The 288,358-nt window shown below is 38.4% G+C and overlaps 2 protein-coding genes and 1 pseudogene across 4 annotated transcripts; 2 read left to right on the top strand and 1 right to left on the bottom strand.

The window, feature by feature from the left end:
* The first annotated feature begins 52,997 nt into the window (after positions 1–52,997).
* MSH6 (mutS homolog 6) lies at positions 52,998–71,791 on the top strand. 3 transcript variants are annotated; one of them, XM_036925867.2, is made up of 10 exons: positions 53,007–53,372; positions 61,085–61,290; positions 63,597–63,763; positions 64,904–67,448; positions 68,799–69,064; positions 70,135–70,252; positions 70,539–70,628; positions 71,085–71,239; positions 71,329–71,528; positions 71,621–71,791. In XM_036925867.2, the coding sequence occupies exons 1-10, from the start codon at positions 53,125–53,127 to the stop codon at positions 71,694–71,696; spliced, it is 4,071 nt and encodes a 1,356-aa protein (XP_036781762.2). In that variant the 5' UTR covers positions 53,007–53,124; the 3' UTR covers positions 71,697–71,791. The 3 variants fall into 3 exon arrangements, 2 of the variants coding, with proteins under 2 accessions (XP_036781762.2, XP_057353216.1); XM_057497233.1 differs by having other exon boundaries at positions 53,180–53,346; XR_008995851.1 differs by lacking the exons at positions 70,135–70,252; positions 71,329–71,528; positions 71,621–71,791 and having other exon boundaries at positions 52,998–53,372; positions 71,085–71,240.
* On the bottom strand, positions 71,758–188,544 carry FBXO11 (F-box protein 11). The gene is made up of 23 exons (XM_036925870.2): positions 187,577–188,544; positions 109,239–109,366; positions 109,017–109,098; positions 108,449–108,593; positions 101,163–101,292; positions 100,368–100,451; positions 100,155–100,287; positions 98,923–99,029; positions 98,725–98,836; positions 98,533–98,639; positions 98,319–98,456; positions 84,374–84,591; positions 83,347–83,432; positions 82,348–82,442; positions 81,235–81,357; positions 81,063–81,148; positions 80,260–80,336; positions 80,027–80,170; positions 77,586–77,696; positions 76,724–76,831; positions 73,860–73,968; positions 73,168–73,266; positions 71,758–73,083 (listed from the first exon to the last, which is right to left on the bottom strand). Exons 1-23 carry the CDS (start codon positions 187,791–187,793, stop codon positions 72,954–72,956), a joined length of 2,769 nt encoding a protein of 922 aa, XP_036781765.1. The 5' UTR covers positions 187,794–188,544; the 3' UTR covers positions 71,758–72,953.
* A 72,784-nt stretch (positions 188,545–261,328) lies between these two features.
* Positions 261,329–261,716, top strand: LOC118932481 (transcription initiation factor IIA subunit 2-like; annotated as a pseudogene).
* The last annotated feature ends 26,642 nt before the right edge of the window (positions 261,717–288,358 follow it).

Here is a 288,358-nt window from a genome sequence, read left to right as displayed (position 1 = left end):
AAATAGTATTCAACCAGTAATTCCACTTATAGGAATTTACCTGAAGAAAACAAAACCACAGATTCGAAAAGATATATGCCCCCCTGATATGAAAGCAACCTAGAGCTCATCAATGGATGAATGGATAAAGAAGATGTGGTACATACTTACAATGGAATATCATTCAGCCATAAAAATGAAATCCTGCCATTTGCAACAACATGAATGGATCTAGAGGGTATTATGCTAAGTGAAATAAGCCAGGTGGAGAAAGACATATACTATATGATTTCACTTATTTGTGGAATATACAAAGCAAAACAGAATGAACAAAACAGCAGTAGACTCAGACACTGAGAAGTGACTGGTGGTTACCATGGAGGAGGGGTTGGAGTGGGTGGGTAGTAGGGGCAAGGGGGATAAAGGGGCACAAAAGTGCTCAATAATAATTTAAGTTGATCACAGGGATGGTAGTACAGCATGGAGAATATAGTCAATAATTCTGTAACACCTTTCTGTGTTGACAGATAGTAATTGCTCTAGAGGGGGTGAGAATTTAATAACATGGGGAGTTGTTGAACTGCTGTGTTGTATATTTGAAACCAATGTAAGTTTTATGTGACATGGGAGCCTTCATAAGGAAATGAAGACCCAAAAAAGGGACTTTTATGATAGGTTTGCTAAAGAGTGGAAAGACATGAGAGGACAAAGGGGATATGAGCTAAGGTTAGTAACTGCGGGCATTTAGCAGGGCCTGCTTGTTAGTATTCTCTCGAGTGTCCCTCTGGCCAGGAGATGAGGATGCTCCTTCCCTCCAGGTGCAGGGAGGCCCCCCTCCTGTGCGGGTCTTATGACCTGCTTTAGGGGAGAAGGGCAGGAGAAGGTCAGAGGGACTGTCACGTAGCTTCTGTTTTCTCAAGTTCCCTCAGCTTAAAACATTCAATATGCCAAGATGCCATATTTTGGGGCTGCATGTTCTGAACCCTGTCAGTACTTACAAGAAGTTTGAGCAGAGAGATAACTTAATCTAACTTACGTGTATAACCTCTTAAAATTTTTGAGATTTCACACTCCTCAAAAGTAGAGAAAATAGTAAAATGAACACCCAAACACTATTACACAGATTCAACAATTAACAAGATTTTGTCCATTTGTTTATCAATCTCTTTGTTTGCTGACGTATTTTAAAGGCAATTTCAGGTATCATGTTATTTTGCTCCTACATACTTCAATGTGCATCTCCAAAATATGGCTGTTTTCTTACTTAACCACAGTGCCATTATTTCACTTGTATCAAAGGTAACAGTGATTCCTTGCTGTATCACATAATAGCCAGTCTATAATTAAATTTCTCAGATTATCTTAAACACTTTTGTTTGTTTAACATCTGCTGTGTTTAAATCAGGATCCAAACAAGATTCACCCAATAGATTTGAACTTAAGTTTAAAGGAGTTTAAGCACCACATTGAGAGTAGTTTTAGCGACAAGGCAGCTCCTGAAAACCAGCTCAGAGGCCGTTGCTCAGAACCAGTGGAGAGGTGGTAGGACCTGGACCAGGAGAGCAGAGGAGGTGGAGAAAGTGGAGGATCTTGTGCATATTTTGAAGGGAATGTCCACATTATTTGTTCAAGAACTGGATATGGGATATGAGCATAAGAGATCACAGTTTTAGCATAAAGATTATTTTCAGTTGAAAGCATGTAGTCTTACCTGAATTTCCTTATTGGACTAAAGCAGAATCTTTTGAAAGTACCACCGCTGTCATTAACCCCACTCCCAGGGATTTCCTATGAATCCCACGAAGGAGACAATCTGCCCATTTGCATTAGCATCAACGAACAACCAACCAAAAGCCAACAGAACTTTCCACAGTTCCCCACTGAAGCCCTAAGCCCCTTCCCGTTAGGCTGATATGTAAGCCTTCACCTCGGGGTATTTATTACTAAGTGACCCCTACATGCACATGTGAATAAACCTTGTCTTTTCTCCTGTTATATGTCTATTACCAGTTAATTCACAGGCCTCCAACCATTCGGAACCTAACTAGATAGAGAAAAAGTTTTTCCTCCCAAAAGAGAGAAAAATTCCAAGACTTCTGATATGACTAACTTGGAGAATGGAGTTGCCATTTCCAACACAGGCAAACATGTGGAAGAAGTGGTATTTTTCTGACTGGGCAGTGGGGGTGGGTATCAGGACTTTGGTTATGGACATTGTTAAACTTGAGATGCTTATTAGACATTGACGTGGAGCCGAGTATATGCTCAGTAGGTAGTCTGGAAGTCAGAGTTGGGATCTGCCCTGGGGACAAGAATGTGGGAGCCTCCAGCTTCTGGGACGGGGGCCCTTGGAAGGTATATGTGTCTTTAAAAGTCTCTTGGATTCTTGGGGCTTCCTGGAGGAAGCTGGGGTGTGGCTCCTCAGCCTCAGGCCTGGTACTCCCCAGGCAGTGGTTGTGGAGGTTAACTGTGGGCCCAGAGGCCTCCACCTGGATGTGGAGAGAAGCTGTGCTCTGGGGCCTCAGACTTGGGTGTTCAGTTGTTAACTTGAACTCACCGGGACTCCAAGGTTCCTGAGTAAACAACTGAGCTCCCATTTCAGAGCTTATGGTGGGAATGTGCCTGCCTTTCACGTGCTGGACTGCTCAAGTGTTAGCTTATGCAAGTTGCCGGGCCCTCAGCATCATCTGTGAACTGTACTGTGCATTTCTCGGGGTCGGTGTTAGTTCTGTATCCTCCAGTCACCCCATTGCTGCTCCTGCAACTACTTGCTACCTTATATCCACCCTAATCTGGACCAGTAGCTCGGAAATGTATTTCCTCCCATGAGAGACGGCAGGGCTGCTAGGTTCTTAGCGGTCCCCTAGGCCTCATTTTCTCCATCTGTAAGACAGGAACGACAATACCTTCCTCATAGGAGGCAGTGTAGTGACTTCTCAACTGGAGTCCATGTCCCTGTGGGGGACTTGGCGCCCCAGGATGAGCAGGATGTCGTTTCTTGATGGAAAAGGCCAGACAAATCAGGATGAGTTGGTCATGCTTGAGAGAGGGGACAACAGATAAATTTCTTCTGAGGACAAATAGAAGAAAGTAACTCTGGCTGGCTAAAGGGGAAAAAAGAGGAAGTATACTGGTATATCTCACAGAATCCAAGCAAAAGTGGTGCAGGTGAACCTCAGGTGGGAACAGGCCCAAGCCAGCTGTGGAGAGCTTAGCTCAAGCAGTTTTACTGGCCTTGTCTCTGGGCATCCGTGTGAGCAATCACAGGCAACAGGTAACCCAGTAGATAAGTGACAGCCACACCTGGTGCCCCTAAAATAACCTTCCAATGATAAAAACATCAGGACTATTGAATTATTTTTGCCCTCCACATCTCAGACAAAATGTCTCTAGCACCCACCCTAGCCAGAAACATACAGGGAAGAGAGAATCCTGGGGAAGAGTTCCACCTGGCCGTGTTGACACATTAAAAAGACACCACACTCCCCTTCCTTCCTGCTGTCACAGGGGCCAGACCTGTTTCATCATATGAAGCCTCTCCCTGCCTCCCCCTTAGGACCTCAGTAACCCTGGCTGAAAAACAACAAGAAATATTGAACAACATGTGTCAAGGACAGACTAACCACTAACATACTTTAGGCCCACATATCCATCAATTTTCAAGTATAGTTAGAAATTTAATTATGAATTGTCCAAATGGATCGTAATCCAAAATGTTCCCCATCTTGACATCTTGAATCAGGGGTTTGTTAAATGTCTTGCTAACAAATACATGTATTATAGTTTTAACATTCTCTTTACTGAGCATTCTAATAATGAAGTAAGAGTAGAAATTAAAAAGAAACTAAGAATAGTATAGCAAGCACCCATATGCCCTGCAGGAGAACTTGTCTTATTTATAGATTCCCAGCACTTAGAACACTGCTTGGCACAAAGTACACCATATATATATACACATACATATATATATATACATACATATACTTAGACACACATATTTTCATATATATGTATATATGTGTGTGTATATATGCACACACACATACTATATGTATATATGAAGTATAAGTCAACTTTATGTTTTTCAGCTTTATTGAGATTTAATTGACATATAACATTGTATAGGTTTGAGCTGTACAATATAATTTGATGTATATTGTGAAATTATTACCTCAATAGAGTTAGTTAACACCACCACATAAATATATTCTGAATGAATGAATCACATTTATATTTGTAGAATTGCCTTCCTTGCAAGGATTGTGTGTTCCATTTTATGGCATTGTTAAGTACATAAAGTTTACTTTTAAAGAAAACCTGTATTCAAGTGAAAAAAGCAGAATTGATGAAATTAGTGTACTTAATTAATAGTAATAAGTATGGAAGATGGAAACATGGTGAAAATAATGAAGTATGAAAGTGAAGTTTGGGACCCCTGGGACGGATGGAAGTGGGTACTGCAAGGGTGGGTATCGGCATGTCTACCTCCAGGGAAGGATTCCCAGCCCTCCTGTCCCAGCACCACCCTTGCACACAGGAGATCGTGGACATGGTGCTGGCCAGGTCAGCTGACAGCCTGAGTCCTGTATGCAGGCCGCTCTGACAGCCATGCCCTAAGCAGGCTGACTTGTGCAGAGAGCTGGTCGGGCACAGGCTTTTACATCCATATTGCTACCAACAGACTCTTCAAGACAATCTAGGCCTTTTCTAGCATGCACCTCAAAACTTCCAACCTCTACCCATTACCCAGTTCCCAAGCTGCTTTGTAACTCCATGGGGGAAAGTCCTGGGGCAAAATACCTATGAAACCAAAAGCAGTCAAAGGGAGAAAGAAAGTGGGAGAAACCTGTTTATTTCTTACAAGGAGTTCACTTCTGCTCTCCTGTGTCTCTTGCTACCCAGCTGCAGAAGAAGAGACACCCCCCCTATTCCACCCATTCCTCCGCCCCACAAACTCTCTGGTCCAGATAAGCCCTTGCTCCCCTTGTAATTACCCATCGATATGGAGATGGACTATTTCTCTCCACCCTTGGGAACACCTATTGTGTGGAGATGCACTAAGGCCAGGAGAGAGATTCTGGAAATATTGCAATTTTACCCACATGCCTCCACAGTTTGGTATTTGTTACTGCAGCACTCCACTCTTGGTACCAAAATCTGTTATCGGTTCCCTAGGGCTGCCGTAACAAAGTACGCACACTGGGTGACTTAAGCAATAGAAAGTTATTTTCTCCTAGTTCTGGAGACTGGAGGCCCTATATCAAGGTGTGAACCAATTCTGTTCCTGGTTGTAAATACAATCACAGTGGGGTTAAGGCTTCAGCATATGAATTTTGGGGAAGACGTAATTCAGTCCAAAGCATAGGGAATCCAGAATAAAATCTGCAGGTATCATTGCTGGTGATCTGGGTGCCTGAAATCCAGAAAGTCCCCTTCTTGGTTCTCCTCTCCCTCCCTGTTGCCCTCATTCATTAGTTTAGAACTATTTGTGGAGTATATCCCAGGCACTTTCCCTGTTTACATTGCTCCCCTTGACTCAGGAAACTGCCCGGAAACATGTACCAAAGGGGCCTGGAAGGAGTAACTTGAGGAACAAGGTGGCCTTACCCTGTGACACTAAATTATGGGAGGCTGGCCTCTGGAAGCCCCATTCACCAGCCCCAAGCCTCTAAAGGCAGGTTCTGCCCCCAGCCCCTGCAGCATTCCCTGCCTCCTCTATCATGCATTTGTGCATTCACTACATTCCTAGGTCAGCTGGGTACTGGCCAATCCAAAAGCACTAGAAGGCTCAGCCTTAGGAGCTCACAGCCAAGCCATTTGCCACCAGCACTGCTGCCTGATATGGAGGAAGAGAGCCAGGGCTGAGGTAGCAGGGCTCTTATTTCCAGGACAAAGAATTAGGTCTCAGAGCCCGGGACTGGAGGGATGTCCAGCTTAACAGTGTAAGGCCAGCACTGGGGAGACAGGTTTTTAATTCAGAATGGGTCATGGACTTCAACGTAAGGAGTAACACTATAAAACTTGGCTCAAGGGCCAGGCACAGAGTTCTTAGACTTGACACTGAAAGCATGATCCAAAAAGGAAAAATTGGTCAGTTAAATCTCTTTAAAATTCAAGTTTTTCTCTGTGAAAGATCTTGTTAAGAGGATGAAAAGACAAGTCACAAACAGAAAATATTTGTAAACCACATGTTTCCAGTATAGGGTTACTATTTGGACTATATAAAGAACTCTGAAAACTCAGTTAAAAAAATACACAATCCTATTGAGAAATGAGCAAGAAAACCATGAAGAGACATGTCATCAAAGAAAGCAGATGGCAAAAAAGCACATGAAAAGAAGCTCGCCATTATTAGTCATCAGGGAAGTGCAAAGTAAGACCGGGAGGAAATAGCACTGCTCCCCTGTCAGAGTGGCTGATAGAAGACTGATGATAACACCAAGTGCTGGAGAGAATGAGGAGAAACCAAGCACTGATACATTGCTAGTGGGAGTGTAAAGGGTACGGCTACTCAGGGAAAACAGTTTGGCCGTTTCTTGTAAAATTAAATATGCAACAACCACACAACCCAGCATTTGTATTCTTGGGCGTTTATTTCAGAGAAATGAAAACTTACGTTCACACAAACACCTGTATAAATTTTCATAGCAGATTTATTTGTAATAGCCCAAACCTAAAGAACTCAGATGACATTTAGCAACTTTAAATATAAAATAGCCAGTTATTTCACTAGCAAAATATATTTATTAAGGAATAGCAGAGGAACTGCAATCCAGGACAGGCAGACTAAGAGGAGTCCAAAGAGACAAGCGGAAGGTCAGCTTTTATTAAGTCTTAACAGGAAATTGAGGAGGGTCGTTTCAAACAAAAGTTCATTGGCAAAGAACAAGAGTTGAAGGTGTGGATGTTTCTCCTTGGCTGTAAGCGGCAGTGTGCTGTTGCTGAGGCAGGGAGAGATCTTCCTTCTTTCTCCTACAGGCTGGAGATAAAATTTCTGCAGGAAAACTGTCCCCTCCTTTTCAAGATATGAATTGTCTTCCTTCTTCCTGCGGTTACACAGGCAGCAATGCGTGGAGTGTGAGAGAGCGCACCCCTGCAGGGCTTCCTATCGGTCAAATTGCAGTATTTCCAGAGTCTCTCACCTGGCTTTCGTGCACCTCCATGCAATGGGTGTTTCCAGGGAGTGGAGAGGAGTAGTCCGTCTGTCTCCATATCAATAGGTAATTACAGGTGAGCGAGGGCTTATCTGGACCTGAGAGGTTGGGTGGGGGCTCTTCTTCTGCAGCCTGTTCGCGAGAGACGTAGGGGAGCAGAAGTGGACAAGTGCTTGTAAGAAATAAACTTTATTTCTCCCTTGGACTAATTTCAGTTTCAAAGGTATTTGCTCAGGATTTTCCCCACAGAGTTACACTTCCTGACTCCATATTAAATGAGGTTTCCTTTACTCATTTTCACAGTTAGGAATGTTAGGTAGAAAGATAGACATGAGCAGCTGGAAAAGGGGGAGGTAAGGCTCAAAGAAGAAGCCGTCCAGATGAGGTTCAAAGAAAAAGCCGCCCAAACTCTGCCCAGGTAGAGGGTCCCAAAGTGAAGACAACACAGGCCCTACGTGGAGATAACTTCCTACCCAACCAGATTGTTAGGCTGGAGAAAGGAAAAACAAGGACATGCAAACGGAACAGAGAGATGCCATAGGGGGAGAACAGACCAGACCCCAAAGTCCGTGCCGTATATGGAAAGGGGACAGCTCTCCCTGAATTCCATCCTGATGCGCCAACTAAGACCCGGATGTCAGCCTCCTCCCTCTTGGAAGGAAAAAAGTTTCTAGTTGACTATTATGTCACCTTCAGCCAATCGTACCTCTCCACACCCCCCTAAAATAGTTCGCCCACTCCTCCCCCTCCTAATCCCTTATAAGCGCCCCACCTCCCTAACCGGGTGTGACTTCTCTGGCCACCGGCAAGAAGGCCACAGAACCTCACCCAGGGGTATTTAAATAAATTACCTGGCCCTTTGTTGCCTCTCTTTGCCTGCTTTTTTCGGCTAGAATTTATCTTACACAGATCACGATCCAACGGAACTAAGAACTGTCCAAATCACACCTCAGCGTGGGACAGGACACGTTCACTGGGAGGGATTACTATTTAGAAAGACCTGTAAATCAAATAACCCCACCTTGTCTAAGAGGCTCCTAACCAGAATGCAAGATATAAAAGCCTCCTGCCTAACAGACCGAGGTCTTTGTCTACCTTGACTCTGGCCCGCTCCTCCTTTGGAGTGTATCCGAACAAAACTTTCCCTCGGCTTCGCTATGTGTCTCTGCCTTTCAATTCTTTGTTGTGGCTGGGGACAAGGAGCAAGGAGAATGAACTCAACCGTAATAACACCTTTAAGACGTGACTTATAAAAAAAAATTTTTTTTTAAACTAGGATGAATCTGCAGAATAATCGGAATTATGCTGATTTAAAAATGTCAACCCAAGGTTACATACTATTATCATTTATGTAACATTCTCGAAACAGGAAATGATAGACAAAGAAGCGATTAGTGGTTGCCAGGAGACAAGGTGTGGGTGGAGCCATGAAAAGGTAACAAGCAGATTCTTGTGATGATGGCACTATTCTGCATCCTGACTCAGTGTCAGTATCCTGGTTGTGATACCTTACTCTAGTTTTGCAAGATGTTACTATTGGGGGAAACCGGGTAACGGGCACATGTCATCTCTCCTGGAATCTCTCCATATTTTTTTCTTACAGCTATATGTGAAAGTATCTCAAGATCTAAAATTCAATTAAAAAATTATTCCAATCTCTTCTCTGTAGGGGCAACAGAATTACCTGGGAACTGATCGTTTTTGTTTGTGCAGCCCCTTGAGGGAATCCCTTTGTTATGTACATGTATAGGCCCCTCCTGTGCTCTTGGTCCACTCTCACCTTTGAGAAGCAAAACCTGGAGAGGCAGGAGATAGATAATCTGTGTGAGGAGCCCTAGGACATTTCCTGAACAGAAGGTAGTGGTACTCCAAATCCCACAGTCTGATGTTGGTTCTCACGTGGCTACCAGACCAAGATCTCCTGGCAGCAAAGGACACCAAGGCCTCGGTGAAGGTCAGCAGAGGCCACAGAGACTAAGGCTGCAAGGCCCTCTGGCCCCAGGCTTGCTGGTGTTGCGATGCACTTTCAGAACAAAGGAGAGATTCCTTCAGAGATGGTGTAGTGGAGAGAGTTCATCCTGGAGGCAAGGTGCGGGCCTACAGCTGTGCACAAGCTCTGTTCGTCTGGGCAGGCCTGCGTTCAACAGCAACACCAAGTAGCAGTTTAATAATTTAAAACAGAGAAGCCTCCAGAGGAAGATAAACTTTTGAGTCTACAGAAGAAATGGACTTTCTTCAAATAAAGGCAAGTGAGAGCTGGGAAGATTGATTTTAAAATCAGAGATCAAAGAGATAATTGTATTTGCACCTCCCACTCAGAAAAGATCATATTGATTTCAAAAGAGTCTGAAATTGGACATATGAGGGACAATTTCTCTTCACTACAGCCCTGACATAAGCAATTCTTGAAACTTGCAATTAATTTTAAATAATCTCAAAGTAGAAGACCCTCTTTTCTCACCCTGAGCATCCTCTAGGTTTTGCTTCTGTCCATTATTTTTCTCTCTCCATCATGTTCAGAATTCCAGGTGGAGTCTATTCAGGAACAGCCAGTGTTACAAACAGGAATGAAATGGTCTGCTTGGGTCAGAATCTGCCATGCCTGCAACCCTAAACAGTCTAGTCTCCTTAGGTCTGTGAATTGGGAACAGTTAGGGAAACTCTCATGGACACCAGATAGCTGCATCTGGATGACCCCACAGATGTTTAACACCCAGCTTCAAGTCTTCCCAGTGTCAAAGCAACTCCCAAAACAAAATTTAAAGGTTTAAAAACATGATGCATTCAAATATACAATGGACATGTGCTAAAGACTTTATTCAACATTTTAATTCATGAGGGAGGAAGTGAGATAGTAAGGCTGATTAAAAGAACATTCTAGGAGTCAGGGCAGGCTAGGCAGAGAGCAAGAGGGAGGTGGGCATGGCTATGAAAAGGCAAGAAGAGGGATTTTTGTGGTGATAGATTTGTTGTGCGTCTTGACTGTATCAGTGTCAATATCCTGGTTGTGACAGTTCACTATAGTTTTATAAGATGTTAACATTGGGGGGACTGAGTAAAAAGCATATTATTTTTATAATTGCATGTGAATCTACAATTATCTCAAAATATAAAGTTGGATATTTATAGGTAATTTAATAAAGACATGTTAGAATAAAATTGCTGTATTAAATATAAAAATTACTTAATGTCCCTATGGGGCAATACATGATAATCTTTGGGATGATCTTTTCTCCTATATGTAAATTATAGGCATCTCTACTGGACACCAATCTTTAGGTTAATATGCAGTTTCAGAGCATAGAGCTCTTAATTAATAGTAAATATAGTAAATAGCAAAGCCAAACAGTGGTACATTTTCTTTAAAAATTAATCCTTAAAAGAACATGCAATTGTCAGGGAGGAAAAACTATTCCTCTGCCCTCTTACTTTCATCACTGGAGCCTGTGAATTAAACTGGCAACTGATAGGAAGAAAAAAAAGATATTTTTACTGATGTATGTAGGTGGGAGTTCATAGAAAAATGTGACTCAAAAACGTGGTTAGAATTTGGGGCTTATATAGCATCTTATTAGAGGAAGGGATGAGGAGAAAGAACCCTTATGGGGAACCAAGTAACTTTTAGGAACCATTAGTGAGCTCTCGAGAGAAAACAGGACATATGCTAGCTTTGTGCCAATGTCTGTTTAGGTGATTTCTTAGCCCTCATTGCCGAACTCCTGAAAGGGGATTTGTGACAGTTGGATTCTTTTTGTTGGCTCTACTTTTGGGCAGGTAAGGGAAGCTCAGATTTAAAAAAATAATAATAATAACTACATAGTGATATATTCTAGATCCCTTCACAGTCATTATCCTGGCCTCACACAGGTTCATGTATATATATCAAGTGCCCTAGAATTCCCTGAAATCGCAGCCTTCCAAGACTGCCCACTTGCCTTCACATTTCCAGTCATTCTAGCCTACCCCTGGCCCCCAAGATGTCCAGCGCTGCCCTCCCACCTCCATGCACCATAGCCCCCAGACTCCCACCCTGTTATCCTCACCCACAGGTCACCCTTCTCAGTGGAAGTCTATCCCGTGGGGGTCTGGGTGGCTGTAATCTTTCTCTGAACACACTGTGTGTGCTCAGGAAAGAGAAACTGAAACCCTTTTCACTTAGTCTCTCAAAAGGAAGATAATACCAACCCAACAGGATGTCATGGGAGGCTCAACTTCCAGTGGGAAGATTACTACACAGGAATCCTTCCTGTATTTCCCTCTGCCCTCCCCCACGGGTTCAGGAAAGCCCACTGGGCTCTCTGTCCTGCCCTCCATGATCTTGGGTGGCATCCCCACGTCTTCCCAGGCTTGCCTGCACACAGGCGGCTCTCCCGGGCATTCAGGCCAGCACCAGTGTGCTGGCATCTGGGGCAGAGCCGCAAAAGCACAGCCTTGAAATCAAAGAGAACCTGTTAGGGAAATTGATGTGTCCGGTAACTGCTGTCTCTATTTTTATTAGAGCAAACTTGCTCAGGAGTGGAGAAGCCACCCCTCTGGACAACTTTTCCAGACAAACATGCTGTCTCCATCATATTTCTGAGACTAAAGTGGCCTCTTTATTAGAAAAAGGGTAATTCCAGCAGAGGTTTCCTTCCTCCAGCGCCACTAACATCCAAAGGGTCCCAGTTACCCCACATCTGATCCTCTCATACTTTGGAAGGAGGAGAGGACATGGCTGGCGGTGCTCAAGGGCTGGCCTCCTGCTGGGGGAGTCCTGAGCCACTGGCCTGGGTTCTGTGCACTTGGCACCCTCCCTAGATTTTGCTCAGGCCCCGATAAACAATAGGCACTCACTGAAGAATGAATATTCAGATTTATTTGTCTGTGGTACCCAAGCCACTCCTGGATTCTCTTCCCCACTTAGGTCTTTCAGCAGCTTTCTTCTGTGTGATCCCCCCCAAAGAAACGACGGTTCTATTTGGAAGTTGTATTGCTGGTACATGACATCCATGGGGTGATAGATATGTTCATTATCTTGGTTATGAAGATGGTGTACAGGAGGAAAAAAATTCCCCTCAGCTTTCTTAGAGTCCCTGGCTGGGTCTGAAAATTGAACTGAAACAAAGATTAATAGGAGAAAAGCATGCAAGTTTATTTGATGCAAGTTTTATGTGACATCCTGGGAGCCTTCATAAAGAAAGGAAGGCCTAAAGAAACAGCCCTGAGTGGTGTTGTGCTGGTCTGATGAAGAGTGGTTGGTTGTAGGGGAGTACGACACGTCAGAGGGTGTGAGGGAAGCGTAGTTCATGGGGAAACAGCATGGCCTGTGTGTTAGGATTCTTCTGGGGGTCCTTTTGCCTTCACAGATAAGAATGCCTCTTTCCTCCAGTATGGGGAGGGCACCCCTTACATGAGGGTTTTATGACTGACTTCAGGGAAGAAGTGTGCTTCCCTGTCTCAGACTCCTTTGGCTTCAATATGCCAAGGTGCTGTATTTTAGGATAGCATGTCCTGGTTTGATTTTGTTTTCTCATTAAGCTCTGTTTTAATGGGTCTCCACATTCTGTGACAGATTTTTGGTCAAGTTGTTTCCATTAAAAAATATTGCTTTTAAAAACAAGCAACTTAAAACTGTCACACACACACACACACACACACACACACACACACACACACAAAACAAATGGTCCACAAAACATTCTTCTTTCCATCTGAGGGTTTTACAATGCATTATTATCATTAACCATTTACCATTAAACTTAAAGGGCCAGACACGTAGTTCCCATTTTTGAATGACAGACAGTGGTGACCTGCTTCACGACACACCTGAGAAGCGGCAGCTCCCGGGGTGTCATCCCTTCAGTCCCTTAACAGAAGTTTGCTTTTGAACTGCAGCTCCTCTCCTCCGGTGCCCATTCAAGGGCTGGGTGCCTCTTGTCCCCAGGTAGTAGTAACTCCATTCGTGCTCTCTGAAATCACAATACAGGCCATGGTGTAAGACTGAGGAATCAGGGGTTTTGCATTATAGTGCCAGCATGGCTCCTGAAAGATAGCAGTATGCCACCCCAAAACATACCACTGTGGTATAGGGATAATTTTGAGCTGAAGGAAACTGAGAGGCAGACACAAGAGAAACTCTCTGCCCTCCCACTATTTGCCTAAAAGCAGGATATAAATTTGTAAAGGTGCCTTGCCCCACCTTCTCTGTAGAAAGAACAGAAGTCAGCGGCCAAGAAGACTCTACACTCTTATCAGCCTGGAGATGGCACAGAGGAATTGACCTGATATATTTTACTAACTAGCCCTTATCTTCCATTACCTCCCTCCATGTATTTACCTTCCTAAAATGTGCCACCCCGAGAAACTCAAAGCCCTTTGTCCTATCACTTCTCTGCAAGTGTAATGTTCTTCTGTTAAGACACTGTATAAGCCCAAGTTCCAACCACTCTTTCGAGTTACTTATCACTGAGCTTTTTCCTACTCAGTGGGCACTACATTTGTTAATAAACTGCTTGTTTTTCTCTTGCTAATCTAAGTTTAGTCAGTTTCATTGCAAGGACACAGCCGGTGAACTTAGGATGGGTAGAGGAAAACGGAATTTTTCCTCCTTGACATCACTGACTTCCTGTGGGACCAAGGCAAGTCCCTCAAGCTCCCTGGGCCCCACCTTCCCCACTTCCTGAGTGACTCAGCCTCAATCCAAGTGAAGGTCCCTTCCAGCTCTAGGAGCTCTATTTGCTTGAGGATATAAGGAGGGAAAGGGGCTTTCATTATATTATTTGGTGACCAAGTCTCCTTTATTTAGAAGAGCAACGGCAGCAGGTGCACCAGGCCTGACCCTCTAACCCTGGGCCAGACTGGCGGCTTTTAGACTGGTTGTATTTCATCCAGGAAAAGTTGGTCTTGCTGCCTTGTTTTTGTCCACATAGTTCCTTCCCTCTCTATTCACATTAATTCAACCAACTTATATCAAGTGCCTACTATGTGCCAGCACTGGGATACAAAGATGAGGACACTAGTCTGCATGAACCCTCATCCGTCCCTGGGGCATGAGCCAGCCACACAGACAGCTATAATGCAAGGTGGACAATTTGGTGAGAGATCGGTGCTTGGGTAATGGGGCAGCAGAAACAAAGCATGGGCTGGGGGTCAAGGAAGGTTTCTGGAGGAGGACCACCTGTGCTGTCTTACGGAGTAGGTGGGTGTCAGCCAGCTGAAGAGAAGTGGGAAGGGGAAGGCATTCCAGGAGGTGGGAACAGCTTGAACAAACACACAGAAGCCAGGCACAGCTTGATACGCGATGCAATTACAAGTCATTAGTCACTGGAGTTTAAAAATCAGTGGTGGGAGAGGAAGCTAGAGAGGTGAGCCAAGGCCCCACCCCAAAGCAGCACTAAGAATTCTTACAGTTTCCAGTTCCGATCCCCGGTTCATTTTCCCGGCTTCTTTCATTCCTTCTGCCCAGTTTAGTGAAGGTGCTAAATGCCTGTTTGCTGTCTCGTTTAGACTGTTCTCCAGGTGAATCCCATCCCACCCCATCAAGTCACTAACTATGATTCACCTGTGGGTTCCTGCGTGCTGGAAGCTTCCACAGTGAGCCCAGAACTGAGTTCTGAGTGACTGGGAATAGTCGCCTGCTCTGGGATTTAAGGTGGGGAGCATCCATTCTGTTCTGGTGGTTCTATCCGTTGTTTCCTCTGGACCTGTAAGTTATTCCAGCAAACCCCAGCTGCTCTGCAGTGGCATGCTCTGAAAAATTAGTATTTCTGTAGGACTCACCTTTTTAAAAATGTATGTGCCTTTAAACGATTGGGTTATTGTGTAAATGTTTTTGACTATCTTTTGTAGCCAATTTTCTTCCCCAGCAGGACCCATGTATAATTTTAGATAAAAATAGAGAGGAAATTATGATTCCATAGTCATAAGTCTAGTTTTAGCCATACACCAACTTCAGAGTATCTCAACCTCCCTGTCGCATGCCCTGAGTCAAAAAGCAAAGATACTGAATTTGGGCCGGATTTGCACAGGATACTCAGAACTCTGGCAGGGGAGCATCTCAGGCCTGAGGTGTGTTCCGCTGCTTGGAAAAGTAGAGCCATGGACAGATCTATTGGTGCTGACAGTGTACGGGCAGATGGGACACAGCTAGCACAATCACTGAGGCATTATTAGTCCTGATTGTTCCGTCCTCTGTGGTAGCTCACCTCCCTTCCGGGTTTCTCTCACCTGAGGGCCTGTTGTGGCCTCTGCCAAGGCCTCACTCTGTCCAGAAACCACACCGTCAACACTCACAGGAGCAGGCTGGTGGTTTTCTCTCCTCCGGTGGTTTTCCCGCAACCAGCCGAGGCAAGCATCTAGCAACTATTCTCAGTGCTGTAAACTGACCTTCAGTGTTCTGGTTATATTGTTATTATTACTACTTTGCCCATGAGGATAGGAAAAGGGCCTGCTGTTCACTGAACTGCATCCTCCCCTCAAATTCATGTGGAAGTCCTAACCCCTAATGTGACTGTATTTGGAGATAGAGCCTTTACAAGGTACTTAAGGTTCAATGAGGTCAAAAGGGTGGACCCTAAGCCAGGATGGCTCTTTTTAAGAAGAATGAGCTTCCTCCATTTGAGGACACAGCAAGAAGGAGGCCACCTGTAGGCCAAGAAGAGAGTTCTCACCAGGAACTGAATCAGCCAGCACCTTGATCTTGGGCTTCCCAGCCTCTAGTAAACTAATTTATGTTGTTTAAACTGCTCAGTCTGAGATATTTTATTATGGCAACCTGCCTAGGCAAATACAGGAAATCATTAATTTATTCTGCATTTATTGAGTATCTTTGATGAGGCAGCCTGAAGTCTAACTTTGCAGTGAACAAATACGGGTTTACTCCTGTGGGAGGGGAAAATTTTTTTCCTCTACCCTCCTGGATTCTGTGGCTGGAGCCTTTGAAATCTAACCAACAAAAGGCAGTTTAACAGGAGAAAAACAGCTGATGAACGTATGCAGCATGCATATTCTTGGGAGAAATTCAATGGTGAGTACCTCAAAGAGATGCTTAGGATTTGGGGCTTATATATCATCTTAGCAAAGAGCAATATATTTATAGAGAAGTTACAAGACAAAAGCGAAAGAGTTTAAGCATTTAGGGGTGGCAAACTGTGGGAAGGGAAATCTATGAGGGGAAACAATGAGAAGCGTTATTTTAGTAAGGTTTGTTATGTAGATTTCTGTCTATGCTTTCTCGGGGCTGCTAAGAGTCTAGAGTTGTCTCTGGTGCTTGTAAAGTCTCTAAGTTGTCCTCTTTCTGGTATGGATGAGGGAGATACTTTTACAAATGGAAATTAATATCCTGCTCTTAACCAGATTGGGGGGGACAGATAGGTTTTTTCCCCCTGCACCTGCTGTTCCTTAATTGCCTTTGTGATAATATTTATACCAAGTGGCATATTTTGGGGTGGCATATTCTGGTCTCCTTCATTTGTGACTCCACCAGCTAAGTGACCTTTACCAATGCTACTGGCCTCTCCAAGCCCTAGAGAGGCTTATTAAATGGGTTCAATAAGAGTATTTTCTTCTTCTTAGAACTGTGATGAGGATTAAATGAAATGTTACCATGAAACCCTTACAACAGAACCTAACACAGTTTGTTACTTTGAGAGAAAGAATGGTGCAGAATTTAAGAATATGGACTTTGGGCCACATTTTGAGGGCTTGAATCTCAGCTCTGTTGCTGTGTGATCTTGGGTAGATTAGTTAACCTCTCTGGGCCTCAGTGTCTTCATGTGTATAATAGGAAATATAATTCACAGGGTGTTGAGTTATAAAATAAAAGAATACATGAACGCACTTTAAACAGGACCTGCCATACAGGAAGTTTTATTTAAGTTTTAGCTGTTTCAATCATCCTGGGCTCAGGGAAGGGGGAGTAAACCAGCAGTAGCAGGTTGAGGTCAGTGGAGTGGATAACTCCCCCTGCTGTGAGTTGGGGGGTCTCTAAGTGAGGGTTCCCACCTGCTGTCCAGGGTATGACCTTGAGCAGTCCCTTCATCTGCCTCAGTCTCATTTCTCTTTCTGTAAAATGTAGCTACTGGGTGAGAGGATCTCAGACGTGGGGCCCTTGTATTCATGACTGAGGCAGAAGCAGAGGCAGGGACTAAAATGACAAAGCAGAAATCCAAGATGACCTTCTGGAACACCCAAAAGGTGGGTGAGTGAGCAGGAATGCTCCTGGCCTGGTGACAGCCACCCACTCAAACGGCCGGGGAAGCTCCGGTGCTCTGGCGAGGGACACAGTTTCTGCACTGGATTGGAAGAGATGAGAAGCCCCGCCCTCTCCTGCCTCCACATCCCAAACTCCTTGCCAGCATGTAGCAGCACAGCACAGATGACTCCCGGTGTTTACTGCCGAAGTGTAAAATATTCATGCTGAGAAAGCTTCAGTGAAGGCTTCCCAGGGGGGTTATCTGTGCCAGGGGCTTGAATTCAGGGGCAACATGAACTGCCTCCTCCTTCTGGGAAGTAATGCTGGATGAAGCAGGACATGACTCTCAGGAGGACACGGTGAATCCCGAGAGTTCTCCAAGCAGCGGTCTGAGGAAAAAGCTGACTGACGGCCACAGGGAGTGGCTGTGGCCCTAGTAGAAGAGTCTTCAGAGACCATATTTCCATGGTAACCTGGAGGAACCTGGATGTAAGTGGGAGGTGGCTGCCTCTGAAAGGGTTAACCTGCCAGCTGACCCAGAAGGAGTCAAGGATTAAATAATAAATTAAATTTGGGATGACCCTTTGCCGGTGGCCCCCCTGGGGAAGGACTTGAGGCAGGCCTTTGTAGGAGCAACCCTGTAGAATAGAACCCAGTTCATTACTTTTATACCATGCCATTGACAGAGTCAGTTGCTGGATATAGAACTAAAAATAAAATGCAGCCCCTTCCTCCCCAGTTAGGTTGAAAAAACAGCCCTGGACAGAGAATTAAAATACAGTTTAACCCAGTGGTAAAAGACAATACAGCATATCAAACTAAATGTCCAACAAGTGAGGATTGGAGTAATTACCCTTGGTGCATCCACACAGGGGAATACCAAGAGAATGTTGAAAAGAATGAAGCATTGTTTCATGTACTGATCTGCAAAGATGTACAAGACACATGAAGTAGAAAAAGCATTGGATGCAACAGTTTGTAGAGCAAGGTCCCACTACGTAAAAAAAAGAATGTGTGTGTGTGTGTGTGTATATAACTTGTCTATGCATATAATAATTTTTGGAAGAAAATTAAATGGTTATCTCTCAGATAGTACTAGACTGGGAATTGTAACTTCTCACCTGTACCCTTTTTCATTGTTTGGATGTTTTAGTCATAAACATATTGTCTTCATCCATTCAGGCTGCTGTAATAGAATATCATAGACAGGGAGGTTTATAAACAATTGAAATGTATTTCTCACTGTTCTGGAGGCTGGGAATTCCAAGATCAAGGTGCTGGAAGATTTGCTGTCTGGTGAGAACCTGCGTATTGGTTCAAAGATGACTCTCTTCTTCTGCATCTTCATATGGTAGAAAGGACAAGAGAGCTATCTGGGGTCTCTTTTATAAAGGCACTAATGCCACTCATGAGGGCTCCCCCGTCATGGCCCAATCATCCCCCAAAGGCCCCACCACGTAATACCATCCCCTGGGGGGTCAGGATTTTAACATATGAATTTGGGGAGGATACAAACATCCAGTCTATAACAGGTATATTACTTCAATAATTTAAAAATAGTTTAAAAGATTTAAATGTGACAAATATAATCACATAAATATACACAGAGCACATTTTGGGGTAAGAAGGGGGAAGTAGGGAAATTGGAAAATTGTAGAAGAATTTTTCTGTGGAATTGAAGAAGGTGAGTAAGAGCTCAAGTTGAGATTTTGCCTTTTTTTTTTCCTGTGATATGGAAGAGGTTGGGCAGGTAATGACACTTGGGAGAAGTCAGGGGAGAGGTGATAGAGTAGGTAAAGCAACCCCATTAGGTAGAAGAGTTATTGAAGACCACAAAGGCACAACTGAGCCAGAGTAGCAGATATTTGTAGGAACATCAGGATGTTGAGTTACAGTTAGAACCAGGAGTGCTGGGGCTTTCTATTTTAATCCTTATAATAACCCTTAGAGATGGGTAGTATCGTCTTTGTTTACAGATGAGGAAACTGAGGCACAGAGAAGTCAAGTAACTTGCTGGTGGGTAGTCAAGTAACTAGCTGATAACTCAACTCAAGCCTAACTGACTTCAAAGCCTGTGCTTTTCCTACAAAGCGCCACAGAGATGCACTGGAACCCCTCCTCTGGCCATGTGGATGCACAAATCCCAATAAACAGTGACCCAGCCTCTGCTTCCCCACCAGCATATCTTCAGGCAAAAGTCCTGATGCACAGAGAAGTCTTCCTAATATCACCCTGGCACCTGTGCTGCTATCCTTTCTTTTCACTGGCCTTCATTCTGCCCCCTGCAGTAGCCGCCCTCGAGTATGGTAAGATGCCATTGTAACCCACCTGCATCTTCTCCAGAGCAAACATCTTTACTTCCTTCAACTTTTTGATATAATTTCCGAATGCTTCATCATCCTGGTCTTTCATACACAATGTTCACCGTACAACAAAAAGTAACTAGACGTTCAAAGAAGAAAAATGTGAATAGTAATTCAGAGAAAATTCACTCAACAGAAACAGACCTCAAAATGACAAAGATGAGGGAATTAGCAAATGTATCGGTCAAGGGTCCAGTCAGGAGGTAGAAACCATAGAGTAATTTGAACAGAGACTGTTTAATGTAAAGAATTATTAACTATAATGGGAGAGTAACTATGAAGGTAAACAAGAGTGGGGGAGGAGGAGATACTATAAAGAAAAACAATGCTGAGGGAGAAGGACCAGAGAAGAAACAGCTTGAGAGGACGGTCCTTCCAAAGACTGAGATTCAGATCTAATTTCAATCCACTCAAGGGTAGAAAAGTTCTCTGGGTTGCTTAGGTCAGAGCTGGTCTACAGAGAATGGAACTTTAGGAAATACTTGCCTCCGGTGTGCAGGTGGGCCAAAGCTGGTGGGTGGCAGTGCAGAGGGAGTCCAGGCATTGGGAGTCAGCTTAGCAGCAGGGCAGAATGAGGTCTGGGTTGTCTGGTGTCTATGTCAGAAGGGCTCTGGGAAGCAGCCATCTGGTATGCAGGTGGGCTTCAGCTAGTAATAGGTGCACAGAGGGAGTCAGGGTGTGGGGAGTCCACTTGTTAGGAGGGCAACTTGAGGCCTGGGGTTTGTGTTGTTCACGTCAGGAGGACTATAGTGAGGTAGTTATTGGGTTGGAGCAAGGCCTGCAAGTTTGCCAAGCAACTATGTGCTTTGGACATGAAGCTGGAAGCTGTACAACAAGAGCAAACAAGCCAAACCAGAAGTAGTGGAGCCAGGAGAAAGCTCCTACCTCCTGTAAAGTTCCTCCAACTTCCTTTACTGACAAATATTAACATTGTAGTTGCTGCAAAAGAGAACTGCTTAAAGGGTCTGGCTCATTATCACATAGAAGATTGTGAAAGATTCATTGAGCACAATGAGGTAACAAATTGATAACTATCATAGCAGCCACTGACTTCAAAACAACTATTATGAATATGTTCAAGGATGTAAAGGAGAAGACCAACAAATGAATGAATAAATGGGGGATCTTAGGATAGAAATGGAAACTACAAAAAAGAACCAATAAGAATTACATTTAAAGATGGGGAATAGTCAAGTGATTTTTGACAAAGGAGCCAAAGCAATTCAAAAGGAAATTTTTCAACAAATTGCACCAAAAACAACTGGATAAACATAGAGGAAAAAAATGAGTTTACCACACATAAAAATTAATTTGGGATAGTTTATGGATCTATGACAAAAAACTTAAGATATAAAGCTTCTAGAAGAGAACATAGAAAATCTTTATGATCTTGGGCTGGCTAAGATTTAGACAGGACTAAGAAGCAGCCATAAAGATTAATAAATTGGATTTCATCAAAATTAAAAACTGTTCATGAAAAGAAAGTTAAGAAAATGAAAAAAAACCCATGGACTAGGATATGTCTATATTGTACTGTGTATTTCTAACTCATCTTCTAGCAAAGGACTTGTATTCAGATTATATAAAGAATTTATATGTCAGCTTTTTATAAACACAAAAAAAAATGAAAAGACCTGAACAGACACTTCACAAAAAAGATATACAAATAGCTAATGAGCACACAAAAGGATATATAGCACCAATAGTCATCAGAGAAAGTCAAAACCTCAGTGATATATACCATTTCACACCCAATGTAATGACTGAAACTTAAAAGACTGACATAACAAATATTAGCAAAAATGTAGAGCCAACTGGAATTCTCATAATCCTCATGGGAATATAAAATTATTTAATCACTTTGGAAAGCATTTTGGCATTTTCACATAAAGTTAAACATACCTACTCTTTGATCCAGCAATTCCCCTCCCAGGCATTTACCCAAAAAAATGAAATAATTCATCCAAAAAAAGGTTTGTGGCCAAATGTTCACAGCTACTGTATTCCTACTAGCAAATACCTGGAAACATCCTACATGACCTTCAAAAAGTAAATGCATAAACAGATTTGGTATATCCATACAATGGAATACTACTCAATATTAAAAAGGAACAAAATGTTGATATGTGCAACAACATGGATACCTCTCAGAAGCATTATGTCAAGTGAAAGAAGATAGAGACAAAGGAGTGTAGTGTATGATCCCATTTCTATGAAATTCTAGAAGAGACAAAACTAAGCCAGATGACTGAAATCAGATCACCAGCTGCCTGGAGTTGAGGGTGTGGGGGGCAGGTAGATTGACCACAATGGGGCAGGAGTCACTTTTTAGAGTGATGGGGTAGTTTTATATCTTGATTAGGGTGGTGATGCCATGGGAGTCTGCATTTGTCAAAACTCAATGAGCTATTTGGTATAAGTGTGTGTGTTCTTGTTCATAAACCTTCATTATGATTTATACCTGAATAAATTTGATTTTATGAAAAGATTTATTGAGTACCTACTAGATGCCAGACTTGTAAACTGTGAAGAAAGAATGAACCAAGAGGAAGCAGTTGTAGATAATCAAGGAAATGAGAAGGAGGGAGACCCAGAGTCCAGATGGAGGGGTTTGGCATGGCGCATACAGTGAGGACTGCGATGGAGGAGAGAGCTGGTGAGAAACAGGCAGAAGGATTGTCAGCTTTGCCATGGGCCCAGCTGAGCCTAGCCTGGCAACCTCAAATCTGTGATCTCCCCAGGGATGGGATTTCTCCAGCATTGCTCTATAACCTGGAGGAAGGGACAGGAAGATGGTACAAATTTGGGGGTGTTTAGAGCAGGTAGCATGGAAGGAAAAAGTGGTCAGAGTTGAAGGTATTGGCCAGTAGTGTAAGTGATACCCAGGGACTTGGCTGGGAGGGAAGGAGGTGAAACCTGAAGGGGAACAATAACAAAGAATAGAAGGCCAGAGGGGCAGATGGAACAAGTGAGAGCTCCAGAGGGCAGGAGGCTGTTGTCAGGCTAGATTCAGAGCTGAAGATTTCTGATAGACTCCTCTTTTCCCTTACAGACACAGCATATAAGATTTCTTTGGCACTCTTCATTTCAATGCATTCCACACACCTACTGAAAGCCTATTATGAAGAAAGCCAAACTGTCTTGTAAAGGGAAGTTTGTGTAGGTTGTCACCACCTAGTAGAAGATAAATTCTCAGGAGGCTGTATTCATACAGCACTTTCTGCCCACTTCGGCAGCAAACTTCCCACTGCATTTTAAAATGGAAAATGTAAATATCTATCCAACATTAGAGTTCTTATACCCTTTAGCCAGCAACTTTTAAGACTCTATTCTTACTGGTGTGAAGCACATGTACAACAGCTTCATACAGGCTGTTCATTTTAATGCCATTTGCAATGCCATGTATAGCCATAGGGGGACTGACATTCCCAAGAGGCTGGTTAGATAAATAATGGCACCTCCATACAATGAATACCATTGCATCCATAACAAGAACAAGAACATTCTTTAGGTGATATGAATGGGTATCAAATATCTATTTTAAAGTGAAAATAAAAATATTACAGACAGTGTATATGGTGTTTTATCATTTGTGTAAAAGTAAAAACATATATATGTCAAAACTATAAACTAGCCACTCCTCAGGCAGGTCTGCACCATAGGGATGGAAGGAAGGTTAATTTTTTCTGGTATACCTTGTACACCCTTCTCACCTTTATGACTTTGTGCCATTTTGCCCTTAGAATTTTGAGCGAATGAGAGAGAGAGAGATCACTTGTTGGTGTCTGGAAGACAGGGGAACCTTAGCCTAAAGAATAAAGCTGTAATGGTGGAATTTCAAGACTTGGCTCTCCCAGATCCCTCAGTAGTCCCCACGCTGCTGGCCTTTCATGCACCTCATAGAACTGATGGAAAACATGCCCCCAGCTCTAAAGGACTGGGCTTCAGAGGGCTGGCCTCTGGAAATGGGATCCACAATCTATCTCTGTACAGACACCACACCTATCCATTCTTCAGCTACCTGGCAACCTCACCAGCCCAGAATAAAGCCAAGAATCAGAATTAAATGACTCTGAAGTGTCACCATAGATGTCACTAAAGCCCGTGCATTTCTTTGATCCTCACTCAGAGCCCATTTTCCCTTGGTGGGATGATCTCGGCCCCCAGAGTTGGTATGACGATTATTTTAAACAGAAGACATTTGATATATAGCACATGCAGAAAGAAGCCTTTTTGGAGCCACCCTTATCTGACTCAAAGGCAAAACCTTTGGAGAGTGAAGCTGCCATAAACTCCCTTTCTTTGTGAGCTTCACTCCAGGAAGAATATCAGTCAATCTCAGGAGACAGGAAACTTGCATAAATGAGCTTTATCACAAACTGTTGTGGATCCCACTTGTTTCCCTAAAAGTCTATTTGTCTTCCCTAAAAAAAGGCCAATTTTTTCTTCCCATAGAAGCCTTTTCTCCCCCTTTCTTGGTATATAAACCCCTATTTCTCGATGTTCAGTGGGCTTCTGCATCTGAATGCTCCCACATGCATATGAAATTTGTTTTCTTTACTCCTGTTAATCTGTCTAATGTCAGTTAATTTGCAGGCTCCTAGTTATTGGACCTAAGTGAGCAGAGGAAAAGATTTTTCTCCCCAAACCTGCCTTGCCAGGTTTTAACCAAACTTCGTTAACAGGCTTTCAAGCCCATAGGAGAAAAGATAAGGCAAATTACAGGGGGAAAGGATGTTATTTCAGGCAGAAGCCTTCCTTCAGCTTCACGAAGTGACAGATGACAGCCTAACTGTTAAGAAGGAGACAGAAACATCTATTAAAAAAAAACAATAATAACCTCAAAGAAGTCCAGGTCTTTTGCCTCTCTACACATCTTCTTGGATGTCGTGAGGGCCTCTGGAGAGACCCCACGGCCCAGCCAATGGTATCTGTAACCAAGGCTCTTGTTTTAGCACAAAGGTTTAAATTCTCCTTGGGGTTCTCTGATGGAGAAGACAGAGAAAAGAGCAGTGCACTTTAGGAAGATTTCTGTATAAACCTTTTAAACTGTCTGAGGCTTAAAGGGATAAGCTCCATTGCCTAGAAATCTTGGCTTTTACAGAATGACTCATTCCCCAAAGGTTTCATGTCATGTAAATGGAAGGGGGTGGAGAGAAGTTATATTCAGTGTTTAGAAGATTGTAAGATCACAGAATTCAACCAAACAGACAAAGGAAGATTAGCAGCAGTTTGCCCATGTGTGCAAGCAAGGAGAGGGGCTCAAAGACAGAGCCCAAATTCTTGCTCTGCAAAAATCTCTAAATAAACAGTCACTTAACTGTTTTATCTTCTGTACAATGGGAATGACTACCTTTAAGCTCCCAGTGTTACCAAATCATTGTGATGGTGAAATTCATTAAATTCAACTCAACTCATTTCAACAAACATCTAGTGGGAATCTGCCTTTTGCCCTGCATGGTGCTAATATTGGGAGGAAAATTCTTCTCTACTATTTAAGGTTCTCCTAGCTGGCCTAAGAATCAAATTGGCATGAGACAGATTAACAGGAGAAAATAAAACTTAATTGCTTACTTACAGGAAATTCACACAGAACAAGATTCCAAAGACAGGGAAAATGAGGCATATATGTTCATTTGAACTTAAGGAAAAGGGGATAGGGCTCGGAGGCTTCAAAGGGAAGGGAAGAAATTCACAGGAAGATGATATGGAGTAAATGTTTGGTAACAAATGTTTGGTGGGCTACAGAGAAACAAGGAATTTTAACAAAGACTGCTAAATTCTTCCTTGTGTGCCACCCCTAGTTCATTGTGCAATGTAATTATCTATGGTGATCACTCTTCCTGGAGCTTGTCTCCCATTTAAATTATTTTAGGCAGTTTGGGGGAAGGTTGAAATTTCTTACTGAGTCTTTTCTACCTTGATTGTTTACAGGCGGACATAATCTGCATGCCAAAGTGACACATCTTGGCAGCAGTCTGCCCTTGGCTTCTACACTAGGGAGGGAACAGAAAAGTGACTAAAACACTGTCTTCAAAGAGCTCATAGTCTGGCAGGACCAAATTAACTAACAGATGGTGTGAGATAACAGAGAATATACACTGGTCTCCACCACGCTGCCCTGCTGTTCTGCAGCCCTGCACCCCAGGTGAAACCTCAACCTGACAGGGGCAGGTATCTTGATTCTTGAGCAGGTTGGCGGAGTGTAGGTAAGGAAGGAATTTATTAAAGTGAGAGTAGCCAGGAATGGCAGCTGCCCTGCAGGCAGCAGAGAGCAAGGAAGAGCAGAGGGAGGAAAGGGAAGCTCATTGGACTCCTGTCTGGCACAGGGCAGTTCCCTTGTCAACTCCTGAAGCCAGGATCACCTGGCGTCCAGTGTCTGCTTGAATCTGCACAACGTGGAAACTAAGCCTTTATCACCCCAGGATTTGGGGGAGCCTCGGAGCAATGGATGGAGTGAGATTATGTTCTGAGAACTTCCCAAAGGCAAAGAAAGAAGATTTTCAGGCAGGCTCCTAAGGAGCATGATCATATAGCTGTGGTCTTGTTCAGATCACCCAGGTGATGGGAACTTGCAAGCCTAAATCAGAGATCTAGTAGCTCTTCCCTAGTTGCTTGAAGTAGGACAGAGAGAATGAAGACAGAGGGGGAAGGTGTGTGCCCTTTCCCCCTGTCTGGAAAATTGAATGAAATAGCAAAGTAACAAAGAGGCTTACCACTGGAAGAGTGAGAGAATAAAAGCAGTAAGTTGAGCAGAGAGAAGTCTTTATTTAAGGCAAAAAGTACACACTCGAAGGGGAGTGTGGGAAACCTCAGAGAGGAGGCACACTGAAGAGCTTAGGGTTCTGTCTTTTAAGGCTTCCAAGAAGGGGGCAAAGGGTGGGGGTTGTTGGGCGTAGGCTTGACATGTGGTCTCATGACATCTCTCTCCAGTGAGACACAGTATGTTACTATCCACAGTCAGTCCTCTAGATACTCTGTCAGATAAACTTAACACAAGGAATTTCTTGATCCTGTTCTTTTCCAAGATAGTGGTTACCCTCAAGCAGTGGGAACATATCATTTAGGACTATTTGCCCTGCCTTAAGATAGGTTTTTGGCTGATGACCAAAGTATGTTAGGAATTTTATGTCCCAACTCCCTGGTTTTTTTAAAATGGCATCTTAGGCTTAAGATGGGGTCCCTCCTGTTCTTACTATACTGTTTATGTCTCAACATTTTTCATCATAGGCAGGAAAAATTAACCATGATGCTTGTCCTATGTCCCTGACCTACCTCACCTCCAGCGTCCCACTACCCACTCCCTGTTCCTGACATAGAGTTCCTGAAATTTGTGATTTCCTGGGTTATAGGAGAGAATTTTTTCCTAATGGGGTGACTCTGGGTGGTCTCTTTGGATAGCTTTTGGGTGGGAGCTGGTCACCGGAAAGCCATGATTAGAAGCTAGTTTTTCAGAATGTCCTCCATTCCCTTGAGAAAGAAGGGCTGAAAATGGAGTTACTGATGGATCATACCTATGTGATGAGGCCTCCATAAAAATCATAATAGTATGAGGCTTGGAGAGCTTACAGGTCAGTGAACATGTGGAAATTCGGGGAGAATGGTGTGCTTGGAGAGCACATGGAAGGTGTGTGCCCTTTCCCCCTCTCTTGCCCCATACATCTCTTCATCTAACTGTCCCTGAGTTATACCTTTCCATGATAACCGGTGATCTAGTAGGTAAAGTTTCTCTGAGTTTCTGTGAGCCACTCTAGCAACTTAGTGGAAGCTGGGGAGGAGGTCGTGGAGCCTCTGATTTACAGCCTGGTGGTCCCAAGTACAAGTAGCAACCTGGACTTGCAACTGGAGTCTGAAGGCCGATGAGGGGGTTAATTTCCAATCAATAGCCAGTGGGTCAGAAACATGAGTGATAACCTGGGCTTGTGACTAGTATCTAAAGCAAGTATGTGGTAGGGGACAGTCTTGTGGGACTGATCTCTCAGCTTGTGGAATCTGATGCTTTCTGGGTAGATAGCATCAGAACTTAGTTGAATTGTAGGCCACCCAGTGGTGTCCCAAGAATAGCTTGTTTGTGTGGAGGACCCCCACAACCCCACACATTGAAAACTGGGTCCCAGAACATACTTCAGATAGGAAATTACTTTGCAAAGGAAACCTTTCTCCACAAAAGAAAAGTATATCGGTATTTTTTCTGGAAGCTTGGAGTTTGTAGGGACATTCTTATCAAGGGAATAGCAGCTTAACACCATGTTCAGCAAACTAAGGCCTATGGACTGACTCAGACTCACAAGTTGTTCTTTAAATAAAGTTTTAGTGGAACACAACCACACCACTCACACTGTCTGTGGCTGCTTTCACGTTCTACCAGGAGAACTGAGTAGTTGATTCAGAGACTCTATAGCCCCAAAAGCCAAAAATACTTTCTGTCTGGCCCTTTACAGTATAGAAATAAACAAAAGAGTCAGCTGCCATCACTTGGGATTGGCAGAGACACAAAGGCAAGCAGAGTGGGATGGGTTTGTGATGGAAAAGGGGAAGGCTTCAGTGTGCTCAGATCTGAGACCATTGGCTTGGGGAGTGGGGCGGGGAGGGGGAAGATGGGCCTCCAGAAGCAAGGCAAGCTATTAGAGGCCCATATCTGTCTGCCTCTGTTGGTCCTAAATTGAAAGCAGGGACAAAAATTAGGGAAGCTGTCAGTTATTAATCAAATCCTGGCTGCTTGGGGCCAGTTGTTACAGGGTTCTTGTTTGGTTCCTGAGCCGGTTGCCAGGGATGGTGGTCTGACTCACTGCAAGCCTGACTGCTAGATAACACGCTGGCTTCCTGAGCTGATTACTTTACATAACATATTGGCTTTCTGGGCTGGATGCTACAGGTAATGGATCAGAATCCTATCTTTACATATGATCTGGCCATTGTCTGTTTGTATATTCAGTCTCTCAATAGAAGTCTGCCTATTTCAGGATTTAAGGTTAGATGTTTAAGTCAGTAGGTTCTGGATATTTAGGTAAATTATTTAAGGTCTCTGTGCCTTAGTTTCCTCATCTTCAAATGAGGGATCATGATAGTTCCTACCTCATAGGGTTTTAGAAAGATTAAGTCCATATAAAATGCACCCAGCATGGTGCCTGATACAAAGTGGGTCTCTATTCACTGTATTATAATATCCCACAAAACTCAGAGCTCTTTCAAGGCAAGGTCTGTGGCTTTTATCCCAGTAGTCCCAGCTTCTATTGGAGGTTTTGGTACATAGTCGTTGTTCAATAAATATTTGGTGAGTGAATAAATGAATCACAGGAAAACAGAGATGGAGGGAATCTTGGCAGCCCATCTCAGAGGATAATCTCTTTGGTAACTTAAAAAAAAACATGGAAATACCTAGGCCTGGAGCTTCCATTCCCACCCTGAAATCCAGGCCACAGCCCTGTGTTAACCTAAAGGAAACCTCCCCACTCATTCTCCCCCAAAGGAGGCCAAATGCGGGTGCCTTCTCTGACTCTCAATGATACTTTGACTTTACTGAATTATTCAGATGTTATTTTCATTATCGAAGGCTTTCAACTGCCTCTCTGTCTTTTGGGAGCCTTCCTGCTCCTGCAATTGGTACCGTGGAAATTGGTGTCAATATTTACAATCTGACTCAGTAGTTTTCAAAGCTGCTGTGATCTTCTGAGTTAATAAGAAACAACTGCTAGGCAAGATGTCTCTCCGACCTGCATCTTTGACCTTGATGGGACCTGTCTTGCAGGGAAGCAGGGCCTTGGAATCTGGCAGCTGCTGCAGGATCCTCTCCCAAAGTCCAGTTCCTCTGCCAGGAACCAGCACTCACCGAAGCCCCACCACTGAGAATCCGGCGTTCTTAGATGCAACTCAATCCTCCCAAACCAAGGAATCACTGGTCCTGCTGATTTTATCCTCTTAAAGCCTCAGGAATCACTCTCCTCCCACCAGCCCTTCTGCATCTGCCCTATTTCAGACCCTCATAACTTCTCAAAGCAATGCCCTTCTGACTCCATTCTCCCTCTGCTCCTTCTCAGTCCCAGACCAGTGATATGACCCAAGTCACCTTTCATTTGCAACCCTCCAAAGACCTCCCATCACCTACAGGTTAAAGCCCAACACCCTTAAAATGACATCCCACCCTTCACTGAGCTTTTCCTGGTGTGCTCTGACTCTTACTACTCCTGCCATGCCCTTCATGGCCTTGAGCCTCTGTGCTGTCCAATGTGGTAGGCACTAGCTGCATGCACTCTTTTAATTTTAATTAAAATGAAATAGAAAAAAAAAATTTAGCTTCTCAGTTGCACTACCTATATTTCAAGTGCTTAGTAGCTAGAGGCTACGTAATGGATGGCATAGAGATAGAACATTTCTATCAACACAGAGAGTTTTACTGGATGGCACTCCTCCAAGAAAATCCAAATGTTTGTGTTTCTTTGCACACATTGTGCCATTTCACCCTGACAGATCTTTGCTCATGCCTCTGTCGGAAAGACCTTCATCCTCACTTTGCATCTGGGTGATGCTGAAATACTCAGCTCAGCAGTCATCCCCAGGAAGGCTGTTTGAAGCCCCAGGCTGGGGTTGGTGTTGGGCTTCTATATACTAATAGCTCTTCGTGTTAGCTAACCTTCATCTGACTGCTTACCATTGGCTGACATGGCTGTTTCCTCCATGAAACTGCATTCTTTCAGGGCAGAGACTGTGTCTTCATGCATCCCCAGGGTCTGCAACAGGGCAGGTGTCTGTTACTGTTGGCTGAAGTCATCTGAACGGAACTCTTAGCAGTGCATGACCACAGGGCAGTATTTATGTGTGTGTCAGTAAGGACTCTCAGGTAGAGGGAACTAGCCAAGAGGAAAGGGGGCTTGATGGTTCAGTGATTGGGAGGTTCAGGGGTGGCTCTTGCTTCCTGCAGGACTGGATCCAGGGGCTCAGAGCATGTTATCAGGGTCTTTGCCCTCTCCCCATCTCTCAGCTCTGTGATTATCCTTTCTAGGCAAGATGACCACCCATAGCCTTGGTTCTAAATATCCCCTCTATGAAGAGAGAAATTCTCTCTCCCAGCCTCAGTCTAATGGTCTCTAGGAAGGTGCTTTTGGCCCTCTCTGAGCTGTGTGACCTCCCTGAATAAATCATGGCGGCCTGCAAAAAGGAGTTGCTTGGCTCTGTCACCCTGGCTCATGGGTCTGTTCCCGGGGTGGTTAGGATGGTGTACGGAGTCATCATGACTGAGCGCTCTCCAGGCCATGTGGAAAAGGAAGGAGCCAGAAGAATGGGTTGGAGAGATTCTGGGAGGCAGGAGGGTCAGCTGGCCTGGCTGTGGACTCTGTGCAGGACTCCTGCTTGCTGTCTGCTGCCCTTAGCACTTTCCCCACATAGACGAGAGCCTCTGGGGGGTCCAGCCTCCCTCAGGTTTCATGCTACCAATCCAAAGGCAGCAGAAGGTCTTGAGTTTAGTTTCCTCTGGCCTGGAAACACATAGTTGATGGACTTCTAAGGACACTGGCCATATTCTGGAAAGATCTCTTGTAAAAGTCACCAATTCTGGTCAGTGACCCACAAGCTGCTATGACCTCCTTTTTTTTTTTCTTCCATTTAAAAAATTAACGATAATTTTACATGCAGCAAAATTCACCCTTTTTAATACATCATATTGTGATTTTTGACTATGGTCATCTGCTACAGTCAAGGTATAAAATAGTTCCATCAGCCACAAAGAATTCCCAGTGTCCTTTTGTAGTCATACTTTCCCCCAACCTGGTCCCTGCCAACCAGTGATCTGTTTTCTGTTCCCTATAGCTTTGCCTTTTCCCAAATGCCATATAAATGGAAACATACAGTGTGTAACCTTGAGTCTGGTTTCTTTCACTTAGCATAAGACAACTGAGATTTATCCATGCCATCCCATACCCTGACAGTTCACTCCTTCTTATTGTTGAATAACATTTCATAATTGGGATGCACCACAATTTATTTATCTATGCTCCTCTTGAGGGGTATTCATGTCATTTCCAGTTTGGTGTAATTGTGAGTGAAGTTGCTATGCATAGACTTTCATTTCTTGTTGGTAAATTCCTAGGAGTGGGGTTTCTGGGTTATATGATAAACATTTAACTTCAAATAAAACTGCCAAACTCTTTTCCCATGTGGCTGCAGCATTTTTTATTCCTACTAACAAGGTATGAACATTTCAGTTGCTTTGCATCCCCACTGAAACTGGGGTTTGTTGGGTTTTTAATTTTAGCTGTTCTAGCAGGCTCCCATTGTGGTTTGAATTTCCCTAATGACTAACGTGGTTGACCATTTTTGCATGAGCTTTTTTGCCCACCATAAATTGTCTCGGGGGAAGGATCTGTTCAAATATTTTAATTATTTTTAAAAATCAGGTTGACTGCTTTTTTTTTATTACTGTGTATTGTGAGTTCTTTATATACTCTAGATTCAAGTTTTTTATCAGATAATATGTTTTGCAGTTATCCTCTACCAGTTTGTGGCTTGTCTTTTAATTCCCTTAACATTGTCTTTTGAATAGCAGATGTCCTTAATGTTGAAGTCCAAGCTATTAATTTTTTCTTTTCGAAGTTATGCCTTTAGTGTCATACTAGGAAATCTCAACCTAACCCAAAGCCATTATGTTTTCTCCTGGAAGTTTTACAGTTTAGACATTTATGTCTGTGAACCATTTGGAGTTCACTTCTTATAGCATATGAAGTGTGGATTGAGGTTCATTTTTTGTATGTTGATATCTAAGTATTCCAGCACCATTCCTTGAAAAGCCTATACTTTCTCCTTTGAATTATTGTTGCATCTTTATCAAAAATCAATTGACCATATACATGTGGATCGACTCCTAGACACTCCGTAGTGTTTCACTGACCTAGACACCACTCCTCTCTCTAGCGCCACACTGCCTTGACTATGGTAGCTTATGGCACATCTGGAAATAGGTGGTGTGAGCTCTCCAACACTGTTCTTTTTCAAAACTGTTTTCACTCTTCCATACAAATTTTAGAATCAGCTTGCAGACTCGAGTTTTCTCTGAGGAACCCACAGGCCTGCAGAGGAGCAGGGGATCCTGCCTGATCAGGATTGAGACCACTGTTCATAATTTGTCAGAAGGTAGTCTCGCATAGGGCGATAGTGCAGGACTCTGGAACGAGACTGCTCGGACTCAAATCCCAGCCCCAATTCTTACTAGAACTCGGGAAAGTTACTTGAAATCCCTGTGCCTCAATTTGCTCTCCTGTAAAATAAGGCAAATGTCATAGGATTTTTGTGAGGACTAAAACAGTACATGGAAAACAGAGTGGGCCCTGGCATATAGTAAGCACTCAGTGAGTGTTAACTACTATTTGTGTCATCTTTTCTTTCAGTCTTTCCCCTTCTCTTCACACTCTCACTAACTTTCTCCAACTGCTGAACTAGTGACTTTTCTTTCAAGGCCACTTCTCAGGTTTTTGAGCTGTGTAACAGTCAGCTCACCATGCTGCCTTGGCCCTCCTGGAAGTTCAATATGCAAAAGTAGCCTTTGCTGTTTCACCTTAGCTATTCCCTCTTATTATGACATTTTATTAAAAATCTGCCTTGTGAGCCATATGATCCAGCTGGTAGTGAGAGGCCAGGCTGGGCTCTGCCTGCTGTGTGCCACACCACTGAGGCTGAGGGCCACCATTATGACCCCCACAACCACCGGCAATAAGGCCCGTGCCTCTCCTACTAGACTGGCAGCTTTCTTCCTCCATCAGCCTGGCATATCCCCAGGGGCAGATACAATCTGTCCGATTCCATCAGGGGCTCCTCAACAGTGGGAACTGCTTCTACCATAGGGCCAGTAGTTATGCGAGAGGAAAGTGCACGGGTGCCTGATCCCCAGGGATCCCCCAGAGGGGTAGTGATACCTTTCCTGCTGGAATGGGTTTGCTGAAGGCTGGGATGTTACATCTACTCCAGTGCTGAGTACGTTTTTCTAAATATTTTGATGACCTTTACAATCACAGTTCTAAAGTGAACTGCTTTTACACTGCCTTCTTTAAAAGAACTCATTGGGTACCACTGAACCTTTATCTGGATAATTCAAAGCCCTACCCCTGGGCACCAGTGGCTGTGCAGTGATGTCATGACTGGGTCCATTTAAGGCACACAGGCTGTGCACACCCTGCCCTCAGGTCTCACCTACCTTCCCACAGATGCAGCACATGGGCTTCCTCCTCAGACATGTGTACGTGGGTCAGGGCCCATCCCTCTGGTTCTCAAAGTTAAGAAATGAATGTGGACACTAGCAATGTTCCCTCACTAATGGCAATAACAAAGCAGCCTGGAGAGCAGGGAGCTGGCCTGGCAGCGAGAGCTAGGCTGCGGCGTTCTGCTGGTGGACATCAGCACTCTCAGAGTGTCGGCGTCACACAAGACCGTTCTGTGAGCCCCGTCAGAGCACAAGACCACTTGCTTTGTGATCATGTCTGAACACAGGCCTAATAAGAGCACTATCCAAACCACAGAAATGACCAAACGTCCCTACTGTTTGTCTGACGTGAGTGCCAGCTGCTTCTTTACCAACCACAGCTGTAGCCTCCACCTCATTCCTCCTGTCTTCTAGATAAGAAATATTAAGATTCCCAATGATTGAATTACTTCCACTTGCTGACACTAATTCAGAGCAAAGCCCTGCTTCTGTGAACACTCCTCCAAATCACCAAACACAAGCCCAAATCCTTAATAAGTCCTGAGGACCCAGTTCTGCCAAGGGGTGCGATCCAATGCCTTAATTCAAGCAGGAGGATCCCAGAGGAATGACAGCAGGGCCTTTGGAAGCTTTCTGGTCCCTCAGATCCCAGACATTTGTAGAAACCTCGTTATGCTTAAAATGTGGATGAGGAGTATCCATGAATGTGTCATGCATTTTTATGTTTTGGATCAACACAAAATCCAGTTAGGAACATGGTATCTCCCTCTCGCTTGCCCACCACCACCCAGGCTCCAGATTATCCTGAGAGAGAGGGACACACTCAGTTCCTACTGCATTAAAGAGAAGAAAAAAATCTAACTGCCCAAAGTATTATTGGTAGAACAATGTCTGCCAACAGAGATTGGTTCAATAGTGGAGCCCAAAATAGAGTGAAAAATAAAGCTGTTAGACGTGTATGGGCTTAGTTTCAGCAAGTGTTCCCTGCTATTTAGAAGACATAAAAATGATCTTTGCAATGAGCAAGTAGCGTTTTATTTCTGTAGAGGAGTATTTCTTATTTAACCCATTTCATTTCCTCTATGAAACAGGAAGCGAACGTCTGGCTCTTCTGGAAGGTGGTAGAAGATAAATATACATCTGAGTGTAAATGTGAGGCTATGCAGTCCATTATAGTTAAAATATTGAAATCTGGGCAAGAGTTTTAAATGTAAAAAAAGAGAATTCATAGTCCAGACATTTCAGTCTTCTGTCACCAGGGTCGTTTCAGAAAAACTTTAGGGCCCTTTCAGCAGAAAGAAAGTTTGCATTCTGTTCTGAGTTGGGGAGGGAACAGGTCAGGACCCCTGCTGGAGTCCTGTGCCTTCTTTCTGTTGGGAAGGAATTTGGGTGGGAGACGCAGGGAAGTCAGAGGAAAAACAAAGTCAAGACGGCAAAGTAAGTTTATTGCCCTCCTAAGGGGAGTAACAGTGCGGGCCTGCCTGAGGTTAGACAGGCCCCGACAGCTCCCTGTGAGGCTTCTTGGGGTTTTTTGGCAGGACAGAGAAGCCCTTGATTGACAATCTTTGGCCTTGGAGGCTGGATCTGATTGGTACAAGGAAGATGTGGGCTGTGCTCTGGTGTTTTTCTTTACCTGGGAGTTTTTGTGCTCTGATACTTTTCTTTATCTGGGAATTGTTTTTCATCTGGGGAATATCTGGACATTCCAAGTCACTCCTTTGAAACTTCAACTAATTAACTAATTAACTCTGTGAGTCATTTCTGGCTCTCTGGTTTCATCTGGTTAACTCTGAGTCCCTCTTCATGGGTTTTAGTGGCTTTATTCTCTCTCTATCCTGCTCATGTCACTTTTTCTGCCTAACATTTCTTCTCTTACTTTCTCAGGAGCTCTGGATCAGGCAGAAGGCCCAGACTGGAAGCCCAGGGTAGTTTTCCATTCTCCTGCAGACTGTATTGCTAGCTGCTGTGCCCTATATCTGCCTTTGAGCAGGAAAATCAGTATTTTCTCCTCTGTGGCAGTGTTTTTTTTTTTCATTCCTTATTGAGCTATCATTAAGTCCTGGGATTCTCTGGGGAAGTCTCTTTAATCTCTTCGGGGGTGTCTTACAAGCCCCTGAAGGTGATTGAAGTACATCTAGGCAGTATTTCACCCCTGAATCAGGGAATGAGCTGTTAAAAAAACCTCATTTGCTGCTTCCCGGCAATGTCTCTCTCTCCAGAGGTGGCCCTCAGCTGACGGGTTGGCTGTCAGCAGGCCTCCTCCCACCTGCTGCTCTCCTGCTGCCTTCTAGACAGCTCCACCCTCTTCTCTGCTTCCACTGGCTGACTCCTAGTTCCTGCTTCTGTCTTAACTGCTAACTGCCTAAGGCTCTGTAAGATCACAGTGGGAGAGTGAGAAGCCCCTCTTAGGGGTTTCTGCAAGTAAAGACACAAGAAAAACCTTCAAGAATCAAAGTTATTGTGGTGGAATTGTAGGGGAAGAAAGCTATCTTACTTTTTGCCCTTCTAGGTTCTCTGCTGTGTCTCTATAACAAAAGAGATGGATAAGAGAAAAGCACACAAGTTTAGTTAATGCAAGTTTTACACGATGAAGGGGCCCTCACAAGGAAATGAAGACTTGAATAAGCAATCGAACCGGAGCAGTTTTATGCTAAGTTTGATGAAGAGAGAAGAGTTGTAGGAAAATGTGACAGGACAAAGGTTTTGAATTAAGCATAGTAAACTGGGGGAAACAAGGCCTGCTAGTTCGGATTCCTCCCTGTGTTCCTCCGTCTGCAGAGATAAGGAGTCTCCTTTCCTTCCAGTACAGGGAGGGCCCCTCTCACAGGAGGGTTTTATGACCTGCTTTAGGGGAAGGTCAGAGAGTCCCTCTTGCAAATGCCATTTCTCAAATTCATTCAGCTAAAATATTCAACGTGCCAAGGTGCCTGGCCAGAACTGTGAAGAGCACAGGGCTCCATACTATAGGTTCTGCTGGCAGCTGGACTCTTGATTGTCTTCAGAACATTTCTTATTCTCAGTTTCTCCATCTGTGAAATAATCACAAGGGAGGCTAGCCTGCAGGCCTTAAAGGGCCATTAAATGGAATAGGTGATAGGGAGCCAGGATATTTCCAGAAGATGGAGAAAAGTCTTGGAATTTTTTTTTTCTTGAGATCCCAGGACTCCTAGAAACAATTATTAATATACTCTATTTTCCTAGAGCAATATGATAGAGTCTCTGCTTCATCAATCTGACCCAAAGTTCATAGATCGTGAGAGTTGGAAGGGGCCTTAGGGACCATTTAATTCGGGGGTTCTCAACTGTGACTGCTCTTATAATCACTTACTAAGCTTTTATAGAAGGACCATGACTGGACTTCACTCCCAGACCAATTATATCAGACTTTCTGAAGGCAGGACCAGAACCTTTTTTCCTGAAAACTCTCCAGGTGACTTCAGTGTCCATCCAGAATCGAGTACCAATGCTCTGGTCCAGCACTCTCTAAACAAGGGTAAGACAACCTGGGGAGGTGATGTGAGTCAAACCAAGCCTCACAGAAATGGGATTATATGGCTTTGTGGCAGTCAAATGGAGGCAAAGGCCACACAAGGACTAGGAGGAGTGAGACCTGCAGGACAGCCTTGTCACCAGCATCGTCAGTCAACCAATTTTGAATACCTCCTGTGTGCCAAGCAATCAACTAAGTACTATGGTAAAAAGGATACAAAAATGAATTACTCATGGCACTTAAGGGGGACTGCACTTTGCTGATGGACTTGATTGTACACCAACAAGTAGAAAAAGAGGAAAGTGGGCCTTATGTTCAAAGATGTTTATTGCAGTATTATTTACAATAGTGAAAAACTGGAAGCAGTTGTCCAGTCATATGAGAATTCTTAGGCAAACATAAGTTATATCTATTTGGTGCAATATATTGAAGCCACTGTGCTTGTTGTTAAATAACAGATTGAGGTTTATTAAAGAATTTAAAGAGTTTATTTGTGCAAAAATAGGTTGGAATCAGGAAGCACCAAACTGGAAGTGGTTAGGAGGCTCTTCTGACAGGATCTCAGGGAGAGACTTTTATGGAGAAAAGGCAGAAGCAAAGTAAGGAAATTATTGATTGGCTATAGTTTAAAGCCTCTATGGCTGTTTGTGATTGGTTGGGCTTATGTTTTGTTAGGCTGGAGGAAGGAAAAACAAGGACATGCAAACAGAACAGAAAGATACCATAAGAGGAGAACAGACTAGACCCCAAGGTCCGTGCCTTATATGGAAAGGGGACAGCTCTTCCTGAATTCCATCCTTCTGATGTGCCAACTAAGACCCAGATGTCAGCCTCCTCCCTCTTGGAAGGAAAAAAAGTTTCTAGTTGTCTATTATGTCACCTTTAGCCAATCATACCTCTCCACGCCCCCTAGGATAGCTTGCCCACTCCTCCCCCTCCTGATCCCTTATAAGCCCCCACCTCCCTGACCGGGTGTGACTTCCCCAGCCTGTAGTACCCAGACCAGAGAACATCACCCGGGAATTGTGCTCAAATAAACTGCCTGGCCCTTTGTTGCCTCTCATCGCCTGCTTATTTTGGCTAGAATTTATCTTACACGTTTCAATCCCGTAGCCTTGGGCATTTATACAGACTTAGATTTTGGTTTCCTAATGTGGGCTTTAAATGGAACAAATAAGATGACACTGCACATAGGCTGCAGTCATAGGTTATATGTGTAAGTGAAAAGCTCGAAGGAAACACATCAAATGTTAACAGATGCTGGGAACAGGGTGCTTCCTCTTTTTTACTTCTTCCTTCTTTTTCACCACCTTCAGTTATTTGTACATGAACTGGACCAGGAAGTTGGAACTCAGTGGGTGAATGATGGAGGCCATCCTTTGCCTCTGTAATCTTCAGAGGCTCTTTCAGTTTGTACTACATCAGTGCAGGAATTCTCGTTGGAAGGCAGTGGCCCAGAAACCTGTCAGAGATCTCCCAGTGGGTTAAGAGGAAAGTCAGAGATAGAGCCCAAGTCTACTGGTTTTTAGTCTGGATATTAGTGGGTCTGCACAGTCTGATCATGTGGGCAGGCCTGAGGAGTAGAGGAAGGCCATGGTGATGGGGTGATGGGGTGTGCCCATTGGTGAGGAGGAGGGAGGCTCAACCCCCATCCTCCTCACCCTCCCATGCAGAAATGGACACCCACGAGCACTAGGCCCTACAACCAGGTGATGCAGGGAAGGCACTGAAGGGACACTGGCGCCCTGAAATGATCACCAAAATGGTCAAGATACAGGTAAGTTTGTTCTCACCAGGACAATACAGAGTACTACCTTCTCAGAGTCTTAGGAGCATCTTGTTGGAGGAAGGGCAAAGGCTGGTTGAGGTGGGTATTTCAACTCAGGGACTTGATTAGAATTGGGTGAAGGTCATATTATAATAGTTAAGGATTGTAGGGCATAGCAAGGCAAGGGTTTGGAAACAAAGATTTTGAAGAGTCTTAGGCAGTAAACTGTTTTTTGATGATTCCTATCAAAGGGTTGAACAGCTTGATGTTCATGTAAATCAGTTTCTCCAATCTTGGCCCTTTGACAATTTGTACTGAATAACTGGAATTCCTGGCATATACCCACTAGATGCCAGTAGCCCTCCCCCTACAAAAATGTCTCCATGTGTTGCCAAATGTCTCCTGGGGGTTAAGTTTAAGTGAGTCTTTGAAGAAGTTCCTGGAATGAAGAATAAAGTTATTTGCAACTTGTATCATCCTTTGGCAAGTTTCCTATAATAGTAAAGTCACACTAATAATAGCTCATTGAAGAGTAAAGTCATGTTAATGGAGACTATAAGCCTACGGTAAGTATAGACCGCTTCTCACTCCAGGTGGGACCAGTTTGGCCTCCTGCCTCCCTCTCCTGCTGTCTTCAGTTTCTCCCAGTTTATGGTCCTGTTTATGGTCAGTTTTTAGCTAGAAGAGATTGTATCTCTGAAGTCAAGAACCGGTAGCTTCTGAGGAATGAAAAAGAAAACATACTAAGGTTTACTGAGCCCTTATCTTAACATTACACCATGAAGTTTCATTACCCATCTTATAGATAAGGAAACGCAGGCTGGGAAAAGTGAGGTTGGAGTCTCAATGCAATGTTCTGACTCCAAACCAGGTCACCAGATTTAGCAAAACTGTGAGACATATTTACACTAAAAAAGTATTCGTTGTTTCTCTGCAATTCAAATAGAATTACGCGTCCTGTATTTTATCTGGTAACCCTGCTTCAATGATCCCCGGAGCATTGGTGAGGGAGGAGGTGAGCTGGAAAGCCGTGCAGGCGTCTCTGGTTTGAGCGCCTGGCGAGGAGTGACCCCTGGTGGCCGCTCTGCGCCCTGCAGCCATAGTCCGCCCAGCCCCGGCGGTGGAGACCCGGCTTCAGGGGCGGACATCGGTCCTGGTTTCTGACCTCTACCGAGAGCAGAGGTCAGTCCAGGAAGGCGGGCCAGACTCAGAGCCACCATGAAAGTTTGCAATCCATGTGGCTGGTCTAGATGGAAGCCCGCTCCCGCGATGGGTCGGCCACCCTATCGCCCTCAGGCGGCTGATCTGCAAAGGGCCGATCCTCAAGCTCTTAAATCTTCTAGGACCCGAGGAGGGCCACTGAAATCCTTACCCCGCTGCGCTCTGCCACCCACTGGGCCCCACTGCCTGTTGTAGTGCTAGAGGAGTCAACTCCAAACGGAGGGCAGTACCCGAGGGGCGCTCAGTAAGAAACCTGGCATCCGGGAGTCCGCTTCTAGGGGGCAGCCCTCTGAGTTACCTTTGTGTGAACCTGCTTCCTGGTAGATCCAGTTGGTGCCAAAACAGGGTCCGTATGTGCCCCCTTGGGGACTCATACCTTCTCCAGACTTCGTTGTGTCGTCCTCTGTGCCCGGATATGTCAAGTGCTGAAGGATCCAAACATGATCACCATGCCATCCTGTCTTCTTGGCTTCGAGAAACGGTCACACAGCACAGAGGGTGCTTCCCACCCCAGGCCCTGAGCAAACCCATCTGCTGACCCTTTCTTCTGAGAACTGCAGAAGCAGAATCTCATGGGGGAGTCAGTAGGGGTGTCTCCCAGGAGCCCCTCCTTGTCGGGACCCAGCTGACCTTTTGCATTCTGGGTATTTGGCCCTGAAGGCCTCCCTGGAGGTGCTGTGTGGCCAAGGCTTATCCTGTTCTCTTCATTCAGCCTAAGGCCCTACAGAACCTCAGAGGTCCAGGCTGGGCACCTGTGCTGGCATTCTGCTTGTGCTTCAGTATCTGCTCTCCCCCCCCTCCACCCTACTCTGTGCCAGCAGGCTAATGCTTTACCACAGGTCCCTGTGTCCTCCAGCCTCGGACTGGTTTCAGCCAAAGGGTGGGGCATCCCTAGCGAGAGAGAGAGAGAGAGAGAGAGAGAGAGAGAGAGAGAGAGAGAGAGAGAGAGAGAGAGAGAGAGAGAAGTAAGAGGGTTGCCCCCAGCCTTCCCAGCCTTCCCACCACCGACCTGAGGTTGGCAGGGCTTGTATTCCTCTGAGGCCACAGCTCTGAGGGAGACCCTTTCCTATTGCAGCAGGGAATCCCAGCCCTGGGAAGGACTCTTTCCTTGCCCTTTTAGGTCTACAGGGTACTGGTTTAAAAAAAAACCTTTTTCTCTACTCTCTTAAGTAGCTGGGACCAGCAAATTAAACTAACAAAAGACAGATTAACAAGAGAAAAAGCACACAATTTTTATTAATATATTCATGAACGAGAATTCACAGAAAAGAAATGAAACTAGCCTTGGGCTTATATACCAGCTTTACAAAGGAAAAAGGTTTGGACTTGAAGGGAAGATAGATTGTGGGAGGTGACTAAAAAAACATATGGAGCAAACTAATGGAAGATAACAGTTATTTTAGTAAGTTTTGTTTATGCACATTCATCTTGGTGCTGATTCTCTGTCTTTGCTGGTAAGAGTTACCCTCCTCTTCTTGATAGGGGAGAGGAAACTTCTTCACTAGGGTAATTTATGCCCTGCTTTCAGGGAGATAAGGAGAAGGCAGAGAACTCCTCTTGAATCTGTTGATTCTCAGTTGCTTTCAGCTCAAAACAATCCTTATGCCAAAGTGGTGCATTTTGAGGTGATATGTCTTGACCCCCTTCACTCTCTGTTGCTTGGCCTGGTGTGCCCCATCACCCTCCACTGACTATTTCTCTTAGCCCTTCCCAGATCATTGTATACATAGGCCCTTATTAGACAGTTTGTCTTGCTAGACTAGTAGAATGCCAAGGCCAGCCTCTAATTTCTATCACTGTCTCCTCTCTGTTCAAACACCTACGTAGTCCTTGGGATGTCGCAGGCATACAGTTGGAAACATGGAGATGGTAAGACCCTCCAGGCCCTCCCAGCCCACTGGGAAAGAGAGCATGATGGGCCAGTAGGCTATGGTGCAAGCTTGGAGAGGCCCCGAGCCCTGCCTAGAGTAACAGGGGGCCTTGCTGAAGAACAAGGCAGGCTGAGGCAAGTGGAGAAAAGCAGACAGCACGAGCAGCAGCATGCACGAAGGGCAGAAGGCAGAGGTGTCATGCATCTGGCACCAAAATGGCCACAGAGGCCTGGAATGAGGTTGGTCACTTTGCACATCCTGAATGCATAGCATGCCCTTCCTGTGCCCTGCTTTCTGGCACCTCCAGTTTAATTGGGGACCATCACCATCTGTGACATAGAGGCCATCTTGAAAAGGCCCAAGTGAGAACCAGGCAATAGTACTAAGGATGTTCAGGGTGTGTGTGTGCGTGTTTTGGGTGAGGGGTCCAGCCATACCCATCCTTCAACCCTCCAGTGCTGTACAGGGAGTTTCTTCTACCATCTTTGTTCTCTGAGGACCAGCAGAAAGTTGTTCTTTCTGTCTTAGGATCAGAGCAGACTTAAGGGGCTGCCCTCATAAGACTGAGGCCCATTTTGGATTGGGCCCACCTAGCAGCCTCCAGGAAAGGAAGGCTTCCTGGATACTGGCTGAGAAGGGGGAAGGCCGGGGTACTGCCCAGGCCAACTGAACCCCTCACATACCTCCACCGTCAGCTTCTCACCTGCCTCTCCAATGGGATTTGGTGAGGCTCTTCCATGGGCCCGCATGCTGCAGGCCCTGGACAGGCACACGTCACTGACACTGCTGCCCTCTTCCTAACCTGATGAAATCCTTTCAGAGCCTCACAGAGAGCAGCTTTGAAAGGGAAAGGGAGCCAGGAGGAGAGTGGGGAGAGGGAAGGGAGAGATCATCTGCCACCCCCTTACCCTCTTGCTGGTGGTGAGACCCCACACTTCCTCAGGAAGTGTGGTAGGTTAAATGTTCCCACACCCTGTGTTATCTCTTTCCCAAGTGTGGCCAGAACCTATGAATGTGATAGAATATCACTTCTGTGATTAGGCTGAAAATCAGCAGAGTTTGAATTCATGAAAAGGGAGATCATTGATGACAGGCATGACCTAGTCAGGTGGGCCTTCTAAAGAAGACAAATGTCAAAGAGACACTCCTGCTGGCCTCAAGAAGGAAGCAAGCTGCCACACTGTGAGAGGGCCTGAGGAGGGGGCCACACGGCAAGGACCTGGGGCAGCCTCGAGGAGCTGAGAGTGACCCCTGGTCAACAGCCAGTGAGAAAGCCAGGACTTCAGCCCTACAACAGCTGGAAACTGAATTATGCCAATAATCTGAGCTTGGAAGAGGACCACAACTCACAGGTGAGATCACAGCCCTGGCTGACACCTTGATTTCAGCCTGGTGAGTTCCTTCTCAGAGGACATGGCTCACCTGTGCCCAGACCCCTCACAGAAATTGGGATGTGCTGAAAAGGAGATTCCTGAAGCTCAAAGAATCTCCCATATTTCTGCCCTGCACTAGAGTCTAAAATTCACCAATACCCATCTAGTCAACAAATACTCATTGAGTGCTGTATCAGTTATCTGTGGGCACAGTAATGCTGCATAACAAATTACACAAAACATAATGAGCTAAAATAATAACTATGTATTGTTGCTCATGAGTCTAATAGTTGGTTTTTGTTTTTTCTGGTGTTGGATGGCTTACTTATGTGTCTACAGTCAGCTGTGGGTCAGGTAGGTTGTTCTGATCTTGGCTGGCTGCCTGAGTCTAAGCTAAGGGTCAGCTGGCTATGGATGGCCTCGACTCAGGTCTTCTTCACATTCCCTCTCACATCCCTTCGGTGGACAAGTGGCATATATTCTCATGGCAATGGCAGGACCCAAGAAAGAACCAGCCCAGTTGTACAGGAGGGCAAGTGGACATGCATGTGTGCTTTTCAAGCCTCTGCTTTCAGTCACGTTTACTAACAGTGCATTTGTGAGTGAATGCTGAAGCAAGTCACACTGGTGAGTGCAGAGACAAAGTGAGAGGGGCCTACACAGTGCAAGGAAGAAAGGAGCTGTTAATGCAGAGTCACCTTGCCACAGGGGCCAACTATACACAGGCATTGGTCTGGGTGCCCACTGTAGGTGGTGAACAAGCTTTTAGAGCTTGAATTACAGTGGAGAAGGCAAGCAATAAATAAACAAATAAATATAATTAGAAAGTGTGATTGGTGCTTCAGACGAGAACAGTAAGTGGGACCTACTTTAGATTGCTGAAGACCTGAAGGCTGCGGAGCCAGCACAGCAGTGCAGAGATAGATAGAGGGCACAGTCGATGGGCTCTGAGCATGGCGGAAATATAGTGAACAAGGAAAGCAATGGCCTAAAATACAATTGGAGAAGCAGCTGGTACATGGGTATGGAGTCTGGACTGTGTTCCAAGTGTGATGGGACTTCACTGGAAGTTCTAATGGAGGGTGGGGGTGATGACATGATTCGATTTCTGCTTTTAAATGGTTGCTCTGGCTGTTGCATGGAGAATGGGTGACTGTTAGGGAAATAAAAGCAAAAGCAAGGAGACATGTTGGAAGGCAGATACAAAGAGTAGTGGAGAGAAGCAATGGGCAGGTTTTGCACAGTGTTTGGAGGGAGAGGTGGCAGAGGTTGCTGAGCTGCGGATGTAAGGGAGGAGGTATCAAGGTTTCTGGCAACCGGGTGAACAGGAGGTGCTACTTACTGAGATGGAGAAGAGGCAGAGGACAGGTTGCGAGGAGGGATTGGGAGTTCAGCTTTGAATAAATTTTGTGTGAGATGCCTGTGAAACAACCAGGCAGTTAGATAATGGGTCTAGAACTCCAGAGAGAAGTCCTCAGAGGTTGGGTCTTATAAGGGAGGAAACTGGTTGAATAGGGCAGAATTTATGACTTCGTCAGTTGGTGGATGCTGGAGGGGAGGATCTTGAAAGAGTCGTGATGAGCTAGATATTAGTTTTGATAAGTCAGCTGCTGTAGTTTACAATCTTATTTTTCAGGAGCAGCTATTTCCTGGAGCAAGCAGCTAAATTGTTTTTGCTTGATCCCACTATTGTTTAACATGGGGGCAGGAAAGTATATTCACTTAAGTTCTCATCATTAACTAATTCAATGTCCTAAGGCCAGCACCTTAAAAGGAAATGGAAGATCTATTATATAGTCCTTACTCTGCTATATGGGTATTAACTCATTTAATTCTCACAACAACCCAATGAGATGGGTACTGTTATTTGCCCCGTGTTACAGATGTGCCTCTTTCAAGCACTGACAGGTTAAGTAATCTGAGGTAAGTGATAAATCTGGGCCACAGACTCCAAACTCTTAATCCCTCCCTTGTTTAGGTCCTTAACTTCTCAGTTTCTCCTTATATACAGTGAGGGGTTGGCCCAGATGATAGAGGCTGGGGGTCCCAGGCATATTAAAAAAGGGTCATTTGTGACACTTGTTAAGGATGGTAAGGCAGACTTTATTTAAGAGGGGCTATTACAATGGGGGCTGGTATTAGGAAAGAGAGATCACACTAGGCTCCTCGTACAATAAGGAAAAGTGGGGATTTATAGCCAAGGAGCGGGTTTGGGGGCCAGACTGGGGGAGGGGCATACAGAAAATTTAAGAAGTAGGATGATTCTTTGCTAACCTGACCTGCTAGCCTTTTTGCTGAAGGAGGGCCAGACGGACGATATCAAGGGCCCGGCAGGACCAGCGGTGGGGGATTCTGACTAAAGTGATGCAGCAGCATTCTTGTTGAAACTGGACAATGCAGAGATGAACAGGAAGCCCAAGAGTCAGGACATCCTTGAGAGGAGAGTTCAGAGGAGCCTGTCTAGACTTTGTCAGGAGGAAAAACTTTTCTTTTATCATTTTATGTTAAATGACTGGGTCCTGCAAATTGAAGTGAGGAAAGACAGATCAGCAAGAGAAAAGACCTTTTTTTTTACACCTGCATCAGTTTAGCGAGTAACTTAAAAGGGTGGTTAGAATTTGGAGTTTATCTAACTTAGTAGGAAAAAGGGAGGGGGAGAAAAGCCTCCTATAGAGACTTTTTTAGGAAACACAAATGGGTTTTTAGGAGAAAAAATGGGAGATAAGAAAGTTTGTGATGAGGTTTGTTTATGAGGGGTGAGCAGGCCTTCTGTCCTCAGAGCCATGTGACTTCCCTGCGGCGGGGACTCACAGCACATGTGCTCTCGGTCTTTCTCCTGGGAGCAAACCCAAAGAGGGAATACGGCAGTCCTCATTTCTCGGAAGTTTCTGCTTTTAGTCAGATAAGAGAAGCTCTAGAAAGGTTTCTGTCTGCATCTCTTGAATCTCAAGTGATGCAGCTTAAAATAATCTTTCTACAAACTCTGGGGTTCCGAGTGGGTCCCCACAGGGCTTACCCAGGTCCATCGTTCTTTGGCTTACTTTGAGATAGCAAAAGCCAGCCTGAGATAGGTCACAAGGACCAGAGGCAGGCCCCTGCCATTCAGGCCCCAGTTCTCCAGCCACAGCTCTGGGTCTGCAGCCTGAAGAGGCCACTCTTTGAAACTGAAAGTCTCCTGATCAGGGCACAGTGTGTTCAGAGAAGGGGTTGGGTTGGGCAGGGACTTGAGCTGGGCTGGCAAAGGCCTTTTGCGTGGGGACTGTGGGCCAGAGCATTCACTGCAGGGGGCAGAAACAGCAGGAAGGGAGGGAAGGGGTTTTTATTTACAGGGCACAGGTGAGATGCTTGGTCTTCATCTCATTTCATCCTCCCTGTGAGGTAGATATTAGTCAGTCTCCGTTTACCAGATTGGGAGACTGTGGGTAAAATTGTAATATTTTCAGAATATCCACTGGCTTAAGTACATCTGCATATCAATAGGCGTTCAGAGGTGGTAAGAAATCTGGCTTTAGTGCATTTGCATCATTCCTCAGGGGTGGAGAGAAGTTCATCTCCATATCAGTGGGTAATTGGAGGGCTTATCTGTACCTGAGAGGTGAGGGGGGAGGGCCAGTTTGGGGCTTCCGCTGGTACAGGAAGGAGAGAAATGGCCCCGGACTGCAGTTTGTGAGCAATAAACGGATTTTGAACTTTATCTCTCCCTTTGACTGATTTCGGTCATTAGAGGTGTTTTGCCCCGGGATTTCCTCTCCCTGGACTTAGAGAGACCAAGGCTCACGTGAAGGTAGTTTACTCAGGCTGCCATGACTAATGTGAGGTTGCCAGGATTGAAACCAGGTCTGTGCGACTTCAGGGTGGGGATGATCCCAGAACAGGAATGTGGACAGGAATGCCGTCAGCTGAGAAGGGAGACTGTTGCCAGACTTTGGGGATCAGAGGCTGAGGCCATAGTCAGTGTGAAAGGGCCTCTCCAGTGATTAGAAATAGTATCTGGCAATTCCACCAAGATGCCTCCAGGAGCCAGAGAAACACCTGCACTTGCCCTCTCCATCTCTTTGTGGTCTGAGATGATATGGAGGTTTCCAGGAAAGCTAGTCACAGGTCTGAGAAGAGCACTGGGGTGAGGGAGGGGAGTGCCCCCAAGCTGTGGACTCTCTCTGGCAAGTCTTTCCTCTCTCCAGGTGGTCCAGGCTTTATCACCCCTCCCAGCCTGCCTGTCCCTGAGAGCCTCTACAACACCTTGAACACTTTGAAAGTATAGGGGAACCTTTGAATTCTATCCCCTTGCTGTGTAGAAAGCTGGATCCAGCTGTTGTCTCCTTCTACCTGCCTGCCACAAAGTTCCTCCCCTCCTTATTGTTGGGGGTTCAGAAAGTAAAATTTAGCAAGGAATGAGAAGTTAAAAATGTGTCCTCCCATTCACTGGGCTGGGATAAGCAAGGTAAAGCCAGCTACAGAGTTAAATAGGAAACACACTTCTGCCAAGGACTAGCCAAGGCTGCAGACTGGCATAAGACGGCTGCCTTCCTCATCACTGAGAGATCTTGTTGCCTGAAACCTCAGACCATCAGACACTTTGCTGTTTGAAATTGTATCAGCAATCAGAATGAAACACCCCACTCTTGGCTGGCGCATCTAACTCATTTTGACAGAGAAGCAGCTTGTATTTACAACCCACATGGACAGCATTAGCCAAGGGACCTTTGGGCACACCATTCCACATTTGTCTTAACGTAGCTTCCAAGGAAATGGGACCTAAGATCCACTTTGTAGTCTAGATTCAATTTTACACAGAGCTTTGCTTTGAGTCTAAACAAACACCACTTCAGGTAAATTTCTCCTAAACTCCCCTGCCAAAGCACCTGACCACCACAGGTTTCCCTGTTTGGTAAGATGCCCTGTGGTGTTCTATGGAGTCTACTCCTGTGCAGTGGCCAAAAAAACAGTCTTTGTCAGACTAGAGGCATGTCCCTGGGGTTCACAGACTGATGGGGACCCTCACAAAATCCTGCCCTCCTTTTTTCAGACTTGTCTTTATCTCCCCAAGGCCCCAGACAAAGGCAGGACTTGTGGGTCAGCCTGTTCCTTGGATGGGTGGCACCGCATTCCTCAGGAAAACCCTCAGAGCTTTCATCTGACTCTGTCCCACTTTCCTGTTCACGGCTCAGGGCTTCCCAGTCTCATTTCACTCAGTCCTCCCCACAGTCTCATGAAGTAGGTCCTATTATCAGCATTCCCATTTTATAGCTGAAGAAACTGAGGCACCAAGAGAGGTAAATAACCTGCTGGTCATGCAGTTGGTAAGCAGCTCAGCTGGGATTTGAACACATGAAGTTTGAGTACAAAGCTTGAGTATAGAGCCCTTAAACACTGGGCTGGGAAGTTCCTAAACTTCTGGTGCTCTTAATATCCAGGTACTTTCTTCACCACACCCCATAGGCCAAAATGAACATTTAATATTTATTAAGTCTATTTATTCCATTTATTAAGTTTTAATACCATACAACTTAATAAGCATTTATGTCACAACAATAGCTGTTTGGAAAAAAAATGCATGTAAATTAAAACAAAAATTATGATTGTATTTCATTCTTAAATGATCCATACATCGTAATGAGATGTGTGTGCTGGTTGGGTACTGTATAACTCTGCAAACTTTGGAATCAGATTTGGACACCACCATTCTCATTCCATGTTAATTTTTCTCATGGTACTTGCCCTTTACCACAGAAAACACCAAAAACTCAGCTTCACAAAGGTAAGATGTGGGGATCTGCTCATAACTGCTGAGTTAGTATAAAGATTATTTAAAACTGAAAACATTTGAGATTCAATAGCTGTAGAAAAAAGCCTCCTCTGAGCTTTCTGACTAAAAGCAGCAACTTCTAAGAAATGAGGCTGCCACAAATTCCTTCTCCAGGGGAGTTGCATGGCCATGAAGACAGAAAGACCACTTGTACCTGCATAGATAATTATCACAAATTTTCTTGTCTCTGTTTGTTCTCCTAAAACCCATTTGGCTTTCCTAAAGAAACCTGTCTTTTGTATAGAAGTGCCCACCAAATTAGATATATAAGTCCCAAGTTCTAACTACCGCTTTGAGTTACTCATCACAGGGCACTCTGGCATGTATTTACATGGCATGCAAAAATAAACTTTCTTTTGTCTTGCTAATCTGACTTTTGTCAGTTTAATTCACACATTCTCTAGAACTGAACCTAAGAGGGTACAGCAAATGCTTTTCCTTCCCAGTAATTATGTCAAAAGTGATGTAACATGTTTTAATGTTGAAATTTTGAACTACTGAAGCTAGTAGTTTTGTGTAGTAGCAGACAGATGTCTCTGAGTTTCCCTTGAAATTTAAAATACCTCTTGGTACCCCTGTGAATTTGCTCATTCTCTGGATGGCTTGGTGCCCAGTTTGAGAGCAGAGGGACTGGTCAAAATCTCTTAAAGTGATTTAACATCATCTATGAGCCTGCTGGGACTGAGCTTATTTTCTCAGCAGTGTCCATTGCCTCTGGATGTGCCTGTCTCGTTCAGGGCTGCATCCTTTGTGCCAACATCGGTGTCTGGCACAAAGTAAGAACTCGGAAGAGGTGTCCCTTGAGCTTGGGAGCATAGGCTCAGAGCACACGTGGTTAACCCTTGAGGGATATTTCACCCTCCTCCACTCTTGAGCTATCCAAGAGTAAATGTGTCCAGATTTTTGGATATAAATGCTACTCATTTCTGCTTTTCTGACTCTTTTCCCCTAGAGTTTATGTAGACTATACTCTCCTGATTTCCACACTTTCTTTTGTAGAGGACATTACAGCTGAATTAGGTTTTTATTTATTATACTAAAGTCTATGCTCAACACAGCAGTCTGTCTCAGATCAGATTACTAGTCTGCCTGAAATCTGCAGTGGTTCCCCAGCTCACCTCGTCAAAGTCCAAGTCCCCTAAGGGTACAATGATCTGCCCTGGCCTTTCTTCCCTGACTCAAGTCTTCCAAGCTCATTCTTCAGTCAGTAGGCCCCCTTGCTGTTCCCAAAACCAGGATGTTTGCTCTTCGTTTAGCTGTTCCCTCAGCCTGGAATGCTCTTCTGTGAGACATGTGGAAATAGTTAAGCTCACCCAAATTAGAAAAAGCAAAGGATATTTATTCAGAACCTGCTGCAGCAAGGGAGTCAGCCTTCATCATGTACGTTTGGCAGAGACTCAAAAGCATTCCTCCAGGGGTTGTTACTTGACTCCGTGGTCTGGTTGCTGCAGAAAGGTTAACTCCAGAGCTGGTTACAGCCGACTGAAACCCAGTCACCACCTCTACAGCAACCAGTCCGGGAACCAAAGACCTCTGCAGCAGTTGGTCCCAAACCATCAGGATGTGGTCAATAATGGCTGATTTCTTCATTTTTTTTGTCCCTACTTCCAATTCAGGACTAATCAAAGAAAGCTAAACATGCTTCCCAAGTCAGAGGATGCTCCACTTCTAGTTAGCCCAGCTCCAGCTTACCCATGGTAAAAGCCTCCAATAAGAGCATATGGGAAGCCTTCCCTTTGTTCACTATGAAGCTTTCCTAGTCCTCTGTCTGCATTTGAGTCTCTGCTAAAATGCAAGTGATGGTAGCTGATTTTTGCTCTGGCAAGCTCTGAAACAGTAGCTTATTCTGTTTGCTCTCATTTGGGTGTTCTTTGTTTATATCCACACACGAATGCACCTTCTGGAGATGGGCTGGGTGATCTCACTACCAAGGGATTTTATGTTTCATAATTTGAAGATATGTGACTTACTTGGTAACTCTTAATGACTGTGATAGGCATCACACTGTAGCTTCCAAAATTTGGCCCAAAGTTAATATTGTTCTCATTAACGATGAGGAAACACCTTCAGAGAAGTAAAATTGCTCAGTTACCTGGCTGGTGGGCTAGAATCAGAGCCTGTGTGGGTCTACCCAGACTTTTGTAAAGCAAGAATAATATTATCTAGTTGGATTACATGAAATAGGATTTTTATACTTCAAAAAAGGCTGAATATTGGCAAGTGCATAGAGTTCAACCTAATTCAAGATTGTTGTGAGGATTAAATGAATAAAATGTTAAGTTGAAGCAGTGTAACATTCCTGTTAACAACACAGGACTCCAGAACCAGCTTCCCAGAATTTAAATCCGTACTCCATCACCTTTTTTTCCTGCTTTATCTTTGGTGAATTTCTTGACTCCACTGTGTCTCAGTTTTTGCAGCCATACAATGGGGATAAATACAGGTCAACAATCTTTTACTTGCAATTCTGAAATTTAGAAAGCTCTGAAAACTGAAAGTTTGTAGAAAACTCATTTGGTAGCAAATTTTGACCTAGTTTACCTGAGGCTATTTATAGTCTGTATTTATCCCACTTAGAATGAATAAGCATATGTTTTGCTGCAGAAATATGGATTTCAGGGTGTTGCCCCAGACTTTCTGGAGAGAAGAGGTAGCATCTCTCAAATTTATCTAAAACAACGCTGATTTTATTACTTTTAACAAAGAAGAACGCTGTGGCAGAACAGTCTTCCCAAAGTAAAGAGCTGATCTTACATGTTTTTACCAAAGCACAGCTGTTGCTGATTGGGGCTGTTTTCTGGGATTCTGGATTCCATAGGTACTTATTCACAAACTTGGGGTTAGGGCCAAAGAATTGACAGTCTTCCAATTTCTTGTATTTAAAGAATAGGAACTGTTTATTCACACCCTGTAATGTTCTTAAAATCTGAAAAATCCTGCATTGACACACCTTGCCCAAAAAGTTCAGCTAAGGGACTGTGGACTTTCAGTACTTACCTCATGGTTGAGAAGATTTAATTAATCTACGTAAAATGACTGGACTGTTGCCTGGCATAAAAGCTCTGTGTAGCTGGCAGGTTTTTAGTTTAGACATGCAAAGGGCCTGCCACTTCGAATTCATTTAGCATGTATTTATCAAGTGCCTGAACATGAGATTTGATTACTGCAAACTAAAGCCTGAACCCTCTTTGGGATTCCTTGGCGGAAGCGCTCTAAAGGCAGGTTTTTTCATTCAGGTGCCGGAAGGCATTTCTTTGTAAGGGCCTTTTTCCGCGGCCCTTCGGTTAGCCGCATGCACCGTGGCCACTCACGCCCACGCGGTGCGTGCACTTGGCACACAAGGGTCCCCCAATATTCGTAGCTCCGCAGTCGCGTCCGGCTTCCGTCCGAGGTGTTCCAGTCCTGACCAGCCCCCAATCGCGAGCGCGCCAGACCCACAGTCGTTCCGGCCGCCAGGGCCGGAAGGCAGGGGGCCACAGGCAGTTCGGGTAGCTGCCCGGCGCAGAGCGCCGACCCCTCCCCTCTCCACGTCGCGTGGCGCTCCGAGGGGGCGGGGCCGGATGCGCACCGACCTGGTCGCCTCCCGCGCACGCCCGGGCGCCTGCCCATTGGCCGTTGGGGACAGGGTTCCTCCCGCGGAGCGCACCTCCCCCTAGATTTCCCGCCAGCAGGCTCCGCGCGGTGGGTACAGCGGCCGTGGTTGCTGAGACCCGCAGAGCGTTTGGGCCTAGTCGGCCGTCGCCATGTCGCGACAGAGCACTCTGTACAGCTTCTTTCCCAAGTCTCCAGCTCTGAATAATGCTAACAAGGCGCCAGGCAGGGCCTCAGACGAAGGCGGTGGCGCCGCCACCCGAGCCTCCCCTTCCCGCGGCGGGGATGCGGCCTGGAGCGAGGCCGGGCCTGGGCCCTTGGCGGGTTCCGCGCCGTCGCCTGAGGCGAGGAACCTCAACGGAGGGCTCCGGAGGGCGGCAGCGCGGGCAGTCCCCGCCAGGTATGGGGAGTGGGCGGAAGGTGGGAGTGCGGCGGCGGGGCGCATGGAGCCTGGCGAAGGGAGGCTCGCCGCGGAGTCCTGGGGGTGCGTGGCCAGGCCCTGGTCCCGGAGGTGAAACTGTACATTTGGCTTGAAAGAGTGCAGGAGCCATATGTGCTGTTGGCATTGAGTGTAGACTGTAAACAGGGTAGTAGGAAATAGGCTGCGGAAAGAAGGGCTGGAGGGGAGGGGAGCTGCGCACTCAGGAGGAAGAGAGGCGCTGGGTTCCGCCAGGTGGGGTGCGGGGTGGGGCGCGGGTGGAGAGGGAGTGCCAGCTGCTCGAGTGCGGAGGAGAAAGGGAGCTGGGAGCATTGGGGGTGGGGCGGAAGAGAAAGGAGCTTTGCTTAGTGTGGGTTGTGCCCCCAGGGCGGGGGAGGGGTGGTGCCTACCCGGGCGTGGAGGGGGTGGAAGGAGGGATGCTTGCCGGGGAGGTTGAGCGCCTGCAACCGGGAGTATGGCTTGCAGAGAGTGGGATGCAAGGAGGAGCTTGCTCCTTCCTAGCTGGGATAGCGAATCGAGGGGCCGGAGACGTTCGGACGCCAAGACGCGATAGGGGCGGCGAGCCTTCGGCCTGGGTGTGTGGGATGAGCGAGACGTGGGAGGGGGCTGAACCCCGAACTGAGAGCGCCGGGGGTGTGTCACGCAGCAGACCAAGGGGCCTGATTGGCCCGAGTGAGCAGGGGCGGGGCGAGGCGGGGTGGGAGCAGAGAATGTTTGGGTCCGACGGGGTCATTTTGTAGGTAGACAGCGGATGAACCAAAACAGGCGAGAAGTTCAGAAGCTGTATTAATTTCGACCCACGTAGAACTGTAGTGTCAAGTTGAAAAATGTTATAAGATGAAATAGCGCATCTTTTGTTGACGGTTCCATGAGAGGCTGGGGCATCGTAGTTTTTCCTAGGCGTTGATCTGGCACTTGGGCAGCGATGTTTAATGGCGATCGTGGGGAAGCCTGTCTGGAGGTGTTTTCCTAGCTCTTTGGGTAGTTCGGTGCTGTTCCAGGGCGCGGCTGGTCGTTCGTCGGCGCAGGCGGCGGCGAGATTCTGAAAAACTCGCATTTACTGAATCCCAGGTATTAGGCATAAATTATAATGGTCGCCGTTTGGAAGGATGAAGAAATACAAGTTCAGGAAAAAAAAACTTGAATTCAAGATCAGGGGCTTCGTTATTGATTTTGAACAGTGGATTTCAAAAGCCTGAGTTTGGGATGTCCTACAGATTTATCAAAGTCTAAATGCAATTATAGTGTTGCCTCGTTTAAGCGATCTTTTCAGGCAGTTTATAAGTGTGCAAGGAGTAACAGGAGACGCTTCCCTAGAAACTTGGCATTGTTTATTTCCAGTTGGTTATTTTTGAGAAACTGGAAAAAAAAGACACAGGAGAAGCTCTGAAAACAAATTACTCTTCTATAAGGGAAATTTACATTTATAAAGGAAATCTCCATTTGGTAAACGCGTCTGCCACTCTGTACCAAGAAGAGGATGACTAAAGCACGCATACACACAAAAAAGTGGTTAGTGGAGAAGCCACTGACTTAAATCTGCATGACAACTGTACCTTTGTTTACTGCTCTTTCCTAGTAACCTCCCATAACTTCACCCAGTCCGTCTTTTGTCTTCAGTTGCAGACGGTATTTAAAGTGGTGACTTGGGCTGGGCTGTTTCCTGGAGTTACTCAGTTCTCCTTAGTATCTCAGGAATACCAGAGGTATATATGTTAATAAACTTTTGTTTTTCTCCATCTTTTATTACAGGGGGTCTCAATCAACTCAGAAGGGTAGAGGGAAAAATATTTTTCCTCTCCTACTTGTGCATTCTCTGTAACATTATGTTTGATGGTGAGAGATGTACGATGTGTTACAGCGTTTACTTGAACATGAATTGATTCTTCCTGCATCCATGCTAATGGGCACATTTATTTTATGGTTGTGCTTTATGTATTTACTAGCATATACTGTTTATTTTTTGAGGTCAATTCAGAAGACCTGGTGTAAGCACAGCATTGTTTACACCGGATCTCCTACTGTGGGGACTGTTTAAGGAGTAGTCAAGAAAGAGGGACATTTGATACTAGGCTTGATATTTGGGCTTCATTAAACAAATGTTCATGTACCTACTATGCTAGGCATAGTATTAGGCATTATGGGTCCTGGATACAACAGTGAACAGGATAAGAAAAAAAAGATTTCTAGAACAGGAGCTCAGAGTGTATGAGCTCGAGCTCTGTGTGCTTTGCTAGAAGGGGTATGTGTATGGTGCAGGGTAGGGTTTAAGCTCTCTAAGCTGAGACCCAGAGAACAGGAGTTGGCTGGGCTACTGTGGGAGTTAGTGAAGGGGATGTTAGGAAGCTTGTTCAGGAAGAAGATGGTCCTGCAAACTGTGGTAGACAGAAGATAGGAGGCAGGGACCTTGGAGAAGGTATGCAGGGATCTAGTCACAAACTGGCTGATGAGCCACAAAGCCTTTAATTTTTTTCATCGGGTAAGTTGAAAGCTTTAATAGAAGTTGAGCATCTTTAAAAAACAGTCTTATATTTCCTCTTGTGCTCATGTTCAATTTTTTTTTTCTTTTTCTCCCCTTAGTTCTTTCCCCTAGTCAGTAATGTGTGGTGCAAAAATCTTTTCCCACTGTGGATTGTTCTTTTTGCTCAGTTTAGGACATATTTTGAACAGAAGTTAATGACTGTAGAGTTTTGTCAATCTTTTTCTCTATGGTTAATGCTTTTGTAGATTTTATTTAGGAAAGCCAGAGGGGAGATAGGTGCTTTAGAAATCTCCTGAAGTGTGGTGTTTGGGGGAGACCAGTTAGGAGGCTGCTTTGGTAAAGGAGAGGGGATGGGGGTAGTGCCAGTGGGGATGGAGAGGAGTTAGAAGAGGAGTGGAGAGAGCTGGAAGTGGTAGAGTAGGCAGGTGTGGGTGATGATGTGATTATAGATTTCGGGAGATGAGAGGAAGAGTTGAGGTGACATCAGTTTGAAGTGAATGGCAGTGAGAAAAGTCAGGATGTGCACACTTCCGGGGCCTTTTTCTCAATAAACACTTTTTGTATAGTAAGATCATAATTTAGAGCTGTGAACAAGTTTCTGACCACTTAAATCTGGTTTAAGAAAAAACACATTTTAATTGTCTTGGCTAGTTTATTTTTCACAATCTCATTTCAATGGTAATCATCTCAGCTGATTTTGGGTAGTGCAAGAACAGTAAAAGTCTTATAAGTCTTTCTACTTGCTGTCCTCATTCAGATAAGAAGTGTTGTGTCAGGCCTGACAAATCTTTTTTTTTAAAGAGCCTTTAGTTAAAGGTGTTAAAGGGAACTGTCTGCCTACTTTTCGGTGCCTTAATTTTCATATAGTTAAACATTTATAGTAATATTTTCCAAATATTAGTATACCTAATAGTATTGTAAGGATTAAAGCATTTTAGAAAGTATCCTGTGAACTCATGGTTTCACAGACCTAACTTGTTTTCACTGATAAAAGTATTAAAAAGGTGCTCTTTATCTTTTAATTTGGTCAGTGGGAACCATAAACTGACTTTCAACTTTTTAACATGACCTCAGAACTTTTGAAAATACTCTGATTCTGATGACAAGTTGTCAGTTTTCCTTGCTCCAAAGCATGGAATTAACTCAGGTTTCTTTTAGTTTCTTTCTTAGTACTATTTCGGAAATCATATTAGATTGCCATTTTGGATGATAATTTATTAGTCACCAGTACATAAGTGGTGGGCCATAGGTCATTCCCAAGCTGAGGGAAAGCAACAAGGGCATATGGGCAGAGCACAGGTTAGGAGCTCGGTGTGACGGGAGGCCGTGGAATCGATTGCTGATGACTTCTCTTTTCTGAGTACTGCATTTAGTTACTTGAGGTTAGGGAAAGTCTACTTGAGTGGTACACCTTCAGGGGTAGGTGCAAGCACTAATAGTTGGATTTCTAAAGTTGGTTTGAGTGTTTTCACATCTTTTAAGACTCAGTGTTTGCATGCACAAGTTTCTGTTAGACAAACTCAGTTTATGTTTTGTTTATAGAAGAAAATTCTAGCAGTGCTTTGGTATTTGATTTTTTTTTTTTAAGTATATAGCCAAAAATGTTGATTATGAATTTGGGGCACAATCAGTAATCAACAACAAGGTTGTGGACTAAAGAGCAAACAAAAATAATGGGGTTTTTAAGCAGAATATTTAAAATCCGTACAATGTATATTTACCTCTACTAAGCAATTATTTTTATTTATGTGAAGGCTTTACATTTGTTTTCCTGAGCAGTCAGCTTTTTCTCTTATATTTTTTCACTGTCCTTAAAATCCCAAGAATATCAAACATTTTGAGATATATTCAAGTTTTAAGAAAACTTACAAAATCATAATTAAATCTTATTTATGTAAGTATATTGTTAAATAATTCCAGTACTTTGAATTTCAGCTTGGGCTTGAGGAAGAGCCAATGTATTTTACATCATAATTAATACAGTATTTAGTTGTGAGGTGACTTTTTGCCCAAGTATTTTCAGGTTGGATTTGTATTGCATAGGGCTAGATGACCATCATTAATACTACTAACACAGTTCTAGTTATATGAAAAGAGAAAAATGTTAAAGATTGTTGGAAAATATAGCCAAATATTAAAATTGATATTAATTTATGACCTTTCACATTTTTTAAGTAGAGCCAGTTGTATATGTCTGTGATATTTTGAGATTGGCTCTTGTAAGCACCAATGTATGAAAAACAGCAGGTATTCAAATAGCACATTCCAACTGTGATTTCATGCTTACAGTAAGTTTATGTATTTTAAAATACAGTCTTAAGTATTGATAGAAAAATCTGAATATTTGAATGGATTAGAGTATATGTTCCTTATATTTTGGCATTCTTTGGAAAATGCACAACTACTAAAGGTAAGAGCTTAAATGACCTTTGAAGAATTAAAGTTTGCACCCAAAAAACAGATTTAAAGAATTTCTTTGTTAGCATTAAGTAAAGTTTTGAGAAATGTTTAAAATATTTAGTTTTAATACACTATATATTTTATTACCTGCCTAATTTCTCTTTTTGGCTTGAAGCCACTGTTTACTGGGCCAGAATTTTAAAGTTAGCATTAGAGGAAACTTGCATATTACTGATCTTTTTAATTTTAGTATTTTATAGTGTAACATACTTAACAGTGGAGAAGTTAGGTTGTGTGTAAGATTCTATAAGTGTACGGTTATATTGAGGATAATGAGAAGCTGAAAAACAAGTTTTTGTTTAAACAGTCCAGGTTAACTTGAACAGTTCATTTTAGCTTTTCTGATAATGGGTTTATTTAAAAACTAACAATTGCAATTAGCTTTTTACACATTTTTTTCTCTAGTGAGGATGCACACTGCCTTTCAAAGAAATTTAAAGACGTTATAACTTATTCATGTTCAAACTTTTATTATGTAGTAGCTATAGGTATAAAACTAAAAATTTTCCCACTTGTCTTGGGTCTCAGTCAGAAACTTGAGGATAGAAAGGAATTTCACAAGACAGGTATGGCCATCTCATATTTTTTGCCCAAGAATTGTGATCAAGTCATTTTCTCTGGGAGTCCCTCAGATGGCTGAGATACCTGCAAGTGCTGTGTTGCCCTGAACCAGGCAAAGTAGAATTCCACTGGGTTTGGGGCATCCTGCTCCCTTGAACTTAAAATGTACCACCAAGATGTGCATTCTCCTGATGCACTACTGTTGTTCTTGAGATTTGTGACTGACATATGTAATGAAATAGCTGGTGTCCAGTTGAGCTCTTCTTTAGTTCTTACCCTCCATATAGCACAGTCCACACAGGTTAAAAAAAAAAAAAACTTACTTTCAGCTTTACAAACCACGAACGTTAGTAAACCTCAAGCCATACTGGTCAGCCTCAGGGCTCACCTAGAGATTATTAAATAATTTCAGTACACAAGGGAGGAACTGCCTCAAACTAGCCAGCAATGGGATTAAGGTTTGCTATGTACACACCATATTCTTACCACAACTCCATCTCCAAGGGGATTTAGTTGCCCTTAAGAAGGGCAGCCAAGTCTAACATATGGTGTATCCCTTTCCGTAACCTTCCCACCCCCGTCAGAGAAATCTGCCTTGGGCAACACAAAGATTGAACCTTGATGTTTCAGGACTGTATAGCCAGAAATATGCTTTCTCTGGGAAGACATACTCATTGACAAAAGTATTTGCTCTGGTTGGCCAGTCTTCTAAAAGTTACCCTCTGAGGTCAGACTCAGAACTAATAGTGTCTTTATACAGTTGAGCCCTGAACCACAGAGGTTTGAACTGCTTGTGTCTACTTACATGCAGATTTTTTTTCCAATAAGTGTATTGGAAAAAATGATGGAGATTAGAGACGACTTCTTTTTTAGCTTACTTTATTATAATACAGTATATGATATGACACAGAATACATATTAACTGTTTTATGTTATCGGTAGGGCTTCTGGTCAACAGTAGGCTATTTAAGTTTTTGGGACGGAAAAGTTAAACTCTGATTTTTGACTGTGAGGGGTCGGTGCACCTAACTAAACCTCCACCCTAACCTCCCCCTGCCCCTACATTATTCAAAGGTTGGCTGTATAATCAAAGGTTGCTGTAGATTACTTTGAGTTGAGAAGAATGAATGTACCATAAAGGCCCTTGAGCCAAGCTCTAGCCCCTGTCATGTCTCCTTTCTTCTCCTCTAATTAATTGTCTAGCATAGGGGTTTCTGTAAGTCATATTTTTTGAAGGAATAGTTTAATTTCATGGTAGGGTCTGAATAAAGGTGGCTTTAATTGACTAGTGATTACCACTCTTAAAATATTCTGGTTTGTAATGTACTTGTTTTACTTTTGTAGTTAAGCGGAAACCTTTAAGCAGGTTTAGAATCTTGGTATATAGTACTTGAGCAGAATTTATCAGCCGTTGTGGCCTATCACCAGGGACTCTAGTTGTAGTCTGTTAGCTAGATTCTTCATTCCCTCCTCTCCCTGTCTCAGGAAACTTTCAGGCCTAAATTAGTTTTTGTGAAGGTTGAATATCTGTTTTTGAAACTGTAGGCATACGTACTCATTTATTTTGGGCATATTACACACTTACCTGTTGAGTTTTTCCATGACACTAGATTTTTAGGGACAGGTGGGTAGATAGCTTTTGGAGTGTTTAAAATACATAGGAGATTAACTGGAAATAGATTCCAAGGCAAAGCCTAAAGATGTAATATTTAATATAATTAGCAAATTACAGAGTTGATATGTGTGGTGGTTTGTTAATGCTGTGGGTCAGATCCTGTTCTTGGTATATACCATATTGCAGTATAGGTTTGATTTGTTACATTTTGCAAAGCATGTACAATGAGTCTCTGCCTTTTTTTTTGCCATCAGTATTCTCCCCAAATTACATTTTAAACTTTGAATGATTGAGTAATATATCACCTTAATACCAGAATTGATTATATTTGCCTTTGCTTTAATAAATAAGCATTCTGATATTTGATTATATTTTTTAAAAGATTTAAACATCTGATTTTCAAAAAATAATTCTAGAATTTCTAGTTTGAATTTTAATGCCAGAAGACATCAAAGGAGTCTTATGCCTTCCTTGTAATTGTATACTTGTAGGTAATTGCCTGTAATGCAACTTAACCAAATTATTAACCAGGTTTGTATTTCCTTTTGGCAACAGTTCTTGTGACTTCTCACCAGGCGATTTGGTTTGGGCCAAGATGGAGGGTTACCCTTGGTGGCCTTGTCTGGTTTACAACCACCCTTTTGATGGAACATTCATCCGTGAGAAGGGCAAGTCTAAGTCTGTTCGAGTTCATGTACAGTTTTTTGATGACAGCCCAACAAGGGGCTGGGTTAGCAAAAGGCTATTAAAGCCGTATACAGGTAAGGAGTCCCTCTGCAGTGTGTTAGAGTGTATGGGAGAGAGTGCGTGCACAGGAGCGCAAGAGTCAGTGTCTCCCATAAAGTGAAATTAAGTGTATTTTACTCCAATAAATTGCAGGAGTGGTGTGGGGGAAAGCTCTAGCATGCGAAAAGGCTAAGATGCAGCTGGTTGTCAGCCAGTTTGTTGTGTGGAGTGGAATTTCTATTTCTGTCCTTTGGGTGTGACACAACAATATCATACCTTTGAAGAAAAAATTGGATCTCATGATTTGGACCAAAACACAAATTCAGACAGGAAAAGGGTAAATTAATTAGTGTCCCCATCTTAAAGGATCCAAAAGAAAGGCAGTGTGGTGAGGATACACAGCTTATAGATAGTGACATTTGCTAAGATAGATGGAGACCACATGCTACTGGGCCTTCAAAATCTTTTATCTACAAGCACATCTGAGTTGAGTTTCACATTAGACTTCTGGAACCTTAACTTCTCTTCCCAGGTCCAGTGTTACTTGTCACTGACATCAGTCCTGCATGTGTGGCTTCACTTGGGCTTGGTGCCCCCTTATCAGTCTCGTGAATTGCATAGTGCATGCAGTGTGACTGCAGGATACAGTGCTTTTACACTTGAGCACGGACAAGTCCTTGCCCATTATCCTCAGACTTTCAAGGCTAGGATGTTACTTGGGAATCAAAACAGAGGTCATCAGTCAGTTTGCCAGATATCTCTGAGAATCATGGCTGTTGGCCTATCTTGTGGGGTGGGCACACTGAAGAAAGTTAAGTCTACATAGAAATCTGACATGCCAGTATAGGAAGAGAATCAGGAAATTTGGTTCCATCTTCTCCACTAATTGGCTGTGTAATCTTGGCCACCCAGAGTAACTTGCTTTCTGATACTGTTTATTCATAAGAGAGTTGTGCAGATAAGAGGTCTTTTTCCAGGACTAATTTTGAGATTCTAAGCAAAGCTTTGGCAAAATCACTTTAAAAAGATAAAAAAAGTTTACATTTATTTTGTCATTATTTTATAACGTCACCCCTGTATGTACTGCTCTTTGCCCTTTAAATTGCCAGATTGTTGCAATACCTGTATATGAATAAATCAGAATCTCCCCCCACCCCCCTGCCCCCAATTTTTCTAGTCTGTCTGAGAATTGTAGTTTGCATCAGGGTTCCTTTTGGGAATGAAGATAATCACTAGATAAGTGGGGGATGAGTGGAGCTTTAACAGACATTTCAGAAAAAGTTCAGGAGCCACCCTGCAAGCATTTTGTTGAAATTTATAGCTTCTCAGTTTTTTAGAAATGGGAAATAGCACCTTTATTTTAGGCAGTCCATAAAAGTTGCTAATTTCATGGGAATTTAGGATGTCCTATTTTAGGATACAGAAAGAAAGAAATGTAATGTTTGGATCTTAAAATTAGACAAATTCATGCTTATTATAATTATATTTGGGCAGAAGGAGAGAGCAGACACTCGTAGTTAACCTCTGGAAAAGAACAATTTTGTATCATCAGACTTGTGATATGCATCTAATCTTTTGTCAGTGGATGGAAATGTCATTTAGTATTACAGCTTTTTATTTTATTTTTCTATTTTTTATTATTTTATTTTTGCCATCATTAATCTACAATTACATGAAGAACACTATGTTTATTTACCAGGCTCCCCTCCTCACCAAGTCCCCCCTCCACACCCCACTACAGTCACTGTCCATCAGCGTATTACAGCTTTTTAAAATGAAATGAATAAAGGAAGAGTTTCACTTTAAAGCAGAGTAAGACATTTTGATGCAACTATTTTGGGAAAAAAAATTTAACCTTCAAAGTTTGACATGAGTTACTTAACTCACAGAGTTTTTGTTTTTTCTATTATATCCTGTCTGCCTGCCTTGGGGAGAAAACTTATTTTAATATCATGGCTTCATTTAACTTTGCCCTTCTGAAGTAATTTTTTTTTTAAAAGGGTCTCTAAACAAACTCTTTTTACATCTCATGCCTCACATAAAAAGGTGTGCTTTAACCTGTCTAGGGCCATAGTGCCAGGTCATTAGAAGACAGACTTAAGTGATCCTGGGTGACCCAACAGTTAAGGCAGTTTCAAGGAGGTGAAATAGGTAATGTCAATTTCACTGGTAGTTTTTCCCTAAAAACTCCTTTCTTGTGAGCTTTATTGATCTGTGTCAATCAGAAATAGAGAGGCATTAAAAATTATACTTCATGTCATTCTTGTTCATTATGACAAGTGTCGGTTGAGACAACTACCCTGCCATCAGCTCTTTATAAATACCATACATATTCTTTTAGGTTCAAAATCGAAGGAGGCCCAGAAAGGAGGTCATTTTTATAGTGAAAAGCCTGAAATACTCAGAGCAATGCAACGTGCAGATGAAGCCTTGAATAAAGACAAGATTAAGAGGCTCGAGTTGGCAGTGTGTGATGAGCCCTCAGAACCAGAGGAGGAAGAGACGGAGGTGGGACACTAGAAACAGTTCTGTTAGGGGAGTAATGAAAGGGGGGTGCATATTAAAGTGAAACAGTCTTATTTATGTACACTTGCATTTTATATTCACTTTAGTACTTAAACACTCATACTTTTGTACTTCCCTGGACTAAATGAAGTTAGATCACTTAGACTCTCAGCAGCTGTTTTCGTCCAGCCTGCTGGAGGACACATGCTGTAAGATAATAAGCAGTGACCTAGGGATAGGAAGGACATGTTGGTAAAATTGGTCATGGTGTCTGGTAGTAAGCTATGTGAGGGTGTGGTCAGGCCCTGGAAATTAATTACCCAGTTTTATTCTCTTAATACCTCTGGTATTTGGATTGATAAGAATAGAGGTTGAAGAACTTTGAAATAAAACCTTGGTTTCAAATGTTGATGGTCATATATAAGTGAATTAAATCCTGTTAAGGAAATGAACAAATAATTGGTTCACTTAAACCAAACATGGTCATTATTCTCTAATTTAGTAAATTAATGAGCTGTGTGCTTAAGAGAGATTCATCTATGTAAGTAACCAAGTTTGATTTTATGTTTTATTCTCGCCTTATAGATGAGATAGGGAATAAGCAAGTTATGGTATTTTAATAGAAATGAATGTTTTGAATCTTATTTTTGACCAGGAATCATAACATTAGCCAGAGGTTTAGAATTGGATGGTAACTACAAAGATCATTTAGTTTCATCCTATACATGTGAGGGAGATCTATATGGGACTGTGTTTTGTCCAAGAAGATAGAACTGGTTTATAGAAGTGCAAGAACTAGAACCAATATTACAGTAAAGAAAGAGTAAACTTCATAATATGACCATCTGTAGGAGGAGAGATAGAAGAAAGATAAGAGCAATTTAAAGTTATTTCCATAGCTGACTGAATGAAGAATCACCTGTAGTCATGCTAATGACTTTATCACTATTGTGTAGGACAGAATCACTTAATCTTGTAGTGATACTTGCTTCAATGTTAGCTGAAACTGAAATTGATATTTCTTAAGAAAGAAAATATGTTATCTTTGTGGAGGTGGGTTTTTCTCTTGATATATGAAGTTCCAGCATGCTGACATTTTCCAAATTCTGCTTTGTTTTTAAATAAATTTTCCTTGCCTTCTAGGTAGGTGCAACTGATGCATCAGATAAGAGTGAAGAAGATAATGAAACTGAGAGTGAAGAGGAAGTGCCACCTAAGGTGCAAGGATCTAGGCGTAGTAGCCGTCAAACAAAAAAACGAAGGGTCATATCAGACTCTGAGAGTGACATTGGTGGCTCAGATGTGGAATTCAAGCCAGATGCAAAGGAGGAAGGAAGTAGTGATGAAATAAGCAGTGGAGTAGGGGACAGTGACAGTGAAGGCCTAGACAGAGCTGTCAAAGTTGCTCCAAAGCGGAAGAGAATGGTGACTGGAAATGGCTCCCTGAAAAAGAAAAGTTCAAAGAAGGAAATGTCCTTAGCCACCAAACGAGCAACTGGCATTTCATCAGAAACCAAGAGTACTTTGAGTGCTTTTTCTGCCTCTCAAAATTCTGACTCCCAAGCCCTCATTAGTGGAGGATGTGATGATAGTAGTCGCCCCAGTATCTGGTATCACGAAACTTTAGAATGGCTTAAAGAGGAAAAGAGAAGAGATGTGCACAGGAGGCGTCCTGATCACCCTGATTTTGATGCATCTACACTCCACGTGCCTGAGGATTTCCTTAATTCCTGTACTCCTGGCATGAGGAAGTGGTGGCAAATTAAATCTCAAAACTTTGATCTTGTTATATTTTATAAGGTGGGGAAATTTTATGAGCTGTATCACATGGATGCTCTTGTTGGAGTCAGTGAATTAGGGCTGGTATTCATGAAAGGCAACTGGGCTCATTCTGGTTTCCCTGAAATTGGATTTGGCCGATACTCAGATTCCCTGGTCCAGAAGGGCTATAAAGTAGCACGAGTGGAACAGACTGAGACCCCGGAAATGATGGAGGCACGATGCCGAAAGATGGCACACATATCTAAGTATGATAGAGTAGTGAGGAGGGAAATCTGTAGGGTCATAACGAAGGGCACACAGACCTACAGTGTGCTGGAAGGTGACCCCTCTGAGAACTACAGCAAGTATCTTCTTAGCCTCAAGGAAAAGGAAGAAGATTGTTCTGGCCACACTCGAGTGTATGGTGTGTGCTTTGTTGATACTTCACTGGGGAAATTTTTCGTAGGTCAGTTTTCAGATGACCGCCATTGTTCCAGGTTTAGGACTCTAGTGGCACATTATCCTCCAGTGCAAGTCTTGTTTGAGAAAGGCAATCTCTCAGCAGAAACGAAGATGGTTCTGAAGGGGTCATTGTCCTCTTCTCTTCAGGAAGGCCTGATACCAGGCTCCCAGTTTTGGGATGCAGTCAAAACCTTGAGAACTCTCCTTGAAGAAGGGTATTTTACAGAAAAGTTAAATGAGAAAAATGGGGTGATGTTGCCCCAGGTGCTTAGAGGCATGACATCAGAGTCTGATTCTCTTGGGTTGACACCAGGAGAGAAAAGTGAATTGGCCCTCTCTGCTCTAGGTGGTTGTGTCTTCTACCTCAAAAAATGCCTTATTGATCAAGAGCTTTTATCAATGGCTAATTTTGAAGAATATAGTCCCTTGGATTCTGGCATCGTCAGTGGTACAAGACCTGGTGCTATTTTTGCTAAAGCCAATCAACGAATGGTGCTAGATGCTGTAACACTGAACAACTTGGAGATTTTTCTGAATGGCACAAATGGTTCTACCGAAGGAACTCTGCTAGAGAAGATTGATACTTGCCATACTCCTTTTGGTAAGCGGCTCCTAAAGCAATGGCTTTGTGCCCCACTCTGTAACCCTTATGCTATCACTGATCGTCTGGATGCCATAGAAGACCTCATGCTTGTGCCTGACAAAATCTCTGAGGTTGTAGACCTTCTAAAAAAGCTTCCAGACCTTGAGAGGCTACTAAGTAAAATTCATAATGTTGGGTCTCCCCTCAAGAGCCAGAACCACCCAGATAGCAGGGCTATAATGTATGAAGAAACTACATACAGCAAAAAAAAGATTATTGATTTTCTTTCTGCTCTGGAAGGATTCAAAGCAGTATGTACAATTATAGAGATTATGGAAGAAGTTGTTGATGACTTTAAGTCTAAAATCCTTAAGCAGGTTATTACTCTGAAGACAAAAAATCCTGAAGGCCGGTTCCCTGATTTGACTGTAGAATTGAACCGATGGGATACAGCCTTTGATCATGAAAAGGCTCGAAAGACTGGACTCATTACTCCCAAAGCAGGATTTGATGTGGATTATGACCAGGCTCTTGCTGACATAAGAGAAAATGAACAGAGCCTCCTGGAATACTTGGAGAAACAGCGCAGTCGAATTGGCTGTAGGACCATAGTCTATTGGGGGATCGGTAGGAACCGTTATCAGTTGGAAATTCCAGAGAATTTCATCACCCGTAATTTGCCAGAAGAATATGAGTTGAAATCCACCAAGAAGGGCTGTAAACGATACTGGACCAAAACTATTGAGAAGAAGTTGGCAAATCTGATAAATGCTGAAGAACGGAGAGATGTGTCATTGAAGGACTGTATGCGGCGACTATTCTATAACTTTGATAAAAATTACAAGGACTGGCAGTCTGCTGTAGAGTGCATTGCAGTGTTAGGTAAGGCTTTCAATAAGCTTATTTCTAAGGCTTTGGTTAGCGATGCCCTGAGTCTCAGCTGTGCATTGAGATGTTAAGTCCACTGGAGAGTCCCCATTGAGGCATATACCTAAACACAACAAAGTATATATTTGGAAAAGTATGTAACTTGCAGCCTCAGTAGGCAAAATGACTGGGTCACTCATAGCAATTTAAGTTCTTTACTGGAAACTTGGCCTTTCGACTTTAGTCTTGAATAACTGAGCAAAGGGTCGATAAAAGACTTTTAGTGCATTTAATGAAGCAACCTCTATTCTAGAGCAAATTTCCTTTTCAGTTGAATTTTTAGTATTCGATAAATACTGTTTTTAAGCTACTATTTTTTGTACACTGATTTTAAAACTATCCCTTGACTGGTCACTTCTTTAGTTTTATTGTAACATTCAGGCATTTTTTTTTTTTGTATTCCAGTGGGTTTCTATGTGCATATTTTCCAAGATTTTAATCTCCCATTTTCTCTCTTTGCTCACTGTCAAACTTCCTTTCCTACAGTTGATTTCTAAGAGCTCCAGTACTTGTCTTTGTAATTTGGTAGCCTTTTCAGCTTCATAAGTTAATTTTTTCTTTAAATTTTTGAGCCTTTGCCATTTTACTTATTAGGCTTTTAAAAAAAATATTAGCAACCATAGTTTATCCCAATTTGTAACACTATTTTGATCTGAACACAGTTGTACAGACAACTCTACAGAATAGAACAGCATCTTCTGTTTGAGTGTGCCCCATGTATTCTTTAAACCAACATAGCTTCAAACAATTTGGTGGGTAATTTATAAAGTCTTCCCTCAGCAGAGATGTTGAAATAGGTGAATTCAGTTTCCTCTTAAGATTGTTTTATAGATCAGTGTCCCTATTGTTGGATTCTCTTCTACAAAGTGTTAACTCCAGGATTATGTCACATACAAGATCATTATAGCATCACACTCCTGTATCTCTTAGCTTCCCCTTGGCATTCCTCTGGTTCAGATGTTAGTAGACTAAGTCTTACTTGAAGGAGAGAGATTCTTGAGCTGAAATTGAAAGTTATTTCTCATTTCACTACAAGTGCTATAATGAACACAGGCACATTAGAACAGTTAGGGTAATGACTCACTGTCAGTTAATGAGTACATTAACAAAGCATTTTATGTATTACAGTTAATGATAATGATGTCACTAACTAGAGTACCTGTTTGAGAAAAACTGCTGTGTCTTAAAAGCAAGTAGTAGAAATACCACCTCCCTTGAAAAAGCATTATTGGTAGAAGCTGGGTCTTTGGGCTTATAAAGAGATCTTATAATGACAATACTTCAGTTTTACCTTCTCTTCAACAGATGTCTTATTGTGCCTGGCTGACTACAGTCGAGGGGGTGATGGCCCTATGTGTCGCCCAGTAATTCTCTTTCCAGAAGACACTCCCCCCTTCTTAGACCTTAAAGGATCACGCCATCCCTGCATTACAAAGACTTTTTTTGGAGATGACTTTATTCCTAATGACATTTTAATAGGCTGTGAGGAAGAGGAGGAGGAAAACGGCAAAGCTTATTGTGTGCTTGTTACTGGACCAAACATGGGTGGCAAATCTACACTCATGAGACAGGTAAACTGACTCTTAAGGCTTTCTTACAATAAGAAAGAATAATTACATATTAAGCTATTCTTTTTCCAATACCACATGAATTGCATAGAATTCAGTCACTGAGGAAGCAAAGGGAAACCCCTTGTGTTACAAAATTGAGAAACGAATTTACCTCATTGTTCAAATGTCTGCCTGTTAGGGGAAGTAGGTATGAAAAAGGTTGGGGGGGAGCGTATTTCAGGAAATGATTTCTGTACAAACTCTTTGACTTGATTGAATTCCTCAGAAGGTAGATATATTCATAATGAATGAAAAGTATGCTGCTATTGCAGGTTTGCCTTTAGATTTCCATTGAACCCTTTTTAGCTGAACCATGGTAGACTTACTGATAGGAAAGCAAGTAAAATTCATGACTTCTAGTAACTATTGAGAGCTGCTTTCAGGGAAGATAATTAAAAGATTAGTCTTTCTTTTACACAAGTGGTTGGCCAGCCAATTGAACTGAACATGGTTTTTACATTTTTAAAGGGTTGTAAAAAAGTGCAATGGACATTGGGCCCTTATCAGAAAGTGTTTGATGACCCCCCTGCTCTCCTGTGCGTTAACTTCTCTTCACCAATTTTGTTAACTAGACAGTGGCAGTGTAATGTAGTTAACCCTTTTTTCATTTTTCATTAAAAATTACCTGGAGAGCTTGACAAAGAAGTACGGGGAGGTGGTGGTGGCTTTCCATCCTCTGAAATTGGTCCATTTGGTGTGGAAATAGTTCTGGATGTCAGTTTTAAAGAGCTCCCAAGTGATTTACTGTGTAGGTAGGGTTGAGACTCACTAGTATAGTGGTTCCATATACAGGCTCTGAAGTTTTAAGGCCGTTTAAGCCCTGTTAAGGCTCTTGGCCTTTCTAAGCCTTACTTTTCCTACTTAAGATTGTATGTAAAGGTTTTTTAGAGTGCCTGACTCCTACGTAATGGTTCTTAAGAAAGATGAGTGTTTATTAGATTAGCTTATTGTCTCTTGGATCTCTGTGTCTACATGTATACCTGTGTTCTTTAATACCAGTCATAAAAGACTTTTTCCTCCCTCATTCACAGGCTGGCCTATTAGCTGTAATGGCCCAGATGGGTTGTTATGTACCTGCTGAAGTATGTAGGCTCACACCAATTGATAGAGTGTTTACTAGACTTGGTGCTTCAGACAGAATAATGTCAGGTGAGGGTTTTTCTTTCCACCCAAGGCTTTATTATTTGATAGTTATTTCTCTATTTTAAGCAATTAAAAAAATCTGCCTGTAAATCTATATGAGCCCTTTTTTTTCTGGTATAGACATTCTGGTATTTTAAGAATTGTATAATCTCTTAATGAGATTTAACCTTTAGTGTTACTGGGTAGCTCATAGTAGATCCAAATGATATGAACATAAAAGGATGTTATGAGTCTTAAAATGTTATACTCTTACAGGATTCTTAAAGTGAACACCTATTCATCATTTTTTCAGGTGAAAGCACATTTTTTGTTGAATTGAGTGAAACTGCCAGTATACTCAGACATGCAACAGTACATTCCCTGGTGCTTGTGGATGAATTAGGTAAGACGTTACTATTTCCATTTGAAGGCTGTATTTTAAAACATTTGTACACTTTTTCTGGAAGAACTTCTGAAAGACATCTCTTAAAAAAAAAAAAAAAGAATACTATAAGTATACTTAACTTACCTTTGTGCCATAGACCCATAGTTGGAGATAAGAGATAATGTGAAAGGTCTTGCTTTAAATTTCTTAATCTTACTAAAATTTAGTTGTCTTAATAAGGGGATAATGAGAATATTCAAGGAGAACGAATTGAAGACCAGGTTACTAGAGCAGCACTGTACCACCACCGAAGGGCCTTAAGCAGACCTATTTATAGAATACTGTTGGATTTAGTGACTGATGCTGTTCATTCTGTTTTCTCCCCCCCATTCCAGTGTACGTTGTGAGGTACATTTTGGGGTATATAATAAGGCAGAGTATGTAATGTAATTTGTGCATATTTTACTTTGACAGGAAGAGGTACTGCAACATTTGATGGGACAGCAATAGCAAATGCAGTTGTTAAAGAACTTGCTGAGAATATAAAGTGTCGTACACTGTTTTCTACCCACTACCATTCATTAGTTGAAGATTATTCTCAAAATGTTGCAGTGCGCCTAGGACACATGGTAGGTGCAAAATATTAAAAAATTGTTGAGGTTTTTGAATCGGGTACTTCCATTGTTAGCACCTAACTAAACGAAATATTTTTTTTAAGGCATGCATGGTAGAAAACGAATGTGAAGATCCCAGCCAGGAGATGATTACCTTTCTCTATAAATTCATTAAGGGAGCTTGTCCTAAAAGCTATGGCTTTAACGCAGCAAGGCTTGCTAATCTTCCAGAGGAGGTTATTCAGAAGGGGCATAGAAAAGCAAGAGAATTCGAGATGATGACTCAGTCACTGCGATTGTTTAGGTAATTACATACAATTTTGCTGTGCAGAATTTATTAAAATAAGAGGCCCTCTTAAGAAATGTGAACTAAAACTTTTTCTTTTCTATTTTAAGGGAAGTTTGCCTGGCTAGTGAAAAGTTGACTGTAGATGCTGAAGCTGTCCATAAGTTGCTGACTTTGATTAAGTAATTATAGACTACATTGGAAGCTTTGGGTTGACTTTTGACAAAGGTGGTAAATTCAGACAACATTATGCTCTAATAAACTTTATTTTTTAAAAATGACCATTTTTCCATTTTCTTTCTAGGAAATTAAACCCTTTTAATTCTTAACTACCTTCTACATAATGGTTATTGAATACTCCACAATATATTAAGTCTAGATGTTATGGTACATGCATACACTTTCAGGCTGTTTATACCCACTGTCACCAATACACATAAATGGGGGTAGGGGAAAGCTATGAAACTGTATAGGGCTGTATATATACTTGTCTCAGCTTAATGCAGGAAATTGTTTTAATTTCCAGCAGTTTGTCTAACTGTTCAAAAAAAAACTATGAACAGAGTTCAAATACAGGACTGTTTTTAAGAGACTTTCTAAAGTGTACTTTAAAACATAGTAGTTTTTACCTTTCACAAAACTGAGTTACAAGAATACTTTTTGTTTTACAGTGCATCCCTTCCTAGGAAGTCTCATTAAAACACTCTTTTTCTAGGGGTGATTTTTTTGAATGCTGCACAGGGAAGGGAAGGAAATATAGTCTTAACTTTTCTTAAAGGATACCAGAAACATTGCTGGATATAATTTAAGATTAGTGTTTTCTCTTTCATAGAAAGAACGTACATACTGGGACATGAGTACAGTTACAGCAAGTCTAGGTGTGCTAACAAAACAGGGCACATTCAAGTACAATAAGATTTTGCTTGAAATTAAAAACAAAACTACATGAGATTAAAGCATTAAAATCATATTTCTCAATCTGAATACATGTTAAAAAAAATCGAAAGAAATGCAGAAGTGCTAGCTCACATTTTTACCATATTACAAAAGCAATTGGTACCCATGTCCATAAAGGCAGCAACAAAGCTGCTTGTCTATTGAAGAGTACTACTGCAAAGTGGACTGCATTCAATGCTAGTTGTAAAAACACCAGCTTTTTTCAGAAGTTGGTATCTGTACAAAATTGCAGCTTATTTTCTTCACTTCTGTCCCTTCAAAAGTCTTTACACAGTAATGCTAAAACACCCAGCTTTGAGATCCTGAGTCAATATATTGCCACTTTCTTTTTGGTAGCTTGAGCTTCATAGTGTCAACTGACCTCGTGTATCCATTTTTAATACAGTCTCTTCCTGTAGCATGGGCAAAAATTTTAAATCTTCTTCCAAAAAAAATGTTCTAAGTTATGATGTTAGAATGGCAGGACTTTTTCTTTAGGGAAGGAATTCAGTTGTGCTGCAATGTATTAGATTCTATAGGTGGAGCAGAGTCATATAGTGTATCTGTATCATGTGTAGGCTCACCAGCTAATGTACAGGGATTAGACAGTGTTCCAGCACCACAGTCACAGAAAAACCTAAAGCAAAATGAAAACCCAAAAATTAGGAAAGTGAGGGGGGAGGAATAATTGGGTGATACAGCAAGCAAGCGTGCTACATACCTATCGTGTCTAATAAACTCTACATCATGTCCCTGATGGCACTTCTTAATGCAGTTCACACATATGGCATTTCGATCTGTGGTGTTACAAGTGTGACATCTAAAAAGCAAAAGCTTGACATTATTTTTCTTGAACATGTTTACTAAAATACTGCATTTTGGTTACCCTATGACCTTTGGCTTACAAAAAAAGGACCAAAATCAAAATTTTGTGCTTCCACCCATGATTGATTCTGTACTGGAACCTCCATGAAATAAGTGAGTCTATCTCCTGTTCTGTGTCTTCTGAAGAAAACGATTTATTATATACAAAGGCCACTGAAATTTTCCTTGGGAAAAAAAAAAAACTAACAAGGCCTTAACTGAAAATCAGTTTTGGGGGTGGGGAATCAAAACCCACTCAAAGTGACTGGGATATATAGAACACTTAAGGACAGCTTTACTTTTAAATTCCTAGAAAAATACATTGTTTCATATTTCCAGTGGTATCAAGTCACTGCAATATTATATTTCTCCATATTGGGTGGTCCCAAACACAGGATCCTCAAGTAGACTGATCACAGAACTCAATGTAGACAATCAAAATTTTTGGTTCTCTTTCCATTGGCAAATACCCAATGCTGTCTTGCCAGTTTAGGAAAGAAGATCACTATCACCCCCTTTTTAAGGCTCACAAATGATTTATAAATATACCTGTAGAAATCATGCATGGGATAGCTGGTATAACTTGATATTTTATATAAACACTGGCCTCTACTAACAGCCTTTTCTATGGCGTCTTGATTGTTCATTATTTTGTTATCTGTAATAAAAGAAGAAATAAGTAAAATTCTAGAGGACAAAGACTTAATGGAAATATGGAATCACTTTTTAAAAGCTTTAAGAAACAAGAGGATCATACACCATGATCAAGTGGGATTCATCTCGGATGAAAGGATTGGTACAACATTCGAAAATCCATCACCCACCACATCAACAAAAAGAAGGGCAGAAACCACATGATCATTTCCATAGATACTGAAAAAGCATTTGACAAAATTCAACATCCATTCATGATAACTCAACAAAATGGGTATACAGGGCAACTACCTCAACATAATATTAAGGCCATATTTGATAAACCCAGAGCCAACATCATACAAGCTGAAAGCTTTTCCTCTTAAGATCAGGACCAAGACAGGGATGCCCACTCTCCCCACTGTTATTCAATATAGTACTGGAGGTCCTAGCCATGGCAATTAGACAAAAGAAAGAAATAGAAGGAATAATATAAAGAAGAAGTCAAACTGTCACTATTTGCAGATGATATGATATTGTACATAAAAAACCCTAAAGACTCCATTCCAAAACTACTAGAACTAATACCTGAATTCAGCAAAGTTGCAGGATACAAAATTAATACACAGAAATCTGTGGCTTTCCTATACACTAACGATGAACTAGCAGAAAGAGAAATCAGGAAAACAATTCCATAAACAATTGCATCAAAAAGAATAAAATACCTAGGAATAAACCTAACCAAGGAAGTGAAAGACCTATACCCTGAAAACTACAAGACACTTAAGAGAAATTAAAGAGGACACTAACAAATGGAAACTCAACCCATGCTCTTGGCTAGGAAGGATTAATATTGTCAAAATGGCCATCCTGCCTAAAGCAATCTACAGATGCAATGCAAACCCTATCAAAATACCAACAACATTCTTCAATGAACTGGAACAAATAATTTAAAAATTCATATGGAACCACAAAAGGCCCTGAAGAGCCAAAGCAATCCTGAGAAGGAAGAATAAAGCAGGAGGCATATCGCTTCCCAACTTCAAGCTGTACCACAAAGCCACAGTATTGAAGACAATTTGGTACCAGCACAAGAACAGAGCCACAAACCAGTGGAACACAATAGAGAGTCCAGATATTAACCCAAACATATACGGTCAATTAATATATGATAAAGGAGCCATGGACATACAATGGGGAAATGACAGCCTCTTCAACAGCTGGTGTTGGTAAAACTGGACAGCTACATGTAAGAGAATGAAGCTGGATCATTGTCTAACCCCATATACAAAAATAAATTTAAAATGGATCAAAGACCTGAATGTAAGTCATGAAACCAAAGAACTCTTAGAAAAAAACATAGGCAAAAATCTCTTGGACATAAATATGAGTGACTTCTTTATGAACATATCTCCTCAGGCAAGGGAAAAAAAGCAAAAATGAACAAGTGGGACTATATCAAGCGGACAAGCTTCTGTACAGCAAAGGACACCACCAAGAGAACAAAAAGGTACCCTACAGTATGGGATAATATAGTCATAAATGACAGATCCGATAAAGGGTTGACATCCAAAATAAATAAAGAGCTCATGCACCTCAACAAACAAAAAGCAAATAATCCAATTAAAAAATGGGTAGAGGAACTGAACAGACAGTTCTACAAAGAAGAAATTCAGATGGCCAACAGACACATGAAAAGATGCTCCACATCGCTAGTCATCAGAAAAATGCAAATTAAAACCACAATGAGATATCACCTCACACCAGTAAGGATCGCCACCATCCAAAAGACAAACAACAACACATGTTGGCGAGGTTGTGGAGAAAGGGGAACCCTCCTACACTGCTGGTGGGAATGTAAACTAGTTCAACCATTGTGGAAAGCAGTATGGAGGTTCCTCAAAAAGCTCAATAGAAATACCATTTGACCCAGGAATTCCACTTCTAGGAATTTACCCTAAGAATACAGCAGCGCAGTTTGAAAAAGACATATGCACCCCTGTGTTTATCGCAGCACTATTTACAATAGGCAAAAATGGAAGCAACCAAAGTGTACATCAGTAGATGAATGGATAAAGAAGATGTGGTACATACACACAATGGAATATTATTCAGCCATAAGAAGAAAACAAATCCTACCATTTGCAACAACATGGATGGAGCTAGAGGGTATTAAGCTCAGTGAAATAAGCCAGGCGGAGAAAGACAAATACCAAATGATTTCACTTGTATGTGGAGTATAAGAACAAAGAAAAAACTGAAGGAACAAAACAACAGCAGAAACACAGAACCCAAGAATGGACTAACAGTTACCAGAGGGAAAGGGACTGGGGAGGATGGGTGGGAAGGGAGGGATAAGGGGACGGGGGGAAGAAAGGGGGCATTACAATTAGCATGTATAATGTCGGGGGGGAGCACGGGGAGGGCTGTGCAACACAGAGAAGACAAGTAGTGATTCTACAGCATCTTACTATGCTGATGGACAGTGACTGTAATGGGGTTTGTGGGGGTGACTTGGTGATGGGGGGAGTCTAGAAAACATAATGTTCCTCATGTAATTGTAGATTAATTATACCAAAAAAAAAAAAGGGCTTTAAAAAGGCTAACCAAAGAAGTAAAACATTAGAATAGAAATGTGTTTTCCTTTTACAAGAACAAGTCAAAACTTAAAAATAGTTATGGTGTAGAGAGAGGAATCAAGGTATTGAACAATGGCTTCTGGTTATTATCTCCATGACATACTTAGTGGATTTAAGGGCAGAACACAGACTCTAACATACCTTTCATTGTCACATTAACACCAGACGCTAAAAATAAGCCTCCAAACCGGTTGTTAAAAATCTGATTGCCTTCTAGTGTTGCAGTTGCATGGTTTGTAATTTCAATACCTGAAGTAAAATTTACAAACAGTAGATGCATCACTTTATACAGTTTGTTAAAAGACCTGAAATACAGCAAATGTAGTAAACTAGTTTTTACATAAAAAGTACATTATCATATAAGCAATACAATGCAAATACTTAGTTGAATGACTGACAGTAACATTCACTTTCCAACTTTAATACTCCACTATCCTTGCTTAAGGAAATTAAAGATGACTCAGCTTACTACTTTTACTAATGATATTTTAAAATTTCTCTGCAAACGAAGAAGAGGATAGTGCTCACCACTATGTTTAGATAGCAGTTAGTTTGCATATGTTGAGAAAAGGGAGCTTGATGGTTATTTGAAATTAAAAGTGATTGTCTTCACTGGCAAAAAGTTGAAATATATATATACTATACTTAAATTTCACACTTACCCCTGCACCCCACCCAAAAAAACCTGTTTTTATGCATGTTTGTGAGGCCAAAGGGCTTGAATTTATATTTTAATGGTAATACAAATCTGCATTTATTTTAATTATATTAATGTTTCATAATTACTACTTAACACCAAGAGCAATTATTTCTTATAAGTATCGCTTAGAGTGGAAGAATCCAAACTTGGATTAGATGCTCTAAGTGATTGTTAGTAGATAGGCATTCAGACATTTTTACAGCATACTCAGTATACCTTAAGCTAATATAAAAGAATTAGTATACTAAGTGAACACTTTAACGTACAGAAAACAAACTACAGGTAGCAAAAGAAAGTACAAACCTGCAGCAAATCCATCAAATATTCTGTTTTTCCTTAAGACTGGATGACTGTTAGTGCTGATGAGAACACCTGCTTGAGCATTCCTGAAAATATCATTTTCTTCAAGGAGACCTATAATAAAATAATTCCTAGATTAAGGCTAATGCAGATTAACAAATTTTACTAGACTTTTTTTGGTGGTCTTTAAGTTTTTAAGTTTCTTACTGAAATTTAAAAATTAACAGGATTAATTTTCAGCCAGAAAGAAAGCTTACTAGTAATTCAGTTATTTAAGGTAGGAGTTAACCAAAATTTGCTTAAAATGGCAAGCAGCCATTCTAGCCAATAAACTGGAATTTCCATAATAGCAAGGGACCATGACTAGTTTACTCACCACTGCGTCCCTGGTGCTTAAACCAGCTGATTTTTATTGACTACTGAATTAAAATTACTTCCTTTTAAATATTAAAATTTTTTCAACCCCAATGTTGCAGTTCAAGCCTTGATTATTTCTGGCCATTATTACTATAACCATTCCTTGATCAATTTCCTTTACTTTCCATTCTCTCTTCTGCAGCTGTTATTTTTCCCAGTTTTCTACAAGTCATGTCCCTTCTTTGCTTAAAAAAAAGCTTTCAGAATAAAGTTTAAAATTAACTTGCCATTTAAAGCCTTTCGTAATATTCCCCCAACGTCCTTCATTGTCTCACTACATTACCTATGCTGTGAATATGCTATACATTTTTATCCGTGATGCATTTGGTTTATATTTCTTCCTGGAATGTCCTGTACTCTTTCTTCCTAATGTGAATCTCTCAGAGGTTTTCAGTTTTCCTCCATTAAATTTATTATTAATTCTCTCTGGCAGTAAACAATGATTGAGAGTGGGCTGAGGAATCAAGACTTCAAGCCTCCAAAAACGGACTACTGCTTACTAGCTCTGAGTGAACAAATTACTGTTTTCTTACCTGTAAAATGGGCACAATAGCATCTACCATATAAGGTTATATGGATTAGATGAGCTAATACATGTAAAAGTTCATAGCACTAAGTATTAGCTAGTATTACTCCCTATGAAGTCTTACATACAGTAAATTATGATTAGTTGTGTATTTGTGTGTGTCTGCTCCCTGAAGAGAAACATGTTTTTATTTCTGTTGACATACGACCCATCTGGTATTTCACAGTGCTGACCTCTAAATTCCTTTTCCCTTGGAAAAGACGCCAAGTCTGTGCCTAATAATTTTGCTTATGTTCACTATAACCTCTTCAAGTATTATTCTGAGATCTAGTCCAAGTTTTGTACTACATATAAAAAGCCTCATGATTTGGGCCCTGCCTCTCAACTTTCAGTAACTTCTTGCCTTAGTAAATCATTTTTTTGAGTTTCCTTTACATTTTTGTTTACAGTGTGGCACTTCATTAAGCTATCAGCATTTTGGATGTAGTACTGTTGTTTTAAATTCACCATTATATCCTTATCATCTGTATCATACTTGTTGGTACAGAGATCAATTAGTAAGTATATACAAATGAAAGAGTGAAATAATTATGCTTTCTATACTGGTATGGTCTGCTCACCCTCAACCCCCTGCCACTATTACCAATGAATACTCATTTTTCAAGACAGCTCAAGAGTGACTTTACTCCATAACCTTTTCTTAACACCTTACAAATAAGAGACCATTCTGTATTGTGTTTTTTCCTCCTATCAGAGATATGTCACTTTATTGAATTACTATAGATTATAAACTCCTTGAGATTCTATGCCATTAATAGAATCATCGCTGCTTGGCTGTAGTAAACTTTGTTGATTAAATCCTGGTGTGTTAAAGTAATAACCAGCTATCCTTCCATATAAGCTACGTACAATGTTGGGTTACTGACATTTCAGGAATGGTGACAGATTTGCATTTGATGTTCTCCCCATTCTCTCTTTATGAACAACATGCACCTGGAAGGGGCAGGGACTGTGGAACTTCTGCCTCAATGCAAAATGAGTTGACCTTTATGGGTATCAAACTGGCATGCATGCCTTTCATTAATTCCAATCTCCAGCAAACAGTTTTAAACAGGTACAAGGCAATACTTATTTACTGCAGACATTTTCATATGTTTACAGACCAATTAATTTCTCACATCTAGTTCTGTAACTTGAATTCTATATTTAAGCTTATTATATCGATACTGTGAATAATAGAAGGTCCAGAGAGGATATAAACAAATCCTGCTGCCTTAACCAGGCACACTTAAGGTGGCTACAAAAGAAAAATTCTGTAAACATTTGTTTCCTTTACCTCTAGGTACTAATCTCCTAAAAAATCATCTTAAGAGCTGATAAGGAAAAAGACTGGAATTCACTCATTTATAACATTAATTGGCAATGTCCTTGATCATTAAAGATATGGAATAAGAATAATGGAAAACTGATTTTTTTACTAATGCAAAATTAACAACAATACCTCGACCCCCATTAAATATACAGATGCCACCATCTCTTCCATCATGGATTTTATTTCTTCTTAGTGTAGGATTACTATCTGTCTTAATCCAGACTCCAGCCATTGCATTGTCAAATATTTCATTGTCTTCTATACAGCCTAGGCCTGTAAATGCAAACATTCAAGTTACTTATTTAGAAAGTGTATTTCTAAAGACAATTAATGTTGAACAAAAGATGAAAGAGTAAACATACCAGAATTATAAACTAGAATTCCACCATTCTGTCCTCCCCAGATTTTGTTGCGTCTAATTTTGGGGTTGCTTCCAGTCCTATGGATAGAGTGGAAAATAGTGCCATTTCAATTGCTTCTACTCTCATATCCCATGTTAGATGAGGTAACAGTGGAAAAATAAATATTAATTATAGTAGAATTAACAATGTGTCCTTAACAATGCTCTGAGAAGTCTTTCAGTGAGGAAACTAATTTTGCTTAATTCAATTTCCCACAGTACCCACTTAGCTATAGATTATATTATTACTATAGAGTCTCCTAATATGTAAACTGAGAGGGTTAAAGTAACTATTATCATATTCTCCCCTCACACATAAAAGAGCTGAATTATATGATCAGGACAATTGCTGTTCCAAAAACTGTTCAAATACAGGAAAGAGATGTGTAAAAAACTATTAATTTTAAAGAAACAGCATAAACAGAAGCTCCCATTTACTGATTGCCTACTACATGCCAGATATAGCTCACAAGTATTTCTATACAGCCTCCCATTCTCCAAGTATGATAGAGTACATTGGCAGCTGACAGGACTGTCACAGTAGATGACAGTGAAAATGAGCTCCTATGGCATTATGTACCATTGGCTGCTGTTCTCAGCTAGTCCAAGAAAGGTTAAATTCTGACCATTAAGCCAAGAGTGCAATAGGAGTGTGAAAATACACACACACACACACGAGGAATCATGATTGAGCATTAAAAAACAATTTCTACATAGCCCACATATTCTCCCTCCCAAGAGAAAGCCCAGTGAGGAAACATTTACCTTATCTGAACTCCTGAATACATATGATTATAGATATCATTGTCTTCTAGCACTCCATGTCCATTGTCATAAAAATAAACACCAACCTAAAAGAAAAAAAAATTTTTTTTAATGACAAAACTGTATTTACAAAAAAATGTATTTCCCATACAAGAGTCAAAGATAATCTTACCTGCTTACCACTGTGTATCCTGTTTCTTCTCAGTACAGGAGTGCTGCCAGTTGTCACCCAGACCCCAGCCAGGGTATTACTATAAACTTCATTCTCTTCTATTACGCCTTGTCCTTTCTCATGCTGAATAAAAGTTACATTGGTTACAATATAGATCTTGTATAAGTAAGTAATTTATAGTGTGTTCCCCTCTTTAAAGACAGTTATGACAAAAAAAAATCTCATTTTTGTTTTTGTTTATCTGGATAAGAAGATAACATTCTTTTTATGTAGCCTCTAAGTTAAAGCTTTCAAAGCTTTTACACTGATCTTTGTGCTTTTTCTACTTTTAAATCTATTACAGTAAGAGTAGTATCATTCAATTTTCTTTAGCAAAGAACCTCTTTCACTGTTAGATATATAGCAAACTAAAAGTTACAAAATTTTTATTTTTAGCAAAAAATTTAAGACATGGACATTTCTGGAACTGTAAAATAAATATTAGAGTCACACCTGGCATTACACAAGGACCTTTCTGAAATTTCTTATGTTTTCTTATCTCCAGCAGTTTTAAGAGTTTCAGGTATTTTGGTGAGAGGAGATAGGGCTAATACACAGGTTTTAAAATTCTGTAAAATGCTCAATTATATATCAACATAAATTCAAATGAAAAATTGGCTTTTTTGGAAGAAAAACATTCAAGACAGATATCATTAGTATTTTCAGTGATATTGTGATCTTAATATTTTTGGACAATTTCAGCAATTCATATAGTGGCAAAATTCCAGTTTAACAAATGTAACTCAGATTGCCAATCACTTGTTATATATGTTCAGTCCATATTGCTAACTATAATTAAGGACTTTAATAAAAAGGTGTACTTTTTCTATGCCTAAATTCAGTTAGTTGACTAAATTTTATAGAACACTATGCACACTATAAAATTAAAACTCATTCATATACTAAAAGGGAGAACAAGAAGCTTATTTACTGTCTAAATTAAAGACAGTCACAAATTCATACTTTAGAAGTTGAAATATTGCCTACCTAAAGCTAGACATAATTCTGCCCTCCTACTTTTTTTCTCCTGTGATTTTGATGCATGAGATTCTAGCACAGTATTAATTAACTTACCACATAAATCCCACCATGCTGGCCATCATGAATTTTATTATGTCGAACAATTGGACAACTGTTTGTCCTTATCTGAATTCCTGCTAATGCATTGCCTATTTAAAAATAAAAGTTACAGCGTCAACATATGGAGTCTACTGGAAAACAGTATGAGTTTTACATTATGTAGTAGTTAAAATTCTCTTCAGAATTTTAGTAAATGCATGATTCTGTGAAATATGTCATATTCAGAAAGATATTCATGGCCCATAAGCACTACAAGACAAAACTAAGAAAAACAGGAGTATAAAAAAGATTGTAGGCAGTATAAGTAAAGCAGTTAAGAGTAGACTCGAGCTAGGCTGCTAAGTTTTGAATCCCAGGAATTCTACCTACTTCCTATGTGACACTGAATAAGTAAGTTATTTAATCTATTTGTATCTTTGTTTTCTAATCAATAAGTGGGGATATTTTAATAGTGTCTACTTTAGAATGAATGTGAATATTATATGCCTTAATTCAGGTAAGGAGATTTGAACAGTTTCTGGCACTGAATAAGCTCTCTGTATTACCCAGGTAAGTGTTGGCAAAAGAGAAAGTCTAGAAATATATCAATATCTAATACATGGATATCTAATAACTGTTTGCTTAATACCTCAAAAGTTATAATCAGGAATAAGTATTTTCACTTTCTAGTTAGTACCAAAGTATATTAAACTACCAGAGAAATAATAAATTGTTAAGTAATGGAGTAAATCTAAGGAAACTATAGATACTCCTAGAGACTAGGGTTTTATATTTATATTTTTACCCTTGGTACCTGGCATAGTGCCTGGTACATAGTAGGTAGTCAGTAAATGTTTGTTAAGTGAATATATATGACAGAAAAATCTTTACTGAGAACTTAAAGAAACTGGATCAAGTTCTCCTACTTGAATGATTTCAAAGTGGTTCAATTTGCTGATGTCAGGGAGACAGTCCAAGCTCTAAAATACTGTAGAAAAAAACCCACATACTTACCATAAATGTCATTTCCTTCAATAAGGCCTCGTCCATCACCAAAGATGTACACTCCCCCTTGATTTCCATTAAATATAGAATTCCCCCTATAATTATGTGAAATAATATCAAATAAGCATCTACTCAGCAAAAACTTACTTATTTTATAAAAAAGGCTACTCATGGTCATATGACTTTGGAAAATTATTTAACCTCTATAGATCTCCATTTCCTAATTCATAAAATGAGGGACTCAGACCAGAGGACTTCTAAATTTGCTTCTAGTTCTAAGACCTAAAGCTTTCGAAAAGTCACCTAATATTTGAGACAAAATAGCATTCTTAAAAATCACCTTCAAAACAGCTAATATATTCAAAAGAACTTTTTAGCTGGTCTAGAAACATTTGATAAATATTAACAAGATGGAAATCTCATTATATACTTTCATAAAGTCAGTGAAAAATAAAATTTGACAATTAAAAATCATCCATGGTCTTTGATTAAGTATTATAATAGCTCTGTTCTACAGTCTTTAGATAATGTCTTCAAGACCGAATCTGTTTCCTTACTGTGGTCAGAGGGAGTGGTAGGAACTATTAAAGAAAAGTGACAGCTTGAGGTTTTGTCTTTTTATTCTTGGTCTCTCTGTCCAAGAATCTTTGAGATAATTAGTTTCCTGAGCTAGTCTATCTATTGACTCTCAGGTAAAAGGAAGAGAAGTCAAGAAGGTCATTCAGGTTGCAAGGGAAGGTCATAGCCCTATTTACTCATCTGTAATAGAGTCTGATAAATTTAAAAGAAAAATCACAGCATTTGCAATTGTTTATAAAATAATACTGTGCATGGCTTAAATTATTAATAAAGAACAGAACACCCAAAAACATGCAATTGTTATGTTCGTTCAGATGCAGTGACATTTTTACTAGGAATATCTATTTTACAGTAGGCAGGTGTCTACAAAAACACTGAGTAGGGCTAAGTATCTTGACTTCTCTTTTAACACAAAACAGTGAAAAAGTAGTTTACATTCATAATTATGTATAAATACCTTATTGTTGGGTCACTATTTGAGGTAATCCATACACCTGCAAAGTTGTTTGCATATATTTTATTCTCTATGAATTGTCCCCTTCCTTTTTCATGGACATATATCCCCCCAGTCTGCCCATGATGAATTTCACATCGAACCACTGTGGGGTTAGCATAGGCTTTTACTTCAAAGCCTGCTATCCTGTTTCTGTGTATGTTGCAACTTTCAAAGTAACCCTGAAAAATACAGAAATTAAACCTGTAAGTAGGGCTACTTTCCAAAAAGAAATGACATTAAAGAAACTTTTTACTATATATCTCAAAATTAAGTATAAGAAATATTCAAGAGTAAGAATGAAACAGGTAAATGCTAAATTTCATATGTAAACATGGATAGAATAGATATACCTGTTTCAGTAAAAAGAGAACTACAAATCCTGTAATTAGTCTGGGCCTACTGAAAGCCGGGAAAGAAAAACAGGGAAAGATTCATTGAATATATGCAAATATATGCCATTACCCCAAAAGTTGATAGACTTCAATGAAAAAAACTGTAACTACTAAAGAAAATAAACCCTTATAACCTTATAAACATCGCAAGAAATCAAATTCTGAATAGCTGACCTAAGGACATAATGAGAGACTACAGAAAAAGACATACAAAATAATGTATATCTTAGCCCAATAACAGAGAACCAGCTACATGATATGTTTTTGAAGACTATGTTCGTGCTATACATGCTATCATTAAATGAACAGTATATATATATATATATATATATATATATATACTTCACATTAGTATACATTAAGTATGATCTCAACTTTATTTAAAGAAAAACAACTTGAAGGCTGAAACAAAAAATGAGGGTATGATTATCTGAGGTTATTAGGGATGACTTTTGTATCCTTTATACTTCTCTAAATTTCTTAAATTTTCTATAGTGGACATGTTTTACTTATTTTATAAATGAGATAAAAGTTACTATAACATTGATATCCTAAGTTCTAAGACTCAAGAAAGACTGAATATTAAGAGAAAAAAGGAAGACATTTATAAGATGGCACTTCTAAAAGCTATTTCATCCCCCTTGTCTAGCTCCCTTGCAGCTAGACAATGTGCTTCTCCTAATGTGTTCCCCTCTCTTTAAATTCCCTTTAGCACTATTTTCTTGTGCTTCTTCCATGTACTGGCTTGTACTATGTCTTTGTCATATCTACTTGTACCTGATTATTAGCATCTAGAGAGAAAGGACTATACTAACTTCTGGAATATCTAGACAAGACTTTACACATAACAAGCACTCAAGTAGGATTTGTTCAACTTTTTGCCAAATCTAGGAGAGGTTAATAGATGCATTTCTTAACACTTTAATACACTATATATACACTACATATTTAACTCTTTAAGAAAGAGAACTTCTTGAGAAGAACATTCAGAAGTAGTTTCATTTTCCACAAACTGAAAATTACCTGTAATTTACATTTTGATAAATATCTTACGCTTTAAAAAATAAATCACAGATTACATTAAAATAAAAACTTCTTTAAGTATAAAGTTTTTACTTCTTTGATTTTATAACAAATACTAAGGAATGTATCCTGGCTGTATATACAGACTAGTGGCAAAAATGATCATCATAGAAACAAAAACAAATTTAAGAAGTGGGTAGATTAAAAGAGCTTACATGTCAAACTGAAATGATTCAACATTTCTGATGTTTTCATCATAGAGAAGGAGCTCAATTAGTTTCTTAGTCTCTCTGCCGGAAGTTCAAGGACATATCTGATTGACAAACTTGGGAAAGAAAAAACTGGGCTGCTGAATTCAGCTTTTCTCTCTACTCATGCAAGTGAGCTGCCCTTACGAAGCGCCTTCGGCTACTACTCTAAGGACACACTGCCTGTTACCAAGTGGGTAAGCCTATTTAATTTTGGGGTTCAGTTAACCAGACCCATTTGGTTCTCATTCTAAGCTGTATCCTCCAACTTAAACTTTAAGAGTAATAAAGATGATTATTTCAGCCTCCTCCTGCTACTTCATGGCTTTACATCTTAATTTGTTCAGAATGTGGCAGGGGAAGGTGTGCTTTTATTGGGCTTCCACAGAGATTCCAGTAATAAGTCTCTGTTATGTCCCGGCTACACGAGTTAAGCATATCATACTCAAGTGTACTTTGCTATGCATGGACTAAACATTATTCAAACGCAGAGATGCTCTGTTTTCTTTAGGTTTTGATGTTGTACAGTTAAGTGAGTTAATCAGATCCACAAGTTTATTAAGGCAAACAGCAGCCCCCTCTCCTCATTTTCCCTTATCCAGAGGTCCTCACCTTCAATTCTTTTAGCTGATTATTTCAATCTTTAAGTTTTAAGTCTTTACTTAATAGTATGGAGGTAGATCAAAATACTTATATTGATCTATCTTGAATTTTCAGTTTAAGGTCTTATCTACTGCTCACTTACCTTTCTATCCCCCTTCACACATACTCATACACTGTAACTTTAGAATGTAGTTTTCTCAGTATTTTCGTTAAATCAGTGTGCTATTCAGAGCTAAGCCATAAAGTATAACTACATATTCTTTGTTGTACAACTTTCGTTTTTTCCTGATGTTAATAATTATCTTGTTGTTGTTCTTTGCTTAGATCTCTAATGATAATTCTACATAAACTTGTTGCCAGTTGTTTAAATTACATTTTAATTCACCAACTTACATCACTGAATATAAGGTTTTATAACTTGCTCTACCCTGATCATTAACTGGTTACCCTGGTCATAGACATATGGTCATTTACCACACTGTAATTTAGATTAAGGGTGAAAAAAAGTTCCCTTGTTCCATCAAAATGGAATTCATTATCTGTATCTTTTGTTTTAGGATAACTTTCAAGAAAAGACAGCATTAAAAAAAAAATTTCTTTATGCTCTTAAAACCAGAAGCCTCTACCATTGATACAACTGTGATTTTAGATGCAGACAATGAAAGTTTTAACATATATACAACAAAACTTCAAAGGCAGGGACATTTTACTAGACAACTCCATATAATGCAATGATATATTTCCCTACCAGATTGCTAAGAGCATCTTCTATATTTAAAATAAATGCTTGCTCATTTCTCAGCACAAGCACTTCTAAATCTCTGCTAAACACATTACTGAAAGTCCATTAGAATTATCATCTATCAAGTTAAAATTTTAATGCTGATATAAAAACAAAGGTGAGACTGAGCACTTTTTCATTAAAAATTTTTTGAAAGTCTTTATTAAATATGACAGAGTAGAAGGCATTTAAGAATTTCTCTTAAAACTCTCCAAAAAAAAGAAGCACTCTCCAAATAAAAATTCAAGAGAGAAAAAAATATGCTATCTTCATTGAAACAGACTTGCATAACCCCAATCTACAATATATGTATATAAAACATTTGCTAAATACTCTGGAAATGTTGGGTAAGGAAGAGTAGGGTACTGAAAGCTAAGAAATGTTACCTTAGACCTTCAGCAAGGTGGGTTTCCCCAAGTAACTGAAAGTTCTAGTAAGCCTAGACAATGATCTACTAAAATGTTAAGATACAGTGGCATGAATAAGACATAGGAGAGGAAGGAATACTCCCAAAGCACTATTTTCATAGAATAACTCAGGCACATGAAGTAAATGAAGAGGAAAACATACTAATGTACAACTTCTGTCAACTAAGACTTATGTTTCCTATCTAATGGAGACTAGCCAAAGAAAAGTGAAATGGAAGAACAGAGAGGAATGCCAGATTTCAACATGGAGAATCTGTCACCTGTCAATCTGTCCTAAGTTAAATTCATAAATTAGGAATGTCTCAAAAAGCTTATACAAATTTGGCATTGCTATGACATTTTAATTTTATTTTACAAAAATAACACTCTAGAGATGAGCCAAGATGGTGGTGTTGAGTAGGGCAGCGGAAATCTCCTCCCAAAACCATATATATTTCTGAAAATACAGCAAGTACAACCATTTCTAAAAGACAGACCAGAAGATTCAGCATAACAGCCAGGCTACATCTACACCTGTGAGAACCCAGCACCTCAAGAAGAGGGTAAGATACAAGCCTCGGCCTGGTGGGACCCAGGCGTGCCCCCGATCCCAGCTCTGCGGTGGGAGGAGAGGAGTCGGAGCGGGGAGGGAGAGGGAGCCTAGGACTGCTAAATACCCAGCCCTAGTCATCTGCACTGGGAGCACAGACACACAGTGCATGGTGTGCTGGATACTAGGGAAAGGAACAGTAAAACCTGCGAGCAGTTCCCCGCAGCCGGTGCCCCAGGGACAAAAGAAAAGCGAGTGCTTTTTGAAAGTCTTAAAGGGACAGGAGCCTCATAGCTGGACGGAAGCGTCCTGGCACACTCAGCCCAGCAGCTGGGAATCCTGGGGGACTCCGGGTGCCCCAGCCCCCTGGGCGGCAGCGCAGCTCTGAGGCCCTTCATGGTGATAAACAGCCTCCCACCTGTTACCACTCCTATGTGGCCCCACCATAGTGGAGTAGCAGCCTGAGACCGGTCATGCCCACAGCGGCCAAGCAGAGCCACCTCCGCAGCCGCCCGGGTCAGACTAAGAGGCCTCGTCGGCACGCAGATGCCCAGCACAACCCACTGGGGGTTGCCGTTCTCAAGGAAGGGAAGGCAACAGGCAAGCAAGAAGGGACTTTGTTCTCCCAGCTGATACACGCGCCAACTGCCTACGACTACCTCTATCGCCATGAAAAAACAGAAGAATCTGATACAGACAAGAATATACCAGACATTCCCTGAGAGGAAAACAGGGGAGACAGATATAACCAATCATCCTGAAAAAGAATTCAAACTAAAGGTCATAACCATGTTGATGGAGTTGCAGAGAAAAATGCAAGAGCTAATGGATAAAGTTGGGAGGGAGAATACAGAAATAAAAGAAACTCTGGAAGGACTTAAAAGCAGAATGGACTAGATGCAAGAGGCTGTTAATGGAACAGAAATCAGAGAACAGGAATGCAGAGAAGCCGACCCAGAGAGAGAGAAAAGGATCTCCAGGAATGAAAGAATATTAAGAGAGCAGTGCGACCAATCCAAACGGAACAATATCCGCATTATAGGGGTACCAGAAGAAGAAGAGAGAGAAAAAGGGATAGAAAGTATATTTGAAGAAAAAATTGCTGAAAACTCCCCCAAACTGGGGGAGGAAACAGTCGCTCAGACCATGGAAGCACACAGAACTCCCAATAGAAGGGACACAAGGAGGACAAAACCAAGACACATAATAATTAAAATGGCAAAGATCAAGGACAAGAACAGAATATTAAAGGCAGCCAGAGAGAGAAAAAAGGTCACCTACAAAGGAAAACCCATCAGGCTATCATCAGACTTCTCAACAGAAACCTTACAGGCCAGAAGAGAATGGCATGATATATTTAAAGCAATGAAACAGAAGGGCCTTGAACCAAGGATACTGTATCCAGCACGACTATCATTTAAATATGAAGGAGGGATTAAACAATTCCCAGAAAAGCAAAAGTTGAGGGAATTTGCCTCCCACAAACCACCCCCACAGGGTATTCTAGAGGGACTGCTCTAGATGGAAGCACCCCTAAGGCTAAATAGATGTCACCAGAGAAAATGTAATCACAGCAAACAAAGCAGACCAACTAAATACTAACTAAAGATAAAAAATAAAATCAATTACTCACAAAAGCAGTCAAAGGGAATACAAAAGAGCACAAAATAAAACACCTAACATATAGAGAAAGGAGGAGGAGGAATAAGAAGGGAGAGAAAGGAACAGGGAGAGAAGAGAAATAAAGAACCATCAGACTGTGTTTATAATAGCTCAATAAGTGAGTTAAGTTAGACAGTAAGATAGTAAAGAAGCTAACCCTGAACCTTTGGTAACCACGAATCTAAAGCCTGCAATGGCAGTAAGTACTTATCTTTCAATAATCACCCTAAATGCAAATGGACCAAATGCACCAATCAAAAGACACAGAGTAATAGAATGGACAAAAAAGCAAGACCTGTCAATATGCTGTTTACAAGAGACTCACCTCAAACTCAAGACATGCACAGACTAAATAGGGATGGAAAAAGATAATTTCATGCAAACAACAGGGAGAAAAAAGCAGGTGTTGCAGTACTAGTATCAGACAAAATAGCTTCAAAACAAAGAAAGTAACAAGAGATAAAGAAGGACATTACATAATGATAAAGGGGCCAGTCCAACAAGAGGATATAACCATTATAAACATATATGCACCCAACACAGGAGCACCAATATATGTGAAACAAATACTAACAGAATTAAAGGAGGAAACAGAATGCAATGCATTCATTTTAGGAGACTTCAACACACCACTCTCTCCAAAGGACAGATACACCACAAAGAAAATAAGTAAGGACACAGAGGCACTGAACAACACTAGAACACATGGACCTAATAGATATGTATAGAACACTACACCCAAAAGCAACAGGATACACATTCTTCTCAAGTGCACATGGAACATTCTCCAGAATAGATGACATATTAGGCCACAAAAAGAGCCTCAGTAAATTAAAACACATTAAAATTCTACCAACCAACTTCTCAGACCACAAAGGTATAAAACTAGAAATAAATTGTACAAAGAAAGCAAAAAGGCTCACAAACACATGGAGGCTTAACAACACGCTCCTAAATAATAAATGGACCAATGATAAAATTAAAATAGATATCAAGCAATATATGGAAACAAATGACAAAAACAACACAAAGCCCCAACTTCTGTGGGATGCAGCAAAAGCCGTTCTAACAGGAAAGTATATAGCAATTCAAGCATATTTAAAGAAGGAAGAACAATCCCAAATGAATAATCTAAAGTCACAATTATCGAAATTGGAAAAAGAAGAACAAATGAGACCTAAAGGCAGCAGGAGGGACATAATAAAGATCAGAGAAAAAATAAATAAAATTGAGAAGAATAAAACAATAGAAAAAATCAATGAAATCAAGAGCTGGTTCTTCGAGAGAATAAACAAAATAGATAAGCCTCTAGCCAGACTTATTAAGAGAAAAAGAGAATCAACACACATCAACAGAATTAGAAACGAGAAAGGAAAAATCACGATGGACCCCACAGAAATACAAAGAATTATTAGCGAATACTATGAAAACCTATATGCTAACAAGCTGGAAAACCTAGAAGGAATGGACAACTTCCTGGAAAAATACAACCTTCCAAGACTGACCAAGGAAGAAACAGAAAATCTAAACAGACCAATTACCAGCAACGAAATTGAAGCGGTAATCAAAAAACTACCCAAGAGCGAAACCTGTGGGCCAGATGGATTTATCATGGAATTTTATCAGACACACAGATAAGACATAATACCCATTCTCCTTAAAGTTTTCCAAAAAATAGAAGAGGAGGGAATACTCCCAAACTCATTCTATGAAGCTAACATCACCCTAATACCAAAACCAGGCAAAGACCCCACCAAAAAAGAAAATTACAGACCAATATCCCTGATGAACGTAGATGTAAAAGTACTCAACAAAATATTAGCAAACCGAATTCAAAATTACATCAAAAGGATCATACACCATGACCAAGAGGGATTCATCCCAGGGATGCAAGGATGGCACAACATTAAAAAATCCATCAACATCATCCACCACATCAACAAAAAGAAGGACAAAAACCACATGATCATCTCCATAGATGCTGAAAAAGCATTCAACAAAATTCAACATCCATTCATGATAAAAACTCTCAACAAAATGGTTATAGAGGGCAAGTACCTCAACATAATAAAGGCCTTATTTGATAAACCCACAGCCAACATCATACTGAACAGCGAGAAGCTGAAGCTTTTCCTTTAAGATCGGGAACAAGACAGGGATGCCCACTCTCCCCACTGTTATTCAACATAGTACTGGAGGTCCTAGCCACGGTAATCAGACAAAACAAAGAAATACAAGGAATCCAGATTGGTAAAGAAGAAGTCAAACTGTCATTATATGCAGATGACATGATATTGTACATAAAAAACCCTAAAGACTCCACTCCAAAACTACTAGAACTATTATCTGTATTCAGCAAAGTTGCAGGATACAAAATTTTTACACAGAAATCTGTGCCTTTCCTATACATTAACAATGAACTAATAGAAAGAGCAATCAGGAAAACAATTCCATTCACAATTGCATCAAAAAGAATAAAATGCCAAGGAAAAAACCTAACCAAGGAAGTGAAAGACCTATACCCTGAAAACTATAAGACACTCTTAAGAGAAATTAAAGAGGACTCTAACAAATGGAAATTTATTCCATGCTCTTGGCTAGGAAGAATTAATATCGTCAAAATGGCCATCCTGCCCAAAGCAATCTACAGATTTGATGCCATCTCTATGAAATTACCAACAGCATTCTTCAAAGAACTGTAACAAATAGTTCTAAAATTCATATGGAACCAACAAAGAACCCGAATAGCCAAAGCAACTCTGAGAAGGAAGAATAAAGTAGGGGGGATCTCACTCCCTAACTTCAAGCTCTACTACAAAGCCACAGTAATCAAGACAATTTGGTACTGGCAAAAGAACAGAGCCATCGACCAGTGGAACACAATAGAGAGTCTAGATATTAACCCAAACATATATGGTCAATTAATATATGATAAAGGAGCCATGGACATACAATGGGGAAATGACAGCCTCTTCAACAGGTGGTGCTGGCAAAACTGGACAGCTAGATGTAAGAGAATGAAACTGGATCACTGTCTAACCCCATACACAAAAGTAAATTTGAAATGGATCAAAGACCTGAATGTAAGTCATGAAACGATAAAACTCTTAGAAAAAAACATGGGCAAAAATCTCTTGGACATAAACATAAGCGACTTCTTCATGAACATATCTCCCTGGGGAAGGGAAACAAAAAGCAAAAATGAACAAGTGGGATTATATTAAGCTGAAAAGCTTCTGTACAGCAAAAGACACCATCAATAGAACAAAAAGGTATCCTACAGTATGGGAGAATATATTCATAAATGACAGATCCAATAAAGGGTTGTCATCCAAAATATATAAAGGGTTGTCATCCAAAATATATAAAGAGCTCACACACCTCAACAAAGAAAAAGCAAATAATCCAATTAAAAAGGGGGCAGAGGAGCTGAACAGACAGTTCTCCTAAGAAATTCAGATGGCCAACAGACACATGAAAAGATGCTCCACATCGCTAGTCATCAGAGAAATGCAAATTAAAACCACAATGAGATATCACCTCACACCAGTAAGGATCGCCACCATTCAGAAGACAAACAACAAATGTTGGTGAGGTTGTGGAGAAAGGGAAACCCTCCTACAGTGCTGGTGGGAATGTAAATTAGGTCAACCATTATGAAAAGCAATATGGAGGTTCCTCAAAAAGCTCAAAATAGAAATACCATTTGACCTAGGAATTCCACTCCTAGGAATTTACCCTAAGAATGCAGCAGCCCAGTTTGAAAAAGACAGATGCACCCCTATGTTTATTGCAGCACTATTTACAATAGCCCAGAAATGGAAGCAACCTAAGTGTCCATCAGTAGATGAATGGATAAAGAAGATGTTGTACATATACACAATGGAATATTATTCAGCCATAAGAAGAAAACAAATCCTACCATTTGCAACAACATGGATGGAGCTAGAGGGTATTATGCTCAGTGAAATAAGCCAGGCAGAGAAAGACAAGTACCAATTGATTTCACTCATATGTGGAGTATAAGAACAAAGAAAAACTGAAGGAACAAAGCAGCAGCAGAATCACAGAACCCAAGAAAGGACTAACAGTTACCAAAGGGAAAGGGACTGGGGATGATGGGTGGGAAGGGAGGGATAAGGGGAGGGAAAAAGAAAGGGAGCATTATGATTAGTATGTATAATGGGGGGGAGCCACGGGGAGGGCTGTGCAACACAGAGAAGTAGTGACTCTACAGTATCCTACTACGCTGATGGACAGTGACTGTAATGGGGTTTGTGGGGGCAACTTGGTGAAAGGAGGAGCTTAGTAAACATAATGTTCCTCATGTAATTGTAGATTAATGATACCAAAAAAAAAATAAGACTCTACAATGGATTGAGTATTAAGCAAACAAAGATAATTAGTGAACTTGGAATAATGGTAGAAAAATTATTATTAGGAGTGAGATTGGCATGGTGGTTATATGAAAAAGAAAAAACAAAGAATCCCCACTTTTAAAGATACACACTGAAATATTTACAGATGAGATGATGGTGGCCAGCATTTGCTTCAAAATAATCCAGAGATTAAGGAAGAGAGTAAGGAGCGAGTGAGACATACATGAAACGAAACTGGCCATGAATTGATAGCTGCTGAAGATGGAGGATGGGGAGATGGGGATTCATTGTTCTCTTTATTTTTATGTATGTTAGAAAGATCTCATGACCCAAATATGTTAAAAAATTGGAGATAAAAACCACACTGGAAACAAAACAGTAAGGACAAGACATTCAGTAAGGGAAAGAGACTTAAGGAAATTACACAAAACTTAAAGGAAAAGAACACAGCAATACACAATCAATTCTACAGAAAGGAACATATGGACAGAAGAACAGAAGAGTAAAGCAACGCAACAGTAACAGCCACAAAAACCCTCATGTGGATAGATACTTAAGTAGAAAAGCAAATCATCACAAGGAAAAAAACACAGAGTAAGCTCAGACTTCTTAGCCACATTCAATGCTAGAAATATAAAAATGACTTCAGAATGCTGATGGAAATAAAGTATAATAAAAACTGTATATTCTGCCAGGCCAACAGGTAATGGGGTAGGCATTCTGAAACGGCAAAAATTCAAGCTACAGTACCTATAAGCCCGTCTTTTAAAAATAAACAAAAAATGGCTAGATGAAAAAAACTGAGCCATACCAAGAATGAATAAAAAAAAATTCAGGAATGGAAACACTGTTATAAAAGGACTAAAGGCAAATAGATAGAGTGAATATAGATGAGCAACTGTAGGAATTTAATGCTATAAACCTTTATAAATGAAAAATAAGAACATAAAAGATGGGGCAGAGAGAAGTTGAAATATAAAGTATGTTTATTTCTTCATTTTTCATAGGGGAAGCTCACACTTTAAACACAGTTAGCAATGTCAAACTCGAGAGTCACATGCCCTTTGAAATCCTACTGTCTTGAGTCACATACCCTTTGAAATCCTACTGTCTTTTATAGTGGGCATGTAGTATTTTTACAAAAACATTAATTTCTTTAAAGTAAAAAGAGTAGAAAATCTTTTAATGTGCATTCTTAAGAATACAGGAATTTTAATTTTAAGTACGTCATAGGGAAAAAGACAATTTCAGAGAACAAACAAGAAATAAATACATTTAAAGATAGAGGACATGACAGAAAACACGTGTTTTTGAAGTTCTACAGAGAACAAAGTCAAATTTAAAAGAGCTCATCCCACCAATCAGTCTGCTAACATAAAGAAGACAAGCCAAAAGAATACTTGGAATGGAAGAACGTTTATTCTATCAAAGGATTTTAAAGCATTGTGTCACAACACCAAAACCAGATGACAGGCCCAAGATATGCTTTAGTTCCATCCTTCCCTCACAAATCTCTTCATTGATCTTAAAAAGAATATCCAGCTATAGCACTGCCTACAGTTTTTTTAAAAAGTTAATAAAACTTAGGAATCCAAATCTCTAAAATATAAATGTTGTCCGGGGTGTGTGATGAGTAGTAAATTACTATGATGAACTTTAGTAAGTGACCATCATCAAAGGTCTTTTCAATATGAAATTTACTTAAGATGATCTTGATGCCTCAGATCTCTTTGTTAATGAGATTAGAGGCATAAATAGACATGATACTTGAACCGTATGTGTACGGTTTTTTGCTCAGGAGCAAAGTGTAAAGGCAACACAGGCTAAGAAATACTAGCTTAATCTAATTCCATTACAAAATATGAGTTCCATTTAGGAACTATAGCCATTAGAGGCCTCAAAGGGAGGGCAAATTCTCAATACTCTGTTTTAACATGTTCCATACATTTGCCCAGACTCCTCAGTTCCTAAGGTTGCACCACCTTCCCACTCCTTAGAAAAAAGAGCCACAATTTGCAAATAAATGTTAGTTTCTTAATTTCAGATGGATAAAGGCAAGTGGGTCATCTCCATTCTGTTTTCTCATCTACAGACCCAAACTGTAACCTAAGTTTTAGTTGAATTATTTCTCTCAGGTTACCATTACTCCAGAAATATGATGAACTGGATGGTCCTATTTAGGTCTAATCGGAACTTGATAATATTCCTCATGGCCAGTTCACTTTTTTTTTTTATTAAGGTATCATTGATATACACTTTTATAAAGGTTTCAGAAGAAAAACAATGTGGTTATTACATTCACCCTTATTATCAAGTTCCCCCATATACCCCATTGTAGTCACTGTTCATCAGTGTAATAAGATGCCGAAGTCCCTATTTGCCTTCTCTGAACTACACTGTCTTCCCCATGACCCCCCTCCCACCATGTGCACCCATCATGATACTCCACAATCCCCTTCTCCCCTCGCCCTCCCCCACCCCTCCCCTTTGGTAACTGCTAGTCCCTTCTTGGAGTCTGTGAGTCTGCTGCTATTCTGTTCCTTCAGTTTTGCTTCATTGTTATGCTCCACAAATGAGGGAAATCATTTGGTATTTGTCTTTCTCTGCCTGACTTATTTCACTGAGCATAATACCCTCTAGCTCCATCCATGTTGTTGCAAATGGTAGGATTTGCTTCTTTCTTATGGCTGAATAGTATTCCATTGTGTATATGTACCACATCTTCTTTATCCATTCATCTACTGATGGACACTTAGGTTGCTTCCATATCTTGGCTATTGTAAATAGTGCTGCAATAAACATAGGGGTGCATATGTCTTTTTGAACCTGAGAAGTCGTTTTCTTTGGGTAAATTCCTAGGAGTGGAATTCCTGGGTCAAATAGTATTTCTATTTTTAGTTTTTTGAGGAACCTTCATATTGCTTTCTATAATGGGGCCAGTTCACTTTTAAAAAAGAGTTCTGCAATAGGGTTTTAGGTACAAACAAAACAAGAACATTCCCTTCACTAATGGAGAGTTTGTATATGTGAATCCAACATTCCTAAGTTGCTTAAATAATACCATATAATGGTGGTAAAACTTCAGCATAACCCTGTGTGCCACTGTGTCACTATCTCCTCTCCCATCTCTGACCACTTAACAAGAAAAGTTGCCAAATGCTGTATTAGGACTTGAAAATTACCTCAATAAAAATTAGACAGTAAATGAAAAGAATACCTGAATAGAGACACCCAAGAACATTACTTTGAAATAGTGACTTAAGAGATTACAAAAAATCACGTTTCTGTAAAACTCTGTAAAACTGACATAATATTTAAAACACAGTATCATCCATTAAGATATACCTAATTAACTGCTGGCACAACAGTTTTAGAACTGATACTTTATTATTACTGTCTCTCTCATTATAAAAGTTCTACTAAAAATTTTAAGAGGAATAAAACAGAAGTCAAACTAGTGATGAAACCATTATTTCCCAAGTGTAGTCTACAAACCACCTGCATTAAACTCAGTTGTGGTGCTTATTAAAAATGTAAGCCCAGGCCCCATCCTTGAAAATTCTGAGTCATCATATCTGGGTGATTTTTTTACACACACTTGTATTTGAGAACTACTGTATTAGAACTTACTCCCCTCAAAAAGATCACATCAATTCCCTAAGAGCTCCGTCTTCTCTACATGTAACATTAGATCCGTTAATGTACAGAATGAACAATGAAGATTTATTTTGAAATATAATGCTGAAATCTCTTTTAAAGCTATGTTCTTCAATTCAGATAGTCTGGTGATGAGAAAGGCTGAAACATTTGAAATTTAACTGACATGATGTCAATTTTTCCATTAAGAATAAATGTTCTTACCATGCCATGATCAAATGTGAACACACCAACATCACGTCCATGATGAATATGATTCCGTCTGATAATTGGGTTCCCATGATTTTTAACCCAAATCCCAGCTAAAGCATTATTGGAAATTTCATTATCCTCATATATTCCCTAAAACAGTCAGAAATAAACATTAGAAGAGCTTTAAATAAATTAAAAAAAAAAAAAAGAAAAGATTTAAAAATACCTGTGCATGATCTGTTATATAAAGTCCAACATTTTCACAGTCGCTGATGTTACAATGCTTGATAGTGGGACATGCTCCTTGACCACTAACACATACTGCAGAGCCAACTATAAGAGAAATAATTTATTTAAGAACCTACTGGGCAATAACCCAGTGACTCATTTGATAATAAAACATAAAGGAAGCACTAACCTGTACATGTACTTCGAATGATACAATGATCAATAATGGGGCTACAATTTACTGTTATCTCTAAGCAGTGGTGTGCATTGTGGTGTTGAGCAGATTTGTCATCAGGGTTAAACTGAAAAGTAGAAATTTTGTTTAGATAAACAACCACAACCTTAAATGAGTTCAACATAGGTTATTTTAAATCTTGAAATTTCTTACCCTTATTGTCATATATCCAACATAAGCATCCTCGGAACCTTCCATAAAGACAAAGGTTGAATCTCTAGTGTTTTCAATTATAACTTTGTCTGCTACTTTTCCAGGTGCTGTGGAAAAGGTATTTTAAAGCATGTTACCTTTATCAGACAGATGAAATAGAAATAAAAAATTACTTTTTAGCCAGTAAAAATACTCCACCATAAAACTAGTAAATGGTAGAACCCTTTTTATTATTTTTAAGTTGGGTGCTTTTTGGGAGGGGAAACTTAAAAAAAAAATATTACTGAGTACATAGGACTAATATTCATTTTATCAGATAACTATGTTTCACTGGGTTTTATTACAGGCAGTCATAGTTAAGGTAGCTATTACTTAACTACCATTATACTCAAATCCATGTATAATAATATTTCTAGTAAGATTTAACTACAAATAGTATTTAATATCAAATGCAACGGCTTATTAAAACATGGGTTTTTTGTGGAAACAAAATCACCACCAGCAGCAACAGTAAAAGCAGCTCAGGGAGAGGAAATAGGGGAATGACGAATAGGGGAGAGGAAAGAAAGAAAACCCTTTCTTTAAACTTATTTCCAATACTGGCCTTGATTTGGAAAACAATCAAAAATCATTAGGCAAGAATTTTCTATGCCCTTCCCTCCTCTTTGTGGTAGAAATGGCAAAAGGAAGCAAAAGAGGCAGTAAATGCAAATTTCACTAACTAGTATTAATTACTAGCTATCTTAAAATGGTCTATCTATCATATCCATAAAACCTAAGAGATAGCATAAATCTTCAAATGACTTCACTGTTCAACAAATACTTCATTACATTTATTCTTAGAAACTTGACTATAAAAAGAGCTTTGAAATAGTACCAAGAAATTTAAAAAAATTTTTAATTAATTAAAAACACAATAAAAAATTAGCATCTTTATTTTCAAATAAAAGATAAAACAAGTATTTTTCTTTCCTTAATGAATACCTAAGGTGGTTGGAAAAAGTACTGATGTCAAGAAATATAACATCGAAAAAAATGGAAAGAAACAGACCTATAACTTCTGAACTCTTATGTTTTCATGTCTGTCATAAAATACACACAATGTCTAATTCCTATTCTTTCCTTCTATTGTTACTATAGAAATTCACCTGGATTTTAAGTCCCTAGCATTTTAAAAAACCCATCATGCAAAGAAAAGGTTAAAATTTTAATGACAATGCATTTCAAAATACCTGCACCAATCATGGTGATTGGAGATTCAATATATATCCATTCATCAGTATATATTCCAGAATGAACAAAGATAAGTCCATCAAAATGAGCTTCTTGTACCCCACCGAGGGCATCTTCAATTGTATCATAATACTAGAGAAAAAATAAACGTGTTAAGTACAGAACTGAAAGATTACCATTTTAAATATTATAAAAATACAAATCAAACATACCAACATATTTTCTCTTCCTTTATATCTTGCAGGATTACTGTAGAAATGTTCAGCAAATCCTGGCTTTACATGTGCACCTTTATACTAAAATGTCAAAAACAAAGAAACAAACAAAATAACCCCAGAAATAAATAATGACTACTGATGTAAACATTCTATTGTACATTAATTTAAAAATGTATGAATATTTTCCATTAAATTATCAAAAAACAATGATCAGTTATGCCAACTTATTTCATAGTGCAGTATAATATCTGAAACACTTACAACTCGGTCATATTGAGCAAGAGTTTCCCAATTCTAGCACTACTGACATTCTGAGACATAAGCCTGTGTTGTGTTGGTGGCATCCTGTGCACTGCAGCATGTTTAGCAGCATCCCTGGCCTCTATCCACTAGATGCAAGTAGCATTCTCTTCTCCAGTTGTGACTACCAAAAATGTGTCAAGACATTGCCAAATGTCCCTGAAGAGCAAAATCACCCCCCTCAAGATGAGTACCATTTGTAAAGGACTATATGAAAATCAAGCTAAATGTGAAACTTAAAAGGAACTACTGAACACCAATAATTTAAAGTACAAACAGACCCACAGAAAGTCTAACTGCTCTTAAACTACTGAAGCTTATATCAAATGTTTAAATTATTAAAAAGTGGGCCAGTTGTGAAAAAAACTGTTAGATATTTTGTTGGTTGATTATTCAATGGCTTGAAACCTATTCTTGAATCTAATTTTTTAAAAATGGAATTTCTATTTATAGCTATTTAAATCAATATTTTCTATTTATACTTCCTACCAACTGCTGGAAACTCTCTTTCCAAGGATTTGGATGTTCATATTCTTCTGGATTAATCTGGTAGAATTTGCCAGGTTCAGGATGCATCATGGGGCGGGTATATTCAAATACTTCCATGTATAATCGTTTCCTGAAGGAGCAAGGGAATTAAAGATTTCTTTATAAAATGTCCTTAAACAGCTATAAAAATTATCTAAGACATCAAAAACTTCTAAGGATATAAAGAAATACAATTTTAAATGTAAAAATATAGGTTTTAGCAAAAACAATGTAACTGCATATGAAAAATACTCCACCCAAAAGAAAGTGTCAATTCTTCAAAATTTGAATAAGCCAGAGAAAAAAAGGTCAACTTTACTATAAAAACCAGTTATTATTTAAAAGGATGATTTTCAATAAAATACTCTGAATCACTCTAGTATTTTCAGTTCATTTACATCCTCTTAAGAACCATTAAGTCTTAGAAATGGACTGATAATAACTATTATCACTTTCTATACAAAGCAGAATGATTATTTTCTATTCTTCATTTTTTCCCTTCCAAAACAAGTACAATCTTCTTTGTTAAATTTAAAGTGTACCTATTTTTAGCATCATAAAAGTAACACATATAGCCATTGTAAAATACAGAGAAGTATAAGGAGATAATCTTAACTTTTAATGTATTCATTACTAATAGTTTACTATGTTTCCTTTCAGGCTTTTCATCTACAGACGATTTCATTTTTTGTGTGTGCGTGTTTATTTTTTTATTTTGGTATCATTAATCTATAATTACATGAGGAACATTATGTTTACTAGACTCCCCCCATCACCAAATACCCCCCACAAACTCCATTACAGTCACTGTCCATCAGCATAGTAAGATGCTGTAGAATCACTACTTGTCATCTCTGTGTTGCACAGCCCTCCCTGTGCCCCACCCCCACATTATACATGCTAATTGTAATGCCCCCTTTCTTCCCCCCCTCCCCTTATCCCTCCCTTCCCACCCATCCTCCCCAGTCCCTTTCCCTTTGGTAACTGTTAGTCCATTCTTGGGTTCCGTGTTTCTGCTGTTGTTTTGTTCCTTCAGTTTTTTCTTTGTTCTTATACTCCACATATGAGTGAAATCATTTGGTATTTGTCTTCCTCCGCCTGGCTTATTTCACTGAGCATAATACCCTCTAGCTCCATCCATGTTGTTGCAAATGGTAGGATTTATTTTCTTCTTATGGCTGAATAATATTCCATTGTGTATATGTACCACCTCTTCTTTATCCATTCATCTACTGATGGACACTTAGGTTGCTTCCATTTTTGGCTATTGTAAATAGTGCTGCGATAAACACAGGGGTGCATGTCTTTTTCAAACTGGGCTGCTGCATTCTTAGAGTAAATTCCTAGGAGTGGAATTCCTGGGTCAAATGGTATTTCTATTTTGAGCTCTTTGAGGAACCTCCATACTGCTTTCCACAACGGTTGAACTAATTTACATTCCCACTAGCAGTGTAGGAGGGTTCCCCTTTCTCCACAACCTTGCCAACATTTGTTGTTTGTCTTTTGGATGGCGGCGATCCTTACTGGTGTGAGGTGATATTTCATTGTGGTTTTAATTTACATTTCTCTGATGACTAGTGATGCGGAACATCTTTTAATGTGTCTGTTGGTCATCTGAAATTGTTCTTTGGAGAACTGTCTGTACAGCTCCTCTGCCCATTTTTTAATTGGATTGTTTGCTTTTTGTTTGTTGAGGTGTGTGAGCTCTTTACATATTTTGGAGTCAATCCTTTATTGGATCTGACATTTATGAATATATTCTCCCATACTGTAGGATGCGTTTTTTTTTTTTTTCTATTGATGGTGTCCTTTGCTGTACAGAAGTTTTTCTGCTTGATATAGTCCCACCTGTTCATTTGTGCCTTTGTTTCCCTTGCCCGGTGAGATTATGTTCATGAAGAAGTCACTCATGTTTATGTCCATGAGATTTTTGCCTATGTTTTTTTCTTAGAGTTTTATGGTTTCATGACTTACATTCAGGTCTTTGATCCATTTTGAATTTACTTTTGTGTATGGGGTTAGACAGTGATCCAGTTTCATTCTCTTACATGTAGCTGTCAGTTTTGCCAACATGAGCTGTTGAAGAGGCTGTCATTTCCCCATTGTATGTCCATGGCTCCTTTATCATATAGTAATTAACCATATATGTCTGGGTTAATGTCTGGAGTCTCTATTCTATTCCACTGGTCTGTGGGTCTGTTCTTGTGCCAATACCAAATTGTCTTGATTATTGTTGCTTTGTAGTAGAGCTTGAAGTTGGGGAGTGAGATCCCTCGCACTTTATTCTTCTCATGATTGCTTTGGCTATTCAGATCTTTGTTGGTTGCATATGAATTTTACAACTATTTGTTCCAGTTTGTTGAAGAATGCTGTTGGTATTTTGATATGGATTGCATTGAATCTGTAGATTGCTTTAGGCAGGATGGCCATTTTGACAATATTAATTCTTCCTAGCCAGGAGCATGGGATGAGTTTCCATTTGTTAGCGTCCTCTTTAATTTCTCTTAAGGGTGTCTTGTAGTTTTCAGGGTACAGGTCTTTCACTTCCTTGGTTAGGTTTATTCCTAGGTATTTTATTCTTTTTGATGCTATTGTGAATGGAATTGTTTTCCTGATTTCTCTTTCTATCGGTTCACTGTTAGCGTATAGGAAAGCCACAGATTTCTGTGTATTAATTTTGTATCCTGCAACTTTGCTGAATACAGATATTAGTTCTAGTAGTTTGGAGTGGAGTCTTTAGGGTTTTTTATATACAATATCATGTCATCTGCAAATAGTGACAGTTTAACTTCTTCTTTACCAATCTGGATTCCTTGTATTTCTTTGTTTTGTCTAATTGCCATGGCTAGGACCTCCAGTACGATGTTGAATAACAGTGGGGAGAGTGGGCATCCCTGTCCTGTTCCTGATCACAGAAGAAAAGCTTTCAGCTTCTCGCTGTTCAGTATGATGTTGGCTATGGGTTTATCATGTATGGGCTTTATTATGTTGAGGTACTTGCCCTCTATAACCATTTTGTTGAGAGTTTTTATCATGAATGGATGTTGAATTTTGTCGAATACTTTTTCAGTATCTATGGAGATGATCATATGGTTTTTGTCCTTCTTTTAGTTGATGTGGTGGATGATGTTGACGGATTTTCAAATGTTGTACCATCCTTGCATCCCTGGGATGAATCCCACTTGATCGTGGTGTATGATGCTCTGATGTATTTTTGAATTTGGTTTGCTAATATTTTGTTGTGTATTTTTGCATCTATGTTCATCAGAGATATCGTTCTGTAATTTTCTTCTTTTGTGCCTGGTTTTGGTATCAGAGTGATGCTGGCTTCATAGAATGAATTTGGAAGTATTCCCTCCACGTCTATTTTTTTGGAAAACTTTACCGAGAATGGGTATTATGTCTTCTCTATATGTGTGATAAAATTCAGTGGTGAATCCATCTGGACCGGGGATTTTGTTCTTGGGTAGTTTTTTGATTAGTGATTCAATTTCATTGCAAGTAATTGGTCTGTTTAGATTTTCTGTTTCTTCCTTGGTCAGTCTTGGAAGGTTGTATTTTTCTAGGAAGTTGTCCATTTCTTCTAGGTTTTCCAGCTTGTTAGCATATAGATTCTCACAGTATTCTCTAATGATTCTTTGTATTTCTGTGGGGTCTGTCATGATTTTTCCTTTCCCGTTTCGATTCTGTTGATGTGTGTAAATTCTCTTTTTCTCTTAATAAGTCTGGCTAGGGGCTTCCTATTTTGTTTATTTTTTCAAAGAACCAGCTCTTGGTTTCATTGATTTTTTCTATTGTTTTATTCTTCTCTAATTTATTTTTTGTCTTATCTTTATTATGCCCTCTTTCTGCTGACTTTGGGTCTCATTTGCTCTTTTTTTCCAATTTTGATAATTGTGACTTTAGACTATTCATTTGGGATTGTTCTTCCTTCTTTAAATATGCCTGGATTGCTATATACTTTCCTCTTAGAACTGCTTTCACCACATCCCAGAGAAGTTGTTGCTTTGTGCAGCTGTTGTCATTTGTCTCCATATATTGCTTGATCTCTATTTTAATTTGGTTGTTGATCCATTGATTATTTAAGAAGCATGTTGTTAAGCCATGCATTTGTGAGCCTTTTTGCTTTCTTTGTACAATTTATTTCTAGTTTTATACCTTTGTGGTCTGAGCAGTTGGATAGTAGAACTTCAATCTTTTGGAATTTACTGAGGCTCTTTTTGTGGCCTAGTATGTGGTCTATTCTGAAAAATGTTCCATGTGCACTTGAGAAGAATGTGTATCCTGCTGCTTTTGGGTGTAGAGATGTGTAGATGTCTATTAGGTCCATCTATTCTAGTGTGTTGTTCAGTGCCTCTGTGTCCTTACTTATTTTTTGTCTGGTGGATCTGTCCTTTGGAATGAGTGGTGTTGAAGTCTCCTAAAATGAATGCATTGCATTTTATTTCTTCCTTTAATTCTGTTAGTATTTGCTTCACATATGTTGGTGCTCCTGTATTGGGTGCATATATATTTATAATGGCTATATCCTCTTGTTGGATGGACCCCTTTATCATTATGTAATGTCCTTCTTTATCTCTTGTTACTTTCTTTGTTTTCAAGTCTATTTTGTCTGATACTAGTACTGCAACACCTGCTTTTTTCTCCCTGTTGTTTGCATGAAATATCTTTTTCCATCCCTATTTAGTCTGTGTACATCTTTGAGTTTGAGGTGAGTCTCTTGTAAACAGCATATTGACAGGTCTTGCTTTTTTGTCCATTCTATTACTCTGTCTTTTGATTGGTGCATTTGGTCCATTTACATTCAGTGTGATTATTGAAAGATATGTACTTACTGCCATTGCAGGCTTTAGATTCGTGGTTACCAAAGGTTCAGGGTTAGCTTCTTTACTATTTTACTGTCTAACTTAACTCGCTTATTGAGCTATTATCAACACAGCCTGATGATTCTTTATTTCTCTCCCTTCTCATTCCTCCTCCTCCATTCTTTATATGTTAGGTGTTTTATTCTGTGCTCTTTTGTGTTTCCCTTGACTGCTTTTGTGAATAGTTGATTTTATTTTTTGCCTTTAGTTGGTATTTGGTTGGTTTGCTCCCTTGTGTTGGGAATTCTGTGGGCTTCTATGGTCTGAGAGAGTATTTCCTCCCCGAGTTTGGGGAATTTTTCAGCAATTATTTCTTCAAATACACTTTCTATCCCTTTTTCTCTCTCTTCTTCTTCTGGTACCCCTATAATGTGAATAGTGTTCCGTTTGGATCGGTTACACAATTCCCTTAATATTCTTTCATTACTGGAGATCCTTTTATCTCTCTCTGTATCAGCTTCTGTGTTTCTATTCTCTGATTTCTATTCCATTAAAGGCCTCTTGCACCTCATCCAGTATACTCTTAAGTCCTTCCAGAGACGGTTTTATTTCTGTATTCTCCCTCCCAACTTTATCCTTTAGCTCTTGCATATTTCTCTGCAGGCCCATCAGCATGGTTATTACCTTTATTTTGAATTCTTTTTCAGGAAGATTGGTTAAATCTATCTCCCCAGGCTTCCTCTTGGGGGTTGTCTGGTTTATTCTTGACTGGATCAAATTCTTCTGCCTCTTCATGGCAATAGAGGTTGTCGTGGGCAGTTGGCGTGTGTGTTAGCTGGGAGAACAAAGTCCCTTCCTGCTCCTGGTCATCTTGCCCACCTCACTGCCTCTGCCAGTTACCCGCACAGGGGGCGCAGCTTCCGGTTTTATTTTCTGAGCTGCCGTGGGCAGGGCAGCCTAGAGCCCTGCGGGGAGTGGCAGGCGTGCCAGATCTGCTTTCCTGCGAGAACGGCAAGCCCTAGCACCCTGTCCCAGCTTCCTCTGTTTGTGCTGGGCCACTGCGTGCTGGCGGGGCCTTTGAGTCTGGCCCAGGCAGATGCGGAGAAGGCTCTGGGCGGTTGCTGTGGGTGCCACCGTTCTCAGGCTACTCCCCTCCTTTGCTGTGCTGGAGGGGGAATGGCCTGGGAGGCTGTTTATCACCGTTAGGGGCTTCAGAGCTGCGCTGCCTCCCAGGGGGTTAGGGCACCTGGAGTTCCCCGGGACTCCCAGCTGCTGGGCTGAATGTGCTAGGATGCTTCTGTCCAGCTGTGAGGCCTCTGTCCCTTTAAGATTTTCAAAAAGCCCTTGCTTTTCTTTTGTCCCAGGGCACCGGCTGTGGAGACCAGGTCACAGATTTTACTGTTCTGTTTCCCTAATATCCAGCACACCATGCAATGTGTGTCTGCACTCCCAGTGTGGATGACTAGGGCTGGGTATTTAGCAGTCCTGGGCTCCCTCTCCCTCCTCGCTCAGACTCCTTTCCTCCCACCTGGGAGCTGGGGTCAGGGGCATGCTCAGGTCCCGCCAGGCTGCGGCTTGTATCTTACCCCCTTCGTGAGGTGCTGAGTTCTCACAGATGTAGATGTAGCCTGGCTGTTGTACTGTATCTTCTGGTCTCTCTTTTAGGAATAGTTGTATTTGTTGTATTTTCAAAAATATATATGGTTTTGGGAGGAGATTTCCACTGCCCTATTCACGCTGCCATCTTGGCTCCTCCCCTCAGATGATTTCATTTTATTACAGTTGTGATTATATAGTGTATAAAATTTTGTATTCTGTTCTTTTCACTTTTTATAACATGGCATTTTTCTATTGTATTAAAAATTGTGTAAAAATCACTGTCAGTGACTACATTATAACACTCCAAGTAGACATTACATTGTTTACTTAGTCCATTCTCTTATTGCTGGATATTTAGATTATTTCTAATTTTCCCTCACTGTTAACTGTGCTATTATGAACAATTTGTACATAAAGCAAAAATTTCTAGTAATAGAACTGCACGGGTCAAAAGGCATACATATTTTAAGGTTTGTGAATGTAACTGTCAAACTATTTTCCAAAAATGTACAAAATCTACATTCTCACTAATCAATTAACTGTTTCAAGTCAGACTTAGCTCTGTTTCTAAAAAGCAATTAAATGAAAAACATTTCTCACAATCACTCAGTTGCTATTACCTGATAAACAGCAGAAAAAGTACTTTGTTTACTGTTCAATAAATATGGTCTGGTCTGACAACCCACATTTGTAATAAACAGATAACTTGGAATTTTTAAGCATTCTGATTTTGTTCCAACTATTTAACTATAACTATGAACTCACACTTCAAATTCCCTAACACCTTTAGCATTTTGGGCAGCAAACAATGTATGTCAAGATAATAAATAAGTTTTCACTTACCACAAAATTGGATCATTAGCAAGTTCACTGAAGCGTTTACACACACAAGCGGCTCTACAAAGATCCTGTTCCAGCAAATAAGAGAAGATTTTTAGAACTACTTCATCTGGCAGTTTCTCCTGAAGATACTGTTCAGCAGGCGCTGCTATAAAAAGATTAACAAACAGAATATGAACAATCTATCATACTGACAATCACTTTCTCATTATTTAAATAGCGTAACTTTTATTTATCTAATGAATAGCTTATTTTTTGATGACAATCATTTTATAAGCATTTTGCTTTCATAGATGACACATATTATCTTCTTTTATCCTTACTTAACAAGTAATTCTTTCTTTTAGCTATTATGTACAATTTCAGAAACTGATTAAAATAAATACATAAAAAGTATTTTTATGCAACAAAGTCAAAGAACAGGAGGCTGCATTCTCATGCTTATTCTATAACAGTAACTTTCTCAATCCCAAATGTGACACAAAACTACATTTAATTTAAAATTTCTGGCACCAAACAAAAACTTAAAAACAATTATTTGGCCCTACCCTTAGTTTTCTCATAGGAATACCTGATAGATCTTGTGATTTTCCAGATACTCTTGCACGTTTTGCACGATGACCAAAGTTTTCTGTAGTTGAAGTTGAGGCACCCTTCAAAAACAAAATGAAAACTAAGCAAATATTTTTTTACCATAATATATCATTACTTCTAAAAAATGATGACATCCTTTTTTGTTTGTTTCTTAACAATTCTTTCATTACAAAAAGAGAAGCAGTTACTTTTAACTCACCTCCATACTGCTCTTTGTAGGACACGCTGTTCTTTTCGGCAAAAGAGTTTTTCTACGAAGTTGGTATGGACTATTTTGTGCACCAGGACCTGATTCTTCTGCAACCATATCTGCAGGTACATCATCATCTGTTATAAACAAAAGCAATACGAAAAATGACACCCATTTTTAAAAATAGAGCTCTATGAATTTGGTAAACTTTTTAAAAACTTCAAAGAACAAATTTTTTGGGGGGGAGGGAGAGGAAATACCACTTTTATATAAAATTCCAGCCAAAAATGTTGGATTTCTACTTCATTTCTTACTTCAAAATAAATTTCAAAATAGACCATATATTTAAATATAAAAAAGAAAATAAAATCTCTAGAAGAAAAGAAAATTATTTTTAAAATCTTAAAATGGAGTAGCTCTTTTAAGGTATGACAGAAAATGTGGAAGACATTTTTTTTTTTAAGTGAGGGGGATGTTCACTTGACAAGAGGAATGAGAAGGGGAGTGAGTTAGTGCCTAAGTGTGGTGAGAAGGCAGCCTGGCAAGGGTTGTCAGAATCAAAGTGGGGTGATGAGGGATAGCGTGGTATGGGGTATCAGATACCAAGTAGGATGAAAAGGGTGTCCACACAGAGGGTGTTCTGGCATAGGGTGCTGAGCTTAAGAGGGCTAAGAAGGAAATCCGTGTGGGGAGAAGATGGCCAGGAATGGAGAGTCAGAGCAAGAGTAGGGAGAGAAGGGCATTGCACAGGAGAGGGGATGGAGGAACTGGCAGATTGTATGTTCAACAGATAATTAAATAATTGTAGAGGATAAGGGAAGCTGGTTTCTGTCAACACTTAGAATATAAAGAGAGAAAGCTAGAATAAACCCTATGATGTTAAGACTGGAGTTGACAGTATCAGTGTGTTTTATACTTAGAGAAATAAACATAGATGGGAATGTTTGGATACATGTGGATATACATGTGAACATTCCCTAGCTCTGTCCACTGACAGAGCCTGGAAGCAGTGACACTCCAATAGCAGTAGCCATGACTAGTATCTGGATCTTGGCTTCTGAGTAATATTTTCTATAAAAGGAGTAAGGGGCCCTTGGAGAAATGGCTGATTCTGGGTAGGGGAAAATACAAGATGAGCCTGGAATATTTTGTGGCAGAAACAAAAAAAGTGCTCAAAGAATGATGAGAACATGTCAAAAGGACACAGAAATTACCCCCAATGGTCACCCACTTGTAAACTTAAGTTACAGCATCAAAATCCATAACGATAGAAAGGGATTACAATCCACTGAATGGATAGCAACAGATACATTCATACTACTATAAATACGAATGAATAAACTGAAAGTCTGATAAAGAATGGGATATTTAAAGTACCTCCCCCATAGAAAACACTTAACTACAAATGGAAGAACAATAACTCTATAGTAGAGATGCCAATCAGACCCTGCTTTAATCAAGAGATCGAAGTCAACATCATCATTAACAAGACATACTGAAACTGTATGCTATCAGATATCAACCAATATACTTGTTTATAGGAAATACACATTTATGATTAGGAAAAGACAGGACAACAGGCTGGCAACTTACTCTTGAGTATTTAGGGGAAAAATTTTTTGTACTGTACATGTAATTCTTCTCCAAGTTTAGATTGTTTAAAAAAATGAATACATTAATATACAAAAACTTTAAAAATTCTGCTTGGAAAATGAAAACCACAAACACAGTTAAAGGAAGCAACACAATCAGAAAACATATTTGCAGCATATTTCACAAGAAGGTAATTTCTTTATCATATCTGAGTGCCTACAAAATCAATATGGAAAAGATCAACATATCAACAGAAAATTGGGCCAAGAACATGAACAGCCAGTTCGTAAGGAAATACAAATGAAATGCTAGTAACTATGAGATTTTTTTTAATGTAGCAGATTATCAAAGACTAAAAAAGTTCAATCACATATTAGTATCATCAAAGGATAATATGAGAATAAAAAACAGTTCTTAATTGCTCTAAGGAGAGCAATTTGGCAACAGTTATTACTACTTAGCAACTCTATTTGTGGGAATTGATTCTGTAGCTATATTCACTCATACCTGTGGACAAAGTAGTATGTACAAAGATATTCATTACAGCACTGTTTATCATACTGCAGGGTAACAATAAAATGTTCATCAATAAGGATTTGTTAAATAAACTATAATATAACTTATACAATAGACTATTATGTAGTCATTACAAAAAATAAAGCAGTTCTATAGAAACTGATAAGGAATTATCTCTAATATATAGTGAGTATAAAAGACAAAATGTAAAGAATGTGCTTAGTATATGTGTATTTTAAAGCTACATATGCTTTACATATATATGTAATTCCATGATGGCAGGGAGCTAATTTGAAGAGGCTCCCAATGGCCAAAGATGGACAACTTGAACATCAGTAGTAACAACTGGAATGGACTGAAATAAATATATTTAAATTGTGAGTTTATAATGACTCTTAAGGGGAAAAAAGGTTACTTTGAAACTGCTAGTGAAAAACAACCAATACATCATTTTGAAACTGGTAAATAACAGGAAATAACGTTTCTTCTTCTTCTCTTATATAAAGTGAACTACCAGGTAACCAAATACTAGATATGAGCAGAAGCTTCCCTACAGAAACATTCCAGCAAAAGTGAGTAATAATAAAACTAGAAATAATAAAAATCTGCAATATCTAAAAATGGATTCAATTGTTATCAACAGTTCCTAATATCACAAAAGAAAAGAGACTTCATGTATCTCCCGATGAAAGAATACACCACCTCCTACACAATACTGCCAAAACATCAAATCTAAATCTCAATCAACCTGTAAGAATTATAAATGGTCAAACTATACCAATTTCTTCAACAAATAAATTGCATGGAAAAAACAGTGAGGAAAAAAAAAGCAAAACTAAAGCATACTGTTTAAGAACATACCTTGGTATTTAAATTATAAACAGAAAGCCAAAAGGAGGTTATCATAACAATGCCTTCTGTGGAGGAAGGCAAGGGATTATCACTGGAATAGGGTATATAAAAGGGTTCTGCAGTGGCTGGCAACGTTCTTCTTCTTGACCTGTTGCTATTATAATACCAACCTTAATAATAATTTAATACCTTAATAACTCAATCAGCTATATGCTTCATATTAGTTTCTGTACCTGGCTATATTCTACAATGATGAAGATATTTTTAAAAGGTGGGTGGGTGGGGTTCAACAGTGTTATACTAAAAAACAGAGGTTTTCTAACAGCAGACCTTGGGCAAATTAACGATTTTAAGCCTCAATTTTTTTCATCTATTAAAAATGGTAACAGTATCTTAAAATCACAGGGCTGCTGAAAGGATTTAAACAGAGTAACATATGCAAAAACCTCAGCAGTAGGCTTGGCTCATATTATGTTAAATAAATGTTTCAGCTACTATTATTTCAAATATTATTCTATGAATATTACTTAAAAATGAAACTTGGAAAACGAAGTAAGTTTTCTATGTATTGGACTGTAGTCAGAAAATACAGCCAGTGTGATATTCCTAGGTGTTTGTGGAGTCATCTCTTTGTACTTTGATAGGTGGTTAATTTTTATAAATGTTTCCTGTGCTTGAAAGAATATCTACATTCTGTTTTTGAGAGTCAAGTTTAATCACATCTAAAAGATCAACGTTGTTAATTGCGTTGTTCAAATATTCTATGCTTTTATTTTTGTTGGGAGTGGTGGTCGTGGTAGTGGACTGATTTATCTATTGGCTTCTGAAGGATATGTGCTAAAATCTCCCACTACATCGGTAGGTAGTCCACTTATTTTCAGTATGTAAATTCTTGCTATATATACTTTGAAATAATGTTACTTGGACATAACAGTATCAAGATTATTTCTTCCTGGTGAATTATTTCTTTCACTGTTATGCAATGGGTTTATTATTAATAATATTTTACCTTAAAAATCTATTTTTGCTTGATAATATTTTCCTAATAGTTTTTTGTTTTGTTTTATAAAAGCCTAATATTTTTTCAACCCTGTATTTTCAACTTCTTACTCTTGCATCATTATACTTTAAATTTCATTTTTCTTAACCATTTATTGCTAGATTTTCTTACCTTTTCAGCCAAAGTAAGAATATCTGCCTAACCTGCTATAAAACCCATGTGAAGCTAATTTCCATGATTATTTTTTTAATTTCTGAAAGGTGATTTACTTTTCTTTTACAAGTATTTTTTTTTCATACTAGCCTGTTACATCATCAGGCTTCATTTCCTTTTCTTTCCTTTTAATTATTTTATACACCCTTATTTTACATTCTTTTAGATTTTGCTCTATCATTGGGTACTTAAAATCTGTACATAATTGGGGAAGTTGTTTCAGGTTCTAGGCCACACATTTGGGTCTTGGTGCTACCTCTACTTTGAAAAGACCCAAGGCCACATTATCTCCTATCCCCACATGTGCACTAAGATTCTATCCCAGACTGCTTAGGATATATATATATATATATATATATATATATATATATATATATATATATAACACACACACACACACACATCCATGACTGAAAGTTCCCTGTGCTATGTTATAAAGTAGCAGCAGCACCTTACTGCTTTGATTTGATTTTTCTTATTTCTGGCACCTGAGAAATTCTTCTTTTTTTCTTTAGAGTTTAGCTATGCATTTAATAGTTTTGCTCTTATTTTGTGTTACATTTCTGTTTGTGGTATGCATGCACATGGGGATGATTATCAGCTTGGTTTACCATGCTGCTAGTAGTCTCTACAACATTCAAAAGTACATTCTTACATACTTTTTATCCTATACAACCTTATCTTTCATCCCACTCCCACTCCTGTTTAAATTCTATAGATCTTTTATTACAGTTGTTACCTACCCACCCACTCCCATCCTGAAATTCTTCTTTCCTCCTCACCATCAACACAGCATATACTAAAGGCTGAGAAGTAAGGAATTCAGAGGTAGTAAGAGGGAATAGAAGGTGTTGATTAATGTGGCTGCAACCTGAAGTTTACACCAAATAAATACATGAAGCTACATGCTCTGAATCATGTAATACCACAGTAAGTTCAACTTTCCGTTTATAAACACTGTCCTGTTCTAAAGCACTCAAACATCAGTTCTAAAACAACTGTACTAAACTCTTATTCATGCTGAGGTAAAGAATCTGTGCTGAACTTCTATGCAGTTAAAAAAAATTACCAACTGACTGTTCTGAGAATCAGGTGCACTGCCAGAAGATATTTAAAAAGGGTCACTCGGAAAGGATCACTTGGCCACACTGTAGTAAGAAGCAAAGGAGAAAGTTTAAAAAAACAAAAAAACAATCTCTAGTCATTAAGTGTTCTCTTCCTTCTTTGAATTCCTGTAGTACTGTATACATACCATATATTCTTTACCACCCAATAGCTGCCTTATGTTTGCTATTTACTTCTTTGGTATATACCATATTTTCCTAATAAAATTATGAACTCTAAGGGCAAGGTCTCTCTTTTTTATTCTTCCTCAGTGTTTACCTGGGTGCCCAATAAGTACTTAATAAATGTTGATTCTCATCTATGGAGAACACTGTAATTTTACTCAATTCAAGGAGGTTTCCCAGGAAACAATCACTAGTAGTGGACTCTGATGACTTTACATACTATTTTATAGACAATAAAAACCCAGACAGACACTGCTTCATTTCTTTCTGCCTCTAACTCTATGCACTCTTTTAATTGCACATCTATTATTTTTGTTCTGAAATTATGGAGAATTATTCCCAAGATAGATTTGGCACACACAAAGGAAACAAGTAATATCTGTTAAGTAAATAAATGAAACAATGTATAAAGTGAATGATACATGGTAGCTGCCAAACTGGCTCCAACTGGAGAACCAAGAAATCATGAAGGATTATAGTTTTGTTCCAACAGCAAAGTCTAAAAGCAAGACCTCAAGATAGTGTTTCATTAAACAATTTTAACTTCATAGCCCTCACTTCTACATCTAATATTAGATGCCAATATTTAGATGTCAAGCTGCAATCTAAGACTAACAAAAAGTAATTCAATACCAAAAATGTTCTTGACCAGAGATGTCCAACAGAAACAGAATATAATTCATTATGCAATTTTTAATTTTCTAGCAGCTCTATTTTTAAAAAATTGATTTTATTTATTTAACCCACTATATCTAAAATTTATCATTTCAACATACAGTCAATATAAAATTACGAGATTTTTTACATTCTTTTCTTGTTGTACATCTTTGAGATCAGTATTAACACTTACAGCATGCCTCAAATTCAGATGGACCATATTTCAAGTGCTCAGTAACTATGTCCCTAGCTGGGACAGTATACATAGACACACCTTTTTTAAAACCTTATTAGTCCTCTTAAAATTGGTATTATGAATTTTACTGTAATTGGTATAACTATTAAAATCAGTATCATGAATGATGCTATATACACACACATATATACATCAAAATTTTATAAATTTTTAGATTTTACTACATATTTATAAATATACTAGATTTACTACAATTAAATTTTAGATTTACTACATATATATAAATATACTTGAGTCTTTGCTCTTACTAGGAACCACAGGAATAATTGAAGACTGGAGAATAAGCATTCTTCTTTAACCAAAAAATAATCTGTGATATCTTTGATATTAAATAGCACTGAACATTTTTATAAAGGCTCATTTCAACAGAAAAAGAGACTTAAGTCTATACATTCTGGGGCTAGCAGAACACCTTGATTTTTTTATACCTTTATAACTATCTGAAAGATTTACAAAAAAACAATACTATTGATTGGCTGGGACTAACCTAAAGTTAGAAGGTAGTTTAAAGAATTTAATTTACAGTTTTTTTGCCCCACAAATATGATACATATTCCACATTACTTACCCATAGCTACAGATCAGACTGGAAACTTAGGCAAATCTGTGCTAGTAACTGTGTGTTTAGAAACAGCTCCCAGTCTCATGGAGTAAAGAACCACACTTGACAACTGTTTCTAACACAGTTGGGAACTAGCACAGCTTTTTCCCAACTACTTAAAAAACAAATACATGAATAAACTGTAGTTAAGACAAAATATATTTTAAATGCCTTTTGACATAAACACTTAACTTAGAATTTAAATATTTTACTTAAAAAATTCACTTACATATTTTAAGGCAGGAAGTCCAGAAGTCATTACAAAAGTTGTCTTTTAAAAGTCTAACTCACTTTAATCAGATGTTTCTAATTGTACTTTACATATAGTTACAAACTTAAAAATTTTTAATTATGCAGGATACTGTTATATATATTCTTCCATTAATGTATTATTTATACACACACACAGACACATACACATTCTGCTGAATTTTTACCACATCACCAACTACAGGGATTATCTATGACTGGGGTCAAAGAAGATGTGTATTTACACTTTGACCACTGAATGATAATCTACAGAAGCCACATCTTTGATATTGTAAATAACTACTGAAAACTCAAACAAGGCTTCATTTCAAAGAAATTTAGACCAATTCATTCTAAACTGCAGACATAAGTGTGTTCAACAAATATTTCCTGAATAAGTGAAAAAAATATGAATGAATGTGCCATGTACTGTGTGAGGTACTAGTGAAACAGAGTAACCATTAATTCTTTGGATTTTTGTGAAGCCTCTGTCCTGGACTTTTGTTTGTTGGGAGGTTTTTGACAACTGATTCAATCTCCTTACTAGTAATTGGTCTATTCAAATTTTCTATTTTACCATGATTCACTTTTGGTGGGTTGTTTGTTTCTAGGAGTTTATCCATTTCTTCTAGGTTTTCAGTTTTGGTGTCTATTGGTCTGTTTGTTCATAGTAGTCTCATAATCCTTTGGGTTTCAGTGGTGTCAGTTGTAACATCTCTTCTTTCATTTCTTTTTCTTTTTTTTTTTTTTGTGAGGGCATCTCTCATATTTATTGATCAAATGGTTGTTAACAACAATAAAATTCTGTATAGGGGAGTCAATGCTCAATGCACAATCATTAATCCACCCCAAGCCTAATTTTTGTCCGTCTCCAATCTTCTGAAGCATAACTAACAAGTTCTTACATGGAGAACAAATTCTTACATAGTGAATAAGTTACATGGTGAACAGTACAAGGGCAGTCATCACAGAAACTTTCGGTTTTGCTCATGCATTATGAACTATAAACAGTCAGTTCAAATATGAATACTCATTTGATTTTTATACTTGATTTATATGTGGATACCACATTTCTCTCTATATTATTATTATTTTTAATAAAATGCTGAAGTGGTAGGTAGATACAAGATAAAGGTAGAAAACATAGTTTAGTGTTGTAAGAGAGCAAATGTAGATGATCAGGTGTGTGCCTGTAGACTATGTGTTAATCCAAGCTAGACAAGGGCAATAAAACATCCACGTATGCAGAAGATTTCTCTCAGAACAGGGGGGGTGAGGTTCTAAGCCTCACCTCTGTTGATCCCCAATTTCTCACCTGATGGCCCCCCTGCGACTGTGCCTGTCTTAGGTTGTTCCTCCCTTGAGGAATCTTACCCGTCTCTGGCTAACCAGTCATCTTCCGGGGCCATACAGGGAAATGTAAAGTTGGTAAGTGAGAGAGAAGCCTTATTGTTTGAAAAGGTTAGCTTTTTACTTCTTTGTATATTTATGCCCTGTGGCTTCTATGCCCAGCATTTGTCTTGAGGTATCTTTACAACTTGGAAGAATTATGATACTCGGTAAATTTGATATAAGGCACGAATTCTATTTAAGGGTTGTAATTAGGAAGGAAGAAGAAAAGCTATAGAAGTAGCAGGCAGAAGAAAATATGGGAAGATTGATTATTTCTTTGACATATCTTCTTGTAGAGTAACTTCAGCATGGATAGGTTTTAAACTACTAATTAAATTGTGCACACACATTAACATAATAGGAGTATAGTTACATAACCAAAGCATACCTGTAATTAGCAGCCATCTCCAGTGAAACCAAGAAAACCAGTTAGGCACCTTAGGCATTTGTGAAAACTTATCTATGATATGGTGGATATTGTCCAACTGAACTTGAACAATCTGAGAGAAATCAGACAAATTAAAACAACCCATTCCTAGGGACTGTTCACATCCCATATGTTCTTTTAACAGTAAATAGTCTGTAGTTTTAAGATTTTGGAGCACAATTTTGCACTTCTCCAAATTCTTGGTGGAGTCCCAACAGTATAGATCCAGTCAAATTTGTTGTTTTACTGTATGCACAGGCCAGCTTAGATATCTCCTTCTTCATTCCCATGGCAAGTCCAGGAACTGGTGGGATGAGTGCATCTACACCTGTAGCAGTGCGTGGATCTTTGTTGAGGTTTTTTGATGATCATCTTCTGGCATGAGTCTTCCAGAGAGTGCTGATGTTGGAAGTTCTTTTTCATATCGTATCTTAGTTCATTTTCAGGGTAGCCAAATTAGGCTTTGATCCTCTGTATAAACACAAACAGACCCTTTGCCTACACTTTTATATGCCCTTTATACCCTTGTGTAGAACTCATTGGAGGTCACCACACAGGAACTGCCTTTTTTTTTTTTTTTAGTATCATTAATCTACACTTACATGACGAATATTATGTTTACTAGGCTCTCTCCTATACCAGGTCCCCCCTATAAACCCCTTTACAGTCACTGTCCATCAGCATAGCAAAATGTTGTAGAATCACTACTTGTCTTCTCTGTGATGTACAGCCCTCCCCTTTCTCCCACCCCCCATTATGCATGCTAATCATAATTCCCCCTTTCATCTTCCTCCCCTTATCCCTCCCTATCCACCCATCCTCCCCAGTCCCTTTCCCTTTTGTACATGTTAGTCCATTCTTGGGTTCTGTGATTCTGCTGCTGCTTTGTTCTTTCAGTTTTTCCTTTGTTCTTATACTCCACAGATGAGTGAAATCATTTGGTATTTCTCTTTCTCTGCTTGGCTTATTTCACTGAGCATAATATCTTCTAGCTACATCCATGTTGTTGCAAATGGTAGGATTTTTCTTCTTATGGCTGAATAATATTCCATTGTGTATATGTACCACATCTTCTTTATCCATTCATCTACTGATGGACACTTAGGTTGCTTCCAATTCTTGGCTATTGTAAATAGTGCAGCGATAAACATAGGGCTGCATCTGTCTTTTTCAAACTGGAGTGCTGTATTTTTAGGGTAAATTCCTAGGAGTGGAATTCCTGGGTCAAATGGTATTTCTATTTTGAGCATTCTGAGGAACCTCCATACTGCTTTCCACAATGGTTGAGCTAATTTACATTCCCACCAGCAGTGTAGGAGGGCTCCCCTTTCTCCACAACCTCGCCAACATTTGTTGTTGCTTGTCTTTTGAATGGCAGCCATTCTTACTGGTGTGAGGTGATACCTCATTGTAGTTTGAATTTGCATTTCTCTGATAATTAGCGATGTGGAGCATTTTTTCATGTGTCTGTTGGCCATCTGTATTTCTTTTTTTGGAGAACTGTCTGTTCAGTTCCTCTGCCCATTTTTTAATTGGGTTATTTGTTTTTTGTTTGTTGAGGTGTGTGAGCTCTTTATATATTCTGGACGTCAAGCCTTTATCGGATGTGTCATTTTCAAATATATTCTCCCATACTGTAGGGTTCCTTTTTGTTCTATTGATGGTGTCTTTTGCTGTACAGAAGCTTTTCAGCTTAATATAGTCCCACTTGTTCATGTTTGCTGTTGTTTTCCTTGCCCGGGGAGATATGCTCAAGAAGAGGTCACTAATGTTTATGTCTAAGCGGTTTTTGCCTATGTTTTCTTCCAAGAGTTTAATGGTTTCATGACTTACATTCAGGTCTTTGATCCATTTTGAGTTTACTTTTGTATATGGGGTTAGACAATGGTCCAGTTTCATTCTCCTACATGTAGCTGTCCAGTTTTGCCAGCACCATCTGTTGAAGAGACTGTCATTTCGCCATTGTATGTCCATGGCTCCTTTATCAAATATTAATTGACCATATATGTCTGGGTTAATGTCTGGATTCTCTAGTCTGTTCCATTGGTCTGTGGCTCTGCTCTTGTGCCAGTACCAAATTGTCTTGATTACTATGGCTTTATAGTAGAGCTTGAAGTCGGGGAGTGAGATTCCCCCCTACTTTATTCTTCTTTCTCAGGACTGCTTTGGCTATTCGGGGTCTTTGGAGTTTCCATATGAATTTTTGAATTATTTGTTCCATTTCATTGAAGAATGTTGCTGGTAGTTTCATAGGGATTGAATCAAATCTGTATATTGCTTTGGGCAGGATGGCCATTTTGACGATATTAATTCTTCCTAGCCACGAGCATGGGATGAGTTTCCATCTGTTAGTGTCCCCTTTAATTTCTATTAAGAGTGAGTTGTAGTTTTCAGAGTATAAGTCTTTCACTTCTTTGGTTAGGTTTATTCCTAGGTATTTTATTTTTTTTGATGCAATTGTGAATGGAGTTGTTTTCCTGATTTCTCTTTCTGTTGGTTCATTGTTAGTGTATAGGAAAGCTACAGATTTCTGTGTGTTGATTTTGTATCCTGCAACTTTGCTGTATTCCGATATCAGTTCTAGTAGTTTTGGGGTGGAGTCTTTAGGGTTTTTTATGTACAGTATCATGTCATCTGCAAATAGTGACAGTTTAACTTCTTCTTTACCAATCTGGATTCCTTGTATTTTTTTGTTTTGTCTGATTGCCGTGGCTAGGTCCTCCAGTACTATGTTAAATAACAGTGGGGAGAGTGGGCATCCCTGTCTAGTTCCCGATCTCAGAGGAAATGCTTTCAGCTTCTCGCTGTTCAATATAATGTTGGCTGTGGGTTTATCATAGATGGCCTTTATTATGTTGAGGTACTTGCCCTCTATTCCCATTTTGCTGAGAGTTTTTATCATGAATGGATGTTGAACTTTGTCAAATGCCTTTTCAGCATCTATGGAGATGATCATGTGGTTTTTGTCTTTCTTTTTGTTGATGTGGTGGATGATGTTGATGGATTTTCGAATGTTGTACCATCCTGGCATCCCTGGGATGAATCCCACTTGGTCATGGTGTATGATCCTTTTGATGTATTTTTGAATTTGGTTTGCTAATATTTTGTTGAGTATTTTTGCATCTACATTCATCAGGGATGTTGGTCTGTAGTTTTCTTTGTTGGTGGGGTCTTTGCCTGGTTTTGGTATTAGGGTGATGTTAGCTTCAAAGAATGAGTTTGGGAGTATCCCCTCCTTTCTCTATTTTTTGGAAAACTTTAAGGAGAATGGGTATTATGTCTTCCCTGTGTGTCTGATAAAATTCCGAGGTAAATCCATCTGTCCTGGAGGTTTTGTTCTTGGGTAGTTTTTTGATTACCGCTTCAATTTCGTTGCTGGTACTTGGTCTGTTTAGATTTTCTGTTTCTTTCTGGGTCAGTCTTGAAAGGTTGTATTTTTCTAGGAAGTTGTCCATTTCTCCTAGGTTTCCCAGCTTGTTAGCATATAGGTTTTCATAGTATTCTCCAATAATTCTTTGTATTTCTGTGGGGTCCGTCGTGATTTTTCCTTTCTCGTTTCTGATACTGTTGATTTGTGCTGACTCTCTTTTCCTCTTAATAAGTCTGGGTAGAGGCTTATCTATTTTGTTTGTTTTCTCAAAGAACCAGCTCTTGGTTTAACTGATTTTTGCTACTGTTTTATTCTTCTCAATTTTATTTATTTCTTCTCTGATCTTTATTATGTCCCTCCTTCTGCTGACCTTAGGCCTCATGTGTTCTTCTTTTTCCAATTTCGATAATTGTGACATTAGACCATTCATTTGGGATTGTTCTTCCTTTTTTAAATATGCTTGGATTGCTATATACTTTCCTCTTAAGACTGCTTTTGCTGTGTCCCACAGAAGTTGGGGTTTGTGTTGTTGTTGTCGTTTGTTTCCATATACTGATGGATCTCCATTTTGATTTGGTCATTGATCCATTGATTATTTAGGAGCGTGTTAAGCCTCCTTACAAAAAAAAGCCACAAACAAAAAAAAGTTTGTGAGAGTTTTTGCTTTCTTTGTACAGTTTATTTCTAGTTTTATGCCTTTGTGGTCTGAAAAGTTGGTTGGTAGGATTTCAATCTTTTGGAATTTACTGAGGCTCTTTTTGTGGCCTAGTATGTGGTCTATTCTGGAGAATGTTCCACGTGCACTTGAGAAGAATGTGTATCCTGTTGCTTTTGGACGTAGAGTTCTGTAGATGTCTATTAGGTCCATCTCCTCTACTGTGTTGTTCAGTGCTTCCGTGTCCTTACTTATATTCTGCCCAGTGGATCTATCCTTTGGGGTGAGTGGTGTGTTGAAGTCTCCTAGAATGAATGCATTGCAGTCTATTTCCCCCTTTAGTTCTGTTAGTATTTGTTTCACATATGCTGGTGCTCCTGTGTTGGGTGCATATATATTTAGAATGGTTATATCCTCTTGTTGGACTGAGCTCTTTATCTTTATGTAGTGTCCTTCTTTATCTCTTGTCACTTTCTTTGTTTTGAAGTCTATTTTGTCTGATATTAGTACTGCAACCCCTGCTTTCTTCTCGCTGTTGTTTGCCTTAAATATGTTTTTCCATCCCTTGACTTTTAGTCTGTGCATGTCTTTGGGTTTGAGGTGAGTTTCTTGTAAGCAGCATATAGATGGGTCTTGCTTTTTTATCCATTCTGTTACTCTGTGTCTTTTGATTGGTGCATTCAGCCCATTTACATTTAGGGTGATTATTGAAAGATATGTACTTATTGCCATTGCAGGCTTTAAATTTGTGGTTACCAAAGGTTCAAGGTTAGCCTCTTGAGTATCTTACTGCCTAACTTAGCTCGCTAATTGAGCTGTTATATACACTGTCTGGAGATTCGTTTCTTCTCTCCCTTCTTATTCCTCCTCCTCCATTCTTCCTATGTTGGGTGTTTTGTTCTGTGCTCTTTCTAGGAGTGCTCCCATCTAGAGCAGTCCCTGTAGGATGTCCTGTAGAGGTGGTTTGTGGGAAGCAAATTCCCTCAGCTTTTGTTTGTCTGGGAATTGTTTAATCCCACCATCATATTTAAATGATAGTCGTGCTGGATACAGTATCCTTGGTTCAAGGCCCTTCTGTTTCATTGCATTAAGTATATCATGCCATTCTCTTCTGGCCTGTAGGGTTTCTGTTGAGAAGTCTGATGTTAGCCTGATGGGTTTTCCTTTATAGGTGACCTTTTTCTCTCTAGCTGCCTTTAAAACTCTTTCCTTGTCCTTGATCTTTGCCATTTTAATTATTATGTGTCTTGGTGTTGTCCTCCTTGGATCCTTTCTTTTGGGGGGTTCTGTGTATTTCCGTGGTCTGTTCGATTATTTCCTCCCCCAGTTTGGGGAAGTTTTCAGCAATTATTTCTTCTAAGATACTTTCCATCCCTTTTCCTCTCTCTTTTTCTTCTGGTACCCCTATAATATGGATATTGTTCCTTTTGGATTGGTCACATAGTTCTCGTAATATTGTTTCATTCCTGTAGATCCTTTTATCTCTCTCTATGTCAGCTTCTATGCGTTCCTGTTCTCTGGTTTCAAGTCCATCAATGGCCTCTTGCATCCTATCCATTCTGCTTATAAACCCTTCCAGAGTTTGTTTCATTTCTGTAATCTCCTTTCTGGCATCTGTGATCTCCCTCTGGACTTCATCCCATATCTCTTGCGTATTTCTCTGCATCTCTGTCAGCATGTTTATGATTTTTATTTTGAATTCTTTGTCAGGAAGACTGGTTAGGTCTGTCTCCTTCTCTGGTGTTGTCTCTGTGATCTTTGTCTGCCTGTAGTTTTGCCTTTTAATGGTGATAGGAATAGTTTGCAGAGCTGGAAGGAGTGACGGCTGGAAGAACTTCCCTTCTTGTTGGTTTGTGGCCCTCCTCTCCTGGGAGAACAGTGACCTCTAGTGGCTTGTGCTGGGTAGCTGCGTGCAGACAGGGCTTCTGCTTCCTGCCCAGCTGCTATGGAGTTTATCTCCGCTATTGCTGTGGGCGTGGCCTGGCTTGGGCTGCTGCTCCAAAGTGGTGGAGTTGCGTTGGAGGGGGAGCAGCCGGGAGTCTATTTATCTCTGTAAGGGGCCTCCATGCTCCCTGCAGCCCAGGGGATTAGGGTGCCCAGAGATCCCCGGATTCCCTACCTCTGGATTAAGTGACCCGCCCTGCCCCTTTAAGACTTCCAAAAAGCACCCACCAAAACAAAACAACGACCACAAAAAATAAAAATAAAAAAAATAAAAAATGCCCACTCGTTTTTCTTTATTCTCCAGCGCCAGCCTCAGGCATCTGCTCACCAGTCTTGCTGCCCTGTTTCCCTAGTATTGGGGTCCCTATCCCTTTAAGACTTCCAAAAAGCGCTCGCCAAAACAGCAAAAAAAAAAATTGGCCACTCACTTTTCTTTTGTTCTCCGGCACTAGCCTCCGATACCCGCTCGCCGGTCTTGCTGCCCTGTTTCCCTAGTATTGGGTTCCCTGTCCCTTTAAGACTTCCAAAAAGCACTCGCCAACACAAAACAGCAAAAATAAATAAATAAATAAAAATGGCTGCTCGCTTTTCTTATGTCCTCCGGCACCAGGCCTCCGGTACCCTCTCACCATTCTTGCTGCCCTGTTCCCCTAGTATCCAGGGCCCCGCGCACGCACTGTGTCTGTGCTCTTGTCTGGATGGCGGGGGCTGGGTGTTCAGCAGTCCTGGGCTCCGTCTCCCTCCAGCTCTGCCTACTCTTCTCCCGCTGGGAGCTGGGGGGAGGGGTGCTCAGGTCCCGCCGCGCCGGGGCTTGTATCTTACCCCCTTTACGAGGCACTGGGTTCTATCAGGTGTGGATGTGGTCTGGATATTGTCCTGTGTCCTCTGGTCTTTATTCTAGGAAGAGTTGTCTTTGTTATATTTTCATAGATATATGTGGTTTTGGGAGGAGATTTCCGCTGCTCTACTCACGCCGCCATCTTGGCTCCACCTCTCTTCTTTCATTTCTGATTTTATTTGAGTCCTTTCTTTTTTTTCTTGGTGAGTCTAGCTAAACGTTTGTCAATTTTAACCTTTCAAAGGACAGTTTCTTGGTTTCACTGACCTTTCCTATTGTCCATTTATACTCTCATTTATTTCTAATCTTTGTTATTTCCTTCTTCCTACTAACTTTGGGCTTCTTTTTCTAGTTCCTTGAGGTGTAAAGTTAGATTAATAGTTTCCTTGTTTCTTAAGGTATGCATTTATTGCTATGAACTTCTCTATTAGAACTCCTTTTGCTGCATCCCATAAATTTTGGTATGTTACATTTCCACTTTCATTTGTCTCTAAGTATTTTTAAATTTCCCTTTTGGTTTTTTTTGACCCATTTGTTGTTCAGTAACATGTTGTTTATTCTCATACTTGTGAATTTTCCAGTTTTCCTCTTGTAATTATTTTCTAGTTTATTGTGGTTGGAAAATATGCTTGATATGATTTCAATCCTTCTAAATTTAAAGGCTTGTTTTGTGGCATAACAAATGATATATCTTGGAAAATGAGTCTCTTGTAAGCAGCATATTGATAGGTTTTGTTTTTTATGATGGATCCCTGGGTTTTTTAATTGATGAGTTATTTTTCATGTTCTACAAAACATTCAAAGAAGAATTGATACCATTTCTTCTCAAGCTATTCCAAAAAATAGAAGAGGAGTGCATTCTTCCCAACTCACCTTATAAGGCCAATATTACTCTGATGACAAAGCCAGATGATATCACAAGAAAATTATAGGCCAATATTCCTGATGAATATAGATACAAAAATCCTCAACAAAATATTAGCAAAAACCAAATTCAACAATACATTAGAAGGATCATATACCATGATGAAGTGGAATTTATTCCAGGGATGCAAAAATGGTTCAGTAGCCACAAGTCAGTCAATGTAAATACACCACATTAACCAAATGAAGGATAAAAGTCATATGATCATCTCAATAGATGCAGATGTAGCACATGACAAAATTCAACAACTATTTATGACAAAATTCAACATCTATTTATGACAAAAACTCTTAACAAAGTGCAGATAGAGGGAACATGTCTCAACATATCATATATGAGAAGCCCACAGCTAATATCATACTTGGCAGTAAAAGCTGAAAGCTTTATCCCTAATATCAGGAACAAGATAAGGATGCCCACTCTCACCACTTTTTTTCAACATAGTATTGGAAGTCCTAGCCACAGCAATCAGGCAGGGAAAAGAAATAAATGTCATCCAAATTGGAAAGGAAGAAGTAACATTCTATTTGCAGATGACATGCTATTACCTAAAGAAAACCCTAAAGACTACATCAAAAAACTGCTGGAACAAATGAATTCATTAAAGGTATAGGATCTAAAATCATTATGGAAATATCTGTTGCATTTCTGTACACTAAGAATGAACTATCAGAAAAATTAAGAAAGCACCCCATTTACAACTGCATCCAAAGGAATAAAATACCCAGGAAAAATTTAATCAAGGAGGTAAAAGACCTGTATATTGAAAATTGTAAGATATTAGAGAAATTGAAAAGACACAAATAAATGGAAAGATACTCTGAGCTTGCAGATTGGAAGAATTAGCATTGCTAAAATGTTCATTTTATACACACAGCAATCTTAAATTCAATGTAATCCCTATCAAAATTCCAATGGCATTTTTTACACAAATAGAATAAACAATCCTAAAATTTGGACAGAACCATAAAAGACCCTGGATCGACAAAGTAATCTTGGGAAAAAACAAAGCTGGAGACATCACACTTCCCAATTTCAAACTATATTACAAAGGTATAGTAATTAAAACACTATAGTACTGGCATAAAAACAGACATAGATCAATGGAACAGAACAGAGTGCCCAGAAATAAACCCATGAATATATGTTTAATTAATTTATGACAAAGGAGCCAAGAATATACACAATGGGGAAATGACAGTATCTTCAATAAATGGTACTGAAAAACTGGACAGCTAGATTCAAAAGAATGAAGCTGGATCACTATCTTACACCTTACACAAAAATTACATTGGAATGGATTATGAAAATAAATGCAAGACCTGAAACCATAAAACTCTCAGAAGAAACATGGGCAGTAATCTCCTTGACTTAGGTCTTGGTGATGATTTTTTTCTATCTGACATCAAAAGTAAATGCAATAAAAGCAAAAATAAACAAATGGGACTACATCAAACTAAAGAGCTTCTGAACTACAAAGGAAACCATCAAAAGAAAAGGCACTCTACAGAATGGGAGAATATATTTGTAAATTATGTACCTGATTAGGGGCTAACAACTAAAATATACAAAAAACTCATACCACTTAATTGAAAACAATCTGATTTTTAAAATGGGCAGAAGATCTGTATAGACATTTTTCCAAAGAAGATATATGAACAACAGGTACAAGATGCTCTATATCATTAATCATCAAGGAAATGCAAATCAAAACCACAATGAGATATCACTTCATACCTGTTAGAATGGCTATTATCAAGAAGACTAGAAAAAACAAGTGTTGGCAAGGATGTAGAGGAAAGGGAACCCTTGATGCACTGTTGGAAGGAATGTAAATTAGTACAGCCACTACGGAATTCAGTATGGAGGTTCCTCAAGAAATTAAAAAATGAACTACCATATGATCAGCAATTCCATTTCTGGGTATTTATCTGAAGAAAATGAAAACACTAATTCAAAAGGAACATACACACCATCATGTTCAATGCAACATTATTTGCGATAGCCAACACACAGAAGTAAACTAAATGTCCATCTATGGATGAATGGATTAACTAATTGTGGTATACAGTAATTCCACTTCTAGGAGTTTACCCAAAGGAAACAAAATCCCTGATTTGAAAGGACATACGTACGCCTATGTTTACTGTGTTTACAACAGCCAAGATATGGAAGTGCCCATCAACAGATGAGTGGATAAAGATGTGGTACATATACACAAAGGAATATTATTCAGCCATAAAAAAGAAACAAATCCTGTCATTTGCAACAACATGGATGGACGAAGATAGTATTGTGCTAGTGAAATAAGCCAAGCAGAGAAAGACAAATACCATACGACTTCACTTATTTGTGGAATCTAAAAAATGAAGCAAAATCAACAGAATAGCAATAGACTCACAGAAACTGAGAAGTCACAGGTGGTTACCACTGGGGAGGGAGTGGGATGGGTGGTTGGAGAGGGTAAGGGAAATAAAGGAGCTCAAAAATTCTCAATCATAATATAAGTTGGCCACAGGGATGGTAGTACAGCATGGAAAACATAGCCAATGATTTAGTAATATCTTTCTATGTTGACAGATAGTAACTACTAGTTGGGGTGAGGCTTTAACAATGTGGGTAACTGTTGAATCACTGTGGTAATATAAGATTGTTTATCAACTATACTTCAGTAAAGAATATTTTTAAAAAGTAACATGTTATATAGGTACAATGGAAATATTCAGAATGAAATCTTGTATTTGTGGTAACATGGACAGACTTAGAGGTCATTATGCTAAGTGAAGTCAGTCAGACAGAGAACAACAAACCTCGTATGATCTCTTTTATATATGGAGTTCTAAAAACCAACCAACCAACCAACCAACACCAAGCTCACAGACACAGAGAACAGACTGGTGGTTGCCAGAGGTGAGGCTGGGGGAGAAATGGGTGAACTTTTTGTTTTTGTTTAAATAAATTGAGTAGAAATAATTCAAATGAAATTTTAATGAACAGAGAAAGAAGGAAAGGAAGGGCGGGAGGAAAGGAGGGGAGCAACCAGACAGAATATTGTACTTGTCCTCTGAGAGCCAAGCTTAGGAGAGACAGAGACAACTAAACAGGCAATAATCATACAGAATTATCACATTCTACAATAGGGATAAGAAGAAAGTACTATGGAAACACACAAGAACATCTAATCCAATCTTAAATGATACTGAGGTATTAGTGACAATTTCTTGAAGAAAGTCCAAGCTGAGATGAATCACAACTGTGAATTAGTCAAGCAGAAGGAAGTGTGTTGAAGACCTGAAAATGCTCACCTACAGCACAGGTCTCAAGGAACTGTAGCAGAGGCCAGATTACGATGGGAGCTATGAACACTTCAGAGAATTTAGATATTATCTTGAAGGCTAAGCATACCATTAAAAGTTTTAAATAAAACAGTGACAAGCTCTGATTTGTGCTTGGAAGATTACCTAAGCAATGTAAAAACCATTGGAAATGGATGGTTGGAGGTGGGAAACTGTTAGGAGGCTGAGAGATGAATATCGTTTGAAGTATGAACTGAACAGATTTCAGATATATTCACAAGGTGAATTCATAAAACTTGGTGACTGAATGAATGTGGGTTGGGGTAGAGAAGAGGATGGAGCCAAAAATAATACTGATTTGGGCAATCCAATGGATGATGGTGCCATGTATCAAGGCAGTGCTCTTTGTAGGTGAGACAGAAATGAGGAGGGAAAGAAAATGAGTTCAGATTTGCATTTTGAGTTTTGAGGTACTGTGGAACATTCAAGTCAAGATTTTCCCAAAACTAAATACATGGATCTCAAGCTAATTAGAGACTTCGGTCATTCTGAAAATATACTGTATGTAGCAGAAGTGGAGTCAGAAAGTATATCTCAGCTGTCATTATTTAGATATGGTACAATATCAATGTTTCATGGTAGATGTGCCATCCAAACCTTGAGAAATAGTCACATAATAATAAAGTAGACTGTTATCTACTGATGTTTAAAATTATCAATACTGTATATATAAAAATGTCTTTGGGTCCCTGAATTGACAAGAATTCAAAACTTTAGCTTGATGAAAACTAAAAGAAAATCTCCAACAACTACTGATTCAAAGATGATCCCTGAATTGACAAGAATTCAAAACTTTAGCTTGATGAAAACTAAAAGAAAATCAACAACTACTGATTCAAAGATGAACATCCCTTGGAAATAGCTTAGCTTTATTTTCATTTTTTCCTTACATAACACATTCTGTTCTCCCAAGTCATTTTCTCCCATTGCTTTCAGAGAAAGGAGTATAAAACAGTGTCACACCAAAATGGAACATTTAAAAATTCTTTCTTCTATTGTCACATTTTCACTTCTAATTTTCAGTATCTCCTAAAGTTGACAAAATTAATACAGTAATTTTTTCTATATTATCAAATAAGAAAAATTATTTTTGAAGTTAGCAACTTTCATAAATTTGAAGAAGTTTCAAGTTCAACTGGACAATTCAAAAGGAAAAACTGATACAACCATAGTATCAAGTGTATTATTAATTCAAGATCTGTATGACTACAGCCCAAAATCAACAGTTGAGACAAACCTAATTCTAGGCTAACCTAAGTTTCATATAAGTTAGCAATTAAAAGCTATTAATTTTCACCTATTCACTATGAATATAAAGATCTGCCATTAGATCATGAGGGACTTGATCTAATAGGGAAGCTACTAATAACTGAAGCAATACAGTAAGTGCCACACACAAGGCGTCACGAAAGTATAAAGTAGGACACACAAATCACCATATGCACACAGTCTAAAAGAAAACGATTAGCCTGCCCTTTATTTTCACATTAAATTTAGCAATTTTTAGAAATGGCTTTTTTAGTTTTATGGGGAAGGAACAGCCATAACCAGGAGAGTAAAATATAAAGATCAAAATGAGAATAAGACTATTATATTCTCATAGTTATTAAATACTTAACTTAAAAAAGTTTGTTTTTATTAAGGTATCATTGAAATACACTCTTATGAAGGTTTCACAAGAAAAACAACATGGTTCTACATTCACCCTTAATATCAAGTCTCCCCCCTGTACCCCAGTGCGGTCACTGTCCATCAGTGTATAAATACTTAACTTCTGCTGTGAATTTTCACACAAGAAACTACTTAACTCAAAGAAGGAAAAGGGACCTTAGAAGAGGGGTGTGGGGGAGCTGAGCATCACAGTTCTCTTTCACAGGTCCATAATTAGACCATAATTTCTGGCACTCTAGGATGTCTAGTAATGTTCTACAGATAAAAGATGACCTGACAGGAAAGGTATTATTAGCCTGTTTTAGTGATGGAGCACATGAGCAGTTTTAAGGTTCAGTGAAATGCTAATGGTTAGAAAGCCAGTAAATGGTAACAAAATAATTTTTAAGTTAATAGACTGCTAGTACAATGTTTTTATTTATTTTCATCAGAAGTAATTTGGATGGCTGAAAAAAGTTTATTATATAATCAATACAAATGATGATAACAAAAGTAATTGGAGGAGTAATAGGTCACTACTACTAATGTACCTAACACTGAAAACTTACACATGCTTAGCACTACTGTTTCAAATGTTTTATATATGTGTTAACTCACTGAATTCTACATCAACTCTGTGAGGAACATATTATTTCTATTTTTAATGAGGAAACTAGGCACAAGGAGGTTTAAGAATCTCGCCCAAGGTCACACAGTATTAAGAAAATTCGATGAGACACAGTATGAGAATTCTAGTCCAGAGCCTCATACTCTTAACCACTGTGCTATCTAAATAAAAATGAGTCTTGCTAAATACTATTGTACATACTTATTGCTAGCATATGAGAATACTATGATACAGAACATAAACTTTTACAAATGTTTAAGAATTTAAAAATATCAAAATACTTTTTCACATCTTACTTTATTCAAAGTGCTAATGATTTAACATTTTATACAAAAATACAACATATACATTAGACCCTTTATTTTCATAATGTGTATCTCCTTTGATATTTTTATATTGTAAATATCAATAATATTTGGAGATGGTATAATGCAATGACTAAGGATATAACCTCTGGAAAGACTGTGTCTGGCTTTTGGTTAGAACCTTAGTAGCTTTATAAACTACTTAGACCATCTTGAACAAATTCCTTAACCTGATTTTCAGTGCATCTATAAAATAGAGATAATAATGATGCCTACACCTCATAAAATTGTTGTCAAGACTAGTAATACAGTAGCTGGCACAGACCACATTCTAATGTTCGCTATTATCATAACTGAGATGGGATGTGAAAGTTAGCAAGGTGCACGAAAAATATGTTTCAAATTTCGGGTAGGGGTTCTTTTTTTATTTATGCAATTGAATTTTAAAAAACCCTGAGGTAGAAATGATTCCTATTTCAAAAAACTATTCATGATGGGTGTTTAGAACAGTTCGTGAACAGCAGAAAATACAGTGTGAAATCACCAAATGCCAAGGGCTGATCATAGTTAAAAATGAATATTGAGCCGTTTAAAATATCAGTAATCATTCTGGGAAGCTATAAAGTTATTCCAATGATCCTGTCACAGTTCAAAGTAGGTGTCAAATAAATTTTTTTCCAAATATAAAAATATGTTCATGTAGAAGACTTGAATAAAGAAATATACAAAAGGAAAAGGGGTTACGTCAAATCTTACCAGTTTATTAACAGTATTTTAGAACATTCTTCAAGTTTTTTTTCTCTACAGGAATTATATAATTGAAATGCTATGTACTGCCTTGTTTCACCTTTTAAATTTTCATTGTATCGTGAATATGAAATATGTTCATGATAGAGATCATGAAATTCTTTCTGAAACATGTTTTTCAATGGCTACAGAACATAACTGTTTCATGATTTATTTAATCAGTCTCTTGTTAAATTTATTTAACATGTCCCCTTTTAGTAAAGTTTGTTATATCTTTTTTTAAATTTTGGTATCACTAATATACAATTACATGAGTGATATTGTGGTTATTAGATTTCCCCCATTATCAAGTACCCATCACATATCCCATTTACAGTCACTGTCCATCAGCATCTACAGAATCACTACCTGTCTTCTTTGTGGTATATTGCCTTCCCCATGCCCTCCCCCAATACATTATGTGTGCTAATCCTAATGCCCCCTTTTCCCCTTTATCCTTCACTTCCCACCCACCCTCCCCAGTTCCTTTCCCTTTGGTAACTGTTAGTCCATTCTTGGGTTCTGTGAGTCTGCTGCTGTTTTGTTCCTTCAGTTTTCCCTTTGTTCTTATACTCCACAGATGAGTGAAATCATGTGATAATTGTCTTTCTCCGCATGGCTTATTTCACTGAGAATAATACCCTCTAGCTCCATCCATGCTGTTGCAAATGGGAGGATTTGTTTTTTTCTTATGGCTGAATAATATTCCACTGTGTATAGGTACCACATTTTCTTTTTTTTATTAGTTTTATTTTGGTATCATTAATCTACAATTACATGAAGGACATTATGTTTACTAGGCTCCCCCCTTCACCAAGTCCCCCCCACATACCCATTCACAGTCACTGTCCATCAACATAGTAAGATGCTGTAAAATCACTACTTGTCTTCTCTGTGTTGCACAGCCCTCCCTGTGCCCCCCCACACTATACATGTTAATCGTAATGCCCCCTTTCTTTTTTCCCACCCTTATCCCTCCCTTCCCACCTGTCCTCCCCAGTCCCTTTCCCTTTGGTAACTGTTAGTCCATTCTTGGGTTCTGTGAGTCTGCTGCTGTTTTGTTCCTTCAGTTTTCCCTTTGTTCTTATACTCCACAGATGAGTGAAATCATGTGATACTTGTCTTTCTCCGCATGGCTTATTTCACTGAGAATAGCTCTAGCTCCATCCATGCTGTTGCAAATGGTAGGACTTCCTTTTTTTCTTATGGCTGAATAACATTCCATTGTGTATATGTACCACATTTTCTTTATCCATTCATCTACTGATGGACACTTACGTTGCTTCCATTTCTTGGCTATTTTATTTTATTTTATTTTATTTTATTTTTTTGTCTCCTAAATTTTATTGAAGGGTAGTTGACACACAGTATTACATTACATTAGTTTCAGGTGTACAACACAGTGATTCAACATTTATATACATGATAATTCTAAGTACCAGCTATCACCATACCAAGTTGTTACAATATTTTGACTATATTCCTTATGCTATACATTACATCCCGGTTACTTATTTATTTTACAATTGGAAGTGTGTACTTTTTCTTGGTTGTTGTTGTTAGGGCATCTCTCATATTTATTGATCAAATGGTTGTTAACAACAATAAAATTCTGTATAGGGGAGTCAATGCTCAATGCACAATCATTAATCCACCCCAAGCCTAATTTTCGTCAGTCTCCAATCTTCTGAAGCATAACGAACAAGTTCTTACATGGAGAACAAATTCTTACATAGTGAATAAGTTACATGGTGAACAGTACAAGGGCAGTCATCACAGAAACTTTTGGTTTTGCTCATGCATTGTGAACTATAAACAGTCAGTTCAAATATGAATACACATTTGATTTTTATACTTGATTTATATGTGGATACCACATTTCTCTATTATTTTTAATAAGATGCTGAAGTGGTAGGTAGATACAACATAAAGGTAGAAAACATAGTTTAGTGTTGTAAGAGAGCAAATGTAGATGATCAGGTGTGTGCCTGTAGACTATGTGTTAATCCAAGCTAGACAAGGGCAATAAAACATCCACGTATGCAGAAGATTTCTCTCAGAACAGGGAGGGTGAGGTTCTAAGCCTCACCTCTGTTGATCCCCAATTTCTCACCTGATGATCCCCCTGCGACTGTGCCTGTCTTAGGTTGTTCCTCCCTTGAGGAATCTTACCCGTCTCTGGCTAACCAGTCATCTTCCGGGGCCATACAGGGAAATGTTAAGTTGGTAAGTGAGAGAGAAGCCTTATTGTTTGAAATGGTTAGCTTTTTATTTCTTTGCATATTTATGCCCTGTAGCTTCTATGCCCAGCATTTGTCTTGAGGTATCTTTACCACTTGGAGGAGTTATGATACTCGGTAAATTTGATATGAGGCACGAATTCTATTTAAGAATTCGTTGTAATTAGGAAGAAAGAAGAAAAGCTATAGAAGTAGCAGGCGGGAGAAAACATGGGAAGATTGATTATTTCTTTGACATATCTTCTTGTAGAGTAACTTCAGCATGTATAGGTTTTAAGCTACTACTTAAATTGCGCACACACATTAACATAATAGGAGTATAGTTACATAACCAAAGCATACCTGTAATTACCAGCCATCTCCAGTGAAACCAAGAAAACCAGTTAGGCACCCTAGGCATTTGTGAAAACTTATCAATGATATGATGGTTATTATCTAACTGAATTTGAGTAGTTTGAGAAAAATCAGACAAATTAAAACAACCCATTCCTGGGCACTGTTCACATCCCATATGTTCTTTTAACAGTAAATAGTCTGTAGTTGTAAGATTTTGGAGCGCTACAATTTGCACTTCTCCTAATTCTTGGTTGAGTTCCAACAGTATAGATCCAGTCAAATTTGTTGTTTTACTGTATGCACAGGCCAGCTTAGATATCTCCTTCATTCCCATGGCAAGTCCAGGAGCTGGTGGGATGAGTGCATCTACAGCTGTAGCAGTGCGTGGATCTTTGTTGGGGTTTTTTGATGATCATCTTCTGGCATGAGTCTTCCCGAGAGTGCTGATGTTGGAAGTTCTCTTTCATATCGTTTCTTAGTTCATTTTCGGGGTAGCCAAATTAGGCTTTGATCCTCTGTATAAACACAAACAGACCCTTTGCCTACACTTTTATATGTCCTTTATATCATTGTGTAGAACTCATTAGAGGTCACCACATAGGAACTGCATTTTTTTTTTTTTTAATCATTAATCTACACTTACATGACGAATACTTTGTTTACTAGGCTCTCCCCTATACCAGGTCTTCTTGGCTATTTTAAATAGTGCAGCTATAAATATAAGGGGTGCATATATCTTTTTGAATCTGAGAAATTATATTCTTTGGGTAAATTCCTAGGAGTGCAATTCCAGGGTCAAATGGTATTTCTATTTTTAGTTTTTTGAGGAACCTCCATATTGCTTTCCACAATGGTTGAACTAGCTTACATTCCCACCAGCAGTGTAGGAGGGTTCCCCTTTCTCCACATCCCTTGCCAGCATTTGCTGTTCTTAGTCTTTTCGATACTGGCCATTCTGACTGGTGTGAGGTGATATCTCACTGTGGTTTTTATTTGCATTTCCCTGATAATTTAGTGATGTGGACCATCTTCTCATGTGCCGGTTGGCCACCTGAATTTCTTCTTTGGAGAATTGTCTGTTCATATCCTTTGCCCATTTTTAATCGGGTTATTTGCTTTTTGGGTGTTGAGGCATGTGATTTCTTTATATATTTTGGATGTTAACCCCTTGTCAGATATGTTGCTTACAAATATATTCTCCCATACTGTAGGATGCCTTTTTGTTCTGTTGATGGTGTCCTTTGCTGTATAGAAGCTTTTTAGTTTGATGTAGTCCCATGTGTTCATTTTTGCTTTTGTTTCCCTTGCTTGAGGAGACACATTCAGAAAAAAGTTGCTCACGTTTATATTCAGGAGATTTTTGCTATGATATCTTTAAGAGTTTTATGGTTTTCATGATTTACATTCAGGTCTTTGATCCATTTCGAGTTTACTTTTGTGTATGGGGATAGATGATAATCCAGTTTCATTCTTCTGCATGTAGCTGTCCAGTTTTGCCAACACCAGCTGTTGAAGAAGCTGTAATTTCCTCGTTGTATGTCCCTGGCTCCTTTATCATATATTAACTGACCATATATTGTTGGGTTTACATCTGGGCTCTCTACTCTGTTCCAGTGGTCTATGGGTCTGTTCTTGTGCCAGTACCAAATTGTATTGATTACTGTGGGTTTGTAGTAGAGCTTGAAGTTGGGAAGCAAGATCCCCCCTGCTTTATTCTTCCTTCTCAGGACTGCTTTGGCTATTTGGGGTTCTTTTGGGTTCCATATGAATTTTAGAACTATTTGTTCCAGTTCATTGAAGAATGCTGTCAGTATTTTGGTAGGGATTGCATTGAACTGTAGACTGCTCTAGGCAGGATGGCCATTTTGACCATACTCATTCGTCCCACCCAAAAGCATGGGATTCATTTCCATTTATTAGTGTCCTCTTTAATTTCTCTTAACAGTGTCTTATAGTTTTCAGGGTATAAGTTTTTCACTTCCTTGGTTAGGTTTATTCCTAGGTATTTTATTCTTTTTGATGCAATTGTTTATGGAATTGTTTTCCTGATTTCTCTTTTTGCTAGTTCATCATTAGTGTATAGGAATGCAACAGATTTCTGTGTATTAATTTTGTATCCTTCAAATTTGCTGATTTCGGATTTTAGTTCTAGTAGTTTTGGAGTGCATTCTTTAGGGTTTTCTGTGTACAATATCATGTCATCTGCAAACAGTGACAGTTTGGCTTCTTGTTTACCAATCTGGATGACTTTTATTTCTTTGTGTTGTCTGATTGCTGTGGCTAGGACATCCAGAACTATGTTGAATAAAAGTGAGGAGAGTGGGCATCCTTGTCTTGTTCCCCATCTTAAAGGAAAAGCTTTCAGCTTCTTGCTGTTAAGTATAATGTTGGCTGTGGGTTTGTCATATATGGCCTTTATTATGTTGAGGTACCTGCCCTCTATACCCACTTTGTTGAGTTTTTATGATGAATGGATGTTGAATTTTGTCAAGTGCCTTTTCAGCATCTATGGAGATGATCATGTGGTTTTTGTCCTTTTTGTTGATGGATTTTTGAATGTTGTACCATCCTTGCATCCCTGGAATAAATCCTACTTGATCATGATGGATGATCTTTTTGATGTATTTTTGAATTAGGTTTGCTAATATTTTGTTGAGCATTTTTGCATGTATGTTCATCAGGGATATTGGTCTGTAATTTTCTTTTTTTGTGGGGTCTTTGCCTGGTTTTGGTGTTAGAGTGATGCTAGCCTCATAGAATGAGTTTGGAAGTATTCCCTCTTCTTTTACTCTTTGGAAAACTTTAAGGACGATGGGTATTAGGTCTTCACTAAATGTTTGATAAAATTCAGCAGTGAAGCCATTTGGTCCATTAAGGCTTTTGTTCTTAGGTAGTTTTTTGATTACCAGTTTGTTGCTGGTAATTTGTCTGTTCAGATTTTCTGTTTCTTCCTTGGTCAGCCTTGTAAGATTGTATTTTTCTAGAAAGTTGTGCATTTCTTCTAGGTTATCCAGTTTTTAGCATATAATTTTGCATAGTATTCTCTAATAATTGTTTGTATTTCTGTGGTGTCCATCATGATTTTTTCTTTCTCATTTGTGATTCTATGTGTGGGAGTAGACTTCTTTTTTTCTTGATTAAGTCTGGCTTGGGGTTTATTTATTAGTTTATTTTCTGCAAGAACCAGCTCCTGCTTTCATTGAGTCTTTCTATTGTTTTATTCTTCTCCATTTTATTTATTTCTGCTCTAATCTTTATTACATCCCTCCTCCTCCCGACTTTGGGTCTCTTTTGTTCTTTTTCTAGTTTCTTTAATTGTGGTTTAGATGGCTCATATGGGATTGCACTTCTTTCCTGAGGTAGGCGTGTATTGCAACATACTTTCCTCTTAGCATGGCCTTCGCTGCATCGCACAGATTTTGTGGTGTTGAATTATTGTTGTCATTTGTCTCCATATATTGCTTGATCTCTGTTTTTATTTGGTCATTGATCCATTGCTTATTTAGGAACATGTTGTGGGATTTTTCATTTTCTTTGTGTAATTTACTTCTAGTTTCATACCTTTGTGGTCTGAGAAACTGGTTGATACAATTTCAATCTTCTTGAATTTACTGAGGCTCTTTTTGTGGCCTGGTATATGATCTCTTCTTGAAAATATTCCATGTGCAGTTGAGAAGAATGTGTATTCTGCTGCTTTTGGGTGTAGAGTTCTGTAAATGTCTGTTAGGTCCATCTGTTCTAATGAGTTGTTCAGTGCCTCTGTGTCCTTATTTATTTTCTGTCTGGTTGATCTGTCCTTCAAAATGAGTGGAGTGTTGAAGTCTCCTAGAATGAATGGATTGCATTCTATTTCCATTTTAATTCTGTTAGTATTTATTTCACATATGTAGGTGCTCCTGTGTTGGGCACACATATATTTATAATGGTCATATCTTCTCATTGGATTGACCCCTTTATCATTATGTAATGTCCTCCTCTGTCTCTTGTGGCTTTCTTTGTTTTGAATTCTATTTTGTCTGATAGAAGTACTTCAACTCCTGCTTTTTTCTCCCTATTAGTTGCATGAAATATCTCTTTCCATCCCTTCACTTTTAGTCTGTGTATGTCTTTGGGTTTAAAGTGAGTCTCTTGTAGGCAGCATATAGATGGGTCTTGTTTTGTTATCCATTTAGTGACTCTGTATCTTTTGATTGGTGCATTTGGTCCATTTACATTTAGGGTGATTATCGATAAGTATGTACTTATTGCCATTGCAGGCTTTGGATTCGTGGTTACCAAAGGTTCAAGGGTAGCTTCTTTACTATTTGTCTAACTTTAAGTCACTTATTACGTTATTATAAACACAGTCTGATAACTCCTTATTTCTCTCCCTTCTTATTATTCTTCCTCCACTCTTTATATGTTTGTTAGGTCTTTTATTCTGTACTCTTTTGTGTTTCCTTTGACTGCTTTTGTGGATAGTTATTTTATATTTTGTCCTTAGTTAGTATTTGGTTGGTCTGCTTTCTTGGCTGTGATTTTATTTTCTCTGGTGACATCTATTAAGCCTTAGGAGTGCTTCCATCTAGAGCAGTCCCTTTAAAATACCATGTAGAGGTGGTTTGTGGGAGGCACATTCCCTCAACTTCCGCTTATCTGGAAATTGTTTAATCCCTCCTTCAAATTTAAATGATAATCTTGCTGGATACAGTATTCTTGGTTCAAGGCCCTTCTGTTTCATTGCATTAAATGTATCATGCCATTCTCTTCTGGCCTGTAAGGTTTCTGTTGAGAAGTCTGATGATAGCCTGATGGGTTTTCCTTTGTAGGTGATCTTTTTTCTCTCTCTGGCTGCCTTTAATACCCTTTCCTTGTCTTTGATCTTTGCCATTTTAATTATTATAGGTCTTGGTGTTGTTCCCATTGGGTCCCTTGTGTTGGGAGATCTGTGGTCTTCCATGATCTGAAAGACTATTTCCTAACCCAGCTTGGGGAACTTTTCAGCAATTATTTCTTCAAAGACACTTTCTATCCCTTTTTCTCTCTCTTCTTCTTCTGGTACCACTATAATGCAAATATTGTTCTGTTTGGATTGGTTACACAGTTCTCTTAATATTCTTTCATTCCTAGAGATCCTTTTCTCTCTCTGTGCCTCAGGTGCCTCAGTTTCTCTGTATTCCTGTTCTCTGATTTCTATTCCATTAACAGTCTCTTCCACTTCATCCAGTCTGCTCTTAAATCCTTCCATAGTTTGTTTCATTTCTGTATTCTCCCTGTTGAATTCATCCCTTAACTCTTCAATATTTCCCTGTAGCTCCATCAGGATGGTTATGACTTTTATTTTGAATTCTTTTTCAGGAAGATTGGTGATTTCAGTCCCACCAAGCCCTCTCTCTGGTGTTTGAGGGATTTTGGACTGTACCAAGTTCTTCTGCCTTTTCATGGCGATGGTAGTGGTTGCCAGCGAGTGGCGCATGTCAGTTGCAAGAATAAAGTCCCTTCCTGCTTGCCGGTTGCCTTGCCTGTCTCTGCTGTTTGTGTCGGTTAACCACACAGAGAGAGCAGCCTCTGGGTTAATCCCCTAATCTGTCACGGGCGAGGCAGCCTTCAAGATGGCCTAGGGCACTGGCAGGGGTTGCAGGCCAGCAGCACGTGTTCTGCCGTGAGAACAGAGCCCCTTCATGTTTCCTGGACTCTGTGCCCATCTCCTCTGTCTATGCCAGTCAACTGTGTGCAGCGAGCAGCCTCTAGGTTAATCCCCTGAGCTGCCATGGGTGGGGAGGCCCTCAAGGTGGCCTAGCGCACTAGCAGGGTTCTCAGGCGAGCCACGTGTGTTCTGCCATGAGAACAAAGCCCGTTTGTGCCTCCTGGACTCTGCCCCAGTCTCCACTGTCTGTGCCGGGCACCCACGTGCAGGGAGAAGCCTCTGGGACTGGGCCAGTTAGCTGCATGTAGGGAGAAGCCTCTGTGTTAAGCTGCGTGATTGCTGTAGGTGGTGCTGTTCTCCAGCTGTTCCACAGCAATGGCGGGTTAGCCAGTTTGTTTGCAGTGCCGGTGGTGGATGGGAAGGAATGGCAGGCTGCTTATCACCGTGTGGGGGTTTGGAGCTGCACTGCCACCCAGGGTGTTAGGGCGCCTGAAGTTCCTTAAAGTTCCCAGCCTGCTTGGCTGAGTGTGCCAAGACAATTTTGTCCACCTGTTAAACCCTTGTCCCTTTTAAGACTTTTAAAGCACCTGCCTTTCTTTTGTCCCAGGGCAGCCAGCTGTGGGAACCTGTTCGCAGTTTTAATCTCAGATTTTGCTTTTCCGCTCCTCTAATATCCAGTGCACCATGCAGTGTGTGTCTATGCTCCCGGGGCAGATTACTAGGGCTGGTTATTTAGCAGTCCTGTGCTTCCACTCCCTCCCCACTCTGATTCTTTTCCTCCCGCCAGTAAGCTGGGGTGGGAGGAGTGCTCGGGTCCTGCCGGGTCACGACTTTGTAATTTACCCTTTTCTTGAGATGCTGAGTTCTCGCAGATGTAGATATAGCCTGGCTGTTGTACTGTATCTTCTGGTCACTCTTTCAGGAATAGTTGTATTTACTATATTTTAAAAATATATATGGTTTTTGGAGATTTCTGCCACCCTAGTCATGCCCCCACCTTGAGAATCTTTCCAAGTTTGTTTTATTCTTTAGCATGTTTGCGAACTCATTCTATCATGCGAAAAATTTATCCTTTCAGGACAGAGAATGATTTTTTACTTAATTCTTATGTCAGTTAGCATCAAAGAGATAACTTATCAAGCTAGGAAGTAACAAGAATTACTAAAATGATAGTTAAATAGACACTTATTTAAGTACCTATTATGAAGCAGACATAGCATCAACAAACATTATTTAATTTAATCATTACCACCACCCTGAGGTTTAAAAAGATTAACTTTTTAGAACTCAAACAGCTGGTAAGTGGCTGGGCAAGGATTTGGTTCAGGAACCCAACCTTGTGTTCCACACTGCTTCACCACCACCACCACCACCACCACCACCACTACCACCAAAATAAAGAGCAACAATAATGTGCAGCTAACATTTTTCAATGTGCGAGACATTGCAATCATTATTTTACAGATATTATCTCTATACTCCTATAAAGAAGACATATTATTAGTCCAACTTAATATTTTCTCAGGATACATTTATATACAGTTATATCTCCATGCATTGCACACTGGTCTTCCTGCTTACAATATCCACCTCTTTTCTCTCTGCTTACATAAGCTAATATAGTTCAGTGTTCTGTCAAGACCCACATTCTCTTTTATACAAAACCTTTCCTAACTCCTAACTTTTCCATCTCAGATTGCTTTCTGAAAAAGCCAATCAACCTCTCTCTATTCCAATTCTTAGCCTGAAAAATGAAAGGGATGGACTAGACCAGAAGTCCTCAAACTTCAGTATGCATCAGAATCACCTATTCCTGATAAAACACACTGCTGCACTCCACCCTCCAGTGTTTCTGAATCAGAAAGGGGGTGAGGAAATTTACATTTCCAACAAGTTTCCAGGGATGCTGCTAATGCTGGGCCAGGGATCACACTTTGAGAACCACTGGGGCCAAAGAAAGAAACACCGTGAATGTCAAAGTAAAGGGTTTGGTCTTTATTCTGTAAAAAAAAAAAAAACATAGCAAATTTTCAGTAAGTGCTGTGGCATTTATTAAGCCTTTTGTTAAGGGATGGCTAGGGCAGAAATGTGTATATAAGAAACTAGGGCACAATAAAAAGACTCCAACAATGGCAACAAACCAGAAAGCTCTGGATTTGGGTGGTGGTAGTAAGAATAGGAAAACAATAACAACAAGAAAACAAGAAGAGCCCTAAAATATTACAGCTCAGTCACTCTTTCCAACTAACACTTTTGCCATTATCTACTGGAAAGCTACATGTATACACACTAGTATTATCTATAAAACACAACATGAAATCAGGACTTACTGGCACAGTGAAATCTCTATAATATAACATCACTGTTAGACATCTAATGTTCAAGTTACTTCTTGGTATATGTATGTGAATGTCAAACTTCTAAAAATAAAGACCTGGGGGGAATGGCAGGATAGGTAGACTTATTTTATCCCTAAGACTCCTTAATATTATTAGTAAATAAATAAAAAGATATAAAGCCCTACAACAAAGAGAACAGGATAAATCCATCAGTACATAAGAGATTTCAGTAGATTTCTGGAAGACACAAAAATAAAGGAATGTTGGCTGGTGAAGCAAAGTAGCAGAGCTACTGCCTAGTAAAGCATGTTGCAGGCTACAAGGGAAGAGGAAGCTGTCAAATTCCCTCAAAACCTCAGAAAAGCTCTGAAGTCTGAAAATCCAAGCACAACAAAGAATAACAGTGATAATGTGGATCTGAAAACAATGGCATTCATTTTAGATCAATGTAACCTTTCTTAGGAAGTTACTAGGGGACATTTTTCAAAAAACTAGGGAGTAAACACAAAGATGACAATTGGGATCCAATAATTAATGATCGCCAGAGAAAAGTAACAAAAAGAAGAAATTCTAAGATAAAAGGCTTCACAGTGAAGCAGGACCAAAAAAACTGGATAGATTGGAACAGAGTTATCAGAGGGCTACAGGAATTAAATTTTCTGGAAAAAAGGGAAATTAGTAGGTTAGATAGTAGGGAATTTAGGAAAAACTTGAGGACATGATAAAGGCAATAGGTGAAGTGTAAAAAAGAATCCATCAAAATAGGAATGATCTCTTTTGACTTGCCTAGGAATAATAATATCAGGTAGTGGAAAAAAGAACCTAGCACATCATATTGGCTCTACAGAGAAAATATCTTCATATTCATAATAAATGAATACATTATTTTTCAAACTCCAGAACTCACCTATGTACAAATCACTGAAAAATACTTCATTAACAGCATCATAAATGTTATGAAAAATGACAATGAAAATGTAGAGCAGAAACAGCTCAGTGGTAAAAGGCAGGAACCATGATATCCTCATCTTACAAAGGAGGGAGTCTACAGACACTATATAGTTGAGGAAATGAAAAACTGAGTTTTAGGTATATGGTTTAAAGTTGTATTAGGATGAGGTGGGTGGAGAGAATGCTATAAGTAAACCATCACAGCAGAAATCAACAGTTTAAATTTGATAGAGAAGTAAGTAAGATAAGCTTTGAGCAGCCAAAACAGCTATTATGCTATTTGTGCACAGAAATTTATCCACTTTACTCAAAGTTCACCACTCAGGATCCAATTTATCTTTACTCTGCACACAATTCTTTTAATTGGGGCATCAAATTTCCCAGTCATACTTAATAGTACATGCAGATTTGTTACCTGAAGACTACAAGATCAGTACAGTTGATCCTTGAACAACACAGGTTTGAATTGCATGGATCCACTTATAAATTCACTTTTGAAGTTTGCATTAATTTGAAAAAACATTTTCTCTTTTCTGGCTTTATTATATGAATACAGTATGTAATACATATAACACACAAAATATGTGTTAATTGACTATTGGTAAGGCTTCTGGTCAACAGCAGGCTATCAGTAGTTACATTTTTGGGGAGTAAAAAGTTACTTGTGGGTTTTTGACTGCACAGGGAGTTAGTATCCCTAACCCCTACGTTGTTAAAGGGTCAACTATATATAACTTACCCCAGTCAACAAAGAACATGCCGTTTGTTTGGTGAGAAAAGACATGACAGACATGGCAATTAATGAGCAACAGTTATATAGTGATGTTTAAATATATCACTAGAGTACCAGATCATGTGAGACAACTAGAGACTATGAATATAAGATAATATTCTATCTCTGTAGTGCGAATGATTCATATTAAAATAAACTATAGAAAAGCAATATAAATAAAAGTAAATGTAATTCAGAATCATAGAGGAAGATTTCATAGAATGGACAGAGGTGTGGCTTGAGGATAGGTATATGGCTAGACTATTAAAGATGAAAAACCAGGTGTTCAGAAGGGAGAAGGGACATAAAAAACATGAGCAAAGGTAAAGAATCCAGTGAACCTGTCTTACTCAGGAGCTTTTATGGGAAGACTTACAAAGCTAAAAAAGGTATCTTGAACTCAGAGGCATTGAATGAATATGCATAAGTAGCAGTGAGAACAGGAATATTAATTAGACAAGTCTATTCCTTATCACCCAAATTACAAGAAGATAGCTTTGGCAATTGTAAATACAGGAATCGTGAGGCAGCTCTAGCAGATTTTTTTAAAAGTCCATTTTTATGCATTAAATGGTTAATGGAAAAAATATATAAATACTCAAACCTACCTACCAAAGATTTACAAAAGAAGATGAAATGTAACATTAAAGAACAGCAGATGGCGCCAAAATATTATTTTTTCAATTGTATTGGGTTGCATAAGTGATTAACTGAAGCCAAAGGAAAAAATTCATTAGAAGTGGAGTTTTAAAAAAAACAAGTTTTCATACGGTATACTCATAGACTGATGTCAATAACAGTGTTCTAGAGCATGAAGATATTCATATAAGCATTCATAAAATCATTTATATAATAATTTCTTAATGGCGGCACTAAAAGAATTGATCAGCAATATGGTAATTTAAAGCTACCCTTCATAAAAATCTATTTCCCTTGATTCTAAGGTGTGTAAGGCAGAAACTACTACCCAGAGTTCAAAATACTGAAATGTGAAAATAAAAAATAAATCAGAGATTTGAGAAAGAACTTGTGTCAATATCAATGCTTTACTTTTTTGATGTCTGGGTTAGGTTAAGATTAAACTAATTTGCACAGACTGAGATGGGGCGAGAGGGAGGAAAAAATTTGGCAAGATTTAAAAGTAATAGGAGCTGGATGATTTACAGAGACAAAAGTAAACAGTACATTTTCATAAATTCATAGATGGCTGTGACCTCAAGAAAGATTTTGGTTCAATCCCTTGTGTACAAATAGCTAAAAATCTTCATTGTGTATTTTTTGTCTGTAGCCCTCAACGAGTATCTTTTCATAGCTACTTTTTCAGGATAGCTGAGGGTTTTACACTCTGAAGTACCAAAATGGGATGTGAATTTTAATCATTTTGATTGAAAATATTTCTAAAATAAATTACCTTATTTTGCCTTTAAAAGAATATCCTTAAAATAATATTAACAATTTCTTGATTATTGTAAGATAATCATTAGGATCATGAAATAAGTATACTGTTTTATAATATGATGAGGCTCTGAGGTACCATTTGTCAGTAGAAAGCTATTTTGTAGAATAACTTGTCCTAAACTGCTGGATTTCTTATGTTAACTGCTATGATATCTAGATATTTTTTTTTTCCTCCCTTTCTTGCTGTCATATTGTTAGCTGTCACTCCTGAGCTGTCCATTGTACTAACAACAGACTCGTCTTTTCTCTGATAAACCAAAGAAATAGTTTGTTAGACATATTATGTTTTAAAAGTAAGGGTAAACAGGTACTAAACAGGAGCTTTAGGAGACTTTTCAAAGAATCAAAACATGAGTTTTAAAACTATGTCATGCTGCTCAAAGGTTTTATTGTTTCTGTTTCTTAGCATTGTTTAAGGTAAATGAGATTGCTGGGCACCTTTATTCCAAATAATTAAAATACTTCCTTTTGTCACTGTACTTTGAGTGGTTAACTTGTTTGTGAGGCAGCACACAGCCAAAGGATCTCTAAAGAGAGCCACCACGTTAGAAACTGGGTATATTTCTAATAAATTTAAATGACAATTATGAGTGTTAAGTTTTCAGTCCTTATCCTTAATTAACAATTATTTTACCTGAGAGCCTTAACAAAGGCTAACCAAACTTTAGCCTTTTCAGCAGAAATCATGAAGATAAGTTAAACCAAATTGTCCTTTGTTCCACTAGAAAATGAGGGGTGGGTGGGTAGTTTTTCCTCCTTCCCTATTGTCTTTTGAACTGGGGGTATATAGCAGTGCTCAAACTTAGGTGTGTAATGAATCATCTGTAGACCTTGTAAAACCACACACATATATATTTATATTTTCCTTTCTATGATGTGGACACTGTGACTGACTTCATAGAATCTCATTCCACCACATATGAATAGTTGGGCTAGTTATGTAATGCCATACCTCTCAAGGAGGAGCAGGCCTAAGTCGCTTTGGCCTAGTGAGACACAGCAGCAGCTTCTAGGTAAGAGAAGTCCTTTTTTCTTTTCTTCCAGTAGATACAAACAAGAATAAATGTGCCATTATTTATGGTATGCATCCACCACAGGTCCTTGATAGGAAGTAACTTGAGATAAAACTTGTCATGTCAAGTAAGTTTTTTTTTTAATTTTTTATTAAGGTATGATTGATATACACTCTTATGAAGGTTTCACATGAAAAAACAATGTGGTTACTACATTTACCCATATTATCAACTCCCCACTCATACCCCAATGCAGTAGTCAACTGTCCATCAGTGCAGCAAGATGCCACAGATTCACTATGTGCCTACTCTGTGCTATACTGTTCTCCCCGTGATCCCAACACCATGTGTACTAAACATAATACCCCTCAATCCCCTTCTCCCTCCCTCCCCACCCGCGCTCCCACACACCTCCCCTTTCATAACCACTAGTTCATTCCTGGAGTCTCTGAGTCTGCTCATTTTGTTCTTTCAATTTTGCTTCATTGTTATACTCCACAAACGAGGGAAATCATTTGGTATTTGTCTTTCTCTGCCTGGTTTATTTCACTGAGCATAATGTCTTTCAGCTCCATCCTTGTTGTTGCAAATGATAGGATTTGTTTCTTTCTTATGGCTGAATAGTATTTCATTGTGTATATGTACCACCTCTTCTTTATCCATTCATCTAGTGATGGACACTTAGGTTGCTTCCGTATCTTGGCTACTGTAAAAAGTGCTGCAATAAACACAGGGGTGCATATGTCTTTTTGAATCTGAGAAATTGTATTCTTTGGGTAAATTCCAAGGAGTGGGATTCCTGGGTCAAATGGTATTTCTATTTTTAGTTTTTTGAGGAACCTCCATATTGCTTTCTACAATGATTGAACTACCTTACATTCCCACCAACAGTGTAGGGGGGTTCCCCTTTCTCCGCATCCTTGCCAGCATTTGTTGTTCTTAGTCTTTTTGATGCTGGTCATCCTCACTTGCCAGCATTTGTTGTTCTTAGTCTTTTTGATGCTGGTCATCCTCACTGGTGTGAGGTGATAGTGCGTTGTGGTTTTAATTTGTATTTCCCTGATGATTAGTGATGTAGAGCATCTTTTCATGTGTCTGTTGGCCATATGAATTTCTTCGTTGGAGAACTGTCTCTTCATATCCTCTGCCCATTTGTTAATCGGGTTATTTTCTTTTTGGGTGTTGAGGCATGTAAGTTCTTTTTATATTTTGGATGTTAACCCCTTGTTGGATATGTTATCTACAAATATATTCTCCCATACTGTAGGATGACTTTTGTTCTGTTGATGGTGTCCTTTGCCATAGAGAAACTTTTTAGTTTGATGTAGTCCTATGAGTTCATTTTTGCTTTTGTTTCCCTTGCTTGAGGAGATGCATTCAGGAAGAAGCTGCTCATGCTTATATTCAGGAGATGTTTGCCTATGTTGCCTTATAAGAGTTTTATCGTTTCATGACTTACAATCAAGTCTTCAATCCATTTCGAGTTTACTTTTGTGTATGGGGTTAAACAATAATCCAGTTTCATTCTCTTGCATGTAGCTGTCCAGTTTTGCCAACACCAGCTGTTGAAGAGGCTGTCATTTCCCCATTGTATGTCCATGGCTCCTTTATAATATATTAGTTGACCATATATGGTTGGGTTTATATCTGGGCTCTCTAGTCTGTTCCACTGGTCTATGGGGTCTGTTCCAATGCCAGTACCAAATTGTCTTGATTACTGAGGCTTTGTAGTAGAGCTTTAAGTTGGGGAGTGTAATTCCCCCAGCTATATTCTTCCTTCTCAGGATTGCTTTGGCTATTCGAGGTCTTTTGTGGTTCCATATGAATTTTAGGACGATTTTCTCTAGTTCATTGAAGAATGATGTTGGTATTTTGATAGGAATTGCAATGAATCTATAGATTGCTTTAGGCAGGATGGCCATTTTAACAATATGAATTCTTCCTATCCATGAGCACAGGGTGTGTTTCCATTTATTGGTGTCTTCTCTAATTTCTCTCATGAGTGTCTTGTAGTTTTCAGAGTATAGGTCTTTCACTTCCTTCGTTAGGTTTATTCCTAGGTATTTTATTCTTTTTGATGCAATTGTGAATGGAATTGTTTTCCTGATTTTGCTCTCTGCTAGTTCTTTGTTAGTATATAGGAATGCCACAGATTTCTGTGTATTAATTTTGTATCCTGCAACTTTGCTGAATTCAGATATTAGATCTAGTAGTTTTGGAGTGGAATCTTTAGGGTTTTTTTATGTACAATATCATGTCATCTGCAAACGTGGACAGTTTGACTTCTTCTTTGCCAATCTGGATGCTTTTTATTTTTTTGTGTTGTCTGATAGCCGTGGCTAGGACCTCCAGTACTATGTTAAACAGAAGTGGGGAAAATGGGCATCCTTATCTTGTTCCTGATCTTAAAGGAAAAGCTTTCAGCTTCTCGCTGTTAAGTATAATGTTGGCTGTGGCTTTATCATATATGGCCTTTATTATGTTGAGGTACTTGCCCTCTATACCTATTTTTGTTGAGAGGTTTTATCACGAATGGATGTTGATTTTTGTCAAATGCCTTTTCAGCATCTATGGAAATGATCATGTGGTTTTTGTGCTTCTTTTTGTTGATGTGGTGTGTGATGTTGATGGATTTTCGAATGCTGTAGCATCCTTGCATCCCTGGAATAAATACTACTTGATCACGATGGATGATCTTTTTGATGTATTTTTTAATTTGGTTTGCAAATATTTTGTTGAGCATTTTTGCATCTATGTTCATCAGGAATACTGGTCTGTAATTTTCTTTCTTTTTTGGTGTTTCTGCCTGGTTTTGTTAGAGTGATGCTGGCCTCACAGAATGAGTTTGGAAGTATTCCCTCCTATTCTATATTTTGGAAAACTTTAAGGAGAATGGGTATTAGGTCTTCACTAAATGTTTGATAAAATTCAGCAGTGAAGCCATCTGGTCCAGAGGTTTTGTTCTTAGGTAGTTTTTTCATTACCAGTTCAATTTCCTTCCTGGTAACTGATCTGTTCAGATTTTCTGTTTCTTCCTTGGTTAGCCTTGGAAGGTTGTATTTTTCTAGAAAGTTTTCTGTTTCTTCTAGGTTATCCAGTTTGTTTGCATATAATTTTTCATCGTATTCTCTAATAATTCTTTGTATTTCTGTGGTGTCCATATTGATTTTTCCTTTCCCATTTCTGATTCTGTTTATGTGTGTATACTCTCATTTTTTCTTGATAAGTCTGGCTAGGGGTTTATCCATTTTGTTTATTTTCTCGAAGAACCAGCGCTTGCTTTCATTGATTCTTTCTATTGTTCTATTGTTCTCGATTTTATTTATTTCTGCTCTAATCTTTATTATGTCTCTCCTTCTATTAACTTTGGGCCTCGTTTGTTCTTCTTTTTCTAGTTTCCTTGTGAGTTTCAACTGCTTATATGGGATTGTTCTTTCCTGAGGTAGGCCTGTATTGCAATATACTTTCCTCTTAGCATGGCCTTGGTTGCGTCCCACAGATTTTGTGGTGTTGAGTTATTGTTGTCATTTGTCTCTATATATTGCTTGATCTCTGTTTTTATTTGGTCATTGATCTATTGCTTATTTAGGGGCATGTTGTGAAGCCTCCATGTGTTTGTGGGATTTTTCATTTTCTTTGCGTAATTTATTTCTAGTTTCATACCTCTGTGATCTGAGAAACTGGTTGATACAATTTCAATCTTTTTGCATTTCCTGAGGCTCCTTTTGTGGCCTAGCATATGGTCTATTCTTGAAAATGTTCCATGTGCACTTGAGAAGAATGTGTATTCTGCTGCTTTTGGGTGTAAAGTTCTGTAGACGTCTGTTAGGGCCATCTGTTCTATTGTGTTGTTCAGTGCCTCTTTCGCCTTACTTATCTTCTGTCTGGTTGATCTGTCTTTCAGAGTGAGTGGAGTGCTGAAGTCTCCTAGAATGAATGCATTGCATTCTATTTCCCCTTTTAATTCAGTTAGTAGTTGTTTCACATATTCAGGTGCTCCTGTGTTAGGAGCATATATATTTATAATGGTTATATCTTATTGCTGGATTGACCCCTTTATGATTATGGAATGTGTTTCTTTGTCTCTTGTGACTTTCTTTCTTTTGAAGTGTATTTTGTCTGATACAAGTACTGCAACTCCTGCTTTTTTCTGTAAGTTGCACGAAATATTTTTTTCCATCCCTTCGCTTTTAGTCTGTGTATGTCTTTGGGTTTAAAGTGAGTCTCTTGTAGATGGGGCTTGTTTTTTTAACCATTCATTGACTGTATGTCTTTTGATTGGTGCATTCAGTCCATTTACATTTAGGGTGATTACCGATAGATATGTAGTTATTGCCATCACAGGCTTTAGATTCGTGCTAACCAAAGGTTCAAGGTTAACTTCCTTACTATCTAAGAGTCTAACTTAACTCACTTAATATGCTATTACAAACACAATCTAAAGGTTCTTTTCTTTTTCTCATCCTTTTTCTTCCTCCTCCATTCTTTATATATTAGGTATCATGTTCTGTACTCTTTGTCTATCCCTTGATTGACTTTGGGAATAGGTAATTTAATTTTGCATTTGCTTATGAATTAGCTATTCTAGTTTCTTTACTGTGGTTTTATTACCTCTGGTGACAGCTATTCAACCTTAGGAACACTTCCATCTATAGCAGTCCCTCCAAAATACACTGTAGAGATGGTTTGTGGGAGGTAAATTCTCTCAGCTTTTGATTATCTGGAAATTGTTTAATCCCTCCTTCAAATTTAAATGATAACCTTGCTGGATAAAGTAATCTTGGTTCCAGGCCCTTCTGCTTCATTGCATTAAATACATCATGCAACTCCCTTCTGGCCTGTAAGGTTTCTGCTGAGAGGTCTGATATTGGCCTAATGAGCTTTCCTTTGTATGTGATCTTACTTCTCTCTCTTGGCTGCTTTTAATACTCTGTCCTTATCCTTTATCTTTGCCATTTTAATTACTATATGTCTTGGTGTTGTCTTCCTTCGGTCCCTTGTGTTGGGAGATCTGTTGATCTCCGTGGCCTGAGAGAGTATCTCCTTCCCCAGATTGGGGAAGTTTTCAGCAATTACCTCCTCGAAGTCACTTTCTATCCCTTTCTCTATTCTTCTGGTACCCCTATAATGTGAATATTGTTCCATTTGGATTGGTCACACAGTTCTCTCAATATTCTTTCATTCCTAGAGATCCTTTTTCCTCTCTGTGCCTCAGCTTCTTTGTATTCCTCTTCTCTAGTTTCTATTTCATTTATCGTCTCCTCCACTATATCCAATCTTCTTTTAATACCCTCCATTGTGCTCCTCAATGCTTGGATCTCTGACTGGAATTCATTCTGTACCTCCATTAGCATGTTAATGATTTTTATTTTGAACTCCCATTCAGGAAGAGTCATGAGGTACATGTCATCTTTCTCAGGAGTTGTGTTAATAATTTTACTCTGGACAAGGTTCCTTTGGTGTTTCATATTTGTATATGGCGCCCTCTAGTGCCCAGAAGCTCTAACTCTCTGGAGCTGCTCAGTCCCTGAAGCAATGTCAGGGGTCGCAGGGGAGTGGTATTGGTGCCTGGGGGGAGGAAAGAGCTGTTTCCTGCTTCCAGGCTGCTATGCCTGTCTCTACTGCCTGAACCAGTGGGCTGAGCACACAGGTATAAGCCTCTATGCTTTGCGTTTGTAGATGCTGTAGACAGATCTTCCCTCTGGCTGGCATAACGCCAGGGTAGGGTTTGCCGGTTTGGGAGCCAGGTGGGGCTGGCCGGGAGAAAGGCGCAGTAGGCTGCCTATCATGGAAGGGGTCCTTGGAGGCGTGTAGCCAGCCCAGGAGCTGGAGCACCTGGGTATCGTGAAAGCTCCCAGCCTGCTGCTGGGCAGAGTGTACGTGGACAATTTTGTCTACCTGTCCTTTCTCCTGAGCGGTAAGCTCTGTGCAGTCCCTGCCCCTTTAGCAGCCCTCTTGCTAAAGGCTTCCTTGATAGGAAGTCTCTCAGACTGCCTGCCTTTCTTTTGTCCCAGAGCATGTGGATATGGATCCTTGCTTTCCACAAGCGGCTGGAATCCCAGTCCCTCCAGGAATTCTGCCTGTCTTTGCTTTCCAATCCCCTAGTTATGAAAGTATCATGAAAGCACCTTGAAATGTTGGTTTGTGCTCCCACAGCAGATCTCCGGAGTTAGGTATTCAGCAGTCCCAGGCTTCCACTCCCTCCCCATGCCCTTTCTTTTCCTCCAGCCGGTGAGCTGGGGTTGGGGAAGGGCTTGGGTCCCACTGGGTCACAGCTTTGGTACGTTACCCTGCTCCATGAGGTCTGCTCTTTTCTCCAGGTGTATGCAGTCTGGTGCAGTCCTCTTTCCTGTTGCTCTTTCAGGATCGGTTGTATTAATTACATTTTTGTATTATATGTGGTTTTAGGAGGAAGCCTCTGTCTCTCCTCTCATGCCGCCATCTTTAATCACTTCGAAGTAAGTTTTCCTATTGTTTAAGCCAGTTTGAGTCTGATTTAATTTACTCACATCCAAACGAACCTTGAATTTTGAAGAAGCTTCACTGTTTATGGTACACAACCAGGGCTGAAAGCCCCTGGACTAGAGAATTAATTATCTGAAATTCAAAAGGAATTCAACAAAGCAGAGCGATGTAAAGAAGTGTTAAGAAAAGGGAGAAATAAGAAGCTAAACCGAAACGATAGGGCAAACTCTAATAAAAATATAAGTACAAATCTCAAAATATGTACATATGTGTAATTCTTTCTTTGGATCTTCCCACAATAGTGATTTTCACAGCACCATGCATATGAATGATGGTCAGTAACTGTAACAAATCTAAAAAAGTAAGTCCAAAGACTTACATTTAGCTTCAAATACAATGTTTTCCCCTCTGCTTTCAAACCTGTTTCAATACAGAAAATAAAATCAAAACATTGCTGTTCAATCAGCTCAACATGAAATTGTTTAAAATTGTTAAAATGCTGCAAATCTGTTGATACCACAGAAAAGCGAATGAGCTAATTATTAAATGATAATTCTATTTACATATTTTATGCCATGAATATCCAATCACTAGTTGATTTTACAGGTGTTCTGCCTTAAGGCTAATAGAGAACAGAATTAAATGAAAATACATTTTAATTTCCACAAGTATTCTTAAATAGCTCATTTCTATGACTGTGAAATAATCCAGTTACAGAAAACTTAAGTGAAGCTTACAGTCAAATAATAAGGGCATTAGTTGGAGAAACTGTTCTAAATAAATGATCTATAAAGAGCTCCTAACTTATGAAGTACATAAGTAAAAGTTGTAACATTTCAAAAGTTTCACACAGTTTTCATTAGACCTAGTATTTTGGGGTTATGGTATAAAAATTCTCAAAGGCATTGGCTAACTTTGAATAAATTTAGATACTTCTACAGAAGTATAAAGATAAACTTACAGATATCATCAAGAAGCCAATATTTCACATATTTTGTATAATTTCTGGGTGTGTTTCCTTAGTATTTTGCAGAAGGGAACACACTTCTGTTCTTATGTTAGGATATTTCTTCTTTCTTTTTAAGGGATTTTGACACCCTAGTAATTAAAAAAAATCCATTTGCCCAGTTTTATTGAGGCATACTTTACATAGGATAAAATTCCAAGTGTATAGTTTTAATGCATTTTGGTAACTGTATACAGTTGTCTACTTCCATGATCAAGATAGAACATTTCCATTGCCCTAAAAAGTTCTCTTGTGCCCCTTTGCAATCTACACCTCTAACCCTTGGCCCCCAAAATATCATCAATATACTTTCTGCCACCAGTTTTGCCTCTTCTAGAATTTCATGTATGTGGAATTATAGTATGTAGTCCCTGTGTTTAAATTTTTTTCACCCATGTTATTTTGAGGTTCACCCATGTTATTGAGTATATTAATATTTTGTTTCTTTTAGTGCTGAGTAGTATCCCATGGTATGGATATGCCACAATTTGTTTATCCATTCACTGTTCGACTTGAGTTGTTTCTAGTTTTTGACTATTTATGAATAATGCCACTATCAAAATTCACGTAGAAGTTTTTGTGTGGATATATGTTTTTGTTTCCTTTGGGTTAATACCTAGGAGTGAGAGATTACTGAGTCATATGGTATGTATGCATTTAACTTTACCATGTTATACTATCACACAGACAGGCAACATATGAGAGTTTTGGTCACCCTACCTCCTCACAAGTACTTGGTACTGTCAAGTATGACAGTGAATGGTGAATGGCTCAGGAGGTTTTAATTAGTTTCTTTATGGTTTGCATTGTTGAGGATCTTTTCATATGGGTATTAGCCTTCTTTTGTGAGGTGTCTGTTTAGGTCTTTTTCCCATTTTATAGTTTTTTTTTCTTCTTATTGAGGTGTGGGAACTCTTTATATATTCTGGATGTAAACCTTCTGTCAGATATTTTTTGCCTATATATTATCATAATCTTGGTTTTTTTCTCCTAGTTTTATTGAGATATAATTGACATCCAGCACTGTAGCATAATGACTCAACTTATGTATATTGTGAAATGATGCCTTTTTTCAACTTGTTTTTTAAAGGGCAGAAGATTTTAATTCTGAAAAAGTAAATTTAATAAATATTTATTTTTATGGGGAAAAAAGATAAACAAAGCTGGATTTATGGTTTTGCTTGCTATTTTGAGAAATTAACAAACTGGCATATTTGCTGGAATTTATAATTATTTAAGTTAAAAAGTTGGTAACTTGGTCATGTTTACAAAGGCATGTGACTGCCTGTTCAGTTTTTAAGACTATTTACATAATAAGACAGTTAAACAGAATTTATCCTAAATAATTTTTCCTATTTATTAACTATAAAAAAAATTTTTTAAGTGCTGACAATACTTCACAAGAAAACATATAAAAACAGTGAAACAGAGATATAAACATTTGAACTACATTGTTCAAATTATGAGACATAATTAAAGACAGTATTTGCATCAATATTAGTATCTAGATTTAATTATGTTATATACAAGTGATAGGGTCTTCTGTCAAGATGAGTAAAAGTCCTTATATTAAGGTTAGGTAGATCACTAACTCATATTCACTAGAAAAATCACATCCATCGTTAATTAGGTATTTTGACCCACAAATGGTGGAAATGAAAAAAAGAGACAAAGCCTTAAAATTTAATTCTATGTTTTAGATACCCAAATTAATCCACACATATTATTAATCAAAGTCTATTTGCTATATGTGATAAGGACATTATTTTCTCATTTATTTTGTCGACAATATTTTAAACTAAAATATCAATGTAATGATTTCAGACTTTTCTACTCTATGTAAAAAAAAAAAACAGCACCTGGGTACTCTTTATTTTAACCTATTTAGAGTAATATTTTCCTAATCTGTAAATGAACACAAGAATAGTTCACACTGTATAGATTTATGAACAGTGTATGGGACATAGTTAAGTGCTCAATAAATACCGATGCATAGAGTTCGAAACAAAAATTGATTACATCACTGTGATAGAAATTGCTATTAACCCAAATTTATTCACCTTTTCTATGACAGACCCTGGATTTTTAGCTGAGCATATGACTATCTAAAATACAGTACACATTTCTTAGTCTCCCTTATTGCTGAGCTGGCCATCTGACTAGGTTTGGCCCATAGGATATGAACAGAAGTGTTCTGTATGATTTCTGGGAGAGGTTCTAAAGGGAAGGAAGAGAGTCTTCATTCCTTCTGTTTCCTGCTAGGTAGAATGTTAGATTATGAGCAGATATTTTGAACCATTAAATAAAAGTCATGTGTTCAAGGACAGTGGAATAATAAAACAGGAACCTAGGTCCCTAATGTCATAATGAAGCCTTTATACCAACCTTATATATTTACCTCTAGACTTTCAATGCAACAGATGGAAATAAGCTTCTATCTTTTTAAACAACTGTTGTTTTGGGTTTCTTGCCACTCTGACAAATCTAATTTTAATTAATAATCACATTTAGTAAAACATTCTCTCCATTTATGTAAGAATCTTAGATACAATTAAGGCATTGGTAGAAACAACATGAGTTATTAGAGTCAACAGAACTTGTTTAAATCCCAGCTCTGCTCTTTAGCTCCATGATCCTGAGCAGATTACTTCACCTCATTAAGTCTGTCTCCACAACTGTAAAATGGCAGAAAAATATCTCCTTCTTAGAATTATTGTGAGTATTAAAAATAATGAAGAAGGGGGAAAAGGAGAAAGCAAAATGAAAACAAATGTCAGCAAAGAGAGCTAAGAAAAATATTAGCTGGGCAAGGAAAATCAAAATATTTTAGAACCAAATATTAACATACCAATAGGTAATTCAAACATATTCTTATTTCACCGTTTATAACATAATATCTATAAATTGAGGTTGTTGTATTACATGACATCTAAGGGTTCTTTCAGCTGTAAAATTACATCACAAAATCATGTGTTATGTCACAAATATCTATAACCTATCTAGCAAGGTTGTTTAAAAAATTTCAGCTCCACGACCCTCTTGAGACACAAACACACAAAACCTTTGATAACAAGCAGGATTCTCCATGATAAGCCTTGATCATCTTCTATTTTTACATACATATCACTGTGCTGACTCTGCAAAATGTCCTGTGACCTCTGGCATATCTTTCATGTCTACTCTCAAACAGAGTTGCAATTTCTAAGAATCAAGGCCTTTGATGATGTAACTTATAAATAAGAGTTACCCTAAAGGCTAAACAATCATCTAATAGATTGTAGTTTACAGATTTTAACATAGCTGCTTTTAATTAATTGCTTTAATTGATTTGTTAATTACATCATCCCTTCTTCACTTTAATGCTATAGTGCAGTATCAGTCAGGCTAGATTAAGCTGCAGAAATGAATGACTCAAAAATCTCTAGCTTAAAACAACAAAGATTTACTTGCTAACATTATGCACCTATCGCTGTCTATCGCTGGTTAGTGAAGATCTCTGTTCTACATTGATTATTTAGGGGAGCAGCCACTCTCGTGAAACACTTCTAGTGGCAGCAGCAGAAGGAAAAAGAGCTCTGGAAGGTATCATGCTGACAATTACATGCTTGGCCTTGAAGTAACACTCATTTCCATTCACAACTCTGGCCAGACTGTTCACACAGCCCAATGACAGAGGGCTCAGGAAGTGCCAAATGGAGGAGAGCCAAAAATATTTAGTAAGCAGTATAAATGACTACCCCAAGTGACAAGCCTAATGACACAGAAAAGGTTAAAGAAATGGTTTTTAGTGATACAAATATGAGAAAATACTAATTCTATTAGTCGTATCATCACCTAACAGAAGTAGGACCTTAACAAACTTAGCACTGAATTCACTAACATTCTTCTCATAGAAACAACCAGATTTCTGGGGAATCCAATCAAATGCTTTGAGTAAGTCAATAAAGAATTGATATATGTATCTATAATATCTGTAGCTATATAGACAAATAGAGATACATACATAAACATATTCTCCTGAAGACATAGTACAGTTTAGGGAAAGAAAGATGGCACTCTCAGCCCAAATTTGAGGCTTTTAAAAAAGCCATTTAATTTAACCTAGTGTTATTTTCATGCCATAATCAGTCAGAAACAACAAAAATTTTTTAAGGCTCTGCATATGGGCCAAATAAGTTAGCAAGGGTCACATACTTATATGCCTACAATGGTCAAAGAAAGCAAGTGAAGTGAAACACTAAGAGAGGACACAGAGAACTGGAGAGTTTATGGCTCATGCAATTCTTACCCAATGCTAAACCCTTGCCAACTGCTTCCATGTAGGAATTCAAGGCAGTAATACCAGGTGATGTGAAATGCTAAAGAAGTCTGGGAATCAACATTATGTGAAATCTCACATTTAAAATGTTGGAGACCAATTCAATTTATTTTTCAGGAACACTGTGAACAAATAAAACATTCCACTCACCAGACCAGTCCACTAGTTATAAACCTGAAACCTTTAGGCTAGGCAAAGTCAAAGACCTTTTGTGCACACAACTTTTGGAAAGCTGCCCAATTCTTGACCTTTATCAGAGGCATCTTAGAAAATAGACCCTTATTTTAATTGGGAAGGGGAATCTTAAGGTAAAGTAGGAGTTTAACAGAACACATTTAAAATACTTCATACAATTCTGCTTTTGAAGTTATTTAAAATACACAAATATAGAACACTATAAGAAGCCTTTTTAGCAGAAGCTCCTAGTTAAGGCAGTAGTCTTTAATGAAGTCTAGGCATTAAGAGTTTAGTTCTTTCACAGGAATTAAGCAAAGGGAACCAGATCTCTTAAAATCCAACTAAAGAGTTCAAATTTTTCTGAAGTTAAGTACTGTCTTGAAATGTAGTAGTATATACCATGGTACCCTAGTACACATCTTAGGGTTGTTTGGGGAGTACATAAATTTTTTTTGTAAAACAACAGATATTCTACAGTTATTACATTATTCTAATAATGACAGATACATACACATTTGTGAGATTGTTTACCTGGGCTAAGAATTGGTCTTTCTTTGTGAAATTAATTTCTATGACTTTTGCTTTACTTGGCACGTTGTTAAATTCCCAGATGTATGCTCATCACAACTTTAGAAACATTAAGATGCTTACTGTGCTATATACAATACTTAATAAGCTAAGGAAACAGCTTATCTTTTTCGTTCAGTCAAAAGTAAAGTTGTTTTTTTTTGTAGAAAAAAAAATCATACATATGGGCAGTTTTTGAATTTACGGTTTTACTGAGAAACAGAATTCCATGCATTTGTTTCTATTTCATACATTTATATTATCACCCCTAGACACCATTCAAACTTTTATAAACAACTGATAAAAGTTGAGTTGTTATAAAACAGACTTTGCTGGCCCATGAGTTAATTTCAGAGCTGTCACATTTTCCGTACAGGAGTATTTATTCAATTCTCTCACTATTTTACTGTAGAGGCCTTCAAATTGTGCTTAGGGAAATGTAAATACCAAAGAGATTAGAGATGGAAAGAGACTGAGTGAGGGTTTTTGTTAAGGTGTGAATGATTTATTAGTAATAATTATCATTCTGTCTTATTTAATTTATGTTTCTTCACAGCATTTATGGTATCACTTAACATTATCTATCATTTGTCTTACACTAGACTGTAAACTCCATGAAAACAGTAGAGGCCTGGTTTGTATGCTGCTGTGTCATTAAAGCTTAGATCCTAGTAGATGGCAGGTGCTCAGTATCTGCTCAATGAATATGCTGAACATCTCTCTCTCCTTTAGTCTATTGAAATAATGGGTTATATTATGAGGTTTTCTGGTATTAAATCAACTTTACATTTCTGGGATTAATCCCACTTGACTGTGATATATTCTTTCATTAATATAAACTGGATTTAATCTGCTAATGTTTTAAGATTTTTGCACCCCTGTTTATAAGATTATGTTTTATCTCTTGTACTGTCATTGGCTGGTTTGGGTATCAAGAAATATTTGTGGAATGATTGGTTTTGTAAAATCATTTTGAAAAACTTTTTCTCTTCTCCATAACTATAAAATTTTGGGGTTTGGTGCACAGGGGTACAGGGGAGTTTGTTTTCTTCTTAGCATTTATTGGTATTTTCTTTGTATTAATTTATTAGTATCTATTTCTGACTAATTTTGCAAATTACATTCTCCTTAAAAAAATTGTTCATGTCATCTAGGGTTCAAATTTATTGGCATAAGGAACTTATGGAATTATTTTAGTATTCCTAAAATTCTTATTCTATCTGTGGTTATATTCCTTTATGTCTTAATATTGCTTATTTGTATCTTTTTTCTTTAATCACTTTTGTTAGAAGTTTATCTGTTGGTCTTTATATTAGTCTTACTTGTCTTTTATTAACTTCTACTTTATACTTATTTTTATTGCTTCTTTGTCTTTGATTTTATTTTATTGTTTTTCTAGCTTCAACAGTTGACTTAATCACTTATATTCAATTTTTTTAAAAATCCATATTTTTAAGCCAACAAATGTCCATTCACATTAACTGCAAACTACAAGTTCTGACGTAGTGCTTCTGTGTCAGAATTCTATCATTTTGTAATTTGGAATATGGTTTTTTCTCTTTTAAGTTATCTACACTTAGTTTTCAAATGTAATTTTTAAATCATTACTGTTGCTCTTCAAAAGTTGTTTACATTTTGTAACTCCTTATTGTTGATTTCTCATGCAATTAAACTGAGTTCCAAGAATATGCTCTAAATGACAGATTCTGATGAAATCTGATGAAATTTCCTCTATAACTTAATACAAATGGAAGAGCTATATATGAGATCTGACACAAGCATGTCCTGAAGGAGCAAGTAAATTACATGAAGATACAGCCCAAATACCCAAGGTACCTACCCTGTCATTCTGCCTTTTCTCTCCCAGTCTGCAACTATAGCTTCTTGGGGAGTTCCCTATAATCAGTTGACAGAAGAAGAGAAAACCCAGGCCTGGTTTAGAAATGGTTCTGCACAACATGCAGGTATTACCTGAAAGTGGACAGAGACAGCACTATAACCTCTTTCTGGGATATCCCCCAAGGGCAGTGGTAGGGGAAATCCTCCTGTGGGCAGAACTTCAAGCAGTACACCATGAGAAATGGCCAGATGTGTGATTATATACCAATTCACGGGCTGTGGGCAATATAGTTTGATGGTCAGGGACTTGGAAAGAATACAACTGGAAAACTGGTAGCAAGGAAGCTTGGGAAAGTGGTATGTGGACAGACTTCTCTGTACGGGTGAAAAATGTTAAGATATTTGTGTCCCACGCCAATGCCTATGAAAAGGTGACCTCAGCAGAGGAGGATTTGAATAATCAAGTGGATAGGATAACCCATTCTGTGGATATCAGTCAGACTCTTTTCTCATACCATGAACCCTCAATGGGCTCAAGAATAAAGTAGCCATGGTAGTAAGGAGGGAGGTTATGCACGGGCTCAGTAACATGGACTTCTACTCACCAAGGCCAGCCTGAGTACGGCCATTGCTCAGTGTCCAATCTGCCAGTAGTAGAGACCAATGCTGTATCCCCTATATGGCACCATTCCCTGGGGTGATCAGCCTGGTAGCAGGTTGATTACTTTGGAACTGCTTTTATCATGGAAAGGGCAGCATTTGTTTTTACTGGAATAGATACTCTAAATATGGATTTGCCTTCCCTACATGCAATGCTTCTGCCAAAACTATCAACATGGACTTACAGAATGACTATCCACCCTCATGGTATTGTGCACAGCATTGCTTCTGACCAGCGGAGTTCACATCACAAAAATGAAGTGCAGCAATAGGTCCATGCTCAAGGAGCCCATTGGCCTTACCATGTGCCCTGCCATCCTGAAGCAGATGGCTTGATGGAATGGTGGAATAACCTTTTGAAGACTGTTACAGTACCAGCTATGTGGCAATACCTTGTAGATCGGGGGCAAGGTTCTCCAGGAGGCTGTATATGCTCTAAGTTAGCATCCAATATATGATGCTGTTTCTCCTGCAGTCAAGATTCACAGATCCAGGAATCAAGGGGTGGAAGAGGCACCACTCACTATTACCCTTAGTCACCCACTAAGCAAAATTTTTGTTTCCCATCTCCATGATCTTATGCTCTACTGGCCTAGAGGTCTTAGTTCCTAAGGAAGGAATGTTTCCATCAGAAGACATAACAATGACTCCAATGAACTGGAAATTACAACTGCCACCTGGACATTTTAGACTCCTCATATCTACTGTGCTTGGATGATTGTACCAAGGAGAAACTGGACTGTTACCCCACAATGGAGGCAAAGAAGAGTATGACTATAACACAAGAGACCCCCAAGGGCATCTCTCACTATCATCATGTCCTGTAAAATCAATGGAAAACTACAACAACCCAATTCAGACAGAACTACAAATGGCCAAGACCTTCAAAAATGAAGGTCTGGGTCACTGTACCAGGTAAAGAACCATAAACACTTGAGTTACTTGCTGAAGGCAAAGATAAAACAGAACAGGTAGTAGTCAACAGTAGTTATAAATACCAGCTATCACGTGTGAGCAGTTACAGAAATGAGGACTGTAATTGTCATGAGCATTTCTTCCTTCTTTTATTATATATCTGTGTGCATACACAAATATCTTTTTCTTCCTTCTCTTATCTACTTTAATATGTGTTGAGTTTGTATCAAAGTATATAAAGTACATATAAAAATAACCACAGAATTTAAGTTACGGGATATCAAGAAGAGTAAACATCATCCAAGGACTTTGCCTCTTCCTCTGAGGAAAGGGTTAGCATGTTTTTGGTTGTACACAGGATAGTTGTGTCACGTTAGGTGTTTAAGTATGACCTTGTTATTATTTTTATTTGTAGACTATGTTTAAGGAGATGTATATGAGTGTCAGCTTGAGAAAGGGTGGACTTGTGATGGTTAGTTTTATGTGTCAGCGTTGAGGGCATTTGTGGACAAGATTAACATTGAAACAGTAAACTTTAGGTAAAACGACTGTCCTCTATAATGTGTGTGGGCCTCATCTAATCAATTGATGGTCTGATTAGAACAAAAAGAACAGCCTTTCCAAGAAAGAGGGAAGTCTCCAGCAGCCTGTCTTTGGACTTCAACTACACCATTGTCTCTCCTGGGTCTTTACTCTGCCATCCCTCACTACAGATTTTGACTTCCCAGCCTCCATAATTATGTGAGCCAATTCCTTATAATCTCTGTCACTATATGTGTATGTAGATAGATAGATAGGTATCTCCATCCTATTGCTTTCATTTCTCTGGAGAACCCTAATACATTGATTTTTTTCACTTACATAAACGTTACTGTTACTACCTTCTCATTCTGTTTCTTACATTTTCTACTACGTACTATGTGCATGTGTTCATCCAATCGGTTGCTTCTGATTGCTGCATCGTAATAGTCCATGTGTGCATAGGCTGAACTGTATCCCTCAAAGATATGTTGAAGTCCTAACTGCTGGTACTTGTAAATGTGACCTTATTTAGAAAGAGTCTTTGTAGATATAATGAAGTTAAGATGAGGTCATTAGGGTGGGCCCTACTCCAATATGAGGGGTGTCCTTACAAGAAGAAGAGAATGCTATGTGAAGACAAACAGAATGCCATATGACAACAGACACAAAAACTGGACTGACAGAGCTGCAAGCCAAGGGATGCCAAGGATTAACAGCCACCATCAAAAGTTAGAATAGGCAAGGAAGGATTCTATCTAAAGTCTCAGAGGGTGATGGCCCAGCTCAGACCTTGATTTGGGGCTTCTAGCCTCCATAAGTATGAGAGAATAAATTTCTGTTGTTTTAAGTCACCCAGGTTGTGGTACTTGGTTATGGCAGCCTTAGCATACTAATAAAAAGGTACATTCACAAACTTCTGCTGCTGCAAATAATGCTGCAGTTAATATCCATGTACATATCCCTATGAAACTTTAACAAATACCTTAAGATATAGGTGTAAATCAAAATTACGGAGTCATATGGTGTTCATACCACTAACCCAAGCACTGCTAAACTGAGCTCCAGAAATGCTACAGAATCTATACTCCTATAAACACTTGGCATTACCCAGTGCAGTAGTTTTAGAAAGTCCAAAATCCTTTGAAACTTCTCCTTTCATTAGTGAAGCATTATTCCCCTACTCAAGTATTGGCTGGACCTAGTGACTTGCTTCTAGCTAACAGAAAATGACAGTATGTAATTTGGGAGAGGAGGTGATAAAAGGCACAACAGCTTCCTGTTTGCACCCTCTTGAATCACTTGCTCAGGGGGAAGCCAGATGCCATGTATCTTAGGTCACGCTGCTATAAAATACTATAAACTGAATGGCTTATCAACAACAGAAATTTATTTTACACAGTTCTCTAGGCTGAAGTCCAAGATCATAAAGCTAACATGGTTAGGTTCTGGTGAGGCTCCTTATCCAAGTTGCAGATGGCTGACATCTCCTTGTATCCCTAACATGGTGGGAAAAAAAGGGTTAACTAACTCTCTGGTCTCTTGTAATGGCACACTAATCTCACTCATGCAGGCTCCACTCTGGTGACCTAATCATCTCCCAAAGCCACCCCTCCCCACCACCAAATTCCACGACACTGAGGATTAGATTCAACATATAAATTTTTTTTGGTGGGGGACAACACAAGATTCAGTCTGTAACATTATGCGTTAGGAAAAGCCTTATGAATCCACTCAAGCATCCCTGTGGATGGGCCCATATATAAGAGAACTAAATAAGACCTTCTGTCAACTGTGAGCAAGGAACTGAGTTCTCCTGCCAATAGAAATGTGAGTGAGCCATGTTGGAAGCAGATATTCCAGCCCCAGTCAAACCTTCAAATGACAGTTTGACTGCAGTATCATTAGAGACCTTGAGCTAGAACCACCCAGTTGGTGGTTCTACCAGATTCTTGACCCTCAACAACTGTGATATAATAAAAGTTTGTTGTTCTAAGATGCTAATTTTGGGGGGCAATCTGTTATGATGAAATAGATAAATACTGCATTCAGTTTTCTCGTTTTCAAGAAACTAACAGGTACAATTATATCTCATTGGTTTAAATTACATTTTTCTGATAACTAATAGTTTTGAACATGATAGGGTTAATAGCTTTGGGGGTTCCTCCTTCTACAAACTGCCTCTTTAGAACATTTATGTATTTTTATATTGGGGTAGCTTTTTCCTTTTGATTTATTGGAGTTCCTTGAATTTTCTTAGGTGTTAAATCCCTTGTTAGTTTTTATATTTTGTAAGTTATCTTCTCCCATTCTATCATGATGCCCCTTTCAATGTGCAGAACTCCTTAATTCTGATGTAAACAAGTTCATTCCACTTTTTGATTCATGCAATGTGCTCTGGCTTTGTATACAAAGTCCTTCCCCACTCCTGTATTAGAAACATTATCTGTCAACATTTCCTTCTATTACTTTATAGGCATACCTTTCACATTTCACATCTGCTCTGATACTTTTCATTTGGAGTTCATTTTTATTCTCTGATGCTCCTTGTTTATAACCTCTAGTTCTGATCTCAGAGCTTTGTAAATTTAGCCTTCTGTGCTAGTTTAAGTTTTTTTCTTCCCTGTACCATTTCTGCTCCTTCCAAGTTAATTGTTTCCATTGTTCTATTTTGGCTTCCATCTTTCATGTTACAGGTTTTCCTCAATTATCTGGTCATCTACAGCTGTCCATACAGTGAGGCACTAAATATTGTTTAGAAATTCTGTGTGGGGTTATGACTGGTAGGCTTTAGTGTAGAGCAGCTTTTCTCAAAATGTGTTTGGGAATCCTTTGGAGTCATCAAGGGATGACTTTCAGGGGGGTATCAAGATCAAAACTATTTTCATTATTAATACTTAAACATTATATACTACTTCACTCCTCTATTTTCTCACAAGCACAGTGTTTTCCAGAGGTTACATACATGATATGGAATATCACACCTGACTAAACACAGAAATTGATATTAAAATCCAGCCAAATTGTTATTAAGCGGGACATGATTTATAAAAATGTAAAACAATATTACTCCATTATTTTTTAGAAAAGTTTTCATAAAAGTATATTAACATGAGTTTATTACGGTTTTTAAAGGATATCTAAAATTTTGCTTTAATTTATTAACTATTTCATTTATAAATAGTTATAACCCACATTTTTAAAAAGCTCTTAAGCAGTCCTCCAACTGAAAAATTTGAGTACCACTGCTGTATGGTAATAAACTAGGGATAAAAAAATTTCAGTGTCAGTACTGGTTAAGTCTATGGTTTTAGACAAGTCAGTCTTCCCGGAGAGTACTCTTCTAACTTCCTCCCTGAAAGATATAAATCTGTAAATCACAGCAGCAAGAAAGTTTAAGGCACTGGGGTTTTCAACTTTTCATAAGTACTCTTTCCATCTAATCGCCATTTTAGGTTTGAAGGCCCCACCCTTCACCCTTATCAGGTGAATTTTCTCTTCTCTATCATACACTTTCAGCTTTTTGCCTTGTGAAGATGAAAATACCTAGCACAGGATACAGGAAGGGAGTTAAAGTCTAATTGCTCTTTATAAAGTCTTACAATAAGTACTCCAGGTTTAGCCTGTTGTATACTAAGCCTTGACAGGTGCTTGTGCCACTAATTCCTGAGTTTTTTTAATGTTTCTGGCATGATTTGGCTCGCTTCTTGTAGCTTCCATTCCTATAGGCTTACTTTCAACTTTAGTACCTATGCTAAGTTGGTTACCACCTATCCATTCATTTTTCAATTTCCAAAATGTTAGCTTCTTTTGTCTCTTTCTCCCTTTTCTGTTTTTGTACCTTTATGCCTTTAAAAAAATTATTTTGCTATTACACTGTGGTGTTTCTAGAGGAAAAAAAGATAGACATATGGGTTCATCACATTCATATTCCTTTAACTTTAACCTGTGTTCCTTTGCTTTGAGTATATCTCTTGCAAGTAGCAGTTAACTTAATCGTTTTTTAAAAAACATGTAACTTTTAAACATATACATTTTATCCATTAGTTGTGATTAATTATATTCCTACTTCTTTGTTTTGTTACTTCATTTAGTCTGCTTTTTCTTTACTTCCCACTCTTCCCTTTCCTGCCTTTTTCTTTTACTTTAACCCTCAGTATACATTTACCACCAGGATCCAACAGACTCCTTTGAAAAACTTAAAGGTCATTTTATAAATAATTTACAAGGGAATAAAGGAATACTAGAAGACTTTATTAGAAATTTTAATAAGAAGTTAAACATAGCAAACCTCTTCTAAGTTGTTTTTTAACATACAAACATCTTAAGAGATGAAGACTGCTGTCACAGGACTTTTTTTATTAGCAAAAGGGGACAGTCCAGGTTTGTGTTAAAAACTATTCCTGATGAATGAATGACTAATTGGAGCATACCAGATTTCTTTTTGTCCTTAGAAATATAGTTTGTTAACCAATCTTGAGGTTGAGAAACTTCATACAGGATATGATCGGCTCAAGTCTCATAATCTGAGATATTATGTATATGATCAATCTTGCTATCATTTACATGATCAACTTCACTATCAAATTAGTCTAGAGCAGTGATATCCAACAGAACTTTCCCCAATAATGAAAATGTTCTCTCTCTCTACAGTCCAATATGGTAGCCATAGTGAAATGAGGCTAACAGTTATATTCCCTCTATGTGACTACTTCATAGTTAAGAACTGAATTTTAAATTCTATGAATTTTAATTAATTTAAATATAAGTAGTAGTATGTGGCAAGTAGATACCATACTGGGACAGCTCAGTTCTTGAGTACAATTTCTCTCTGCATTTATCTTCTGATTTGTGCATCTCTCAACTTCTTTTATACTTTCTTAAAGGAGAATGTGATATATGCAATAGAAGTCCTGAAAAATTACTATTTCGCTATTGCACTTTCCTTCTAGGAGATTCCTTTACTCTTGTTTTCTTACTAGTTTAGGATTTTTTTTTTAGCACAGTAGGAAATAATTGGTGGTAATGATGAAATTCCTAGATTAGCAAAATATTTCAAGATACAGGGATCATTAAGATCCCATAATGTACCTTTATAAATTTAGATTTATAAAAAGGGTTTGATGGATCCATATGACAACTGTCACACAGAATTATTTTTTAAAAAATAAGTAAAATTTCTCCATTCTTTGGACATCTCTAAGAAATAATAAAAGTTACAAAATACCAACCCTTCTAAAATAAATTAGGAACTGCTCAAAAAATAAAATAATAAAATTAGTCCAACTGACCCTGATGGTATATGAAAGTTAATAAGCTTTCTTCTTTCCCATATTTTGGATCTACTGGCCTGGAAGCCACAGATTGTCTATTCTATTCTTTTTTTTTTTTTAAAGATTTTTTTTTAATTTTGGTATCATTAATCTACAATTATATGAGGAACATTATGTTTACTAGGCTCCCCCCTTCACCAAGTCCCCCAGATTTTCTATTCTTTTTGTGGTTACCTTTAAGATAAAAAAGAAAATAAAAGCAGCTGCAGCAAAGATGTATTAAGTGCTTACATGTACTAAGCAGTGTTCTAATCTCTTTATATGTATGTCACTTAATCCTCCCCACAATACTACGAGGGGGTATTACTGTCATCCTCATTTACAGATTAAGGAAGTTTAGGCACAAAGAGGCAAAGTTACCTTAATGCCACACAGCTAGTAAGGGATAAACTAATGATTTCTCCAGGTTGTCTGGCTGTAGAGCCACAAAAATAGCTACTTATTTTTCTAAGATACTTTAGATACTCTAAAGTTCATCGTATCTCTGTACTTCCTGGTGTATTCTTGACTCAATGTAATCCCTTTCTTCCAACTTTCTTGTTACTGTTGTCTAGTATTTTGGTTGTCTTTAAAAATACACGTATTTACAATCAATAGTCAACCTCATCCAATAATCATATTCTACCAGTTCTTTGCTCATGATGTATTCTTTTATCCAATTCCCCCATCTCTAGTTTACTATTCTTCCTGCTCAAGTGCACCTTTTGATTCTTTCACTAAGTTTGTATAAGTGATGAACTCTTAAGTTTTTGTGAATATCCTTACTTTAGGCCTCATTCTTGCTGACAGTTTGAATGAACACAGATTTATAGATAAATAGCACATTCCATACATTGTCAGGAAAGAGTATCCCACTATTTTCTGGAAATTATTATTCTGGTAAATATACAGTATAACTGGTGTTTTGGTGTAGGGAACTCTGGCTTTTTTCATCATTCTGAAGAGCTCTTTATTTTATTTTATTTTATTTTTTGGTTCAGAATTGTGACACCTTTATTTTATAGACTTTTAAAATTATGTGTGTCTTTGTGCTTAAGTACAAAAGAAATATGTTCTTGAAAAGGAAGCATAGTGTTGCATTAGATTGAGCATGGACTCTGACAGCAAATTACTTGGATTCAAATTCCAACTCTGCCATTTACTAGCTGTATCATCTTGAGCATATTATTTAACCACTTTGTGCCTCAATATTTTTATATATATAATGTGGGGTAATGAAAATACCTACACCATGGGATTATTGTGTTGAACAAGTTCACACATGTAAAATATATGAAACAGTGCCTACAGTATTCTATAGGTTTGATACTTATAGATATAACTGAAATAATCCAGAAACAGAGAATTCCCCAGATCTTTATTTTTCATATTATGCAATTTCACTATTAAGAATTTAGAGGTAGATTTTTTTTTTGTATTTAAACCGTTAAGCAATTGTTTGGTAATGTACAATTTCAATATGGAAACAAGTTCACTTCAACTCTGAGACACTTAACCATTCTCATTAAATAATATTTTCTCTACTATCCTAATCTCTCCTAAAATTTCTGTTGAACATATGTTTCAATGTCTCAATCTATCAACTTAATTTTTTCTTCTGTATTTTTTACTTCTCTCTTGCTACATTCTGGGCAAATTAGTCAATATGATGTTCCAAGTCACTAACTCTTTCATTAACCATGTTCAGTCCAATATATCTATGTATTGAGTTCAGTTAAATGATTTCTAGTGTTTTTTATATCCATTTGTTAATTGACATCTACTTAATTTTGGTTTTATTTTGTGTCTATTATTCCTTTACCTCCTTGAGGTAAATAGTTATTTTAAGATTGTTCTTCATAGACTAAGGATTCACTTGAATGAGAATATCAACTATCCCCCCACTCCCTACAAAAGGAAATATACTATCACCACTGTATTATGATTTCCTTTTTTCCCCCACTATGCAACAAATACTGGAGATATTTCCAAATCAAAACACAAAGAACATTTTCTTTACTTTTCTTTTCAATGAAGGTGTTGACATTTTTTTTTAAGGGTTACCTTTTCTTGTGTTTTTGAATTTTTGTTTGTAGGTTCATCATAAGTCAAAGTTGTGTGCATGTGGGGTGGGGGGTGGGAGGCTGGTGGACATGTTTATGTGCTTGCCTCACCCTAGAGTTTTTCATCTGCTGCAATTTCTCACCCAAGCCTCCCACCCCAGAATGAAGCTTGTATAGTTGAACAACAAGGGTTTGAACTGCATGGGTCAACTTGAGATTTTTTTCAATAAGTATGTTGGAAAATATTTTGGAGATTTTGCAACAATTTGAAAAAACATTTTCTTTTCTGTAGCTTACTTTATTGTAAGAATACAGTACATAATATATACTAAGCACACAAAATATGTGCTAATCTATTGTTTATGTTATCAGTAAGGCTTCCTGTCATGAGTAGGCTATTAATATTTAAGTTTTTGAGGAGTCAAAAGTGACTTGCAAATTTTTGGCTGCGCAGGGTGTGGGTACCCCAACCCCCACATTGTTTAAGGATCAACTATAACTGCTGCAGATTTCTCTTCCTGTAAGTCCAGTCACTAAATCACATCTAGGAGGTTTTCACTGCTTCTTTCCCTACAACAGACATGCAATTTATATAAGCCACAACCCTAAGTAATGATCACACCACCCTTTTTAGCTCTGTTCTCTTTATTTTTTCAGTTTTCCTGGCTATTATTGCTTATTTTCCTTATTAACTTTGCAATTGGCATGTCTAATTTTAAAAAGTTATAAATTACCTCAGTAAGAACTGTTACAATGCTGTTCTTCCTAATTCAGAAAACATGGTATGCCTTTGCATTTTCTCAAGGCTTGTTTTGTATCTTTCAATTAAATATTTTCTATTACTGACATTTTCCCATTTTTCTTTGTATTTTCTGTAATTTCTGCTTAATCTAGGTTGCTGCTGTGTTAACTAATCTTCAAGTATTCACAGCTGTTAAACTTTAATTGTACTCTTTAAGAATTAAGTGCTCTTTACCTATTCTTTTTAGTATGAACTCTACCTTGACTTTAAGATGATGGCACTCCTATATTCTTTTATCTGCTTTATTTTATACCTTTGCCCATCTTTTAAAATGTTAAGCTTTCACAATCCTTTTGTTTTAAGTATATACCTTGTATAACCCACAGAATTGGTTTTGCCTTGAATGTAATCTGAAAATTTTTTTCTTATAAAGGTGAGTAAAGCCTACTTATATTTTTTGATATGAAAGATATGTTTGATCTTAGCACTGCCATGTTTTGTTATGTGTGTTGCTGTATACGAATATTCTTTCACTAGATATTTTCTTTTTGATTGGTTTGTAGTTCTCTCAATATTTAGTAGGGTTTGTTATTTTTGTTTCAATGGTTGCCTTTATAATTACAACCTAGCAGAATTCCTGTGCTTCTCTCTCTTTAGATGATACCTATTAGTTCCTCAATATGAACAATGTTAAAATTACTATGTTTCGTCTTCCTCCCCCCACCTGATATAATAGCATTATTATCTAGTCCCTTAATAGGAACAATTTATATCCATTTGTTAATTAACATCTACTTAATTTTGGTTTTATTTTGTGTCTATTATTCCTTCCTTTACCTTGAGGTAAATAGTTATTTTAAGATTGTTCTTCATAGACTAAGGATTCACTTGAATGACAATATCAACTATCCCCCTGACTCCCTACAAAAGAAAACATACTATCACCACTGTATTCCATATGACTAAAGAGCACAGTCAAGAAGGGTTCATGTAAACAATACTGCCTGTTTGTACCTATTATACTTGAACGGCATGACTGGATATGACATCTCTGGCTTCTACTTAATTTCCTTGTAAACGCTGTTCTACTGTCATCTGGTATTTTAAAATTGTGAACCAATCTGAGGCCAACTTTATATCACTCAACCCCTTATAAACCACCTCAATGCAGCAGACGAGGAGGGTGGTTGGCTGCCCAAAGTAATCTATTTATCTCTATGACCATTTTGGTCAGTTTTCCCTTGAACAGGTACCCTTTCAACATGTAAATTTCAGTTCAGTTAGGTTTTAATTGTACCTATAACAATTACTCTGTTGCACTGTTTTGGTTTTTCTTCTTTAGGGGTTTTCAATTTTAAGTGTGTTTTGATTTATTGTCTTTTTTATCATTTCCTAAAACTTCAAAAAATCCTTATTTCCATTTTGTTTTGCCCATTTTTCTTGTTTTTATCCCTATGCCCCTCATAATGCTTTCCTTGGGTTTAGTCTCCTCCTTAAGCTCCAATTTCATCTACACTTGCTTGTTTTTACTATTCAATTTATTTTCTGAGTTCTCTCATTTCACTTATCTCCTCCTATTGCCTTGTGATCTGTTCCACGAGTTCCTACATTTCTGCTTTGTATTATTCCTTGAGACTTTCAAAAGTTTTCTCCAACTCTAAAAAAAATGTATGGCAGTGTTGGATCACAGTTTGCATCTGCTCTGCAGCAACTTTTTCTAATGAGTGTCCTTTGTCTTTTGGCAAATTTTAGCATTTTTCATCATAAAATTAATTTGATTTTTCTGAAACAACTACTTACATAGGTTCCTGAGGGAGGGGAGTGTGGAGTAAGGAAACACAGGCTTCACAGTCCAAAGAATCTCCTCCTTTGATGCTACATAGAGTACAGAGAAAAGGCTGGGTCCTGTACATATGGCTGTGTGCATGTAGATCTACCTTTTCTTCTTTTCTGAATCAAACCAGGTATTTTTGCTATTACAAACAAGAGATTTAACTTTTGAACTTTAAGGCAAACCTCTCACCTTCAGTAAGCATATTTAAAGCTCACAGCTTCTGCCCCCTCTCAGATGCTTTGAAAGCCCTTAAATATAATTTGGAGTCTACATATTATGTCTTTTGGTTCACTGAAAATGGAAGTTACGGAACTTTTCTTATTCTTCTTTTATACTTTTAAAAAATGACTTCTAGAGGGGAAAGATTCAGACTTATGCAGCTATATTCATTCCAAAAGTCTGATAATTATGTGTGTGTGTGTGTGTGCATTAACTTTATTAGCACCTTTCAGTGTACAGAACTTTCTATTTATTTTATGTAGTCAATTTCCTGATACTTCTTTAATGACTTTCGGATTTTGGGGGCCTTGTTTGGGAAAAAAGTACTTTCTTCTAATTCTTTTATTTTTTTTTAAATGCTGAGCTGTTACTTGGAGTTCATTTTGCAAAATGAAATAAGATTCCACTTATATGAGGTATTTAAAATAGCCAAACTTATAGAAGCACAGTGAGAATGGTGGTTGCCAGGGGCTGGGGGAAGGGGACATGGGGAGTTGCTATTCAATGGCTATAAAGTTTCAGTTATGCAAGATGAGTATGTTCTTGAGTCCTGATGTACAACATCTCACCTGTTATATTAACAATACTGTATTGTACACTTAAAAATTTGTTAAAAGGGTAGCTTGCATGTTCAATGTTTTTACAATAAAAAAATTCAAAAATTCAAAGAACTACTGTGCTCTTCAGTCATATGGAATGTATTTTCTGGTATTGAACAAAGTAAAAAACTAACTGAATGTTTTTCCAAATCAATAATCAATAACCTCAATATCATTTACTGAGTAGTAAATCATTTCCTCATTGATCTGAAACATCACCATCATAAATGGAGACTTGAATTCACAGTGGAAAAGAACTTTGCTTACCTCTTTCAAAAGCATTAACCCATTTCAAAGCATCTGAAATCAGTTAAAAACTGGGAATCATCACATGAATCGTGGTCAACGTGGTTCACCTTACACTAAATAATGTAACTGCTTTTTCCAACCAGTCATAGCCAAACAAAGCAATGAAAAAATTAAGTCAATTACCTAGAAACAAGCTGCAATCTTATTTGCATACTCTATAAGTTACTGAATATGACAAGTATTCCAAAAAAATTAAGGTTTGTTTAGTTCAACTAAGGAATTACAGACATTTTTATCAGATCAATAGGTTCAGCAACTCTCTTAAGTGAAAAATGAACAGAATGATAATAAAATTATGGAACAAGAACAGATAACACCATCTTCACTGATTAGGTGTCAGAAAACCTGAGTTCTAATTCCCAACACCACCATAAACAAGTGAATAAACTTCAACTATGGGGGCTATGGTTTTGTTTCCAATATTCTGTAATTTGACTAATTTACCACCTCTAAGATAATTAAAATATCTAATACTAATGGCTGCCATCAAAAAAGAAAAGTATGTTATCTTCTTTAGTGACTAGTTTTAGATATTCACCAGATGCTCTTCACATCAGTCTAAATCATCAGTAATTTAAATTCATTTTCTCTAGTTATTTTCTGAGCACACAGAAAAATAACTCAGCAATATTTTTAAGTATTACTTTCAACCACATGAAAGCTTGTCCCTAAATTACTTCAACCCTAAAGCTTGTCCCTCTTTAGAATAACACTTAAATTTTTTCAACCATTCCAACATTTTACAAAACTTATGCTGTGATACAATATTATGTGTTTAACATGCACATGTAAACTTTAGGATGAGTCATTCAACTATATAGTCCATATCACTTTCTGCTATACTTCATTCTGGTTCGACATTTCTAAGGAACTACTCATTTTTTGTTGTTATTTCTACAAAAAACTAACAGTTGCTTTTTTCTTTTTAACAGACTATTCAAGGTAATTTGACTTCTATTCTTATTTTTTCAAATCCTCTATGAAATTATACATAGTAACCTAAATTAGTAGTTATATGAACAATCTGGGTCCAGAAAAGGAAGTGGCAGGAAAACAGAAACAACCATTTACTAAATACGTATTTGCAAATGATTAGCACTAGCCATTTTTCTAAGTTGTAGCTTCCAAATAACACAACTTTTAAAAGTTTCCTCCAACTGTCACAACACCAATATGACTGTTTCATAAAAGAATAAACACTGTATTTAAATCTGGCTCTTGTTCCCTCTTCGGCTACCAAAAGTCAGTGTTTTGGAAAAGTACTTTATATCTGTAATCCGCTCTTCATAAAACTACATTGACTGCAATTTATAATCTACCCTTAATGACTGATTTGCTCTAAACCTTATCACTAGTCCCTACTTTAAAAGCAGAACTTTCAAAAAACCGAACAGTTCCCCTTTCAATAAAAGATTTTTAGTGTATTTTTTAATAGGAAAAAATGCTTGTTTAGGTTTTTAGTCTGTAAGATGATCAGACTAGTCAAATGAGTGTGAGATAAGTTAATTCCAAATCTAATAGCTAAACTTAAGACTCAAAGGCCCCTATTTTTTGAACGCCATTGTCACGGTCCTAACAACTGTTATTCCCAAACATAATTAGGTCCCACAATCAAAACCTCTTAAATATAGTATCTTAGAAAGGGAGAGGAGAGTGTGTGTGTGTGTGTTTACTGATAATGATTAAATAATTTCCCTAAGCAGTCTGTTCCAACTTAATTGATAGTCCTTAATGTCTTCAGAATTTGGGTTTTATGGAAAAAAATATTCCCCACATAAAATTATCAATTATCAAATATACATGAGCCCATATCACCAGGGTACAGAAGAAACCTGTTGTAACTAACAGTAAATCTCTCTTTTCTTTCTAAGTATCCAGATCGTTCGCATGCTAAATTTCCATTTTCCATCATTCAGTCAGGCATGTAATAAAAATATTATTTGTATGTATTTACTATCATAATCTAGAGTCATAAACTTATCCTAGAAAAACAGAATCACTGGCTCAAAGTCCCAAATATCAAGTTTTGTTTTTAATTCTGAATTCTAACTTCTTGATCATCAGTTATCTTCATTTCTTATCAATGACACAAACTGTTATTATCCTAAGCTAATGTGAATACTGAAACTAAAAAGGTCCACATTAATAAGCACTTAAAACACATTTATAGCACTGGAAAATGTAAAGTTTTAAGCTTTTATTCAAATTTAAAATGACCTATGTGGGGAATTTGTTATCAAACCAAGTGAGTTCAGATCACAATCATAACTATTAAATTCTTTTAAAAAACACAAACCTTCCTCCCTCTCGATTCTACATAGTATGTTTGAAAAACAAATACAGAAAGAGTAACAAAAATCACCTCACCCCCACCATCCCAAAACACTGCTGCTAACATTTCACCAAAAATTTTTAGAGACTTCACAAAACCAAGAGTACATATTCCCAGTTTCACTGTGTGCATGAATGTGTGTTGTCAATGCATGTCTATGACTGACTGGTACGTGACATTTTTCTAGTCCTGTAGAACAAAACTTAACTTTATAGATCCTGAACTAGCTCACTCCATCCGGATTTCCCAGCTCAGTTTTTCAGCTTTAAAAATTCAGCTAAGAAGTTCTCAAATCAAGTAACTCAGAAATAGAGCACAGGTTTCCAGTGAAATGCAGCAATAGAGCTACTAAGTCAGAATCGGAAAAGATCCATAAAGACACCCTGAGAGTTACAACTATATGGTATGTGGGATTACAGATGCTATGAAGAACTTTGAAGTATTGTTTAATCTCTGCAATTTAGGATCTTAGATTCTAGCAACATATAATCTAACTTAAATCTTTCCTCCTACCTTCAGCTGCTGTATGTAAGGGCAAAACAATGAATATAATGAAGGACAATAGGATGAAAACAAGATAAATGATTCCAACTCTGCAGGTAATTCCCTTCACTAACATGTTTCTTTCTTAATTACTTACATAAACATGCTATAATCTAGCTTAAATTTTGAGCTGCAACAACTTTCTGACTGTGGCACAAGGGTAATTCAATGAATGATTAAAGGGTAGAACATATACCAGACAGTAGAGGGTCTTAACAAATCTTCATCTTAATAGTATTTCATAGAAAATTCAAAAGACTCTGATCTTACAGTCTAAGGACAATGTTACATATGAAACTCCAGATATCTTAAAATCCTTTAAAAATTTTATCAGAAGACAATGAAAACACTACTGACATGCTTATTTGCAATTCATCTTCACCTCAAATGTTATTTAAATTCAATCTCTAAATCAACTATAAGTTCCCCAAAGCCAAGAACCACATCCATATAGTAATACCTAACAAATTCAGACCTCACTGATTTACACTGGTAACTCAGATGATACACAAAGTTTTAGAGCATTTCAGAAGTCAACTTGGTCAAAATTCTCTAATTTAGAAATGAGAGTAAGAAACTGCTAGAAAATAAAAAAGAAAAGATCAGGCTCCACATCCCTAAACTTAACAGCAACATTTACTGAATGTGGCTATGTGTGAGAAAAACAAACAAACAAACAAACAAACGAAAGAAAATAGAAGGGAAGATGGCAATCTCCTCCACCGTGCTCGCTGTGGACAAGAAAGAAAAACTGTTACCAGTAATATTGGACTGGTAAGTGCTGAAAGAGCAGACATAAAACAATGATATCTTACTCCTTTGCTATCTTAGGCTACTATATCATCAGTTTCAAGTAAGTAATTCCCTAAGAACAGAACCCCACCTGTCATTCTCAGGGGATACCTGTATCATAGGGAGCACAAACTTATAAGCCACTGACACCTTAGCACAAGGTTTCACTTGAAGAACAATGATGCTGGCAAAGGCACTTTTACACCTTTTCCTATGTCACAATCTGACATATCTGGACAAGGACTACAAAAAACAACTGTGAGAGGAAAATGTGCCCCAGTTTTTCTGTGAAATTTTTATAATTTTAAAGATGAATTTGGTTATTGGGTTAGGGGAAAAATCTGTGAGAATGTCTGATATATCTTGATATGAGTGATGGTTATGTGAGTGTATACATGTGTCAAAATTCACTGAGCATCAAGTGTACACTAAGACTTGTGCATTTTATTGAATGTACCTCAAAAAAAAAAGCTGCTGAATTAAAAATGATAAAGGATAATCATGAATTGCAGAGGGAAAAAACAATCAACCAAATAAGCTTAAAAGTAGTAAGGAACAGGGTTCCAAACTGAAATGGACAAAAATATTTAGAGCAGTAGCAGAAAGAAAAGCTTTTGGAGGTACTAGCAGAAAGAAAACGGTTTTTGGAATGAAGGGTCAGAATCACATATTAAAGCACATAGTATTTTTTTTAATTCCTTAATATAAGTAAGGTTTCCCCCTCCTCAAAACAAACCAACAGTCTTTGGGGAAAATTAAAGTATACGAAGTTGATGGGTAAACTTTCTAACACTGAACTGTTAAAAGGATACAGGAGGAGACACACCAGAAGACTTAAGAAAACCACTAATATTTGGAATAAAATCAACTGCTTTACTAACATAATTATAAGAAACCATATTTACATCTGTCTTAAAGTTGTTTTATCTTCCATTTCTTTGTGAAATAAATGGAAGTTTTGCCTTTGGGAAAAGATAAATAATGTTGAATTTTAAAACTTACAGGGAATATGTATATGTATTCACCAAAAGACACATATAGTAGCACTATTACTGACAGCCAAATAGGAGAACAACTCTGTTTATAAATTATACAATGTATAAATTGTAGTGTACTTATACAATGTAGTATTATACAGCAACAAGGATGAACAAACTATTGCTATAAGCAGCAAGATGGATGGAACTCACAAGTGAAAGAAGCCAGGCACATAGGAATTCGTACTGGGTGATTGCATTTACATGAAGTTCAAAAACAGGTAAAACTAATCCAAGCAATTAGAAAGATAGATTTAGGGTGGAGGTAGTGGCTGGTAAGGCACTGGGGGAAAAGGGGAGGACAAAAGACAGGATGGATGGACTTCCAGGATGCTGGTTATGTTTTATTTCTTGATCTATGTATTACTGGTTACACAGATGTGTTCACTTTGTGTAAAGTCATCAGGCTACACACCGATGATTAGTGCGCTTGTAAACTTTGTAACTCTGTAAGTTATAGATAGAGACAATTATAGGCTGTTTCTAATTCAAATGACTGCCAATTTAAATGACCCTAAATACTGCTGCTCCTTACCTGCTCATTTTTTCTCCTTTTTCCATCCCAAATTCTCAATCAAAGTGAAATTTTAAGAAAAATTTTAGGATCAGAAGTAGATTAGAAAACAATAAATGTGTAAGGTAAGTGATTCTTGCAGGAATCTTTTGCTCTCCCTCTCCCCTGATGCACTTATTTTGCCTCTGAGGAAGCATTCCTACCAGAAAAAGTATTCTTCCTAATTGCTTGTTTCTCCTATCTCTTTTATTGGGCCTAAAATAAAATGTGTCTAAATAATCAGTTTCATAAAATGCAAATGCATTTCAAAAAATTATGAGTATATCAGTCATTTGCTCACAACTGTGAATTAGTTCTGTGGCAACTTTTAACATATCGCTGACCTTCTATGTAAAGAAAAAATGAGTGACTCCACAATTTCTTTTACCATTCACTTTGCCAAAAATACTAGGTTTAAAAATATAGTATCTTCACCCCCCCCACAACCATTTCCTTTAAGGAAGTGTTCTCTGATCCTTCATCTCTGCCATGATACAAACCTGGAATTACTCCTGCTTTTCATTTATTAAATTCTAATTTTCCTTAAAGCCTTTTTTCCCCCAAAAAGGCATGATGAAAAGGTACGATTATGTGGGAAGAAACAATTACTAGTGACACATATATACCAGCCCTATACATCTCAAAATATAAAGGTGGATAAAAAACAGAGTTAATGTTCTTCTTCCTTACTCCCTTCCTCCTGTTAGATTCTCATAAAAAATTCTCATGTGCTTTTACATATCTTATATTGTATGATGATGCAAGATACAAAACCAATACTTGAATGTAAAAAGAATTCTCTTATCTATACCCAAATAGAGTCGGCAAACCAGCAAAGGCTAAATTAAATTAGTTCAAGTTAGTTATCAATACATGGTACTAAAGAAACCAATACCAAAGGCTGACTCATATGTAGCCAGTTAATCCCACACTAAAGAAAAACTTTCAACAAAGATTTTGGCATAACTTAATAAGACTGGAAAATGGGTGGTGCTGTACACTAAGAGAAAATAGAAAAGCAGATTCTTACTCCATTTCTGTCACGCAAATAATTTCTAGGCTTTGAGAATTAGAAAATAGGCTCTCTTCACAAAAAACATGAATGGTACCTCCTCTCTCATGATGTGTTAGTATTCTTCAATGTTTTTTAGGGTTTAAAAACCTTAAACCTTAAAATTGAGAGAATAGGATTTAGTAACTTTTTTCTCCTCTGAATATAGTGACACAATTTTCCATTTGCTAGAAGGGAACAATTTGTTTCCATTGTTATAATATTTGACGATGGATTTTTAGAAATTGGGAAAGTAAGCAAATAACATACAGACCTTATATTTGCTTTAACATGCTACCTTACTTCAGGTGTTTTAACATAAGAAAGTATACAATTAATGTATTCATTTTCAAAGTAAATATTTTCAGTATTTGTCTTCAACTAAATTATGTAAAGGAAGTTAGTTGGTTTCATTTCTCTATTTTCTAAGGATTAAGTTTAAGTACATTTCTTGTGTTAAACAAATGTATATTAAAATCCTAAGCTATGCATGTAAAGACATCAAGCTACAGTGAGAAAACAATAGGTCACAAACCTGTCAAAGTTATCAGTGAAGTCTAATTTAACTCTCATTTTTTCCTTCCTGAAATAGTCCAATCTATAACCATGAGCTAAAATGACTTAACAACCTTTATTCATAACTTATGAGTAATTCAAGGGAAATCTACCCTTCTTCATACAATAAGTGATCTCATTAATAAGCTAGGAAAACATGCTAGCCTATCAGTACAATCTCTTCTGGAGACAAATACACATGAGAGGTAAAATTATGATCAGAAGGTTACTTAGAAAACGTGAAACTAGATGATATAACAAAAATCGACGGCATCAGATTACTGTATCAGTCTCCAATAGGGTAGACTGGACACAGATGTGCTGCAAGGGGTAGGTCATTCTCTTCCCTGAAAGTGATGGAGACATTTTGCCAAATGTATTCTGGTATCTCCCTGTTTGTGGAAAGACTGGGTGACATAAATCAATCTTGAAATTCTTCTCACTACTTACACTGCATTCACACTGCCATGCAATGTACATCTTATAGAACTACTAAGAGGATTAAATGAGATAGTATATAACAAAGTGCCTGGTATAAACTCTAATACATAAGCAGAAACAGAGTCAATGTTTAAATACCCATTTCTTCTGTTTCCTTATTCTTTATTCAAAGAATATTTCATTTCGTAAAACATAAGATTAGCGATTCACAATTATAAACCAGTCTCTCTGAGATTATACCAAGTCACCTAAGATTTTATTTTGGGGTATGTCAGAAACTCTTTTAATGACTTATGCACACTCTTACCTTTTGAGTTTAGTGTTATATATGACTGATTCCATTCCTTACTATTATTTTACGATTTAAAAGAGCTGCTATTTATTGAGCATCTACTAAGTGCTAGGTACTTTATTATCTCTTATCCTTATAATTCCATAAGGCAAGTGCTATCATTTTAAAGATAATGAAGTAAGGTTCTAAAATGTTACACTGCTTGCCCCATGCAAACAGCTCTTTAGTGGTGTAGCCAAAATTAGAACCCAGATCTACCTAGCTCTAACTCTCAGCTCTTTCCATCATACTCCGCAACTGTCTCATTCTTCATATTTTATTTTTCTACAACTTTAGTTTCAGAGGGTAACAATAGAAATTTGGGGGTACCTTGCTAGTTCTCTGTAAGACAAGAATGCAATTCAAAGAGCTGACGAAATTATTGAAACAGAGGTCTAAAACAGAAAAACAGTGGACCAAGATTAACACAAAAAATTTACTTATTAGTTAAGTATAAATAGCGGGACAGTAAGAGATCTCAACTTGAAATAATTATTATAGACTGTTTATTTTCAATGTTTCAAATTGGAAAAAAAAACAAAAAACGAAATATTCACTAGCCTTGAACTCTGCCAAATTTTAGTCTGAGGTCCTTACTAACAGATCTGGATCTACTGGTAGTTCTTAACTTATGTGGTAGGTCTCCAAGCTGGCTGGCCTTTCCAAGGTTTGCAAGAATTTCCAGGAAAGAGGGAGAAAAGTAGTACAGGGACAACCTACAGGCCTCATCAGCATAACTTTACCATTAGCATTTTTACTATCCCCTTTCTGTCCCTCAAATAATTTGTAAGCTTTGTGAAAACAGGCTCTCTCCACACACACACACACACACACACACACGCATGGAGTTGGGTGGCATCTCTCCTCTCATGGGATGTAAATATTTTGAAGGTTTAGCCAGCAGATGGGAGAGTAGTGCCCCAGAGTACTCATTTCCTAAAACAAGAAAAATCATGTTCCTTGTCTAGAACTCTTATGCAGGAAGGTTGCAGAAGTTCCTTATACTATAAGGAGTTAAGAAGAATCTGAAGGCAAAATCTCATAGGCTGGAACAATCTCACAGAAAGTATGATTAGCATGCATGACTAGAACACTAAGTTTCCTGACTACTGCCTATTATAAATGTAGAAATATCAGGAATATTTCATGTAATATTATATGTACTGAAGTATTTCAATAAGTTCTTTTTTAAAAGAAAGCCACAACCCTATTAATTCCAGGGTCATAAGATTTTTATCTCACAAATATAGAGGTAAAGAGACTGATTACATTTTTACTCTATATGATTATTTCAGAGTAGAAATAGCAAAACCCATTAGTACATTGTCTTCATTAATTTTCTTGAACTGTAAACGATCACAGTTAACATTTCAATACATCAAAACAATCTTATGAATTTTCCAATAACAAGAACAAAAATTTACACCTGTTACCAAAAACTTCCTATCAAGATTATTTTCAGATGTCAAATATCATCTTTTATAAAAACAAAGTAAGAAATTAATAATAGTGATTAATTTCAGGTAGGAGAATTTGGTATCTCAAGGCAAGTGAAGAAGGGGCTTTTGAATTTGTATCATGTGCATTTTATTACCTATTCAAAGTAATCACTTTTAACAACGAAAAACTAAAAGTGTTCTTCTGCAGACTTTTAAGCTTTCCTCATACTTCTAGAAAAAGACAACCAAACTGATAGCAAGATAAATTCAGCAGAACAAGTTGCAAAAACTAAATCCTTCTAGGATTTTAAAAGAAAACAAATATTAAAAATCCAACCACACACCACTTTCAGTTTCACTCAATCTGGAATATATTATCAAAGTGTCCCTATGTGGAACACAAATTATTTTATACTAGCTTAGAGTGGTGTGTGAAACCTAAAACACAGGAATTTAAATTAAAAGATTAAAATGGCTAATGATTAGTATTCCATCTTAAGACAGTGGGCCATTTCAGATAACATGAGTGAAGACAGCATTCAATGAAATACTCAGAGCAATTACTTCTCCATGTGGGGTGTAAGAAATTCTCCCCCACAGAAGGCTTTGAAAAGTCTTCATAAGGTTTCACTCTATAAGGTTTTGTTTCTCCTTCAAACATTGGCAATTACAAGTAAAAGAAAGCATGTGTGCATTTTTTTTAAGAGATCTCAAGAAAGTCTTTAGACCAATCACCTTGTGGGTGAAGAAGCAACTAAAAACCAGTCTGACAGAATTTCTGCTCGAAAAAAAATACTCTCTTAAGTTTTATTACCGCTCCAAAGCCTGAAGTCCTTCCTTTATGTGAAATAACTTTGATTTTATATAGATTGAATTGATTTATCTTAAAACATTGAGACTCACTTCAATTCCCTACCTGTAAAGTTGTCTGACCCACTGTTATGTAACTCTAAGACTCTAATACAAGAATTAAATATCCATTAAGAATTAGTAAAAAGTAAAACACATGCAACCTGTTAGCTGTCGTTCCTTAATTACCTTGTCAAAACTATGAAGCCCCAGTATATTCTTAAACAACAAAACCTCTCCTGTCCAAACTAGAAAGTGACACTTTGCATGCTCCTCACAAAACTATTAAAATAAAGAGTATTCTTGGCTAACTTATCATTATGTGAACTGTACATTTTCAAAATCTAACCAAACACCAATTTTCAAAGAATTACATATTTTTACATAAAGCTAGCAAATCTTTATTATTTTAGTCTCTTAATTCACCTTAATGTTTTATTCGTTTTGAAGTCATTTACTTGTCCTCTAAAAGACCCATAGCATTTTCCCTAAAGGCTAATCAGCAATTGCGTTCTTTTCCCCTCTGTGCCAACATAGACTCTCCAGAACAGTTTATACTAGTTGCAGCAAAGCAACTATTCTACAGTGAATGATTTGCCATTTAGTTAAGTAAACACCGAAATTTTGACTTCATGAACATCTTAAACAACTAGTGGACATCAATGAAAAGAAAATTCACACTCGCACACGACTGCCAACAACCAAGTCACTTTACTTCAAAGGTAAACAGACTTTGGTAGCTAGTAATGCCAAACAAATGAAGGAAAGTGTCCGAGATGAAAAATACCTCAACTGAGTTTGAAATTACACACAAACCGTGAAAAGGAGATTCAGAATAAACGCTTAAAAATACACAATGGGACTAAATTAAGTTTGGCCGAAAGGAGTTGATGCAACGCTAATGTTATTAACAAATCTTGTATATAATAAAACATCTTGAAAAAGCTTACTTATAGCCATAGAATCCTTATTATGCTACAATTTCAATCCACTGTTGTTTTCTCAAAGATTTTCGTGAACTCTGTCTGTTACATTGTGCCAATTGTGGAAAGAGACTTACATATTATCTGAATGGAACACAGGAGAACCCTGATATGCAAATATGAAAGGAAATGATGAAACTACAAATATTTTTAATTTACAAAAAGTATTAGGTAAATGTATCAAAGAATCATTAAAACACGTTTACCATCAATGTTGCACAAGACCTCTAACTGGCTTGAAACATTACATTCTTTCAAGCAACATATAGCGTGTGAATTGCTTTCTCAAGGACTATCTATAAGAGTAACTAGTGAAAACCCTTAGAACTATTTTTCAGATGATCACCTCCCTCACTCGTTCAGTATTTTCATTAAGTACAATGAAACAATTTTAAAGAAAGAATGTATAATTTTTAAAAGGCTCAATTTCCTTAATCAAAAGAGCTGTGACAAGCAATGCATGTAAAATTAACCTTAATCCGCCAACGAAAACACGCAAAATGTCTCCTAACAATTCCCCTTCTCCTTAAAACAACAACCGTACACATAAATATGGTACTAATCTCCACCCCCCACTGAAAGAAGCTAATTAATAAAGAAACTAGTTACGTCCGGAGACCAAGGTGCAACACCCCATCTGATAAGCCTCCCAAAATAACCACATCACCAAAGTAGAACTGAACATTATTTCTGCTAAAGCAAGAATCCAACCCACCGGAGCTTCAGCCTTTAGACAATGGTGGTTACCAGACAGAGCTGCACAGTTGAGTTCAAATGACACATTTCACTAGGCTTTGGACACAACACACACACACTCTCCCAAGAGACCAGTTCTAAGGAAGGGGCGTTCAAACCCCACCAGGAGATGGAGGGTAGCACGGTGGCGTATGGGTTTGCTAGGCGAGAGGGGTGTCCACAGAGCGGAAGGGTAACCGCACTGCACGCGAGGGAGGGGGCTGGAAATGGCCGATGGGTTCTATATTTATTTATTTAAAGGTCTTGATTTAACGGGTCCTTCTCGGGGGTTCTGTAACTAAAGCCAAACTGCGCAGCAAACATTGTGGGGTTGAGAGAGGAGTCGCTGCTCCCCCTACCCCGTGACTACGGAGGGGGGGCGGGGGAAACAAGTTCCCCGGCTAACATCACAGACCACTCCGATTCCCCTCTCCCCCTCCTCCACAGGAAAGGGGAGGCTAACACAGAAAAGGGGGAAAACAAGTTCCCAGCCAGCCCCGCCGCCAGATCACTCCCAGCCGTTCCCCCCACCTTCTGTTAGAAGGGGGAGTCTAAACCGTGGAGGCAGAAGAAAGGGGGGAAACCCCAGTCTTCGCCTCCTCCCAGCTACCAACAGATTCGTACCGGGTCCGTGAGCGAGCCGAAAAGCCAAAGGGATGGGTGGGGGTAGAGGTGCTGAGCCCCCGAAACCAAACAAAGCGCGGCCTGAGCTAGAACCCCGGCGAGCGGGGAAGCCGCGGCTTTTCCTGCCAGCCGGGGCCCAGGCCGGGCTGACACTGCGGCACCGGGGGACCCGCCTCCGCTCAGCCTCCGTCTCCCACCCCCGGGACGCACAGCCGCTCCCTCCCGCCCCGGCCTCCCTCCCCGCGGGTCCCGGCCCGCCGGGCGCCCGAGCCGACGTCGGCGAGGAGCGGCGCGGCCTTACCCCGCTCGCCGGCGTTGTTCCGCTCCTGGGGCAGCGGCGGAGGCGGCGGTGGCGGCGGCGGAGGCTGCTGCTGCGGCGGCGGCGGAGGCTGCTGCTGCTGCTGCTGCTGGGGCGGCTGCGGCGGCGGCTGCTGCGGGGGCTGCTGCTGCGGTGGCTGCACCGGGCGCGGCCGCGACACTCGCCTGGGTCTCCGGTTGGCGGCTCGGACGGAGTTCATTTGCCGGGCTGAAGTGGCGGCGTCGGCGGAGGGACACACACGCACACGCACAGCGAGCTCCGAGCCGGAGGGGGTGGGGAGCGGGGGCAGGAGGACAGGGGGCGAGGGGACGGAAGGCGGTGTGGGTGGGAGGGCGAGGGGACCCCGAGTCAGGAGAAAGGCCCACGGAGACAGACAGCCCGAGAGGCCGAGCGGGCGGGCCTGACGCGCCGGGAAGGCCGAGGCCGCCGGGCGGGGCGGCCGCGAGGGACGGAGACAGAAAGACGGGCAGAGCGAGAGAAAGAAAGGGCGTCCGCCCGCCTGGGGAGCCCGAGGCCGAGCCGGCGGCGGCGGCGGCGGAGACAGACCCCGGTCCCGCCGACTCCCGAGCGGCGACTCCGGCGGCGGGGGGAGTGGGCGGGCGGGTGAGGAAGGAGAAGGAGAGGGAGAGGGGAGGGAGGGAGCAGGGGCGCCCGGCTCTTTTTTCTCTTCCCCCACACCCTGAAAGAGATTTCTGTGAGGAATTTTTTCTCTTTCTTCGGCCTCTTCTCTCTCCTCCCCCCCTTCTCTCCTCGGCGAAGGGGAAATGAGTGTGAAAGGAGGAGATAGGGGGAAAAAGGCGTCGTCGGTCCTCCTCCTTAAAGGAACCTTTCCTCCTCCTCCTCCTCAGCCCCGTCGCCTCTGCCTCTGCTGCAGCTCCGTGGCAGGAGGAGCCATTGACACCGCCGGAGCCTCCACTCGCCCAGTCGGTCCCTCCCCGCCGCGGGGCTGGCCAGGGGCGCGGGGGAGGGCCGCGGGGCGGCGGGGGGAGGGGTAAGTGGGTGGGGAGGAAGAGGGGTGGGGATTCCGACAGAGCAGCCAATAGTCAGCGCCCACACAACCTTCGGGCCAATGGGGTATCCGCTCTTAGGGTGAAGTCCCTTCCTTCAACTCCCCGTTTCCTCTCTCTGGTTTCCTCCCTCCCTTGCCTAGGAGGGGGCTAGAGAGGGGGAGTGTAGTGGGGCCAGGGATAATGGGGAGGTATCGGGGCATATAATAGAGCTGGGGGTGGACGAAGAGAGCGGTAGTGCGTAGCGACCGTGCTGCGAGAGGAGGTGCTCGGAGGAAAGGGCGGGGGCTGCTGATGTAATGGGGAGAAGTGATTAATTCTCCGGTTCGCTGTTTCAGTCTTCCCCCACGCCCCCACCTTCACCCGATTTTTTAAGCGGAAAAAAAAAAAGTGGAGCAAAGGAGCTGATCTTTAGTAACTGATTTTCTGTGGTAGGTAGGTTCAAAGTCTGAGCTGTAGGGAGCGCTAGAGAGTCTGTGCCCTTTAGTCAGTCTAAGGGTATTTGCAAACATTGGAAATCCACTTTACCGAGCTTTGAGCTCGGTTACCCAAGTTTGGAGTCGGTAGTCTAAGAAGTCATTTAGATCTTGAAATGGTTTCGGTCAATAGGCAATAGACCTTTGGTCAATTTACTTTTTGAAAGCGTGGTCTATATAATGTTCGGAAAATAATATGTGAGAAAAGGAGAGAAGTATGTTGAGGTTATGATTGTTTATATGATTTAAAAAAACAACAACCTATTTTACATCCCACAAACTCAAAGGAAAAGAAAAAAACCCCAAGAGGAATTACCTTTTGTATTTGGTCTCCTCGGCACAACCTCTCCCCAAGGAAAACGGGTTTTTATTCTCTAGCTCTTGTGATGACTGAAAAAAATACATTTTCTCAATTCTCTCCACTCTCCTTTTGTTTATCAATATTTGGATGTGGTAAAACTGGCAGTTAGTACCTGATTCTCTGGTTTTCATGCCTTTCGGTGATTTCTCATTCGAGTTTGATCAGTTGCCATCTGGGTTTAAGGTAGAATACTAAGCGTCTACCAAGTATGATAAAGTGAGGTGGAGGAGGAGAAAATCATGTATTTCGGGAGGGAGGAGGGGGCAAGAAGAGGTGAGTCAGTCCCTGATTTGAAATGTAACTCTATGGAAATTACCTTTCTAGATATCAGGGTCCCCCCACCTTTTAATGACAACTTATTTTGGACTACATAATCCTGTTTTCAGTTTTTTTTTAATTACGTGATTTTGAGATGATCTCTCTTTGGTCCTGAAAATGGAGAAACTTGAAAGTTTCCGTCTCAAAAAAGTATTTGAGGAAGGGGCTGTTAGAAAACAACCAAAGGACTCCAGGTTTTTATGGTTTTTAACTAGGTGCAAATGGGGAAATTTTTAGATTTAGTTCAAATAAATTCAGGGGAAAAAAGAAAGATTGCAGGAAAATTACATGCTATTACACTTAAGTGGATTCATAATTCTGATTTTTCCAAAAATTTACTTTTTATTTAACAAGTACTTGTTGGTTCCTTCTGTATATGCATTACTTTGTAAGGTGCTATAGGAAATACCAAAAATAAAAATAAAGGGCAAAACCTTGGGTATAAAGAGTTTATATTTTGGTATGGCACAGATGAACATTTACTCACATTAATTCACGTGGATAAAGAAAATGTAGATTTAAGTTTAATTTCTGTAATTTTTAACCTCAAAGTTACAAAAGATAACCACATTATCTTTTTTTATTTTTTTTTACATAAATGCTGAGTCAAATTTTATTAACCTCCCTCCCTCTCATTCTAAGATATGATGGGGGTTGAGGGTTGCTGTATAAGGTATAAATGGAATGTCTCACATATTTGGCATCCTAGATTTCTGAGCTTATTACAGCAATTCTCTGGCACGTGGCAGTAAGATGCCCTGTTCTAACAAAACCAGTATATTATGACAATTTTCTGAGAGACAGAAGTGAAGTGTCTTGAGAAGGAAGTGCCTTTTTCTAATTCATTTAGTGATTAGTGGGTTGGTAGCAGCCCTGAGAAATGGGAAGGATGACATGGCATGAGGGAAGGGCTCTGAGGCAGGCATGACAGTCCTTGTGGTGTCCCCTGGTATGGAGTGGCTGGTATGATCTGAAAGCAGGACTGCTAAGTCTCAGAGGTAAACTAGGTCATTTCTGTTCTTTGGAGATGTCATGCTGGTTCCTTTGCTTAAGTCCGTACCTGAGCCATTTGCCCTATACAGTGTAATCTCAGTACTGACTCTAGGTCTTTGCAGGTCCATTGACTGTCAGAGTGCCACTCTCTCTAACTGAAACAAATGGGAACTTCTGGATTCCCTGAATGTCACATGTAGGCACTGATGAGCCAGGATCCTTGCTTAGGGCTCATCTGTTGAGCCATCTCCCCTTACCAATGTTGCATTATTCCCCTTTTGTCATATTGAACATGCCATCAAGCTGAAAGCAGAGCTTCTGGAGGACTCAAGTCTCTCACAAACCTGCCCAGGGAAGCAAACAACCGGCCCCAGTTTTCTTGGATTTCCCCATATCTATGTGAATACTTCAACTATATACCTCCAGTTCTTGTTTCCACCCTGGGAAGAGATGGAAAGTACATACCCTGGGGCTGATTACCTCTTCTTTGTCCCCTTTTCTCCTTTCCATCATCCCTGAGGGCTATAAGAAATGGATTTTTCTCCTTCATGTATGTCAGGAGCTTTCCTTCTGTACCACATCCTCTTCATTCTTGTGATGGCATCTGCTCTGTTCCCTTTCTTGGAGCCATGATGGCTGAAATTGATGGGGGGGGGCAAGAGAGAAACTAATTTAACAATAATGGAACATCTATTGGGATATATTAAGAATATTATCCTATTCCCATATCACTGGTTCCTACATATTCTTAGTTTATCTTATGGGATTAAATGTTAGAGTCTTCTTTGTGCAAAAGTGTTCAAAACCATCTTAACTTAAATTGTGGAACTTGGGAGTTGTTACACTGGGCCTTGGAGATCATTTAATTCTTATTTCTGTATTTGACAGATGAAAAACTAAAATTAAAAGAGGTGAAGTGACAAAACCAAATCCCATAACTACTTAGTAGCAAGTTATTGCTTGCCAGTCCAGTGCTCTTTCCACTCACAGGTATTATAGACTCTTAATTCTTCAAATGAAAATGCAAAATATTCCAGATGGTTTTACATATCACCAGGTCCACCTCTGTTAGCAAATAATCCTGTCAATTAGCTGTCATAGAAGTTATGTGTAAGAGAAAACAGGAGAGCAACTTAAAGGGGATTTTAATTTGGGGTTAGAGTCTTGCAGAATGATTTCAGTATAAATTTAGCACAATTTCAGAGGACTAAATTCCCTCAGGGTTTGCTCTCTCTTTAAGAACATTTGTGTTTGTTTTTCTCAACTAATTACTGGTGCTTAACAGGTTAGTGTACTTAAAATTATTTGTTCATAAAACCTATCACAATAGGAGTATGGGAAAAAAAATAAGCCCTTTCATCATTTAATACCTGGCAGGTGATATTTACTGTGATTTTTTTTCCCATTGAAATTATTCTTTTATTAATGCCCAAGCAAAAATGTAAACAATGACATTTTTCAGGTGAATTTTGAACACCAAAATAATCTGTTCCTTTTTTTACTGTGATTTTTAAATGATAATTTTTACCATTTCAAAGATTCAGCTTCCCTTTCCTCTGTCATTCCATCATTTAGTCCCAAGCTGTCAGCACTCTGTCAGTTACATAAGACACCTCAAAGCTGTTCACTCCTTTTATGTCATTTAGGAAATTAGTTTGATCTGAATATGGTCTTCCTAAGGCATAACCAGCTCTGTTTAAAAATATCCTCATTAGAGTATGAATGACTTATCTCACTAAGCTGCAAAAATTCATTCTTTATTACATACTCAGATAATATTTTATCAGGGAGTGAAAATTAACTTGGCAATAAGGATTAAAATTTAATGTATATGTGGGGAAAACTGGTAAGCACACAATCCAATGATACTCATAATAGAGGTTATCTTTAAAGAATTATGGAATCAAACTTTAATACTCTTCCTTGTGGAATAATAGAGACATAGCACTATTAAAGTTAATTAATTATGTTTAAAATTTAGGATGGCCTGTGAGAGACAGTTGTAAATCTTTACTTTTGCCTTTTAAGAGCAGAACCCAGTTTCCAAGCATTTAGAGATTAGGCCAAACAGTAAAAGTAGTAGTATGTTATGGAAGTATTGATAGGTGACCAAAGTATGAGCAGATGTCAGAGTGGAAGACTAAGTGGTAGCTTGGTCACTTACTGGCTGACCTTGGGTAAATGACAGCCACCCTGTGCTTCAGTTTCTCTATCTGTAAAATGGGGATGATAATAGTCCTCATTTAGTGCAATTTCTGTGAGGATTAAATAAATTAATATCTATAAAATGCTTAGAACAGTGCTTGGTGCATAGCAGGGGCTCAGTAAACTCTTAGCTGTTATTGTTATTGCCATTGGTAATGGTTATTACTTCAGTCCCTACTTGATGACTTTAAAATTTCACAGACATTATATGTAGGGAAGTAGGTATGTCTGTCATTGTAAGGAAATATGCCTAGAAAATGAATGGTATTAGAAGAAAAAAAAGAGACAGGGAAGACAGCACCAAAGGAAAGAGTCAGGCAGAACAACAATGGGTAGGGATCAGGCATGAGCTGAAACTGATGAGAGAAGTCCTCCTGTGCAGATTTCTCCACTCAAGCAGTATTTGAAGTGAGGGTCTTGTGGCAGATGCAGAATACTCTGTTTTTGCACAATTGGAGCCTCTCAAGAGAGAATCTGACTAGTAGATCAGGAAGGAAATGCATACCCTAGAAAGAAAAAAGAAAAGGAAAAGAGAAAAAGGAAGGAAGAAAGAAAGGGAAAGAAAGACAGTAGTTGGAGGTTAATCTATGTTAGTGGAAGAATAGTATGCATTTAAGTAGCAGGTTAAACTTTAAAAACTCCGTTGGGCCTCCTTAAAAGGAGTAGGAATGATAAGAAAGAAATGGAACAGGAGTGGAGAAAGAAATGGTAGAAAGTAATACACAAAGCACAAATTACTCAAGGACTGGGGAATTTGAAAGCTAAAGGAAGTGGGGTCTTAGGGGAGGAGCATCCTGGAAGCCTCAGATTCAGCAATCTGTTGAGAGTGATAATTCAGCTAAAATACATTTCAGGAAAGAGGATTTTGGAAGCAAGGTTAATAGATTTAAGAATTCTTGACCAGGAAATGGTGGCAGCAGCTGTGTCATTCAGTTTAAAAAGTCTTGGGATCCTGTTGGAGATGGTCAAATACCCAGAGAAGATCAACTACAAGGCTATAAGCATGGACTGCAGGGTTGCCTATCATAAATGTGGGGTGCTAGTCCCCACATTTAGAAGAGGAAGGGAACGTGATGTTGAAAGAAAAAAGAAAGCTATATCACTTGACAGAGTCGATGCTCCATTTAACACTGGACTTCCAGGCCAGAAACACCAGACTCAAAAGGGAAATGGAAATAAAAGTGTTCAAAACATGGGAAGAATAGCAAGAGGAAGAAGGCAGATTTGGGTTTAACCTAGTCATTGAACATGCTATCACTGAAAACCTCATGTCTTTTTGTACCAAATTAGGTCCTATGCCCATTCTTGAGTTAACCTTTTGGCAAAGGTGAGGGGATTACTCTTAGGCCAATTAGACTTGCCCAGTAGCTTCAGGTATGGCCACCTGGATGGAGAAAATGTGGATCCCTAGAAAAAATTCAGTCCTTTTGGGAAAAGGAGCACATCAGTTCTGTCCTTATTAAAAGCAACTATATCCTATGTCAAAGTCAACCTCTTTTTTTTTTCTTGTGAGGTTCACTCTTGTTAATTAATCAATCAATCAATTAGTTAGTTATTATTAAGGTATTATTGATATACACTCTTATGAAGGTTTCACATGAAAAAACAATGTTGTTACTAGATTAACCCATATTATCAAGTTCCCATCCATAGCCCAATGCAGCCCTGTCCATCAGTGTAGTAAGATGCCACAGATTCACTATTTGCCTTTTCTGTGCTACACTGTTTTCCCCATGAACCCTCCTTTGCGTACAGAAATTTTTTAGTTTTCTATAGTCCCATGAATTCATTTTTGCTTTTGTTTCCCTTGCTCGAGGAGATGTGTTCAGGAAGAACTTGCTCATGCTTATATTCAGGAGATGTTTGCCTATGTTACCTTCTAAGAGTTTTATGGTTTCATGACTTACATTCAGGTCTTTGATCCATTTTGAGTTTACTTTTGTGTATGGGGTTAAACAATAATCCAGTTTCATGTGTACTAATCATAATACCCCTCAATCCCCTTCTCCCTCCCTTCCCACCTGCCCTCCCTCACTCCTCCCCTTTGGTAACCACTAGTTCATTCTTGGAGTCTCTGAGTCTGCTATTTTGTTCCTTCATGTCTGCTTGTTGTAATACTCCACAAATGAGGGAAATCATTTTGCACTTGTCTTTCTCCACCTGGCTTATTTTGCTGAGCATAATGTCCTCCAGCTCCATCCATGTTGTTGCAATGGTAAGATTTGTTCCTTTCTTATGGCTAAATAGTATTCCATTGAGTATATGTATCACATCATCTTTATCCATTCATCTACTGACGGACACTTAGGTTGCTTCCATATCTTGGCTATTGTAAAAAGTGCTGCAATAAACACAGGGGTGCATATGTCTTTTTGAATCTGAGAAATTGTATTCTTTGGGTAAATTCCAAGGAGTGGGATTCCTGGGTCAAATGGTATTTCTATTTTTAGTTTTTTGAGGAACCTCCATATTGCTTTCCACAATGGGAACTACCTTACATTCCCACCAGCAGTGTAGGAGGGTTCCCCTTTCTCCGCATCCTTGCCAGCATTTGTTGTTCTTAGTCTTTTCGATGCTGGCCATCCTCATTGGCATGAGGTGATATCACATTGTGGTTTTAATTTGCATTTTCCTGATGATTAGTGATGTGGAGCATCTTTTCATGTGTCTGTTGGCCTTATGAATTTCTTCTTTAGAGAACTGTCTCTTCATATCCTCTGCCCATTTGTTAATCGGGTTATTTGCTTTTCAGGTGCTGAGGCATGTGAGTTCTTTATATATTTTGGATGTTAACCCCTTGTTAGATATGTCATTTACAAATATATTCTCCCAAACTGTAGGATGACTTTTTCTTCTGTTGATGGTGTCCTTTGCGTACAGAAGCTTTTTAGTTTGATGTAGTCCCATGAGTTCATTTTTGCTTTTGTTTCCCTTGCTTGAGGAGATGTGTTCAGGAAGAAGTTGCTCATGCTTATATTCAGGAGATGTTTGCCTATTGTTGTATTCTAAGAGTTTTATGGTTTCATGACCTACATTCAGGTCTTTGATCCATTTTGAGTTTACTTTTGTGTATGGGGTTAAACAATAATCCAGTTTCATTCTCTTGCATGTAGCTGTCCAGTTTTGCCAACACCAGCTGTTGAAGAGGTTGTCATTTCCCCATTGTATGTCCATGGCTCTTTATAATACATTAGTTGACCATATATGGTTGGGTTTATATCTGGGCTCTCTAGTCTGTTCCATTGGTCTATGGGGTCTGTTCCTGTGTCAGTACCAAATTGTCTTGATTACTGAGGCTTTGTAGTAGAGCTTTAAGTTGGAGCATAATTCCCCCAGCTATATTCTTCCTTCTCAGGATTGCTTTGGCTATTTGAGGTCTTTTGTGTTTCCATATGAATTTTAGGATGATTTTCTCTAGTTCATTGAGGAATGCTATTGGTATTTTGATAGGAATTGCATTGAATCTATAGATTGCTTTAGACAGGATGGCCATTTTGACAATATTAATTCTTCCTACCCATGAGCACAGGATGTGTTTCCATTTATTGGTATCTTCTTTAATTTCTCTCATGAGTCTCTTGTAGTTTTCAGAGTATAGGTCTTTCACTTCCATGGTTATGTTTATAAAGTTAACCTCTTGATAGGTGATTTATCCCAATTGAATTCAAATTCACATATACTAGTTGAAAAACTGACATATTCTAAGAGGCATCCTGTCATGGTGGCAACAAAAAAGATGTTCTCTCTTCACCTTTTGCTCCTGTGCATTATTCCCCAGGTAACACTAATTTGCTGCAATCTCTGATAGGCAACATGAATAAGGGTCTATACAATGGGTTTTAGTGGCATCGTTTTGTTTGCAAAATGTTACTACTGGAGGGAGGCACTGAAGATGGCAGCATGTGTAGGGCGGTAGAAATCTTCTCCCAAAACCATATATATTTTTGAAAATACAGGAAATGCAACTCTTCCTAAAAGAGTGACCAGAAGATACAGTACAACAGCCAGGCTACATCTACATCTGAGAGAACTCAGTATCTCATGGAAAGGGTAAGATATAAAGCCATGACCCAGAAGGACCTGAGCTCTCCCCCCACCCCAGCTCACTGAAGAGAGGAAAAGAATAAGAGTGGGGAGGGAGTGGAAGCACAGCACTGCTAAATAACCAGCCTTAGTAATCTGCATCAGGAGCATGGGCACACATTGCATGGTGTACTGGATATTAGAGAAATGGTGAAGTAAAATCCAAGATGGAGACTGCGAGTTGGTGCCCACAGCCAGCGCTCCCCAGGGCAAAAGAAAAGCCAGCACCTTAAAAGTCTTAAAGGGACAAGGGTTTAACAGGTGGACAAAATCATCCCGGCACACACAGCCCAGCAGGCTGGGAATCTTACAGAACTTCAGGTGCCCTAACTCCCTGGGTGGCAATGCAGCTCTGAAGCCCCTCATGGGGATAAGCAGCCTGCCATTCATTACCCCTGGCTGGCACTGCAAGCAAACCGGCTGACCCATTACTGCTGCAGACCAGCTGGGGAGCAGCCCCACCCACAGCAACCACACAGAGTCTTCTCCCAGCATGCAGCAAACCGGGACAGACCCAGAGGCTGCTGCCAGCATGCAGTTGCCCGATACAGGCAGAGGAAGCCAGCACAAGTTCCGGAAGGCATGAAGGGGAGCCATTCTTGCAGAAGAACAAACCCAGTGCATCTGCAACCCCCCACAGTACCTAGGCTATCCCAAGGGTCACCCCATTCACAGCAGATCAGGGAATTGAACCAGAGACTGCTCCCTGTGTGTGGGTACCCAGCACAGGCAGCAGAGAAGGGTACAGTGACCAGAAAGCAGGAAGGGACTTTGTTCTCCAACTGGAAAAATGCGCCACATGCCGATGATCACTATCACCTTGAAAAGGTAGAAGAACCTGGTCCAGTCAAAAATAACTCAAACAACCCCAGAGAGAGGGCCTGATGAGATAGATATAACCGATCTTCTTGAAAATAATTCAAAATAAAAGTGGTAACTATGCTGATGGAGCTGCAGAGAAATATGCAAGACTGAAGGGATGAAGTCTGGAGGGAGATAACAGAAATGAAACAATCACTAGAAGGACTTAAGAGCAGACTGGATGAGGTGCAAGAGACTGTTAATGGAATAGAAATCAGAGAACAGGAATACTACAGAAGCTGAGGAACATAGAGAGAACAGGATCTCTAGGAATGAAAGAATATTAAGAGAACTGTGAGACCTATCCAAATGGAACAATATTTGCATTATAGGAGTATGAGAAGAAGAAGAGAGAGCAAAAGGGATAGAAAGTATCTTTGAAGAAATAATTGCTGAAAACTTCCCCAAGCTGGGTAAGGAAATAGTCTCTCAGACCATGGAAGCCCACAGATCTCTCAACGCAAAGGACCCAGTGAGGACAACACCAAGACATATAATAATTAAAATGGCAAAGATCAAAGACAAGGAAAGGATATTAAAGGCAGCCAGAGAGAGAAAAAAGATCACCTACAAAGGAAAACCCATCAGGCTATCATCAGACTTCTCAACAGAAACCTTACAGGCCAGAAGAGAATGACATGATACATTTAATGCAATGAAACAGAAGGGCCTTGAACCAAGAATACTTACTGTATCCAGCATGATTATCATTTAAATTTGAAGGAGGGATTAAACAATTTCCAGATAAGCAAAAGTTGAGGGAATTTGCTTCCCACAAAACACCTCTACACAGTATTTTAAAGGGACTGCTCTACATGGAAGTACTCCTAAGGCTAAATACATGTCACCAGAGAAAATAAAATCACAGCAAAGAAAGCAGACCAACCAAATACTAACTAAAGGCAAAATATAAAATACTATCCACAAAAGCAGTCAAAGGAAACACAAAAGAGTACAGAATAAAATACTTAACAAACATATAAAGAGTGGAGGAGAAAGAATAAGAAGGGAGAAGAGAAAGAAATCATCAGACTGTGTTTATAATAGCATAATACATGAGTTAAAGGTAGACAGATAGTAAAGAAGCTACCCTTAAACCTTTGATAACCACGAATCCAAAGCCTGCAATGGCAATAAGTATATACTTATCAATAATCACCCTAAATGTAAATGGGCTGAGTGCCCCAATCAAAAGACACAGAGTAATAGAATGGATAAAAAAGCATGACCCATCTATATGCTGCTTACAAGAGACTCATTTCAAACCCAAAGACATACACAGACTAAAAGTGAAGGGATGGAAAAAGAATCTTCATGCAAACAATAGGGAGAAAAAAGCAGGAGTTGCAGTACTTGTATCAGACAAAATAGACTTCAAAAGAAAGAAAGTAATAAGAGACAAAGAAGGACATTACATAATGATAGAGGAGTCAGTCCAACAAGAGGGTATAACCATTATAAATATCTATGCACCAACACAAGAATACCAACATATGTGAAACACATACTAAAATAATTAAAGGAGGAAATAGATGCAATGCATTCATTTTAGGAGACTTCAACACACCACTCACTCCAAAGGACAGAAAATAACTAAGGACACAGAGGCACTGAACATCACACTATAAGAGATGGACCTAACAGACATCTACCAAACTCTCTACCCAAAAGCAGCAGGATACACATTCTTCTCAAGTGCACATGGAACATTTTCCAAGATAGACCACACACTAGGCCACAAAAAGAGCCTCAGTAAATTAAAACAGATTGAAATTCTACCATCCAACTTCTCAGATCACAAAGGTATAAAACTAGAAATAAATTGTACAAAGAAAACAAAAAGGTTCTGAAACATATGGAGGCTTAACAACATACTCCCAAATAATCAATGGATCAATGACCAAATTAAAACAGTGATCAACCAATATATGGAAACAAATGACAACAACAGCATAATGCCCCAACTTCTGTGGAACACTGCAAAGGCAGTTCTAAGAGGAGAGTATATTGCATTCCAGGCCTATTTAAAGAAGGAATAACAATCCCAAATGAATAGTCAAAAGTCACAATTATCAAAATTGGAAAAAGAAGAACAAATGAGGCCCAAAGTCAGCAGAAGGAGGGACATAATAAAGATCAGAGAAGAAATAAATAAAATTGAGAAGAATAAAACAATAGAAAAAAATCTTTGAAACCAAGAGCTGGTTCTTAGAGAAAATAAACAAAATACATAAAGCCCTAGCCAGGCTTACTAAGAGTAAAAGAGAGTCTACACACATGAACAGAATCAGAAATGAAAACGGAAAAATCACAACAGTCACCACAGAAATACAAAGAATTATAAGAGAATACTGTGAAAACCTATATGCTAACAAGCTGGGTAACCTAGAAGAAATGGACAACTTTCTACAAAAATACAACCTTCCAAGATTGACCAAGGAAGAAACAGAAAATCTAAACAGACCAATTACCAGCAATGAAATTGAATCGGTATTCAAAACCTACCCAAGAACAAAACCCTGGGACAGATGGATTCACCACTAAATTTTAACAGACAAATAGAGAAGACATAATACTCATTCTCCTTAAGTTTTCCAAAAAGTAGAAGAGGAGGGAATACTCCCAAACTCATTCTATGAAGCCAGCATCACTCTAATACCAAAACCAGGCCAAGACACCACAAAAAAAGAAAATTACAGACCAATATCCCTGATGAACATAGATGCAAAAATACTCAACAAAACATTAGCAAACGGAATTCAAAAATACATCAAGAGGATCGTACACCATGATTAAGTGGGATTCATCCAAGGTATGCAAGGATGGTACAACATTTGAAAATCCATCAACATCACCCACCACATCAGCAAAAAGAAGGACAAAAACCACATGATCATCTCCATAGACACTGAAAAAGCATTCAACAAAATTCAACATCCATTCATGATAAAAAGTCTTAACAAAATGGGTATGCAGGGCAAGTACCTCAACATAATAAAGGCCATATATGACAAACCCACAGCCAACATCATACTGAACAGCGAGAAGCTAAAAGCTTTTCACCTAAGATCAGGAACACGATACCTACTCTCCTCACTTTTATTCAACATAGTACTGAAGGTCGTAGCCACGGCAATTAGACAAAACAAAGAAATAGAAGGCATCCGGACTGGTAAAGAAGATGTCAAACGTCACTATTTGCAGATGACATGATATTGTACATAAAACACCCTAAAGACTCCACTCCAAAACTACTAGATCTAATATCTGAATTCAGCAAAGTTGCAGGATACAAAATTAATACACAGAAATCTGTGGCTTTCCTAAACACTAACAACGAACTAGCAGAAAGAGAAATCAGGAAAACAATTCCATTCACAATTGCATCAAAAAGAATAAAATACCTAGGAATAAACCTAACTAAGAAAGTGAAAGACCTATACCCTGAAAACTACAAGACACTCTTAAGAGAAATTAAAGAGGACACTAACAAATGGAAACTCATCCCATGCTCTTGGCTATGAAGAATTAATATTGTCAAAATGGCCATCCTGCCTGAAACAATCTATAGATTCAATGCAATCCCTGTCAAAATACCTGCAGCATTCTTCAACGAACTGGAACACGTAGTTGTATAATTCATATGGAACCACAAAAGACCCCGAATAGCCAAAGCAATCCTGACATGAAAGAGTAAAGCAGGGGGAATCTCACTTCCCAACTTCAAGCTCTACTACAAAGCAACAGTAATCAAGACAATTTGGTACTGGCACCAGAACAGACCCACAGACCAGTGGTACAGAATAGAGAGTTCAGATATTAATCCAAACATATATGGCCAATTAATATATGATAAAGGAGCCATGGATATACATTGGGGAAATGACTGCCTCTTCAACAGCTGGTGTTGGCAAAACTGGACAGCTACATGTAAGAGAATGAAACTGGATCATTGTTTAACCCCATACACAAAAGTAAATTCGAAATGGATCAAAGACCTGAATGTAAGTCATGAAACCATTAAACTCTTAGATAAAAACATAGGCAAAAATCTCTTGGACATAAACATGAGCAACTTCTTCATGAACATTTCTCCCCAGCCAAAGGAAACAAAAGCAAAAATGAACAAGTGGGACTATATCAAGCTGAAAAGCTTCTGTACAGCAGGGACACCACCAGTAGAACAAAAAGGCATCATACAGTATGGGAGAATATATCTATAAATGACATATCAGATAAAGGGTTGACATCCAAAATATATAAAGGGTTCACACATCTCAACAAACAAAATGCAAATAATCCAATTAAGAAATGGGCAGAGGAGCTGAACAGACAGTTCTCCAAAGAAGAAATCCAGATGGCCAACAGGCACATGAAAAGATGCTCCCCATCACTAATCATTAGAGAAATGCAAATTAAAACCACAGTGAGATATCATCTTACACCAGTTAGGATGGCCACCATCCAAAAGACAAACAACAACAAATATTGGTGAGGATGTGCAAAAAGGGGAACCCTCCTACACTGCTGGTGGGAATCTAAATTAGTTCAACCATTGTGGAAAGCAGTATGGAGGTTCCTCAAAAAACTCTAAATAGAAATAGCGTTTGACCCAGGAATGCCATTCCTAGGAATTTACCCTAAGAATGCAGGAGCCCAGTTTGAAAAAGACATATGCACCCCTTGTTTATCGCAGCACTATTTACAATAACCAAGATATGGAAGCAACCTAAGTGTCCATTGGTAAATGAATGGATAAAAAGGATGTGGTACACATACACAGTGGAATACTGTTCAGCCATAAGAAAACAAATCCTACCATTTGCAACAACATGGATGGAGCTAGAGGGTATTATGCTCAGTGAAATAAGCCACGGAGAGAAAGACAATATCAAATGCTTCCACTCATCTGTGGAGTAAAAGAACAAAGAAAAAACTGAAGGAACAAAACAGCAGCAGACTCACAGAACCCAAAAATGGAACAACAGTTACCAAAGGGAAAGGGACTGGGGAGGATGGGTGGGAACGGAGAGATAAGGGGGAAAAGTGACATTACGAGCAGCAGACATAATGTGGTGGTGGAGGGGCATGGAGAAGGCAGTATAACACAGAGAAGACAAGTAGTGACTCTACAGCATCTTACTTCCCTGATGGGCAGTGACTGTAATGGGGTATGTGGTGGGGACTTGATGATGGGGGAGTCTGATAATCATAATGTTGCTCATGTAATTGTAGATTAATGATACAAAAAAATGTTACTACTGGAGTCACATTTGCTTCTACATTTATCGGGCATGAGAGATTTGGGTGAATTATTTCAATTTTGAAGGTACTGAAGGTGCTATACCCATTGCAGTGAAGAAGGTTCAGGTACACCAGCTGCTGAAGGAACCCAAACTCCAAAGCATTTGAGGGAGAATCCCCTGATTGTGATGCTGAAAAGATCAGGAAACTAACATGAAGAGTAACTGTACTTTAAGGTTTTTGGAGTTCAATTAATGGCAGGAAGAGGAATTCATTTGGGACTTGAATTTCTGTGGTAATTTAATAATGGGAAGGGCTTCACATTGTTTCTTTCTAGCCACTTGTTGTTTTATTTGTACAAAAGTATTCTTTGTTGACTAATTCTGGACATATGAGTAAGTACGAATAGGTGTGATTTCAGATAGGAAATAAACTAGGGAGTGAATGTTTCATCTAGGGAACAGAGCAACCTTGAAGGTAAATTGATTAATGACCTGTTATGACCCATTACAGAAACTCTTAAAGAGGGCCAGCTTATCTGTGCATCTCAGTGGCCCAGGAAGTTACAGTGAGGAGCAGTGGTAATAATTGAGGGAGCTGCTAATCTCTCATTGGACAACCTTGGTTGAACAAAGTTTTGATTATTAAGCCCAGTTGTTAAAGAAAAAATATATGATAGGTTTTGTGGAGGGTTGTTCAGCTTTTCTCCCTGCGTTTCTGCCACAGCTCATGAAAGAGGAAAGTTCCACCTAAGCTTCTGTCTCTATTTACCCTCTTATTAGATCCTCCACATGGAAGAAGTGACTAGTCTGGTCAGAGACTCTGAGGACACTTTCACAAGGGGAGGGAACATGATGTTGAAAAATGCTTTCATTTTGTATGGGCCCTAAATGCCTGCTTTTTCATTGCCTACACCCTAGGAGCAGCAGGCCGTTGTGCACATGTTCTCTCTGTGCACTGAGCAAATCAAGAGTTGGGGGGTGGGGGGAGGAAAGGGGGTGCGCTACCTCTGGTAAGGAGGCCCGATCCTTTTCCTCTCCCCTCTCTCTTCCCAACTCCGTGGGTCTCGCAGGCCACTCTTATCTTGGCACCTGGTAGGTTAGGAGCACTTATACTCAGCTATTAATACCTTTCTACATGAGTCTTGTTCTTATCCTCACTCTTACTTTTCTCCCTTCTGGCATGCTTGATGGGGTCACAGGATTTAAATTTGGGTTTGGAAAAGCAAGTGGCCTCATGTAGACCTCCTGGCCTGCAGCCAGCCTTAACCCCACCTTCACTTTAAGTTTGGGCATTTGACTGAGGATTCTCACTGGCAAAGATAAAGGTATACATGTTCCCTCAGGTAAGCTGGTTAGAAGAGGTGGGGATAGGGTTGGAGTTTGGAATGCCACCCCAAATTTCTAACACTGTCTTTTGGGACCGATGATTTTTCTAAAATTTAAAGCCATGAATGTGTTCTATCGTTCTACAAGAGGTTGCCTAGCTCAGAAATTCCTGAAAGAAAATAAAGAAAGAACAGAGCTTCAGAATAGTTTGAACTGTTTTTGTGACATATAAACTAGAAAAAAAGAAAAGAGCTTGTCAATATATTTTGAGCAAGATTTTGTAGCTGTAATTTACCTCTATGCTTGATGAGTGTGTATTGCTGCTCAAGTTGTAAGTGATGTGAAAAATGTGAAATGAAGGACAATTGCAAATAAGCGGAAATATTGTTATATTCAATGCATGTAATAAATTCTTTATTTTAACCATAAAGAGCTATACATTTTATATTAATAGAAAATGAATTTTTCTCTGCCCTCAGCTATTTTAAGAATATTGTTTTGAAGGGATGCCAGACTGCTCCTTTACCCAGGGCTTGCACATGATTTGAGTCAATCTTTTCTCAACCTTTTACTCTATCATCTACCTAGTGTAGCTTAGTTTGTGCCATGTACTGCACAGCCTCCAAATTCCATGGCGCCTGAAAAGATAGGCTATTCAAGGAATAGTGGGGATGGAAAGGAGGACAGGGGTAGAAACTGAAAAGATAAGGAGACTTACTACACATCTATTAGAATGGTCAGAATCCAGAACACTGACAACACCAAATGCTGGTGAGATTGTCGAGCAACAGGAACCCTCCTTCATTGCTAGTGGGAATGCAAAGTGGTAAAGGAAGACAGTTTGGCAGTTTCTTATAAACTGAACATACTTTTACCATAAGATGTAGCAATCATGCTCCTTGGTATTTACCCAAAGGAGTTGAAAACCTCCACACAAAAATTTGTACATGGCTGTTTATAGCAGCTTTATCTATAGCTGCCAAAACTTAGAAGCAACTAAGATGTCCTTCAGTAGGTGAGTGGACAAACTCAAACAATGGAATATTATTCAGCTCTAAAAAGAAACGAACTGGCAAGCCATGAAAAGATATGGAGAATCCTCCTATTACTAATTGAAAGAAGCCAATCTGAAAAGATTGTATGAAAAAGTCATACAATTTTATACTGTATGAGTCTAACTATATGACAATCTGGAAAAGGCAAAACTATGGAGACAGTAAAAAGATCAGTGGTTGGCAGGGGTTAGGGAGAAGGAAGGGATGGATAGGCAGAGCACAGATTTTCAGGGCAGTGTAACTATTCCTTATGATACTATAATGGTGGATTCTTGTCATTATACATTTGTCCAAACCCTTAGACAATACAACACTAAGAGTGAACCCTGTTGGACTATGGACTATGGACTTGGAGTGATAATGATGTGTCACTGTAGGTTCACCCTTTGTAACAGGTGTACCACTCAGTTTGGGGGATGTTGACAATGGGGAAGGCTATGCATGTATGAGGGCAAGGGATATATGGGAAATATCTGTGCTTAATTTTTCTGTGAACCTAAAATTGCTCTAAAGAAATAAAGTCTATATAAAAAGCCATAGTAACATTTTTTTTTAAAAGAGAAAAATTCAGTTTTCTATGTTTATTTTCCAAAAAACTATACTACCAAACAGATTGCCCACACATATGATGGACATTCACTCCCCAAATGCAGCTCTAGAGGGAGAAAGGTGATAAGCCCCATGCTCATCTCAACCACATCAAATGACACTGGCTCTATGGAGCTTCTGCCCCTGTCCTAGGTCTATTCAGTGTGCAGTGAATCATTAAGGACATCATTAGATTTATTTATAAAAAATTTTTGAGAAACTTTTAGTATTTTTGTTCACCATCCAGTCGGATAAGGGGCCTTGGTGTGGAGGTCCAGGTTTTGGGGTGTGGAGGTCCAGGTTTTGGGGTGTGGAGGTCCAGGTTTTGGGGTGTGGAAACATTGGGGAATCTTACTCAATACATTCTCATAACTTCCCCAACCCCACTTCAAGACAGCTTATGACACTGCAGAAATTTATTCTTACGGAAACTGAAAATTAGGGAACTGATCTTTTTGTATAAGTAAACCCCTCCAAGCTACTACTTACCTAACATCACAAATGAAAGGAGTCAGACTTTTGAAAACAAACAGATTAACAGATTAAACCCCTCTAGAGTTCTAATAGCCCTAGTTAAAAAGCAAGCAATTAAAAGCTACTCATCAAAGGTGGATAGCTTTTAGCATAGAAGCTTGTAATTTTTTTGGAGAACACTACTTGGAATCCATCTTGTCCTAACAAGAAGGTAGTAGGTTCTCTAGTCTTTACAGACCTCATTTAAAGGACCAGGGCCTACACAGGATGTCTCCTTGATGATACAGATCAACTTTATTAGGTGACTTATTTTAATGAATGCTTAATATAAAATTGAGAGCATTTTTGTTTTAAAATATAGTTTGTTATTAGTGTTCGGGTCAGAATCCTTTTGGGAAGTAAGTGGGAAAGGCAAGGATTACTGACCTACAAAGCAGGTTAGGGTGAACACATACAACTGGATAATCTTGAAGTCTCCACTGATGAGCCCCCTTTCAAACCCTACTGCTTGAACCTAAGTGGTTTCCCCTTTACCCCTTCACTCAAATGTCTAGTGTTCTACTTTAATGACTCGGATTCTGACCACTTTTTATTTTATTTTATTTTTTACCTTACCTTGTTTCCTGTTTGCTGCACCTGAGCCTCCCAAGTCTAATCTCTATGTTGTGAACCCTGGGCTGGTAATTTGACCAGGATTTCCTGTTTTCTTGCTTGATAATTTAATTTGGCAATATAATGAAGTAGAAAAGACATGGGCTTTGTAGTCAGGCCAACTTGGTTTTAAATCCTCACTATACCACTAACTGCTAGCCTGATCTGGGTAATGTACCTCTTTGAGGATCACTTTTCTTTTTGGTAAAATGAGGATATTAATACCCACTCAATATATGGTTGTGATTGGAAATAGATAGTGGTAATGATTGCAAACTGAATTGTACACTTAAAAAAGTTTAAAATGGGAATTTTATATTATGTATAAATTTTACATTATGTATAAATATTTTATATTATGTATATTATATATTATTATGTATATATTTTATGTATGTATATTACTGCAATATATAAAAGGAGAAAAATATGGTTGTGAAAATGAGTCTTTGTAGAATGCACATTACAATGCCTGGCACACAGTAGGCTCTCAACAAATAGTAGTTGTATAGTGTGGGTAAAACTGTAACATTTCCAGATTATCTTGCCTGGCTTTAGTGCATTTGCATATCCTCAGGGGTGGAGAGAAGTTCATCTCCATGTCAATGGGTAATTACCTGCACAACTGAGGGTGTGTCTGAACCTGAGAGCTTAAAGGGAGGGGCTGACTAGCTTGCTGGCTTGCTTCTTCAGGAGGAAGGGAGAGAGATGGCCCTGGACTGCAGTTTGTAAGCAATAAATGGGTTTTAAACTTTATTTCTCCCTTTGACTGATTTTGGTTTTTAGAGGTATTTTTCCCCGGGATTTCCTCTCCCCAGACTTCCATATAGCATAGAATATTTTGTGTTGCAAGTAACAAAAAAGCACAACACAAACTGGTTTAAATAGTTAGGGAATGTACTGATTCATGAAATTGAATAAGTCCAGACAGGCTTTTGGATTAGTTTCTCTCACTAAGGATTGTTTCCCTAAGTCATAAGATTTCGTTCAGTTCCTTTCCCTCTTTCCAGCTGCCTTCTGCATTGACAGCTTTATCCTAAAGTTGGCGACTCTCATGATCACAAGATGGCTGCCAACTGTCACATTTCCCTCATTCACCTCTAGAGAGAATGACTTGGTCCCAGCAGTCCAGCAAGTATCCTAATAGTCCCTTGCTAAAATCACATGCCTGCTGTGGGACTAAATGCTGTGCATGGGAAGAAAGAACATGATGGCTGGTTTAAACTAACCAGGTCAGCTTCTCTGGAAACACAGGCAGCATGGGAAGCTGCATTTCCTCAAATGAAAATCAGGGTACTGCGGAGATGGGAAGGCAGGGCTCAGACTCTGAAGAGGCAACCAACAAAAGTCCATTTTCATAGCTATTATCATTATTATTGCCTTCCTTGGCTCTTAGCCATTGGCTCTTGGCTATTTCTTTGGAAATCATTAAAAAAACAAACACTAAGAGAGCTCTTATTTTGAGTAAGTGCATTCTTTCTAGTAAAAATGATCAGTAAGTATAGTGCTAATAGGTTTAATTTAACTGGATGTTAGGCATCTGGAACACTAGCCCAACAAGCAGCAAAATGCACTGAATCAAGAGGTCTAACATGAATGAATGTTACGGATGGAGAGCACAGAGGAAACTAAAAAGATGGTGAATTGCCAAAGTGCCAAACCCAGAAGGGTGAGGTTAGTTACTGGCCTGTCCTTTAGAGCAGCAGGTTAGAAGCCATTACCTGGGTCAGGGCAAAAGGTACATTTCCCAAGGCAGAGTTGACAAAGATGTGATTAGTTACTGATTTTGACTGCTCTGCCTGTGCCTTTGCAGCTTCTACCTGCCCATCTCTGAGATTCCTCTTTCTCATTTTGATGCAGACCCCATCTGATGAGCTGTCAATTTCTGCCAATTTTATTTCTGTTCCTTCTGCCAAGAAGGCACTTCTGTATTCCTTTGCAACATTTCATTTGGCCATTTCCTACTCATTGGTTAAGACTTTAAATTCTGTTTTTTCTTCTCAGGAAGGCCTTCCAGTGCACACTGCTGCCCCACCTCCCATGCACTGAAGGCTGATTTAAGTAATCCTGTTTGGTACTCCCTGCCTATACTCACTATCCTGTAACCTAATGATTTGAATACATGGACACCTTGTTTTATTATACTTTGCAGATAGTACTTTTTTTTTTTTTTAACAAATTGAAGGTTTATGGGAACCCTGCATTGAGCAAGTCTATCAGCATGATTTTTCCAATAGCCTTTACTCACTTTGTGTCTCTGTGTCACATTTTGGTAATTCAGTATTTCAAAATTTTTCATTATTGTTATATTTGTTATGGTCTTCTGTGATCTGAGGACTATTGTAACATCAAATTGTTTTTGGGCATCACAAACTGCATCCTTATAAGACAGTAAGCTTAATCAATAAATGTTATAAATATTCTGACTGCTCCACCAAATGGCCATTCCATCTCATCCCTCTTCCTCAGGTCTCCTTATTCTGAGACACAACAACATTGAAATTAGGCCAATTAATAACCCTACAATAGCCTCTAAGTGTTCAGGTGAAAGAAAGAGTGGTAGGTCTCTCACTTTAAATAAAAAACTAGAAATCGAGAAGCCAAGATGGTGGCATGAGTAGGGCAGTGGAAATCTCCTCCCAAAACCATATATATTTTTGAAAATACAACAAATACAACTATTCCTAAAAGAGAGACCAGAAGATACAGTACAACAGCCAGGTTACATCTACACCTGTGAGAACCCAGCACCTCACGAAGAGGGTAAGATACAAGCTGCAGCCTGGTGGGACCCAAACACACACCTGACCTCAGCTCCCTGGTGGGAGGAGAGGAGTCAGAGCGGGGAAGGACTGGGAGCCCAGGACTGCTAAATACCCAGACCTAGCCATCCACACTGGGAGCACAGACACACAGGGCATGGTGTGCTGGATACTAGGGAAACAGAACAGTAAAACCTGCAAGCGGGTCCCCGCAGCTGGCACCCCTGGGACAAAAGAAAAGCGAGTGCTTTTTGAAAGTCTTAAAGGGGCAGGAGCCTCACAGCTGGATGGAAGCGTCTCGGCGCACTCAGCTCAGCAGCTGGGAATCCTGGGGAACTCCGGGCGCCCTAACCCCCTGGGCGGCAGTGCAGCTCTGAGGCCTCTCACGGCAATAAACAGCCTCGTGCCCGTTCCCCATCTGGCGCAGCCCTGCCATAGTGGAGCGGCAGCCTGAGACTGGCGATGCCCACAGCAGCCACATGGAGATTCCTCTGCAGTCGCCTGGGCCAGTGTTAGAGACCACTTCAGTGTGCAGCTGCCCAGCACAAGCTGCTTGGGGTCGCTGTTCTCTCAGGAGCGAAGGGTGACAAGCAAGCAGGAAGGGACTTTGTTCTCCCAGCTGACACATTTGCCAACTGCCCACGACTACCTGTACTGCCATGTAAAGGCAGAAGAATTTGATACAGACCAGAATAACCCAGACATCCCCTGAGAGGGAACCTGGGGAGATAGATTTAACCAATAGTCCTGAAAAATAATTCAAAATAAAGGTCATAACCATGTTGATGGAGCTGCAGAGAAAAATGCAAGAGCTAACAGATAAAGTTGGGAGGGAGAACACAGAAATAAAACAATCTCTGGAGGGACTTAAAAGCAGAATGGACGAGGAGCAAGAGGCCATTAATGGAATAGAAATCAGAGAAAAGGAATGCAGAGAAGCTGACCCAGAGAGAGATAAAAGGATCTCCAGGAATGAAACAATATTAAGAGAACTGTGTGACCAATCCAAATGGAACAATATCCACATTATAGGGGTACCAGAAGAAGAAGAGAGAGAAAAAGGAATAGAAAGTGTATTTGAAGAAATAATTGATGAAAACATCCCCAAACCGGGGGAGGAAATAGTCCCTCAGACCATGGAAGCACATAGAACTCCCAACAGAAGAGACCCAAGGAGGGCAACACCAAGACACATAATTAAAATGGCAAAGATCAAAGACAAGGACAGAATATTAAAGGCAGTCAGAGAGAGTAAAAAGGTCACCTACAAAGCAAAACCCATCATATTATCATCAGACTTCTCAACAGAAACCTTACAGGCCAGAAGAGAATGGCATGCTATATTGAATGCAATGAAACAGAAGGGCCTTGAGCAAAGAATACTGTATCCAGCATGATTATCATTTAAATATGAAGGAGGGATTAAACAATTCCCGCACAAGTCAAAGTTGAGGGAATTTGTCTCCCACAAACCACCTCTACAGGGTATTCTAGAGGGATTGCTCTAGATGGAAGCACTCCTAAGGCTAAATAGATGTCACCAGAGAAAACAAAATCACAGCAAAGATAGCAGACCAACCAAATAGTAACTAAAGATAAAAAATAAAATCAACTATCTAAAAAAGCAGTCAAAGGAAACAGAAAAGAGCACAGAGTAAAATACCTAACATATAAAGAATGGAGAAGGAGGAATAAGAAGGGAGAGAAATAAAGAATTATCAGACTGTGTTTATAATAGCTCAATAAGCGAGTTAAGTTAGATGGTAAGGTATTAAAGAAGCTAACCTTGACTTTGGTAACCACGAGTTTAAAGCCTGCAATGGCAATAAGTACGTATCTTTCAATAATCACCCTAAATGTAAATGGACCAAATGCACCAATCAAAAGACACAGAGTAATAGAATGGATAAAAAAGCAAGACCCATCTATATGCTGCTTTCAAGACACTCACCTCAAAACCAAAGACATACACAGACTATAAGTCAAGGGATGGAAAAAGATATTTCATGCAAGCAACAAAGAGAAAAAAGCAGGTGTTGCAGTACTTGTATCGGCAAAATAGACTTCATAACAAAGAAAGAAACAAGAGATAATGAAGGACATTACATAATGATAAAGGGGTCAGTAAAACAAGGGAATATAACCATTATAAATATATATGCACCCAATACAGGTGTACCAACCTCTGTGAAACAAATACTAACAGATTTAAAGGAAGAAATAGAATGCAATACATTCATTTTAGGAGACTTCAAAACACCACTCATTGCAAAGGACAGATCCACCAGACAGAACATAAGTAAGGACACAGAGGGACTGAACAACACACTAGAACAGGTGGACCTAATAGACATCTATAGAACTCTACACCCAAAAGCAGCAGGATACACATTCTTCTCAAGTGCACATGGAACATTCTCCATAATAGACAACATATTAGGCCACAAAAAGAGCTTCAGTAAATTCAAGAAGACTGAAATTTTATCAACCAACTTCTCAGATCACTAAGGTATAAAACTAGAAATAAATTGTACAAAGAAAGCAAAAAGGCTCACAAACACAGGGAGGCTTAACAATATGCTCCTAAATAAACAATGGATCAATGACCAAATTAAAATAGAGATTTAGCAATATATGGAAACAAATGACAACAACACAAAGCCCCAACTTCTGTGGGATGCAGTGAAAGTAGTTCTAAGAGGAAAGTATATAACAACCCAGACCTATTTAAAGAAGGAAGAACAATCCCAAATGAATAGTCTAAAGTCACAAATATTGAAATTGGAAAAGGAAGAACAAATGAGGCCTAAAGTCAGCAGGAGGGACATAATAAAGATCAGAGAAGAAATAAATAAAATAGAGAAGAATAAAACAATAGAAAAAATCAATGAAACTAAGAACTGGTTCTTTGAGAAAATAAACAAAATTAATTAGCCTCTAGCCAGACTTATTAAGAGAAGAAGAGAATCAAGATACATCAACAGAATCAGAAATGAGAAAGGAAAAATTATGAGGGACCCCACAGAAATACAAAGAATTATTAGAGAATACTATGAAAACCTATATGCTAACAAGTTGGAAAACCTAGAAGGAATGGACAACTTCCTGGAAAAATACAATCTTCCAAGACTGACCAAGGAAGAAACAGAAAATCTAAACAGACCAATTACCAGAAATGAAATTGAAGTGGTAATCAAAAAACTACCCAAGGGCAAAACCTCCGGGCCAGATGGATTTACCATGGAATTTTATCAGACATACAGAGAAGACATAATACCCATTCTCCTTAAAGTTTTCCAAAAAATCGAAGAGGAGGGAATACTCCCAAACTCATTCTATGAAGCCAGCATCACCTTAATACCAAAACGAGGCAAAGACCCCACCAAAAAAGAAAATTACAGACCAATATCCCTGATGAACCTAGATGCAAAAATACTCAACAAAATATTAGCAAACGGAATTCAAAAATACATCAAGAGTATCATGCACCATGACCAAGCGGCATTCATCTCAGGGATGCAAGGATGCTACAACATTAAAAAATCCATCAACATCATCCACCACATCAACTAAAAGAAGGACAAAAACCATATGATCATCTCCATAGATGCTGAAAAAGCATTCAACAAAATTCAACATCCATTCATGATAAAAACTCTCAACAAAATGGGTATGTGGGGCAAGTACCTCAACATAATAAAGGCCATATATGACAAACCCACAGCCAACATCTACTGAACAGCGAGAAGCTGAAAGCTTTTCCTCTGAGATTGGAAACAAGACAGTGATGCCCACTCTCCCCACTGTTATTCAACATAGCACTGGAGGTCCTAGCTACAGCAATTAGATAAAACAAAGAAATACAAGGAATCCAGATTGGTAAAGAAGAAGTCAAACTGTCCCTGTTAACAGATGACATGATATTGTACATAAAAAACCCTAAAGACTCCACTCCAAAACTACTAGAACTAATATCGGAATTCAGCAAAGTTGCAGGATACAAAATTAATAAACAGAAACCAGTGGCTTTCCTATACACCAACAATGAACTAGCAGAAAGAGAAATCAGGAAAACAATTCCATTCACAATTGCATCAAAAAGAATAAAATACTGAGGAATAAACCTAACCAAGGAAGTGAAAGACCTATACCCCAAAAACTACAAGAATTCTTAAGAGAAATTAAAGAGGTCACTAACAAATGGAAACTCATCCCATGCTCTTGGCTATGAAGAATTAATATCATCAAAATGGCCATCCTGCACAAAGCAATCTACAGATTCAATGCAATCCCTATCAAATTACCAACAGCATTCTTCAATGAACTGTAACAAATAGTTCAAAAATTCATATGGAACCACCAAAGACCCCGAATAGCCAAAGCAATCCTGAGAAGGAAGAATAAAACGGGGGAGGGGGCATCTCGCTCCCCAACTTCAAGGTCTACTACAAAGCCACAGTAATCAAGACAACTTGGTACTGGCACAAGAACACAGCTACAGAGCAGTGGAACAGATTAGAGACTCTAGACATTAACCCAAACATATATGGTCAATTAATATATGATAAAGGAGCCATGGACATACAATGGGGAAATGATAGCCTCTTCAACAGTTGGTGTTGGCAGAACTAGACAACTACTTGTAAGAGAGTGAAAGTGCATCACTGTTTAACCCCATACACAAAAGTAAATTCGAAATGGATCAAAGATCTGAATGTAAGTCATAAAACCATAAAACTTATAGAAGAAAGCATAGGCAAAAATCTCTTGAACATAAACATGAGCGACCTCTTAATGAACATATCTCCCCAGGCAAGGGAAACAAAAGCAAAAATAAACAAGTGGGACTATATCAAGCAGAAAAGCTTCTGTACAGCAAAGGGCACCATTAATAGAACAAAAAGGTATGGGAGAATATATTCATAAATGACAGATCTGATAAAGGGTTGACACCCAAAATATATAAAGAGCTCATGCACCTCAACAAACAAAAAGCAAATAATCCAATTAAGAAATGGGCAGAGGACCTGAACAGACTATTCTCCGAAGAAGAAATTCAGATGGCCAACAGACACATGAAAAGATGCTCCACATCACTAGTTATCAGAGAAATGCAAATTAAAATCACAATGAGATATCACCTCACACCAGTAAGGATCACCACCATCCAAAAGACAACAACAAATGTTGGCGAGGTTGTGGAGAAAGGGGAACCCTCCTACACTGTTGGTGGGAATGTAAATTAGTTCAACCATTGTGGAAAGCAATATGGAGGTTCCTCAAAAAGCTCAAAATAGAAATACCATTTGACCCAGGAATTCTACTTTTAGGAATTGACCCTAAGAATGCAGCAGCCCAGTTTGAAAAAGACAAATGTATCCCTATGTGTATCACAACACTGTTTACAATAGCCCAGAAATGGAAGCAACCTAAGTGTCCATCACTAGATGAATGGATAAAGAAGATCTGGTATATACACAATGGAATATTATTCAGCCATAAGAAGAAAACAAATCGCACCATTTGCAACAACATGGATGGAGCTAGAGGGTATTATGCTCAGTGAAATAAGGCAGGTGGAGAAAGACAAGTACCAAATGATTTCACTCATCTGTGGAGTATAAGAACAAAGAAAAAACTGAAGGAACAAAACAGCAGCAGAATCACAGAACCTAAGACTAACAGTTGCCAAAGCAAAAGGGACTGGAGAGGATGCGTGGGAAGGGATAGATGGGGGGGGAAGAAAGGGGGCATCACGATTAGCATGTATAATGTGGGGGGTGCACAGGGAGGGATGTGCAAAACAGAGAAGACAAGTAGTGATTGTACAGCATCTTACTACACTGATGGACAGTGAGTGTAATGGTGTTGGTGGTGGGGACTTGCTGAAGGGGGGAGTCTAGTAAACATAATGTTCCTTATGTAGTTGTAGATTAATGATACTAAAAAAAAAAGCTAGAAATCATTAAGCTTTGTGAGATAGGCATGTCAAAGGCAGACATACGCTGGTGGAAAGTTAGGCCTCTTACACCAGTTAGCTAAGTTGTGAATGTAAAAGGAAAGTTTTTTGAAGGCAATTTAAAATGCTACTCCAGTGAACACATGAATGATAAGAAAGCAAAACAGCCTTATTGCTGGTATGGAGAAAGTTTTAGGTGTCTTGATAGAATATCAAACGAGGCACAATATTCCCTTAAGCCAAAGCCTAATAAAGAGGAAGGCTCGATTTCTCTTCAATTCTATGAAGTCTGAGGGAGGTGCAGCAGCTGCAGAAGAAAAGTTCAAGCTAGCAGAGGTTGATTCATGAGGTTTAAGGAAAGAAGCCATCCCCACAGTGCAAGGTGAAGCAGCAAGTACTGATGTAGAAGGTGCAGCATGTTATCCAGAAGATTCAGTTAAGATAATTCATGAAGGTGTTTACACTAAACAACAGATTTTCAATGTACATCAAACAGCCTTTTATTAGAAGAAGATGCCATGTAGGACTTCATAGCTAGAGAGGAGGAGTCAATGCCTGACTTCAGTGCTTCAAAGGACAGGCTGACTCTTCTGTTCAGGGGCTAATGCAGCTGGTGACATGCAGTTGAAATCAATGCTCATTTACTATTCCCCAAACCCTAGGGCTCTTAAGAATTATGCTACATCTAGTCTGCTTGTGCTTTCTAAATGGAACAAGAAAGCTTAGATAACAACACATCTGTTTACAACATGGTTTACTGGATATTTTAAGGCTACTCTTGAGATCTACTGCTCAGAAAAAAATATTCCTTTAAAAATTTTACTGCTTATTTGCAAAGCACTTGGTCAACCAAAAGCACTGATGGAGATACAATGAGATTAATGTTGTTTTCACTCCTGCAAACATAACATCCATTCTGTAGTAGCACATGGATCAAGGAATCATTTCAACTTTCAAGCCTTATTATTTAAGAAATACATTTCATTAGGCTATAGCTTCCATGGACAGTGATTCCTCTAGTGAATACAAGCAAAGTAAATTGAAAACCTTCTGGGAAGGATTCACTATTCTACATGTTAATAAGGACATAAGTCAAAATATCAACATAAATAGGAGTTTGGAAGAAGTTGATTCCAACCTTCATGGATGACTTTGTGGAGTTCAAGACTTCAGTGGAGGAAGTCACCACAGATGTGGTGGAAATAGCAAGAGACCTGGAATTATAAATGGAGCCTGAAGATGTGACTGGCTGGCTGCATCTCATGATAAAACTTGAAGAGATGAGGAGTTGCTCCTTATGGATCAGCAAAGAAATGGTTTCTTGATAATGTGCATTGGGGGTGTAAAGATGGCAGTGTGAGAGATGAGACAGAGGCCTCCTCCTAAACCACATATAATAGGAAAATATAATTAATACAACTAATCCTGAAAGAGCAACAGGAAATACGGCTGTGCCAGACTGCATACACTTGGAGAAAAGAACAGACCACATGAAACAGGGTAATGTACCAAAGCTGTGACCAGGCAGGACGCAAGCCCTTCCCCCACCCCAGCTCACCAGCGGGAGGAAGAGAAATGGACCTGGGAGGGATTGGAGGCCTGGGACTGCTCTGGGAGCACAAACCTACATTGCATGGTGTCTGGTGATTAGTGGGGTGGAAAGCTAAGACAGGTGGAATATCTGGAGAGACTGACATTCCAGCTGCTTGTGGAAAACAGGGATCCATATCTGGCTGCTCTGGGACAAAAGAAAGGTGACAGTCTGAGGGACTTCCTAACAGCAAGAGGGCTGCTAAAGGGGCAAAGATTGCACAAAGCTTACTGCTCAGGAGAGAGGACAGGCAGACAAAATTGTCAGGGTGCACTCTGCCCAGCAGGTTGGGAACTTTCACAAGCTTCAGGCACTCCATGCCCCTGGCTGGATATGCAGCTCCAAGACTTCCCACCATGATATGCAGCCTGCTGTGCCTTCCTCCTGGCCAGGCTGCCTCTGGCTAACAAACTGGGAGCCACTGCTCTGGCATCAGGACAGTCAGGGGGAAGCCCCACCTACAGCAACTGTAATTGCAAAGCACAGAGGCTTACACTTGTGTGTTCAGTGCACTGGTTCTGGCAGTGGAGACAGGCATAACAGCTGAAAAGCAGGAAAAAACTCTTTCCTCCCCCCAGGCACCAACACCGCTCCCCTACGACCCCTGATGATGCTCCAGGGGCTGAGCAGCTCCAGAGAGTAGAGATTCTGGGCACTAGAGGGCACCACATACAAGTAAGAAATGTCAAAGGGACCTGGTTCAAACCAAAATTGTACAAACACCAGAAAGACTCAAATGAAACTGATCACATAAATCTTCCTGAAAGAGATTTCAAAATACAAATCATAAACATAGTCCTGGAATTACAGAAAAATACTCAAGAACTCAGGAACGAATTCTGGTCAGAGATCCAATCATTAAGGAATACAATGGAGAGTTTTAAAAGCAGATTAGATATGGTGGAGGAGATGATAAATGAAAAATAGATCTGTAAGAATGAAAGAATAATGAGAGAACTGTGCGACCAATCAAAATGGAACATTATTCATATTATAGAAGAAGAAGAGAAAGAAAAGGGATAGAAAGTGTCTTTGAGGAGGTAATTGCTGAAAAATTCCTCAATCTGGGGAAGGAGATAGTCTCTCAAGCCATGGAGGTGCACAGATCTCCCAACACAAGGGACCCAAGGAAGACAAAAACAAGATATATAATAATTAAAATGGCAAAGATAAAGGATAAGGACAGACTATTAAAAGCAGCCAGAGAGAGAAATAAGATCACATACAAAGGAAAGCCCATCAGGCTATCATTAGACTTCTCAGCAGAAACCTTACAGGCCAGAAGTGAGTGGCATGATATATTTAATGCAATGAAGCAGAAGGGCCTCCAACCAAGAATACTCTATCTGGCAAGATTATCAATTAAATTTGAAGGCAGGATTCATCAATTTCCAGACAAGCAAAAGCTGAGAGAATTTACCTCCCACAAACCTTCTCTACAGTGTATTTTGGAGGCCCAGCTATAGATGCAAGTGTTCCTAAGGCTAAACAGCTGTCACCAAGAGTAATAAAACCACAGTAAAGAAAACAGAACAATTAATTACTAAGCAAATGCAAAATTAAATCAACTACACCCAAAGTCAGTCAAGGGATAGACAAAGAGTACAGAATATGATACCTAATATATAAAGAATGGAGGAGGAAGAAAAAGGAGGAGAAAAAGAAAAAAGTACCTTTAGATTGTGGTTGTAATAGCATACTAAGTAAATTAGACTCTTGGATAGTAAGGAAGTTAACGTTGAACCTTTGGTAACCATGAATCTAAAGCCTGCGATGGCAATAAGTGCACACCTATCAATAATCACCCTAAATGTAAATGGTCTGAATGCACCAATCAAAAGACATAGAGTCACTGAATGGATAAAAATACAAGACCCATCTATATGCTGCCCACAAGAGACTCACTTCAAACCCGAGGACATACACAGACTAAAAGTGAAGGGATGGAAAAAGAATCTTCATGCAAACAATAGGGAGAAAAAAGCAGGAGCTGCAGTACTTGTATCAGACAAAATAGACTTCAAGACAAAGAAAGTAATAAGAGACAAAGAAGGACATTACATAATGATAAAGGGATCAGTCCAACAAGAGGATATAGCCATTATAAATATCTATGCTCCCAACACAGGAGCACCCACATATGTGAAACAAATACTAACATAATTAAAAGGGGAAATAGAATGCAATGCATTCATTCTAGGAGACTTCAACACTCCACTCACTCTGAAGGACAGATCAACCACACAGAAGATAAGTAAGGAGACAGAGGCACTGAACAACACAATAGAACAGATGGACCTAACAGACATCTATAGAACTCTGCACCCAAAAGGAACAGAATACACATTCTTCTCAAGTGCACATGGAACATTTTCAAGAATAGATCATATACTAGGCCACAAAAAGAGCCTCAGCAAATTCAAAAATATTTAAATTGCACCAACCAGTTTCTCAGACCACAAAGGTATGAAACTAGAAATAAGTTACGCAAAGAAAATAAAAAAGCCCACAAACACATGGAGGCCTCACAACATGTTCCTAAATAACCAATGGATCAATGACCAAATAAAAACAGAGATCAGGCAATATATGGAGACAAATGACAACAATAATTCAATACCGCAAAATCTGTGGGATGTAGCCAAGGCTGTGCTAAGAGAAAAGTATATTGCAATACAGGCCTACCTCAAGAAAGAAGAACAATTCCATATAAGCCGTCTAAACTCACAATTTAGTAGAAAAAGAACAACAAATGAGGCCCAAAGTCAGTAGAAGGAAGGACATCATAAAGAACAGAACAGAAATAAATAAAATGGAGAAGAATAAAACAATAGAAAGAATCAATGAAAGCAAGAACTGGTTCTTCGAGAAAATAAATAAAATAGATAAACCCCTAGCCAGACTTATCAAGAAAAAAAGAGAGTCTACTCACATAAACAGAATAAAAAATGAGAAGGAAAAAATCACTACAGACACCACAGAAATACAAAGAATTATTAGAGAATACTATAAATACTATAAAAATTATATTTCAACACACTAGATAACCTAGAAGAAATGGACAACTTTCTAGAAAAATACAACTTTCCAAGGCTGACCCAGAAAGAAATAGAAAATCTGAACATACCAATTACCAGAAATGAAATTGAATTGGTAATCAAAAAACTACCTAAGAACAAAAACCCTGGACCAGATGGATTCACCACTGAATTTTATCAGAGAAAAATTTAGAGAAGGCATAATACCCATTCTCCTTAAAGTTTTCCAAAAAGTAGAAGAGGAGGGAATGGGAATACCACCAAACTCATTCTATGAGGCCAACATCACTCTAATAAGAAAACCAGGCAAAGACACCACACACAAAAAAAGAAAATTACAGACCAATATCCCTGATGAACATAGATGCAAAAATACACAACCAAACTTTAGCAAACCAAATTCAAAAATATATCAAAAAGATCATCCACTGTGATAAAGTAGGATTTACTCCAGGGAAGCAAGGATGGTACAACATTCAAAAATCCGTCAACATCTTCCACTTCATCAACAAAGAAGGACAAACACCATGTGATCATCTCCATAGATGCTGAAAAGGCATTCGACAAAATTCAACATCCATTCATGATAAAAACTCTCAACAAAATGGGTATAGAGGGCAAGTACCTCAACATAATAAAGGCTCTAGATGACAAACCCACAGCCAACATCATACTTAACAGCGAGAAACTGAAAGCTTTTCCTTTAAGATCGGGAAGAAGACAAAGATGCCCACTCTCTCCACTTTTATTCGACATAGTTCTGGAGGTTCTCACCATGGCAATCAGACAACACAAAGAAATAAAAAGCATCCAGATTGGTAAAGAAGAAGTTAAACTGTCACTGTTTGCAGATGACATGATATTGTACATAAAAAACCCTAAAGAATCCACTCCCAAACCACTAGATCTAGTATCTGAATTCAGCAAAGTTGCAGGATACAAAATTAATACACAGAAATCTGTTGCATTCTATATGCTAATGATGAACTAGCAGAAAGAGAATCAGGAAAATAATTCCATTCACAATTGCATCAAAAAGAATAAAATACCTAGGAATAAACCTAACCAAGGAAGTGAAAGACCTATACTCTGAAAACTACAAGACACTCATGAGAGAAATTAAAGAGGATACCAATAAATGGAAACACACTCCTGTGCTCATGGATAGGAAGGATTAATATTGTCAAAATGGCCATCCTGCCTAAAGCAATGTACAGATTCAATGCAATTCCTATCAAAATACTGACAGCATTCTTCAGTGAACTAGAGTAATAGTTCTAAAATTCATATACAACCAAAAAAGACCCTGAATGGCCAAAGCAATCCTGAGAAGGAAGAATAAAGCTGGGGTATTACGCTCCCCAACTTCAAACTGTACTACAAAGCCACAGTAATCAAGACAATTTGGTACTGGCACAAGAACAGAACAATAGAGCAATGGACAGACTAGAGAGCCCTGATATTAACCCAACCATATATTTTCAATTAATATATGATAAAGGAGCTATGTACATACAATGGGGAAATGACAGCCTCTTCAACAGCTGGTGTTGGCAAAACTGGACAGCTACATGCAAGAGAATGAAACTGGATTATTGTTTAACCCCACACACAAAAGTAAACTTAAAATGGATCAAAGACCTAAATGTAAGTCATAAAACCATAAAACTCTTAGAAGACAACATAGGCAAAAATCTCCTGAATATAAACATGAGCAACTTCTTCCTAAACACATCTACTCAGGCAAGGGAAATAAAAGCAAAAATGAACACATGGGACTACATCAAACTAAAAATCTTCTGTACAGAAAAGGACACTATCAACAGAACAAAAAGGCATCCTACAGTTTGGGAGAATATATTTGTAAATGCCATATCCAACAAGGGGTTAACATCCAAAATATATGAAGAACTCACATGCCTCAACACCCAGAAAGCAAATAACTGGATTAAAAAGTTGGTGGAGCATATGAAAAGACAATTCTCCAAAATAGAAATTCAGATGGCCAACAGGCACATGAAAAGATGCCCCATGTCAATAATTATCAGGGAAATGCAAATAAAAACCACAGTGAGATATCACCTCACACCAGTGAGGATGGCCAGTATCAAAAAGACTAAGAACAACAAATGCTGGCTAGGATGGGGAGAAAGGGGAGCCCTCCTACACTGCTGGTGGGAATGGAAGCTAGTTCAACCAATGGGGAAAGCAATATGGAGGTTCCTCAAAAAACTAAAAATAGAAATACCATTGACCCTGGAATTCCAGTCCTTGGAATTTACCCAAAGAATACAAGTTCTCAGATTCAAAAAGGCATATGCACCCCTATGTTTATTGCAGCACTATTTACAATAGCCAAGAAATGGAAGCAACCTAAGTGTCCATCAGTAGATGAATGGATAAAGAAGATGCGGTACATATTCACAATGGAATACTATTCAGCGATAAGAAAGAAACAAATCTTACCATTTGCAACAACATGGATGGAGCTGGAGGATATTATGCTCAGTGAAATAAGTCAGAAGGAGAAAGACAAGTGCCAGATGATTTCCCTCATTTGTGGATTCTAACAATGAAGCAAAACTGAAGGAACAAAACAGCAGCAGACTCACAGACTCCAAGAGGGGACTAGTGGTTACCAAAGAGGAGGGGTGTGGGAGGATGGGTGGGGAGGGAGGGAGAAGGGGATTGAGGGGTATTACGTTTAGTACACATGGTGTGGGGAGGTCATGGGGAAGACAATGTAGCACAGAGAAGGCAAATAGTGACTCTGTGGCATCTTTCTACACTTATGGACAGTGACTGCAAAGGGGCATGGTGGGGAACTCGAGAATATGGGTGAATGTAGTAACCACATTGTTTTTTTCATGTGAAAGTTTCATAAGGGTGTATATCAATAATAACTTAATAAAAACAAATGATTGCTTGAGACGGAATCCACTCTTGGTAAAGGTGCTATGAAGACTGTTAAAATGATATCAATGTATTAGAATATTACATAAACTTAGTTGATTAAGCAGTGGCAGAGTTTGAGAGGAGTGACTCCAAATTTGAAAGAAATTTTACTCTGGGTAAAATACTATCAAATAGCATCACATATTATAGAATTGTCTGTGAAAGAGAGTCAATCTATGCATCACATTTTGTTTTAATTTAAGAAATTGCCACAGCTGCCACAAACTTTGGCAACTATCAACAGTTGCTGATCAGTGAGCAGCTATCAACACAGAGGCAAGATGCTCCACTGGAAAAAAGAGTATGGCTCACTGAAAGCTCAGATGACGGTTAGCATTTTTAGCGATCAAGTATTTTTCAATTAAGTTATGACTATTGTTTTTTTAGACATATTACTCACACACAGAGACTCTACTATAGTGTAAACATAAGTTATATGCACTGGGAAACCCAAAATTCATTGGACTTTATTGTGATATTTGCTTTATAGCAGTCTGGAATTGAAATCACAGTATCTCTGGGGTGTGCATGTACTTGCTTGGTTCCAATTCCTGACCGCTCTCCACCCACTGTATTAAAGCTTTTGAAGAGTAGGGTGTTTACCTAGTCATCTTTGGTTCCATTATCACCTAGTACAATGCCTGGCACATAATAGGAGCTCAGTGAATGATAGAGGCAATTCCTTTGGTTACCATCTGATATCTTCTTACCCAGGGCTTAAGAAATAGAAGAACATATAAAAAAACTGAAGTGTTTGCTACATAGAAAGGAGATGGGAATCAGGAATACAGAAACACAGAGCTATTTTGTAGCAGTGTGTATCCATTTAGACTTTTGAAGTGGTGAAGACAGAGAAGAAACGTCTAAGAAGGTCCTGAATGCCTCTGTTCCTTTTCTATTCTCCATATTCAAACACTGTTCTTATTCTCAAACTGTTAATGGATATTTATTTTCCCTTTTTAGTTACAGAGTGTTCACAACTTTTATGTTGTTTTTTCCAGTCAGAGAATCAGGATTCAATTATTACATGAAAGTAACCATTATGATTGTGCAGACTTACAAACACTCATTACTGGTATTTATAGCGTGAAGCAAGAAACTTGAACAAAATACTCAGCACTGAACAGGTGCTCAGTAAACTTACCGGAATACATTATTCCTGGTTACAAAGAGCTCATATGATCTTCATGTAGGGGATTTGTCTTCTGTTTAATTTATTTTTCCATTCTGAAACAGAGATTTATCCATTATAGGAAAGAAGCCAATTATTGGGCAAACCCAGTAACACCTAATGACTATATCCCCTGGTATTCAGTCTCAAGACATTTTGCATTTCTTAACACATAGAATTAAAAATATTTCAACATTATTCTAAAACTAAATTAAATATAATTTAAATGTTCCAGGAGGTAGAATACTCAGCCCTATTTCTCAGGCAGGCTAATAGAAAAGTCTTGGGCTTTACCTGGTGGTTAGGTTTTGACAATAAACTAAGGGAAGAAGTTACAGAAGTGAGGGCTCACCTTAACAACTTCTTGCGGGTTTCTGGTTCTATAGGCTCATTTGGAGGCAGAGCCAGCAATAGGCAAAGTTCTGAATGTAATGCAATGCGTCTTTACACACTATTCCTGCGTGACCCATGACTGCTTTCAAGCCCCCTTCTCCCCACTCTTCGTGCCTTTCTTGCTAGGGCCTCACGCTTTCATGCTATGCCTGTATGACCAGAGTTGAGGGCCACCATGCTGTCCTATATAATGACTCACATGTACACCTTTCTCTGACTCCTGCCACTCTCTATGGCCTCCCATAAGAACTAGAATAATTTTCTTAATCTTAAAGTACACTTAAAAAACATTTTTTTTAGTGTTTTCTCAGTTCTAAGACATCCTCTCCCCCATATTCCATAGATTTCAATGTATCTGAAATTGGAATTAATTTTATAACCTTTTTCTTTTTTCTTCTAAAAAAGTGGTTCTGACATTCTTGGTCAATCCTATGCTCAAAGGCATTTTAGAATTGGAGAGATGTATGAACATACTTCACTAGAGAAAAATTTTTCAAGAGTCAGAAAATGTTGCTCTATGTAAAGATTTGAGCTATCACATAGCTCTTTCAAACACAAAAAGGACTTTTGGGAAGGAATATGTGAAAAGTTTAAATAAAACAAATGAATTATTAGTTGGTTTGGATTATTATAATTATCTGGATTGTTATTCAGATAATTATCTTAACCCCCATAGCCCTTTACATTTTCTAGTTTGGGGATTGGATGCAAAGGAAATGTGAATCTAAATGTCTCCATCATATAGAAGGTAAGGGATCTTAACCTTTCTTTCCACACAAATTGTCCTAACCTTACTATTTGTATTGAATAAGGCTGTGGTTATAAATAGAACTCTCCACAGAACATCCTTATATGGATGACTGGTTTTCTCAAACCACCCCAAGGTCTTCCCTAAAAGAATTGGAACTTTATCTCAACTATTCTTGCTAAAGAGGTGATGGCAACAGAAGATGGTTGCTTTGGTCACTGGTCTGTGGAGAGAAGCAGAGGGTCAACATAACCATGAACACACAGAATTCCTGTCTTGGGTAAAATGTCCAGAGATATCTGAGCCCCATTTGTGATGTCTAGCAAAATTACACAATGTTTTTCTAAAATATTTGGGGGAAGACAATTATAAGTTGAATAAAAACATTATTTTAGATAACCTCATCCAAACATCCTTAGTTGTTAGAATTAAGAATAAAATGGAAATTCTATGAACATGCTTGGCCCTAATATTAGCAGTACCCAGGACAAGAGTATAAGTAGAGGGCTATATACAATAGGTCCAAATCAATAAAAATTGTATTGTAACCAAAACAAAACACATTAAATAAATGATGTTTGGATGAGTAATAAAATAAAGACATGCATAATTCAGAAATTGTCATACTTTTATACATTTTATTTTCCTTTTTTCAGGAAAATCACTAATTATAGTGTTATAATCAACATAACTTGCATTCTGTTGACACTAACAGCAAAATAGACAACTTTTCTTGAATCAATGTATTTCTTTTTTTTTTTTGCTTAACCTTTTATTGTGGAAAATTTCAGACATTTACAAAATATAGATGTGGAGTATAAAGAAACCCATGTATTTATTATCCAGCTTCAACAATTATTAACTCTTGGTCAATCTTGCTTCATCTATACTCCCCAACTCTTTATACCCTTATTATTTTGAAGCAAATCTGAGACATATAATTTTATTCATGAATATATCAATATGCTTCTCTAGAAAAAAGGACCTTGGAAAAAACTAAGCTTAATACCATTTTCACATGAAAAAATAATTTCTTAATATTAGATATCCTTAAAATTTGTTTCTATAGGATTGGAGAAGTTTTATTCTGCTGAGGTAGAAACAACTGGAATTGCTTCAGCAAAATTTCTAAATCAATACTTATATTTAGAAATGAGCCTTGAAGTTTACACATTATGTTCAAACATTTTAACAGAGTTGTAGCAGTGATTATTATCACAGAAAATACTTCAGAATTTTAACTTCATCATATAAATTCTGTCATTTATGTTGTGATTTTTTTTCACCAACCTTTAAGCAATATCTATATCCACACAGAGTTAAGTTCTTCTTTAAATTTTTTCAATGCTGGGATATCATAAAGAAAACGTAGAAAAATATGTGGTTCAATTTGTTCAAATCTCTCTTCATAGGAGACTGTACCTTTATCTAGAGTGTACAGAAAATAGTGTATAAATACATGTGTGTGTGTGTGTGTGTGTAGCTATATACAGGTAATGTATAGAGATATATATTTGCATATGAATGTTTACATATACATGTAATGTTTAGAGATACATTTTTGTGTATGAATGTTTAGAACATTTTATGCCAACATTTTTGTCTGTTTTTTTGATGTTACTGGAATATCACTTTTGTTGTATGTCACATTTAATTTCTTAGAAAAATTTTTTCTAAAAATTTAAGAAGTATTTTAAATTCTTTTAAAAGTGAAATAAGCAAACTTAGATCCATTTATGTCTTCTTTAAACTACTGCTAACATCATTAATGGCAAGCAACAGACCATACCAAATAACAGTGGTTAGCACAAAATAAAAATATTTTCTACCGCAGACCACAATTCATTAATTATTTGAGGATCTTCTATTGCTTCACTTAATTATCCTAGTGCAGGTCACCAGCCTGGCTAAATTAAATCTAACTGCTCTAACAGCATTTAAATGGCATCTCTAAGCAGCAGACTCACAGAACCCAAGAATGGACTAACAGTTACCAAAGGGAAAGGGACAGGGGAGGGTGGGTGGGAAGGGAGGGATAAGGGGGAAAAGGGGGCATTGTGATTAGCACACATAATTTAGGGGGGCCACGGGGAAGGAAGTATAGCACAGTAGTGACTCTATAGCATCTTATTATGCTGATGGACAGTGACTGTAATAGGGTATGTGGTGGGGACTTGATAATGGGGGGAGTCTAGTAACCACAATGTTGCTCATGTGATTGTATATCAATGATACCTTAATAAAATAAATGAATAAATGGCATCTCCATTGTTAACCAGAAGGGCTGTGAGGACAAATATGGTATGTGTTTGATCAAGATGATCCATTTTAGGTCAGATCCAGAAAATATTATATATCATCTTTAAATTGCTCCCAGAGTATTGCTGCTATTGTCAGAGTTTAACACATCTTCTAGGAACATGATGATAGGTATTTAATAAATGTGAATTCATTTGTGTTTGTGAGATGTAGGACCCTCTGAAGTACAGGGTTCAGGGCAGGGGCTCCTCTCACCTGAGTCGTAGAACAGTGACAAGTGTATGTATTGTAACACCTTATAATATGCTTATGCTACATTTTTTAAGTGCTGCCACATTTATGATTTCTTTGATCTTCACAATAGCCTATGGACTAGATAGAGCAATTAGAGGTGAGAAACAGTGGTCTAGAGAGGTTATGTGATTTATCTAAAATTACACATTTAATTAATGATAGAGCTAGGAGTAGAACCTAGGTCTCCATACACAAGTCCTCCTGTACTAAATTATACCATTCTGTCTCTTTAATGTTCCTAAACAAAGTGACCTGACAGTTGGGCAGGTTGTATTTCAACATTTTTCATTCCTTAAAACTCTTTGGATTTTAGAAGAGAAAATAAATATGGGACAAATGAAAAAAAAAGAAATATTCTGTTTTATATCTGTTAAGTCCATGTGGGACCAATATTACTTATTGATTAATGTTTCAGAAACTAGAGATTTATCTCCTTCCAGGCAAAGATCCACTTGAGTAATACAGAATAAATCTCCTGAAGAGTGAGGACCATATTCCTTCACCTACTCATAAGGTGCTGACCCTGGGAACTTCGGGAGCATATTTAAGAGCCAGGGATTTTTGGAATTCAATACAAAAACACTTCTTACTGATATGTATAGCACCTAAAACCACAAAACATTAATATGAAAGTTAAATATAATCCTCTTTTAACGATGCAAGTCAGATTTCTTGCCAATTCTGTAGTTTGCTCAGAACTGCCTTAGTGACTTTGCCCCCTGCTTATATAGACCCAAGACTTCAAGTTCTTACTAAAATCCTTTTTTTCCTCTTCATTTTTTGGTACCTTTGAATTTAGGATGCGTCTTACAGTTAACAGCATCTTAGATGAAATAGAACATAGCAAACTGTTAATGACAGCTACCTCTGGTGAGTTTTATATAGTTTGCCCTCTCTACAACAAGAATGCATTATTTTTATAATGAAACAAATTTAGACACAAAATCCTATGTGGTTTACACACCCCATCTCTTAGTATGAAAAGAATACCAAGAGTGTAATAACAGTAACTAACATTTCATAAGGTCTTATATTTATAATGGATTTCTAAGCTCTTACATGTTAGCAATAGGCTTGATGCTCCTGAGACATTCCTCACAAGCAGTTAGCTTTGAATTACCCACAATGGAAACAGTCCTTAGAGCTCCCTGATACTCGATATATTGTATTGTAATTGCCTGTTTATTTGGTCCTTCTTTTCCACTCAAGTGAGAGCTCCTTGAGGGCAGGAAATGGGTCCATTCATTTCTGTATCTCCAGCCCCTAATAGGGCTAAGTCTATCTAGTTCATAAAAATAAATGATTGAATGAAATACCTGTAGATATTTAATGATGTTTTGAAGGTCATTTCCATCTAGGTGATTTATCATTTTACCTCTGGAGAGGATAATCATTCTCTGCTAGGATACAGCTCGTTCATTTTTCCTTTGTGGATGATGAATGGCAGGGCACAAGCAGGAAGTGTTATTTTTTAAAAGTTTGAAAGTGCCTCTCTATCCTGGCCTCAGGCATATACAGCTTTAGCTTTCTGTTATCAAATCTGTAATCTGCCTAATTATTGTGTAAGCAGGTAAAGGAAATCATTTTCCAACTTGCTGCTAAGTTAAATACCTTACTGAGACAGGTTGTGGGTAGGGGAAGTTTGAAATATTTTTTTTGTTACTTGAACTGGAAGAAACATTTTTGCCAGGGAAAATTTCTCATCTGGTCTTTAAACTATGATATCATATTTACATAGAAGGAGTTTGTTTGGGAGAGTAGTCTCAGTTCTTAAACTGAAGTGAAGGACTGAGCATGTATTTTATAGGATCTGGTACATGAATAAAAATAAAAATATTTGGCAACTGATAGGATGGGAGAAAATATTTGCAAATCTTATACCTGACAAAGGAGTAACACCCAGAATATATAAAGAACACCTACAACTCAACAACAAAAAAACAAAACAAAGCAATTAAAAAATGGGCAAGGGACTTGAGCAGACATTACTTCAAAGAAGATAAACAGATGGCCATTAGGCACATGAAAACATGCTTAACATCACTAATATTAAGGAAAACAAACCACCGTGAGATACTATTTCACAAACATTAGGGTTGTGAATGTATGAAAAGAACAAGTGCTGGTGATGATGTAGGAGAAGTTAGAACCCTGTGTACTGTTGTAAAATGGTATAGCCTTCCTGGAAAACAGTATAGATGTTACTCAAAAAAATTAAATACGGAACTACAATATGATCCAGGAATTTTACTACTCAGTATATACTCAAAAGAGCTGAAAGCAGTGGCTCGAGCAAATCTTTGTACACCCATATTCATAGCAACATTATTCACAATAGACAAAAGGAGGAAACAACCCAAATGTCCACTAACAGATGAATGGATAAACAAAATATGCTTTATATATACAAGGGAATATTATTCAGTCTTAAAGAGGAAGGAAGTTCTGATACATGCAGCAACATGGATGAACCTTGAAAATGTTATGCTGAGTGCAATAAGCCGGACACAGAGGACAGATATTGCATGATCCAATTATATGAGGTACTTAGAGTAGTCAAATCCATAGAGACAGAAAATAGAATGGTGGTTGCCAGAACTTGGAAAGAGAGAGGAATGAGGAATTATTGTTTAATACATAGACTTTCCACTCAGGAATATGAAAAAGTTCTGGAGATGGATGGTGGTGATGGTTCACAACAATGTGAATATACTTAATGCCACTGAACTGTACACCTGAAATAGTTAAAATGGTAATTTTATATGCATATTTTGCTACAAAAAAAAACCCTTGACATTTACTTAGCACTTTTTAAAAAGCACTTGCATTTGCACTATTTTATTTGTTCCTCACAACAGCTCTGAGAGATAGCAGGGCAGTTATTATTACCCTCATTTTACAGATAAGGAAATGAAAGCTCATTTGGGTTAAGTAAACAGCCAGGGACACAGAACTAATAAGTGGCAGAGTCAGAATTAGGAGCCAGAACCTAGAGCAGTGTTCTTTCTTCTATACCAAACTGCCTTTCACAGAAAGCTTCCTGGACTGCGACAATTGACATTGAGTTCACTGGTAAATGCCCAACCTTCACTTGGAGTGCACATATAAAGTCTGAGTTCAAAGAATGGTCTTGAAAGGACTTTCTGGAGAATGTGGGTAAAACAACAGGCACAGAAATCATTAACAATGTGTACTTTTCCCACATCACAATGATAATATTGCGAAGGGCAAGACTGAAAGATGAGAACTGAAACAACAGCCAGGAAATGCTTAACAGCCATGTGTTAATTTACTATCATAGCTCTAGTTCTTTCTAAACAATTTTTAAGGTACAATATCTTGTTAGATTGGAATTTTTATTTTGTCAAATATTCTGTAAACTTCATCTGTAGGCTGTAAGATGAGTCTAGAGAATGTTTTTATGTGGTTAAAAGGAATTTTATAGTTGCCATGCAATAAAATTTAATCTATATCTGACAGCTTCTTTGAAAAATAGTTATGATTTAAAAAATATAGAAACATGAAGAATAACAAAACAGACTTTTATCGTATGACTATGTGTTCACATTGTTGATTCAGTCCCATAAAATCTTTCCAGTAAATTAATTACAGCTAAGAATCAGAAGGGGCCATAAAGCATAAACTGCAGAGGAGTCACAGCCAGCTGTTCTTTAAAAATAGAACACTGCCTTTTATTCTGAAGTATTCAACAAACAGTCCTTAAGCACATTCTCAAGAATCTTAATCGTATATTGTTGGTGGACTCTGAAGTTTTGTTTTGTGTACTGAAGAAGAAAAATGTCTATTACATAATATTAATATATTCTAGTTCTTTTGGGTTGTTTTATGGCAGTCTGAGACCTGAATTTTGTTGTGGCAAAAAGTTGGAAATTTGAAATATAATAATAATAATAGAAAGAAAAAAATACTTCAAAATTTTAATAATGATTCGCTTGAGGCATAGGGGTTTATCTCCTGTCCCATGTGACTATACTTCTCCTTTTCAGTATTTTCCATATTTTCTACAGTAAACATATCTTATATCTGTACGGAATAAAATAAAATTTATTTTAAAGTAATGGTAATTAGAGAAACTTGCAAATCAGGTCACTGGGTAGTTGTCTTTTTGATTAAAACTAACTGAAGGGAACAAAAAGCTAAAAAATTTGTTTCCCAGCTTTCAAATGGGTATATACACTATTAGTTTCATTTTATAGAAAAGAGGAGTGAGGCCCAACAAAGTTAAGGGCTTGGGCTAAATTCACCCAACTAGTAAGTGGCATAAGTAAACCCAATCTTCTGCTTTGCTAGTAGGCAGCAGTTTAGGGGGTAGAACTGGTAGTTCACTTTACCACATAGCCTACATTCTACCTGTGATTCTAAGCAGATGGAAGAACTTTAAATTCAACCATTTGGACACTATGTTTGTCTCTGGTTTGATAAGCTTGAATATAGGAGCTCCTATATCACATAACTATGGTTCATTTGCTCTGAAGCATCTTTTATATTAATGATTTAAGATCTTAATTCATGGACTGCAAATGAATCATGCTTTCAACCACAGTGATTCTCCACATTTTGTAAAATTAAAGTATCATTACATCTCCTCATCCATGTGTGCATTTCTTTAATACCTATCATCAAAGATGTCTTGCTGGTACCTTTGGGTCCCTCAACTTACCCCCAATCTTATTTCCTTTAAGGCCTCATTTATCCTCTTCCTTCTCTTGTTACAGCTATTGCTAAATCCTGTGATTGTAGGTCTCAGTTTTGACTATAAATCTCACTTCCTTAAAGTTGTTTGCTACTTCCCTTTATATGACACATCAAATCAATAATGATTTCTACCACTTATTGAGTGCATACCATGTACCAGTCACTTTATACCTAATATTTCTAATCCATGACGTAAACTCTACTTCTGCAATTTTATTTCCCACTGCTCCTTTATTGTACCCTATAGTCTAGCTCAGAAGTTAGCAAACTATAGCGTGTGAACTAAATCTGGCCCTATGCCTGTTTCTGTAAGGTCTGTGAGCTAAGAATGGGTTTTATAGATTTAAATGGGTGAAAAGACTCAAAAGATGAGTAATACTTTGTGACATGTGAAAATTATGTTAAATTCAACTTCCAGTGTCCATAAATAAATTTTCATTTGAACACAGCCATTTTCATTAATTTAAGTGTTATCTATGGCTGCTTTCATGCTCAATGGCAGAGGTGTGTAGCTGGAAAGACACAGTATGACCTAAAAATTCTAAAATATTTATCTGACTCTTCACAGAAACGTTTGTCAACTACTGTTCTAGCTTAACCAAACTAATTTCTTTCCTAGCTTCCTCACATATGTTTCCCCCTCTCTCTAGAATGCTTTTCTTTTCTTCTTTTTTTACTCTTTATTCTTTTAAATCCTTATTCTCTCTAGGTGATTTTATCCAAACTCCTGGCATTAAATTCAATCTAAATGCTGATCATGCCCAAATCTATGTCTTCATATCCAATCTTTGCTCTAAACTCCAGACCTAAATATACAGCTGTTTATCTGATATCTCTAGTTAAATAACATCTCAAACCTAACATGTTCAAAGCTGAACTCCAGATCTATCTCCCTAAACCAACTCCTTCTAGTCAGCCCTATTTCAGTTGATGGCAACTCCTTCCTTATAGTTGATCAGGCCAAAAACTTTGGGGCTTTTCTGATTCCTTTGTTTCACATTTCACATCCAATCTACAAGCAAATCATGTTGGTTCTACCTTCAACATATATCCAGAATGTGACCATTTCTTATCACCTCCATCACTACCACCCTGGTCCAAACTACCATCTTCCATCTGGACTACAAGACCTCCTAACTGTCTTGTCTGCTCTTGCCCCCATAAACACATCATGCAGAATCACCTTCTCATATCAGGTCACTCCTTGCTCAGAACCTTCCTGTTCAAAGTCCGACCTCTGTCAGATGCCTCTCCAATCTCATTTCCCACTACTATTACCCTCACTAACTCTACTCTAGGGACACTGACCTTGCTTTTCCTCAAATGCTCCAGGGTCTTTGTGCTTGCTGTTCCCTCTGCTATTGCCCCAAGGTATCGCTAAGGCTTGTTCTCACACTTTCTTTAAATATTGAGAGTTACCCTCTCAGTGAGACCTTCCATGGCCTTCTCATCTACAAGTTTGAATCTGCATTTGTGGTTTAATTTTCTTCCTTAGCACTTTTCACTAGTTAGATAAATGTCATGTATTTACTTGCCTTCATTATTGTCTGTAGAAGAATGTAAGTTCATGAGCTGGGGATTTTCATGTTTTGTTCACTACTGTATTCCCAGGAGCTAGAACAATGCCTGACACATAGAGGGTGCTGTATTTATGGCATGAAAACATCCAGCTTAAGATCCTATTCCATGAAATCTTTCCTGCAGCACCCAACGTGGGTGCTTTGGGTCTGCCTTCCTCTGAGTGAACATCCATGATTGCACTTATAACAGTGTAGAATGATTACTTGTTTGACAATATCTGTTTCCCCTACTAAAGTGAGCTTGATCCATTTTTGCATCCCAGTGCCTAGCACAGCTCCTGGCATGTAACAAATATTTACTGTTTCCTAAGTGAATGAATAATTGTTCAACATTAAAAAATATCTTCTATTTTTCAAGAAGATACTTCTCAGAGATCTGCTTAAATAGTGAATGATACTTAATGGGATTTAAGTATCCAGAATGAACTGGAATGGGATTTTTAGGAAACACAGTATTAGGATCACATGTGCTTTAGAGTCTGAAACCACTGGAGGCAAGCTGTGGGTTTTGTTGAGGACAGAGAACCATATTCCACAAACCACAGAGCATGATACCAGAGGCCTCCTGGTCAGAATCAAGGTGCAATGTCTTGCCTGGTGATGTCCTGGATACCGTTTGCTTATATCGCAGGTTAAGACTATTGGTGTGTGGAGGAAATCTTTGCTTTTATTTGTTTGTTTTCAATCAAGACCTGTAAGACTTGCTAATTGGTGACTGGAAAGGATTAACGATCTTTAATCACTGTTAGAATGAAAAATGCCCTTATTGTTTTCCTGCCTCTAAATAACCTTTTTCCATCTCTGTTAAGGAAATAGTGACAAATCAGCTAAGTAAAAATCTTTCAGTTGTTTTTTAAAAACAAGTGTTTACTGGGAGATCATTGATTCCAGTCTGGCTGCAGTGAAAGAGAGCTGATGGGGGGCAGGGGGACGGGTTGGGCAAAGGATACCATTGCAATGGATTTGGAGGAAGGTTGCACAGTGAGGGAAGCTGGCAAAGAAAGCCTGATTGCAGGCACTTTGGTATTCTAGATGAGGGGGTCACTAGTATAATTAAATTTGGGTTAAACATGGTATTTGATCATTGTGGAGTCTCTTCTTAACAATTTTGTGTACATGTTCTTATTTTGAGTTTCACACATGCATATAAGGCAGTGAAGGCATTATCTCTTATGATTTACAGGTAGAGAGAGAGAGAGAGAGAGAGAGCGAAAGGTGAAGTGACTTGCCTAGTCAGTGACTGATCAGGATGAGAACTCAGGTACCCAGTAGTGTTCTTTCTTCCAAACAATTTGCTTGCTTCAAGATGTTTAAAAAATTGCATGTGCATAGGGAGAGAACTAGAAATGTTTTAGGTGGCAGTGATATGTAGTATCTGCTTTGTGCTCAGTGCTGAGGTAGATACAAAGAAATAGAAAACACTGTCCTCAAGATATTTATAGTCTAGTTGGGGGAAAGAAAATGTAAACAAAAAAATAATAAACAATGCTGTAAAGTGAAAAACATCAAGGTACAACAGTGTGTATGCTATAACTATTTATAAAGTTTTATTCATTTATTTCATTTTGTTAAAATGTTAAGATCTAGAGTGAGGACATGGGTCTACTCAGAAACAGGCTCATGTGACTTCTTTTCTTAACTGATCTAATCTCACACACTTCCACACTTCCAATTGAAGTTATTTTAGACTCCTCCAGATTAAATAGTCTCTTGTGCTTTAACAGTCTCTTTTGCTTTAAAATGGTCTCTTATCAGGTGAGTATACATCAATTAAAAGTTCAATTCCTGAATAAGCTTGCTTCTCTCCTCCCCCTCCCCCTTCCCAAGATGGTGCCTAAGAATAGGGTACTCACCCTTCCTGCAGGCATCAGGTGGGGCTGGTTTTCACTGCAGGGCAGCTCAACTAGTCTTTGTACACTAGCAGCTCCTCAATGAATGGATTCCCCCTGGAGGAGTCTCTTCTACACCACAGTGGAGCGAAGACCAGTTTGGGATTGCTGTTCTGCCTCATCTATATAGTCACATCCCACTGTTGTTTTACTATTGCTCAACCCCTGACCCATAACGGGAATCTCTTTGAGCTGTTCTCCTAGGTGTCTTTTGAGGGGGCAGAGCAAAGGTTCCTTAGTTTTTAGCTTACCCCTCAAACTGTCTGATATGGTTTCCCCTCCAGGAATTCAGTCCAGAGAGTAGATATCAGAATACACCTGTCTACTTCTCCTTCCCCTACTGTCTTTTTGTCCATAATCCTCTAAGCCAAATTTTCCCTCCTCATCCCCCCAACTCCCACCCCAAAAAGTACACTTACCTCATGCTGAGATTCTTTACTCCTGGCTTTTAGTAAAACTTTGATTTAGTTGATTGGCTCTCTCTCTCTTAGGTTAATGAGAAACAAAAATCATTTAAAAATCCTTTTTCTCTGTTCTCAAAGTTCAGCATTCAAAACATTTAATGTCTGATCAAAAATCTTATTTTAGAGCTCAAAAACTGAACATGGACTCTTTTCCCACTATTTGCATTCCTGCTGTAAGAATCCTAATGATTTAAGGATGCTTCATACAGAATGAAGGGTTGTGACATACAAGAGAGTGTAAGAGAGAAAAACATATTAATATGGTTCTAAAATATTTCCTGTTACATATACATAGAAAAATAATCTGGAAAAATGTACACCAAAGTATTAATAGGGACCTTCTTTGGAGGGTGGTTTTTCAAGTTATATTACTCTTTCTTGTCCTCTCATGTTTTCAGAATTTTAAAAAGTGCCTGTGCATTGTTTTTGTGAACAGAAAAGCTAATAGAAGGATTTCCTTTGGGGTGGGGAAGAGGTTAAACAGCACAGAACTATACATATAAGAAATATCTTAAAACTGTGCCTCCAAATTAATTGACAAATAAGTGATTAAGCTATAATTGTGATGAACCCTTTCTGAGTCACATCTCTATTAATTCTTTTTTTGAGATACAGTTCATATATCATAAAATCCACCTGTTTAAAGTATATTAACTCAGTGGTTTTTAGTACATTCACAAAAGTGTACATCCATCATCACTATCTAATTCGAAAACATTTTCATCACCCCAAAAGAAAGGCCATACCCATTAACAGTCATTCCCCATTCCCACTTCCTTCAGCCCTTGGCAACAACTAATCTACCTTCTGTTTCTACGGATTTGCCTATTCTCAACATTTCGTGTGAATAGAATCATACAAAATGTGGTCTTTTGTGTTTGGTTTCCCTCACTTACCAAAATGTTCTCAGGGTTCATCCATGATGAGTCATATTTTTCTTGATCTCCTTTTCTGAAAAGCTTTTCCTTCAGTGCTGCAGTAACACTCACACTGTCCCTCCACCCTTGCTGTACAGTCCATACCAATGCAAAAATGTCAGACTACCTCTTTTCCAAAGCTGCATTACTTGCTTTATGGATAGGCTCTGTGGAATAGAAAATTAATCACAATTAACCACCAAAAAATTGTATTTGGTGTTGGAATACAAAGCCAAAACATATGGGAATGGAGTGAGGGGGAAAGCAGGGATAGGGTTAGGCCCAATGACAGCTTCCTTGAAACCTAAGTTGATATTATTAAAAGCTTATAGGGAAAGTAGCCCAAGGGTACAAATGATAGTAGAGTAATGATAGTAAACTGATTGGACTGTACATTTTATTGTGGATAATAAACTTTCTCAAGTGGACATTAACAATATTGGATAAAGAAAATGTGTGTATGCTCTTGCATCTTTCTCATTTCATCTTATTTATTAGGACTACCTATATATTGGTTGTGTCTTCAAGTAGGAATGAGGGCCAAAAGTGGGATCCCTAATCCTGAAGTTACCTATAATCCTATGGGATAGAACACAAGGGTCACTCCAAATCGGTGGTCTTTAATCTTTTGGGGGTCACAGATTTAGTCCTTTGAATCTCTGATGAGAGTTATAGACCCTTTTCTGAAAAATGTTACTTATAATTTCTAAGGATATGCAAGTGGATACCATCCAAGTTATCCACAGTGTCTTAGTCAGCTTGGGCTGCTATGACAAAATACCATAGACTGGGCAGCTCAACAAGAAAAATTTATTTCTCACAGTCCTGGAGGCCATTAAGTCCAAGCTCAATGTGCCAGCAGATTTGGTGTCTGGTGAGGGCCTTTTTGCTATTTTGTGGATGGCCACAATATTTCTGAATCCTCACATTATGGGGAAAGAGCTCTTTTATATTTCTTCTTATAAAGACACTAATCCCATCATGAGGGTTCCACTCTCCTGATCTAATCTAATTCTAACTACTTCCCCAAGATCCCACCTCCAAATATTATCACACTGGGGATTAGGGGTTCAACATTTGAATTTTTGAGGGACACACACATTTATCCATACCATACAGATAGCCCCTAGACTGAGAACACATGCACTAGGAAAATTCCCCTGTTTATCACTCACTAGGGTTTCAGCCACAGGTCCCAATCTTGTCTCCCATTCTGATGAACTGGGTGGGACAACACAGCCTTTGAAGACCTTTGGCCCTATAGAGAAGCCTGTATCTATTCTTCTGAGTCCTACTCTAGGGGCAGGAGACACCCTCATTGCCTGTTCAAGATACACACACCATCCAGAGGAGGAAGTGAGTGAATAACAAGGAGGATGTGAATTTTGACATCACCTCCCTATATGGTCCCCACATTACATTCTTCATGTATCCTTGATTTCATCCTTGCTCCTCTTCAGAGCTTCCATCCCTTGGGAGTGGAGTGGGGTAGGGAAAAGCATTAACCTCTTAGTGTGGGTTGGAGAAAGGCTCACAGTAAGCAGTGGATACTTCCAACTAGATTCATGAATAAACTGAGGGCAGATTCAGGGTCACCAAGAAGAAAGTGACTTTGGAGGACAGGAGGAAACATCTGGAAGACATGGACTTGAATTGGAACACATCTTTTTCAATGGACAGCTCAATCTTCGAATTCTTTGTCAGGGTCTGGCAAAGCTCAAATTTGTTAACCTTTAAAGCAATATATAAAGTAGGCATTTGCTTGGTGTTGTTGCAAGGAAGAGATGAGGGCATTTTCTCAAATAAAAAAAGAGGAAGAGCTCTGTTTTTTGGTGGCTGCCTTGGTTTGTTTTATTTATGTTGTCCTTTTCTGCCTCGTTTTGTCTTGGCTTCTAGGAGTGGCCTGATAAGTTTAGTATCCCATCTCCTTGGTAATCAAATTGAAAGATTTCTTTTTCATTCTAGATCAGAGAAGAGGTCCTCCATAGGTGCATATCATCTGCTCAAGGAGCCTCAGGCTGGGACCACATCACCAAATGACTTTGTTTGATTGAGTTGTGGATGATGCATAAGCAAGACACAGCACTACTGAAAACTTCTACTGGGCTCTGATGTCAAAAGGTGCTATTTTAAACTACCAGACATTATTCTTAATTTAAATAAATGTGATAGCACCTATCAATATGAAATCTCTTCTGAATCCACCTCAAGAGGAGTTACTAGGGAAAATGGTGATCTACATTTGCTAAGTTTGCTGAGTTTGTTGATTTTTCTTCAGTCCTCCTCTTACTTGACCCATTAGTATCTGAGACAGCTTGTTATTACCATCTTCTTGAAATACTTTCTGTACTTAAATTCAGGTAATATACCACTTGTCTGGTTTTCTCCTATTTCATAGGCTGGTCCTTTTTCTATTTCCTTTACAGCTTCTTCTCATCTTCCCAAGTTGAAACATTTTGTATGTTTGTTAAAAATACTGGTGCTTAGTCCCTACCCCAAGAAATTATCATTCTATTAGAGCAGGTTAGAACTGAGGTATGTTCATTGAAGTTGAAAGCTTGTTATGTACATTTTCCCACAGTTAAAAAATTAAAAAAAAATCTCTTTAGGTGATTTTTATTAGCAGCCGGGATAGAAACTTCTGATTTATCTGTTGACAGTATTTAAATTTATATCTCTAGCCTGTACCTCTCCCATGAATGCTAGAATCATCTATCCAAGTGACATCTTGGCATCTCTACATAGATGTCTAATAAGATTCTCAAATTTAACTGGACCAAAATGAAATTTTTGATTTCTCCATCTCACACCTGCTCCTCCTACAGTCCTCCCTAAAATCCTTGGAATCATCATTGACTCTTTTCTTCCTTCCACATTCCACACCCAAACTTTGTTTTCCACATCAGCAAAATTTGTTGGCTATGTCTTCAAAATATATTCAGAATCTCAAAATCTTTTACCATTTACCATTGCTACCAACCCAGCCCAAGTCACCACCACCTCTCACCTGGATTATGCAATTGTCTCCTAGCTAGTTTCTCTGCTTCTGCCTTTGCCTATAAATTGTCTGTGTAAAACTTAAAACAGATAGCATTTTTCCTCTGTATCACATCCTTTAACTGGTTTCTCTTCTCACTCAGAGCAAACCTAAAGTCCTAAGTCCTACCTCTTCTGCCCCTCAGACTTTACTGCTTTCAGCTCTTACCACATTCTGCCTACTCTCTGTGCTGTAGTTACCCTGGCCTCACTGCCCTGACTAGCGTATTTCCATCTCAGGGCCTCTGCGCTTCTGGCAGCCTCTGAGGCTTCAAGTGGTTAGCTTATTTAAGATTACACAACTAATAAGTGGCAAAGGTGGGATTCCAACCCAACTTCTGATTCTAAATCCAATGCTTTAACTATTGTACCAAGTGGCCTCTCTACTGTAAACTGTATTCATTCAGTCATTTAACAAGTGCTGTGCTAGATGCCAACAATATTGTAGCCAATAAGACAAAGTCTTTACCTTTGTGGAACTCACATTTTTACTGGTGGAGATAAAAAATAAATCAATTCAAACGTAGTAGGTCAGATGGTGTTAAGTGCTATGGAGAAACATAAAGGAAGAGAGGAAATTCAGGGCAGGAGTTGCTATTTTATTAATCTTTTGGTGGTCAAAAAGGCCTCACAATAAGGCAACTTTTGAGCAGAGACCTGACCAGAGAACGAAGTGTGGAAATAAGCCATATGGATAGAGAAGGGGGAAGGATTCAAGTTAGAAGAAAGCCAAAGAAATTCACATTTCCTTCAGATTTAAGTTATTTTTAATTTAGCTATTAACATACTGAAATATTTCTGAACAACTATGGCTCACCTGTGCTTTAAATTTTTTTGGAAGTGGTATAAATCGATTGCTCTTGTCCAGACACACTTGTGACTAAGCAACTGGTCAGGTTTAAGTCTGCAACTGAAACAAAGTCCCTGTGGTCTATAGAAACACACATCAAGTGGCTAAAAGTGTGAGTTCTACAATCAGAACACATGTGCGAAAATCCTGGCTCTACTATGTGTATTGTTTGCATAATCTAGGACAATTTGCTACCCTATCCTAAGCCCCAGTTCATAAATCTTTAAAATGGGGGTGATCATGGCAGGTCAATTTTTTTATTAAGTTATCATTTGATACACAGTCTTATGAAGGTTTCACATGAGCATCATTGTGGTTACAACATTCACCCCTATTATCAAGTCCCCCCTCCCACACCTCATTGCAGTCACTCTCCGTCAGCAAAGTAAGATGCTACAGAGTTACTACTTGTCTTCTCCTTAGCAGGTCAGTTTTTAACCAATATACACCTATGCTTTGTCTGTTCTGATTAGTTGGCCTTATTTAGGATATGATTACTGAACACCTTTATCCTAGTTTATAAATATCTTATAATCTTGTTTTTCCAGGAAACATCTGATGGGAAATATAGAAAGATCATGCATTTCAGAGAAGTTTAGAGAAAGTTAGAGATGTACGAAAACTTACTCACAATATCAGTTGGTAATTATTTTTATTATCATTCTTAGATAAGAGTATTTACCATATGGGAGTCATTGCGATAATGAAATGAGGTAAGTACTGATTATTATTATTATATTTATTATTATTATATGTATCATTATTAATACAGTCTAAGTCAAGGGCCAGCAAACTATGGCTCATAAGCCAAACTTAGGCCCCCTCCATCTTAATAACATGAGATGTTTCTGCTGAGTTCTGAGATCAAATTTCCAGATATAAAAAGCCACACATGGACTCATGCTGTCCAGGTATACAATGAGAGGCATCAGTACGTTTGCTCTGTTTTCCCGTCAACCTCAATTCTCCTATGCTGGTGTTGGCCTTCACCTTGCAGTGCTGGATCAAGGCAGGGAAAAGAGGGGTGTTTCCAGGGAAGGTAGAGGGAGAAGATGTTTTCTTTGCCAACTTGAGTGAGGTTCAGGGTCAGATTTACTTTTCACAATTTCACAAATTATTTGGGCCTTAGTTTTGATTTTGCTTCTTTATTAGAATGAGTAAGTGCTTTAGGAATTTTAATATTTTTAAAAAGAGTTAATTTGCTTCATCTCCATTTATTTAAAAAGTAGACATAGTTCCAAGTCCTCAAATATATCAGGCTGAGCCCAAAGGAAACCAGGGAGGGGCCACAAAATATTAGAGGTCAAAACTCAAAACTCCAGAGGTTCATGTACTCCTTTCCATTCTTCTTTAGTTTGATCTGAGTCTTGTGGGAACTTGTGTCCCTGCGGGAACTGAGTAACTCAGCTCTTGGTAACGGTCTCATTTTACTGCAGAAACATGCAGTAGACTGAGAGGGAACAGAGTCAATAAATGTGGCTAATTGATTATCATTGAGTGAATACCCACTATGCAGAAAGCTCTGTATTCATCTAGATTTTTCATATGGGCTCAAAGGGCTTTTGAATCTACATGCAAAGCTCTATTGATTCTGTTCATAATTCAGCTTTTTAAAAATCATGACTTCAGTATTTTGAAAAGAGGATCTTGAAATGTTTCTTAATTAATATTTATTTGGTTCAGGAAAAGATCAAATATATTTTCTTCTTATTTAGGATATGATTACTGAACACCTTTATCCTAGTTTATAAATATCTTATAATCTTGTTTTTCCAGGAAACATCTGATGGGAAATATAGAAAGATCATGCATTTCAAAGAAGTTGAGAGAAAGTTAGAGATGTACGAAAACTTACTCACAACGGTGGAAGTGGTATGAGTTGTGCCTTTGTCTAGATCAGAAGACAAATTAGGTCCAAATACTTGAACGGGTGTAGAAGTCCTAAGAAGAGCTGAGCAGCTGAGCAGCTGGGCCAGGGTAAAATCTTAATACAATCTTTGGAAGCCTTTGGCTCCCTCTGCAGAAGCAGTGCAAGATGACTTCTCAGTCTTGAGGGACCCTGAGTGTGTGTCTCCTGCCAAGAGGGGCCTCCTTGTCTCCCTAGTCTTTCCCTCCCTAAAATATGGTTTTTAATCCTTACTCCAACTTATCCTTTCTGAGGGAAATGCACTTACCTTGTTGGAAAGAAAGCATAAAACAAAGGTGAATTTTTGAAAGGGTGCATACTAGACTGCGTTGTGCCTGTTTTCTGGTTGTGTCACAGGTTCTGCACCTTCTCGCTGCTTCTGCCGTCTACCTCCTTGGTCCGCTCAAAGGGAGACTGGCTCCTAGCAGAGCACGTAACTTTTTCCTGCCAAAACTAGCTCTGGAAAGAAGGCTTGGTAAAGTCATTTATGCTGAGGCGACAATGACAGTATTAACCTTTAAGAGTATTTGCATTTTATCCCAGGAAAACCTCACTAAAAGGTGAAACTCCAGGATGAACTTTCAGGTTTTAGATGGTAGATGGGGGACTCGTGTAAGGGCAATGGAACTCCCTCTGCTCCATTAAATTACCAGCCAAAGGCTGCAGGTTTTTGCAGTTAATCTCAAATATGAGACTGTATATGAATATATGAATATAATTTAACATAAATTTTAAGAAGAAGGAAAAAAGCTGCAGCCATCTAAACTGGTTTATTCTAGCTTTTTTGAAAGCTAGAAATTTAGAGCCAAACAGTACAGCCAAAGGAGATAATCATCTCTTAGTTTTTCAGAAGAATATTTCAATCCCTTTTGGCTTTTCTCCAAGGATATCTGAGCAGGACATAAGTGGCTGAAAAGCCAAAGTTTTCAATGTTACATAACTGCAATCAATTCATGCATTAGTGTTTGGGAAGTGCTAAATTATGAAATATTTCATATTAAGGCAAACAGCTCTATGACTCTATGGGTTTTTCTCTTTTGTTTTCATATATATTTTTTTCTTTAGTGGGAGGAGATAAGAGATTTTGTTTTAGTTAATGTTCTCATTTTTGTTTTTAAAATGAGGAAAAAGAAAATACTTCACTGGCACACAGCAACTTTCCCAAAAAGTCTATTTGGCTATGGAATAAGTATAACACACATAGTGCCAAGAGGGGTTTTATGGCTTTGCTTTATTCCCTTGCAAAGAAAAAAATGAGCACAGGATCAAAATAAAGCTAGAATGAAAACCATGTTTCTGCCTAATTGTTGGGGTTCTACTTTGCTTCTTAATCACAAGGGTTTGCTTTTGTCAAAAAGAAATCAAATAACCAAACTATCTTCCTTTTCTCCATGCTTCCAGAGGAGACAATAAACATGGGGAATTCTGTCAGCTGAACTTTCTCTGCTGGGTTGGTCAGGTATATTTATAAACCTCACTGATCTGGCCAGTAGCTCCCAGGCAGCCTCAGGGTTGAGACAGTCCTTCTGAAGACAAGGCTATTGCCCTGTTCCATCAGGCTCTTGATTACCTGAGTGCTGATCACTTGGGCAGCAAGGCTGGCTGCCGACCTCAGGTCCAGTCCTTGAAGTCCAGGCCCATAATTCCTTATTACACTAATCCACCAATCCATTCTGTTGATTAGGTCAATCACCTGCTCAGAGAAATCAGATGTATTAGGGGAGATGTTTTTTTCCATAAGGGGTAACTGACCCCTGAGGATGGGAATGAGGGAAGTGGGCAAATGCTTTCTTAGAATTTTTATTTTCTAATTTTAAACAAGATTGATCCTGTCTTGCCCTCCCTGGACCTCAAATTCCTACTCTAGAAAGTAAGGAGGATTATTGATTATTTTACAGAAAAAGGTATTCATTTTCATGTAGTCACATACACTCTATAATATGAACATAAGCGTTACATTTAAACTTCATGGGAATTGAGGTAAATTTTTGTAAGCTTAAAAATAGTGGGGGCAGAATCACAAAATATCAATGGACTTCGCTTTGTAGAATTTAATATTTCTCTATGGCAAGAGAAACCATAAATAAAATCAAAAGTCAAATGACAAATGGGAAGATATTTATAACATAAATAACAGGCAAGGATTAATATGCTTTACAGGTAAGGAATTCATACATAGCAATAAAAAGAAACTATTATCCCATTATAAAAGTGGGCAAACAAGGTAATCTTGAGAAACAAGATGAGGGACTTACACTATCAGATATTATAGTAATTAAGATATTGTAATATTGGTGCAAGAATATACAAACCAATCAACAAGTGGAATAGAATGGAGAAATGGAGCCATAGATCACCAGATTTTTTGATAAAGGCAAAAAATATTGTAAGATGGAGGGTAAAAGATGGTCTTTCTATTAAATGGTGCTGGGTGAACTATCTGTAGGGAATAAAATATATATGACATTTTATTCATACTTCACACCATACACAAAACTCAATTCCAAATGGACTGTGGATCTAAAAAGAAAGAGAAAAAGAAACTTTCAGAGGAAAGGGTAGAACATCTTCATGATCTTGAAATGGACAGAGATTATTTAAACAGTTACAAAAAGCATTAATTTAAAAGAAAAAAATTGATAAACTGACCAAATTAAAATTAAAAACTTCTGTTCATACAAAGATATTATTGAGAGAGTAAAAAGGAACCCACAAAGTGGGAAAAAAGATGTTATATGCATATATCAACTTACTGGGTAGATGAAACAGCAAAGATTTCAACAGACACTTCAAAAGAGAATACCTAAATGGCCAATAAACATGTGAAAAGGTGCTCTGTTTTAGTCACCAGAAAGTTCAGATTAAAAGTACAAAGAGATACCATTACACACCCAACAGAAGGCTAAAATTAAAAAGGTTGATAATACTAAGTAATGGCAAGGATATGAAGCAAATGTAGCTTTCATACACTGCTGATAGGATATAAATTAGTATGACCACTTTGGAAAACTGACAATATCTATTAAAGCTAAATATGTGGATACTCAGCAGTTCCACTCATAGGTAACTATCCAACAGAAATGTGGACATGTATTTTTCAAAAGACAGGTCATAATACATGACATAAAAGTCCCAAATGAGAAAATGCCCAAATGTTCATGAATGGGTAAGTTGTGATACATTCACACAATGGAATTCCTATCAGCAATAAGAAGGAACAATCTACAACTATATTCATCAACATGAATGAATCTCACAAACATACAGTATGAGAAAGAAGCCAGACACAAATAAGAACACAATTTTTATTCCATTTATATAAAGTACAAAAACAGGTGAAAATAATCTTTTTGTTATTGTGTTGGCAGGAGTGTAAATCACCCATTCTGAAAGGTGTTTCGGCAAAATAGAAGAATGGATCAACAGTCTTAAAAAATTTCATGTGCTTTGACTTCTAAACTCCATCCTAAGGAAAGAATTGTAGGTGCCAACATAGATTTACATGATAAGATACTCATGTTAGAGTTCTTACAATAATAAAAAATTGGAAACAGATGAATATCTAAAATAGAGAAGTAATTAAAGAAATTGATGAACTATATTATACATTGATGAAGCCACTATATATCATGTTTTTGAAGAATATTTAGTATTATGCAATAACAATGATTTAATGTTAGGTGGAAAATGTAGAATAGAAAAATATACAACTTCATCCCAATTTTATTATATATATGCCCATGTACATGTATACATACATAAAAGAAGGAAAGAAACATATCACAAGGTCAGTAACAGTTATTTCTGAGAAGTGAAATTATAGAGCATTTATATTTTACTCTCTTTAAATTTTCCATGTTAGTCCCTAAGGCTAATCCAAAGTTTCCATAATAACCTTGAACCTATTACTAAGCAGGACTCAGTACCCAGAAGGATTCCATTAGATCCAAATACTGATTTTTTTACTTAAGATTTTGTAGGAAAAACAAGAGTTTCATACTGCATAGTTCACAAGAACTTCATATACTTCCTTCAGGTGTGTCTTGTGATGGTTAATTTTATGTCTCAACTTGACTGGGCCATGGGATGCCCAGATACACAGTTAATGTTATTTCTAGATGTGTTTATGAGGGTGTTTCCAGAAGAAACTAGCATTTGAATCTATAGACTGAGTAAGGCAAATTGCCCTCCCCAGTGTGGGTGGGTATCATATAATCTGTTGAGGGTCTATGTAGAACAAAAATGTGGAGGAAGGGAGGGAGGATTTGCTTTTTCTGCCTGGGTAATTGGCTGGGCATTGGTATTCTCCTGTCCTCAGATATTCCATTGGCTCTCAAGTTCTCAGGAGTTTGAGCCTGGACTAAAACTTACACCATCAGTTCTGGTTCTTGGACCTTTTGACCTGGACTGGAAATATATCAACAGCTTATCTGGGTCTCCAGCTTGCAGATGGAAAATAATAGGATTTGTCTCCTCCATAATTGTGTGAGCCAATTCCTCATAAAAGTCTCTCTTTATATCCACATATATACTACTGGATTACACACACACACTATGTATATATAGATATCTTTATATATACCCTATTAATTCTCTCTCTTTATATACACATATCCTGTTGGTTCTGATTTTCTGGAGAACCCTAACTAATATATACCTCTTTTCTCTAACCTTTCCAGCTACCAGCCAAACAAGGTTTCCTCTTTGTTATACTTCCCTGGGAATCACCTAGACAGGCTGGCTTTTGGCTTCCTCAATTTTTCCCCTTATCAGGCTTCCAAATCTCTCCCTCATGCAGAATACTATGATTCTCCAAAAGTGCCTATGTCCATCAAACAAAAGTTCCTGTAAGTTTTCAAGTTTTCTACAAGTTCATATCACTTTCAGAATTAGAAACTTCTGAAATACTTACAGCAACTCAGTAGAGGGAAATTTCTCTCTAGGCAGTAACAGTATTAATGAAAACATGTAATTTGCAAGACCAAGTCCAGTTGCTTAAAATTAACCAGAAATTCTTCAACCTAAAAAATTATGCGTATCAGGTACAAATTTATCTGATAATTTGAGTTATTTGTGTAGCAGTACCCCTTGGTGAGGGCAGAGATTGAGAGTTATTTGTATTAGAATTTGCCTTACATAACACTGATCAATAACCAGATGAAGCAGTTCATTCTGGACTCAAGAGAAGATAGTGTAATGAGCGAACATAGAGTTAGATGGTTGGAAACTCACTCCTGCTTAGTGTTTTCAGTAGCAGCATAATAATCCTAAAGTCACTACAAACACAATGAAGTTGTTCCCCATCCATTCACCCACCCACCCTGGAAACATGCCTGCCCTTTCCTTATGCCATATGCTGTTCCAGAAGCTAAGGTACAGCAATAAAAAAGGTGCGCAGGCTTTTCTTACGGAGCATATGGGGAAGAGGGAGTATAACACAGGATATATACACACATTGTTTGAGGTATTGTCATTTGTATTTCCATATTCTCTTAAGTCTTGCTGCCATGGGACTGCTCACCCACTGTAGCAGTAGCTTTCAGAGCTTCAGGATAAATACCTGCTTTAAAAGAAAAAGTCATTACTCAGCATTTTCCCCCCCAGCCAAAAAAAATTGTGGTGAAAGCCTGATGTCATAAAAAGAAAAAAAGACTTCCTAAATTACTTTACACATCGATGACTAAGCCTGAAGGACTCAGACCATACTTTTCCTTCCATAATGCAAAGTATACTTCTATCTAAAATTAACTGCCCAGGGGTAAGGAGTCCAGAAAACATCAGGGCCAGCATGTTGGGAGGTGGAGGAGAGGGTTAGGGACTGGGAGCTTCAGTGGACTGAAGAAGAATGGGGGAAAAGAATAAAAAGAGACCCAGTAGATAGGGACAGCAGGACCAAAAGCATATAGTTGGGAGCTGGGGCTCCAGGTATGGATACCAGCGTATCAACTGCAACAGTCACACAGGACTAGCTTTCCCTCAGCCATCTCTAGTCCAAGAAACCTTCTGGGCCAGTTGCTCCACAATCAAGACTGGTGAGGAGCCAGAGGAGATCAGATAGATCCCAGTAATGCCTCCACTGCATGTGGTCATGTAAGTGATACTCCTCCTATGTAAGCCAGTTCATCATGTCAAAACGGAACAGAGGGAGGGAGAAAAAATATGAAATATTGACCATTTTATCTCCCAAAGACTAAATACTTACCAAAGGAGCCCTGGATAGGAGATATTTTGTCCTAAAGACCTGTCCTCTTCTTGATCTGATCCTGAAAAAGTGGGCTTGCTTGTGTCCATTGTGCTCCTGGTGTCCATTCTGTCACCTTTCCTGGTATGTGCCCTACACTTTCAAATTCTTCTTTTCTACCAGACCTCCATGTCCAAGCAAAACTCTCATTTGCTTTTTGTTCTGATCCCGGTTAACAGTTGAAAGGAAAAGTAGCCAACAAATTAATCCAAAATTTTACAAATTCTGATAATAATTTAAAAATTATAGATAAAGGTTGCATAATGGTCAAAACTTAATTGAAGCAAAACTAAAAATCATGAGAGTGGAAAGAAGAATTAACAAAAATTAAAAAGGACCCCGTGATGGAAATATTCCAAATCTGGATTGTTGTGATAGTTTCACAACTGTATGAGTTAACTGAAAACCATTTATCTAATCTTGCGCTCTCCAATACGGTAGCCACTAGTCACAGTGGATATTTAAATTTTAATTCATTAAAATTGTATCACTACAAAGCTATGGTATTCAAAGTAGTATGGTACAGGCATCAGAAGATAGATATCTATCACCTGATGAATAAACAAGATATGATATATCCATAAAAAAGAATGGAATACTGACACATGCTACAACATGAATGAACCTTGAAAACGTTATGCTAAGTGAAAGAAGTCAGACACAAAGACCACATATTGTATGACTACATTTAAATGAAAAATCCAGAACAGGCAAACCCAGAGACAGAAAGTAGATTAGTAGTTGACAAGGGCTGGGGGAAGGGGAGATTGGCGAGCAACTGCCTATTGGGTGTGGAGTTTCCTTTTGGCGGGATGAAAATGTTTTGGAACTAGATAGAGATGGTTATATAACACTGTGAATTGTAAACTTTAAAATGGTTAAAATGGTACATTTTATGTTATGTGAATTTTACCTCAGTAAAAGATACACAAATAACAGTGTATTTTCTAGGTTACACTAGTCACATTTTGGGTGCTCAATAGCCTTGTATAGCAAGTGCTATTGACTGGACTTTGCATATCATAGATTTCCACCATGTACAAAGTCCTATTGGAGAATGCTGATAGAACTGTACACTTACAGTGAGTAAGTTTATGATACATAAATTATCCTGTGCTAAAGATGAAACATTCCAAAGGCAAATATTGATCTTCCAAAGAATCAGCTTTTGGTTTCACTGCTTTTTCTCTCTTGTTTTCCTGTCTTCATTTTCCCTGATTACTACTCAAAATTTAATTTTTTTGTCTGCTTGCTTTAGGTTTATGTTGTTTTTCTTTCTCAAGTGTCCTAAGATGGAGGCTTAGATAATTAACTTTAGACCTTTCTCCTTTTCTAATAATGAATTCAATGCTATAAATTACCCTCTTAGCATTGCTTTCACTGTATCCCACAAATTTTGGTTAAGTTGTTCTTTCATTTAGTTCAAAATACTTAAAACTTGTTTTTTATACTTATTCTTTGACCAAAGTGTTATTTAGAATTGTGTTGTTTAATATCCAAATATTTTGGGATTTCCACCTATCTTTCTGTTATTGATTTCTAGTTTAATTCCATGTGACTTGAGAGCATACTTTGTATAATTTTTGTCAGTTAAAGTTTCTTAATGTGTTTCTTATGATCAGAATGTGGTCTACCTTGGTGAGTGTCTCATGTATGCATGAGAAGACTATATTCTGGTGCTGAATAAAGGTAATCAGATCCACTTGATTAATGGTGCTGTTCAGTTCAACTATATCTGTACTGATTTTCTGCCTATTGGATCTGTCAGTTACTAACAGAGGAGTATTTAAATCTCCAACTATAATAGTGGAGTCATCTATTTCTCTTTGCAGTTCTATCAGTTTTTGCCTGACATGTTTGAACACTCTGTTGTTAGACACTCATTCAAGTTTGTTATGTTTCTTTGATATTCGACTCCATTATCATTAATAATTTTCTTTGATACTGTGGATATTTAAGTCAATAACATTATTGTTAATATTGATATTTATGTGTTAATATTAAGGTTATATTCATGTTAGTATTAATATTATTGATATTGCCATGATAATTTTCCATATTCTGAAGTCAGCTTTGTCTGAAATTATAGCTTCAAACATATATAGCTACTCCAAGTCATTTTTTTTTGTATCATTAATATAAAACCACATGAGCAACATTGTGGTTACTAGATTCCCCCCATTAGAAAGTCCCCACCATATACCCCATTATAGTCACTGTCCATCAGCTATAGAGTCACTATTTGTCTTCTCTGTGTTGTACTGCCTTCCCTGTGCCCCCCTCTACATTATGTGTGCTAATCATAATGCCCCTTATTCCCCTTCCCACCCACCCTCCTCAGTCCCTTACCCTTTGGTAACTGTTAGTCCATTCTTGGGTTCTGTAAGTCTGCTATTGTTTTGTTCCTTCTGTTTTTTCTTTGTTCTTATACTCCACAGATGAGTGAAATCATTTCAGATTTGTGTTTCTCCATCTGGCTTATTTCACTGAGCATAATACCCTCTAGCTCCATCCATGTTGTTGCAAATGGTAGGATTTGTTTTCTTCTTATGGCTGAATAATATTCCATTGTGTATATGTACCACATCTTCTTTATCCATTCATCTACTGATGGACACTTAGGTTGCTCCCATTTCTTGGCTATTGTAAATAGTGCTGCATCCAACTCACTTTTGATTAGTGTTACCATGGTATATTTTTCTCCATCACTTTACTTTTTTAATTGAAGTATCATTGCTATACAATTTTTTATTGGTTTCAAGTAAACAACACAGTGGTTCAAACATTATCCATATTAATTCCTTACCCCCACTAGTGTGGTTACTATCTTTTAACATAGGAAGATGTTACAGAATCACTGTCTCCATGCTTTACTACTATCCCTGTGACCAACTTATATTATGATTGAGATTTTTGTGCTCCTTTATCCCTATTTCCACCCATGTACTCCAACCCCTCCTCTATGGTAACCATCAGTCATTTCTCAGTGTCTGTGAGTCTGCTGCTGTTTTGTTCATTTTGTTTTGCTTTGTTCTTGTATTCCACAAATAAGTGAAATCATATGGTATTTGTCTTTCTCCACCTGGCTTATTTCACTGAGCCCAATACCCTCTAGATCCATACATGTTGTCACATATGGCTGAATAGTATTCCATTGTGTATATGTACCACATCTTCTTTATCCATTCATCTATTGATGGACACTGGTTGCTTTTGTATCTTGGCTATTGTAAATAATGTGACAATAAACTTAGGGGTGCTTATATCTTTTAGAATCAGGGATTTTGTTTTCTTTGGGTAAATTCCTAGAAGTGGAAATACTGGATGCAATCGTATTTCTATTTCTAGATTTTTGAGGAACCTCCATACTGCTTTCCGTGGCAGTTGTACCAATTTACATTCCCACTAACAGTGTAGGAGGTTTCCCATTTTTCCATATCCTCGCCAACACTTGTTATTTCTTGTCTTTTCGATAGCGGCCATTCTAACTGGTGTGAGGTGATATCTCAGTGTGGTTTTGATTTTCATTTCCCTAATGATTAATGATGTGGAGCATCTTTTCATACTCCTATTGGCCATCTGTATTTTTTCTTAGGAGAAATATCTGTTCAGGTCCTCTGCCCATTTTTTAATTGGGTTATTTGGTTTTTTTGGTGTTGAGGCATATGATTCTTTATGTATTTTGGATGTTAACCCCTTATCAGATTAATCATTTATGAATATATTCACCCATACTATAGGTTGCCTTTTTGTTCTGCTGATGGTGTCCTTTGCTGTGCAAAAGCTTTTTAGTTTGATATAGTCCCACTTGTTCATTTTCTATTTTTTTTCTGAGATGAAGTATCCAGGAAAAAATTGCTCATGATTATTATGTTCAAGAGATTTTTGCCTATGTTTTCTTCTAAGAGTTTTATGATTTAATGTCTTACATTCAGGCCTTTGACCCATTTCTAGTTTACTTTGTGTATAGAGTTAGGCAGTAATCCAGTTTCATTCTCTTGCATGTAACTGTCCATTTTTCCCAGCAACAGTTATTGAAGAGGCTGTCTTTTCCTTATTGTATATTCATGGCTCCTTTATTGTATATTAATTGACTATATATGCATGGGTTTATATCTGGGCTTTCTATTCTGTTCTATTGATCGATGGGTCTGTTCTTATGACAGTACCATACTGTTTTGATTACCATAGCTTTGTAGTAGAGCTTGACGTTAAAGAGCATAATGCCCCCAGCTTTGTTCTTTCTCAGATGGCTTTGGCTATTCAGGACCATCCCTTTACTTTTAATCTGTATGTGCTTTTATATTTAAAGTGGTCTTCTTGTGGACAATGTATCATTTTTTATCCATCCTCCCAGTCTCTGTCTTAATTGCTGTGTTTAAATCATTCACAATTAAAATGATTATTGCTATAATTGGATTAATATCTACCATATTTGCAACTGTTTTGTACTAATTGCACCTGTTCTTTGTTTCTTATCTCCCCTTCTTTTTCTTCCTTCTCTGTTTTTAACTGGGCATTTTATATTTTTCTGTTTTCTCTTAGCACATTAATTGTACCTCTTTGAAAGAATAATGTTTGCCTTAGAATTTGCAATATACATTTACAACTTATCTATTTTTAAATAACATTGTATTGCTTCATAGATAGGACAAGTACCTTCTAACAGAGTGTTTCCAATTCTGCCCTCTTGTCCTTAATAATATTGCTGTCATTCATTTCACTTATTCATAAGCTATAATCACCCAATACACTCTTGCTATTGCTATTTTTAACAATATGTCATATGTACAGGATGTCACATTGCATTCTACCCCTTCCATTCTCCACCTGTGAAGGATGCTGCCATTTAGAAGACAAGGAAAATATCAGATTTTGTTTTGCCTTCATTAGTTTCTCCTTAAACATTCCTCTTTTTTTAAATGTAGATCTGAGTTTCTGACCTATATAATTTTCCTTCTGTCTGATGAACTTCTTTTAACATTTCTTGTGAGGGCAGGTCTACTGATAACAAAGTCCCTCATTTTTGTTTGTCTGAGAAAGTTTGTGTTTTTCCTTAACTTCTGAAGATAACTTTATGGGATACAGAATTCTAGTTTGGGGTTTTTTTTTCTTTCAACACATTAAATATTTCACTCCATTCTCTTCTTGTCTGCATGGTTTCTAAGGAGAAGTCTGATATAATTATTAGCTTTGTTCCTCTATAATTAAGGTATTTTTCCCCTCTGGCTTAATTAAGGATTTTTCTCTTCTAAAGGCAAGAATCAGATAGACTTGTCTAAACAAAAATAACATTTTATATGATCAAGAAAGACAAAGCAAGATGAATGCCACAAACAATGATATAGGCAAAGGCAAACTGGAAAAATACTTGCAATGGTGGAGAAAGGGTTGGCAGTCTTAATAGAAAAGAAGTTCTTATTAATAAATGAGATAAAGCTAAATTTTATAAAAGAAAAATAGGCACAGAACATGAAAAGGAAACGCACAGAGAAGAAATCAGAATGGCCAATAAACATAAAAAATAAAAAAATATTTGGTAACTTAAAATTAAATTCAAGAAGGAGATGTACTTTTTAACCTCAGATTAATAAAGATTTGAAAAGGTTTCTCGCAAATGGAGCAAGGGTACTGTTATAATTGGCTAAGGGCATGTACATTGTTTCAGTTCTGGAGGGTAATTTGGCAAGTTTTATAAGATCCTTCAGAAAATTCATTTCTTTTGATTGAGCAATTTCACTTCTAGGAATTTATTCTCAGGAAATAATTGGACAAATATACAAAGATCTATGTATAAAGATGTTCTTCTTGGTAGTGTTTGAAATAGTGATATATTGGCAACTGCTAGAATGACCAAGAAGGTTTTTTTTTAAGTCGATTTAGAAAAAAATAAGAGAATGACAGTGAAAAAGAAGAAAACCCAGTTTGAAATAGGCAAACAAGTCATTAGAATAAAGACTTGTCTTCTAAATGGCAGCATCCTTCACAGGTGGAGAATGGAAGGGGTAGAATGCAATGTGACATCCTGTACATATGACATCCTCACCTCTCTGAAGACCTCAGGGTAGAGGATCAGAAACAAAGGGATATACTTACTAAGCCAAAGAATGTTATAGTTAGAAGTGATGATATTCATCATTTAGCTAAACCATCCTTATTTAAGGTGAAATGACTTGCTCATAGTACACAGCTCATTTTAATGTAATATGGCACCTGGGTACCAGGGTGGGCCTTTTTTACTTTATTTTATTTAAAACAAATGTTTTAGTTTTTTTTTTTTAACTAATTCCTAAGACTCCATGGGGAAACAACATTTTATTTGATGTATAGGTACACCTACGTGTTATTCAGCCTAAAGGGAAATGGGCCACAGGTCTAATCCATGTCTTTGATCCTCTTATAAGGAGGAAGGATGTGTCCCAAATCCTTTTTCAAATATCTTTGCCACATGATTGTTTGACCCTCCTTTTGGGGAGAATGAAGCAGGCCTGGTGGGGCCCCAGCCTGAAAGTGGATGCCCATGATGGTCAGGAGCAGAGACTGGTAGAATGAAGGTACAAAAGCTTTCTGAGTGAATGCTCAGGGTCCAACCAGGAGAAGCCCCAACTCTGTGTGAAAAGGAGGCAGATCACAAAGGTCCAGGGCCAAGTAAATATAAGAAACATCTGTGATTGTTGGGGTTGGGGGTTGTGAAAGATGTCAAAGGGTTGTTGAGAAAAGTTAAGGTGTAGCTGGTGAATGGGTGGACTCCTTCATGGATGCTGACTGAAGTTTCAGGTGAGTTAAGCTAATTAAAAGCTACACAGGGAGAGATGTAGAAAACCACATTATTGTCAACCTCCCACCTGAAGTCAGAGAACATAGCAAGACCTGATGACCCAATTGAATGTCTTAAGGACTCTAATTTTATAGACACTTATATGAAGCCTTTATAGCTAGTGAAAGGTTCTCTGGACTTTTTCCTACTACCGTCTCAGTCACAATGCCCTAGAGAGGTGTGGGAACAAATTTCTCCATGATCGCTAAGGCAATGTACATCTCACTGTTCTTTCTCACTCAACCATGGAAAATCTGTCTCATTATTTTTCCTGAAACCAAATTCCCTGAATATCCATACCATCGGTGTTAAAGTCACCCTTCTCAAATGCCTGCAGTCAGCTTTGGCTTTTTCTCATTCATTCATTCAAAAAATTTTATTGAGCCCTTACAACATCACATATACTGTGTGAGGTTCTGGGATACCAAGTAGCTAATAGAACAGACTGATATTTGCTTAATGGAACATACAGTTAAGCACTCACCAAACTGTATTGATTCCATCTTTATAATGCTGGCTACATTAATTCTTTTCTGCTACCACCATTCCAATTCAGTATTATAGCACCCTGTACAGAACATTTTTTGGCAACTTCCTGTTTGTCTCCTTGTCTGCATTCTCTCCTGCTCTCTAATCAATACTATATTCTATCCATTCCTAAATATGATAGAGCACCAGAAACATGTGAGATTTGCAAATATAGATACCTGGATGCCAGTCCAGACCTACTGAATAAGAAGATTGGTAGGCCCCAAGAAACTATGTATTTTTAAAGCTGACTCTATGATTCTGATGCACAGCCAGGCTTAGGAAACACTGCTATATGTCACTACCAAATACAATTCCACTTGTTTAAAATTCTTAAAGATATTCTCATTGTCTACAGAGTAAACAAAAAAATTAATCTGATATTCAATATTCTAACCTATTCTAACTTTCTTTCACTAAAATTCTATTCTTCTTCTATGCAACCTTGAGAAAAATCACTTAAATTGACAAGTACAAAATCAAGGTCACTCTTTTTATTAGTTATCCTGTGCTACAGAAACTCTTGTGCAATTAACTTTTTTTTTATTTGAATTTTTAAACTTTTAAAATAATGTATTACTTCCTTCTCCCAATACTGTTTTGGTGATGAGTTTTGTCCCCCATGCTCTGTTCTTTTACTCTCTTGTTTCCATTCCTTTCCTCTTCATGGTTCTCTTCCTGACATTTTATTCATTTCAATAGTTCTAGTAAGGCAGCTCAAGATGGTAGCATGAATATGGTGGCAGAAATCTCCCAAAACCATATATATTTTTGAATACAAATACAACTATTCCTAAAAGAGAGACCAGAAGATACAGTACAACAGCCAGGCTATATCTACATCTGCGAGAACTCAGCACCTCATGAAAAGGGTAAGATACAAAGCCGTGACCTGGTGGGACCCGAGCACTCTCCCTACCCCAGCTCACTGGTGGGAGGAAAAGAATCAGAGTGGGGAGGGAGTGGAAGCACAGGACTGCTAAATAACCAGCCCTAGTAATCTACACCAGGAGCACAGACACATATTGCATGGTGTACTGGATATTAGAGAAATGGAAAAGTAAAATCCGAGAGTAAGACTGTGAACAGGCCCCCACAGCCGGCTGCTCTGGGACAAAAGAAAAGTGGGCACTTTAAAAGGCTTAAAGGGACAAGGGTTTAACAGGTGGACAAAATTGTCCTGGCACACTCAGCCCAGCAGGCTGGGAACTTCAAGGAACTTCAGGCGCCCCTAACCCCCTGGGTGGCAACGCAGCTCCAAAGCCCCTCATGGAAACAAGCAGCTGCCGTTCATTCCCTCCTGCTGGCACTGCAAGCAAACCAGCTGACCTGCCATTGCTGAAGAGCAGCTGGGGAGCTACCACAAAGAGTCTTCTCCCAGCGCTCACCTAATCGGGCCAGACCCAGAGGCTGCCTCCTGTGTGCAGCGGCCCAGCACAGACAGCGGAGAGATGGTGCAGAGCCTGGAAGGCACAAAGAGGCTTTATTCTCATGGCGAGCACATGTTGCTCACCTGCAACTCCTGCCAGTGCCCTAGGCCATCCCAAGGGCCACTCCACCCACGGCAGCTCAGAGGATAAACCCAGATACCACCCCCTGCACCTAGTTGACCGACACAGGCAGAAGAAGCCAGTGCAAAGTCCGGAAGGCATGAAGGGGTGCGATTCTCACAGAAGAACACATGCAGCTTGCCTGAGACCCCCACTAGTGCCCTAGGCCATCCTGAGGGCCGCCCCGCCCACAGCAGCTCAGGGGATTAACCCTGAGACTGCTCCCTGTGTGCACTTAACCGGCAGAGACAGTGGAGACGGGCAAGGTGACCAGCAAGCAGGAAGGGACTTTGTTCTCCCAGTTGACACACACACTACTCGCAGGCGATCACTTCTATCACCATGAAAAGGCAGAAGAATCTGGTTCAGTACAAAATCACTCAAACGCTAGAGAGAGGGCCTGGTGAGACCAAAATAAACAATATTCCTGAAAAAATTCAAAATAAAAGTCATAACCATGCTGATGGACCTGCAGAGAAATAAGCAAGAGCAAGAGGGACTGCTCTAGATGGAAGTACTCCTAAGGCTAAATAGATGTCATGAGAAAATAAAATCACAGCAAAGAAAGCAGACCAACCAAATACTAAATAAAGGCAAAATAAAATCAGTTATCCACAAAAGGGAAACACAAAAGGGTACAGAATAAAACACCTAACATATATAGAGTGGAGGAGGAAGAAAAAGAAGGGAGAGAAATAAAGAATTATCAGATTGTGTTTATAATAGCCTAATAAGTGAGTTAAAGTTAGATGGTTAGATAGTAAAGAAGCTACCCTTGAACCTTTGGTAACCATGGATCCAAAGCCTGCAAAGGCAATCATACATACCTAGGAATAAACCTAACCAAGGAAGTGAAAGGCCTATGCCCTGAAAACTATAAGACACTCTTAAGAGAAATTAAAGAGGACACTAACAAATGGAAACTCATTCCATGCTCTTGGCTAGGAAGAATTAATATTGTCAAAATGGCCATCCTGCCTAAAACAATCTACAGGTTCAATGCAGTGCCTATCATTTGCTCCTTTTTTGTCTCCGAGTTTCATTTTGCTAATTATCAAAATATTTCAAATATTTTCATTAATATTGCTTTTATTATAGTGATTTGTGATCAGTGATCTTATTTGTGAAAATTGTAATTGTTTTGTGGTGCTATGAACCACACCCATATAAGATGGTGAATTTAACTGATGAATGTTGTATGTGTTCTGACTGTTCCACCCACCAGTGTTCTCCTACCTCTCTACCTCTACTCAGGCCTATTCCCTGAGATACAATAGTATTGAAATTAGACAAATTAGTCCAATCAGCCCTACAGTGGCCTCTAGCTGTGCAAGTGAAAGGAAGAGTTTCATGTCTCTCTCTTTAAATCAAAAGCTAGAAATGATGAAGCCTAGTGAGGACAGCATCAAAGGCAGAGACAGATCAAAAGCTAGGCCTCTTGATTCAAAGTTAGTCAAGTTGTGAATGCAAAGGAAAAGTTCTTGAAGGAATTTAAAAGTGTTACTCCAGTAATCAATGAATGATAAGATAGCAAAACAGGCTTATTGCTGATAAGGAGAAAACTTTAGAGATCTGGATAGAAGATCAAACTGGTCACAATGTTCCCTTAAGCCAAAGACTAATCCAGAGAAAGGTCCAAACTCTTCAATTTTATGAAAACTGAGGGACAGGAGGGAGCTGCAGAAGAAAAGTTGGAAGCTAGCAGAATTTGGTACATGAAGTTTAAGGAAGGAAACCATCTACGCAACATAAAAGTACAAGATGAATCAACAAGTGCTGATATAGAAGCTGCAGTGTATTATCCAGAAGATCTAGTTAAGATAATTCATGAAAGTGGCTACACTAAACAACAGATTTTCAATGTGGACCAAATAGCCTTCTACTGGAAGAAGATGCCATGTAGGACTTTCATAGCTAGAGAAGAGAAGTCAATGCTTGACTTCAATGCTTGAAAGGACAGGCTGACTCTTTTGTTAGGGGCTAATGCAGCTGGTGACTTGAATTTGAAATCAATGCTTATATACCATTTCCCAAACCCTAGGGCTATTAAGAATTATGCTAAATCTACTCTGCTTGTGCTTTCTAAACGGCACAACAAAGCCTGGATGACAGCACATCCATTTACAACATGGTTTATTGAATATTTTAAGGCCATTGTTGAGACCTACTGCACAGAAAAAATATTCCTTTCAAAAATTTTCTGCTCATTAACAAAGCACTTGGTCACCCAAAAGCATTGTGGAGATGCACAGTGAGATTAATGCTTTCATTCCTGCTAACACAACACCCATTCTGTAGCCCATGGATCAAAGAGTCATTTCAACTTTCAAGTCTTATTGTTTAAAAAATACATGTTGTGGAAGAGGTAGTTGGGAAAGTAGATAGCTCCTTCAGGGCTGCTTGCTGGACAGCAGCAGGAAGCACCTTCCCCAAAGGACATCAGTGCAAGCCTGAATAAGAAAAACAATTTCTTCCTCCTAAGCCATGGCATATCAATTATATAGAAATACCACTTTGGGAAACAGTCTTCAGGAGAGCCTTGATGAGCTCATATAGTCTCAACAGATCACTCCCCAACCTGCCTTTCCAATTCTACTTCAGTTTGATAAGGCTATAAACTCAGCACTGGCTGAGAGGGTCAGGAACAGAGTCAATTTCAGGGGCTTTCTAAATATGTACAGATTCTGCAATAATGTGTGGACTTTTGTATTGAATGATGTTGAATTCAGAGAGATGACAGAACTTATTAAAGTGGATAAAGTGAAAATTGTTGCCTGTGATGATAAAAATACTGGCTCCAATACTACAGAATAAGTTTTAAAAAAAGGCTTTTTTTATGCCATCTTGTTACTATTCATCACTTTTTGAGGAGAAGAATAGACTTTTTAAAAATTTATTCTAGCATTGCAGAAATGACTGCACTGTGCTATCAGAGAATTCCAGTAGAAAGAAGCTTAAAACTTTGTAGCCTCTCACATTATCTTCACTAAATCACATGAATAGAACTTTTAAAAATGACAAATCAAATGTTGTCTTCCTAAGAACATTCTTTAATAAACTCATTTTAAAACAAAAAAAAATACATGTTGTAAGGCTATAGCTATCATAGATAGTGACTCCAACCATCATGGATGACTTTGTAGAGTTCAGGACTCCAGTGGAGGAAATGATTGCAGATGTGGTAGAAATAGCAAGAGAAGTAGAATCAGAAGTGGAGGCTGAAGATGAACTGAATCGCTGTTTTCACATGATAAAATTTTAATGGGTGAGGAGTTGCTTCTTACAGATGAGCAAAGAAGTGGTGTCTTGAGATGGAATCTACTCCTGGTGAAGAAGCTGTGAAGATTGCTGAAATGACAACAAAGGATTTAGAATATTACATAAACTTAGTTGATTAAGCTGTGGCAGGGTTGAGAGGATTGAATCCAGTTTTGAAAGAAGTTTTACTTTTGACTCCCAGTGCCCAAGCTGTAACTTATGTAGCTCTTTCTGAATCAAAGTCTCACATAGGTACATCTGAATAGTATGAGGGTTCCAGTTAATCCACATCTTCAACACTGTTATGTTCCATTTTTAAAAACAGCCATCCCACTGGGTAAAATGCTATAACATCACATGCTACAAGAAATCATTTGTGAAAGAAGAGTCTATTGATGTGGCAAATTTCACTGTTGTTTTATTTTAAGAAACTGTCACAAACATCCTCCCTTCAGCAACCAATACCCCAATCTGTCAGCAACCATCAACATCAAGGCAAGACCCTCCACTACGTGCAAAAAGATTATGGCTCACTGAAAGCTCAGAGGATGGTTAGCATTTTTTAGCAATAAAGTATTTTGTAATTAAGTTATAACCATTATTTTTCTAGACATAATGCTACCACACACTTAATAGATGACTGACCAGCTTTCACTTTTTATGGATTTGCCGGTTCTGGATTTTTCACATAAATGTGAAATAATGATTAGTTTGGATTTTGTTTGTTTGAGCCTTGAACCTTACAAAGTCATTCATGATGGGTGGCGTCACTATCTATGATAGCTATAGCCTTACAACATGTATTTTTTATTTTTTGAGATTTGAAATGAGTTTATTAAAGAATGTCCTTAGGAAGGCAACGTTTGATTTGTCATTTAAAAAAACGTTCTGTTTCTTCATGTGGTTTAGTGAAGATAATGTGAGAGGCTACAAAATTAGTGTTTTCCAGGTTCATCCAATGCTGTCGCACGTATTAGTGCTTTATTCTTTTTAAATTGCTGAATAGTATTCCATTGCATACATAGATCACCTTTTATTTTTCCATTATCAAATGATGGATAGTTGGATTGTTTCTCCCTTATGGCTATTTTGAATGATGCTGCTGTGTACAAGCTTTTGTATGGATGTATTTTTTTATTTCTCTTGGGTATGTACTGAGGAGTGGGATTGCTGGGTCATATGGTAACTCTATGTTTAACATTTTGTGGAATTGCCAAACTGTTTTTCCACATGGTTACATCATTTTACGGTCTCACTGACAACCCAGAAATATGCTGCCTCTGTAGTCACATGGACTCCCAGTGCCCAGGCTGTTCCGGTATGTAGCTCTTTCTGAATCAAAGTCTCACGTATGTGCATCTGAATGGTAGGAGGGTTCCAGTTAATCCACATCTTCAACACTGTTTTGTTCCATTTTTAAAAACAGCCATCCCATTCGGTGTGAAGTGGTATCTCCTTGTGGTTTTGATTGGCATTTCCCTAATGACTAATTATGTTAAGCATTTCTTCTTATGCTTGTTGGCCATTTTTATATATTCTTAGGAGAAATGTCTATTCAGATCTTTCACCCATTTTTAATTGGGTTATTTTTAAAAATTAATTAATTAATTAATTATATTATCATTAATCTACAATTACATGAAGAGCATTATGGTTAATAGACTCCCCCCTTCACCAAGTCCTCCCCCTACACCCCATTACAGTCACTGTCCCTCAGCGTAGTAAGATGCTGTAGAATCACTACTTGTCTTCTCTGTTTCACAGCCCTCCCCATGCACCCCCCACATTATACATGCTAATTGTAATACCCCCTTTCTTTTTCTCCGCCAATATCCCTCCCTTCCCACCCATCTTCCCCAGTCCTTTTCCCTTTGGTAACTGTTAGTCCATTCTTGGGTTCTGTGATTCTGCTGCTGTTTTGTTCCTTCAGTTTTTCTTTGTTTTTATATTCCACATATGAGTGAAATAATTTGGTACTTGTCTTTCTCCACCTGGCTTATTTCCCTGAGCATAATACTCTCTAGCTCCATCCATGTTGTTGCAAATGGTAGGATTTGTTTTCTTCTTAGGGCTGAATAATATTCCATTGTGTATATGTACCACATCTTCTTTATCCATTCATCTACTGATGGACACTTAGGTTGCTTCCATTTCTTGGCTATTGTAAATAGTGCTGCAATGAACATAGGGGTGCATCTGTCTTTTTTCAAACTGGGCTGCTGCATTTCTTAGGGTAAATTCCTAGAAGTGGAATTCCTGGGTCAAATGGTATTTCTATTTTGGGCTTTGTGAAGAACCTCCATATTGCTTTCCACAATGGTTGAACTAATTTACATTCCCACCAGCAGTGTAGGAGGGGTCCTCTTTCTCCACAACCTTGCCAACATTTGTTGTTGTTTGTCTTTTGGTTGGTGGCAATCCTTACTGGTATGAGGTGATATCTCATTGTGGTTTTAATTTGCATTTCTCTGATGACTAGCAATATGGAGCATCTTTTCATGTGTCTGTTGGCTATCTGAATTTCTTCTTTGGAGAACTGTCTGTTTAGCTCCTCTGCCCATTTTTTAATTGGATTATTTGCTTTTTGTTTGTTGAGGTGCATGAGCTCTTTATATATTTTGGATGTCAACCCTTTATCAGATCTGTCATTTATGAATATATTCTCTCATACTGTAGGGTACCTTTTCGTTCTAGTGATGGTGTCCTTTGCTGTACAGAAGGTTTTCAGCTTTATATAGTCCCACTTGTTCATATTTGCTTTTGTTTCCCTTGCCCGGGGAGATATGTTCATGAAGAAGTCGCTCATCCAATGGAACAGAATAGAGACTCCAGGCATTAACCCAAACATGTATGGTCAATTAATATACGATAAAGGAGCCATGGACATACAATGGGGAAATGACAGTCTCTTCAACAGATGGTGCTGGCAAAACTGGACAGCTACATGTAAGAGAATGAAACTGGATCACTGTCTAACCCCAAACACAAAAGTAAATTTGAAATGGATCAAAGACCTGAATGTAAGACATGAAACTGTAAAACTCTTAGAAAAAAGCATAGGCAAAAATCTCTTGGACATAAATATGAGGGTTATTTGTTTTTTATTGTTGAATTGTAGGAATTCTTTATATAATCTAGATACAATTCATTTATCGATATATGATTTGCAAAATTCTCTGATTCTGTCAGCTATCTTTTTTATTTCCTTGATGATGTCCTTGGATGCACACTAGATTTAAATTTTGATGATATTCAGCTTACCTATTTTTTGTTTTTGTTGGTTGTGATTTTGGTGTCATATGCAAGAAACCACTGACAAATCCAAGATTCCAAAGATTTACACCTATTTTTTCTTGTAAGAGCTATAATTCAGCTCTTACACATAGGTTTTTGATTCATTTTGAGTCCATTTTTGTACACAATGTGAGGTAGGATTCCAATTTCATTCTTTTGCATGTAGCTATCTAGTTCTTTCTGCACCATTTGTTGAAGAGATTATTTTTCCCCACTGAATTGTCTTGGTACCCCTCCTACAATTTAAAAAGACAGAACATTATTCATTTCTATATTTTCAGAGTTGGAGTGTACTTTATGAATCTATACCAGTCAGTCTCCTAGTCATGGACAGCAGAGTGCATTTTAACTATTTTAATTGGGGAGGTTATTAAATCATTTTTGGAAGGAAAAGAGGCAGAGGTTCAAGATCAGATGTTCTCAAACTTGACTGCCCATTGGAGTCACCTGGTAGCTAGCTAATGCCCTTCCTTATTATGCCCCATAGCATGAATCAGACTGTCAGGGGTAGAATCCAGGCATTAATTTATTTTAAAAAATATTTCCCCATGTGATTCCAATGTACAGCCAAGATTGAGAATCAGTACTCTAGACTGAGCACTTATGAATACTACCTGGGGCAATACTGCTGAACTTGCCTGGTGAGGGAGATGCTGTCTTCACATATCTCAGAACCGTACAGCCTCTGCCATAATCTATAAGCTGCAGCACCACTGACAACCCAGAAATACGCTGCCTCTGTAGTCACCTGAGCTCCCAGTGCCCAGGCTGTCTCCTGATGTAGCTCTTTCTGAATCAAAGTCCCTCATAGGTGCATCTGAATGTTAGAACCTGTCACATGCTCACAGCCTAGCAGCAAAGGAATCTGGGAAAATAATTTATGTGGTTTTCTCAATGGGGAGTTGGGAGAACTATTCACACATTCACAATGTGGAGAACTATTAAAATGTGATGAGAATGTTAAAACATGTTTTGGAGCAACTAAGAAAAGTAAATGCCACTATGGGGTCAGATTGGTTACAAATCTGGACATGCATCAGAGCCACCTGGGGGAACTTTGTAATAATAAAGATTCCCAGGCCACACCCTCTGGAGAAACTGATTCAGTAGGTGCATGTGGGTCTGGATTCTGCCAATTTTGGGACTTTTGTGGGTACAACCTCTCATTTTAATGTATGCCACCCAGTAAGAAGAAGCCTTTCACTTTCAATCAGAGATAAAACTTAATCTGCACATTTCTCCAGAAAAACAACAGAATGGCACAGACTCATACTAACCTGTAAACAACCAATAGGTTTTTCTGGCCAGAATTTTAATCACAGGAGTGGTGCCCAGAAGGAGGGCAGGAAAGTGGTCTCAACCCGTGAGTATTAAGAATATAGTGTTTCTTGATCCTCTAAAGGACCACTATTATCCACTGTTGAGAGAACTATAAAAGTTGGAAAGTCATTTTCAGTATTTGAAGGCAAATAAAAACATTTCCCTTATTATTTTCATAGTAAAACAACTGCAAGTATGAGGTAAAATTTCCCAGGCTGGTGGGGGTATGCAGAAGGTGATGATTTCTAAGTTGGGTATGTGTAGAGGCTGTCAGAACCTCTGTGGGAGGATGTGTACGAGATTTTTATATTTATCTAAATAAGGCATGTGTGCAGAAAGGTTGGGTAACACTGCCCTAAACCAACTGGTTCTTCCTTTTTGGGGAAGAGAGGGCATGAATTAAAAGCAAAGCAGGAGGGGAGCCCTCTGACGGCTACATACTCCAATAGCTGCCCCTTTGCCCAGCAAATGAAAGTGCTTTTTCCAAAGGATTATAATTTTAAAGTACTCCTTAGAGTCTTGAACATACAACTTTCAAAAATTACTGGAGCCACCAGGCTGTGACCCAGCTGACCATTGCCTGTTATTTAATGTGCTGTATATTCACCAGGTCCTGGGTCAGGGTTACTTTAAACCCCCTTCCCGGAAAGCATATTGGTTGTTATCAACAGCTTGATTCATGACCAGCAAAAATCCATAGCCCTCTGTAACCTTTCTAAAAAGCCTGCCTTTCATACCGTGTCCTCTTCAGAGGGAATAAAACACCGTCATTTCTTCTAACAGTACTTTGGCTAGAAATACTACCTGGACCAGTGGTTTATTTGAGAGAGACTTGTGTTCAGGGGGAGGGGCCCAGAGGATAGAAAGCTGATCTCACAATGCAGCAGAAAGCAAGATGTAACAGCCTGTTCTCTGAAGAGAAAACAAGAATAGGAATTTGTACACATTCATGAAGGCAGCTTAGGCTGGCAGACAGCATGTCCTGAACATTAATGGTTCTAGTAACCTCTTTCCATATGTTTTCATAACCTCATGAGTGTTATGTCATGAAGGAGGATTAGGAGAAGGAAGATTGGCCAAAAGAACATATCAGATAGGTATTTAATTTGCTGGGAAAAAAAACAACCTAGCAATCTGATAGGCCCTTGCCAACACCTATTAAACTGAATCTTTTAAGAAAGAAAAATGGAGTAACCTCTGATGTGGTGTTTTCTCTGTGTGTGTGGCTAACTGTAAGTCAGGCAGCAAGCAGGAAAATCATAATTGAAAGGAATCCAAATAAAACAATCTCCTGTGTCACTCATGGCTGCTTATTTAAGCTTGCATTATACCCCCAAATCAAGTGTTAATTGCAGAATTGGAGAGTAGGAAGGCTTTATTTTATATAGCCAAAACAGGAGCCATGAGGAACTACCCTTCTGTTACTTGTGATTAAATAGGGAATTCGAATGAGTATCTCATGAAGCTGGGAGCATGGCAGTGCAGAGGGCAGCTAAACTACCACAGCAGTAGGACAAGGAAAAGGAGAAGCTGGGGTGGCCTGCATGTTCACAACTGTTGCTCTGAGAGCTAGGAGGCTCAGGTGACTTGTGACAGATCCTGTTCCCTCAGAAATGGAAGAAGGAAGCTGCCACCTCTGGATAAACTTACAACAGCATTATAGCACCTCTCAGGTATAGAAATGCAAACACAGCATTATAGGAGACCCTGTAAAATGTCAGGAAGGATTGATTGGCAAAGACTGAAAAGGAATACTAATGATCACATTGGGAAGGATGTAGTGACACAAGCATTTTCATATAGTGCTAGTGGGAGTATAAACCGTTACAGTCTTTCTGGAGGGCACTTAGGCAGTTTAATCAAAACTCTAAATGTGCATTTCCTCTGACCTAGAAATTCCACTTCTAGGATTTTCTTGAACAACTAAATGCAGATGTATATACAAGGGTGTTCCTTCCAGTATTTGTATAGCAGGAAACTATCTAGGTAGAGAATATTTAAATAAATTACAGTGCATCCATACAAAGGCATACTATGTAAACAATATAAATGATATCTGCAAAGACATTCAGAAAAATGTTGAGATTTCCCCTGGATGGCAAAATTTCAGGACTTTTTTTTAATAAAAGGAAAGGAAGTTCAGTAGGAACTTCTGGCCTTTCAATAATTGCAAAATAAAGTTGTTTTCTTTCTTCAGTATTAAGGCTCCACTATGAGGCACCCATGACTAGGGCTAAAGAAAGATATCTGTTGCACTTTTCCAATTCAGAAGACAAGCCTTGGGTACTTAACTCTTGACTCATGAAGTCAAGAGGCAATTAGAGAGTTTTGCTGAGAGAACTTTCTAGAGATTCTATTTAATGAAGCCCTAGAGTTCTTTGCTACCTTTGGATGTATTCAGGCTATTCACAGAATAAATGTTCATGCAGTAAATGAATGAATGAATGAAGTGAATGCTTTGTAGAGTTAGAAGGGACAAGAGAAACCATCAGCTCTCATTCTATAAATGGGGTGCTCAGAGTCAGAAAGTAGACCTACACAGCTAGAGATAGGTGCAGACAGCCCATAACTGGTTGAGCCCAGAGCTCCTGACTAGTGCACTCAACACTGCTAGGGACCACTGCAACTTGATTTTCCAAGTCCCTTCCATCTCCAGGAAGAGATGTACCCAAGTTTGTAAGGGCTACCTGGATGCAGTCACTAACTATTGGCAGGACACTGTTTAAGGCTGTGATTAATTTGGAGCTGCTGATATATTTTATGAATGGGTAGTGCCCACAAATGTTTGGCCACTGGTGATGAGGATGAGGATGCCATTTCTTCTGCCCTGGGAAGGGACATGCTGAGTGTTCCTACCCCATATCTAGACCTGCAGTCACTGAAAACACAGTCAGGTGTGGTCATGGTTTACAGTTGAGGAAGCACAATTTTCTTTCCCCCTCGTTTTGCTCCCAGCAAAGTTGTGGAGTATGTGGTTTCAAACTCCTTTAGTGCTCTTTTCCAGTATTCCTCTTCTCCACCTGTCTCTTTCTCTTCTGGTGTTTGCTAAAAACTTTCCACATACTTATCCAATGTCCGACTTCAAGGACCATTAGTGACATTTTGTAAATCTATGATTCCTAAGTCAAATTAAATAGTGTTTCATTGTGGAAAATTTCAAATATATATAGAAGTAGCAATAATGTCCATATCCCCATTATTAGCCTCATCAATTGTCAAAATTTTGCTAATCTTGTTTCAACTATTCTCAACTTTTTTTTTTAGTATTTTGAAGCACACTTCAGACATATTTCATTTATAAATGCTTCAGAATGAACCTCTGAAAACGGATTTTAAAAAGCACAATCATACTAGCTCACAATTAAAATTACCAGTAATTCCTTAATGTCATCCAACAGTCAATTCATGTTCAAGGTTCACCAATTGCATGAAAATGTATTTTTATAATTGCTTTGTTTGACTCAGAATGAAAGCAAGGACTATACATTTCATTTGGTTGCGATATTTCCCAAGTCTTTTAAACCTCTCTTTCTCTCTCATCTCTATCTGTATCTCTATCTTTATTATCTATCTATCTATCTATCTATCTATCTATCTATCTATCTATCTATCTATCTATCTATCTATCTACCTACCTTTATTGAGGTTAAATTCCCATAGCATAAAATGAATAATTTTAAAGTGAAAAATTCAGTGGCATGTGGTGCAGTCATAATATTTTGTAGCCCCCACCTCTATCTAGCTCTAAAACATTTTCACCATCTCAAAAAGAAACCCAGAACCCCATTAAGCAGTTGCTCTCCATCCCCACCTCCCACCAGCATCTGACAACCATCAATCTGTGTCTGTCTCTATGGATTTATCTGTTCTGATTAGTTCATGAAATGGAAGCATACAATGTGCGACCTTTTGTGTCTGCCCTTTTACCCTTAGCATAGTGTTTTCAAGGTTCATCCACAGTGTAGCATGTATCAATACTTCCATTTAATAAAGAATTCCATTGTATGTATATATATAAATTTGTTTACTATACCTTCATTGATGGACATTTGGGGTGTTTTTACCTTTGGCTATTGTGACCAGTTCTAGGGACATGCATGTGCACATATGTGTTTGAATACCAGTTTCCAGTTCTTTTGGTTATAGACCCACGAGTGAAATTGCTGGGTCCCATGGTATAAATTTATGCTTAGCTTTTTGAGGAACTGCCAAACTGGTCTCCATAGGGCACCATTTTGCCTTCCCACCAGCAATGTATGAGGGTTTTAATTTTCCACATCTTGCCTGCACTTGTTATTTTCTACATTTTCTCATTATAGCCATCCCAGTGGGTGTGAAGTGGTATCTCATTGTGGTTTTCATTTGCATTTCCCTAATAACTAATGATGTTGAGCATCATTTCATGTGCTTCTTGGCCATTTGTACATCTTACTTGGAGAAATGTCTATTCAAGTCCTTTGCCCATTTTAAAATTGGGCTGTTTGTCTTTTTTGTATTGTTGTCTTTTTAAATCTAATTAAACCTTTTTAAATTTCCTACCCCACTCCCTTTTTCATGCTATGTATTTGTTGAACAAACCAGATGATTTGTCCTATAGAATTTCCCTCATTCTGTATTTGACTGCTTCTATATGGTGTAATTTAACTTGTTTCTCTATCCCCCTATTTCCTGTAAATGGGTACTTTGTAACTAGAGGCTTGCTTAAATTCAGTGTGTGGAGGGTGGGCGGCAGGGATACTTCATAGGTGGTCCTATGTCCTTCCTACTACAGTACATTAAGAAGCACATAGTGCCTTTTTGGCCAGTTTTGAATTTCCAAACTATATGTTGAAGACCTCTAAGTCTCTGCAGGGTTATTTAAGGAACCCTGCAAGTATTTAAGTTAAATTAAATTTAAAAAATACAACTGATTATTGCTTTTCTGGATTTCCTTAGATTAAAGGGGTAGTCATGTAGGTGAGTCCTAGCCCTCCACCCTGCTCCAGCCAGAGTCACCAGCCTTTTGTACGTTGGGGTCCTCAATGAGATTTCATTGGCAAAAGTGTGACACTAATTATAACTATATCATAACTGGGGGCTCTGGAAGTCAGAAAGGCCTTAAGACTCAATGGGAAAAAGTTGATGCAAGCAATGGGCACACCTGATGGGAGACACAGTGGAGTCTGGTGCCCCTTGAATCATACAACATAACAACTGTTGTAATTTCTCCAACCAAATCTATGTCATGTGTCCTTGCCTCATTAAATGAAAGTGGACTTTGAATAACAGCAACTCACACCTTAAAGTCTAGCTTAAAACTTTATGAGAGGACCATGGTCTAAAATGGAAGGTGTGTGATGTTGAATAGCTGAAAACCTGGTAATTACCTTTTGTGTAGTAGACAGATGGTCTCCAGGAGGTTTTTCGCTAGAAAGATCTCCAATTATGGTCACAAGAAAATATCATCCATCTTTCTGATGCAAAATATACATACTCTCTATGATACCTTAAATCAATACTTTATCATGCATCAGATTCTTTTCCCGGTATTCCATTAAAATTGAGCTTCTCTCTATAAGTCCATGTTGAACACATCAAGGTGATGGATAGTGCATCAGTTTCTTATCCCCAGGATTCTGGAAGCAGTCTTCAGTCTTCCATGGCTGAGAGGAGATTTATGAACTTTTGCTTCAATTCTAGTTTAATCCTCAATTGCCCTTCAAGGAACTAGGAACAGCAGGATGGACACACAGGTGGATGCTATTGCAGGCAAATCCTATTACCTAGCCCTGATATTTCCTTTGAGGTGAGAAGACTCCAGCTCTGATTATCCTATTCCTGCTCTGCAGTATTGCTTCTGGAATAGATTTTGCCAGTAGAATGAACACTTTAGCCAAAGACTACTTATCATTACATCACCACCATTATCGTCATTATCATGCCTATATTCCAACATAATGTTGTGAGACAGGGACAATTTTTGCCTCTTGACCTTATAAAGTTGAGGAGAAAAAAGAAGAAGAAGAAAAAAAAACAGAAGCAAAGGAATAAAAAAGCAGCCAATCCAAGGTTCAGATCAGCTGTTGGCTTCACAAACTCCAAATTTACATTAGAAACTGAATTACCTTTCTGATTGCTCAGACAGAATTCTCATGAATTGCCCATGAAGGTTTTGGTTAAGTCTTACTAGCTTGTATCCAAATTGATAAAAAGAGGTATATACAAGAAAAGTGAATTTTCTAGACACAGATCTCAAGGTTTATCACCTCCCAGGCTCTTCCTCAAGTCTGTCTCCAACTAACAGGTTTCAGAGTGATGATTGAAAAGCCAAGGACAGAGATACTGCTGGAACGAGGGTTGGCTCCAGTCAGGCACAGGAAATGAAGCTGCATAACAGGCCTTCCACGGGGCCTCTTCCCTGTTCATCTAGCTGCATTCTTTACGATATAGAAGTCATACTTTGTGTGTACATATTTAGAAATAAGATGTTCATTATGGTGAAGAACTGGAGAGAACCTAAATGCTCAACAGTGGGAAGGCAGGGGAGTATAACTGAAGTTTGAAACATTAAAAAGGAAGCTGCATAAAATTGATTGATGTGGGAAGATGTTTATGATAAATTAGTTGAAAAATAAGGCAGGGGAAATTTTGCATATTTATAGATTTTCTTTTTGGTTTTGGATATTTTTAGTCTTGAAGGAACTATGTGTACTTTATTTGGGAGGATAAGGGAAGCTCTATTCTAAGCCTTTTAGTATATTTGCATGAACACATGTGGCTTATGAGGCTAGTTCAGTGGGGAAGGCACAGACATCTTGAACCAATGGGAACAGGACAGAGTGAGAATGTGCCAACTTGGGGAGAAGAGGGGAAGGACAAGCCTAGATCACATTGGAACAGGCTTAGTATTGCCTGAGAAAATGGAGGAGGTGGCAGATGGGAAAATGAGTGGATTAAATGAAGACCTGATTTGATGTACCAAACTCCAAGCTTTGAGTGCTTCACTGTTGGTGTAAATACCTCCAATATGAGGGTGGAGGGCAGTAGAGTCAGGCCCTGGGCCACAGCTGACATGAGGTGGAACAGAAGTGATTCTGTGATGTTTCTGTCTCTATTGCTGTTTTTTTGACCTCTATCTTCTTTGGTTACTTATTTGGTTCTGGGAAGATCTGATGATCTTCTACCATATATCTCAAAGCCCTGGAGTGAGGCTTCAAACATCATCTAGATGAAAAAAATGGGTTCAAATAGAGAGAGGGTGACAACAGGGACACTACATAGATAGGTTCCTCTTTTGAAGTGTCAGTTTACCATCCTAAATGCACTGCCCCAGGTTGAAATGCAGGTTAGGATTCAGAGCCCAACATCAATGATAGGGTACTTTGTTTCAGCAGGTAAGAAAACAACTCATGGTGTCACTGCAAAGATATATGCAAGGCGTTGGCAATTTCAAAAGAATTCATTAAGAGATATCCCCATTAAAGCCCCTGGCAGTTTACTAACCTGCAAAAAGATGCTTTCATAAAAGCAGGCCCAAGAGGTATTTTAGTAAAGACCTCCAGGTAGATACTGGTCCAGGAGAGCTGTGTTAAAGGCCTGGAATGGAGAGCAGTTTGTTGTGATCCATCTCTTAGGGTAAAGTTCCTAAACCTTCTCACTTCCATTTCTTCTTCTTTAAAACCAGCCTTGCAGGGGCATTGAGAAGATTAAATAATATTGTCTGTGAACAAACTCATTAATGTTAATTCTTTTATAGGTAAAACAAAATGCTCAAAATTACCATCTGAACCAAAATTTGTGATTCTATGTTCTTTCCAAGTGAATCATGCCTAAAAGACAAGCATAGAAGAGGAATATTAAACTCAAACCACTCTTCAAGGTTCAGAAACAACAAAATGGTGGGATATTGAAAGGAGGAGGCTGTCAGAAGGTTAGAATTTGAGTAAGAATGGAAAGAAATGTTCTCTAGTACCCCTAATGTTCAAATGATCTCACTTGGTCTTAACACGTGAAACCTACAAGGTCTGGTAAAAATTTGAAGCTTTCTGAAAGGATGCTCAAAAAGGTAAGGAAAAAAGGGAAGAGACATTGCTGGACAAAGTGACATACATACACTGCAACACTGAATCCTGGACACAAAGATCCACCATGATTACAATCTAGCTTCCAGTCCAGAGGCCAGTTCAGCCAAATATTTTGTTCATGCTTTTAAAAACTCAGTAGTGAGTACATAAAAATGTCTGCAACCCAGATGAGGTTGTTAAATTCTTTCTTAAGAACAAGACAGAAAGAAGAAGTGATTTACTGGAGTATGTTGCTGGATTTGTTTTTTATTTTTATTTTTGCTCTTCTACTCCCCAGGCCCACAGCAACCCGTCTAGTTGAATCTTGATTTGTTTTTGTCTCATATGAATGTGAACATCCATCCTCCCAGCAGAAATGGTAAATAGTTGTACACATCTATGTCACAAAGTGGTCATAAATAATAATCATTTATGGGGCTGGTGGGAGGGCAACCTTTGGGCTTAGAGAACTGCCTGCGGCAACACTCTTCTATGAAGTTTTCTGTTACTGCAGGAAAAACATTGATTCTTGTTGTTTAAAACTATTATTTTAAAGTAATACATGCACACAGTGAAAAAAGAAATTGTTATGTCACAGAGCGTATTAAATGAAAAAGCTCTATGTCTGCTACTGTGATAACTAGTTAAAAACAAACAGTTTTAGGGTCTACAATTCATGCATGAACACTTACTTGTAAAAATTTCAAACCACACAGATAAAGCTAGGGTCCTTTTTGACCATTGCCACAACCACATTCGCCTCCTCAGAGGTTAATGGCCATAGTTATCGGTGGTGAATTTCCTCCCAGATCTTTATAATCTTTACAGGTATACTTGTTTGGGTTTTCCTTCTACACGAGTGGTATACTGCATTTATTTTCTAACAACTTGTCTTTTTGACTTAAAATATGTCTTGGATAGCTTTCCACATAAGTACATATCATATCTGCTTCACTTCTTTAACCTAATGTATAATATGATTGTGCCATAATTTATCTGCAATGAACATTTACAAATTTCCAATTTATCACTATTACAACGCAGAGCCCCACTGAATATCATTGTCCCTACTTTCTGGAACACACGTGGAAGTGTTTCTCTAGAATAGAGAGGAGGTATCCATTTTTAACCATTTCTATTTTTAGTTTTTCTGTTGTTCATCATGATCAATCAAAATAAGATGTTAATCATTTATTTCTTAATTTACCATATTTTGATCTTATCAATTGACTCCTTACTATGAAAGATAGGGACTTTAGCTCACTTCCACTCCCAGGTTTTGTTATTTATTTATTTTGTTTTTTAAAAATTGAAGTATAGTTCGCTAATTATCAGGGAAATGCAAATTAAAACCACAGTGAGATATCACCTCTCACCAGTTAGGATGGCCATCGTAGAAAAGACTAGGAACAAAAAATGCTGGCAAGGATGTGAAGAAAGGGGAACCCTCCTACTCTGCTGGTGGGAATGTAAATTAGTTCAACCACTGTGGAAAGCAATATGGAAGTTCCTCAAAAAACTAAAAATAGAAATACCGTTTGACCCAGGAATTCCACTCCTAGGAATTTACCGTAAGAATGCAGGATCTCAGTTTCAAAAAGACAGATGCACCCCTATGTTTATCGCAGCACTATTTACAATAGCCAAGAAATGGAAGCAACCTAAGTGTCCATCAGTAGATGAATGGATAAAGAAGATGTGGTACATATACACAATGGAATATTATTCAGCCATAAGAAGAAAACAAATCCTACCATTTGCAACAACGTTGATGGAGTTAGAGGGTATTATGCTCAGTGAAATAAGCCAGGTGGGGAAAGACAAATACCAAATGATTTCACTCATCTGTGGAGTATAAGAACAAAGCAAAAACTGAAGGAACAAAATAGCAGCAGACTCACAGAACCCAAGAATGGACTAACAAACCAAAAACAATGAGAGAAATGTGAAAAAAAAAATTAAAGTGTAATTGATATACAATATTATATTAGTTTCAGGTTCCAATATAGTGATTCAATAATTTTATACATTATGAAATGCTCACCATGATAAATGTAATTACCATGTTGTATTTTTTATTATTGGCTTTTCTGTTGATTACTTTTACAACTTTATATAATACTCTTAAATGTGTAGTTTTTATACAATCAACTTTAAACAATATTTTTGATTCTGCACCATGAACAATGAGGATGTTAACACTCCTACTGCATCCTCCTCCCCTCTCCTCCCAACCTCTGTCAGTTACACTATTACTTTACCTTGACCAGCTCTATAACCTTTATATTCTATTCTGTAACTATATAATGCCCTATGGTTTCTCTGTGAACTGTTTCTAAAAATTGGAAACTTTTTGACAATGTTATGATATTATGACACTTTAATATTCTCAGAATACCAAGTATTGCAGAACCATTAGAGAAGCAGTACTGTTCAAAGAAACCTGCTCAAGTCTCAAGGGCAAATAGATTGCATTTTCTCACACTCTATCATATGCTGGAAATCATGTTCATTTTAGTTTGCTTTGTGGATGGAGCTTAACTTTTTAATAAAGTCCTTCCACCTCTGATATTTCTAATCTTCCTTCCTTCTTTCCTTCCTTCCTTTTTCCCCTCATTATTTTTTATTTTATTTTATTTTTCAGTGAAACTGTATTTTCTTTCTTTCTTTTTTTATTAAAGTATCAGAGGGTATTATGCTCAGTGAAATAAGCCTGGCAGAGAAAGACAAGTACCAAATGATTTCAGTCATATGTGGAGTATAAGAACAAAGAAAAACTGAAGGAACAAAATAGCAGCAGAATTGCAGAACCCAAGAATGGACTAACAGTCACCAAAGGGAAAGGGACTGGGGAGGATGGCTGGGAAGGGAGGGATAAGGGCGGGAAAAAAGAGAGGGGGCATTACGATTAGCATGTATAGTGCGTGGGGGGCACAGGGAGGGCTGTGCAACACAGAGAAGACAAGTAGTGATTCTACAGCATCGTACTACGCTGATGGACAGTGACTGTAATGGGGTCTGGGGGGGGACTTGGTGAAGGGGGGAGCCTAGTAAACATAATGTTTTTCATGTAGTTGTAGATTAATGATACAAAAAAAAAATCTTATACTGGTTTCAAATACACAGCACAGTGGTTCAACATTCACCCATATTATCAAGCCCTCACCCCCTCCAGTACAGTCACTGTCCATCAACATAGTAAGATGTTACAGAGTCATTAACTGTATTCCCTGTGCTGTACTACCATCCCCATGACCAACCTATATTGTGACTGTGAATTATTGTGCCCCTTAATCCCCTTCTTCTTCTTCCCCCACAACCCCTCCTGTTTGGTAACCACCAGTCCCTTCTCCGTGTCTATGAGTCTACTGCTATTTTGTTTCTTCTTTTTGCTTTGTTTTTATACTCCACAAATAAGTCAAAATCATTTGGTGTTTGTCTCTCTCTGCCTGGCTTATTTCACTGAGCATAATACCGTCCAGACCCATTCATGGCTGTTGTAAATGTGCAGCGATAAACATAGGGGTGCATATGTTTTTTTGAATCAGGGATCTTGTTTTCTTCATTACTCCCATTATTTCTTATCAAACTCTGCCTTCATCCTTTTCTGCATTTGGAGCTATGGTTTCCTTTGCTCTATTTTACCTGTAAATAAGGTCTCATACACTTTCTCTTTTCTGTAAAGTCATTGAATTTTCTGGCCTATGAGTGACTCCTCCTTCCTATTGTCTATTATACATCTTCGCTCTTGTTTCAGTAAGGGTTTGAAGGAAGGAAATGTAAATGTATCTATCAGCTCAGTCATCTATTTTGAACAGAGAGAGCGGGGATTTTTAAAAGGTCTTGTCAGACTCCACTGGTTCTTTGAAGGCTTTTTCAACATATAGATGCCAATTTCAGCAAACAAAGCAACTCTTAGTTTTTTAATTAGCCAGAGGCAGGTGAAAGTAGTCTATAATCTAAACCACAAAACCAAACATGAAAACTTGTCAGAAATAGTGTTCATCAGTGATTCAGTTTCAAGGCACCTAGTCTAAAAATTTGACCTCTACATCCTTATCTGTCAGTCCTGGCTGAGAAGGGATGGGACTGAAGGAAAATGCCAAGGTCCATGGCAGAGCCAGAGGGCCAGGTTTTTTACTGGCTCATCCTTTTTCAGTGCTGTCCCAGAGAAGTGGCCCTGCCAGTAGTCCAGGGGAAGGCAGAATAGCATGGTAAGAATATGGAATCCAGGGATCCTGACACTTCAAACTGTGATTTTTTTACTATGTAATTTCTTAAGTTTCAGCGTCCTCATCTGTAAAGTGGAGGTAATAATAATGCTTACCTAATAGGGTGGTTATGATGATTAAATGCAATAACACATGTAAAGCACTTAGTGCCAACACATAATAGGCCTCAAGGGCAAATAAATGGCATTTTCTTACACTCCATCATAAGCCAGAAATTATGCTGCATTTCAATAACCACATTATTTCAATAACAATTCAATAAACATTAGCTATTTTAATAATTAAAATAATTATGAATATATACAGTCTCCTATGGGAAATCCCAGAGGAGATTCTGAATATATACAGTCTGAATATATACAGTCTCCTGTGGGAAATCCCAGAGGAAAGAAGGAATGTGGTTCCTACCCTTGTGGAGTTCCAGTCTAGGCAATGGTCAATATTTTCAATCTATGGTGCTTCTCCTGTGGAAAGAGTTTAGTGGATATCTTTTGGATAAATAATTGTGTAACCTTTGATCCCAATGGCAGACATGGCTCCTCCTTCCAGGAAATATTCAAAGAGAAATAAGGTACATATTATATAAACAAGCACTGAGTACATTTAATCACAGTCCACTAATATGTTTGACTACACACACACACACACACACACACACTCTCTCTCTCTCTCTCTCTCTCTCTCTCTCTGAGTGTGTAAGTATGCCCACATAGGTTTATTATAAATGTTACTTACATTAAACATATACAATTTACAAATACTAAAAGAGAGAGTACTCTACCATAAGTTCTATACAGAAAATTGAATCTTACAAAATGCCTTGGTTGATTGTTGCTAAACTCTTATATCTGAATGCAACCTATGATTGCAGTTCAGCCATGATTTGACAAATGGAGCTCCATTCCAATTCACTAATTCTTTGCCCAATAAACTTATTGCCATTAAATAGGAAATGTGATCTACTATTAAACTATTTTTCATCCTTATATAAATTATGTTCCTTAAAGCTGAAATCTTTTTCAGCTTTAGCAGTATTTATGTCAGAACCTCTCTCATTTGTCAATGAGGTGAGTGACTTCAGTGCTGAATTGGATAATAGTTTTCTAATACTGGGAGAGTATTTCCCCAATGTTTTGTGCTATTCATAATGGAATGGCCACAGACATGCCACACTTTAACATTTAATCTGCATTTTTAACATTGTTCTCCATCACTTTCTTAAGTTTGGACAAATAACAAAATAATAAATCAAACCGTGACTTGTAGCACTTGCTGATTTCCATGGTGTAAATGTTCTCATCGAGGCTAAGTTCAAACTACCAGCATGAGGTCACTGAGTTGGGAAGAAATATGCAGTTTCCACTATATGGATGCCAGAAATATAATTTCATATGTTATGGTTATTTGGAATTCTCTGAGTTGTCTATGTATATTTTGTTAACCTTCTTACATTGGGTTGTTTTTCTCTCTCATTTGTAAGAGAGAAAACCTATTGGTTTTCTGTTTTTGTATGAAAGCAATTATATATATCATTTGTCATTAGAAGGTAAGCTCTATGAATTCAGGAATATCATTTAGACAAATAACAAAATAACAAATCAAATTCTGATTTGTAGCATGTGCTGAATCTTTTGTTCAGTATCACATCTGGTAATCCCTACCACACAAAATGTGTTCAGACAAATATTTGTTAAATGAATGAATATGTTGCAATATTTCCCTAGACTATAATTTGTCTTTTTATTTTATTTATGCTTATGCTTTTTGCTATACAAAAATGTTAAATTGTATGTTGTCAAATATGTCTGCCTTTTTATTTACTGCATCTGAGTTTTCTGTCCTATTTAAGAATGTCTCTCTCATCCCAAGGTTGGTTATTCTAAATTTTTCTATTTATTTCTTTGTTATGTTTAAATCTGGAATCCATCTGGAATTTATTTTTGTATGATATGCATTTCTTCCAGATGGTTAGCCCATTGTGCCTCTTCTGTAAATAAATTATTTTTCTCTGCTAAACTGAATTTCTACCTTTGTGGTACATTAAATTCCCATGTGCACTGGACTCTATTTCTGATTCTCTAATTTGTTCCATTATCCGTTTGCCTACTTCTGGACATTTATGATACCCTTTTGATACAGTGACTTTTATAATAATTATAATAACAGAGCACAATTTTAGTATTTACTATACTGTTCTAAGCAGTTTAGATTTAATGCTCAACAAAACCCTATGATAGGTAATAGTAATACCATCATTTTAGGGAGGATGAAATTAAAGGGAAAAGAGGTTAAGCAACAAGCTATGCACCATACCACCAATAAATAGCAGAGTCAAGATTTGAATACAAGCAGTGTAGTTCCAGAGCCCATGTCCTTAACCAATTGGCCAAACTGCCTCTCTGTATCGCATACCCTTTTACTGTTTTTATAAAAAATAATTTTCTTAGCTATTCTTGGAACTTATTCTTCCATAGCTTCTTCAAAAGAATTTTATTCAGTTTCCAAGCAAAAACTAAAGTCTCTCTATTATGATTCTAATTAGAATTGCATTAACTTTTTATATTTATTCTGGGAGGCATATGTTTTTATGAATTAAGTCTTCCCTTTTAGGAACATGATAAACTTTTCTGTATCGTCTGTCTCATTTCATGTTCTTCATTAAGATTTTATAGTTACTCTTGTATAAGTTCTGTATCTTGTAGAATTTTATCCAAAACATTTTATAAGTTTTGTCATTGTGGTGAATGAAATTTTCTTCTCCACTGTTGAAAGTATAGAGGAAAATCTATAGATTTTTTTGTGTTGTATTTGTATGTATATGTATACATATATAGCTATATATATAGTGTACAGTCACCTTACCAAATTCTTTTATTAATTTACTTTCTTTTTTTGTCACCTGAGTTTCCTAGGAGCAATTATATCACTTGTGAGTTGAGTTAATATTGTTTTCTCTTTTCCTTCCTTCTTCCTTCCCTAGTTCCCTTCCTCCCTCCCTCTTCTCTCTAAATTTTTAAAATCATCTGGTGGTAAAATTAATATAGGGAAGGCAGGAAAAATGCTTGACTCTTTTTCTTTTATTTACTAGTTTTCACAATAATTACTTGGTTCCCCATAATTTTCTGAAGGTAATCAGATTTTTTCAGTTTTTTAAAAGCTGTAATAAAATATACATAACGTAAATTTTTACCATTAATGGCATGTAATACATTCACAATGCTGTGCAATCATCACCTCTATCTAGTTCCAGAACATTTCATCACATCAAAAGGGAAATCCCCTACACATTCACATTAAGCACTCACTCCCCTTTCTTCCAGTCCCCCATTAATCTGCTTTCTGCATCTATGGATGTACCTATTCTGGGTATTTCATATAACTGGAATCACACTATATGTAGCCTTTTGTGACTGGTTTGATCAATATTTTGGTTTTTAAAAATATTACACATTCATGGATTTAAACCCACCTGGTAAGTTTCAATCAATTATAATTATTTTCTTTTCAAAGCTCAAATTTTCCTATCTTTGGTCAGTATGAGCCTTTTCAAGTTGCCTTCTCAGTTCTTTTCACATGATCATACCATTCCTTGCTCAAGATATTCTAGGTTTTTCTTGTACATTTCTTGCTGCAGACTTGGAATTAGCCATTTCTCTAAAAACATAGGTTTCTTTTAGTGAGAAATGGTATTTAAAGGCCACATATTGATACTAGTTTAGCTCATTGCTATTGGGTTGGTCATTGTTTCTAACCATTTTGGTGGACAAAGCTATGTAGTATATATATCTAAATCTATATTTACATTTTCTAAGATAAAATACCCCAAGAGTTTATAATGATACTTCCAATCCAAATTCAGGTCTACAGGTTTTTGTTCAGCTTCTACATTACAGTTATATTTCCTTTCTTCCATAATACGAATCTTGGTTCTCAAGGGAACAGGGGATGATAGAATTAGAACATCCCATGATTACTCATTTGTCTTATCCTACGTATTACATATATAATAGTCTCAGTAAAACAATACTGTTTACTGAGAATAGATTTTTGTTTTGCATTGTGCTTTCCTGTTCTCCTCAACTTTTTAATAATTGTACTATATCTATATTGCTTGAGCATAGAGACATTACACACTAGACTCTCTTCCTTTTAACTTGCATTTAGTCTTAGTTCTATAGATACTCATATATTCTATATTTTATGTTCACCAGTAGTCCTTATGTCAATGTCTCTCTAGTCCTTTTGATTGCTTGAAGTTCATTCTCTAGTAGATTTCCTATGAAGAGCTCATGGTTGCAATACTCCATGAATTATTGTATGCTGACAAACATATATTTGTGCCCTTTAGACTGGAAAGTCAATTTTTGTAGACATAAAATTCTTGGCTCACGTTTTCTCTTTTTGAGTTTCTTAAATATATTATTTCTCTTTCTTCTGTTATATAGTGTTGCTCTTGAAAAGTTTGATGTTAATCTACTTTTCTTAACTTTACACATCACTTGCTGTTTTTGCTTATGTGACCAAATGGTCTATTTTCTTTTTAACTATTTTTGAATATGTCTTGGTGTTGGTTGTTCTGGGTTGATATTCTGGAACAGATGTGTCCTGCAGTTTGAAATCTTTTTTTTTTTTCCACCTCAGAAAAGTTTTCTTCAATTAGATTTTTAGGATTTGTTCTGTTCTCTTGTTATGGTTTTCTTCCCCAGGATCTTTACTGCCAGTATGTTGGATCTTCTTTGTCTGTCTTTAATAAGTGCTACTTTTTCTTAAAATCTCTTCATTTATTTTTCATTTTCAAAAGTTAAAAAATTATCCCCCTTTTCACCTCCACTGATTCCTCTGAAGGCATAATCTATTATGTTTATTAGCTCTAGGTTGGTATTCAATTTTGAACTGACATTTCTTCCTTTTCTTTCCAAATCTTTCCTGAGATCTGTCACCTCATTTCTGATTTTTTTCTAAGTTTGATTTGTTGTTCTTTCAAATATTACACTGTTTCCTTGATGTTCTTTAGCTCATTTTGATACAGTTTTGACAGTTTTGATCTGTTCTGTTACAGTGTCTGAGTGCTTTCATTACCTGAAAAGTGGATCTCAAAGAGTGTTCCATGACGCTTTCAGACAACTGCAAGTTAAAAACTTTTCAGGATTATTAAGATATTATTTCTTTCTCTCACTGTGTGTTGACATTTTCACTGTTAGTTCAAAAGCAGAGATAGGTAAAATTGCTAGTGTTTTATCATGAATTAAGGCAGAGGCAACAAAATGTACTAGTAGTCATATTTTATATGTTTTATAAAAAGCCAGCTTCATTTAAGAATACCCTTGATGAAGCAGTAAAAATTATTAATTTTATTAAATCTTGTCAAGATCTTGAGTATACATCTTTTAAATGTTCTGTGAATGACAAAAGGGAAAGCACACACACAAAACACTATAATGCACAATAAAGTTTGATGGTTGCTTGCAGAAAAGTATTGTAATTGTTTGAATTGCTAACTGAACTAACCTTTTTTTTTTTTGGAACACGTTTACTTGAAAGAATGACTAACAGATAAACTATGATTATTCAGACTTGGGCATTTGGCAGACATATTTTGAAAATGAACTAAATAAGCCTGAAACTTCAAGGAAACTGACAGTGTTTGTTGCCAATGGTAAAATTTGAATTTTCCAAGTGAAAATTTGAATTTTGAAAAACTTGTATTTAGCACCATGAGCTTTACAGTTTTTGAATACTTAAAGACTACCTAGGGGAAACTGGTGGTGGTATTACAAGTGTGACTTTTTGCTATTGTATACTTAATGTGTCAACATTTGTATGATTTGCATAATTCAGTGAATCAATATTATCTAAATGATCAACGTACTGTTACAAAGTTATGCATGGGTAAAAGATCCATTCAAAAATAAACTAATAAATTGTAGTAGAACAGACTTTGAAAAGTTCACTGACAGAGTTTCATATTCCATATTGCCACTAACCTTCAAGCAGTTATCACTTGTGAAGTTTTGGTGTAATATCAAAGAAGAAAAGAAGAATATCCACAATTATCTGAAAAAGTAATTAAGATACTCCTTCCTTTTCCATAACACATCACAATAGATGGAATGCAGAAGCAGATATATGAATCCAGCTGTCTTTTATTAAGCCCAAGAGTAACAAGATTTTATACATGTAAAGCAGTGCTATTTTTCCCATTATTTTTTTTTGTTTTGGAAAATGTATTTTCATAATATGTTATTAATGTTAATATGTAATGGATGCACTATTATTTTTAAATGAACTAATAAATGCTTTAAGCATCATTCAGTTTTAATTTTCAAGGGGGTCAATATCAACAGACATACCCCACATAAACAAAAGTTTCTGGGGAATCCTCACTATTTTTTAAGAGTATAAAGAGGTGCTGAGCACAAATGTTTGAGAACCACTGGATCATGGAGATGTTGTTTTGCCTCTTATTTCCTTTTATAATATGATAAATTTGAGTGGGATTTGACCCTTTTATTTTTTTAATGTGAAACTAGTTTTCTTGAACTTTTAGAGGGAAGCATGGCTCAGAGTAACTTCACAAAACTCTCTCTTATTGCTTTCATGTAGCATTTAAAAATATGGTAGCTTGTTTTCTAGGATTTCCTGACCCTGAATCCTTACCTGCACTTGGTCTGGGCCTTCGTTCTCCTTCCTGCTCTGTTGACTTCATCCTGTTCAATTTTGAATGGCAATTTTTCCTCAGTGTGAGGCCCAGTCCTAGGAGAAGCACTAGTAGGTTAGTGTGGGCAGTTCACAGGGGCCAGATTGTTCCAGCCTCTAAGGTTTCTTCCATAAGCACCTAGCACTTACCTGCTCTTTGATTAGGTAAAACTTCTCAATTTCAACTTCTCCTCTCTGTCTTTCCATGCTTTCCAGTGAACACCTGTTGGCCATTTTGGGTCTTCTGTTTTCATATGTTATCAGATGCTCTGTTGCTTTCTCCTGATCTTTCCTATGCAAGGTCTGTCATACATTGCAGGTCTTGTGGCTCTTTATGGTTTGTCCTCACCTGTTTGAATTTTAGGACTTGTGTGCATACCTTGTCAACTAGTTTCATTGTAAGTGTCATCTATGCATAGGTTTTGATTTTGCTACCTCTTGCTGTTTTTAAGTCACAATTCAGAGAGATTAAAGAATTACACAGCCACCACCATTACCACCAGGGGAAAATCTTCTTTTCTTTCTTTTACTCACCTCCACTCAATTATTCTTTGCTATTTCCAATTCCTCTGGAGCTGGAGTATGCCTGGAGGAAGGAAATAAAAGATGGGTAGAAAGTTCAATTTGAACAGATAATTCCCTAGGTCTGTTTTGTTTTTGTTTTTTTGTTTGTTTTGTTATTTTGTCATATGGCCATTTGTGTATTTTCAGAGATTTTCAGCTGGGTCCTTCTGCCAGCAATTCTAGTGATGTTGCCAATGAACTCTCTGCATTCTCTCTTGTCCTGGTCTCTAGTTTTCCCATGACCACTATATACACTCTCTCGGTTGGATTCTCATAGCCCTTTCAAATTGTGACCTTGACAAGTATCAAAAGGGCTGGTACTCTGTCCCTCAATGCCTTTGTCTGCTCCAAGGGAAGAAACTCATCTTGTCTCATCTTGTCCCAACAAACACTGGAGATAAATCCCAATACAGCTGCCTGTGTTCTGCCACCAGAGCAGCTAATCTCTTGCCCACAAGATTTCTTACATAGGGCTTGACCCGGGACTGTTGTGCTCCTCTCCCTTAACCACGAAACACAAACCAAGCTCTTTGGGCAGTCCAGTTGAAATCTGTAGGACTAGACTTAGGTTTTGGAGGGAATATTCCTCTCTGCTTTGGTGAGAAGGAGAGTAGGAATCACAGTTCGGCTATTTTCAAAGGAAGCTTCCTGACAAATTTCTCTCTTTAATTCCCAACTTTTGGCTCTTTTATGCCCTCAAAGTGGGTGAGAGCTTCAAAATTTATGTTATAAATTATTGCTTTTTGCCTTCATAAGTTCTGCATCTGTACTTTGGTCCTTCCTCTGGTATTGCCAGAGTCTGATGCACCTTGTGGCTTGAGCTGAAACTTTAATGTAGTGTTTCATTTTAATAGGAAAATATTTATTTCCTCTATATTCTCAAATTATAAACTATAAAGTTCAACTTAATAGTCATTCACAATATTTTGTCATATATCTTTACTTATCCCCAATCCATGGTTCTCTTCTACACTTTTCCTTAAGTAGGTTTGAGAGAGATTTACCCATTTTATTGGTCCTTTTCAAGTGTTAAACTCTGAGGATTTATTTATATTTTCATAACCTTTTTTACATTCTAATCATCTCAACCTTTGTCTTTATTAATTTCTGCCTATTACTTTCTTTTGCTTTCTTTGTTGTTCTTTTACTACTTTCTCAAAAATAAATTCATTTGTTTTTGGTATTGAGGCCATAATTTTCCTCAGAGTACAGTTTTAACTGTGAACCACTGGTTTTCTTATAAAGTCATCTCTTTTTCATTTTCTATATAATTTATAATTTTAGATTTAATTTCCTCTTTGATCAAGGAAATTTCATATAAAAATTAATGAATGTGAATAAAAGCAATGCAGATGAGCAAAGACAGTAAGAGATGAATTTGACCCCTGAAAATTTCAGATCATACCCAAAGCAGTGATTCACTAAAAGGAAGAGATGCATTTTTGAACAGAAGTAATGAATAAACTCTTGGATTATTTGATAGTCCAATTAATCAAGAGGAGAAAAATCATCTGAACATGTTGGAAAAGGACTTATATTACTTGTGATTTGACATAAAATACAGGATAAAAAATTCTTGTAAGCTTTACAATGAGGGTGTTGACAGCAAACTGGTTAATGAAATCATCAATTCAAAGATAATTTAAGGTTAGTCATTAAACAGGAAAGACTGAAACGACTTGAAATCTTATAGTTTACATATGAAAGAAACCTGATAGAGAGTTCCCCCAAACTGACAACAGTCCTACAAAGTTACATGACAACACCAATATAACATTTAATGCTCAGGCAAATTTTTAAACCATCCTTAATAAAAAAAATTGGGGCCAACCATGCTGGAGGAAAACCTGAATCATCCTTCTATTTTTTCCTTTGGAAAATAATATTGTAAAATCATTGTCATATGAACAGGCAATCAAAGAATATACAGTTAAAATATTATAGAGGAGTACCAGGCAGTTAATAAAAAATATTGCTTTTATGTTATTTTTCTGTATTTTCTAATGTTTACAGAAAATGTTTCTCATCTGCAAATAAGATTATTACAGAG

The sequence above is a fragment of the Manis pentadactyla genome, chromosome 2 (genome assembly GCF_030020395.1).
Source record: "Manis pentadactyla isolate mManPen7 chromosome 2, mManPen7.hap1, whole genome shotgun sequence".
NCBI classification, from domain to species: Eukaryota; Metazoa; Chordata; class Mammalia; order Pholidota; family Manidae; genus Manis; species Manis pentadactyla.
Note: the sequence above shows the minus strand (reverse complement) of the source record. Positions and strands in the feature narration are given on the sequence as shown.

Coding starts and splice junctions, on each gene's coding strand:
- FBXO11 (XM_036925870.2), bottom strand. CDS start 187,793: ATGAACTCCGTCCGAGCCGCCAACCGGAGACCCAGGCGAGTGTCGCGG. Junction 82,443..83,346: donor TGAAGGAAATGACATTTATG/GTAAGTATGTGG, acceptor ATTTTTAAATAG/GCAATGCATTAGCAGGAATT. Junction 80,337..81,062: donor TATTCAGGAGTTCAGATAAG/GTAAATGTTTCC, acceptor CTCTATCCATAG/GACTGGAAGCAACCCCAAAA.
- MSH6 (XM_036925867.2), top strand. CDS start 53,125: ATGTCGCGACAGAGCACTCTGTACAGCTTCTTTCCCAAGTCTCCAGCT. Junction 53,373..61,084: donor GCGCGGGCAGTCCCCGCCAG/GTATGGGGAGTG, acceptor TTTTGGCAACAG/TTCTTGTGACTTCTCACCAG. Junction 63,764..64,903: donor CAGAGGAGGAAGAGACGGAG/GTGGGACACTAG, acceptor CTTGCCTTCTAG/GTAGGTGCAACTGATGCATC.